General features: G+C 40.9%; 2 protein-coding genes across 4 annotated transcripts; both read left to right on the top strand.

Annotated features, from left to right (window-relative positions):
• The first annotated feature begins 1382 nt into the window (after positions 1-1382).
• Positions 1383-26348, top strand: SLC25A24 (solute carrier family 25 member 24). 3 transcript variants are annotated; one of them, XM_064455632.1, is made up of 10 exons: positions 1383-1712; positions 12241-12367; positions 12879-12966; positions 13443-13554; positions 16215-16373; positions 16735-16887; positions 18025-18132; positions 21748-21915; positions 23042-23192; positions 23871-26348. In XM_064455632.1, the coding sequence occupies exons 1-10, from the start codon at positions 1527-1529 to the stop codon at positions 24047-24049; spliced, it is 1431 nt and encodes a 476-aa protein (XP_064311702.1). In that variant the 5' UTR covers positions 1383-1526; the 3' UTR covers positions 24050-26348. The 3 variants fall into 3 exon arrangements, with proteins under 3 accessions (XP_064311702.1, XP_064311703.1, XP_064311704.1); XM_064455633.1 differs by lacking the exon at positions 1383-1712 and adding an exon at positions 2074-2225; XM_064455634.1 differs by lacking the exon at positions 1383-1712 and adding an exon at positions 11942-11960.
• A 45461-nt stretch (positions 26349-71809) lies between these two features.
• VAV3 (vav guanine nucleotide exchange factor 3) lies at positions 71810-244026 on the top strand. Its single transcript, XM_064455631.1, has 27 exons — positions 71810-72077; positions 103936-104052; positions 135167-135225; positions 136107-136172; positions 139088-139196; positions 143300-143392; positions 143493-143561; positions 147504-147604; positions 149636-149735; positions 151093-151188; positions 152876-152944; positions 155437-155523; positions 155972-156057; positions 156440-156572; positions 156895-157004; positions 173460-173561; positions 176082-176182; positions 185239-185261; positions 188411-188456; positions 210988-211124; positions 217262-217327; positions 221990-222024; positions 223671-223787; positions 224478-224565; positions 228763-228892; positions 239639-239790; positions 241521-244026. Exons 1-27 carry the CDS (start codon positions 71874-71876, stop codon positions 241560-241562), a joined length of 2538 nt encoding a protein of 845 aa, XP_064311701.1. The 5' UTR covers positions 71810-71873; the 3' UTR covers positions 241563-244026.
• The last annotated feature ends 24042 nt before the right edge of the window (positions 244027-268068 follow it).

Below are 268068 nucleotides of genomic sequence, written 5' to 3'. Positions count from 1 at the left end.
GCCAGCAGCATCCTGGGCTGTATTGACAGGAGAATGGCCAGCAGGTGGAGAGAAGTGATTATCCCCTTCTGCTCTGCACGAGCTAGACTGTATTTGGACACTGTAGTCCAGTTCTGGGCTCCCAACACCTGAAAGTCATGAATAAAGTGGAGAGTTCAGCAGAGGGCCACCAAGATGTCTGGGGGCTGGAGCACTTGCTCTGAGGAGAGGCTGAGGAAACCGAGCTTGCTCAGCTGGGAGAAAAGAAGGCTTTGTGGGGTCCTAAAAGGAGGCTTCCACCTTCCTTGTAGCTACTGAGAGTTTATAAAGAAAATAGGGTCAGGCTTCTTATAGTGAGACATGGTGGGAGGATAAGAGACAGCAGGCACAAACTGAAATGAGAATGGCTCAGAGTGGATCAAAAGTGAAAAGCTTCTTCCCTGTGAGGACTGTCAGGGTATAGAGCAGGCTGCCCAGGGAGGTTGTCCAGCCTCTGTCCTTGGAGGTCTTCAAGACTGAATAAATACTTGAGCAACCTGGTCTGAGTTCATGGCTGAGCTTGCTTTGAGGAGGACGTTGGACTACAGACTCCCTGAGGTCCCTTCCCACCCCACATATTCTGTGATTATATGAACCTATAATGCAATCAGATAGTATTTACATAAGCAAGTCATAGTAGTGTCTATCCCGTTTTCAAACACCAATGGTTTGGTTGTTTTTTTACCAATTTTAGACCAATTAGTCTATGGTCAGACAATGTAGCACATTAGCTTTATTAATTACTCTTTGAGCAAGGCTACTAAGTTTCTGCTACAAGGCTGAAATGCACTTTCTGTGGTTGTGCATTGACTATGCACCAGGAAAGCAAGACTGAATTCAGTGGCTCTTGTTCTCACTGCACCTCTCTCACAGAAAACCTAGTTACTGACATTGTCTATCAATTTGTCCATATACCAGTTGTGTCATTTACATAGTTCCTTTTGAATTTACTCCACTGATTTATTTATGAAGCAATTATGAAGCACAAAACCTAGAAATTTCCTCTTGTAGCCTTTGGTAGGCTAAACGGGCCAAGCTCTTTCAGACTGCCCTTCTGGTGTCCAGACTAAGGGTTCTTCACACAGCTTCAACCCAGACCTCAACCGTTAGTGACTAAAATAAGCCAAGTACCCAAATTAGGTCTTTTACAGCGCTCCTGGGATTTCTCTACTTGCCCTGGAAGCGTTTAGCCGGATATAACCGTGTAAATGCGGCAGGGAGATGGAAGGGGAGAGGAAGAGAGGCGAGGCGAGGCGAGGCGAGCCTGAGGGGCCGCGGCGCCGCCCGCGCTCTCCCTCAGCGGATCATTTCCCGCTTCAGGGCGAGGGGGAGGAGAGAGGGCGGGGAGCGCTCTCCCCCCTCCCGCTCGCCGCTGAGGCGGGCCCGGGCCGGCTCCTCCTCTGGCAGCCGCGGGCGTTGGCGGCAGCACGGGCGGTGCCTGAAGCCCGCGCCCAGCCCGCCGGAGCGGAGGGGCGAGCGTCCCGCTGCCTGTCCCGTACGGCCCTGCCATGTTCCAGCTCCTGCGACGCCTCGTGTTGCCGGCGGCCGCCTGCGACGGGAGCAGGGATGCCGACTCCCGCTATGCCAACCTCTTCAGGAAGCTGGACCTCAACGAAGATGGGAGGGTGGATATCGCTGAGCTCCAGACGGGCCTCCGGGCCATGGGCATCCCGCTGGGAAAGGAGGCGGAGGAGGTAAGAGCCCGGCCCTCAGACGCTTCACCCCGGCGCTGTCCCGCGGAGGAGCAGCCGCTGGCGAGGGGCCTCTCTCCGGCACGGCGCGGCGGGGCGAGGCGCGGCCTGGCCGCCCCACCCCGCAGTGGGGCCTCGCCGCGATGTCCCCGGCGGCGCCTCGGGGGCCGCTCCGGAGCCGCGAGCCGCCCCGGGGGCTTCGGGCCGCTCCCGGGGGCCGTCGGCCTCGGGCCTGCGGTTGTGCTGCCGGCGCGCGCCGTGCCTGCCGCAGGCACGCCTCGGGCTGTGCGGGCAGAGCCCCGGGTGCAAGCGCTCTTCGCGGCTCGGCCGTGGCCGTTCTGTGGCCAGGTGGACACGGCGGCGCCTGTTCGTCCTGTATCGGTTCTCGCTGTCTGTTCCGTGATATCTGATAGCATATTCCTCCTCCATCACGGTAAAGGGTGATAACTTACAGCTTCTGCCTGTCAGCGTGCGTGTTGTGTGATCTGGGTCAGAATGAATTAAGCCTTGTTTTGGGTAAGTAAACCTGTATAACACTGGTTGCAATATCCGATATAGTTACTGAAGCTAGGTCTCCGTGAGTACACGGACATGGAAACGATTCTTCTTGGTATGGGCTGTGTCTGGTACCAAAGCTCTTCTAATTAAAAATGCATGCTTGTGACAGCGGCCAATAAACCGTGAAACAGGCAGCAGGCTCCTTTTGGGCTGTGGATTCTGCAGCGATCGGGTTGGACTATTGAGTTCCTTTGTCCCTGTTATCAATGTTGTGAGAATCAGTAAAACTTGAGTCATCAAGCATTCCAGTGCAACGCGGAGTAATGCTAGCAAATCTGACCTTTACCTGGAAAAGAAACTTCTCTTTCCTAGTTGTTTTCAGTGACTCCCAGGGATCAGAATATAAAATAATTTAGTACAGAATTCTGTAAGTGTATTTGTGTGGGAAGGCAAGTTTGCACTGAAAAGGCACATGTAGGTTCAGTTGGGCTGAACAGATACAGCTGAGATCTGCTCTGGAGGTATTACCGTAACCATCCTGTTCTTTATTTCAATATAAAGAATGGTTAGATGGCATTCCACTGCCGTGCCTGTACTAACCATTGCATACTTTCTGAAAGAGGTTCAGTAAAGTGAACTTAAATTTTGACTGCAGTGTTAAGAGACACGTTGGGTTGATAATCCAATTTCAGTGACCTTATACTAATAGTGGGGGCAACGCTGCCAATTCTTTCCCATGGTCTCATTATTTGGTCTCTATTTTACCTCTTTTTGGTATATTTAATTCTGTGTCTCATATACTTAAGGTAAAAGTGTCCAGCAGGCCTCTTGAGTTGAACGATGCTTCTGTGAAAGTATAAGTGAAAGCATGCTTTCACTTCAGTATTACTTCTGGTCAAAATCACCTTTACAATAAGTATATTTTGTGTTCTCAGTTTTTGGTGTATGAAGGAGGAACAGCTTGGCCTGATTGCTTATCCATGAGAGCTGTCAGTACTAAGAGCACTCCAGTTGCGAACTTTGGTCACACATTATATACGCATTGTTGAAAACCTGTTGTACCAGTTTGACTGTAACAATTTGGGGTTTTTACTTACATTGAACAACAGGGGAACAGGTGACCTGTTAATTTTCTGGTGTTTGACGTGGGTGGTCTTCCCACATAATTCACTGGAAGACCTGAGACACAAGTGGCATGCTTCTTAAGTTTTGAGTGGCTTAGAATTGAAGTTCCAAGCTCTTTCTCAAGATCGGTGTGATGCTTTTCATTAATAGCGCACATGTCAGTATCCGTCAAATTCTTCTCAGTTGCTGCAGGATAAATGGGAAGTGAAACTCATGAAATCAGCAGAGATAAGCTAGACTTACCTGGATATCATGGAGAGCAGGAACTGGCTGCCTTCAGTTGCTTAAGAAACACAGAGTAAACAAGGCATGAGTCATGTTGCACGTTTGAGAGGGGTGGAAGAATTGTTGGAGTGCACTGGAACTTCTATATGCTCGCTATTTTAAACTTAATGGTGGGCACTGTTTGAACTAGAAACTAGGCTGGTTATATGTAACTGTTAGTAACTAGACTTTTTATAAAAAAATAGCCTCAGTAAGACTTGCCTCCAGTGTCCTTCCTGTCTTTATGTAGCCAATCTCCTTCCTGTACTTTCTTGCAGCTTGAAGCTGCATTCTCCCACTTCAAGCTCTAAAGTGACAAATTCAGCAAAATGTCTCTTTATTACTTAGTAAAAAGGTATTTTATTGATGAAGTCAGATAGTGAATCATAGTTATGTTTGGAGAGGCAGAAGTAGTCTTATAATTACTGGTAACTAATGAGTAAGGAAATGGAATATGGAAATATTACAGAACATTGCAAAACGTTGGCTACTGAACTGCTGAGCCCTGCCAACGCAGTAGCACTATGGGGTGGGCAAACCTTGGGATATCTTAAAGCAGAGTAGGTGTCGGTGCCTCGTGGCTGGGCTGGGATTTCAGGCCTTGCACTACTGTTATGTTCTAGATACGGGTCTGAGTTAGGTTTCCAAAAACACTCTTGCAGGGCTGGCTTCTGTTGCGTGGGATGGAATCCATATTCACGGGGGTGTTGGTGCCTGTACTTGTGGGGGCACAGCTGCTTCCTGGTGAACTCCTAGTAAGGGACCATGTGAGTGTTACTGTGTTCCACTGCAAAGTCAGTTGGTTCATCCGAAGTCATCACCTTCACGGTATAAATTAGTGTTGGTGCTACTTTACTTTTTTCTCTTGAAATGTAATTCCCCTCTAGAAGGAATAGGCATGTTTTTAAAAGATACAAAGCTGCTATCCATTTGAGTAATAGACCACTGGTATGCTCTTTTTATTTCTCCTTTCATCAGTTGTCTTGGCAGTTTTATTGAAGTTTAATGTATGATGCGAGTCTTTTAGCTGAAGTAACATTGTATATACGAGAATTGATGTGAAACCACATGGTAAGCTTTGGAGGTAGGTTGCATGTCCCTCTAAGGAAGAATAATTTTTTCCCCATAGCAAGACATCATAGCACAATGTGACAGAAGCTCCTGACTTTGTGTTCTCCTTGACCTGCCTCCTGTCAGTGTCCGACAGACAAAAGTAAACCACTGGAAAATCCGAAATGTGTGCTGCTTAGAGGCTGCTAGGATGACTCCTGTTTTATATTGTAATCTATTACCCACGAGGAATGGTTAACTTTGTGAAGCTTTATAGAAGATTCCTGACGTAATACGTCAACACCTATGAAGAAGGAATTCAGTGTGGTGACAGTATCAAGTGACGCTCTACAAGCAACATTAACAGCTATTGTACGGTCACTTCAATTAGCAGAGTTGTCCAGTAGAGACACAAAATAGATGCTGGGATCAGATCTCAAATGATCTCATCCTGTGTCTTCAGAATGCCGTGAGTCTGTTAGGCAGGAGTACCTTAAATGGTGCGAGTGGTTATATGTAGTACTATTTCTGTTCACCCTTTCCTTCTGTTGCCATCAGTCCTTACAGTAAACCTGTAGGAGGTGAACCCTGTATTTCAAGCTTCTCTTTGGGGTAGGAACAGCTAAGCATTCAAATTTAGGTACTATTTATATATCGAGTCCTGGAGGTAGGAGTGGAAAGATGTTATTGAAATGAATAACTACATTCTGGAAACATTATAATGATCTTATTTGGACTGACTGTCTTTCAGGTTTTGACAGAAGTCTTTGGCTATGTTAAGGCTCCTTTAGGTGAAGAAACAGTGAGATGAGACACTTCTGTGTGGTGGAAATGGGGCCCAGCAAGACTGAATTCTCAGCAATCAGAATATAGTCTGTTTGAAGTAATCGACTGTGTGTGTGAGAATTTTAGTCCGATGAACTCTAAAAATACTCAGAATGCTTTAAGCGTGTTGCTGCATTTAAACCAAAGAAAATTCAGTATTCCGACAAGCAAGGCAGGCCCCTGTGCTGTGTTACAGTGCTGTGTCTCCGTGCGAGAGGACGGGTGAGAACAGGGCCAGGTGCGTATGCCTTCCTTCTGCGCTTTCCTCTGGCCTCTAAAAGCCACAGCTAGATAGTGCTTCAGAGCTCGAGCTTATACAGGTGTTCTTAGCCCAGAAAGTACATACTTGTTTAGTCACTGAGCTAAATATGCACTTGAACATTTATCCACTGTTCTATTACGATTTTGCGCTTTTCCTTGTTTTGGTAACTTCCCTTACACGGCAAAATTAGAAGGCTAGTAGACCAAGTTTACTGAAGCCTCATCATTATATCGTAGCTTGGGTAGAAACATAGAAAAAGTCCTAGTTACTTTGGCAACTTCTTAGAAGAAACGTGCGCTTTTGATCACACAATATCTACTTTTAGAAATTATTATCATATGTGATACACAGATTCACAGTCTTATAAGCTTCAGCACATCCATGTCTGTGTGTCATTCTTTATGTGAAATGAAGCTTTCTTTCACCTTAACAGCATGGCAAAACTGGTACTATAGATTTAGAGTAGACGGGAATCTTGAACTTTTTACCAAAACAGGTGTCACATCATGTGATTGTAGAAAACTGGAACTACTGAGTTGCTTTTCAGGTTGTAATAGGTGTTACGATTATGTCTGATTATGGGGACTTAATTGTGAAATACCACACCCATCTTCAGTGATATATCTGACTTCAGTTGTAAGCAAACGTCTAAGTAAATTATTCCATTTCAATGCGTACAAGTTCAGAAGCTTTTAACTGATATGTGTGGTAGTTTCCAAGACTCCCTATGAAAGAGCAAGATGAATATTAAGTTTGTTTTCATAACACTTTAAACATCCAAGGAGACAAAACGAATTTTTTTAATACTAACTTGATAGGTTTTTTCCTGACCAGTGACAGGGTACAGTGAATGATTAATTATTCCTCTTGTTGCTGCAAAGTGCAAGAATGCCAGGCACCAAATATGGGAACCCACCCACCTCTGGAAGATCTCTTAACTGCATGTTGAAATGCTTTGCTAGATCCCTGTCTTGAGACAGCAGTGTGTCTCAGGTAAACTGGTAAATCTTAACATGACTATAAGGTGGGGATGCCTCTGTAGCAGGGTGGTCTTATTTAATGGAAAAAGTCAGTCTACCAAGTATGTTCAAAGTCAAAAATACCAGCGTAACTTGCAAGGAATGATGAATGAAGGTACAAGGGATAGTTTGCATCTCCCATTTATACTGCTTCAGATTCTTGGAATCTAATTCATAGCTATGATTTGAGGGAGTTCGTCCAGGTCCTGAGAAAACAGCTTCTGCAAGGCACGTTGGAGAGCATACACACGACTTGCATCTCTTCCTTTTTAGGCTCATTTTATAGAATCTGTTGCCTGAAATGGACCAGTGAGAGACTGCTTCTAGCGCTTTCCTGTTGCAGGGAAGAGTAGTGCTCAGGGCAAAGAACAGGAAGGGGAAGTTCTGCAGCTGATAGCAACATCTCTGCCAGTGCCAGGGGTGCAAGTCTACTCTACTGGAGTGGTGGACTCTGTTAACACCTGTCTGTGGCATGTTTGAAGAGCCTGCTTGGCTACTCTTTATATGTTGGTAGTATCCTTTGGGAGGGAAGTGAATTAATATCAGTGCAGCATTTGAACAAGTTGGGAGGTCCTTGGAGGCAGTGCAAATTACTGTTTGCTCAAAACGCAGTGTTGTGTTGGATTTCTGGAGATTAAGTGGCAGCCTAGTTTGTTTGTGTGTTACCTGGACTCACTGGTTGGATATAATGCTGTGTGGACATGCCTTCAGACCCTTTCCCTTTGTGCTGGGTTTATTTACCAGCTGATGCAGTTTGACAAGACTTACTTCAGTAATCTTTACTTTTTTGGGTTATTTTGTGTCATAAATTTGTGTAGACTTGGCAGATACAGATAGGAAAAGGACAACATTCATTTTAGTGTTGTAGGGTACATATCCAGTGAAGAGAGAAGAGTTATGTAACTACTTTAGCTGTGATTGAATTTGGCTTCTGATAAGATTTCAGTCTAATGACTTAAAACTGTAGAATGCAGAGCTATGCAAATAACTGGCGCTAATTATTTTGGAGGTGAAGGGGGAAAGAACAGAAAAAGGGGAGAAGAGGAGAAGGGAATATCATGATTGGTTTTATATGTAGTACCTCTGGTTTTAAAAGAAAATGTTAGATTTGTGAATGTCCAAAGACATGATGCTGTTCCTACTGTGGTGTGGGTGTTTTTTGTATGCAATATTTGTAACTATGCCCTTTGGAACTTTAGCCATAGGTTGCACAACAATGAATTGCTAATTGCACCAATTATGTATCTTTAAGTGTTGTTTTTTTACTTGTGTCTTGTAGATAGTGTGATAGGAAGCCAGAAACACCCAGTAACACCCTGATGGATCACTTCCTTTTAAATATTCTTTGTATTAATTAGCTGAAATAACAAGGTAATGAATAGATAGATGATTGGTAATATTCGTACTGAGCAGCCCCACCCTTCATATACAATTCAGTTTTTTTAAACAGAATGTGAAGGCTCAATACACAAATAATGATACTAAGTAGTATAAAAATTAAACTGTGAATTTAAAAGAAAAGCCTACATAAAAGCAGTCTCTGCCTTTACATTGTAGCTATGAATGTGTTAAAGTTCATAACTTTAGCAGAGAGTAACCTAATAATTCATCAGGCTACTTACAGAGCTTCAGGATTTTTAGGTGTATATAAAGCCTGTCTGTAGCTTTCCCGATTTTTTTTTTTTGTTTTCAACAGACCTGCTGGCTTATGTTTCCACACCAAATACAGAGGTCTCCTGGAGGAGTAGGAATTCAGCACTGCAACATGCTTTATATGATTCAGAAATGTAAAAATAAAAAAAATCTTCAGTGTTTCAGTCTACTTGTGGCCTTTCACGTTGGTGTTGCCTTGCTGTGCAGGAATTTGAAAGCAGCTGTATTAACAATATATACAGCTGAAAAAGAACCAAAGTAGCAGAATTAAAAAAAAAAAAAAAGAAAGAAAGAAAAAGGCAGCAGTGTCATGACCAAGTAAGTCAACACAGGAGAGCTGTAGTCAGTATGTGTGAAGGCCTGTAGCATTAAAAGGAAAGATCATCTAAACTGTCTTCCTATATCTATCAGTAGTTACCAGTTCTTTATGTGACCACTGTTTCATTTTATCTAGTGAATTATCTTTATTGCTTGGGGTTAAAGTTTTTAGGCAATGAGAAGAGAAATGGCATGCCTTGAAAAATAAACGTTTTCCTCTTGAAGCAGGGCCTGCCTAAAGGTGAGGTGATCCCACAGTAAGTGTGTAACAAGAAATGGCAGGTTTTATGTAGCAGGCACACTGAGCATTGTTTCCCAGGACTTCCAAGTGAGGACTGGCATGTGGTTTGGTTCCTGCTCTATTGTTGTAAGCATGCCTATTTTAAAATGCATCCGGTTCTCCATCAGAGAAGTTGGTGAACCAGGAAGTGGCACAGGGACAAGTGGTCATAACTGTGCAAAATCTGGTAGTATATTAAATGCAGAACATCAGAGTTGGATTCCTTGATGAACTGAAGTGAGGGTGATTGAATGTTGGAACAGTTTGCCTGGGGAGGCTGGGGAATCTCCATCCTTGGAGATGTTCAAGACTCAGTTGGATGTGGTCCTGTGCAACCTGGTCTGATTAGATCTAATTAGACGTGCTTTGAGCCAGGGTTGTGCTCGATGGCCTCCAGAGGTCCCTTCCAACCTGAGTTGTTATTTGATGTCCTGAATGGGCAATTTGTACCTGGGACTTAGTGTGCCACAGAATCAAGTGTCTTCCTGCTGGCTATACCCATGGAGTATGTAACCTCCGCAAGAGAGGTTCTGCCCTCCAGGTGGAAGGCAAGCTCCTTTAGCATTCCAGTGTGTTCCACAAACTTGGAATTACTGGTTTTAATCTGCAACTTTAACACCCACATAATTAGTACATTTCATAGACAGCAAGAGGCTTTTGTTTGTATGAACTCTTAGATATGTTATGTGAGAAAAATGTGCATGTCTGTTGAGGAAGTATATGCTTTTATTCCCTGTTTTCTCTGTTCTGCTGCACTGAGGGTGGCTGAGACTGGCTTGAAGTCTGGAAAATAATTGTAAAAATTTAAGTAGGGAATAGGGAATTATGTTTGTGCTTATCTTTTCTAGTTGTTGCAATATAAAATCCTCTCATTTGGCAGATGAAATGAAAGGTGCCCCCCTTCACACACACTAATTGCCAGCTCTCTAAACCTCCTAGGAATTTCCGTTTTCTTTGGCTCACGTCATCCACAGCAGTGGGGGTTTTGTAACTGGAATTTGAGCCAGAACAGTGCTTTCCTTGTTCTACGTTTCTGTTTGTGTAGTTCAGATAGCAGTAGAGAATAGTAACAATTTGTGTTGTTTAGAATTTACTCAAAGTGTGCATATGACTGCCACATAAATTACCTCTTCTCAGTAGCTTGTGGGAGTCTAGCAGGGCACTGGGATCCCGTGGTATGAGGTGCCGTGTGTGGAGTACAAGACGGGTTGGGATTGCGGTGTCTTTGATGGGGAGAATCTGTTAGGTATAGAGTAATTTTTAATGGTGGTTTTTGGTTTGGGGTTTTTAATATGTTTGAGTTTATTTGAATGGTCTAACAAGACAAGAAGGTCGTGGTCAGGAATGCATCCATAAACTTCGATAAACGTAAACTATTTTTTTTGTAATGGGAAATTCCGAACAGCCCTAACCACACTGGCAAGGGCATGAAACCAAATTGATGAGTATATTTTTGTTGACAGGTTATTAATAGAAATTACAATCAAGCTGGATTTAGGAATATACTAAGGATGCTATTTTTCTAAGCTGATACCAAACACCTTTATCTGAGTATGCAGTAACTTCAGTTGATTTTATTCTGCATAACTTGCTGTATTATGGGAGGTAAATAATTTGCTTCTTATTTCACTGTGGAGTACTGTGTCATCTTCCTCCCTTCCATTGAGAAATCTATTATAATCTTACAAATTTAGTGTTTTTGAGATGAAACATTAAAGTGCATTTCTCTTAGTAGAGGGATAGGAAAGATGAAGGAGGCAATGTAAAGGTATTCACTTCTTCAGTTATTTCCAGACACCTGCAACAAATACACCAGAGGTTTTTTTTTTCAACTTCCTTTATGTTTAGTTTCTGTAGGCTAGAACTTGTTGGACTTTGGTCTTTTGAGGACTTCTACTAATTATAGTGGAGTAAACTAAATGATGAAAAACAGATTTTGCAGATTAGAACAGCCGTGCAAATCTTGTTGAGAGTTACTTTATTCAGAAACTACAGTTGCGCAAGGCAGTCTGCAAAAATAGAAGATATTTGGAATAATTTTTGGTAAATGCTTTATGCATACCCTGAAGTGCTCTGAAACTTGCTGCAAATTAATGAAGAGATTGTGCTGCCAGGTTGGTCTCCTGTCCGTCTTCTGTGGAGTGCTGCCCCTGCAGGATTTCACACATTGAGGGAAACCACAGGGACTGATGCCAAAACGAAGGCGTGAGGTGTAATTTCCCCTTAAATCTTGTGCTCTAGAGGTTTGGGGTGGATTTCCCTGCCTGGTCCCTGCACAGCCTGCCAGAGGAGACGGCAGCACTGTGGAAGCGTGGGAGCGGATGGAAAGCACCTGTGGCGGTCTGCTGTGGGCCTTTCCTCCCCTCGGACCCAGTGCTCTCTGCAGCCCTCCGTGTGTGGAGCAGCCTTGCTGTGGTGTACAGTCCAAGCTAATAAATCCTGCAGAGCTTGTTAGCCTGGGCTTCGCTTACCGTGGGGCTTTGCATTTGAAGACATGCCTCAGCAGTTACAGGCTGATGCTTGGGGGCCAGCTGTAATTTCCCTTTTTGAAAAATTATGTTTTCACACACAAAAATGGTAAAGCGTTGTTGATGGAGAAATCTATGCCTAGGCTGTATTTCAGACTTCTTTCCTGCAGAGCTGGCAATTGTATACCATGCATTGAACTCGTTGATTTGTACATGTATGTGTTTCTTATCTGCAGGACAGTTACTAGGAGACATATGCAAAAATGGAAGATAACTGGGCTTCTGTTAGTTTGTTGTTTGTTGTTTTAAATTTTTGTCAGGGCTTCAGTCTGAAGCAGAAAGACCTGCCTCCTCACACCGTGGAGGGTGGAAGTGCTAGTGAGGCCAGAACTTTGTAAATTTTTTTTTTTTTTTTTTTTGCCAACAGTTAAATAGTTATCCACTATCCACTAATTATTTGATACCTGTAGGTGTAACTTGCCACTGCTGGTAAGAAACCTTAAAATCTTTCAGTGTAAATAATAAACATTGCTTTCTTAAATCTATCTTTGCTGCTGAGTGTTTTCTCTCTTTATGAAAATACTGAGTGTGTGTTAAATTCTGAAAACAAAATATAGCTCTGAAGTATATGCTTAGGTGTTTTCCTGATTTGAGTCCCAAAGTGTCAAGACTAATATGATGCTTTTCTTAAAGTCAGGGCTGCCATGCTGCTGCAGTTTGTGACCTGCTGTAATTTGGAAAAGTCAAATGTTGAATTTTTTCTCCACAGAAAATTTTTAAAGCTGGAGATACTAACCAGGATGGACAGCTGGATTTTGAAGAATTTATGCAGTATCTTAAAGATCATGAGAAAAAGATGAAACTGGCATTTAAGAGCCTGGACAAAAACAATGATGGTATGCCTTTATTTGTTCTATTTGTTCAAACATTGTTTGAAGAAACCGCGCATCAAAAATTATTTTCATGTATATTCTTTGTCTAAACTGGAGACAAAAAGTTGTGAATATGGAACCCCTACTTCTTTTCCTTAACAGGACCATAATTATAATTCTCTATAGATTGAAATAATAAGTTACTATAGTCTTTTGTTCTTTTTATTATCTCCCAGGTCCATTGATCTGGGGCTCGTTGTTATCCAGATGGAGAAACTATAAGGAAGTTTCTAAGTCTTAAAGATAAAATAGTCTTTAACTCACTGAATGTTTGCATCTCATTTGGTTGCACTATTTTAATGTACTTACCTTTGCTCAGTCCTTGTAGTAAAATATATCATCTGTGCTTTAAATTGATTTTAAATTATCTTTGCTATTATGTATGTGTTACAATGGCACTTAGTGAGCTCCAAGGTGCTAAGCATATTAAGTTCCATGTTTTAAATATGTATCATCTTTCTTTTAATGTTTCAAGGAAAAATTGAAGCATCAGAAGTTGTCCAGTCCCTCAAGATATTGGGTATAAGCATTTCTGAAAAACAGGCAGAAAAGATCCTGCAAAGGTCAGGAATTATTATTTCTTAAAGCATTTTAAGCTTCTTTGTCTTGTTAATTATTATATTTTTATGATTCAGAGAACAGGATAAATGGGATTATAACTTTGAAAGGTGTTGGTACCTTCAGTGGTGCCATTATAGGAATTCTCACATATTCCATCTGTTCTTGGGTGATAGTAAGTCTAGTCACTATTTGAGCATCTGATTCTGGAAGGAGAATGTTATCTCGTTTCCCTGTAAATGTTGATAGAATTAAGCATTATATTATGTTTTTAAATGGAATATGCCAGGTGCACTTGGATAAGAAAACCATAGTATTGAAAGGCCATGGCAGATTCAGCCTTGAAGTCTCCATGTGGAATTTACAGTCAGTTGTTACTGTTGTGATGGCCAATATTTAAAAAAAAAAAGGCAACAAAACAGAGAAGGAAACAGTAGCAGGGATGGTTTTCCTGATCTAGTTTTGCTCAATTTCTTTTCAGTATTGATGCTGATGGGACAATGACAGTAGACTGGAATGAGTGGAGAGATCATTTTATGTTTAACCCAGCTACAGACATAGAGGAAATAATTCGATATTGGAAACATTCCACTGTAAGTTCAAATTTTCTTTTACCTTAGTGCAGCTCTTGCGTTCATCTCTGCTGGGTTAATTTGCAATGCTGAGTATAACAGTTCCACAGCTGTTATATTTCAAGCATACCTGCATTTAAGATTGTTTGGTTTTCCTTTTCACTTTGTGCTCTCCCATTTAGTAGCAGGGTAGTGCGATGTGAGTTTTTTCTGAACAAAGAACTTCATCTAAACTTTGCCAATAATTATCAGTAATTCTTAGGAAGGAATCCTTTTTTTCCTTTGGAGATATTCCACAGAAATATAATAACCACAATATTAAATCTTTTTCTTTTCGCATTGCAGTACGTTCCTGTGTTCGGAGCTTTTGATGTGTTGAAAAAAATTATAGAGACATTGTAACTGTTTCATATGTTGAAATTAGTTCAGTATTTGCATTTATATAGTAATATTATCCTTATCGTAAAATCACCGGTGTCATTAGTGATGATTTTCTGTGCACGTGTTTTCACACTCTTTCATGCTACAGAATTTCATTTAAGAATGACAGGATATACAGCAATAGGCTATCCACTGTACAGACAAATTTAAGTTACTATTGAATGGAGCTCTTGTCACCTCAGTGACTGACTTTTAAGAACATATAATAAGGTAAGTAAACCCACAGTAATCCTGTTTGCTATCCTTCCTGTAGATTATTGGAGCAATCCATAAAGTTGGTAAAGACAGATTTCTGTGAATATAGTGAGACCATTTATATCTTCAGGTATTAGTCAGCATTTCTATGATAAAAAACAGTTTATGGGATCTGAAAGCTTTGAGTGTTTCACACTGTACAACCTCAATTCAGAAATGTTTGCTAAAAGGGAGTTACCCCCCTGTTTGCTGAAGAAAACACTTGAAGCACTGCTGTGAGATCAGATAGTCCTGGTCCTGGAATACTTAGTGGAAGAAAACCCCTTTGCTTTAATAAAATGCTTTGTATTCCTATTATTAAACGTAAGATCTATTATTTTTTTATTATGAAATGTCATTAATTACCCCAAAGAAACCATTTTAGAAGTCTTGTGTGATCTTCCAGTGTTGCAGTCAGCTGATGACTTGGTTATCACAGCAAGCAAATTCCAGCTATACGGCACGACAGCTGGTGTTTCAGATAAGAGCAGATGTGAGACCTCACACACTGGGCTTGCACTGACAGCTCTTCCAATTCTGTTTTTACTGTAAAATTTTAATTGCTGTCAGACTCTTCCAAGCAGATGGCTGCATTGGCATAGAATTATTATGAATTGGTAGCTGTGGCCTTTCTGTTATAAACTCCCCCAAATTTAGCTTTTTTTTTCTTAGTCATGTTTATGGCTTGGTAGACACAACATTTGAACCCTGGTAGATATGCATAATACCTCTAAGAACACTGAATTTATATTTTGAGAGTTCTGGTTGCGCTATTGATGGCTCTATGTAGTTAAGCAACTGATGACACCTTACCTGGAAACCACGAATGTCAGAAAGATTAAAGGATTTTTCAATTAATCTGTTCTCTGTTCAGTATCTAGAATAGTTGGTGGCTATCCTGTTTGTCCAGTGGCTCTTTCTGTGTAATCTGCATCCAGCAATTCTTGTGTTCCAAATGACCAAGAAAGTATTCCATCTACTTAACAGACAGGGAATGCAGCATAAATTAGGGACGTAGTGTCTACAGTTACAACAGTAAAAAGAGGTTATCAGTTAACACACTTGCTGGTCAGTACTTATCAGTTATTAAAACACTCTTGCTTCTTCATAGGTTTAATTTATGCATAATATTAGCTTTGCATTATCTACAGTGTAATTTTTTCTCATATATAATGGTTATAAATTACAATAAGAGCAGAGACTATGTTTAAGTGACATATGAGATTCCATAGTCTTATGTCTTGGACAGCTTTATCACAAAACCCTATAGTAATGTTTGTTGATCAGATTGAATGGTAATACAAGCATGCACCTCTTAATGAAATTTAAAATGTTTATAGCTGAAAAAAAGTCATCATCAGTTACACTGAAAGACATGTTAATAAGAAAATTTATAAAGCATTAGTCAAACTTGTCATTTTGTAAGATAACACACCGCACTTACTGGAAATAGAATATTCTGATACATCAGCTATAAAAATGCTGCTTTAAAATGTTAGGTGTGGTGTGGGAAGAGGGAATCTCATATATGTGTGAATAAATGACCACGAGAGAGAAATCTCCTGTTAGCATCCTTAGGAGATTACCAAACTAATCCCAGAAGGCTGTCCAGTGAAAGGTTAGCCGCAACATCTAAGCATTTGCGCTTTAGTGCTGGCTGTAAAGGTCTGCTGATCATGACAGAATGTCTTTGTTTGGGCCATACTCAAGGCAGAAATTTGTCATAATTTTTAATGATGATGGTGCAGTCTTTGAAATGGTGGGTCTGTGATGTTATTACTTGATACCTGTGTAGAAGTCATTAGCAGTTGCTATTTATTGAATAGCAAAAGCAATCCATAGGAAGTTAATTTACAGAATGTAAACCAGAGATACTTTTTATTTGTAACTAGCATTTTACTTACATATTCTCAGGTGGTAGGCTGATTTGGAATTAGAACTGTTGATAAAATTGAGATGATGGAATGAGATAGTTATTTGTACATCTTTGCTTTGGATTCTAATAGGTGTTGGATATAGGAGATAGTTTGACTGTTCCAGATGAGTTCACGGAAGAAGAGAAAAAGACTGGACAGTGGTGGAAACAGCTTTTGGCAGGCGGAGTGGCCGGTGCTGTCTCTCGAACAGGAACAGCACCATTAGATCGCCTTAAAGTCATGATGCAGGTAGGTGTAATGTTCAAGAACTTTTTAGTTTCCGGTGTATCACTTCAGTTTTCAGGGGAGCTGTTATGGAAAACTGGTGGCCAAATACAGTATCTAAATTCTGGGATCTACCTATGTTTTGACAATTGCCATATTTTGTGTTCATAAAAATAATTGTTTCCATAGTTATATTGGCAAAAATGTAAACAACATTTTGTAGTACTTGTGCCACTAAAATGAGATAATTTTTTTTCAGTAGTGATTGTGATTCTGCTAGTTGATAATTTAAGCAATTTAACACTGGGGTGATGAGTTCTACAATCTAATCAGAGCAATGTTCTTTACTGTGACTTTGGGGTTTGTTGGTTGTTTTTTTTTTTAGGTTCACGGTTCAAAATCAAACAAAATGAATATAGCCAGTGGTTTTAAGCAGATGTTGAAAGAAGGTGGTGTCCGATCCCTCTGGAGGGGAAATGGTGTAAATGTTGTGAAAATAGCTCCTGAAACAGCTATTAAGTTCTGGGCTTATGAACAGGTAGGATGATAAAGCAGGAATGAAAGTAACGGTAAATAAAATACTCTGTCACTCTCACTGTTCATTATTTGCATTGTTGTATTATATAGGAGTTCTTATCATGGTTGGGGATTATGTCACGGTAATTAGAGTGACTTTCAGATTTAAAATAGTCTGTTTATTCTGTTCAATAGAATACTTAATATTAGGCAGATTTTTGCGATTATATTATAATAAACTAAATCTGTCCTACATTTTAAACTGTCCTCCAGTCTGCATAGCTTTATATGGAGTACTGCATTAATATCTGTTTTGTTGCTTTGGAGGGACAACAACCAAAAATTTATCACTTCATGGTAGGTGAACTTATACAGTATTCTTTTTAAGTCAGGTATCACAGTGCTATGTAGGATGCCCTCAGCCTGGATTTCAGAGTTATATTTACCTCTGAATCAGCTTTAAGCATCATGTTAAGGCCTAATCCTCCTTTGGAAAATGAACTCCAGTTCTGGTGTAGTTAAATGATCTTGCTAGCGCCTCGAGAAAGACTAAATGGATATATTGCACATGTCTGTACAACTATGAAATAAAAGCAACAAAAAGTCAAGTAAACTTTGGGATATCACAAGACTGAATGGCAGATTTTGATGCCATAGAGTAACTTTGAGCACGTTATTCCTTAGTCTTGCCCTGCCTTTCGGGAGCTGATGGCATGTTCTTAAATGATGGTGTGTCTGTCTTGAACGAAACAGTATGTACAGCTCTCTAAGTGTCTCTGTGAATGTGCTAGTTGATCTGATTGGAGGACTGGATCTGCAAGGGAGTTGGGCTCCTCTTTGTTATCTGGGGGCCTTCGTGTGCGTACCCTTGTGTTGTCTGTTTGTAGAATACTTGACAGTACCATGGGTGGCTGAAGTGTTTAATGTAAAGGATTCTTGCAGGCTGGAATATTTATGGTATTCTTGAGAATCTTTGTCCACAGAGTTACAGTGAGTATAGTGCTAACTTTTTTTTTGGTTGGTAAATATAACTGTAAATACATGAAAAACTTAAGGACAGCCTGAAAAGACATTTTGTACCATACTCCTGCCTCTCATAGTAACTCTTTCCACTGCTAAAAAGCATGTGATGTTTATTTTATGTGTTTTACCTACATAGTATAAGAAGATACTCACTAAGGATGATGGCAAGTTAGGCACTGTGGAAAGATTTGTATCTGGTTCTTTGGCTGGAGCAACAGCACAAACTTCTATTTATCCCATGGAGGTAAGTGTAACAGAGAATCTGCTTCCACTAGAGAATGAACCAATGTCTGGTTAATTTCCAAGGTAAAACCTGCTTTGCTCTTGACAGTATTGTAGGATCCTCTGTATTATTAGTAGTACAATACTACTAGTATTGTAGTTCCTCTATTCCTATATCCTAATTTATTTTTACTGTGCACTTCCTTTCAGAATTTCAGTACTAGGCATTTTAGAATATACTGTGTTCTAATTGATACTTGTCACTTTTCTATGTATTTAGCTGTATAATATTGTCTAAAGCAATGTTTAGATAAAACCTAATTCAGGGAAAAAATAATCCAAGAACGCACTTAAAATTAAGTACATATGCCCAGTTTAGAAATTAGGTTGAATAAATCTACTGTGTGTAAGCAAGGAATGGTTTTGTCTGTAGCAGAACTACTGGTGTTCTGTTGCGTCATGATTGGGTGCTGAGACTGATTAGGAGATCAGTGTGGAGGGAGAATATAACAGCTACAGGTGAGGCTGGGTGGATTATCTGCTCTTTCCTCTGTATGATCTATTTGTATGTGGTACTGCCTATGTTGCAGTTTAACTAGTGTTACTATATTAAGTGCTCTAAGGTAGCTATTTCACATCCTGGATTTTTGTTTTTTTAATAGAAGTGGGATGTGCTTCCTTTACTGCTGGTTTCCCAGAAAGTTTATCCCGTTGTACAAGTAACTGGAATATATGTTGGGTCTGGGATTAAACCAATACCAACATCAAGATTTGGAAGTAATGGAAAATGTAATGTAAATACAGAATGGTGGGGTTGGAAGGGACCTCTGGAGATCACCCCGTCCAACCCCCTGCTTGAGCAGGCACCCCCAGAGCAGGGGCACAGGACCGCATCCAGGCGGGGTGTGAATGTCTCCAGGGAAGGGACCCCACAGCCTCTCTGGGCAGCCTGTGCCCCTGCTCTGGCACCCGCACAGGGAAGGGGTTTGTCCTCATGTTCAGGTGGAGCTTCCCGTGTTCCAGCTTGTGCCCGTGGCCCCTTGGCCTGGCGTTGGGCACCGCTGAAAAGAGCCCGGCCCCATCCCCCTGACACCCACCCTTCAGGTATTTATAGGCATTGATGGATCCCCCCTCAGCCTTCTCTTCTCCAGGCTGAACAAACCCAGGTCTTGCAGCCTTTTCTCAAAAGGGAGATGCTCCAGTCCCCTGATCACCTTGGCAGCTCTCCACTGGATTCTCTCCAGCAGTTCTCTGTCTGTCTCAGAACTGGATGCAGCACTCCAGATGTGGCCTCACTAGGGTGGAATAGAGGGAGGATAAACCTCCCTCGCCCTGCTGGCCACACTCCTTTTAATGCACCCCAGGACACTGCTGGCCTTCTTGGCCCTAGGGGCACAGTGCTGGCTCAGGGTCTCCTCGCTGTCCCCCAGCACCCCCAGGGCCTTCTTAGCAGAGACACTCTCCAGCAGGTCCCCCCCAGCCTGTGCTGGTGCGGGGGGTTGTTCCTCCCCAGGGGCAGGACCTTGCACTGGCTCTGGCTGAATCCCACGAGGCTCCCCTGGGCCCAGCTCTCCCGCCTGCCCAGCTCTCGCTGGATGGCAGCACAGCCTTCTGGCACCTCAGCAGCTCCTCCCAGCTTGGTATCATCAGCGAACGTGCTGAGGTTACACTCTGTCCCATCATCCAGGTCACTGATGAATATGTTGACCAGGACTGGCCCCAGCACAGACCCCTGGGGAACACTGCGAGTTACAGGCCTCCAGCCAGACTCTGCGTCGTTGATCACGACCCTCTGAGCTCTGCCCTTCAGCCAGTTCTGTGTCCACCTCTCTGTCCGCTCATCTAACCCACACTTCCTAAGCTTGTCTGTGAGGATGTGATGGGAGACAGTGTCAAAAGCCTTGCTGAAGTCAAGGGAAAGAACATCCACTGCTGTCCCTTCATCTCCTCAGCCAGTCATGCCCTTGTAGAAGGCTATCAGGTTGGTCAGGCATGATCTCCCCTTGGTGAATCCATGTTAACTATTTCCCATAACCTTTTCCTCTACATGCCTGGAGGTGACCTCCAGGATGAACTGCTCCATCACCTTTCCGGGGATAGAGGTGAGGCTGACTGGCCTATAGTTCCCCAGGTCCTCCTTGCCCTTTTTGAAGACTGGAGTGACACTGGCCTCACTCCAGCCCCCAGGCACCTCTCCTGTCCTCCATGATCTTCAAAGATGATGGAGAGTGGCTTAGTGACAGCATCCGCCAGCTCCCTCAGCACTTGTGGGTCATCCCATCGGGGCCCGTGGATTTGTGAGGATCCTGTTTGCCTCGGTGATCTCTGACCCAATCCTCCGCAGCCAAGGGGGAGTCTTCCCTTCTCCAGACTTTCTCTCTCCCCTCTGGGGGCTGGGATGCCTGAGGGGCAGCCTTAGCAGCAAAGACTGAAGCAAAGAAGGCATTCAGTCCCTCTGCCTTCTCTGCATCCTGCATCACCAGGGCCCCCACCTCATTCAGCCGCCAGCCCACAGTTTCCCCAGTCTTTCTGTTACTGCTGATGTATTTGTGGAAGCCCTTCTTGTTATCCTTGACATCCCTTGCCAGATTTAGCTCCAGGTGGGCCTTGGCCTTCCTCGTGGCATCTCTGCACACCCTGACAACATTCCTATATTCCTGCCCAGTGGCCAGTGCCTTTTTCCACATACTGTAAACCTTTGTCATAGGGAGCCGGGGGTCAGTAGGGATAGAACTTAGCTGTTTTTATTGCTCACGGTGATCATGGTCTCTTTTTAAATAGCATCCTTGGTGTTAGAGCTGCTGAATCACAGTTAGCCTGAGTACAGAGATGGGATAAGTTATAGAATAACTGAAATGTTATGTAGATCATCTGGATTATACTGACAGTGGAGACAGGTGAACTGTTCTACAACAAGATGCTCTGATCTTCCTAACAAAGATATAATACTGTCCTGGAAGTGGTTTTTAGAGTGTTTGTAAGAGAGAAAAGCAAAGTGTCAGGGAAGTCCTGAGGAAGCTGCAGTCTTACGAGGCTTTAAAATAGGTCAAATTCTTGCTCAGGAAGTACCCTCTGTGGTTTCTTTTGGATACTGTTATTAATTTCTTTGTCCGAAGGTGCTGTATGGACTTATTTTCCTTTTAATCAGATGCTGGGTTTCAGTAGTGAGATGCCATCTTTATATCCCTTAACTCTCAAAAGGGTTCTGCTTTTTGAAAGATTATTTTCTTAATATGCTTTGCTGTTCCCAGAAGTGTGTTCTGCTAGTGTGTTAATGCTTTCACTTGCTCTTCAGCTAATGCTTCTATTAAATATTGCCCACGCTTTTGCCTTCAAGTTGATCAAAAATCTGCCTGTTTTAATCAAGAAAATAAAGCTAAAATGCAATTTTTAAAGGCTAATAATTTCTAAGCTAGTATATGGTAGTGTGTGTGCTATTCTGCACTGATGATAAAACCTGAAGAAGCCTACTGCTAACAAAGACTTAACAGTAGTCATCACAAAGGAGATCTGAAGTACCAAAATGCAGAGCAGTTCCAGACACCTGAATAAGCAGAGAGATACTGTGTTTTCCTGTGTTTATAAATTACATTAATAAATAGGTATGTAATTAAGGCTACCATTTTTTCCACTTTAGGTTTTAAAGACCAGATTGGCTGTGGGTAAAACAGGGCAATATTCTGGGATGTTTGACTGTGCTAAGAAGATCTTAAAAAGAGAAGGTGTAAGGGCTTTCTACAAAGGCTATATTCCTAATATTCTGGGTATAATTCCTTATGCTGGCATTGACCTTGCTGTTTATGAGGTAAGTTTAGATCTCTGAGTGCATGTAGCTTTTATTAGTTAATTTACAAAAAGGGTAAATTTTCTTTAGAATACCTGTATGATTAGTTAATTTGTAATATGCTTGTAGTATTACAGTTACCTTAAATTTAAAATAGATAAATGAGAACTTCCACTAATCTTACTAGAATTCAACGCTTTTCTTTTTTCGCCCCTCCTGGAGGAGTGCCTGTGCTGACAGGCCCTCACGTGCAACAGTACCAAACAAGAAATCTACTCACAGGCCGGGATTATGTAGGCCTTGGCAATACAACATAGTTGCATATTTAAATAACCTTGTTGGACTGTAACATACCTGTTCTATAGAAAATACAGGCCTTAAAAACCTGATACAATATTCATATTATCTTACCTATCCTGCATTTATGATACCTAATACTTTTTTTGCCGTTTTCTCTGATTTATAATTGGATTATAGTAACCTGAATTCCTTGTGTATCTGTGCACGTCACCACAATTCTTTGTGGCTGACATACAGTTGCTGTGAGGAGTTTGAAATACTGGTCTCTTTCCTTTCAAGAGGAACTGGCACCTCTTACACCTGTCAGCAGCAATGAAAATTTTTTACCTACCTTAGATGCTTGGTGTCGCTTCAAAGTGTGTTCAGTAACTCAGATGCACAGACTAGGTTTTTTTCTAGTCTAGACAAATCTTTTTGTAACACTGCAGTAGTAATCAGCAGGATTGCTTGAGCAAATGTTTTCAAAGCAGTATGGAAGTTCTTTTCTACAGTTTGCATCCTTGCTTCTGCATGGGGTGATGTGCACAGCTGTGCAAGCTTTTGTTGTGCCCTCTGGGGGTGCTGAGTTGTGTTTCCCGCCCCCTAAAGTTTTAACAGGTCTAGAACATGGGTGCTGCTGCTGCTGGATCTTTTAAGGATTTTTCTTCTAGGCACTAACTACTGTAGTCTGGTTGAAGTCCTTACCTATGTGCTAAGGTGTTTACCTGTGCACTTTAAGCATGTAGGACTGGTGTAGTGAGATTGGTGCTTTTCAGGCTTGAGCCCATAAGATTTCTTATGACTAAAGATGTATTTGTTTGCTTTCTTAAATGCAGATCTCTTATTATTTAGTTTTATATCTTGGCAGCTCTTAAAGAGTACGTGGCTAGAACACTATGCATCAAGCTCTGCTAACCCAGGTGTTTTTGTATTGCTGGGATGTGGTACTGTTTCCAGCACATGTGGGCAGTTAGCCAGCTACCCTCTTGCTCTTATCAGAACACGCATGCAGGCTCAAGGTGAGTCCTATTGTACTGAAAACGTTTCTGTGTTGTCACATCAAAATTGTATCATTTGGGATAGCTGTAGCAGAGACATGGGAAATAAAAAACCCCAATTTGGAAAACCAAGGACTTACCTGGAAAATTCTTGTTACCGTTGGTCCCTTCTCCCCATTACCCCCAACATCGTTCTTCATCATACTTAATTCCAGTGTAACATTTCGGACACTGGTGCTCTGTGTGCTCTGAGCCGTGTTCCATACAAGACTATCAGACATAGAGCTCCTGTCATAGTCTGGGAGCACTTTTAGAAAAGTTAGAATGTTTCTTAAATTTTAGAGGTAAAATGAAAAGGACTTGCATCATCCTGTGAAGGTAGACAGCAATGTTTGCCCTGGAGGACATTTCATAAAGACAGCTTCCTAGCTGAGATTTTTGCGTGATAGGTTTGTGCACAGGCTAAGGATGGGAGCCTAGATTTCCAAAGGAATGTAGGTGGATAATGCTTTTCAGTGGGATTTAGACACATGGATATCTCTCAGATGTCTGGGTTAGAGACCTCCCCCCTGTGAGGACTCAAGTTTTAATCAGTGGCCCAAGAGGTGATAGTGGCCTCACCACCCAGGTGTTTAATACTTGCTTAAGAATGTTACTGTTATTAGAACTGTTGTATAACACATTATCTTTTTGTTCTAGCCTCAGTGGAAGGAGCTCCACAGTTAAACATGGTCGGTCTCTTTCAAAGAATAATTGCTGTAGAGGGAATCCGAGGACTTTACAGGGGCATAGCCCCTAATTTTATGAAAGTGCTTCCAGCTGTCAGCATCAGCTATGTTGTATATGAAAAAATGAAGCAGAATTTGGGAATAGCATGAAATGAAGGAAAAAGTTGAGATGCTTCTAATGTGGTTGGAAACACCAGAACAAAAATGACTTCTCAAGTAATCTGCTCTCAGAATTAGAGACAGATCTTTGTGGAGAGATGCTGCAACTTCTACTTTTTGCCCTGAAGTGGGAAGAAACTTTCTTAAATTCTAGTTCACCATTTTTAAACAGATACCTATATTGCACTTTAAAATGTCACTGACTTAAAAAAAAAAATCAAGAAACTATCTTTAAATCAACAATATGTTTATATTTTCAGGAAATAATGCGTATTTTACTCATTGGCTTTTTATTTGTCTTCTCTAAATGTGTGTTTGGCTTGGATCAAACCAAAGGTAGGAGAAGTTTATACTGCCTTGATACTGACTATATGAAGGTGACCTTTTGTTTCATCATGCTGCCTATACTGAAGCAATTCACAGGCAACATTTTGCATGTCTAGAAGTAAGCGCTTACTATTGTTATTTCTGAAGACTGAGAGTTAAGTTCCTTAAAAATAGGATCTTGGATACAGACAAGGATGGAGCAACACATTAAAATGTAACCCACCCACCACCTTTATCTTCAGGCTAATTTTTTTTCTTCCCTTTTTGTTTTAATTTGAAGAATAAGAGCCTGAGAAACTGCTGTTCCATGGTGTCAGAATACCTCAAATGGATTTACACAATATCTTTGTAATACAATCAGTGATTTTGATAACTTGCTTCACTTGACCTGCTTTTCATCACACTTGTAAATGCCAGTGCCATTAACCATAACAGGCTTTGGGTTACAGCTGCACGTTTTGCAGGATCATAATATACAGGAACAGAAGAAGCTTGGTTACTGATACATTCCATGCAGTGCAAGCTACTGTTTAAAAATGGGGTGGAGGATCCCGTATTAAGCTGATAGCGATTGCAGAGCTCATCATAGCTGCCTTGGGGAGAGAAATGCTTCTCGTTTTGGACTGTCCATTCTTTCCCTTACTCAGAGGGCTACAGTCCACTATGTGCTTTCAGCCAATAGAGGATTGCATTATCATGTAAAGGTTTTACAGGTTTGTCATGTGAGATAAATCCTCTTTCCCTCACAGTCTTCTGTGCATGGTGGCTGCGTGTGTGAAATTCAGATAGCAGAATACTGAAGCATTTTGTCCAAGTGACCAAATGGGACTGCGGATGTCAGGTGCCCATCAGGTTGATGTTAATGAAGCAAGCAAAGCGTGTACGTAGAACTGGTTAGTGCTTGAGAAACAGCTCCTCCTCAAAAAACAAAGCGGCACTTCCTCACTGTAGAAAGTAGGTATTTCCATGTACAAGTACTTCCAAAGTGACTTCCTTTTTCGGAGCGGCAGTGCCGCATTTCAGTTGCCTTCAGGCCTGAACGCTGAACTAAAGTAACAGTTATTGCTGAATTGATTTGTTACTCTTTCTCGGCTTTCTTTAATGTGTGGTGTCTTAATCTTTGTAAATTCGAGGCTATCTTTGTACTTACCTTAACTTTCTAAAAGCAGCTGCTCTTAGACCACTTCCTGAAATTGGATTACTGAAGCAAGAGCTTTGTTCCTGTAAGGTTGTTAAGGGTTTCTCTCTCTCTCTCTCTAACAAACAAACAAACAAGCAACCAAACATGAATAACTGCCTGAACCTCCCTTGTTCCACATACAGAAGCCTATTTGGGCCATATTTTTCAAACAGCAGTCGGATGTAAATCTGCATTCAGTGCTTCCATGCACAGTGTTTATTCTCCGTAAACTGATATGTAACAACTCTGTAAAAATTGTATTATAAAATGTTGTTTTATCAGATTTCAGAAAATGGCAGCGTTAGCTGTGTCTTTTGGCCTTCCCTTTAGGGAAACCTTGGACTTTGCACTTTTCTTAACAAAAACGAAAAGTCACTCTATTCACATCACCCATCTATACAATGCCTTTCTCATCTGAGTGTTTCTTGGTTTTGCCAACATTCTTGTATCTTTGTGGGATTTGTGAGATGAGTTCCCAATCATTTTGTTTGACTGCGACCAATGAGCAAATGTATTTTGTGTGTGTGATACAGGCATGACTTTAGCAGTGTCTGTCTTCCGGACTCTGCATTTTGTTTATAGTGTGCAAGTGCTATTATGAGTATTAAAAATTACAGTAATGATGTTTTCAAGTGTTGAAAAGATGAGGTCTTTCAAATTTAATTTTTCATTATGTGCCTTTATGATGACTGTGTTCAATTGTATATTCTTTGTCTCTTAAAAATACGTTTACCTTTTTAGCTCTATAAAACTACCCGTTTCTAATAAATGTTTGTTTCCTTATCTGGCTGGAATGTGCTGATTTTTTTTAAAATTTTTTTTTTAATGGCCTGATAGAGAAATGACACTTATTTATTGCACTACATGCATAATACTTAATGTAAAAAGTGAAAGGTAATTTATCTAAAAATAAGTTTGAGACCAGCCTACGCTTTGCTATTACATTGATATTTGAAAACCTAGTTTGAGATTAGTCCACTGTCATCCTGTTCAAAACTCTACCTGTCTCATCACTTAATGGAAGATCACACAATGTTTAATATTTTCCATCAATATAAAATCTTTTCAAGGTAATTGACTTAATTTACTCTGCTTGCATAGCGTGGCTAGTAGCCACCTTTGACAACTCCTGATGAGTTTTTCATGCCAATCCTTCAAAAGATAAGGATAACTGTGAACAAATCAGGGAGGCTTTTCTTGCCTCTGACTTCCTGCAAATACGGTTCTTATAAGGTTTAGAAGTTTCCTTTTAAAAGCCAGAAGAGGTAGATGCTCGGTATGTGATTCCTGAATAAATGGACAATCTGACATTCAATTCTACTCGAGGCAAGGACACTTTTAACTAGGAATTCTCTGCAGTGGGAAGGGCTGGGCTGTGAATGCTCTCTCACAGTGATCAGGTGGTAAAGCATGCTCTTGAAGATGTCCGGGTTAGCTGGTCCCCCATCCCCTCCAAAAAGAAAAATGAAACTGCTACAAAATGTAGCACAGGTATTTAAAATTTTGTATACATTTGCGCTGAGCACCTTGACTCCCGTGTTCAATCCTGGGATTACTCCTTTGTTCTTTTCCGGATGTTACCCCAGTTATTTTGGGAAAGGAGAGGTACGCTCGAGCAGGGTTTAAAGAACACTTTGTTATGGGAACTACTGAATTGCTGTTACTGCTAGCAAAGGGGCTGTGTGATGGCATGTTCCTGCAGCCTTCCCCATGCTTCAGTACTGCGTGTGATGCAGGCTGGTAATGGGGTGATTTTGCTTTCCCTGCTTAAACAAATTTCTTACCTTTAACTAGGTTGCTGTGTAGATACAACAGCCTCTGCTTCTTCCAGCTGTTCCAATCATTGCATTGATACTTCTTTTACTGTGGATTTGTGTATGTTTGTGTGGCTCTAGATGGGCACCTGCTAGGTTACCGTAGTGTATAGCTTCATGGATTTTAAAGTCAGCACTCCTAGCTTGTCTTTTATGACCTCCTCTGATAATTACAGGCCAAATGGCTTCATCAGGTTACTGCGGTGTGTGCCTGTCTCTGTCATGCTTTTTCCAGGGTAAAAATGCTGAGCAAACCTTTCATATAGTTTAGGCCTGGCGGTGATTGACAAAGGAAGAGAAGTTCAGAGGCCAGGTTACTGCAGGGGTGGTTTAATAGGACTCGGTTTGCAAACAGGATTTCTTAGTAATCTTGGTGGTACAAATTACTGCCTCAATCCTGGCTGTATCTCTGAAGCAATGCTTCCAAAAATAGAGGTACATAAAAAGTGTCACCTTTGTCTCATAAATACTAAAGCCAGCAATTCACATTTTGGATGGATCTCAGCTGTAATGGTTTCTACTGTCAGCTTAAGGGCTGCCTGCAGTATAGAGGGAAGAGCTGCATTTTAGGATTCCTTTCCCAACTTTGTGCGTCTTATTTCTTGCTAGCTGGACAGATTTTGCAAAAGTTTCACTAGGGAAGAAAGAATGAGATATAATTGCAAAGTTTGATGGTGATGAGGAGGGATATAGAGTTCTGACTCATTGATCACCGCTGTTAGCTACTTCTGTTATGAACAAGATGATGTTACTCTTTATGGGTTAGGAGAAGGTTGTGCTATATGGGTGGAAAAATCCTGGGTTCCCCAGAACTCCTTGACTTGCTCCCGCAAAGCCTTCTGCCCCTGGTATGGCAGCCGTAGTAGGCCCTCTGTAACCCCTCCTCACTAAAGTGTCTGTACTAATGAATGAGTGACAGCGCACGCATCTGATCCATCTGACGCATAAATGTTTAATTCTGCTTTTAGCAGTCTGCCAGAGTTTGGCAGAAGATTGGTTTCTGTGCAGCAGAGCAGAAAAGATGCTGCCGCGATGTTGCCTTTCTCTGCAGGGAACTGGAGCTGGAGTAGGAGCACTCTGAATCAGCCACGACACCGCTATGCCCTTGAAGTTGTTTTGGCTTGGACATCAAATATTGCTCTCTAGTCTCTGAAGGAGTATCTGGTTTTAGTTTGCCTTTCCCATCTTCTACCTTTTCTCTAGCCTAGAGAAAAAAAGGGATAAAGGAGATTTATCCAGTATTCTCGCTCGTTCTGTGGACTTGTATTTAATGCCCGTCCCTTGCTGTGAGGCGTTTACTGGGCCGCAATCTACCGGTGCTCACACAGCATCACGGTTTGATAGGAAACAGCGTCGTCCTGTAGATAGGGGAGTCTGGCAGGTGGAGATTTTCATCTCGGTGCTGCTACTGATCTTATGTGCATCCTTTCTTGGCATCTCTGGTCCTCGTACGCTGTGGTTGGTAGGTGCTGAGCGTTCTGGGACTGCCCTCGTGCTGTGATGTTCAGCGTCTAGCCTGGGGTTGTGCCATGATACGAACAGGATTCTGATTAAAAATTAAGACCTTGGCCTATGACAGCATGTGTTAAAGTAGCGCAAACTTCATCTGCAGAGGTTTTCTCTGAGGTCAGTGCTTCAGGTAAGGCTACAGTGTGCAAAGGGACCTGACGGGAGCGGGGAAGCAACCATATTCTAAAAAAAATTAATTCCCAAAGTTGCCTGCTGCAATAAATCCGTGTTAATCTTAAAGACAGTCTTCCATCTCTGAAAAGAAATTTATCTTCCTGCTGGATAATTGTCTGCAGTCATTTTTCCGGGGGGGCGGCGCCCGGGCGCGGGGCGGGGGGAGGGGGAAGGGCGGTGCCCGAGCGCGGGTCGCGGCTCCTGCTCCCCCCGGGGCGGGGCGGAGGCGCCGCGCGCGCCAGCAGAGGGCGCTCTCGCCGCCCCGGTCTCCAGCGGGCGCGCGGGCAGCAGCCGGCGGCGCCGCTCGTGACGCGACGCGACGCGGCGGCGGCGGGCGTGAGCGGGGCGGGGGGCGCAGAGCCCCTTCCCCGGCCGGCGGCGGGGGGCTCCGCAGGGTGTGCCTGTGGCTTGAGGCGCTGCTTGGAACGGAGCACGTGCCGTCGTGGGCCGCGCGCCGCGCCGGGCTGCCGCGGGTGCTAGCGGTCCGCGGCGGTCAGAGGAGAGCGCGTGTCGTCGCCGGAGCCCGCTCTGTCGGGGCGTTGCTGGAGTTCGGGCAGCGGGGATGCCTGAGCCGCGCAGGCCGGAGCCCGAGGGCAGTACGCGGGCAGACGCAGAGGCGTTCCAGGCTGAAATCCTGTGTTCGTGGCCGCTCACAGTAACGCCTCGTGAGAAACCGACAGTGAATGATTTGATATTTCATTGCTGCTAGTGAAGTGTTAACACTGTGTAAAATATTTTTAAATAATTTTCGATGTTCATCTCCCTTAATTTCCCATTATGCTTTATGGAATAAGTCAAATAGCATCTAAAATCCCCAAAGTTCTGGAAGTTTCCCAGCTAAGAGCCAACTGTCGCGTGGTTTGCTCCGTGTGGAGACACTGGGGCTGGAGTTCGCCACGAAAGCTGCGTGGTGAGAAGCCAGCGCTCCAGGCGTCTCTATGCCTAGAAGCTGTTGCGCTGTGGAACTACTGGAAACTTGTAATTACAAGTTTTTGTTTAACTTTAAAGTATATCTACTGTTGAAGTATATCTTAGTAATACTTGGAATACAAACACTCAAAGGGTTTATAAAGCAATGGTTGAGCATGAGCCTTACACAAAACATAACCAAAATGCAACATAAGCCCTTCACTGGTGCTCGTGGGCTCGTGCCGGTGAGGGCTTCACCCCAGGGGTTCTGTCTGGAAGTTGCTTTCCCGAAGGGAGAAGGTTGTCTCTCAGCATATCGTCCTCTCTAAGTAACTGAGCTTGTTTCAAAATTCTTAGTGTCTTGATGGCTTTCAGCTGCTTGTATGAAATCCCTTCACGCGCTTCCTGAGGGAGAGAATGTCCCGTAAAAAGCACTCGTCTCCACACTCCAGACCATCCACAGGAGTGCCGTCCCAGAGCCTCAGCAGCCTGGAGCGAGCATCAGCTGCTTCTCAGCCGTTACCGCTGTTCTCTCTACACTGAAGTTCAAGAACCTGCTTAGAGGGTTCAGGAAGACTGAGAGCATGAGTAGCCGGCATGGGAATGAGGGTTATTAACCTGTATTCTAGAAGCAGTTCATCCCCCGTTGCAGGCTGCGACATCAGGCAGCTGCCTGCTCTCCCAAGCTGCTCCTACAGGATTGCAGTGTTCTGCTTGTATTTGGTACTCAGCAGCAGGGGCCGGTGCATACGGTACGTTACAGTCATCAATCCAGTGCAAAACAAGAGGGACAGTTTGTAAGGGGATTGTACCTTTTGTCAGTTACGCTTTTAAAGCTATTGATCTGCCAGAGTGTGTTGGGGGTTTTTTTACATTTTTAGGGATTGCATATTTCGGTGCCCCACCATCCGGTTACAGAATTAAGACATAAGCGTAGCTCAGCTTCAAAGAAGTTTCAAGAGTTTAAATCAGTAGTAAATATTTAATTAAATTGTCTTAAACTGACAAAGCGGGGAAATTTACAGTGTTCAAGATTAGACTCTTTGAACCTCAGTTTGCAGTTGTGCATCAGTACCTAAATATAAATGATTAAGGTTAAGGTCTTAAACTCCTAGCGGAAAAACTTAAAACCTGCAATGGAGATGTAAAAAAGAGATGTAAAAACCCAGAGGATTTTCAGTAAGATTTTATGCTTATTTTCTATATGGTTCTATAGGTAACCTCCTTTAAAAAGTACTCATTTTAAGAGAGAGAAAACTAACAACTGCCAGCAGATATCAAAGCTGAGAGGCTGAGGCAGCCTTCCTCTTGTCTCTGTGTACATGCACATGTTTCAATATTTCTCTTCAGACTGCTCATCTCCTGTTGATTTCTAATAGCTTATTTCCTAAGAACATGTCAGATGCTTTTTTTTTTTTAACTTTTGTTTGATGTTTGATTTACTTTGTAAAGTGTGTTTTAAAACTTACTAGGGACCTTTGGAAAAGATTCAAGCAGTAAAGCGGAACGCATCCAGCACCTTATTTGTCCTCCAGTAGGCCCTGGCCTTATGAAGCAACTTAACCTAAGCCAACTAAAACTGCTTTTCCCCAGCACCTGTGGTGTGCTCTCTGGGGACAAGTGCATGGGCTGAAAAGTCCTTTCTTTACACACCAGCTGTGCTGTACTCATGTTGAGTCGCTTCAGGAGAGTCTGGATGGCTTCTGCATGCAGATCGTTTTTGTGTATGAAACATGCATGAATAGTCCCTCAGGTGTTAATTAACGCAATTCTTAGTTATTGAGAACTTCAAGCAAAAAAATCAGAAGGTTCTCAGTATTCAAATGTACTCCTTATATGTAATTATTTAGTCATGCTCCTTATAAGTGTCTGGCCAAACCCCCTTTCTCCTTCCTTGCTATATGCCCACGACTGCACTCTGCCTTTGTAAAAGGGTGAACTTTTTGCTTTTAGTTTTGGTTAGCTGGATGTAAAGTAAGGGAATTTTTTTTTCCATTTCTGTTCACAGTAATTGAGTTTCTGGTTTCTAATTTGTAGGGTTTTACTAGCTGTAGTAGTGAGGTGGAAAATAGCTTGAACAAGCCCTGTTTGATCACACTTTAAACACTTTCTTTGATAATTCATTTCATCAGTAAACAGCAGGAGTCTATGACATTTACTGGGAAGCTTCTCAAATTATAAACGTGGAGAACGAAGAGTTGGAACAAAGTGTTTGCCTCAGGACAGTAGTCATGAGCCTACAGACTGGGTGGGATAGAGATACTTGCAGTAGCTTTGTGTGTTCATGCTCTACATAGAATATGTGATGTTCTGGGATGAGGAGCTGAGGAAAACAAGTGTCAATGAATAGGAATTTAATGCATGTGGGGAAAAAGTAGATTGATTGCTTCTGGTTCTGGTTTTTCAGGTTGAGCTCAGTAAAAAGGAAGGCCACTGTAACATCTCAAATTGTGTCATGAAAACAACTTCTCCTTTGCTAGTAACAATAGCTCATATTATTGCACTGAAATAATTTCTGAAAGCTAATTTTCTCATCTAGTCTCCATGTTTGCTCTTGGAGCTTCTGGGAGCTCAGACAGTGGAAATCAACAGACTGATGCCGTTAAGAGCTTCCATAGTTTTTCTGCACAGAGCTGACTCTTCTGACATAGAAGCTGCAGAAAAATGGTCAAATGGTGAACAAACCCGTTTTCACTGGAGGGAGTGACTGCCTTGAAAGCAATGCTGTTAGTATCAATTTGGGTGAGAAAGAACTTAATTTTTAGAGAGTCCGTATTTTCAGTTGAACAACATGACAGTTCCACTTGCCTTTCCTATCTTAGTATGAAAAGAGAATACAGAACTCTGCACACACCTGCTGTTACTTAGGAAATAGTGAATACCAAAATAATGTTGCAGCTGTGTTACCGTTTTAGAGAATCAGACCCGAGTAGCTTGTTCGTATTTGGAGATTTACCCTAATTGCATCAATATTTAGTGACGGTGGTATGGATCACAAAACCTATTAACCTTCTGCACACCCAGCATACTTGTGCTAGCAGTACACATGGGGCTTCCAGAAAATTCTGTGCATAGAGGGCTTGTAGGAGCAAAAGCTTTGCACAGTAGGCCCACGAACAAAACCAGAATTACTATTTCTGCAACAGATCCGGAATAATTTCAGTAGAAAGTTCTGAATAATGCAAAGCAGCAGAATGTTTTAGATGGCAATTCCACTTTGCTTCTCTCTGAGAAATTAAAATGTGAAAAGAAACCTGTAGTGCAGTGCTCAATAGCTTAATTGAATATGAACTACATTTGAAACTGTATGGCAGGTCATAGATAATGGCGATCAGTACAGTTCTTCTGATGAGGAAAAAGGAAATCTCTGCAATTCACTGGGATGACATAACTTCTTGCATTGTTATAGCAGCCCTTATGCTAGGCAGCACCGGAGTTGAAGGGAAGAAGGCATGATGTAAGGAAATGAAATTATGGAATTATATCTCTAACATGTTTGGTTTTGTTTGTTTTTAAAGCCTCTGTGTTTCAGGCTGAGTTTATTTCCATCTCTAGGTTCAGGTGAGCCACCAAAAGTTTGCTCCATTGGGTTAGGATGTGAACAGGAGCTCTGAATTTAATTGCAAGTTTAAGTTCAAGGTTGCCTGGTTATTTACTCAAAAGTAACATTTTCTTCTTTAATGTCAGGACTGAATAAATTAATTTACTCAGGTTTACATCAAATACATGGGGTTTGAAGACTGTCAGTGGAAGCATCCCTGATGCCTCTGTCAATCTGTGGAGTTCAAACTTTTCTAAAAACAATTGTTTCTTACCTGCAGAAAATATTTTAAAATGTCGCCACTGTGCCACCCCCTTGTGTGTTGTCTGTCCAGCCAGCGTTCCAGGTGAGCACCATCTCAAAGGTCCTCCACTTCGGTTGGCTCTCTGTCAAAGTCGGTGCTATCGCTGGGAATTAGGAGTAAAGGTATGTGTGCCGACATCGCTGCTGCTTCGTGTGGGCCTGGTAACTCATGTCACGTAGCCAGACACCTATTACACGGCGCAGTGCTGGTGGCGTCCTCAGGTGCCTCTGTTAGAACTGAGTGATCTAGACGCTGAAAACTTTCAGTAACTGTTTGATGTGGACTATTTAGCTGATAGTAGTTACCTGGAGAGGGATTTACAAGAAACATGTAGGAGTGGCATTGCTATCTTTTTCTTGAAAATTACCTTAGCTATGAAGGTGAAGCGCGAGTGAGTTTGAGAGGTGCTTCCTTTCATTGTATTTGCCATATCCCTCCCTCAGGCGATGGAAAATAAGTATATTTAAATAGTTACCTCTCTGTGTCTTGACACTGTAGATGATACTCAGAGATAAAGGCACTACACATCTGATTATATGTTTGCTTGGTGAGGAGAACTAAAATGCCACTAAATAATGCCATGAAAATAATGAATTTTTGAACTCTTACACTGCTTCCTATCTATCCCAAGCCATTAAGTTTTTCAGCGGTATTTACATGAAAGGGCAAAATTGAATTATGTTTTTATGTTGTGTAGCAGACGGACATTTTGGTGGATGGAGAAGTTAGGTAACTCTCCCAAAGTCACAAGAGAAGTTGGTGACTACCAGGAATAGAAGCCACACATGCTGACAGCCAAGTCTGTGTGAGCCACAAGACCATCCTTCCTCCTGCATGCAGAGAAGCATCGGCACGAAAGGGAAGTACTTTCTGTGGTTTTAGAGAGGCTGTTCTGGTGATTCTGACAATATCAGCAGAAGGACACAAGATACTCTACTTTTAGCTGGAGGGCTGGCTGCAAGGCTCTTGCTGTAATTATTTTGTAATTTTGGCTGCTCGCAGACTGGACTGCTTTTCCAAGGGTTGGCCAAATGTTCCCCCTGCAGGAGGAAGAAAGAAGGCCAAAGATGAATCTACACTTTTTGGAGAGAGGGTAATTGTTGAAAGGGCTGGTGGGTGAAAAATAATTTAAAAACCCAAACCAAAACCCGCCAGCTATCCATCCTGAGGTATGAACCCCTTTGGTCTGTGTCGTAGCAGGCACTCTTGAGCAGAGTACATGGGCAGAGAAAGAGCTTGTAAGGCTGGTGAGGAGAAATGTTCTTTAGTGCCAGCTTTTAAATCTAGCTCTGGCATAAGTCATGGAAAGTATCACTGTGTTCAGCTGTTTTATTAGCAATTCTCAAATACAGTCGTTTTTCCCATGGTTAACACCACTTCCCAATTTTCAGTAGACATCTGTCAAGCCGTCTTGTCTCCCCCCCCTCTCCTGTCGGTCTGCACTGATAGTAATTAGAGCAGCAACCGACAGTGTAAGTAATAACACCACGTAAGCAAGACTGGAGAAATAGCAATTAACACTTAGCAGCAGTAGTTCAAGAGAGTCAGCTGTCCACTAGCCTGGATAATACTGGGTGGATGCAGCTGAACTCCGTGGGATGGGCAGGGAAAAGGCAGGGAACACAGCCCCTCCTGCCCCACACATGGAACGGGTGCTGCCTTCGTTGGTGGTGGTTGTGGAGAAACAGCTTTTCCTTTGACAGTTTCTCCAGGACTGGGGGCTAGATAGTAGAAGCATCAGGGTGGCTTCTGCAGAGCCAGGTCACAGCCATATGCTAGGTTTTGTCAATATTAAAAATTGCCTAGTCCATATTTCTGTAAGTAATGGAAAGACAACAGTAAAAGAGCTTTCTCTAGAAGTCATTGTTTATCCACAGAAATGTTTGGGGACATGAAGGAGGTTATTGGCCCTTCTATAGCATATCAAATAAATAAACGGTGTGATTCTGCAATTTTTCTATATTGTCTTGGAATAAGATGGCAACGATAAAAGGAAGCGGCATTTAGTCATCTGTCAATTAACATGAACATGCTTTTCTTGCATACGCAACAGAAGTAAAAAAAAATTAAAATCACTATGTAACATTAATATTACAATACTGACCAACGGCCTTAGCTACGTTGGAGGTCCCATAGCTTTAAGTGTGGTGCAAACAGTAAATAACTATTTCTGCCTTAAAAAGCTTACAGATGCTGACAGTCTTTTTCTGTAGACAATACTTTCTGTGAGTGGAGAGAGGGTTTTTGCTCAGCTGTGACTTAAGAGTCATCTTGAAATTGTGAAAGAAGCAAAAGATAGAGTAAGTGCAAATGAAAATGAAAGTTGGAGGAACTGAAAGAGAAATGCATTTGTGGAATAAAAAGTTGATGAGTATGAAAAAGTACTGAGCACAACTTGTTTTGGTGGAAATTTAGCTTATGTAGCAGCCAGTAAGAGCGAGAGACATTTGGGTTCCCGAATGTATGTCATGCTCTGGTTGGCACTGCAACTTCTGATGTGTGAGTACAAGTCGTCTTCTCTGAAACAACCCGAGCACTTAGGCACGTAACTCCCCCTGAGCTCCACTGTGGCCTTATTGCAGTGAGAGAAAAGAGACTTTTGTAAGTACTAAGGCCCAGGTTTTTTGACTGTTAGATCCATGAGTCTTGTTGAAATCCATTCTTGGTCTGAATTAATTTCTCAATTCTCTCAATTCTTCAGCCCTTTAATACAGAGTTTTCTACATTTCTAATACTGAGTCTTACTACATTAAAAAAAAAATCTGTGCCTTACTGCAGCACCAAACTGGATTTATATTCACGTACATTCCCTTCTGGTGGCTTTTCTTCTGTTAACATTGCTCTGATTAGCTGTAAAAGATTGAGCAGATATTGTTCAAATAAGTTGTTCCAAAGGGCCACTCTGATGTCTGTCCCTTCAAAGTATGGCACAGCTGGGCATGGCAATTTACTCCTGTAACAGAGTGACCAAGGATCGGCTGCAGTATTAAAAGGTTAGTACCCAGTTAATTTCCAGTGAGCTGTTCTGTAATGAACTCAGCATGTTGATATGGATTTTCAATATTTGAATGTCTTTCTCATTTACTTAACATCTTATTTGAAGTCTAGCTAAAAAAAAACCTCAACCCCTATATTCTATTAATTTATACTGTGCTGTTAAGAAACACTTTGATTTTAAACTTATAATTTACATAATGATATATATATTTGTTTGGACATCTGGACAATAGCTCTAACAAAGCAAACAAGCCACTCTTAATGAATAGACTGCGCTGCTGCCAACCAGAACAAATGAGAAATATGTGGACTCAGTAATAAAAAAATCAACAGTTAATTTGTTTTCAAGGATTCTTAACATGATTCAATCTTACTTATTAATGACTTCTGTACCTACAAAATTGAATACAGCTGTCATAACAATGTTTGTATTTATCTAGTGACCCTGCTGTAAACAGCCATCGCTGTAGCATTGCAGATCCACTTCTATCTCATTTTCCAAGTGCTTAGCTGCCACATGATTAAACTGATTTTTAATGAACCCAAGACTCTAATCTGTGCCAGTAGAGACTTAGCAAAACTCAGATGACGTTAAGAAAGCTTCACATTAAGCACAATGTCTTAAGGAATGTGAGAGAAAATGAACCTGGGTGAGGATTTCCTGAGTAAACTTCCAATACTGTCTCTGTCGCAGTTTTTAATCCTGCATTCTTCACAATATCACATATAATTAATGCAGTGCAGTAATTAGGTTCAAGGTAGGCCACTGTTTATGGGACAACAACAGTAGTGTTACAATCCTTAGCCTTTAATTCATTAGGTGTATTGGCATCCTTGTTCCTCACTGCCCTCTCCATTCTTCAGAGTTACAGAGACGAGGGCTTGCGTGGGGCTTATGCACCAGACAACAAACTTTCTGTATAGGAATTGGTAGGCAGGAGATTCAGCAGTCCGCGGTGGAAGTTCTTTGTCCTGTGTCTTGAATTCTGCAGGATCTTTTTCTGCTGCCCTGGATACAACAGCACTTTGACATTACTTTGGATTGTGGCCATGGTGGATGCTATAACTCTTGTTTTCCTCCTGAGAAAAGATGGTGTTTTCTGATCGGTTCTAGTCAGTTGTTTAATGTTAACTTTTACATGTTAAGTCAATTATGCAAGAAAATTGAAGAACACCTTTGCCCTCAGAGTGAGACTGTCTTTCTTTAGACTATGAGTAACTTGAATAGGAATCATGGTGTTTGTCTTTTGGCCTTGGGAGCTGTTACAGTGTCAGCAAGAGTTCAGTGACTCCCTCACTGAGTTGAGCTGAGAGATCAGGCAAGATGCTTGAGTTGACTTTGTTCTGCGTCCACGGCCTTGCTGTGCCCAGCACGCTGCAGAGTGAACAATTATATACCTTCTACGGATGCTGCAGCAGCTTCTTTTGAACTGCAAAATGTTGTGCCAGATCTGCTCAAAGTAATTCAAAGTGTGTTGGATTTGCTCACTTGTGCCATGTGTGAACAACAGATGAAGCTGAGCATGTGCCTTTGCTGCAAAATCTAGAAGATGTGTTGGTAATTTAGCAGGTTTTGAAGCACTGGATACCATGCTTACAAGAGCCTATGTGTTTTTCATCCTTTAAACAACAGCATCTCTGGTTCATGTATGATGAGAAATGATACTGTTTGTAACCATGTGTATTTGCTTCCTTTTCTATGGGTTGTAAAAAAAAAAAAAAATCTGTTCCTGACGGGTTATTTTCCTTGTTTGCATGGCAGGCTTGTGAGGGCTGTAGTTGCTTGGTTCAGGTTTGTTGCTGCCCCGCTTTGCATCTAAAACGTCTTGGCAAAGAGCATGAAGTGTTTTTCCTCTTCTTCCCCGGAGGCTCTGTGGAACCCTCCGCACTGGCTAAGCCTGCCCTTCACCGTATGTTTAAAAAATAAAAAGCAATTACCCCTGTTGTCAGGCAGCAGGCGAGTAACGTGCATCCTTGCTGCAGAAAAGGTGCCCAACCCCTGCAGTGCTCCTTGTGTGTGGAAGCTGGGCTCATAATACCGCAAAATAAAATCCAAGATGGTGCCATCAGCCTGTGATCAGCTTTGGAGGTTGAAAAAGCACAAAACTTAATGGGCTAGGCTCTAAAGTCAGTAAAAGACTGTGTTTTGCCCTTGCTAGTCTTGGCTTGAGATAAAAGTAACTGTGGATGATGTATTCGATTGGTAGGAAGCACATTTGACGGTTGGACTTGATGATCCTAGAGGTCTTTTCCAACCTTAATAATTCTATGATTCTACATTAGTATTTCAGATTTATAGTATTTCTAGTCCAACACTGTGTGTCAAATGACAGCCAGTAATTTCAGCAGCAAAAGTGAAACCCATGTGAAAAATGATTAAGCAACAATATGTCTAGGGGGAAGACATTTTGAGTAAGTAGTTGGCCTTTGTCCTTGCTTAAATGTTTTTAATCTTTCCAGTGATATAAGTGGGTTGTAGATATATTTATAATGTGCATTGGTATTTGCAGTTGAACAGAAATCTTGGACTAATGTTAGAACTTACTAAATAAGATGCAGGAAGAGGTACATCCCAATGGATATATTTTTAACATGAAAAATAGATTTTGCTCATTGTATTTTAGAAGGAAAAAACCCCACATGTTGTCAAGATAAATAGATCAGTCTAAAGTCAGTGCTGAGTTACATAAAACTTCAAATCATTAATGTTTTGTCATGTTATAACTATCTGAAAACAGACCTTGATAATCGGAAGACCGTGAGTGTCAAGCATCCTTAACAGTAGCCACTTCTCTGAGCCTTACGCTGACGTGTCAAATTCAACCTCTCGCTTCCTGTGTTGAGATGCAGTTGTTGAAGATATTTACTGTATTTAAATTTTACAACAATAACTTAATGTACCTAACTGTGAATTACATTTTGCCACCCTTCTGCAGCGCTGTACGAGGCCTTGTGACCAAACATCAGACTTAAGGAGCTTTCAGTGGGCTCAGCAGTAACCCTTCTCCCAACCTATTTCAATTGCAGCAGCTGCCTCTCTTCTGACAAAAGCATTGTTGAGATGGCTTACAAAGGACTTTCTCCTGCCCTTCTCAGGAGGAGAGTACCTGGGAGCCTTTGAGCACAGGATAGGGATCCCCAAAGGGCTTCGCACATTCTAATGCAAAGGAAAATGAGGCTTCTTGTGCTAGTGACAAACCTGTACCTCTGAGAAGCGTGTTGTGCCTCTGAGCTTTGTAATCTGGAAGTGAGAGTAGAGAAATTGCCTCCTTCCTCGCATCTGGGTCAAACGAGCGCAGCAGAGGCTGGCTGCACTGCTTCCTTAATCATCCATCTGCCTGAAAGCCTGCATTTTCAGTCTAAAGGAGCCTGTGGGGTATCTTAGGTCATCTTTGCCTCACACAGTAAGTCCTGTGTCTGTGTTGCCAACAGACGTTCACAGCATCAGGGGTTAAGGTATTTATCTGTCACTCAAAAAAAGAGTTTTGCAAATTTTTGGAGGTAATTGGAATCCTTCTATCTTCTCAGCTTTTTCCACTTCTGTGTTTCTCTGTCCCGTAAGGCTTATTTTAATCTTTATTTTGCACAACGCTGTGGTGAGGTGATAGAAGTTAAAAATTTTGGCCAGGACCAGAAGAGTTGTATGAAGAGTTACTAAAATAGAGGCCTATGGAGTGTTTCCTTATTTTCCTTCTATAATCATTGTGTGTTTACACACCTCTGCCACCACTAAAGTAATTCAAAAAAAGTAAGAGCTAAAACTAAGTTTGCCAGCTCAGGCAGAGAAGTGAAAAAAGAGAGTTGATAAAATGTTGCCTTGTGCACCTGGAGCTACAGTACCAAGAATCATACAAATAATAAGATAGAAATACATACTGCTATATACATGAGTTGCAAATTACTTGCAAGTATCAACAAAAGACTCAATTGCAATTGAAATTGGGGAATTCCTGGTCTTTTAGTATAAGCAGCAACTGATTTAGGTCCACAGGTGTAGGCTGCTGATGGCTCTTAGGGGCTGCACCTGGCTTCCTCAGCAGAGCTATGTGGACAGCTGCTCCGAGGAAGCATCTTCCAAAGTTATTTTAGTTGCTGTCTCAACTTTCCAGGCTGTGTCTTTACCATCTATCTTTGCTAGAATTATAATAGTAATGTAAAGCAAAGGTGCATGCTGTTCCTGTGCAGCTGGCCCTTGCAAACCTCAGGCTGCCACCTGTATCGTGCCTCCCTTTTTATCGGGAGATCTACCTGAATGCAAAACCAGCCTTTCAATAAAGATACACTGTAAATGTCTGATTTCTTACAGAAGTTTCATAGACACTAACACCAAGCAAGAGTATTGCAGAATTGTAGTATGTAACGTATGCATGCTGCGCTTGATTCTTGCCTGCCTTAAACAGCCATTCTCACAGGTGCAGAGCAAGATGTCTGAGTGGTAATTGCCACCAACTCAAACCTGTTATCACTTTGCACATTGGTGTAAATGACTAATCAAGGTGCAAAGCAACAGCTTTCAGAATGTGGTCTTGAGTTATTAACAGAGCTCTGGTTTTGCTAGGTCAGGGATGGCACAGCTGTTTATTTTTTCCTGTGTTCCAGTAGAAATAAATTTGCTTTATTACTTTAATTTTTCTCATAACTTTGTTATTTTTTCACTAGCTAGTATGCATCTCAGGGCTGAATCCTGGGCTCTGCTTTGATACAGCTATTGAAAATTGCCACTCCTATCTGCATCATTAGCCTAATGCTAGCTAATAATACTTAGTATTTTGCACAGTCACTTGGATCTTCAAAGCACTTAACAGTTATTAACTAATTAATCCTCACAACATGCCTGTGAGTTGGAAGGTAAATAAATATTAACATTCCCCATTTAGCAAAGGGGGAACCAAACAGGAAGATTAAGTGATTTGCAGGGACTTAGTGGCAGAGCTGGCAAGAAAATCGTGCTTTAGTGCCTGGGCTTATCCTTCCAGCCACAGTGGCTCAGTGTGAATGAAAGCCTTTGCTATTATGCTGTGTAGCCTTTCAGACTGCATTGGTACCTTTTCAGGTAAAGTTTGTCACATCTGTGGTCATAAATATCATACTGCAGGATGGTTGCTGCCCAGACCTTCCCATGTGCCATGGCACAGAACGTGTGGGCAATACCAGGAGGGAGGCTACGGCTCCCTTGTACTTCCCCCAGTAAATCCATGCCAAACTATATTTGGAATCAGAAGAAAAAATCCTGAGCCTTCTCACCAGGCTTGATTAAAATATATGTAATACCTGGCCATTGCTTTTACAGAACAATTGTACTGCTATTTCACTCGATGCTGAATCAAAGCTGGAGCAACTGAAAATGGTGAGTCTTGTGGAGACAATTCTGTCACTCATACAGCCTTTGTGAGCATTTATGAAACTATGGGAATTCTGTCTGATATGCTTAAATATGTTTAATATTTTTAAATGCTCTGAATTGTTTTAAGCTTATTTAAGCTTTCCTCAAAGCTTCTACATTCTGCAAGGAGATCACATCTTAATTGACTCCAGAAGGCTCTGGGTAAGTTTTTACATTGGCAAAGCCTATAAACAAAAATGTGGTCTAAATAATAAAAAATATTTATGTTAGTGAATGTGAAGAATGCCATTTTTAATGGATATGTAGTTCAAATTTCAGCTTCCATCTGGTCAGCCTCATCTGCTGGGAGAATCGCTTCCATCCTTTTACGAGAAAGGGGGGTCACAGTAAGGATGAAATGCCCTGGCAATAGCTTTGGCTATGCAGTGTCGGGTGGAGTGTGAGGATGTGCTCCGGCGTCTGCTCCAGCAGCTGCAGAGAGCTCACATGGCTCAGTCGTAGTCCTTGCTACCCTGAGGCGTCCTTCTCCGTGTTCCCTGTACTGTACGCTTTGGAGGCAGCAAAAGCTCGCGATGGCAGCTCTCTGCCACGCAGGGACACCCTGTTGCGGGTAAAGCTGGAGCGCGACCCCCTTTGCTGGCAGGTGGTCTGACAGGGGTGCCACAAACAGTTGACCTTCATACCTTCCATTGTGACGGCATTGGATCTCTTCTACTCTGAGACACATCTTTGGGTCTCTTTCACAGCTGAGAGAATTAATACCTTAATTCTGCTGAGCTTTTAAACCTGAAGGCAGAGATATTTGTCTCTTTTATTCCCCATGGCCTCGCTGTTTGAGCTAGTCCATAGCGTACATGCTGAAGTGTTAATAGCTGCCACGATGTAGGAAGGCCCCAAGCTGTGGGATGAGGAGGTGCCAGCTAGAGGATTCTCATGTCCTCCAGTGTCAGCTTATCCTGGTCACCACAGCCTGCCTTTACCTGCATTTCTCCTGCTTTTCGTTTTGATGTCTGTGAGAGGAATGGGCCAGAACTGAGCTCAATATTTTGTTGAGATATTATCCCTGTTTCGTACCTGTGAATTGCCCATTAGAGCTGGGTGATCTGCCAGAAAACAGGTTACAGAGACTGGAAGCATACGTGATTTTTGTTTTGAATTTAGCAAAAGCTTTCAGCCAGAGACACAAGGTGGAGTTAGGGTACTTGGAAAATGTTTCAGTGTTTTCTAAACACTTTCCCCTGTGCTCGGCCCTGGGGAGGCCCCACCTCGAGTGCTGGGCTCAGGTTTGGGCCCCTCGGGACAAGAAGGCCCTGGAGGGGCTGGAGCGTGTCCAGAGAAGGGCAGCGGGGCTGGGGCAGGGTCTGGAGCACGAGGGGGCTGGGGGGCGGCTGGGGGGGGCTGGGGGGGTTTAGCCTGGAGAAGGGGGGGCTGAGGGGAGCCCTTCTCGCTCTCTGCAGCTGCCTGAGAGGGGCTGGAGTGAGGGGGGGGCTGGTCTCTGCTCCCAAGGAATGAGCAATAGGATGAGAGGAAACAGCCTCAAGCTGCATCAGGGGAGGTTTAGATTGGATATTAGGGAAAATTTCTTCACCCAAAGGGTTGTCAAGCACTGGCACAGGCTGCCCAGTGAAGTGGCTGAGTCACCATCCCTGGCAGAATTTAAGAGACGTGTAGGTATGGTGCTTAGGGGGGTGGTTTAGCGGTGGGCTTGACAGTGCTGGGTTAACGGCTGCCCTCGATGATCTTAAAGGCCTTTTCCAACCTCAAAGATTCTGTGGTTCTATGATTCTAAGCAGAACATTCAATTTCGAAACCACTGAAAATTCAGCCCCAAAAATCATGTTTTTGTTTTGAAAGTGATTACTTTGTTGTAGAAAATCAACGTATAAGGTGGTTTTTATGAAATCCAAAACTTAAAACTTGTTGAACAATATATTTGTTTTAACTCAAAATGGCGTTTTGGATATTTTTTTCCGGTTCTTCTGATAGTAAGAATACTCAGAAATTGTGGGCCTAACAGATCACTCTATTTTCAGCCTAATAAAACTCCTGCTGTAACTAATAAATTGGGTTTTGTGGATTTTCAGAGGAGCAAAGTGATCCCAGTTACCTTTCTTGGCAAGCTGGTCCTTTGCTTCGGCAAAGTAGGACAAGTGTTTGGCAGGGGCAGCTACAGAGCTGCCTGGGGTCTCCAGGTCGGAGCTGGAGCTGACAAGCAGTGGACTGTTGCAGCAGTGCCTGAGGCAAGACGAAAAATTTGAATAAAAGGCATTTTCAAACACAGGCTTTTGTCCTGCAAGTTTCTAGGTAAGAGAAGGGGTGTGGGAGGGAAGTGAGCCTCATGATAGATGGCATGGCTGTGGTGTTCACGTACCCCCTCGCTTTCTGGGACAAAGATTGTCTTTCTCTCGTGTGTTTTTCAATCTCATCTGAAGGTAAAGTCCTCCTTTGACTGCCTCAGCACCAGTCATGGGTAATAGCAAATTTAGCAAGCGTGCAACCTGTAGTCAGCATGGCACAGTGATCCTTGCATCCTATTTGCTGTTGCAAAACTCTATTTAAAAGGGCAATTGGAAAGTGCGGAGTTTCCAAATTGTTCAGGTTTTTTTACTTTTTCTGCTTTGATCCCTGACTCCCTCTGGAAAGGGGAACGTGTAAAGATTCCCTCAACATGTTTTGTCTTTGTTTCCCAGCTGTAGCACCTGAAAGTGTGAGCGTGGCAAGTGCTGCCATCACATGAGCGATGGCTGGGGCTGTGGTAATCTTTCTTTCACTGTGTCCAAAACTGATCGCTCTCCTTTCGCAGGCGCACGCCATTCGGCCGATTATCCGCAGCCAGTCATCCAGCTTTCCCCGGTTACTGGTATGTTTTGAACAAACACAGATGAGGGGAAGTATAAGACACCACGTTAAAACACTTCCTGCCCAGTCACTCAATGAAAGGTCCTTGTGCAAGTGCTTGACATACAGATCATATTCGACCTTTGATCATCTGTCATTTTGTTGTAAGAAAGCATGCCATCATTTGCCACTGTTTAAAATAGACCCAAAGGAAGTCAGGGCTTAATCTTAACCTCAAACACATTGAGCCCTGTATTTCCTATCCAGCCATACACCGTGCTATCTAGTTTCCTACACCTCAGGCTTGCTAAGTTTAGTTCCTCCCAGCCAGCTGCTAAGAAGGAAGGGAAACCATGTTCACTGTGGATAAAGCATTCGCTGTCCACAACTCTCGCAGCCTTTACATACTAAGTGGTAGACAACAATACAGTTTTGAGGTTTCTCAGTTTAAAAAAAATATATATTTTTGAATTCTTTTCCCTCTTACTCTGCATTTGTCCTGTGGGTTCATATATTTAAATCTTTGATGTCATGCTTTCTTGGGCATCTCTAGAAAGAATGTTCTTACTTGCATGCTTAGGCATAATAATTTAGCACTTACGAATATCACATAGTTAGACCACTACTAAATTCAACATTGGAGTGTTATGCATTAATTAATATTATGTCAAATCCAGTGCAGTCACTCAGGTCTTTCATCTTAGAAAGTAAGTGAATGAGTAGGAATATATAATGTACCATACAGAAATTGAGATTGCCTCACCAGAAATCTTTATTTATCATAGAAAGTAGCTGCATAAAATAGCTGCAATAAAACTGACATATTTTCCCTTTATATCAGTATGATTCATTGTCCATTTACTTCAGGCAAACAGATTTTTGTCACAGAGGAACTGGCTGATTTCTGTTTTGGAGGTAGTCTTGGGCCCTGCTATGAAAACCACAGACCTTTCAGGAGCATGTCTTCTGGGGACCTTAAATATTTATTAACTCAATTGCTTCCCCCCCCAGTTTTTAGGAGAATTATGATAATTTTGACATAATTGTACCTGCTGGGTTATTGGGCTATGTCTGGCAGCCACATGCCATGATGCACAGGTGGTTCAGCATTCACGAGCTGAAGCTGGCCGGTCACGGCGGATTTGGTGAATCTCTACCCCTGCTGTACAGTGATCTATTTTTCCAGTGATAGCAGGGCACTTCTGGCAGAATTTTGGTTTTGAATGATCTACAAACCAAAAATCTTAGTAACATTAATATCTCTGTGAAACCTACAAGGCTGGGAAAATGCACTTTGTCCCACCTGATTCTATGAAACATTGGTTAAATTCCTCCTTTCTGTTGTGTTCACACATCTCCAGCATTTCAAATAATGGAGGAGACAATCCTTCAGATGGAAAGGATTTACAACACCATTACAAGAGGCAGAAGGGGCTGAAGACCTGCTTTTGGTGTTGATATAGAGGTGCTGTTTTCCTTTCCTAGAGTTGTATACAGTTTTATCTGAGTTGTTCTGAGGTTTCCATAACATTATATCCTTCTACCCCTGCTTAGTCCTTGCTTTTGAATGGCAGCACTCATAAATTCATTTCAAATTTGGTATCAGGATCCACCTCTCTTCTCTTAGCAGCGGAGTAAATAAAAGCATCCAGATGAACCTAAAAATACAGTAGACTTCAGTAGAATATTGATGTGCAACAAGAAAAGAAAGGTTAATTTCATCAAACTTTAAAAAGTGTAGGAAATACTATCCTGCATTTTCACTTTAATACCTGGATATATCTCATTCTTCCCCATCCCCCCCATGTAATTACCGAATTCTCTTATTTTACCCATTTTAAAATGGGATAGTTTATAAGCTTCAACATTCCCATTTTCAATTGGAGACAAACTGGGCCTGATATACATTTTTAAAACGAAGCAATTAAATGTGTGAAGGAAAAAGCAAAACGTGAAGTTAGTACATAGCATTGTCCTACAGATAAGGACAGCAAATGCACAGGATGGGGATGTAAAGAAAATGCTTAAGAAAAAATTGTCTGGAGCATGTAACTGAATTAATGTCATCCAGTCATGGAGACAGAAGAGCCTGACAGTATTGCTGTATTAGTCTGCGCAGAGATGGCTGAAAATACAAGATGAAAACACGTGGATGCTAATGGCTCCAGAAATCTGCTATAACACATCTTTGGCCAGTCAGGACTGTTTAATACAAAATTCAAAGCTGAAGGTCTTTCTGAGCCTAAGGAGAATTCTGTGATGAGGAAGCTCCTAATAACCTGAATAGCCCTGGCAAGTAGTCACCAAATTTACTGTGATACCAAGTGGGAGTGGGGATGTATTTGTCTGATTATTCTTGCAAGTGTTTGGGTTCGTAATCTGCCGCCTTTCCTTCAGCTGGTGTGTACATAGCTCATCTCACTGGTTTTAATGCAAAGTACAGTAATACTCAGCCTAGCTAAAGATGGCTAAATAGCCCAGATTAAGGAGCTTTAATAAATGTTTGCTCCAGGCCCAGCTGTGTTGATAGCAGCATCTCAGTGACACTTCCCAATTACTGTAGACTCGGAGAACTATTTGTTATCCTTGTGTAATTCCAAAGGTAACATACTGTAGGTCTGCATTAACACCTTTGGTTTTTATCGGTAATCTTAACACTTTATCCATACTTCACTTAAACTCAGGAACAGACAATTTTATTCTCTGGAAAAAAAAATCAGCAGGAAAGCCCAGATCCATCCATTTGTCTGTCATGTGTTAAGCAAATGGTGCTGACACCAGGAAATGTGCAGCACTTGATGTGTGTGTTTTGTAAGTGCGTGGATGCAGCTAGCAGGCATCATGTGCAGTCAGCGTTTCGGAGTGCTGACAGCATCCTGACAGATAGTCGTAGTGGACTGAAAACAGGATAAATGACTATAAAAAGCCTATAATTATATTTTTATGTGCATAAATATGTACATTAGTGAGGACTTCAAAAAATTACCATCTATCACAGACTAATGCATTATTTAAGCAACTTTTTGAGGTGTAAATAAATTTTAAACTATTTTGAGAATACAGTATTTTTTAGGTTGATTGTTCAGACTTTGAAGGTACCTGCGGTGCGGCAGAGGAGCTGTGCAGGCTGACTGGCAAGTTATTGCTCTTGCAACTGCTATCCCCTTTGTAACGAGACCAGTGTGGTGTCCTCTGCCCACAAACAGAGTTTGGCAAACAAGCAGAAAGAGACCCCTGGACATGGCCAGGAGCTACGTGGCTCCCTGGAGAGGTGGGGTGAGGTGAGAGAGTAAAGGAGGGAAGGGGCTGGTGATTCACGGAGGGAGATGCTAGGAATAGTCACGTAACATGGCAAGCTTAGCCTTATCCGGCTCAAGCGTGGACGCAAAGACAGGATGTGCAGATCCTTTGCTGTCAGAACCAGGCTGTGTTTGCACAAATGCCGTGCTGCTCGAGTAATCCTGTAGTGAAAATACAGGTGGAGGCTGTAGGGTCCCGGCACAGTGTGTCCTGCAGCCCCGTGTGAGGCAGAGCAGCCTGTCCAGCCAGCGACCTGGCTGGTGGCAAAGCGCCTGGTCTGGCTCCGAGGGGAGGGAAGCATGCCGCAAGCTGGTTAGTTATGGCTCTGACTGACAGGCTCTGGCTGAGAGGACAGATTTCCAAAGCAGAGTTTGAGAAAAATCTCTTTGTTCTTTCAGGAGCTTTAGGAAAACACTGAACATTGGGTTTACAGAGATGTAAGATCCTGCCTCTGCTCTTCTGCTTATAGGTTAACTCTCATTCTTCTTCCCAGGTCTTTCAGCCATTCTCCACATTGCTCCACTATATGAGGAGAAGAAAATTCCATGTTAAGGTGCCTTAACCATCATCCCACTGTCTACACCCTCCCTGGAAACTTGCCCTGGTTGTCCACCACAGCCACAGGCAGGCTGGAGCGAACTGGGGCCTCTGCCCTGCTGAGCTCTCTTCCATTTTTGCCTCTTCCTGCGGCACTTGTGTTTTGGTTGGTCTTTGCACCCTACCCACGTCTGGGAGTGAGCCAGGGCAGCAGCCAGATCACCACCATGGGTGGCATGAGTATTCGCCTCTGGGACTCTGGCACTCGAGGGGGTCCTCACAGAGATCGCAGAGTGACACTCAGAGCTGAAAAGAGCACGGGAAAAGGTTTTTGGGACCTCCTTAGGGAGTGGTGTGGAATGTTTCTGTGTGTACAGCATCTAGCTATCCATTAGGGAAAAAACATGAATGAACTTTGATGGCAGGACAATATTCCTGACATTACACTGATGAGTTACTGTGCATGTTGCATGACATCCGTGCAGAGCCTTAAGCAATGGATGACTAAGTATCATCTGATTCTCTATTATTAAAAAGTAGGTGAATGTGTGTGTTTCACTGAGGAAGGAAATGATTAAATTGGGGCAACATACTTGGAAAGAACTCCATTTCAAAACTCCTTTTTCCTTTTCAAGGCAAAGGAGTTGCTGCCAAGAACTTCAGATGGGGTTGGAAAAAGCCAAAATTATAAGAAAGCAGTCTTTTGCTTTTTAAGTCTTTTGGAGTTATAATAGTGAGATAACGATAGAAATTTTATTGTGCATGTTTCCAGTGTAAAGCTATGGAGCGGGTAGAGGATTTCCTGCTGCCTGTAAGAGTTGGGTAACTCCTTGAACTCAGACGTGTGCCCAGTTGTGCTCTGAATTTAGAAATCAAGCATTGCTCCCAGCAATGACTTCTCTAAAAATTGTGGTTTTTTTTAATGTAAATCATCTTCTAAGGTGACCTCGGGTGAGGCAAATCAATACAGCACTGCTGAAAGCAGCACTCACTCTCAGCAGAAATACCAATGCCACAGTTGGGCAGCCCCAGCCAACCCCAGCCCTGCGGCATCCCTGCCTGAACCTGACCTGGCCGCTCACCCTTGTCCAGGGAGCTGCAGGCCCCTGGCACCCTCACGTGCAAGTATGTAATGTGAAGGGTGATTTGAACCCATGCAGGTCCTTTGGTTGTAGTAAAGCAGCAGGCTCTGGGGGAGACACTGCAGATCTTCAGCTCACTGGGCTGTTTTGTGAGACAGGTTCACTGGGACCCCCTGAGCAGGAATAATGGTTTTCAATTAGTCTGTAGCATCACCGGCATCCAGGGTATTTCAGGCCGAGCAGCCTGGCTCAGGTGGTGCATCAAGCGTGATGTACAGCCATTGCTCACTAAAGGTTATTGCTCTCTGTTATTTTAAATGTGCACAGGGAGAAGAGAAGCTATTATTACTTAAATGCTATCGTGATCATATATGTAGGCTTAACTTCTTTATGACTGTAAATATTGTAGCACAGGAAATAACAGAAATGCAAAATAAACTCAAGAAACTCAATAGCCTGTGCATCACTGTAATTTTCATTATTTCCTGGGTTTGACTAGCTCAGAAATACTGCAGGAAGTGCTTTTTCTTGTGGTATTTTTGCTTCCTCCCCCGGCAGAGTGGAAGCATTACACAACGGCATGTGAAAATGAGGGAGGGACCCGCACTGCCAGTGGGTCCGGTCATGGGAGCGCTGGATTTCTGCTTTCTGTGGTCATTCCCAGCTCTGCAGCAGAGGGGTGAGGGACAGGGCCTGGTACGGTGGCACACACCAGCTCTCAGCATCTGGGAATGCCTGGTTCCCTTTGGGGAGCATGGCAGGGGAGCGGGAAGGTGGGCTGTGGGCAGGAGGGCACTGGCATCGCTTCTCTCTCCTCGTTACTCGAGGCCTGCTGAGAAACTGATCAACCTGAGGTGCCACTTCACAGCTTTAGGCCAATTTTTATTGTAACGGAACGAATCTGCCGAACACCTACATACAGCTTAATAAACACCCAGGAGGTTTAGCCAATTCCTTGTGCATACCTTATTGTTTTGAGACAATCTGAGATCTAATTTAGAGATGTGAAATGGCTGCGACTTTCCTCCATCTAGGCTGCACGCTGCCCAGTTAACATTCACTCTGGTGAGCCTGAGCATCTGCACTAAATTCTGCATTAAGGTTCTGCTGATAACATTGTGCTTATTAAATAATATAAACATTTTTCTTGTTTGCCAAACAGTGGGGATCCCTAGTGCACACTGGGGAAGCATGAACTATAAAAGCCTCTATTCTTTTTTAATTAGGCCATATCTAATTAAAATGATTGCCTGCCATTACTAGCATTTATATTTTCCAACTCAGCATGACTCATGGGGCTGTATGGAGACAGACTGCACTGCAGTCTATTTCAGATGTGTTTGCTTATGCTGTGCAATTGTCCTTTATCATCATAGACAGCAGTGTTTGTCTGAATTATTATTTAGCATGTGCTGCCAGCTGTCCAGGCCTCTACAGTTCCTCTTATAAATTAACTGATTAGCCTATTTTGCATACATATGAAATCTAAGTATTTGAAGGTAGAAGCAGGACTGTCCCTAGAAGTTGCTGAGGGGGAATTTAACTGCTCGAGATGCCAGGCTAGTTCAGTAATCAGCTATTGCAATCATTTTGGAAATGCAGACTTTCTGTTAATCTGGGTGGGAGTGGGAACCATTGCATGTGCTTCAAGCAGACCACTCAAACTCAGCCTGTAAGGAGTGACTGTTTTGAAAGGAAGCAAAGACCCTGTCCATTAAACGGCATAGGATGCCCTAGGTAACCCCATTAAAGCCAAGGTTAGCCAGCAAAACCCACTGTAGAGGAGCCAGGCGTTCCCTCTGAGGAGAGGGCGACCAAAAGCCAGGTTGGAGTGGTGGGGAGAAGTAATGGGCTGTGGCAGCACTGGTTTTGCCTACATTTGCCTTAAGAATAAGGCCTGAAGAGAGCATGGGGTGTGGCAGAGTATGCCCTGGGGTGGGGAACCGGGCCCAGGAAGGGAACTGGGCCTGGGAGAAGAGAACCCACCCTAGGACAGGTACTAGGCCCGGGAAGGGAACCGGGCCCAGGGAGGGAAGTGGGCCTGGGAGGGGGAAGCAGGCCCAGGGCAGGTACCAGGCCCGGGAGGGGAAGCAGGCCTGGGAGGGGAACCGGCCAGGCTGGTTCACGCAGGGTGGGGTGGTTTGCAGGCAGCGGCTCCCTTTCGGCTCAGCAGGCGAGGGATGGGGGCTGTGCCAGAGCAGGGGGGATGCATTTGAGTGAGTGTATGGAGCTGCCGGGGGAGCTGAGGGTGGTTGCTGCGAGTCGAGCAGTAAGGCCTAGAGAGATCGTGCTGGTTTGGCAGGATCTTGGCTTGAAGCATGCAAAAGTAATGTGCTACTGTGTGGAAACCCCAGATTTTCAAGCCGACAGCTGAGTTCCCAGGCAAGGAGGACTGAGGTTTTGTAGGCTACAGAGCAGTAGTTCAAAGGGGTCAGACATCCTCCTCTTGGGAGGTATGTCCGCACTGGAAAGACGGTGTGGAGTAGAGCAGGGTAAGTCCCTGTGAGAGCCCACACTCCTGAGGGGAGGCAGGCAGCAAAGCAGTGCTTCTGCTGGCGGATGTACAGGGCTGTTCCCCTTCCCTCACAGACCCCTGCTTCATTCCCTGGCACGTAACCCTCCAGCTTGTGGCTGCCTCAGTGGTGTTACAGCACACTGGGTATGAAAGGTAGTGAAGATGTGAGGGATGAGAAGTGGGCAAAGACACGACAGCAGGATGCTGAGTGAGGAGATTCAATGGCAGTGGCAGCTGCTGATGGAGCAACTTAAAGTAAAAGGCTCAGCTCTGCAAATTACAGCTCCTATGGGTAAGATGAAGCTGTTGCTGGTGTCAGTGCAAGGTTTACAATCATATTTCAGCTCTTGTTTTCCTTCCCTTTCACAGCTAGTATTTTTGGTAAGTTTTTCTTCCAAGGGTTATTACGGTGCATGAAACATAGTTACGATGCTATTATTGTCTTTGCTCTAAGTCAGTACATCCCAAGTAAGACATGACAAGACATGGAATTAGGTTATAATTAAAATCTTACCATGTAAATTTGTTTTTAGTATAGGCTTGCCCATCTGAGATTGTAGCATCTTTATTCTGAATGCTGTACCTAATACAAAATAAGATGTAATACCTGCTCTGTGAGCTAATAATCTAAAAGGCAGTGCCTTTAGATTAAAAGAGGTAATATTTTCAGCTTTATTTTATAGGTGAGGGACTGGGACACAGAGTCAAATTACTCCCGTGTCATGCAGACTGGAAATTAACACGTGTCTTGAATTTCCAGTTTCGTCTTAACCACAAAAACAAATTTTCTCTCTGAGTAGGGATGGTTTGATCTGGATTTTAAAACATTTCTTAAGTGAAGTGCTAAAATAATTTCAAACTCTTGCTGTGTTATGGTTGCTTCCTAGATGCTCAGACAACTAGCTTTATGGCTGCAGCCTTCTCTTCTCCAGCTGTGGATCAAAATAGAAATTTTCTTACCTCTTGCAAGACAGTCTTTGCTACAGGTACTTCTTTTCTTCATTGTACCTTGAAGAACAGTTGCATGCATCATCCAAATATGTGTTTTGCACTGTTTCTGGTGGTAAAACAATAATAAAACTGCCTGGCTCTTTCTCATGCAGACACACACTGTGATAATTAATGTGAAAGCAATTATTCGTCAACTGCCACTCCATTGGCTTTTATGGGTCATTCTATTGCTCTTTTTATTTCTCTTTAATTGCATGGTAAGGAAAGAAGAAGCCAAGGTTGCGCACTGGACAGGGCTGGAGGTTGCCAGCTAACAGGGATAAGCTTTAGAGTCATCTTTTCTTGTAGTAGAACACAAGATGAGTTGATGATCTCACACCCAGGTTAGGTCCTGCTGCCATGACTGGCAGGTTGGTTTTCTCCTCTGAGTTGCTGCTGGGGCTGAGGTTTTTCTGAGATGCTGCTGTGCTGAAGCTCTACTGAGCTATCTGGATTGCCATGCTGATGTCCTGCTGGAAGCCTGATTTGCCTTCAGATTTGGGCATGCACTAATTGCACCACGAGAGCTGAAGGCAGCATCTCAGGCAGATTTTGGTAGGGGCAGCTATTTGTAGCAGCAGAAGGCATTGGGTTAGGTTGCCTGGATCATGGTGCCTTTTCAGCAATTTATTGCTCATTTCTTAATACAGCAGTATTATTCTGGATACCTGAAATTCTCACAGGAAAAACATTGGGAGGAGGGTGTTAAAATGAAATTAGGATATAAAAACTTTGTACTCTGTTCTTCTGCTCTTTCTCCTGTGTGGCTGTAAGAGACAGAAAATTGAGTGAGACAGACCTTTGGGCTGGGCTAAAAAGGTCACTTGCCTCTTTGCATCTCACAAAACCAAGTTCCCTCACACCCAAAGCGGGTGCGGTAGCACTGCTTACCCTCCATCACTTGCCTGCGTGGTGTCTGGGTTTGCTTTCCTTCCTGAGCTGAACACGTGAGTTCAATGAGAGCTCACTCACCAAAGCACAACAGAGAATAGTAAACCTGCCTGTTTGGTTTCAGCTGGTTTCACTGGTTTGCAGTCAGGCTGAAAAGAATTTTCAGCATGAAGCAGCACCTTATAGCAGAGGAGTTACTTCTCAGTGCCCTTCTACACAAAATGGTTGCAGCTCTTCCAAAGAAATAAATCCAGCTCACCTCTCTTCCACCCCTGGGCCTCCCTGGCAGCACTGGAAAGATGGACCTGCCTTAGATTGCCTGGCCTTTGGCCAAAACGATCTGCATCTTAAAGGGAAATACTGCCAGAGCAGTTAAATTTAGTCTTATTAATTATTCTTGGCGGCTCACGCAGTGTCAATTAAACAAGGATTTACATTCCCCAATGATTGTAGCATAATTTTCACTTTCAATCTGGTTATAGTCCTAAATATGGAATCTGTCTGTTAGAACATGGTCGCTTCCCCAAATAATTTAAATTAATGTTATTTCATGCATGAAAAGAAAGGGTTTCTTTACTGTAAGAAATCATTAGTATATATGCTTTTACCTTGTCTTTTTTATTAGCTTTACACGTTCTACCTTTTGTTTGGTTGCTTTTGTTTACCTACTGTCAAACTCTAGAGACCCTTTAGCTCTCTGTTTGTCAGAGTTAATGTAGCAAAAAATGTGGGACTTTGTGTTTATCTTTGTTTCCCGAAGTAAGGAGTACAGCTAGACCACAGGCAGGTATTGCTGCGTGACCACTTGTTAGAATTGCATCAGAAGCAGGGCCAAAATTTGCATGCCTGTAAGGTAACAGGAGCTTATGCAGCAGTGCAGTGCTGCCCTTGCTTGCTGTTAACTCTGCTGGGGGATCGGAGCTGTGTGCATGAGGCACAGTGTAGCCGTGCAAAACTGTTCGGCAGCAGGGCTGTGTTGTCACCTTGTCCGATGGTGTGCTGCATGGGCCAGGGCTGTGTGCCAGCCTCACGGCCTGGAACTGCAGCAGCCTTACCCTCAAGCAGTGGCTTTTTCTGTGTGTGAAAGGTGCGTGAGTGGCATTTCTATGGTGGGACTTTTCTATATATAACTAATACCAGGACTGAAGGAGTTTCTGTACTGGCATCCATAGTGGAACTGAGCATTGGGAATCAAAGCAGGTATTGAAAGCAGAATTGTTGCTATGTTATAGCATCATGACAATATATCATCGCTGTGGAAAGTAATGTGATGATTAATGAAAATAATTCGGGTAGCTAATCCTCCTTCCTTCGAAGCACTGTCTTGTATTGAACTGATATTAATAATATTAAGCTTCCATTCTTGACAGTGATAAAAGCAGATCTCTGTAAGCCAGTTCAGCCATAAAAAGGGTAAACATCTATGTGCAGTAACAGAGCAGATGAGTAAAAGGACCCCTCAGAGCTCAAAGTCTAATAATAATGTTTAAAGGAGTTTTGCTAAAGTCACTCTACAGAGCAGGATTGCTGCTGCCCTTGAAGTTAAGCACTCATATTGCTCTATGTGTTTGCCAGCACATTAGTGCAGGGACAGTACCAATTTGTGAAAAGCACCACATCCTTCATAGCATTTTATAAATAATCAGAATTTTCAGACATAGAAGGACTAGAGATTTTTTAATAACAGTAGATTTTCTTTGAGGTAGAAAGAAAATTGCTGTCCAGGGATCTGCTGGCTGAGACGGCAAGGCATGTAAACATGCTCTGGAGACATCGAACATGCAGGGTTTTACAGACACTGAATACCTTGGTGGTTAAGGAAACTGCTCAATCCCTGCGCTATATTTAATTGCATTAATAGTTGTAATAGCTTGGTGGGTGTAACTGTGAAGTAAATATAGATTTGTGTCTCCTGTGAATAGGTGAAGCACTTATTGAAAGACAGAAGCAGATGTTTCACATTGCTTAATAAACATGTTCCCAAGTTGTCACTTCATTCTCTACATCCACCCCAAGAGATTTAAAGTGTAATCTCTGTGTGTAAACATGATCAGGTGTGAGTCAGTGAAAGGAAAACAGTACAGTATGAAATAGTAAATTGCACAGGAAGGATTTTAGCTAGAAAAATCACCACAGAATCTTTCAAAGGAGCATCATGCATCTTTCCTGTGTTCACTGCAGGCTCCTAGGTTATTTTTCTGTGGAAAATATACAAATGTAACAGTCATTTCCTTTGTAGTCATACCTGCCACCCCTTATTCTTAGTTTCTGATGCTAACTAACATAACTAACTAACATAAAGTATCTTGCAAGAAGCACTTCCTTTAACTTCAACAATAGATTAATTTAGGTATTAAAAAATGCTCACAATGATAGTAAAAATAATTATCTTCCTAAATTAAAAATGAGAACCCTTAATTCCTCATGTTTTGAGCAATTCTTTATCAAAAGAGCTGGTTCTTGGCCGATGTGCATTTCGTGTAGCTGTCTGTGCTTGTGTAGAGGCTGTACACCTGTTCTACTCTTGCAGCCTGAGGTGTGTGGTGGTACCCAGAGGGATGAGCTTTTAGGGTCAGAAGGGGCAGGAATTAAATTATCTTGAGAATTTGTAGCTCTTGCTTTGAAACATTCACTAAATTTTGGCAAAGAAGAGTGGACAAAAAAAACCCACTTGTTTTTTTGAACAGCACTTTAAAACTATGCATGGTCAACATGGAGAAAGGGCAGCTTTTAGCTGTAGTCTCCTTGGGCAATCCCTAGCACTGTAGTTGAATATTTCATGTGAAGTTTGTTGTTGTCTGCAATGTTGGCTGCAGGTCATTACCTGAGTTTGTTATTGTTGTTCCTACTGAATCAATGGGCTTTTAGAGCTGAAGGTAGCACCAAGAAAAGGGAAAGTGATCCCTGTTTCATACCCAACATCATACTTGGCAGGGCTGAATAATGCCAGGAAAGTACCGAATACGCACAATGAGCGAGGGCTGGAAATAGGTTGTCACTCATGCTTCGGGCAGGTCATGTACCAAAAATGCAGCCGGCTCACGTGCAAAAGGACAAAAGCGTCCCTGGCTCCCCTGCAAATTCAGCTGAGGAAGGATGCTGTCACGCACCAGTAAAAACTGCCTGTGCCCCAACAGATAACGGACAAACCCTTATCTCTGAGCTCATTGTCTGGCCTTGCATTTAAATATTTTCAATTTTCATTTGTTTAGTTTTTGTTAGAATAATTATTTTAGTTTTTGACTATTCAAATGAAATTTTACTTGAATGGAGTATACTCGTGTGGCACTTTAAAGGCTTCTTCCTCCACAGCCGTTTCCTGAGGTTTCTGTGCATTTTGATTTTTGAGAAGTCCTGGGTCAGTCTTTGCTCTTTCGTTTTAAATAAGTATCTGGTGGTTGTCATCCATTGTGTTTAGGACTCAGGGTCAATACTGCCAAAGCGAGATCATCCATCATTGAGCATTGATTGACTTCAAGCCATCACACACTTCACTAACATGAGTTAGGTAGCACCTCATACTAATAGTGTTCTTAGACATAAAATGTGATTGCTGCAAGGGTTCAAATAATCTTTTCTTTATTTTCAACATGAACTTTGTCTCACAAGCGAAACTCTTTCCTGTAACAATCCCATAAAGCCAAAGAAGCCTTGCTGAGAACTTGTGATGAAAGCCGGGATTATTGCATTTACACCCACGGTGCAGTACACAGGGACCAAGTTAGTTCCTGGTGTAATTTCTGCCTCTGCAGCTCAGTCCTGAGCAACGATCGTCCTGACCTTGTATCCAGAAGTTTGTTTATCCCGGGGCTGTAGGGCCTGGCTGGCTGTGCCCATCCCAGGAACGGTGCAGGAGCCTCCAGGTGAGGTGCAGCAGACACCCTGCCAAGAAAAACCTTTCACTTGGAAACACTGTCTTTAAATAACGCGTCTTACTTCTGTAAACTTGTGGTGACGTTACATCAGATCCTTTTCCTTCTTAGAAAGTTGAAGGCAGTTAACCTGTAAGAAATACCCTGGTATTTCCCTGAGACCGACACCGCTGTGTGTTTTGCACTGGGATTGTTCAGTCGCCTGTATCAGATGTCTTTTGCTACCCTAACTGTGCCTTGCAAGGCAGTGCAGATTGTCACCTTTGGGATTTCTCTGGAAAGAATTCACTGGGATTGTAGGGCATCAGGAAACCTCTTCTATTTGGCAAACACTGAAGAGCATGATCAAACCATTTACAAGTGTGACTTTGAGTTTGTTTCCTTTCCCTGAGCTATTTATGCAGCACACGTTTGAAGGCAAGCTGTGAGTATTATGCAAAGAAATCTGCTAGCATGCAATCTCCAAGACAAGCTTTAAGATTTACTTTCAGGCAGGATCTGGCTCACAGCAGCTAATAGGAAGAACTGTTACACTACTCTGACAGCCAGACTAAAATTTAGTGGGTTTAATACTTACATTTCTATGTTACATTTCTGCTGTGGTGAAAGGCGTTTGTATGCGTAGACTGAATGAAATGCCCACTGATGTGAAATCATTTTTTGTCATTAGTTGCAGAAGCTAAGGTGAATGTAAGAGGGAACATGGATGCTTCATCTCACCCACTGGTGTTTGTTGCCTAAACCAGTGATCTGTGTGGTTCTGCTGGTGAGCTCCAGCTGTGGTGGCCCAGGACTTCAGGGTCTCGCCCTGGAGCTGAGAGGCAGCAGAGAGAGGAGAGAGGGGACTGGTTTCCATCTGCCCACCCTGCATGAACACGCGTGAATTTGACTTCTGTTTCTCTGGTTACAAACGTTTAACATAGCAAGGGCGTGGGTTTAATGTAGTATCCTGGGCTATGCTGCTCAGTTCACATAGTCCAGCAAAGTCACAAGAAGTGAATGATAATGGCTGTTGCCTTCTTTTCCATTTTTGTGTTGATCTGACACTGTAAATGAGGCATTCTCTCCAGCTACCGCAGCCATCCCACTGGTGGTGAAAAGCAATGGTACCGTGTTCTAAAAAGCAATAACTTTGCATTAAAACCCCCTTAGTTGTGACCTCAGCTGTGGTAAAGAAATGCAAGCAGTCGTCACCACTCAGTCCTCACCCATCATCAATATTATCTTTTCCCAGAACACAGCTAGATTCCTCGAGGGCTGTAGCTGGCAGGGGTGCAAGCCCTGGCATCGATGGAGACTGAGAGTTACAGACTAAAGGTATTAGAGAGGCTCTGCTGAGCTGGCAGCTCCCTGCTCTGCCTCCAGAGTGCAGCTCTGCGGGTTTGCCTTCCCTGCCTGTGGAGAGAGAGGCAACTTTTGGGTCTTAAATCTCTGAGCATGGGGAGAATTTGACAACTGCTCTGAGTTTCTGTTACCACTGGGGTTGGACAAAACTCAATAGTTTGTGACAACTACCTTCACTCAGTGCATTTGCTAAGAGAAAGTATGAAGTAGCAGCTTCCCCCTCAGGGGTAATGCAGCAATCCTTTCTGACTGCCCCCTCGTCCTCTGCTCGTGCTCAGCTGGCCGCCCACACTGCAGCCCAGCATTGACCGGCTGGTTTTGAATGTCCTTTCACGGCCTGCCCATCACTTTGGCAACATCAGTGTCTTTCAGCTTGTGATAAGTTAGGGCATAACCTCTTGTGCCCATCTCTGACCGCCTCCTTTTCCTTCTCATTTTTCAGATAGCTCTTTTTAATCTCACTTTTCTTTTCCTGGCTTCTTAGGCTCCCAAATCCTCCTGTTACGAAATGCATGCAAGAACATAGTGGCAGTAGTTCGCAGCAGTAGTTCATGGCAGTTGGTATGATAAGGAAATCTAAATGTTAGAATAATACCCCTGAAGTTAGAGCTGGTTGCATGATTTATTTTTTTAGTTCAGGTGTATTTAAAGATTTCCAATTATTGTAATCCAATACCTAAAAATATAATTATTTTTGGAGAAAACTCTCATTTGTCTTGGTGTAAACCAGCAGAAGGATATGATCCAATTAAAGGGGAGAGCTCAGGCTATGGCATGTCTGCATGGCTGAAGTCAATATCAAGGCTCCAACAGACTTCAGTGGGGTCAGGATTTCTCAAATAAAGGCTGTGTTGCTAAATCAAACTGCCTTGATTACTTTCACTGGAAGCTCTGCTTGATTAGGCACAACAGAATTTGTCCTGCGGAGAGGGATCAGGAGAGGGAGAGAGCACAACAGAAATCAGCCCTGGGAGAAAAAAATCTGATTTTAAGAGGTGACTTGAGCTCACATACATGAGGCTTTATTAAATGGAGACTATTCACACAGTTACACAGTTATAGTGGCTATAATAGGGAAGGAGTTTTTCATTAATTATTCAACAGCAGGGAGATCTATATTTTGCCTCAGACTGACACTTTTTACCATCTGCTTAAAACCTTACTGTCTCATAACAACTATTATCAACACAATGGGTTTTTTCCCTTTTAGAGTAATCATTATGCTGATATTCCAGATTGTTCAAGGTATCTGAGGTCCAAATATGAGCATGCTGTTGGAAATAGCTAATACTTATAATTGCTATTCATTTTCATATGTTTGATTGGCAGCTGGTTAGTACATTTGTTTTTCTCAGTTGTAATTGTGATGCAGCAGTGGCCTTGGTCTTACTAACTGTTTTATCTGAGCTTAACTGCACTCCTGTAACTAATCTCAATAGGCTCATTTTAAAAGGACATAGTGACTCAAATTCATGCCTAGTATAACTCTATTGAAATGAGCACTTTTCACCAGGGATGAATTTATCTCAGTATCTAGAAGCGCCCTTAACGCATACAGAGGGATCGTTAGCAGTGGGCCTGGAGCATAGTGCAATTACATGGCTGAGCAGCCAGACACCTAACTGCCTGGTTTTGAAGGTGTTGCTTAAATGAGTTTTTCTGGGTGTTCCCCCCAGGCTTCTCACCCCTCTCCTAAGAGAAATAACCCAGACTGAACCCCTACATGAACCCCTACCAAAACCACATGTGCTGGGTGATGTTGTTCAGGGGGGACTGAGATTTGTGTTAAACTCTGTGAGCAGCTCATCCTAAAAATGGGAAGAAAATTCAGATTCTTGATTTCATGGGCACTGAAATTCCAACACAAATTTAAAGACACCTTTTATATGCTAAGAAATGTTTTAAAAGTCTAGTTAATTTAAAAGTCTAGTAAATTAAACAGAAATTTGGGCCTCTTGTATGGTGACTGTTGCTGCAGACAACTACCAGCCTCTCCAGTCCTGCATTTTTTGAGTGTTCACCGTTGAGAAATGTGACATGCAAAAGGCCATTATGGCTCTGCAGTCGGCTAATCCTTCATCACTCTGAATACCATCCTGCAGTGTGCCGCCAAGGCACACTTCGGAACATCTTCGGAACATAATCCTGCACATCTGGAGGCTGACATCTGCTAAACTCCCTCCCTAAAGGCTTGTGCTGGCTGGCTGGTGCCCTGGAGCTGGTGGAGAGCAGGTGGTGAGGAGCCATGCCCCTGCATGGCTGCAGCTCCAGCCAGCGGCGGGCATGCGGGCAGGTGGCTGTGCCGTACAGCTTCGACCCAGGAGTGGCACAGGAGACATTTTTAAGAAGGGGTGAAAGGCCATGCCAAGCATTGCCAACGTTGTTCCTATCCAGAAAGGGAGCTTGTTCACTGAGATCTATACAACTAAACGTTTTCCACACTAATTTTGGAGAAAATGGTTGTAGACTGGTCATACTACTGGTCATATTTATTTAATTTTTAATTGCAATGGAAAATGACACTGTAAGCATATAATTGTACACGTTAATTTCTTTTGTACCCTTTCCTCTCACATTAGTGAATTTGTAAGTTCTCTGTCTCCCCCTTGCATTCCCAGCTGGGTTTCTCAGCTACAGGATGGGATCTCAGAATCAGAAATTGCCACGCAAGGCAGTGTTTAGCCAGCCTAGCAGCAGCTGAATAGCACCTTGTCAGCTGTGCTAAAACACAGCACGTTTCACTACCCGGGGTGGCTGAAAAGAGCTTCTGTCTTTTCAGATTCATGGCGGACACTTTGCATATGCACCACCTGCAGACAACAGCCCCTGAGCGATTGCTGTCCTTATTTCTGCCGTCTCCTGCTGCAGGGAATGTCACAGCTGGTGGAGGTAAAGGCATCGATTAGCAGTGTAGTACCCGTCATTCTGAATAGTACTGAATCAGTACAAATCCTAGTATAATTGCATTTATAACACAAAAAGTATTTGAAGAAAAAAAAAAACAAACCCCTTTATTTCCATACAAAGATGATATTGACAAACTAGCAGGGCAGGTAAATTTGACGACTTGCCATCACCTTGATTAATGCAATTAATAACTTTGTGTGAGATCAGTGAAGTCTCCCTCTATATACATATATGCCTTGCTTTTGTTTACAGTATTTTAATGTCTTATGCAGCCCAAATTACTCCAAGATCAGCCTTCAGACAAGTTTAAGCTAATTTACGTTCACTCAGACACCCAGCGGGGACCTCTGTAAGCCCACATGAATCCTGTTCGAGGAGGTTTGGTTTAGCATAACTGGCTGTTAGGGCTTCCTGAGCAGTTAAGCTCTGGCTGGGCCACCTGACCACCATTAGTCTCCCAGGAGACGAAAGACTGGCTTTTGGGGCTGGCTGATGGTTTGTCTCTCATCACCTCGGAATGTGTGCTGCATGCCCCTGGGGGCTTTTTGGTGGTCAGCCTAGTGCTTGGTACCCCTGCCCTTCAGACTTGGTTCCTGCTCCGGGTCCTGGATCCTAGCACAGCTTCTCTGCTGCCAGCCCTTTGCCTGGTCCCTGCCCACGCTTTGTCTGCTCTTTGGTACCTCCCTGGGAAAAAGGGAAGTACACGCCAACAAATCGAACTCTGTAATTCAGCCTGTGTTCACTTGTACACCCTACCTGGAAATCCAACGAAGGAGGCAATGTAACTGCAGCTATTTGAGAAAGGAATTAGTAGGAACAACTCCCCCTTGGATGGAGGGAGAATACGTTGTTTGGGATTGCAGCGTCAGATTCCGCTGCCGTTCATGCTGGCAGACTGGCTCTGCTGGGGACCAACTGACGCTGGTTATACTTGTGTCTTTCTGTTACTTACTGGCATGTTTTTACTCCTTTAACAAAAAAAAAAAAAAAAAAAAAAAAAGGCAAACAAACTGCATCAGTTTATCTAATTTCAAAATCTTTTGATACCATATAAGCATTTATTGCCATTAAAATCATGCCTAGGGTATTTGTATTTTCAGGCTGTTTTGTAAAGTGGCCTTCTACACAGGATAAGGGAAGGGCTGTAGAATGGTACACAGGTGTTTTAAGTTCAGCTTTGTTTTCTTTGGTTGAAACTTGTGTACAGGTTGCAGTGATATAAGAAGGTCTGATTGCAGGAAGAACAAAAAAAGGGAGGAAGGTTAGGTGATACTTGGACTGTGCATTTTTTTCTCAGTTTTATCTACTAAATCAGCTCTTTAGCAGACAGATCTGTCACGCTTCTGTCGTTGGGTGGTCATATATTTGGCTTACAGTAATCTTACTGAAGTTCGTATTATCTTGGCAAGCTCTTTAAGGCAAGTTGTGTTTATGTTATCCCTGTGCATTCAGCATAACCTGCATCCTATTGGAGAGTGTTGCTTCTTTGCTGTTGTATGCCAGGAGCCACTTTCGATTTCTTCATTGAGCTCTTTTCTGGCAATCCCTTACTCTCCTGTGGGTGAGATGATGGCCCACAGAGCACAGTGCGAATTTACAGATAAGCTAGAGGTAGCTGTTGGACTTTATGCAGCCAGTAATGGACCTTCACTCCCACTTCAGTCCTAGAATAGTGTTGTAAGAAAAAAGGTGGGAGGGTGAAATAGTTTTACAACTTAGGTTTGCCACATGGCCCACTCTGACCTCAGCTGAACGTAAACCTGAGCTGTAAATGCACCTTGCTACTAAAGCAACTTCTGTCTTCTCCATAAATGTTATCTCAGCAGCTTTATTGTCTGTTAAGGTGTGACATCCTTTAAATGAACCACCAAGAAACTTCTTTCTATGGCTCTTTGTCTTTATTCAGGTATTATGAAGTCAGCTTTCCACTGCTGCAAGCAGAGGGACAGCTAATGAAGGTCATACCACTTGTGTGTGGCACTTCCTACTTTCACAGGAGGGTAAATCTCAAAAGCCTTAGATTGGCAGATGCCAGCCAGTATTTCTAATACAGTGGGAGCAGCATATTATGTTTCTGACATTAATCTATATGGTAGATATGAATGGAAATCTTTTGGTTTCTAAATCATTTCACTCAGGTAGTTTTATCTCAAAAGTAATATTTCTCAACCAGGATTGGGGAAGTTTTAATATCAGCATAGTGGGTGGGACTTGATGTTTCGAGATAGAAGATAATTTCTGCCTGCCACTGTCTTGCCTATCAATCATCTGTGGTATGACTTAAGACACTACTAGTCATTTTGATGGGGTCTCTAATTTGGATATACACCTTTATAACCCAGGTTACTGGTAGCCACAGATACCACTGACTTCAGCTGATGTAGTGATCCTAGGCATTAAAATTAAAGGTTTGGGGTGAGATCTGGTTTCTTTCAGAACAAAATAAATGTTCTTGGCATCTGAGGAGTGCTATCTCATGCTAAGTCTAAAACTGAGCCTGTAGAAATGGAAGTGCACAACATTCAGGGAACAGTTCCGAAAATTTGTGTCCTGTACTTGTGATGGTGTATTTCTCTGAACTGAAGACTAGGGTTCATGGCCCCTATTACTTTCAGGCCCTAATCTAGCGAGGTTGTCCCTGCTGCTGCAAATTCAGTCCCAATGGGCTGAACAGAGAGCCCCCTAACTCTTCAGCCTCTGCTGATCCGCAGTCTCGTGTTGGCCCAGCCTCATTAGACAAGCAATACCCAAGTATGCTCACTTATGAAAGGCTGAAAAAAAGTAGGTAGCAGAATGTTCTGAAATATTTATATTCTTTATTCTTGAGGAGAGACAACTATGGGTAACATTAGAGATGAAGCTGCACTGCCTGCTGAAGTGTTTAGAAATAGTTTGCCTGCTGAGTTCTCTAAAAATAAACGTGAATGTTTTGTTGTTAAAAATCATTACTATTTTTTACTTGTAAGCATAAAAGGAAACTTTTATTTACCAAACTTAGATTAGTATGTAAATACAGATCTAACGTTGTAAGTGGAAAACTGGAAGAGCGTCTCAGCGATTATATGCGATTGCCCGATTTATTATAACAGTTAACACAGCAGGAGACTAGAGACTGATAGTAAATTTTGCCTTTAGTGTATGAAAAACTCCATTGCCTAATACTATTAATTTTGAAATAAAAATTCTGTTAGTAATAGTTATAAACGTTACTCCGGATATTCTTTCACTGTTCAAGTAGATATTTCACACTTGGCATTTTTCAGTTTTTCCAAATTTTAGGTAAAGTGGAGATTTTTTAATTCTAATGTGAAGGCTTTTTCCCTGGATTTCTACATACTCAGACCTCACCGAGCACACAGTGTTTCCTGTGAGTGTCACACTTTTGGTGATTGATCCCTTCTTCCAACAATGCAGGAGAACCTTTCTGGATTCTCAGTTCTGGGTCCTGAATAGACTCTGAAAACATAAGCCCAGCTTTTCCTTGCTTTAGGGCTTACTTGTGTTAATTTCTAGCTTGTCACATCTCAGTTATATGCTCTTGAACACCTTGACTTTTCATAAAAATATCACTTTCTTTTCAGCTGGGACCACAAAACCAATTTTTGTCAGCATCCCCTTTCCTTCCGTCTTGAGTGAAGAAGGGAGCTTTTCCTATCCTGTAACCCTGTCATCTGATCTGGTTTTGTATTAAAAATCCCCATCAGACTGTTGAGAACAACCTATGGAAGATAAGAAACAGAGATGAATCTGGAGGAAAGGGGTAAGAAACAGGTATATTGCTTTGAGGTGTCCAAAAAATAAAAGAAAATTGAACAGGACCTACTAAGGCACAAGGAAGGTTATGATTTTATTTACTGTTTCAGGTTGCTTGGATTCTTAAGAGACCAGCCTTTTTGATATTTTGGTTAAAATATGTAAAGTAGTACATGACGATTATCTATCTATCTTCTGACCTTAAATGTTTTCCTTATCATAAATGCCATGGCTGCCCGCTGGCAGGAGGTGAGGGGCTGTTCGTCTGTCTTGCTTCCCTTTTTGCTCAGCACAAACACATGGCACATCATCACCTTATTCCTTTTGTATGAACGGTTTTTAGAAAGCTGAAACTTCGGCTTCTGTAAAGCAAATATCATATTTTAGGAATTCAGAATGGGGTTCTGGACTCAGTCAAATGGGACAAGTTCCAGTGGACTTCAGTGAAAAAGAGATTTCTGGCAGGGGAGGTAAGCCAATGCCTTCAACTCTGAAGGCGATTATTTGGTAGGTAGCTGTTAGAGCTAGGCAGTTGGTTTGACTGCTTTAATGTCTTCTTTTGACATTGGCTGGTCTAGATGGATCTTCCCTTGCAGCATCACTGAATAGGCTTCTCAAACATTCAAATGCTTTTTATATAATCAGGCACTTTTATACTGAAACCAGTATTTTGGTGGAGTTTTTGTGTTAGCATTTAGAATTCCTCTCAGTTTATAATTATCACTACATTTATGTATCATGTTGCTGTTTGCATCTTCCAGCTCTCTGTTGAAAAGTAAATTCAACACCAAGCCCCGTTCCACTCAGTTCCATACATCCTCCCAGCTTATTATTTTTCCTTGTAGTTTTTGTTTTGTTGTTAGTGCTTCATTTAGATTTCAGGTCACTTGTCTATGACTTCTTCCATTCAAACTTGAAAGAGTTGTTTAAAGTAAAATATAACGCTTTGCTGAAATTCAGATAGGACTGCTACTTTAGAATGTTTATTTTTTAAAAGTCTATCTGATTTGTAGTATAATACTTTTCACAATAACACTAACAAATAATTGGTAAGCAGTTGATTAAAAGTAGCAATGTTTTCTCACTTCTGCCAAAGTTCCCGAAGTAATTCTGAAACTGGAGCCTATAGCTATAGGGTAGAGCCAGATGCACCTGGGAGATCTTGATCCACGTTAATGCTCTTTTCTAGCAGCAGACAGAAATTACAGAAGAATTCTGGTCAGCGATCTTATCCTCATTTACTTCTACTGCAAGATAAACAGGCTACTTAAGAAATGCTGGACTCCGGCCACCTCCCTTTTATTCCCATCCAGCCGAAAAGAGAGTGGCTCGAGGGAGGCTTCTGGCCAGGAGCCATGGTAGCCCGACACATTTCCAAATGGGAGGAAGATACAAATGGCTGAGACACAAGACTGCATGTTCCTGCTCGCTTGCAGACCATGCGTAACTGAATTTTCTTCCTGGTATAATTAAGTGGGTCTAATTGAGACACGCTGAGCATGAGCTCAGGGCTGGCTCAGCCAAGACACGGGCCGTTAGTACCCACAAACGAGGGCAGTTCTTCACTTGAGCTCACACCACTTTCTCCCTGCGGCATGCAAAAATGTACTCAAGTGCAATTGTTGGAAGGCAGGAAAACTTTAAGTGCCAGAACTGATGAACCTGTTGGTGAATAAGGGAATCGGTAGGAAAAGGAGGTGAGGAACGATGCTCTTTGGGAAGAGATCTACCATTTTGTTATCCTTGTTTGGCACCTCGCACAAAGGGGGTCTGTGCCTAGGGCTCCAGGGCACTATTATATCTGCAAGAATAATTGAAAAAGAGGGAATGTGTGTACATTTGTGGGTTTATTATTTTTTCAATTATATTTATTTATTTTCCCCAGCCTCAGCAATGTAAATACTTTAAACACAGCAAGTGTGGTGACAGTGGGAAAGAGTTATTTCAGAAAGCTTGCAAACATGCCCTCATAAAACAAATTGTGTTTCTTTTGTGAAATAAAGCAAAAGAATTGGAAAGTTGCCACCTTCACAGGATGCAGCACAGGGTAAGAGTAAAAAAAACCGAACTTTATGATGATGTCTCCAATAAGGAGACAGTTGTCTCCTGGAAGGAGAGAATAACCATGCAAAAGCTATTTTGGGGTGCCTTTTGGTGAACAGTTCTCCTTCAGACTTGCTGCTCTTTTAATAGAGATTTCTTTATTGTATTTATGTTGCTGCTTTGCAGTATTTTGAAAGTGGGAATGTACATCTGAAGCTTTACTGGTTTCTTTATAAAGAAACCTGAAGTTAAAACTGCTTCAGCAAATGGCTTAATGATGCGTTAGGAAAAAGGTATGTGACGTATTGAATCTTTTGAGCAATCTAACTGCAGTCTAGCTGCCAGGTTCATGAATGTCAGTCTGTGCTAGTGAAACTGGAGGAGATGGACTGAGGTGACTTTCAAACCGGCCCCTCTTTCGGTCCAGAGGATCCTCCAACCAGACAGATCTATAAGCAATTTTTGGAGTATGAGGAGAACAGGATGGAAATAGGTCAACCTTCCAGGATGTCTTCAGCAGCTGGTTCATTTAAAGTACTTGATATTTGATTTATAGGGTTTTCTGGGTTTTATATCTACTAACAGCAAAAAATAAGTCAATGTAAAAGTAGGTCTTGAACACAAACAAATTTAGGACCAAGAGAAAACCAGAACCACTCCCAGTAAATGACTGTGGACAATGTAGGAAGCTGAAGAAGTTTGTGAAGAGTACTGCAGGAGAGGAGGAAAGTGAATGTGCAGACAATACTGAACCTCGGAGGCAGTCAGCCTTCTGCTCCAGCAAGGCAGTGCTGCCCATGAATTTTGGCCATGAATCCATCTGCCCCTTGCCTTCTGTCAGCCATGTAACTCACAGAGAGCTGATTTTCTGGAATTTATGTGGATATATGGATTCTTCTCCGTTTGGAGCAATGTCACTCAGTTGATTTCGTGAGATGCAGTAGAGGAACAAACCCATGTATTTGAGTGGAATTCAGTTCTTACATTGCAGTATAACAGCCTATGGCTTATAAATGATTTGAAACCACAGTGTAGGATTTTCAGATGTTTTGAATTCCAACCACCACCTTTAAAGCATACATATTCTTTGGATGTAAAGTTTGGATTAAGGAGTGTTGGTCTGCTCCTATTAAACCATGTAAAAAGATTAGACCCACTTGAGCAACTAGCCTGAAGTGCTTTTTTTGCTGTTTATGAATCAGAACAGTGCTCGTTTTTCTCTCTCTCTGCAAAGGCATCCCACCAGTTTATGTTGCTGTCAGGGTGCTGTACCACTGATCCTGGCTGGGGGCAACTGAAGTGGGGATGTGGATAACATAGAGCAGATGTTTTTCTGTTTCTTTTATTTATTTATTTTTTCTGCCTTCTGCATTTGCTTCAGTGTTAGGGTTGTTGCCAGCCTGAGGGTGGATAGCTTGTGGGTGTGACTGAATTCTTATTCACTTACCATTTCACGTTTAACTTGTCACAGATAAATATGTTACTATGAGACAGTATTTTATTGTATTCTTGATCGAACTTCTCTGATGATCATTCTGATGGATGATGATATCCAAATGATCACAGTGCAGGCTGTTAATTTCAGTGCCTTTTGATTTAAATCAGGAATTATCTCTAATTCTGCCTGGTTATAGGCCGTCAGGTACTTTGATAGCATGTTTACATTGCAAACTTCCCTTTCCTCCAGCTGCTCAGCATAAAACAGTCAAAGTGTTGCCCAGAGGGGGCAGAGGCGCCTGTTCTTGGTGACCAAGTGTTTGGGCTGAGGTGATTACAGAGAGTATTCACATCTCTCCTGATAACCAGGAGCTCCGTGGGCTGTGGCTGCAGGCGTGGAGCAGGAGGGACCTGTGAGCACAGGGAAGGAAGTATTGCTGAGGCAACTCGACCTGAAGTCATGCTCTCCCATGTAAGAGTTACTCTGAAGAGTTTAAGCTCAGCTGCACCACCACCACCAGTCCTTTGAATCTTTTTATTAACACAGAATCACTTGCTGCTAATTGGAGTTTATATTCTGTTAAAATGTGTTCCTGCTCTGGCAGGCTGGACCTGTACAGAGCACCTTCGTGAGCTCCCTCCGTACTCGGTCAAAGCCGAAGCCTCTTTAATTTGCGAGCCCGGCTAATGCAAGCAGAGGTCTGAAAAGCAAGCTGGCTGCTTGCAGCTTTGCACATCTTCAGGAGCAGAACCAAACACTGCTTGCAGATGTCCTCAAGCAACACTTGTGTCTCTAATTATGTAGTAAGTCACACCTATCTCATCCCATCATCAGCTGGGTGATGGCACAGGTGCTACGGATGGTGGAGCTGGATCCTTTGTATTTTCTGAGGGCCACAGTTTCTTTTTCTTTTTAGCTGAAGGCAGTGCAAAGTGGTGAGTGGTCCTGCGGCATGTTCTGCAGCCCTGCACTCATGATCCAAAGTTAGTGCCACTGTCTGCTCAGGCAGATGCCTGGAATAGCAGACATATCACCTGTTTAAAGAAAAAAAAAAAAAGCCAGGCAGCATTTTAAGCTTACAGAAACATGCAAATCACTGGCTAGGCTTCAGTTTCTGAAATAAATTCCAAGAATTTCTGTATTAATTCTTTCAGAAATTACTGAAAGCATTTTCAGGATTACTCTGAGCTCAGAAAGCAGCAAGTGTTATCATGCTTTTAACAGAGGAGATGTGAAAACTGGGGATAGTTGTGGGCCATCTTGAATAGTCACGTTAGTTTTTTGCTGCTAGGAGGCTTTTTCATCCTGGAGTGTGTGTTTTTTCCCCCCATAAATTACTCATTAATTGTACTTCAAAAGTGTATTTTTTTTTTTTAAATGAACACTTTAATAGAGGAGAAAACAGGATTTTGTATTGTTTTTTGAGAAAGTAAGTTTCCAGCACTGCTTCAGAAATCCAAAGGAAATAAAAGCTTTTGAGATGCAGACGTGGAGGATATGGTGTTTGTATTGTTCTTTTTTGGAGCCTGTCACCTTCAGTAACCTAAAATCAATTTAATAGTTTTTTATTTGAAGCTGTTAGGTTTTTCTTCCCCCAAACCTAAAGTGCAAATAAAATTCAAGTCCGTTAGTGCAGCACGTTTTAGGGGAGAACAAAGGGAAAATGATGCTATGCCGTGGCACGCTCCCCATCCCCTCTCGGAAGAGTTGGGAGGGCATCTCTCCTAACGCCTGATGGCTTGCCTCCTGCCCGAGGCCGCGGGGGTCAGGCCGTGGCGGGGGCCGGGAGGCCGTGGCGGGGGCCGGGAGGCCGTGGCGGGGGTCAGGCCGTGGCGGGGGTCAGGCCGTGGCGGGGGCCGGGAGGCCGTGGCGGGGGTCAGGCCGTGGCGGGGGCCGGGAGGCCGTGGCGGGGGCCGGGAGGCCGTGGCGGGGGTCAGGCCGTGGCGGGGGCCGGGAGGCCGTGGCGGGGGTCAGGCCGTGGCGGGGCCCCGCCGCTGCGCCCCGTGCGCCGCAGGTGCTCCGTCCGGCCCTGCCGAGCCGCGGCCGCCGGGGGCGGGGGCGCGGGCAGGTGCCGGCGGGGGCGGGTCCCGCCCCCCGGCGCGGGGCGGGGCGGGGCGGGGCGGGGCGGGGCGGCGGCGGCGGCGGCGGCGGCGGCGGCGGGAGAGCGCAGCAGGGTCCGCCGCGGCCGCAGCGCGTTGTGGCGGCGATGGAGCCCTGGAAGCAGTGCGGGCAGTGGCTGATCAGCTGCAAGGTGCTGCCGCCCAACCACCGGGTGACCTGGGACACGGCCCAGGTCTTCGACCTGGCGCAGACGCTGCGCGACGGCGTCCTGCTCTGCCAGCTCCTCAACAACCTGCGCGGCCACTCCATCAACCTCAAGGAGATCAACCTGCGCCCGCAGATGTCCCAGGTGCGGCCGCGGGGGCTCCGCGCGGGGGGGGCTCTGCGCGCTTTGCCTGAGTCTCTGGGGGCACGCGGCGGTTCCGCGGGCGCGCAGGAGGAGCCGCGAAGGGCCGGGTGCGCCCGCGCCCGCTGCCTGCCCGCAGCCCTCGCGCCCGCGCAGCTTCCCGCCGGTGCCGCGGGGCCGGGCCCGCTCCGTGCGGGGCGGCGGGTGCGGCCCCGGGGCAGCCCCCGCCGGGCTCCGCTCCTTCCCTTCCCCGCCGCCGGCTTGGCGCGTCCGAGGCCCCCGGAGCCTCGTTGAGGGCTGCCGCCCGCAGCCGGGCCCGCCGAGCCCCTGCCGGCAGCCGCGGGGCCCGTCCCCTCGGGGCGGCCGCGCTGAGGAGAAGTTCCCCGCAGCGGTCCCGCAGGCAGCGGAGCGGCGGCCCTGAGCACGCCGAGCGCTCGTACAGGCGGGCTGCAGCCCCCGCCGGCCTCTCGGCACCTGCGGGCGCGGGCGGGGGGCGGCGGAGCGGGGTCGGCTGGCCTTCGCGCCTGCCTTTGCGACCGGCGAGGCTGAGTGGTAAAAACTCATCGGTAATGGGAAACCGTGCTCTTGATAGCCGGTTGCCGGTGTTGTAGTATCTTATTTTTCATTTCAGACCCTTTTATATTTCGCTTTTTAAACCGATACTTTGGTTAAATAATGACAAAATGTAATTCCAAATTCATTCCCTTCTAAAAACATCTTTTTTTAGTTGGGAGCGCTGTTTTGTTATTGTGCCTCCTAAAGCCGGTTTCGGATGTCGAGGTAAGACTACATTAATAATTGAGTGAGAAGAGGCTCTATATGTGCACGACTTCCTGTCACAGCTTTGCGCACACCTATGCCGCTGCAGAGACGGGGACAGCCACGCAGATGTCGTCTGAAAGGAAACTGAACTTCTGAGCCTTTCATGTGTTTTAAAACATTGAGAAACCGGCACATTGTAACATGCCAGTGTTACAATTCTGGGTTAGATTTATAGGAATAAAAACGGCCACTGGTGCTTAGGAGACTGGCAAGGAGCAGCGGTAGTGGATTATGCTGTGGGAGGAATGTTCCTTGCCTGTGTTTGCTCACAAAAACATTTATTTTCTTTCTTTTTGTTTCTTATTTTTAGCATCTATGTTTTACTGCCAAGGGGACGTTTGCTGTAAGCCTGCCGTGCAAAAAGATGAAAAAAAAGCGTCAGGTGTATTTCAGCTAGTCAGAATGAAAACTGCCAGACCCTTGTACTAGATGTGAACAGGGTAAAGGCTGCCCTGCGTACTTGAGAGCTCAAGTGCCTGCTTGAATTGCCTTTGCAGAGGCAATACTTCATCTGAGTGAGGGAGAGATGCAGAGGGCAGGCTCCCCCGAATGGAAGAAATCCAGACAAGTTCTCCATGCACTGCTCAAACTCTCACAGAGTTTCAGGACTTGCTGAACTCTACCGGAGCCCTGGTTTATACTTCCATTTTAGTTAGATTCATTGCTTCCAAACAGACCCTCTTCACTTTAGCTTGCAGAACTGTAAACACTTTGCATAGGAACTCTTGGAAATGGTTTCTTGCCCTGCTTATAATGGATAAAAAGTATGGAAACAGATTCTCTTTTTTTTTTTTTAAAATGAACTGGAAAAGTGTCCTCATGATATTACACAGTATTTTCTGGATAGCTAACTCACTGAGTCAACTTAAATTAGATAGTAATGTTGCTATTTGGACCAGTATTACTTAATTTTAGTAATGGTGGTCTCCTCCTGTCTACTAAAAATAAGTGTCAGAATGCTCTCCTCTCTTCTTTCTTAGAGCAGGCTTGGGAATTAAGATTCGTATTTATTTCTCTAAGTGCGTTTGAACTATGGATTATAATTACAGATCTTGGATTGTTTATAATGCATGTTTTGAACTTGAGCTTCATACGTATATAATGCAACTACTGGTGCTCTTTCACAGGGATGACAGTTGCCTCCTTGTCTCTGTGCGTGCTGTGTGCCTGAGGAACCCGTCCCCCGCGGTGCTGCCGGCCCCTCTCTCCAATAGTGCATTTCTGGCCTCAGCTGATTTCACCCTTGAAACGGGGAACCGTTGCTGGACCAGAACCTACAATGTTAACTCTTACGCAGCATTAAACTTACGGGAATGCTACCTTTGCTTTGTGTGAGACCAAGATTTAGTCATGTTAGTGAGGTTCTGTGGGGCTTGATGAAAAGCCTCTCGGAGGAGATGCTTTCTGCTGGAAAGGATCACTCAGGGAAGATCTGAGAAATTGTTATTAAAAATGTAGTATGTTGGAGTTCTGCGAGTTGCTTGTAGTTTGTTGCTAAGACTGTAAAGAGCACTTAGCAATAACTTACGCTGAAGTCTCGGAGGCTTGAAGATTACCAATTTGGTGAGATTTACTTGGAGTCTGCAGAGTTGAGCCCTAAATTGTGAGTTTTGTCAGAAGAATACTTGTCAGTAATACATTTCCTGCATCATAGGATCTCAGGGTCTTGTAGAAACACTAGCTAACTGTCCCGTGCCTTGTGGGGTAGTGATTTATAGGCTTTGGAGGCATGGGGTGCTGGAGCAGAGTTGGTGTTAGGATGGAAATCACCTTGGCCACTGACTGCGCTGTCCACTGGAACACGCCACTGCGTCTGTACCGCTTAGCTGAACTGTTTGAACCTCATGTGACCCTAACCTGTCATCTTCTGGAACTGAGCTGCAGCTCTTGCACTCCCTTATCTGATGTTGTTTTCTGCCGCAGAACCTTAGAATGGCTCAGGGGATTCTTACCGCACGGTCTCTGAGCAATAGAAGTGGAGAATGAGAAGGGTGGACAGAGGCTTCATGAATGGGCCCTGTGGAAGGCAGGCTGTATGATTCTACCCTTGTCTCTTACTGCTGCTGACATTTGTCAGGCCGTTCTCTACGAACCAAGCTTTCATGTCTTGGGGGCTAGTTATAAATGCCACAGCACCAAAGAACAAGAAAGTGAGAGATGGTGCCTCAGGCAGACCTGGGAGTAGATGTCAAGTGTCTGACATGAGAGAGTCAAGTCTCATATTTATTTTTACAGAATAGAAGTGGCAGATCAGGCGTTGGTGACGCTCATCAGCTCTGCTCAATAGACCTTGGTAACCCCTTAAAAACTACATCAGAAGCGCTGAGGGATTATGACTGATGCTGCCGCTTCAGGATGCCGCTTTTTGTTGGAGCCTTGCTCAGTCAAACAGGAGCAGTGTTGCTTTGCTTTGTAAGCACCCTACCGCTGCCGGCTCTTGGGGCATGAATAGAAACCGAGAGCGGTGATGCTCAGCATTGCAACACAGACACGTGCTTGACCAAATGGCAGGGGGTGTGTTCTCTTTTATGGTCTGGCTAGCACAGGGAGCTGCATACCTTTGTCATGCTGCCAGCCACACACCTTGTGTCACAGCTGTTCTCATGGGTGGGCTGTCTTATGCATTTGAAATAGCGGGGCTGAGTCCAGCAACCTATTTGGAGGATTTACACAATGCCTGTGTAAGAGAAGTGTCTCGGTGATTTTAAATTGCAAAACATTGGGCTTAGGAGCTATTTGAATGCTGGCTGTTTTCATCTGCATTTCTGTATGTTTATGAAAAAATATATATTTATATTTGGTTAGTGGAAAGAGTCCTTTGAAGAACAGGAGCTGATTCAGTCAGTTACCCTCTCCAGAACATAAAGCCTCAGATGTGAAAGTACAAACCTTGCTTGTATAAAGGATGAGCAGCATTGTTGCTTTGCCAATGAATCTTCCACCTCTGGGTTGCCAGCTGAATGCTGCCTGGCTCCTGTCTGAGAAGCTGGCGTGTCTCCGTGCAAGGTCCCCTGTGAAAAACTGCACGTGGGCTTCGTATGAGGTTGGAAACTGTCAGGTTCAGGGACATTCATGACCAGGTTTTTTTTTTTTTTTACCGTGACTGAACAGAACAGGAGAGCATTGGATCTCTTAAGAGCTCTTTTGTCAAGGCCCAAACCCACTCTGCTCTTCGAACTCCCACAGGCTAGCGACATCAGTTGTTACTTTCAACCACTGCTTGTGCCATCAGGAAAGGAAATTTGGAAGATGGATCAAATAATGTCTTTTGGCCTTCAGCTGAAGGGGAGTCTGCTGGATGCAGACTTGAGAGTTGGTGTGAAAGTGGTCTTACTGTGGGCACCGTGTGAAGAAGCGCTAAACCTTGCAGCTGCTGGGAGTGGAGCTGGAAGAGGGAATGTGCTAAATGGGTGGCAGAGACGTGACTGGCATGCTGGTGCGTTGCAGGGTTTCCCCAAAGGGTAGCATTGGTGCCTGGTGACGGTGAGGTGGAGCACTGCAGCTCAGCGTTGGTGTCTTCCGTGGGAGCTGTTCCCTGTAGTAATTCACTTTCCTCAGATGCTGTTTCTTGGCTAACGTAGTCTGGTGAAAATAATAAAAATAGAAGTGATCCATAACAGAGAGTACTAATCCTAATGTTTAATCATAATTGTACAAGAATTTAAATAATTTATCTCCAGAAATATAAAACCTAAACCAACGGATTACTTTGGATTTGTGGAGGATGGCATCTGTTTAATGCTTATCTTTTATCTTTAATACTTTGCAAACTAGTTTTGAAATGGTTTTTGCAAGGCATTTAGTTGTGAGAGATTGCTAAACAGGAAAACTGCCCTTAATGCAATATGGCACGGGAGTTTACTAAAGGGGATGTTGACATAGATTAAATATCAAAAATAACTATTTCCTATTTTTCTAATAAAAATAAACAAAATATCCCTCACTTGTATTAAAAGTTCAAATGTTTTCTAATTTTAGGGAGTTACTTTTTTTGCTGTGACTATGTAGTCCAAAGGAAATACATCTCTTTGTCATCCACATTATATTTTGGTGTGGCAACTGAGCTTTTGAGCAGTTTATTTTTATTGGTTACAGCGGTATTAGGTAGCCTCAGGATGTGGGTGTGCTGAGAGGCATACCTCTCAGCTTCCTCTGGTCCTGCCCTTGGCTTGGAGCTTCCCCACCCCCCACAAACGGTAACCATCATCTCCATCCCCTAGCTCGGTGAGTGCGTGTCCTACCTCTGCAAGCTTCCTGCAGGAGGGCATGCCCTCCAGTACTTCCCCACATGTGTCTTCCCGCAGCTATGCCACTTGATTTTTTTTTTTTTTCCTTCCGAATTTTAGCCTGGGAGAACATGCCAAATGGCAGGGTATCAAACTTCGTGTGCCACGTGGCTCTGCAAAGGAGGAGATGGGAATTGTCTCTTGACTCTGCACATTGTCTGAAAGAGTGGCATGTGAGTGGGTGTGCTGACCTCTGTGCCTGAGGGTGTGATTTAGGTCTGGGATCTTAGGAGGGACAAGATGAGCTAAATGAGAAAATGAAAGGGATTCAGAGTGGTGCTTGTGGCCCTTCCAGGAGTCATGGGATATCAGTAATCTATTTTCCCTGGGCAGAAAGGTCTTTGAGAGGACTGGTGTGCAAAACAACTCTTAATCTGTGTTTGCTTGTTACATTAGGTGCTAAGTTATTGAGTTAAGGAAGTACCACAAAGATACATTTAAACTAACATAGTTTTTCTGAAATAGCAAAATTTCTTGGGCTTGAACAACAGTTTGGGAACTCGTTCAATTTTTGTGTGTAGAAAGGTGTGTTCAGAAAAAAACCTATCCTTTTGAATGATTTAAAACTGACTGTGTATATGTATATGGCAATGTAATTGAAAAAACCTGAAAAGTTCAACAACTATTTTTCAAAACAATCTCTTTGCTTACTTGCTGCTACTCTGATCCACTGAACGTCTTTACCACAATTAACTATTTTCACGATTCATCTAAATGAAAGCTGCACTGACCATTAGATATATCCGTAAGCTATATTATCCATAAAAGATAGATTTATTCATATGTATGGTATCATATGCATATCTTATACATGTTGGATTGGGTAAAATATGTTGAACGAATATTTGTTCGAAGCGTGACCTTTATGCTTTGTGCTAGGAAAAGCAGCTGACAAAAAAGTAGTGACCCAGATTTTCTAGGTAATTCTTACCTTAAGAAGATGGAGAACATAATACTTAAACTGATGTAATTTTTTTAAAAATTTTTGTTCACATTGATTCTTTTTTGTTGGGGGGAAGGGAAAACGGACTTGTACTGTATTGTAAAGCTTATTTTACATACTGTTTGTGTCATACAGCGGTTAAACGCAGCAAATGCATCTTGCCAAGAATTGTCTCAAATGTTCCCTCCTGCACAAAGTTTTAGTGTGCTGGGAGCTAATGCATTAACAGGAAAAATAATCGTACGAGTTTGTCACAGAGGCTACAGTGTGTGCCAGCGGCGGTTAATCTAAATTAATGCCTGTGTCCGGCATGCTGCTGTGTCGTGTGGGAGAAGCCATGTTATTTTTTGAGCCTTCTCTGACAAAGGTGGGGGAGACCTGTGATAGTGGCAAGCTGAAGGACTGCTTATGAAAAGAAACTAATAAATCAGAAAGGCTCAGGGGGAGAGAGAAGGATGTATAAGAAGTAGAAGAAAACCATCAAAAGAAACAAATATGAACTAGAGAGAAAGATCAGAAAAAGTTGTGAAGCTGGATTAAAGGGGGTGTTGGCCAGCAGGACACCTCGGGATTTTGAGAGGGGACAGGAAAAAATAATTTAAGATTTATCCCAAAATAAACAGAGAAAACCAGTCTTGGATATGCTGTGTTATTCTTTAATGATAACGGCATTATTGTTTAATGATGCTGGGCCGGTCTCAGTAATAAGGTGCTGCCTTAGGACGGTGAGGTCCAGGAGGTTATTTACCAGGCTGCGGCACTGCACCTCAGGATGGGCTAGTGCGATGCATTGGTGCAATTTGTGCACTGGTGAGACAGAGGATCTTGGATTTCTCACCCACATCCTCTCCTCCCCTTCCTTTAAGGTCAAGAGTTTACTGAATTGTAGGTATAAAGATTAAATCGTAGGTGTAAAGAAGGAAATACAGAGAGGGTAAGGAGGGAAGGGGCTGCAAGGTAAGGCAGCTGCTGGTGGGCAAGGAGTGAGGGGGAGGACCCTGAAAGGTGCATCCATTGTGGCTGTGCCGGTGGGGACCCAGCAGCTCCCGGGCCTGGTGTAGCTGAGCTTGGCCTTGAGTGGTGTGGGCGTTAGGAAGGAGGGTTAACTGGGAGCAGCAGATGAGAGGCATGGGCAGGAAGGACTTTCAGTTTGGTATTGGTAAAATAGAGGCAGGCAGGGAGAAAGACAGTTTTCTGCTGAAGTGATGTTGGCTCCCTGGCCAGCAGCTGGCCCAGATGGGAGCGGGCCAAATGCTGTGGCTGCAGAGCAGCTGCTGGCGCGCTCCCTTCCGTACGCCCGTCGTGTGCCGGGGCAGGAGCGAGCTCCTGTCTGGCCCTGAGCATGCACCGCCGGTGCCAGGCAGGGATGTCCTGGCTCGTGCCCTGCCTTGCGTGGGTATCTCTGAGTAGAGAGGAAGGTTTATTAGGTCACTGGCAGTTTTATCTTCGAGTTTTACTGGATGTAGAGGCGTCAGTTTTTGAACTTGTTTCCCCAATACTAGAATTGTATCTGTAGTTCTTTCAAAACCAAACCAAACAAAAAAAAGCATCAAAACCCGTTGATTTTTATTCTCCTCCTAACTGCTCCAAAACAGCGTTGCAGTACTTCCATATTACTCCATTATACTCCATAGCAATGTTTTGTGCTGCCTTACACTGTGCTATTTCAGTATTTTGAAAATTCAGTTTCACAGAGAAGTATGAATTGATGTGTACCATGTCAAATCAGCCATTCATTTTTTTTTACTGCACTTTCCAGTTTATTCAGCGTCATCTGGAGCTACCTTTTCTTTCTTCTGATTTTGCTTTGACAAGCCAAGCTTAAGACTTCAGGCATTGTGAAATACCAGCTGTTTGCTAAAACTTGATATGTGAAATGCAATCTGAACTGATATCTTTACAGTAAGGTTTTGAATTTTTATGTTTAGGAGAAAGATGTTCCCTCAAAGCTCAGTGAATGCTGTTGGCTCCAGTCCGACACATGGTCAAGTGAGAACGTATCTTTTAGAAAAATATCAGTGATCCTTTCTTTCATCCTGTATTAAATGACAATAGTGAATGTCTTGGTAAGATGAGACGTTGAAGGACTATTAATAGGTTATTTGATTCTTTGCATATTAGAACATGAGACCTCAGTCACAATTGTGTAATATAGTGGTATTGTAGCAATTTCAATAAAAGCTGCTCATGAACTATTTAAAACATTCTTGCAGACCTACAGGTATGAACTAATGTAATTGGAAAAATTAAGTTCAGCTGTCTTGTATTACAATCCAAAATATTTTGGGCCTGTAAAGTGCCTCTACTTTCAGGCAGAATTTTATTTTATAGTTGGTTAGAAGGGATTAAGTTAATCTGTCCTTACCTATTTTTCACTAGTTTTATGCCTTTGAAAATCACTTGAAAGTTATTTTAAATGATGTAGAGAATATGGTATGATTGCCTTGCAGAAGCAAACAAAATGTACATTTGATGTTGTTGCTGTAATGAAATGTTTTCTGAAAAAAAACCCAAAACAAAGCAGTTTTTAAAGCATGTTTTTAACTGGTAGAGCTTAGAAGGACAAGATGATTTTGTATTTCCAAAATCATTAGATATGTACTTTAATCCTTGATACAGTCAAATTTACCTATTTGTTTCTGAGTTATATAAGGGTATGTACTGTATAATCTATACTTGGGATACTTTGTACCATTGCTTGTTCTTGCATTCACATCGCTTCAGCATGGGAAGAAGCCTTACAGTCAACTAAAGCAGAATGATTAGTCTTGACCCTTAAAAATTTAGACTGTCAAAGCAGCCTCCCTTTACTGTTGCATAGGAAACCCGATGCTAAAAACATGTAATGCATTCTTTTGTCTGCCCACACTCTAAATTAATACTGTAATAATGACAGCATCCTCACAGCCTAATTCCTTGTGTTTTGCTTGTATGTTGGTGGTCAAGATTTAAATTATACTTATGTGCTCCAGTGACTGACTTTAAATTAAGGCAGTGATGCCTTAGATCAGCTGATATAAGCCCATGATGACCATGTTGTTTTTTCCTTCTGAGTTCCTCAGGGTCTGTGAGCCCAATAAGTCTGATTCGAGTGCAGAGATGGTTCAAGGTAGACAGAGGACTACATCTTCACTGCACTAATGTACCCATCAGATTTTAAGTGCCTCTGGATGGGGGTATGGTGATGATATAGTCCTACCATGTGAACTGTAACTCACGGTAAACACTCATCAATCCTACTTATCTCCACAGGATTTAGATCAAGCTTTGAATTTCTTTTTCCTGGAGAACAAGCAGAAAGTAGGAAACACCAGGGAGAATGTTCAAACTATTGCTACTGCCTGTGGCTCTCTTAACTCTTGAAATAGAAAGGCTGAGATTCTCTGAAGTGCCCTTGCAGGCTGCTGCCTTTGTCTCAGCTGATGTCTGGTTGGTTGAAAAGGGATTTCTGCCGAGCTTTAAAAACCTAGCTTGCAGTTAGGCAGATATTTTGAAAACCTCTTCCGGCTACTTTGCGGCTTAAGTTTTGCATTTCAGAGCAGTACCGGTTTCGCTTTCTCTTGGTGTTTTACCCTCCACGCATGTGCGCAAACTGATGCGGGATTTCAGGTTGCATTGCATACTTCTCTGAATTGGTGATTGCTTATTTTTAAATATCATAGAAAATTCCTGCTAAGCTTTGATTTCCCACTTTCATTTTATCTTATTTTTTGTGGCCCTTCCTTAGGTTTTGAGATGCTTAGTATGAAGTAATAGTTTTTGGGCCTCACCCTGAGGGCTCGTTTGGGGTGTCTGTGTGTCCTCTTAGGGCTGTTTGGTTGTAGGGAATTTCTAGGGCATTTTAAAAAGTGGAGAAGATGTTAAAACCTTAAGTCATCTTTAACAGGTGTGTAAATATATGGAGGTTTTATGAGAGTCCTAAATGGGGCTCACCCAAGCAATTTTGTTTGGAGTTCTGCCTGTCCCTGTTATGTCCCGATCTTTTTGTCCATCACAAAGAGGGCAGTGTGAATTTACCCACCGCTGTGCCTTGATGTGAATCACTACAGGTAGTCATGAGAAAGTTATTCAGGGTCTGTGTTCATTCAGGTTGCGGTTGCAGCTGGCAGCACTGAATATGGTGATGCATCTTCTCTGTGGGTCGTGCTGAGGCCACTGATTTCACTGGAATGTATGCTGAACAGATGGCAATCTTTGTAAAAAGCTGAGGTTTAAGTCCACATTTGTTGTTCTCGGTGATGCCTTTGAGTGATACTGTTGGTTAGAAGGACTGGGCCTTAGAAAATGCTTGTAGCTACCGTTTCTGTGCTGTTACAGGTTTTATGAAGCACTATGGAAATGACGCCAGTAATCCTATTGGAATGCCTCTATGGTTGTTTCGGAGCCCTATGGATTTCCCTTCCTGCGGAAGACCCTGGTAAATTGATTAGCTGAGATGAAAGCCTTTGCTGACCGAGACCCGTGTGATTTGCCTGTGAATACAGACGTGGTGATGGGAGAGCAGGCAGATGTAGGAGTGGCTGAGCTATGCTGGGAACGGGAGCTGCTCTTCATGAGAAGCTCCTCAGCAGCAGACTGGAGCATATTTCAGATTTGTGTGTCTTCCCAGCTATAATTGCTCAGATTCATGGACCCCTGGGGAGTCTGCTTAATTTAAACTATCTGCATTCTCTTTTCTGAGAATTTAGGTTTTTGTAGCCTGTAAGCCCCATAGCGCATCACGTTATTTCAAGAGCACAAAGCTCTAGCAATAATAAATGTAATGTGAATTATTCTTTAGTGTTAAGAATACCTATTATGAAAAAATGGAATTTTTTTTTTTTTAAATTGTAAATTGTTTGCCATGGCCAATGGGAGAAACATAAGAAAACAACTGCTAGGTAAAAAACTTCTGAAACAAGAGGGAGTGTATTTTGTAACGTTGTCTCTCAGCACACCTTGCTAGGAACAGGCCTGAGGAGTCGATCCTTCTTCCATCAGCAGTGTAACAGGGCCATGAATTCATGTGGGCTCTGATTAGCAGTGAACAAAGGCTGAGATGTTCTCCTTTGGGGCAGAACTGGTGTCTTGGTGGGGTTTCTCCATGTAGGTGTACTGATGGTGGTTGTCATAATAATTAAGGGCTTGGTCTTTGTGGCTCAGAACTCATTGCCGTTTCCGTGCTGTGTGAGAGCAGGTGTGGGGAATTGCTCTCTAAGTCTTAAAAACGGTTTTCATAATTTGTGGCTTAGCATGCAGGACCACGAATATATTTTGCAAAACCATTTATATTTGGAAACATGACTCCCCAGTGATGTATCTTTTTCATTCCAGTGAGGAACAGTGACTTCATCTAATGTTGTTTGTAAAATTTGTGGTGGAGCAGTTCTACAGGAAAATTAGTCCTCAAAAAGTTTTGTGGGAATACCATTCCTGGGAGATGTTCTTTAAACTATTTGGAAGAGAAATGCAGTAGTATTTAGCTTTTCCTGTTTTGTGCTGAATATCATTAGAGTTTGACCTCAAAATCTAGTGTTTCAGAAAGGCATGTTAAAGTTTAATGAACTTAAAATGCCTTTTATCTCTATTTGAAAGAGCAGCAGATTTTGAAATGTTAGGATTTCTGTAGGTTATTTCATTTTCCTGTCAGCTCTGCTAGTGACAACTTCTTTCCAGTTTTCCCTGTTCCTCACATTTTTCTACCTTGATTCAGGTGGCTTGATGTTCTCTCGTGCCCAGAAACCCAGACTGCTCTGTGATTAGTATGAGGTATTGCTCTGACAGGTCTGCACTCTTTTTTTAAGATTAATTTTCTTTCTTTCCGTCTTGTCTCTACTTCTCCCTCATTTTGACTCATCTCAGTTCTGCAGCTTGTTCTGTGCTTGCGCTGTCTTCTCTCGAATCTGAACTTTCACCTTCTCCATTTGCTTTCCCCCTCCCCCTGGTATTTTCTTCTCCCTCCAGTGCATCTGTTTCCTCTCTTACTTCTTTCCTGATGCTCTTTCTTCCTTTCAGCTGTTTTCCCTGCCCTCTTGTCGTCACTGTTCCTGTTGGCCTCATCTCTCTGCAGATCCTCTGAAATCCGTTTCCTACGTGGATGAGAGCGTGCCTCCGCCAGCAGCTGCTTCCCGCGTAGGTGAGAGTGCTGGCCAGGAGGGCTCAAATGGAAGTTAGGCTTTTAGGACCAGTGAACACAGGGTTTTCAAGGGGCCAGACAGCACTTGAACAGCAATCGCTTGTTGGGCTGTTTTAAGCTGCTTTTTAGTGACTACCTTTTGTAAATGGTGATTTCTTTGCTTTTACCCATTATTTTAAAATTTTTGCCTCCTTCCTGTTGTAGTTGGAAGCTTCTAACTCATGTGAGTCTGTCCCCAAAATTGTTTTGCTGCTTGCTGCAGGTGATGGGGCAGACCACTCCAGTGTGGAGCAATTAGAAAGAAAGCCAGTGCTGGGAGTCTTCAGGGTGAATCAGCCACCGATGCCAGAAACTTGTTCTGTTCAAACGCAGCATCACTTGGTTCCTGCCCTTCCCGCCAGCCTCTGGAGGTTTGTGCCACCGTGGCAGCGCTTGAGCAATTGTTTTCTGGGGTTGTGTCCTGAGGGAGCAAGTGGGGATGTGAATGACAGTTATTTTTAACCACTTTTCAGATTGGTTATTTATGTTGCTTGCAAGGCAGAAATAGCCAGCCCTGCTAGCCAGCATGCTCATCCTGCGGCTCCCTCATGTTGGGCATCAGTCTTCATGGTTTCTTTCTCTCTTTTCCCAGTGAGCTCCACTCACTTTTCAGGGGCTGATAGATGTGATAATTTTATTTCTGCTTCCCAGGCTGGAGGTGAGAGGACTATACTCAAGGTTGTGAGTATTGTGAGATAAAAGCATTTGCAACGCGATGGTGTCCCTGAGGGATTACCTTGATAGCTAATGGCAACTATAAATCAGTTTAGGTGGAAATTTAAGAATAATTTTACCAGAGGTTACTTAGAAACTCTGTTTTATTTTATTCAGAGTGCAATTTATTTATTCAGGTTTCCGGAGTTTTGCTTGCTTGCTTTCTGTGGACGGACAGAGCCTTTATAGTCCTGGTATAATTCATAGGTGTTGCAGGCAGAGAAGGAGGCGATGCCCAGCTGGTTACTCCACTGAAGCCTGTGGACGTGCTGTAATTGAAAGCTCAGTAGGGTTGAGGCACAAATGGTCAGTAACTGCCCTGTAAATAAGCACCTTTTGTCTTGATTTGTTCACATCATTTCTCCCCTTGTGAGGGTGAAGGAGTTCAGTATTACCATTTGAGAGTTATTTTTTTATAAAGTTCTCAAGGGACTAAATTCAAATTTTGTCATCCAGTTCCTGGTTTAATGAATAACACACATTTGAAGGACAATTATTGTGACATTCATCCTACTATGCTGTCTGATTTTATGGTTTCATATCATTTGAAGTACTAGAGCAGCTTTAAACTATTCATTTCATGATGAGATACTGATGAGAATTTAGTCCAGGTCAGTGATTTTTTTTTTTTTTTTTAATGTCAGCAATGGATCCTTCATAACTTCAGAATAATTTTCCTCACATGCCCCTTCTGAACTGAAATATGCTGCTGGGAAGGACATGGCTTTTGCTTAGTTTTCTAGCTGCATTGATGCTTTCGATCATTAAAGTTTTCCATTGTAAAGTCTGGCCCACTCTTATGCTTCCTTCAACTTACCAACTTTTTGTAGTTGTGAGAGGGATTTTGAACTAGGTAAATTCCTTTAAAATTTTGATGTACTCTCTAATTTAGTCATATTCTTTTCCAGCCATCATTATGCCTCTGTACTCACTTATTGATGTGCTTAGTCTTGTAAGTATCCATTTGTGCAGGACAGGAGTGACTGTGCTGTTTTCCTTCTCTTATGGTGATGCTCCCCTCCTGTATCACGTACACCTTTGGCCTGTTTAACTGGATTCCTGGCTCTTGCTGCTGTGGAGTCTTCTCATTTTCAGTATGATTCCTTCCCTTTTCCTGTAAACAAACATGTTAGGTGAGGGCTATGACATTGTGAAGGGTTTTCTGCATTTTGGGAAGTAATGCTCTACCCTAGTCTGTACCTGAGGTTTGGGGTTTTGTTGTTGTTGTTAATATTATTGATTAAAAGTTTGTTAATGTCCCAAGCAGAAAGTATGCCAGAGATCTTGAGTGGCTACAGATTCACTGGCAGGATGTGTGATGACCAAATACTTTGTGGGTTTTTCTGTCAACATTAGAAAAATCATTTCGGTTATGTCTACTCCCTTGATACTAATGATAACACATTGCTTGTTGCCTTGGGATGATTAAAACCTTGTTTGGATGTAGAAGTCTTCCAAGAATTAGAAGGAACAAGTAAATGAATAGCAGATGTTGCCTTTTTTTTTTTCCTTCCAGCTGCCTTTGAAGTGGGTATGATTTTTTTTTTTCCTAATCATCAAACTTAAAATTTTCAAAACAGTAGTGGCTGACAAAAAGGGGAAGTGACTTCCATGTTGTGTGTTAGGAGGTCCTTGGATTTCCTATGTATGTTCTTTAGTGTCCTCTCTGGCATTCAAGAAATTACCATGTTTAGCAGACTTGCTTTGACAGAACTGGAGGTAGGACAACTTGCTTTTTCATTAGCTCTCTAGAGCTGTCCAAAAAAAAAAAAAAAGTCAGAAATATCCTTCAGTGGCAAGGCGTACTGGTGTTAAAAAAGGGAATTTCTTTTGAACCAGAGGATCTAAGACTTATTTTCTACTCTAGCTCTGATGACATTACAGGATTGACCTCAAATCTGTTATTTTCAGTCTGTTTTTCAGTAGCAATCATGCTAATTGATCGCCTTAAAAATGTGCTTTGAACATATCTCAAAGGCTTTAAAAGTTTAAAATCTGTTGAGGTTGAAACTACTTCCTTCTGGGTAGATCTAGTAATTTAAAAAAAAAAAGATGTAAAATCATCTATTGTATATTTATCATTGGTTGCTTACATAGACTGATAACTATCACCCCTAATATCCAATTGATGTTTTTGCTTGTTTTTTACTTAAAAAATAAATTCCATGCAGAGAAGTTCCATTTTGGGTGGACATACTAAAAAAAACAATATAGAAGGTGAACAGTTTATCTGCAATCCTTAGAGTAACTTTTTCTGTGAATCAGAGAGAACAGACTTCTGCGAGCTTTGGTTTGCAGCGCTTACTGCTGGCAGCAGATGCATTTAGCTGGTGTTTGGGTAACCTGTGCACCCACAAGCTAGAGGGCCGCTTCTTTCTGCGCTGCGGAGACTTCTGAAGCGGGTGGGAAGGGTTGAGCAGAGCCGCTGCGGGAGGGTTTGCCAAGAAAACGTAGAGATGCGTGCCTCCCAGCGGGGTGGCCTCTGGCTGGTAGCGGATCTCAGCACAGGTTGTGGCAGACCTGTGAGTCACGTTCAGAGGATCAGTCAGATCGGTCAGTTGTGTGTGGCACAGCCCTTCTCAGCCGCGGAACGATGAGTCACCAACTTGTGACTTTCCAGGCCTTGGTACAGAAAATACCCACATAGCTGCTCTCATGGTTTCATTTAGAAGTGAGTGAGCACTGCAAAAGTTAAATAATTAGGCTGTATACTTCAGGTCTCTACTGTATACTGACTTCTGGTCATCTTTTTTAAAAAACACACGTTGAGAAGTAGCATATTATTGTCACAAATAGAGAAATGCTAGTTTCTGGAAAAAGCAAACAGGATCTTAATACAAATATTTCCTGAATAATACAGCCACAAAACTAGTTGCAAGGGTCTATTGTGATTGCTTTGCCTGTTTACTTTTTTGCCCTTGTTTCACATAACTTAACTTATTCTGATCCATTCAAAACTATGTTGCTGAATAACTTCTGCCTAGCTGTTCACACTATATTATCTTATTTCAACAAATTGAACAATTGTCTTTTGCTACAGGGACCCCATGCTGCTATTCTGCTTCTCTGACTCAAAGGCAAGAATCAGCTCTGTGGTATTATCGTGTCCACTTGTCTGAAAATCACTCATTACTTCTCTTGTGCTGAGCACCACCTCCACAGAGAGGCAGAGGGAGATCTGTCATTGTTATAAATTCCCAGTTACAAATTGCATATATACTGATTTTGTTACTCAGTCTAATCTCCACCTGCTTTGTTGTCTCACGTGCCTCTTAGAAGATAGTAACTGGTCTGGGATCATACTGTATTTTATTTAGCTAAATAGTATGTAGAACAAAATAATAATAAACAAAATTAGGTGTAAAACTTGGTGTCCTAGACAAAATCTAGGCTTTCTAGACATACTTACAGCTTAGTTCGAATGTTTGCATTCAATATGTTACTTAAAAAAAACCACCTAAGGAATCATTTGTGTTGAAGTGATGTTCTGTTAGGCAATTTAGTAAGCTGATGCCTGTTCAGAGGTCTGAAAGTATGTTATAGCAGCTGTTTGTATTGCTTTTGTATGTGTTCTTCTGTATAATAGGTTTAAAAAAATATTTGCCTACAGCCGGCAGGCAGGCAAATGCTTTCACTGTACCTGCATTATGTTGCTGTGTTTCCCTTTTTGTATGCATCGGTGCCAAACCCAGTAACGGGTTACTGCTCATGCAGAAATCTTTTTAGCCGTGACAAGAGTGACTGTTGATTTCTATGTGGACTCTGCAAATAGCCAGTATCTTGCTATGATTTTGGCATGCCTTCTTTAACTTTTTGTTGATGATATTAAATTTAAGATGATAGGGATGTGTTTATAAAACCAAGTTAGAATCTGTGTCCTGCTAGCATACGCTGTTGCTAAAATAGTAAATATTATCTTTCTTCTGCATGTATGAGCACCTTATGATTTTAATGGGATTAATTTATGAATAGAATAGGCGGGATCAGCCCTTTTCACTAAGTTCAGAAGACCAGCAGAGCACTGCGTGAGGACTTCCTGCGTTAGTGGTTCTAAGGTCTGCTCTGGTAGAACGTTTCTGGCACTGATGTGTATATTATTTGTAAATTTAAGAAAGGTGACAATATGAGCATAAAACCAATGGTAACCATCTATGCAGCCCTTCTTCCAGGGATGGTGAATACCTGGAATATAGGTATTTTTAGCAATGTTCAGGCAATTTTCTTTTCATGAGGTCACAATATACGTGCAGTGCTGTTCTGAAGTCATTCAGCTGGAAGTCAGCAGCTTAAAGAGAGGGATGAGTTCTTTAAACTACTTTAAAATGATCCTTAACAAAATTTGTCATCTATGGACACTTGGAATAATGTTATAATCAGAATTATTATTTTGGTAAATATTCTGTAGTTTTTTCCTAAGGTGATTGTGAAGTGAGAGAGTGAAAATACCTGGTGGCAAGACAGTTGTGCATGACGAGGCATTAGTGGTCGAGTCCCCCAGGTGGTTATTTAAGTGGAGCTCTCTCGTGCGTGGTGTCTCATTCTGCCCCCCTGCTGCTCTCCTGGGCTTTATCAGCACCCTTTGATTTTGTAATCTATATTGCAGGAACTGCCAATATACAATAACAATAAAGCTTTTTGCCGGTATGGCAGTTGCCTTTTGCACTGCTGAAAGATTTAATTATTATGGGATCTGAGACAGTGCACTGGAGGCTGTGTGGAGGCGTTAAGCTTGCTCCGCATCGTGGGCTCCATGCTGCTCTCTGTTGAAAAGGCAGCTTTCATTTGTGGTCTTCTGTGGTTTCCTATGGACTTTGCCTGCTGAAGGCTGAGGACCAGATCTTTTAATGATTATGTTGTGTTCTTTGCTGAACCTGCCTTCACGTTGGTTATAATGAGCTGTTTGAAACAGCCATCTATACTGCAGTAACTTAAGAACAATTTTCTTAGTTGAATTGGAGAAAAATGTGATATTAGCATTTTAAGACTCAGCATGTAGTACGGTTCAGTAATGCAGACTTCTCACTGGTGCCCACATACTCCATTTAAAACCCTGATCATAGCAGATTGGTCAGCAGACTGAGAGTCCAGATAATTCTAAGTTATACTCTGCTGTAGAACTTTCACAGTATTTGGTTTATTTGCCATTTTATTGTTTTAAGCTATCTGATAAAGGCTGACTTGTGCTCTAGGATTTTAATTTGAATTTTTTTCTTCTTTTCATAAATATCCTTCCTTCTCATGAGATCATGCTCATGTTTTACACTGAGATGCCAAATTGACACCCTTTGAAATAAAGTTTTGGACTGTTTATTGGTGTATTTCAAAGGTTACTGTGAGGCAAGGCATCAGTATGATTCAGCCATGATGTCAAGTGGGTGACATACAGAGGTGACAGTTGAATTTCTGTGAGTGTTCACTCATTTGCCTCTGCTGAGATGATCACAGCTGTTAATTCATACTAGTGGAAGTAGGTGTTTGTGTGATTTTGACACATCTCCCACACAAATTTGGGCTGCCTTCAGTGATGGGTTTAATTTTGGCAGTCAGCTGGGGTGCATGGATGCAGCCTTTTAGACAGCAAGGATCTATGATGATGTACAGCTGAAACATTTTATGTCAGGTTTACATTTCGTTGTTTGTCAGCCTTAAGGCAGGAAACCTACTGCAGCTTCTTAAGGACTCACCTGATTTTAAGTTGATGTTGTAAATTAATGTTGCTAATGGTAGAGATTGTTCTAAAACTTATTGATATAATGCAAGAATCAATATTTTACTTTGAATTCCTTAATTAGGAAGGTAACATGTCACTGAAGAAACGGAGTGCGGTTTGCCTAACTGGCTGGATTTCAGAGTGGCTCTGTAGAAAACAGTTGTGGGTACAAAGACATTAGACTCCACATTTTGAGAGTTGTATTTTAACTGACTTTTCCCTCAGAGAATTTTTGGAAGTTGAGACTATTAATGTTTTTGTGTCATGTTTATCACAGGAATTGCAGTTGTGAATCAAAGCACTGTTTCATCTACTTCAATATCTCATCATCATCCGGACCACATTCTTCAGAGCAGTAATCAATCCATTCTTGTAGACATCTGTGGAGGATGTAGCACCCAAGGGTTTTTGCAGAGTGCATTTGTAGAAGCTTGTTTTGTGCCCAAAACATTCATTATGCTATTATGCATCATGGCTCATTATGCAATTGCATAAGCCACAGTGCTCCTGTAGTTGTGCTCTCCTGTTTTAAAAAGGATGTAATAAAATGAGAAAGGTGCAGAGAAGGGCAGTGGAGGTTTTCAAAGGTATGAAACAGTAGGGAACAGCTCAATAGAAAAAGGACTTTTCAACGTTGAAAAGAGGCAACACAGGGAAAATGAGAGGCATGAGGAAAGAGAATATTACTTGCTGTCCTTTCCAGTGCAGAAACAGAGAGCTATCTAATGGAAGTGGTATGTAGCATATTCAAAGCAAGCAAGAGGGGATACTTCATCGCCAAACTGATTTAGTGTGTTCTGCTAGATTTAACAAAAAACCAAAAAAAAGCCCCAATACAAACAAACAAAATGACAAACAACCAGCAAAAAAAACCTCAACCCAAAAAACCCCAAATGAAAACTTATAATCATGTGTGGTCTATGTAGTAGCTTTAAGTATTTCTGAAAAGCTGTGTCATTAACACTGAAAGTGTTTTTAATTCTCATTTGAGATAATGCAGTACTACAAATGATTGGACCAAACAAAAATCAGTCTTAGGAAAGATGTGCTTGGAGGATTTCTCTGAAAGACTTGCTGTAATGCATAAAGATAATACATCAGAGTCTTAGAACATCATAATTGTTTATGGAATAAGTGGTATTAAACATTTTTCCTCACTGTAAGTTGAAACAAATATATGTATTTTACTTGAAATATCTATGTTTCTATACATAGCGCAGATCCTGCAGGTCCTAGGGTGACACCATCTGTTTGAGAACATGTTCTCAGAGGTGAGGCATGTGCTGGTTAAAAACATGGTCTGTGCGGGGTTGTGTATTGAAATCCCGTTGGCAAAACGAACTGTAGCATGGTACCTGTCTGCTTTTAATTCTGCTTTACCTGGTCTGTGTTATCTGGAAGCATTAAGCGTTTGCGGAGTTGTATCACCTTAGGCTTCCCATTCTCCCGATGTGACCACCAACATCTCCGAAGGTGTAGGTGACCTCAGCAGGGAGGTCTCCTGAACTTGCATGAGTGTCTGGGCTGAGGCGTCTTGTGGTGAGGGGATGAATGGCCCTGTGGTCCCCCTCACTGAGCCTAGTATTTTGGAAGATCGTGGTTTGTGGATGTTTGGGATTGCCCGTCTCATCCTGGCCAACTTCATCACTGCCTAGAAGTTGTTTTATAGAGCTCGGGAGCGTGAGGCCTGCTGGGGCGCTGGCGGATCTTGCCTGCTGTGCCATCTTTACGCCGGCTAGCACTCAGCCCGTCTGCCCGAGGCAGTCAGGGGGGTCTGCAGGGTGGGTAGCCGTGGGTGCCTGGCTGAAGGCTCCAGTGCCGGTGGAGGTGAGCAGCCGCAGTTGCGGCTGGCCTGCCTTGCTCCTCTGGTGGGTGCCGGCTGTCCCGGGGACGGGGCTGTCGCTGGCGGTGCCGCTGGGAAGCAGCTGGCAGAGCCACCAGCGCAGCGCAGGCCACGGTGGTCAGCGCGCTGCCTCTCCCCGTGCTGGCCTCCTGGCTGAAAACGATGGAGGCCCTGATACTGGTGCCCACAGGTTTTTGATGTGTCGTGGAGAGGAGTGTTTCTTCTGCAGGTTTATAGTTGGATTATGAATAAATCTTTAATACTAGGTAAGTAATGTAATTAGGTTACTTATCCAGCATTAACAATTTATTTGTCATGTAGTGCAATAATTTTTCCCTATTTTTAATCAAACTTAGAATTTATCATGCTTAATCTTTACACACGGGCTGAAAGCTTATAGTTTAAGATGTTTCAGAAGTGAAATCACCCTCAATACATATATTAAAAACTCCTTCAGATAACAAATGGTTATTCCATTAACAATCGTAGGGCAGTTAACATATTTTTACTTTAAACTTGTACAACTTCCTTTCCTCACTGTCATGATGGAGAGCAACACAGATTTTTAGGGCCATCCTCTTAATTTTCTTTAATACAAGGCAGTGGGGCAGAAAGCCGCTCCTACAGAGTGGGACAAAAAACCCCTTGTTGAATAGTTAAGAGTTGAGCTGTTTTGCTTTCCACCATGGTTTGATTATTTGGCTGTTAGAAGAGCTCAGCACTTGGTCTGAGCCTTGGTTCAGGTCTGGGTCTGGAGACACCCTTGCTGAGGACTGAAACGCAGGTGGAACACCTGGTGCTCGCTCAGTGAATGAAGGTGAGCTTTGTGCAGCACCCTAGCCTGGGTCATTTTATTTCACTACTGAACAGAAAAAGATCATGTGTCTGGTACCCATTGCACTGCTTATAATTGTGTAAGAATCTGGGACCAGTAAAGCAAACTCTGAATTTTGTTTTAATAGATTAATCATTGGTACCGGGAAATGCTCAAATGTGATATATGTGGTAATAAAGATTGCAGAAGCATCTAACTTTCTCAGCCTGGTAGGTAAGATGGAGCTCTGTGCAAGTGTATGATAAATTTGAGCAGTTAAGAGTTTGACTTCCTTCCTCAGCCTTTGAGATCAGGACTGTATGGCGCTCAGGTGCGTGGGAGATGACATTTGGTGCTGGCCCAATACGTTGACGCTCCAGAGAATATTACAAAGTGTAAAAATGTAGCAATACACTTTGTGACCTCGGAGTTTTCACTTCCAATCTTGCAAATTTACTGTTGGAGTTTGTTTTTCATTTGCAGCTATCCCCACTGGTTTGTAGTTTGGGGTTGGGCTTCTGGGCTTAGCTGTTCTACTTACTTGCCTTGCAACCCTTGAGAATTGTTCTCTGAATGTATCAGAAACCCCTGTTCTTCCCACAGAGTGTGGTCTAATAAACTGCAAACCTGAAGTGACGCGCCAGCAAAAATAGAACAGTGGATTTTTAAAATAGGTAACTAGACGACAGCTGTATTTGCATTTAGCAATTTGTAGAGAGCTGTACTACATCCTTAAGGTCTTGCTAGGAATTTATTCCGTGTTCATGAGAGCTTGGAAAAGACTACTCATATGCAATTCAAGAAAACATTAAAAATATTTAATGAATCAGGTATGTTAACACTAATGAATGATAAAGACATCCTTCCTTCCTGTTGGAAATTATAGAACTAGTTCATGATCTATGTGATCTGCAAATAAGAAACAGAAGAGCATAGGAGTTATTTGGGTTAGGTTCACCTTTAATAGACAGTGACTAACCCTGTGAAGTTTTTTTCTTTTTTTTCCCCCCGTGTTGTGTTGAGTTTCTGTGCAGGATTCAGTGTTGACAGCTTTGAGACCTTTTAAAGTGCTTAGGAGAGAGCAAGCCAGTACATGCTAATTTAAAAAAAGATCTTAAAAAATCCGCTCTGTAAGTCTTTTTGAAGGAATTACATTGTTGAGATCCAGGTCTGGCCTTGTAGGGCCTGTGTCTGAGGCACTAGGGCCGCAGTTTATTCACACAGGAGATCCGGTTTGGATGATGAATTCAGTAGTGCTTATTTTTGGGGGTGGGGTAGAAACAGCAAAAGGGACTGCATTTCTGTAATGGAACTGAAGTCAAGTGTGGATCCTTCAGGTGAATTCTGGGCCAGGACCTTTAGCCTATGTAGAAGTCTTTTGCCGCATCTTCGTGGGGCTCCTTACACCCTAAAATTAATTTCCTTTGAACAGGTATAGGCAAAGAAAGATGTATTTTCATGTTATTACACTAACATTAGAGACTTGTAAAAACCAGATGCAGTCATGAGTAAATATACTAAGATACAATGGAAACAGCGTCTTAGTATGCCAAGCTGACAGTACGAAACCAATGTGTTGGGTGCTCTCTTTACCACCAGTGTGAAGATCTGTATTTCATACTGTAGCAGTAAGCTTTCTGGTGGTTTGAGTATGCATTTGATGTTTTTTCCCTCTCAGATCATGAAAATGTCGAATGCTAATTTGTTCAAGATTTTCCCAGTCGTTTTGCTGTTTAAAGGTATCGGACTGTAGGTTTTAGTTTTTTTTCTCCCCCCTCTCCTGCCCCTTTGGAAGTCATTTGGAAAGGTAACTAAGCACAGGAACACCCTAGCTAGTCTCTGTGCACTTTGTGTACTTAATACCGTGTTCCAGTTGCTGTTCTTTTTGACAAGATACTGCAGAACACACTTGTTAAGTCTTGCTATCGGGGAACACCGGGCTCCTCAAAAAATTGCCCTTTGCAACAGGATGCTGTCCCGAGCTCATGCCCGTGCCTCTTGCCAGTTACACTTGGGGAATTCCTGTAGTTGGAGCTCTATGGTCTAAAAAGTGACTGTGTGCTTTCCTGAAGTGTGCTCTTACACTTCATCTTACAATAGGTAAAGGAGAAAAGGCTTCTTGCTTCTTCAGACAGCCTAGTGCCTCCCCTTCTGGTGGTGGGACGTGGAAGCTGTTTACTGAATGTGCTTTGGTAACTGTTGACTAGAAGTTGCCGGTTTCATGGCTTGTACGAGTACTTGACTTGAGAGACACAGAGAATCTAAATGCTCTCTGCCCTCACTTGCTTCACCAATGCTGTCGTGCCAGCATAGCCAAGGAGAGAGCCAGGAATGTATCACAAGGCCCGAGTTCCGCCCCCTGCCCTCTGTTCACCCCGTATCAGTACTAACAAAAGCTGAGCATCCTTTGTGCTTCCTCAGCTCTTTTTCAAGTTTCAATTTCCATTTTCTTTCTTTGAAGCACAGAGAAGAGTAAATGTACATAAACAAAACTTCATACTGAAGCCAGTAGACACAACTGAATAGCAGGCAGGAATTCTAAGAGAGGCTTTTAAATGAATATTTAATTACTACATTAACTGAGCAAATAAAGAACATGCTGTTAATATTAATACTGTGTTTGCAGTGGTTCAATGGAACTGAATAAGTTTTATAGTTTGTACAGCATCCTATTCGTTGTGTAGGCCTTCAAAGAATGCCCACATCTAGTAAGCTAATAACACTACGGATCTCCCTAGCTATTCCTTAATTCTCTGAATTAAGGGATGTCTGTTGTTGTTCTTTGCATAGCACATTTTTAAACCAAATTCTTCACAGTTATGTAATGGTGCCAGTCTTCCATGTTTTGTTACTCCGAAATAGTTCTTAAGTGACTCCACAAAGAGCTGAAGTATAGGCTGTAAGCTGCGGAGATACCGATAATGAGCCTGCCTCTTCCAGATCTCGGTGTGCATCTCCTCCATCTTCATTAGTGTATCTGCTTTGTAGCCTTTTGGAGAGCAAAGGTTAGGAGGTATTTAATATTTGGCTTGTTTGCTCCTGCTTAGAGCTATAAAAATATTGATCACCCAAATGATGGTTTGCAGAACAAGAAGCCAGAGGCAGAACCTAAATTTCCTGAAAAACCCAAATTCCTGTGCTGTGAGTGACGTATTCTTCCTGCGTGTGTTGCTTTCTTTTTAAAATGTAATTTTCAAGTTAATATGTTTTATCTAAGAGTGAGAAAAAGAATAATGCCTACTTGTGGTGTTGTGACACTTGAAACCAAAAAAATCTCTGGAGACAGCCTTGTAGCTTTCATTTGCTTACTGAAAATAGGAACACTCATTTTCTCACATTGACTGGGTCTTTAAATTCCTTATGGCCCTTTTGCATTGCCTACCCTCAGTAAATCTCTGGGTTTAAAGATCTTTACAAGAAAAGCAGCATGCATAGGAACAATATAAATGTTAAAGCTTCCATTCTTGGCTCTGATGTTGCTGTTTCCCTTCTCGCTGGCCTAGGAAAAGACATTAATAGATGTTGAATTAAGACTTCATCAGTGGGTCTGTACTTCATTCACTTAGAATCCTTACAGCTATTTTTTACTGTATATAGTGATAATTACTCCTGTTGGCAGAGCAGAACTAATCTAATCTGCTTTGGCTGCTGAAATCTGTGAAGGAGCCAGGAATGATTTCTGTGTTGAATCGCTAACCCTGAATGTACAGTTCTGTCAGTACCACAGTGGGCCCCTGCTTTGTCCGAGTACCTAGTAATCTATCTGGTGTTAATGAATGTACAGAGATATATATATAAAAAATTTGTCATCTAGGAGGGGTATAATGTTCTCCTGTTTTGGTAATCCTGCTTTTGGAATTGGTCTGTCAAAGATGGCATGCGTTGGGGAACCGTCCAGCTTGGTTTACAGAAAGGAGGCCTTGATGTATGAGCAGCTGTAGCTGTAAGTACCTAATTTTCCTTTATTGGATGTGGCTGAAAGAATTTGGAGGAAGCTAGGCGTTTCCTGGGCGCACACATTATGTGGGAGCTGATGAAACCCTTGGGTCTGTGTGTCTAGTTACTGTTGCTTTTTTATGTATATAGGGTCAAGGTACAATGTTGGTCTTGCTGCTTTATAGCTTTGCTACGGTCATGGTACCCTCACTTCGTGGCTAGAAAAGGTGATGGTGCGGTTTGGTCACAGTAGGGAGTTCTTGGATATCTCTCTTGTATTTGCGTTTAGCAGGATTCAAACAAAGTTAGTATGGAATTTGTTATTCCTGTCAACACAGTTGTTGCAACAAACACTGAAACAAGTGAGAAGAGAAAAATCTGCAACCCTCAGGGCATTAACCAACGTATTTGAAGGAAACTTTGAGGAGACAAGTTCTTCAGTTTCGGTGCTTTGTTTCACTGAAACAACTTGCACATATCGATCTTGGTGACAGAATGTAGGAAAGCAATTCTTACAGTTAAATCCATTATGGCAATTTTTGTATTCCTCCTCTCGCTCAAGAGGTATAACTGCATTATTTTCCTTTTTGCGTATATTCTCAGGAACAGAGTGGAAATCAAAATGAGATATTCCCAGCTAATCTGTTCTCATCAGCATCCCAGAAATGGACAGGAAAGGTCAGGAGTCCATGTTTTGCAGTAAGTGCTGAGGTGTAGGAAGAGCATTGTGAGTGTTATGGCAATGATCTAATCTTCTTCTGCCTTCTATTCTTGTGTAATTCTGCTTTTCTAAGACCATAAATGACTGATGGAAATAATCTCCCATCCTCACAAGCCTGTGTGCCTCCTTGCATGTAACATCAGTATTTCATAAACTAAAAAAAAAAAAGTGATTGTGCCTTCCGAGATGTGTGAATTGAAGCCGAATTTGCTCATCTAATTACTTCCCTTTTATATACTTGTTTTGAATGTCTGGTCTTTCCTCAGCTATTTTTGTTATAAAATGCTTGCTGTGACATAAAGCCCCACCATTTTTTGTTTATGCCTATAAGGCCATTTAAAGACTAGGCAAAGGCGAGTAGCTGCAGCTGTGTAGTTTATAAAGTGGTGTCATTTAGAGGAGGAATAGGAGGGGAAGATTTCTGGACTTCCCCTGATGGACATACCATATTTCTCCCACAGGAGGCAAGGTGGCTTTAGTGGACAAATGACTAAGCAGAGTCCTTTTTCTATATTTTTACTCTTTTGTCATAGCTTCTGTGCGATCAGTGGCTAGGAGTGACTGGCCTCAGTTATTGGGAACCTCCTGAAGTCTGTGTGGGGCCATGAACACAACACGTAAAAAAAGCCTGGGAAGTGTGGTGACGATGGGATGGATATACAGCGTCAGCAAAAGGGAATCATGCTGGGGAAAGAACCCACCTTCCCTGACATAGTGCCAGTGATCCATTTTGTTTTATAGCCGAGCATCTATTTACACTGTCTCAGGCTTCAGTCTGTTCTCTAGTTTGTCCTAAACGCAGTACGAGTGTTGGTCCAGATACAAATATAAGGAAACTGCCAGCTACCCAAGCTTTCTTCCTTGCCTGTGACTAAATCACCATGATAAAAAGGAGATGGAAGCTGAAATAAGTACAAATAGCTGTTTTTTTCCACTATTGGTAATTAAAAAAAAAAGGAAAGTTGAAAGTGGTTAGAACTCTGTCCTTCCTAAATACTTGTCATTTCTTGGCCGTTCAGTTTTCACTTGCCTGACTGGTGTTGCTATTTTGGGATTTCATATAAATGTCTCTCGGCAGAATTTGGTTTTCAGAGCTCTTTATGTTGGTCTCTGAACACCCTTAGGAGTGCTTTTAGTACAAAAGACCCATCTAGATATTGAATATTATGGTCTGTACCAAACAGACCTTTATTCCATTGAAGGACTTAAGTGCTAAAATATATTTTCTGAGAAATACCTCTAAGATTAGATGAATAGAGGTTATATGAAATGGATTTTTTTTCTTTTTTCTTTTGCATTTCATCTTTCACTCCATTAGAGGCCTGGTTAGAGAAACCCTTCTTCCCTGTGGGCAGCTGTAGTCCTGCCTGTGCCTGTGTGTGCCTAATTAATAATTTCTATTCGTGCCCTTTGTAAAATACTTCTGTACGTTTCTGTCAGCACACATAACCATGTGCTGTGTTGAAGAAGCCTCAGATAAATGTTCCTTTTTGTGTGAAGTGGCAAATGTTAGGGTAGAAAACAGCACGCTTTTTCTGTGGAATTCAGTATAAATTGGTTTGCCCACTTTCTTCCATTTGTTCAGAAAAATACAGTCCCAATTATATAACCCACACCTGCTCTTTTAGGTAGTAGACTTTTTTAAACTTGCTTTTGATTTCAATAAATGTTGTGTTAATACCTCTTAAACTAAATTCTGTGCAGAATGGACCAGAGGCCACTACAGTTCTGATCTGTTCCATTAAATCTCAGTGGTTTATCACAAGAGTTTGTACCATTTCAGCAGCCCTGACAATGACATTATCTATCTGTAGTAGTGCAACTACTTGTGCTGCGAAGCATTAGGGTTCTCTAGAAATGTCTTGATAATCTTCAGATGTTAATATTGAAAATTGTTCTCGGGGTCCTGAACCCCAACGGGCTGTGATTTTGTTGGCCAGTCTCTGGGTGCTGGGTGTGCTCCCCTCTCATGGTATTCCTGGAAATGAGCTAGAAACAAGCTCTATTTTTCACTATTATGAACTTTTTTGGACTCATGGCTTATATTACCCTACTGCAATATTTTTACTGATCCATGTAATAAGAATTCTGGACTGACATCTCCTAATATAGCCATGTATTAGAAAAAACCAAACCTCTTTCAAGAGAATGTTTTAAAGTTATATTATCTTCTCAGGAAGAGAAACCAATTCTTGTACTAAAAGACATTTCCTGTGGAGCAGACTTTCAGAGGTTAGACCGAGTGCGAGATGTCTAGCTGTTTTTGCATCTCTAAGGGTACCCAACTGCTCTTAATGCCTTAAATGATCTCCCTTGTGGTGTGCCGAAGTATAATGTTTTCCTTTGAAAAAGAAACACAATAATGTAGTAGGCTTCCAGATATCCCGAGGACTGTACTTACTAATGAGAGACTGCAGGCTGATGGTGCCTTTTCCTTATTGCCGGTGAGGACAGTTGTCTTTTATAGAACTTCCTAGATTTTAGCTGTATGCCCTTTTTAATTTGGAGGTTTCTTGTACTAATTTACACTTCTTCATACAATAACTACAGTGATAAAGATCTTTGTTTTCATTGAGGAAAACTGTTTCTTTAAATGATTGCAATATAAAGTTTTGGAAATATTTCTGAAAGTTTTCTGGATACTATAATAAAATAACTTTTCCAAAACATGAGTAGCATATAATGACTTCTTTGTAAGGATTCCCCCCACCCCAATATTTTATTGCAAAATGAGTGCATGTAAATATGAACACATTTTTGGTTCTAGTAGTCTCACTGTTTTATCCTGGTAGCTATTGTGGTTAGCGTAATAGTTTAGCAATAAGCCTTTCATTTTCATTTTACAAGAGAAAACTGATGCATCCTGAATCATCGAATGCCCAACTAAGCTCACTAAGCAGTCTTCGAAGTAGCAGGGAGGTTAGGCTTCTGTGCCAGGAGGCCCGTTCTGCTAAAGGCACCCTTTGGCGCACACATTGATGATGCGCTCCCATCTCAAGTGCAGGCAGATTTGACAAATGCTTAGCCTGTGGTTTCTAGAGCCTACAAGAAATGTAATAACTGCTGTGTTGTCGTATGGTTACTGAATATTAGAGTATAATTATGTCAAGCCTATTAAACGTATGATACATGTTAAGTCCACTTTACCACTTAATGTAGTAGTGAGTATTTAAAAAAAAAAAAAGCGGGGGTGGGGGTGAATGAAGAATTAGTCGTCTTTGTTTTCTCTGTTAGAATATTCCTAAGATTATTGATCTATTACTTACAGTGTAGGTACTTTAACATTTCCTTTAAAACATGTGGGCTAAGGGAAACTTAATTTCTTGTAATATGTTCTCCCATCTATTTTCATATAATTCATTGTAATGATAATTTAACCACAAAAGGCTGATGTCACAAAAATCCCTCCAAATTTGAAGCAATTGATAAATCTTGTTGAAAAAAATGCTGCCATCTTGATCTTCTATTGTAGGGGACCTCTGTTAAGAATAATTGGAGAAATTTCTCAGAATGGGAAGGGCATTTTGTTTGTGCATAACTGCTGATATATTAAACAGTTCTTTTAGGTATCTTAAGATGCTAAATGCAACTCAATAAAACTCTCTCTAGCAAATCTAGGCCAGATTTTAGACCTGTGGCAGCTCCTGCCTATCCCTTAACCTCTTGCTTTCTTTAGAGGTAAACAACTTAATGCAGCCGTAAGCTTTCTTTGCACTGGCAGACTTCAGCACTGACTAATCTAAACTAAAAACGTAGGTTTTAAAAAGGCAGCTGAGTTTTCCAGTGAGGAAAAAATTTGTCAGTGGTTGTGAAAATTTCAGTGTAAGAAAGTAAATCAGTGTTCAAGTTGAATTGGTATTCTGCATTAGACAAACCTAGTGGCCCTCGATGGGCTTTTAAGAAAAAAAATTTAAAACCTGGGGAAAAATATATCAGAAAACAATCACTTTGTATGTGCCATCTTGTTTCCAAAGCTGCGGCCTCCCAAACCAGCTCATCTTCTGGTTCTTTCTGCCAGTGTCACAGTGAAAGGATCACATATGTTTTACTTCTCTCAGCCTTCTAACCTTGTAATTTGACTTGAAAATTATAATCTTTGCAAAATGGGAGACGTTTGTGATATTGACTAAGCAAGCTAGATGAACTTTTCAAATTTCACAAGGCATACAAGCAGTGCAGTATAAATGCAGTGTTGCCCTCGAGCAGCCCGGTGTGTAGCCCAGCACTGGCTGTCCCATGAGCTGGGAGCACGTGCACACGGGGCTGTTTGTAGTGGAGGGAAGGGTGGAGGCTACAGCTCCACCTGGTACATCTGTGGCCCCTTACACTTGATGTGGCAATTGTCCATCACAGATGCCTTCCTGGGAGCTTTGGCTTGTGCAGGGATTGCTTTTGTGATGCTTTGCGATGAGTTTGTTGGCTGTTCTCTTGATGTCCACAACCATCTACTGGAATTGTCTACCCTTGAAGCTTCTCTTGTTGAATTGGTGCTTTCACATCTGTAACCTTGCTCTAAATCTGACCTCTCAGGTGCTCTGCTTTAATGTGGCTGGTTAGTTCTATGTAAGATGTGAAGTAGGGCTCCCTCTTGAATTGTAGTCTTATGCTGAAGGTAAAACAGTGACATACTTTGAGTGAGCAGTTTTGGTGTTTATTACTTTGCACTTAGGAAAGGTATGGGTGTGACACTCTGTTAATATAAAAAATACTGCTTTTATAAACAACTTTAAGTTTGAACATACTGCAATTCTATAATTGGTCCACATGTACATAGAACATAGCATGTCCTGAGTTGGAAGGGACCTGCAAGGATCACCAAGTCCAACTCCTGTCTGTGTATATGAAATGCAAATGATCCTTATTCTTACGAATCCACTATAACGTGGAAATGTCTAGGAACTCAGTGTTAATATTGAGTTGCTGTATCAGTACTTTTAAAATGTGTATTCAAAGCACAGTGCTGGGTCATTTTAAATACTGTTGATTATAGATATTGTGTTTGCTTCTGAACTGTACTGTGTAGTGGATCGTAAGACTCTACAACAGCATCTTTGGAGCTGATGTCCACATAAGGTACTACTACCTTACAGTGCTAATCGCTATCAAGAATGGTATTGCACTTTTTAGCTATCCCTCTTTAGATACTGCAATGCTGTTGGTAATTATGGTCTTTTGTACTGGTAAGGTCCTTCAGAAAAATAGCCTGCAGGAAAATGCATTAAAAGCCTTACAAGGAGAGCATTGTGGCAGAAGCGTTATTCTTGTCCAGACTCAGATGATCCTTGATGCATGTGGATAATGTCATGGGAAATAGTCTTTGATTCAGTACAGAAATCAAGGTGTTTTGAGGATCTTAAATCTCCACTATATAAATTGTAAACAACTTCTGAATTGCAAATTTCATCCCCTCTTGTGTTCCAGATGGAGAATATGTATTCATAATGTCTTTAGTGTGTTAAAACAGTGCACTTGTGTTCATTAAACATTTAAACTAGACTTTAAGATTAACAGCTGAAGACACTTGATGTGTTTACATGAAGAATAACTTTCTCATATTAATAAAATTTTGCTAAGGTAACTTTGTTTTGTTCTATGCTGTCTGTAAAGAACTGAAAAGTAAGTCTGTATTTAGACTAATTTGTATCCAGTAGCATATTGTCATTTCTCTTTGATTATGTAAAAGGAGAGAAAATAGTTTCTGTTCTCAAAGTGTCTACTCAGAATTTGGTTAACACTTTTGAGTCTAAAGGGAACTTTCATGGCTGAATTAGAACCAGTGGAAGATCACAGCTTAGTGGAAGCACTGACTGACAAATAATTGTACCAGTTAATTTTGTAATGTATTTGTGACCAAAGTGAGCGTACAAGTTACCAATAGACACACTTGATGCTTAGTATTTTTGTTTCTTTTCCCCTAGTTTCTTTGCTTGAAGAATATAAGGACTTTTCTTTCGGCATGTTGTGAAGTATTTGGGATGAAGAAAAGTGAACTTTTTGAAGCATTCGATTTGTTTGACGTGAGAGATTTTGGAAAGGTAAGGATCCTTTTAATTACATCTTGAATAACACCTGCGTTCTGCGGCTTGATTATAGAAGACTCATGGTAGATGTGTGGTACAAGTTGTGACTAATGGATGAGCATTTATCAGTAAAAAAACAGTGGGGAAGAATTAAGAAAGCAGAATAATTAGATTTACATTGGAGGGGCTAATAAAGGGCAGAGAAGAATCCCTGGTAGTAAAGTTCTGAAGGTGCGAAAAGCATAGCAAAATTTAAAAAATGGGTTGAAAGACGCTGAGTTAAAGGTGAATGGAACGTGTGAAGATGGCAAACTGTGGGCGAGTGCTGCCTGGTGAAATCACTTTTGACATAAATAGCGTGGAATCAGAAACCCTGGGCCTGTATGTTGTAAGACCATGTGGTACAGAGCATGTTTCTTCAGTCCTGAGTGCTTGAGATTCAGCCTGTATCTGTCCTTATAAATGTGTGTGTGTTTTTAAATCTGTTGGTTTTTCTACCCTGCTGTAAAGCTCAGATAAAGCTATGGTGGGTTCATGTGACTATTCTAATTTACACAGCCTGAAGGATATTCTGTAAGCCTACGATTAGTTATTCTATATGTAAAAGCTTTTTCCAGTCTATTGTTCGCAACCTCCTACATATCTGTTTGATCTGTTATTGCCAGTGTATGTTCAGTTCAACTTCAGTTTCTGCTTTTGAGTCATAGGGTATCATTACCCTAATTTCACAGGAAAGGGTCTAAAAATTACCTGAAGTAGCACCAAAAATAGTTATTTATTCAAATTTAGTATATTTGAAGCACTACTCCTTTTTTTAGAGATCATACTGTTACTAATTTTTATATACTCCTCTTTTTATAAATGGACACAGAGGTTAAGGTGAGGTAAGTGTAAGTATGAATCAGGGCTGCAATATGACCGAGTGCTTGAAATGGTTCAGTGATTACTGTTAACCAAAATAATTATTTTTCTGAATCTTTTGTCTGCTTTTAAGTCCTTTGAGTATAAAATTAGATCAACCTGGTAATTCTACTTGTTCTTTTGTTATGCTGAACATCTTTTATCCTCATAAATCATATTTAGCACAAAGATTTTGTTAAAATGTGGTCTTTTTTACAAATCTAGTGCATTGCTTATTAAAAATGAGATTTGTTTTGATTGTGCAAGTATCAGAGGAATTGAAGTTGTTGGTTTTCATTTTTGTTCTTGTTTGGTGTTCTAGCAATGTCGTCTTTAAGGTATTTAATAAGTCTCTTAATACTTGCTTCAAATCTTTGATACCTATGCATAATGCACAGAAATTTTTTACTATTGTATGTTCTAATTAATTCCTGAGAGTTTCATGTTTGAGGCCATGTAAACAGAACCATCCTCTGTTTATAATACAGTCTAGTTTTGAAGAAGTATTTTGCAGTGCAAGTTGTTATTGCTGCGTCATTGAATACCTAGTAAACAAGTTCTGAATTAAGGCTGAATTTAACCCAACAAATATGTTTCTGTCACTCTTTGTTATTTTAACAGAATTTGTTTTCAAATACAATGTTATGTAAGTAGAATAATTGGATAAAAAATATGCTGTCTTCCATCCACAATATGTAGTATTTTATTTCTCTTCCCATTGGATGCAGAGACATGGATTTTTTACTGTCAGTTGCCCCAGTGTAGCACAAGTAGCGTGATTATTCCTGGTGTTCCAGTTTTAGCCATGTTTATAGTGCGTACAAGCAGTGGTTTCTCTAGTCTCTTTAGGGGCCTTTGTCACCTTTCTTGGAAAGCTACCAGGTAAAAATGCAGTGACAAATTTGAAAGACACTGGTCTGTGGGATTCTTTAATCAGGCTAACTACGTGCACGGCACCAGCTGTTTGTGCAGAGGTGGAGATGCTAAACTGAACAAGCCCGTGCAATCCTTGCAGTAGCTGTGATGGGCACACTTCAGGTGCACAATGGCTCTGCTGTTCAGCCGTTTCCATTGCGTGCTTGTGTGGAAGCTTGCCACACACAAGTGGAGGTTGCAATTAGCTGTATTTAGATAGGCCGATCTGTGTGTTTTACCAGCCTCTGCAAATGAGCATGTAGTCAGCTTCCTAAAGCAGTTGGTGAACTTGAGGCCGTTAAGAAAGTAGAGGGGAAAATAACTGTATTAAAAGGTATAGCTAGCCTTATGCTGAGTTATTTCTGTAGTTTTAAGTGTCACGTTTGTACAGTCAGCTGAGAATACCTGTAAAGTGGCATGGGATTTCAATTGCACGTCTGATAATGTACCTATTACTCTGCTAGTGGCAGCAGTGAGAAGAAGAAAGCATACATTTTTCCATGCTTCTCAACTTTCCTCCTCTTTATTTTTTTCCCCATGAATAACAACCCCCATATAGTCCTAAATCTCTGTCCTTGAATTGAAGTTGTATATATACAAATGCCCAAAAGACAGGGCTGCAGATTTTTCCTGCTCCGGCAACCATGTCATTCTGCCATTTCTAAAAATTCTTTGAACTGCTCTCCCTAAAACATGAATGATCTTAAAATGATTACAAGCACAAACAAAAAGGATAACATGGTTTAGAAACAGTCTGTTTTCCAGACTGCTGACCAAAGAGGTGATGGAATGAGTGTGTGCAATATCTACAGCCTCTAACACATTTGAATGTACTAGAATCTGTCTTTAAAAGTCAGAAGTTGGTAAGTGCTTACTAGAGATGTAAAGAAACAGAAGTTGAGGTGACTCCACAAGCCTATATCTGGTACTTCTAAATGCTTCAATTGAATCTATAAAGAAATGATTATTGAATTTGTTGTGTTATGATGGAATATGCTGCTTAATATGACAGATTTCAATGACTAAGCACACTAGCGGAGGGAACAGGAGAAATGTGTCAGCTGTAAATGATCGATGGGCCTTCAAGGAAATAAGATTGAAGGGAAAAAAATCAGATAAGACCTGGTGATGGTAACTGTCACTTTTTAAAAATATTCTGGTGTTTTTCAACTTTTTAAAGACCATGGCAGCGAACCCCAGTGCATAGTAGAAGTAGCAGCTGTACGCTGCCTATATAGTCACAAGACTTTTAACAGCCTTGTGAAATACCGGTTACAAAATGTTTGATGTAATGGTGAAACCTGTGTTTAATAGCTAGGGGTAAATGAGCAGCTTTCAGATGCTTTGACATAATATATGAAAATTTAACTTGAACTTTGTGCTCCACTTTGCAGAGTCTGTTTGATATCTCAGAGATTAGAGAAAAAGAAGGGTGTATGCAGTGTGGATGGAAATCAGAGGTGAGGCTGAAGTAGCAACAGGTAGACAATAGTTAGACAATAGGTAAACAGGAAGGCAGGTAACCCCATGAGTATGTTTTTAATACGTACATTCTGTATGAATATTGATATCAGCTGTTACAAGATGAGGGTTTTCTTCTGTTTCAAATGTAATAGCAAAGATTTTCTTATTTTTAGACTGCTTGAAAAAAGAGGGGCTACATTATACAGAAATAGGAAGGTTCTCAAATCATGCTTTCTAAAACTACATAAAACTTGTTTTTCCTTGAGTTCTACTACAGTATTCACCCATTCCCACTCACTCACCTTTCTATCAGTACATTTCATTGTTGCTGCATTAAGTTCCTGACGGAGCATGAAACGCCCTCCCACGCACATGGGGTGCCAGACAGTGTTTTCATTACAAATTCCATGCTGGAGAGTCATTTTTCAGCAGTGCAGGGTTGTCAGGTTCTTCCTTTCTACCTGTGTGCCAGAATCAACAAATAACATTGATAGTTCTTTCAGCTCTGTGAGCCCTGCACACTGCTTGAACGGCAGTCTTTGCTGCTCGGTGCACCGCAACAAATTGCTGCGACCCCTATTCTAGGACAGGAGTTTGCAACTGATGCGTTGCAGAAATGGGAATCTGGGGATTAGTTCCAGCGCTTGTTGATGTCAGTAGACGCTCCCTGGCCTCAGAGAGCTGTGTTTGCGGTCCTGTGGGGGAAAATGGTGTCCAGATATTGTCAGAAACAGAACTTTGTGTACTCTGCTTTTAAATACTCTAAGAAATGTTTAACTGAGTGCAGAGCGTTTTTAATGATATAACAGATCTAATAAGAACATAGCCGAAGACCACCCCCCCGTAGGGGTTCTGCAATAGATGTCTAGAAATAACATACAGTATTCAATCATGATTTAAAAAATCCAAACAAACAAGGGGACCAAATACCAACTGCTACCAATAAAACAAGTACCGAATTGTTTAAAAGTGTATAACATAATGTCTAGTGTAGCTAACTCTCCAGTGATACTTAAAAGGCTAGTTTATGTGAAAGCAAGCCACTGCTGTGAAAATACTGAGTGCATATACTAAGGTCATGTAGTTTGTGATCATTTTAGTCACTCTTTTGGCACGAAGGAAATCCGGGCTATGATGCAGCAGAAAGTCATGCTGAAGTTGAGGATCCTGGTGTATTAGTATTCCCTCAGGTTTAACAGGTTCCAGGAAGATCAGGCAGATGTGCATGAGAAACACATACCAAAACCCACACAGTAAAGAGCAACAGTTACTATAAGAAGTTATATACCTTTCCAGGAAGAGAGAGGAGGAAAAATGTTTAGGAAATCTTTGATAAAACTGAAGCATTTGAGATTAACCGTAGTTGTTTCATGTTCTATTTGGTGAATTTTATGAGTGAGGTAATAGAGCAAAATATGAGCACTTTCACTAACAGTCATACTAAAACTGCAGAACATTGGGGAACGTGCCAAGAGATTATGGCATATTTTTAAAAAGATATTAAAATGGAGAAAGAGAAATGAACTGGTAAAAACAACGCAGTCATTAAAAACAGAGCTCTGTATCTTCGTTCTCGGAGCTCTTCTAGTGGTAGAATGCAAAAACTTAGTGGTTTGCTCAAGAACCGGCTGTATAAATGCTTTTAGGAGTAGCATTTCAATGTTTTCAAATGTTTTAGTGAGATGGACTGATTTTGGATGAATGACACTTGAACTCCTCCAGGGTGTACTTGTGAATGTGGAAGAATGAAGAAACAGAAGATATGGGCAGATTGCAGATTTCAGCTTCCTTCTCCATGGAAATGCTTTGGGCAAAATGAGCAAGAAAACACGAGCCTGTTGCAAAATGGCTGAAATGCTTGACATGTATGGAAGACCGTATTAGATATCATTTCTGTTTGTACAGAGTTACATAAAGGTCAAACAGTTGGAAGCCTCCCTTAAATCTTAATAAAAAATTACTTCCAGCCCCAAAGAATATAAATCATAGTTTTGGGCAGTGATGAGGTGGGTGAACGAGTGGGATAAATAATGGTATAGATCATTAACCACCTTCTTAAAAAGCTCTTAAGAATTTATAGACACAGATTGCCATGGTGTGACAGTGGAGACCATTACAAACACCAGATAATTTAGTGTATTTATCCGTAGTAATTTGTTGCAGCAATCATCACCGAAGAGTCTGTACAAATTGCTAGGCATATAACTTCAATACATCTAAAATCATTAGCATGAGTTTCTAGCTTCTACATGAGTTTATATATTTAGGCCTGAATATTTCAGAATTATGGTCTTCAATGTTCTTGTGACAGAATATTAGTGGAGTATCACCTCACTGGTCTTTCCAAATGAGCCTTCATGAATTTCTTAAAGATTTGTCATAACTCTTTCAAGTTACAATGTTTGCTTCCAATTGATGAAAGCAGTAATGATAGTCTTAATTTTTGACCACATCACAGAGCGTTGAACGTACCACAAGTATTTGATCATTAATGAAAAATTCTCATCCAGGGAGTGCTTGGGATGTTTTGGAAGTATCAGGAGACTTTGAGTTCTTACATAGTGTAGGCTTCTGTTCAGTTTTTCAGCAAATGTGACCAGGTTTGGAAAGTCAGGGTTAATGAGAAACTGCTTATATGAGAGAATAAAGCTGATTCTCTGAGCACATTTCTCTGTGGTTAAGATGATCTTGTCCAAATGTATCCTGGAGTTACAGAACTTGTAGTAGTGAATTCTGGCAGCATGCATTTCGATTTGAGGTGGATGAAGTTTTGGAGGGAAGAGTTCAATTGGAGCTTATGTTATGGAGAAGACTTATGTCTTCTCACATGGTTGTTTATAGAAAAAAAATTTTAAACCTTATTTTTAGAGAGGGAATTAATTCCCTGCAATACAAGCATTTCAGTAACCAAAAGTTGATGGTGAAACAACTAAACCCCAAACTTCCTGAATTTCTAAGTATTGGCCAAAGTAACACAAATATAAACTATAAATAAAAACAGAAAGCAATAAGTGACTTGCTGATAAAGTTATTGGGAACTCTGAAGAATTTTGTGTGTATCTTTTTCTCTGTGATAGTAAAATTGTTCACCATCTAAGACAGATGGGAAATGTGTTTTTTTGTTTCTGTTTTATTCCTCTTTAGCAAAGCCTGGAGGCTTCCAAAGAGGAAAAGCATGACAGTTTTCTGTTAGTACAGCACACAGGTGGAAGAAGTGTGGGCAAGGGAAGAAGTTGAAGTACAATTTGTATAAGCAGTTCCATGATCTCACATGCTTGCAGTGTAGTTAATTTCTAAGAGAATCCCTCTCTCAGTTTCATCTAGATTCACAGAATCCCAGACTGGTGGGGGTTGGCAGGGCCCTCTGGAGCTCACCCCGTCCCACCCCTGCTGGAGCAGGCACCCCCAGAGCAGGGGCACAGGGCCGCGTCCAGGCGGGGGGTGAATGTCCCCAGGGAAGGGACCCCACAGCCTCTCTGGGCAGCCTGTGCCCCTGCTCTGGCACCCGCACAGGGAAGGGGTTTGTCCTCATGTTCAGGGGGAGCTTCCCGTGTTCCAGCTTGTGCCTGTTGCCCCTTGGCCTGGCGTTGGGCACCACTGAAAAGAGCCCGGCCCCATGCCCCTGACACCCACCCTTCAGGTATTTATAAGCATTGATGAGATCCCCCCTCAGTCTTCTCTTCTCCAGGCTGAACAAACCCAGGTCTTGCAGCCTTTTCTCAAAAGGGAGATGCTCCAGTCTCCTGAACACCTTGGCAGCTCTCCACTGGACTCTCTCCAGCAGTTCCTTGTCTGTCTTGAACTGGGGAGCCCAGAACTGGATGCAGCACTCCAGATGTGGCCTCACTAGGGTGGAATAGAGGGAGGGTAAACCTCCCTTGACCTGCTGGCCACACTCCTTTTAATGCACCCCTGGACACTGCTGGCCTTCTTGGCCCCAAGGGCACAGTGCTGGCTCAGGGTCTCCTCGCTGTCCCCCAGCACTCCTAGGGCCTTTTCAGCAGAGCTGCTTTCCAGCAGGTCAACCCCCAACTCGTGGGTCATCTCATTGGGGCCCGTGGATTTGTGAGGATCCAGTTTGCCTCAGTGATCTCTGACCTTCTCCAGACTTTCTCTCTCCCCTCTGGGGGCTGGATGCCTGAGGGCCAGCTGTAGCAGCAAAGACTGAAGCAAAGAAGGCATTCAGTCCCTCTGCCTTCTCCGCATCCTGCGTCACCAGGGCCCCCACCTCGTTCAGCCATGGGCCCACAGTTTCCCCGTTCTTTCTTTTACTGCTGATGTATTTGAGGAAGCCCTTCTTGTTATCCTTGACATCGCTTGCCAGATTTAGCTCCAGGTGGGCCTTGGCCTTCCTCGTGGCATCTCTGCATACCCTGACAACGTTCCTATACTCCTGCCCATTGGCCAGTGCCTTTTTCCACATACTGTAAACCTCCTTCTTCGTTTTGAGTTTTTCTAGAAGTGCTTTTCTCATTCATACAGGTCTCCTGGTTCCTCTACTTGATTTCCTCCTCACAGGGATGCACCAATCTTGACTGTGGAGGAAGTGGCACTTGAATATTGATGAGCTATCTTGGACCCTCCTGCCTCCTAGAGTCCTAACCCATTGGATTCCTCCATACAGGTCTTTGAGGAGGCCAAAGTTAGGCCTCCTGAAGTCCAGGGTTGTAATCCTTCTTGTTTGCCCGGCTTCTACCACCTGAACTCCACCATCTCATGGTCGCTGCAGCCAAGGCTACCTGCAACCCTCATGTCCTCAGCCAGACCTTCTTCGTTTGTTAGTATAAGGTCCAGCAGCACATCTCGCTTAGTTGGCTGCTCCGCTACCTGTTTAAAAAAGTTGTTCTGGATGCTTTGCAGGAACCTCCTGGATTGTGCACGGCTTGCTGTGTTGCTTTTCCAGCGAATATCAGGGTGGTTGAAGTCCCCCAATTGGAACCAGGGCCTGCGATTGTGAGGCTACTTCCAGCTGTCTGTAGAAGGCCTCATTGACTTCCTCTTCTTGATCAGGTAGACTGCAGCAAACGCCCACAACAGTGTCACCCATATTTCCCTGCCCCTTAATTTTTACCCATAAGCTCTCAACTCATCATTCTTCCACCCCTTGGCAGAGCTCAATGCATTCCAGTTGCTCCTTCACATAAAGAGCAACTCCCCCACCTCGCCTTGCTGGCCTGTCTTTCCTAAAAAGCCTGTAGCCATCCATGACAGCATTTCAGTCATGCCAGCTATCCCACTGTGTCCCTGTAATTGCAATCAGATCATGGCCTGGCGACTGCACACAGATCTCTAGTTCCTCCTGTTTATTCCCCACACTGCGTGTGTTGATGTACAGGCGTTTCAAATAGGTAATTGAGTATGCAGGTTTCCCTGGAGGTGTGCATGAGGACCCCCTATAGCCATGCACACCCTTGAGGTGGTTGGTCTGATTGTCATCTTGTTAAGCAGCTAAGGCACCTTTGTTGCTGCTCTGGTTGGCCTGTCTTATTTCCCCGTTGGATGTGATGGCATTAGCACTGCACCCTGCTGCTTGAGTCCTTCAGTTTAAAGATTTCTCTGCTTTCTGCTTGGTTTCTCTGCTTGTTCTTCTCTCTCCTCTGGGATATTGACATTCAAATGACATAGGCAGAAAATTATAATGTCTCTAGAAACAAATAGTGTAGGGCTATCACAGTTATCTGTGCCTGTTGGCGATTCTGATATCTCCAGTTACCACGTGAAATGGGCTTGACATCAGCCTAAAAAACCTGTTGCAAATTGTGTTTGAACTTCACATCTTGTTAAGATGCATGATCGTTTTTTCCACTGAATTTATAAAGGCTTAGTTTGATATTTTTGGACCAATGCACCTCTATTTTTGTCATCAATGGTGAAAATTAAATAATCAAGTTAGAGATTGAAGCAGGATGCAGTTGTAGAGATAAAGGATTTACAGTTTTTAATCACTTAATGATCTGCCTATTTTGAGCTGGGGGGACATTTGCTTTCTGTTGATATTTCTCATGTCTGCTTACAGGTATTAGATTCTGAGTAAAAAATACCACCACTGTGTAATGAAGTATATTTCCTTGTTTGTTTCCTTCCCTATTTTGTTCTGTTCATTCCATTTATATTTTGGAAGTGATGAATGGAAGAAAGAGAACTTGGTGTCACAGCACAGTTGCAGCTCTAGAGAAGACCATCCATTGCACATCAGCTTTTTATTTCCCTAGCCAGGAATTGGGTGAAGCCAGTGTAGTTGTTTGTCCTGGTTTCCGAACTAATTTCCCAGAGCCTAGGTAGGAAAGACTTGATCTGATCCACAGAGCTATGAGCTTTAAAGCTTATAGCAAAGTTACATTAGCACCTGTGGCAACAATTAATGTTTCACCATTAACAAACTACGTTGATGTTTTCCTATTTTAATTTTGCCTCATGGCAGTCTCAGACTGGACTTTGCAATGAGTTCAGGGCTTGTTTTATGAGAATGGATGTTTTCAAGGTTCTGTATTTCAGATCTAAAACTGGGTTCTTCATTTATATACTAATTTTCCATAATAGTATATTCTGACATGGTTGACTGCACACCCCTTTTTAGATCATGAGAAAAGACTTGTGCCAGAGCAAGTTATGTTCAGGCTTTGCTTTCTCTTCTCTTCGTGTAGAATTTATATTAATATTTCTAGGGAGAGAATGTCATGAGTGGTTTGGACAACACTTTTTGTCTGCTTGTAACAGTCATATTAAAATCTAATGTTCATTAAGCCATGTAAACTCAAGTGTAGTCTTTTTATAGGGCTGGGTGGGTTGTTTTGAACACTTGGCTACTCTCGTATCTGAAGTCAGTCACTGTTACTATTAAATGATGATAAGAGATGATATGACAGAGCAGCTTTGGTTAAATATCTCCAGATTTTTAGGTAATAGGGGACAGCAGGCTGTATAAGGTGCTTCAGTATTGATGCACTTTAGCATGCTTAATTAGCATGGAAAATGTAGTCTACTATTGTTGAAAAATGTGTGTGCAACCACATTCCTTTTGATTTAAGGAATATATCTGTGATTTGTGTATGTAGTGTTTACTGTAAAAGTATTCATTCAGCTCTTTAATATGTGCCTTATCACTTCTCATTTTTTGGGGCCTTTATGCTCCTTCCTGGTTTTACTCGTGTCTACCTCTTTTTCTTCTGCTATGTATTTTCTAGCTTTAGATCTATCCGAATCAATCCATTTGACATATTCCAGTTCTACTTGTCTAAAATGTCAAGTAAAGGTTACAGAAGAGAATCTGAGAAGATCTTTGACTAAAAAAAAAAAAAAAAAAAATTATCAATAAAAAAAAATTTAAAAACTGGCTGGATAGCCAAGCCCAGAGAGTTGTGGTGAACGCAGCTAAATCCAGTTGGCAGCTGGTCACGAGCAGGGTTCCCCAGCGCTCAGTGTTGGGGCCAGTTCTATTTAATAACTTTATCAGTGATCTGGATGAGGGGATCAAGTGCACCCTCAGCCAGTTTGCAGATGACACCAAGTTGGGCAGGAGTGTCGATCTGCTCGAGGGCCGTATGACAGTATGAGGTTTAACAAGGCCAAGTGCCGGGCCCTGCCCTTGGGTCACACCAACCCCAGGCAGCGCCCCAGGCCTGGGGCAGAGGGGCTGGGAAGTGCCCGGCGGAGAAGGCCCTGGGGGTGCTGGCTGACAGCCGGCTGGGCATGAGCCAGCAGTGCCCGGGTGGCCAAGGAGGCCACCAGCCCCCGGGCTTGTGTCAGCCCTGGTGTGGCCAGCAGGAGCCGGGCAGGGATGGGGCCCCTGTGCTGGGCCCTGGGGAGGCCCCACCTCGAGTGCTGGGCTCAGGTTTGGGCCCCTCGGGACAAGAAGGGCCTTGAGGGGCTGGAGCGTGTCCAGAGAAGGGCAGCGGGGCTGGGGCAGGGTCTGGAGCACAAGTGTGCTGGGGGGCGGCTGAGGGGGCTGGGGGGGTTTAGCCTGGAGAAGGGGGGGCTGAGGGGAGCCCTTCTCGCTCTCTGCAGCTGCCTGAGAGGGGCTGGAGTGAGGGGGGGGCTGGTCTCTGCTGCCAAGTCACCAGTGACAGGACGAGAGGGAACGGCCTCAAGCTGCGTCAGGGGAGGTTTAGGTTGGATATTAGGAAAAACTTCTTCACCGAAAGGGTTGTCAGGCACTGGCACAGGCTGCCCAGAGCGGTGGGGGAGTCACCAGCCCTGGAGGTGTTCAAAAAAACACGTAGATGTGGCACTTCAGGGCATGGTTTAGGAGGCCTGGGGGTGTCAGGTTGGGGGTTGGACTTGATGATCTTTGAGGTCTCTCCAACCTTAATGATTCTATGATTCTTTGAAGAAGCTGTATAAGGTTATGTTCAAGATGCAGTAGGATGCTTGTTCAAAAGTAATACTAAACTGGGCACCATGTTTAAAATAGGAAATTTTTTTTCTGTAGGATCTACATAAAAAAGCATTCAGTTTCTTAATGGTGCATTGTTGAAAAGTTTTGAGTACAACAAACTTAGCTTAATTACAATGATACTGGTAAATGCATAGTTTTAAAATAATATAGTTGGTGACTCTCTGCTTCATTCCAATATAAAAGATTAGAGAAAATGTAATTACTAAGCCTGGGTTATTTCCTCCTATCTTTTCCTTAGAATAATTTCAAACAGCTAAACTTCTCTATAACTGAAAAGTGTCTTCTAGCCTCTAGGTGTGTGTGTATATATATATCATGAGTTTAAAACATTATTGAAGAATGCCTGTGCTAAACCTCCACCAGAGGCATTTGGGCCACTCCTGAACTCTACCCGAGAGGCACAAATTGCAAGCTAAGAAAAGGTTGGCTTAAACCGTCTCTTAAACAACGTTATGTTTTCCTGTGAAGAGTTAGTCAAGCAAGCGTAAACATTCTCCAAGACTAACCACTAATGGCATTGTGGGGCCAAACCTGGGAGATGTTAATATGCTGGTGGAAAGCCATACTGTGATTTTTCTGCTCAGTCTGTGGAGTCCCCTGCCTCGTGCAGGCAAGGGGGAGACCACCCACCAGCTGTTTATGGTTGGTAGGTCTGCAGTGTAAAGCAAAGTGTGCAGGAGTGAAAAGTCCCAAATGATAACTTATTTTCAAAGACGGTAGTTGCTGCTTGTTTATTTGTGTGTATTAAAAATTTAGGGTTTGTTTAGCCTGAAGAATGCTCTGGTAATGATATTGGTTGTAATTTCATTCACTGCTTTTTCTGTCTAATTTCAATAGAAAGTGAAACCTGCAGTGAATGGTTTGCAGCAGGAAACAACATTTGAGTATTTCATAAAAAGGAAATAGGTGCTAGTTAATGAGAAATGTTTACAAAATGTGTTAGAGGGCTTTTCTTTAACATGTTGGGGACAGGGCTAGAGAGGTGTTTGCTAATGAATTGTGTTCTGCTGTTGTTCGTTCTGACCCAGTAATTGCTACGAATAAATGTCAGAAAATTAATGTATCTTTCTGTGCCAACACAAAGTGTATTTGGGGACATGGTTTTTTCTTTTGGACAAAACATGTTACAGCAGAAGCGCTGGATCTTAGGTTTTGGATCTTAAATGTTTTTATTTGTGAAGCGTGACATGAGATTTATTTGGAGGAGTTGTATTAAACAGATTGTTTGCATTTTCATGGCTTTCTTAATGAGATTTTGAAGGTGAAAAGTTGGTAGTTGAAAACTGAGGATTTAATTTCCTAAATAACCATTTGATAATTAAATCGTTCAGCATAAAATTTTATGACGAATGTATTAGCTGATAAATATGGGAACTGGTTTAAAAACAGTTATAAGTAATGACAGTTGCTAAGCAGAAAGTAGTATTACAGAAGAAATTAAAAGTATTGTCAAATAAAATGATTAACAAAAGTGAAATTAAATTACATGCTTCAGCTACTGCTAACCTGTACAAGTAAATCAGTTCTTAGATTTCATCCAGTTAGAGTTTGAAACCGTAACATGCCAGCATTAGGTCCCAAGACCTGCCTGTGAAGAGCCTTTGATACGAAACAGCAACACAGAGACACTGCACAATGCAGTGTGATGCTCAGGAAGCTGACAAAGTGTGTTACTTGAATTTTTGGAAGGTGCTATTCTGAGTATATTTTACATGCAAATTTTAACCTTAATAAAATTCCCAAATTAGGGTTGTGTATAGGTCTGAATATATCTTTAACTGAGAACTGTTTTGTTCTTTGAACATGTAAGGGACACTTGGCAGAATTACTTAAGAAAATGATTTGAGGGCTAGTTCTCATAAATATATTTAATTCCCCTAAAATCAACTTTAAGATGCTGAAAGGTTTAAAGTTTTTCTAAAGTAGAATTGATTTGAGCAAAAATACATCAGTGACATTGCGCAAGCACAGGATGTGCCTTTCCTACAGCGGCTAATTGATGCTAGCTGAGTAATTCAGTGCACTACATCAAAATATGTAGATGGCTCAAGGAAAGATTTTACTGTCTGTGCCCTTGGCAGGGGAGTAGAGCAAACAATGGAATGTAAGTCACTGGTGGGGTGGGAGTTTTCCACCATTCCCCATTCAGCCTTCACTGGGGTAAGCTGTTGTCCAAAACTCACAGTGCGGTTTGAAGTGTCAGGCAGAGACGCTGTTGATTTCACAGTGACTCAGTAGCACATTATGTAGCTTTTTCCTCCCCCAGTGCTAGGTAACAGGAGAACAATCTTCCTGAATGGTATGAAGCATAGCAGGAGCTATATGCCCTCTGACCGACGTGCCTGAATACACCCTAGGGGTTGTTTCTGGGCTTGGGATGATGACTAGGAGGTGACATCACCCAGCACCTCACAGAACATGATCCACGAAGATTTGCAAAGTAAAACATGGTCTTAGGAAAGGAAAGGAGTGCCAAGCTTGTGGCAGCCACTGTCCAAACAGTTGGCTCTACTTGTTGTCTAAATATTATTGCTGTCAAAGTCCTGGCAAGTGTTTGTAGTTTGCATGTGGTGTAGTGATCCTGTACAATATATTATTGTCTTCAAAAGCAGTGGAATAATGAGTGAGACCAAACTTCTTCTTCTTTTTTTTTTTTTACACATGAAAAATTTTTAAAAATGCTTTTATTGCTTGGATAGGTAACGAATAGGAAATTTCATAGCTGTTTGAAACAAATGGCCAGCCAGAAATGTGCCTGTTTCTTTTGAGACGGCTTTCTTTTGCATTTAAGATAATTATATGACTGTAGCAGTTTCTTACGATTTTATTGTATCTCATGGTCACCACCAGTTTATTTGAAAACTACTATATATATACACACACACCCACCCCCTTTTGATATTTAAGCACTTGTGTATATGGCAGCTTCTCTTACTTATTCTGGTATAATAAATACTGTTGAGCGACATAGTTCTGGGCTCAGTTGGAGACTGAGTTTTAATGTGTTTTGATTTGGGGAGGGGGAGGACCTCCCTTAGAGTTTTTCCAGCTATCTAAAAAGAAAGGTCAGGCAACCTGAGTACCCTGCATGGTGCATGGACATAGTCGGTCTGTGTGATCTGTGGGAAATGATCTGGGTGTTGGAAACAAGCTGGGTTATGAGTCTTGAAGTATTAGCTTAGTGAAGTTAATGAAAGTTCTTAAACCACCTGATTAGAAATGTCATCATACCATTTGCAAAATGGCGAGGTTTGTGCTTTTGTACATGCTAACTTGGAGGCTGGATGTAGCCTGGATATAAGATGGTTTTTCTCAGTTGCATATTTTGTGGCAGAAAATGTTTGTTTAAAGCACGATTGTACCTTAATTAGAAGACAAACACGTTTTTCCTGGCCAAATTAGTAGAAGGTTGCCTTAAATTAAGATAAATATTTTCATTTACATTAATATTATTAACACACTTTAGTGTGTGGTTTGTGATTGAAAAAGTGGATTCTATACCAGGCATCTGATTTTAAATAAATAAAATTCCAATATTGTCTCACTTTTTAAAGACTTTTTCCTTATAGAATTAAACAGAATGGAATATGAATTCATTTTTTTCCCAGAACATAGGAAAGACAAAGTAAGTTATCTATACGTAGCAAACATTAGATAATATCGTCCAAAACTTGGTGAAAGAGCTCAAATACAAGGGACTTAAGTGTAACGTGCACTTTGATTTTGAACTTCTACAGAGTAATTCACATTTACATTTTGGTGTTTTGATGGAGATTTGCCACCCACAGGTGGGTGGCGTAAATGTGGAATCTGTAGGAGCGACAACCAGGCTGAGTTTAGACCTTGCCTTTGTATGTATGATTAATTAGATTAACCATCAGTTCAGCCAGCACTAAGCATGCTGATGCTGAATGCGGAGTTAAGTGGGAGTGCATGAGAACATTTCTATTCAAATTGTAGAGCTTTTAGATATTTCCTGATGTTGGTTTCCGTTGTGGAAATGAGTTAGCCCACCAGTGCCTTGGATAGTCTCCTAAACTCTAGGGAAAGGTGCTACTTACGAACTTCCCATTAACAAAGGAGTAATCATACCGGGTAGCAGCGCCTGTCTACCCCACAGTGCAAGTTCAGAAGTATGGGAAATGTACGGGATAAAATGTTTTCATGCTTTCCTGTTTATAGCTTTGCTGGGATTTCTTAAAATTAGTTGGTTTTGAAGTTACGTAGATGATATTTTATCGGTCCATATTATAGTGAAAAGGAAGAGACGCGAGGGATGAGATACAAGAAGGTGGTGAAGGGGGTGAGCAGACAGCCGGCTGCTCTGACCGCTCACTGCAGGCTCTGGCCCGCAGAGCTGCCCGTTTCCTTCCCCCACGCTTCGCTTTTGGTGCTGGTCCGTGTTCTCCCTTGCTCTAGCCTTACACCTAAAGAATGTAGCCTGTATGACCACTTCTACTTAATTATGCTCTCATCACATAATGTTTAAACTCCTTTTCCCTGGTTACTGTTTTGCTCTTCATCACTGCTTTGTCTCCTTCACTGCCTTTATCCTTTGCCTCTCTCATCGCTTCGCTTTGCAGCCCGGTGTACGTCCCCCTCCCTACAGTGCTTCTTTGTCCTTTTCCATTTCTGCATGTCAGGTTTGCTTCTGCAGTTTTGTTTTGTCTCTTGGTTTTTGCCAGGAGACTGGTCCTGTTATTCCTGTGCTTATTTAAATACATCTTCAGATTTTTCTGCCTACCAGATAAGAACTCGCTACTTGAGAGAGAAGTATAGCTCTATTGGAAATCCTGCGATTCAGCTGCTTTTCCTCTTACACATTTGTTAGAACTTGAATATCAGGGTGTCTTCTCTCATTTTGGTCATGTAAAGAAGAAATTGTCAAGTGTGGTTTTGTTTGCTTCCTCTTGCTTCTGATTCAGAGCTTATTTTTATATGTTGAATAGCAGAGTTGAGACCAGTCTTTGGTGTTGTCTGGCACCAGCAAACCTCTGGAAAGGAAAAAGAATTCTTAGCACTGATGTTCTGATAAAGTTTTATTTCCTCTGTCTAAACTGAAAAAACCCCAAACTCCTGAAATGAAGGTGCAAAGAATGAACTTACAGTTTTGACACAAACAAATTGTTCAATAAAATCATTTAAAAATTTTAAAATTTCCAAGAAAGAAAGGTACTTTATCGCATTACACTGTTGAGGAAGACAATCCAAAATGTTATTTTCCAAGTGGTTTCCCAGAAATGGGAAGTGAAGATGAATCCAGGTGCTGATTTAGAGGTAGCTGTTTCCACAAGCATTTGAGAGAAGGTATTGCTTTTGCCAAGTAAAAATAACATAAACTGACGTAGAAGTAGAGTTGCTTTCTATGTGGAGTCATGAGATTATTTTTAAAACTTTTTGAGTCCCTAATATAATGAGAAATATACTCATTAATAGATAGTAGCTGGTGGATGAAGCTACTCAAACTTGGTAATATCTCATTCTGCTATTTGTGTGCATGTCAGACAAGTGAAATTGGTCATTCACATAGGTATGGTATCAAAGTACCTTGCATTTCCTCGCACGTTTGCAAGTGCAGAGCTCTGGGTATGCAGGGGAATTCAGCTATGAATTTGTTTCATAACGTTAGGCAAAACGTTAAAAGCAAGGTTAACATTCTCAAAAAAATGTTGTGACTTGGTACCATTGTATGAAAGCTGCTTGGCTGGTAAAAAAGGATCCGTCTGACAGAGTGCCTCAGGCCTTAAGATGGCTTTAAATTGGTTCATGTTAGTTCACTTGGCAGAGTAAATTCTTAAGGAAATAATCCCCTTGCTGTGAAGCTCCTCATATCCAGAGGAGCCTTGAACTAGCAAGGCAGTGAGTCCCATCAGAAGCCCTTTTTCCTTGCCTGCTCTGTTGGATGTTAATAAGTTGTAGTCTTCTGAAGATGGAGGCCACGTGGTACCTGTTCGGAATGTCACAGACAGTGGGAAACATAAGTACTGAAGTAATCAAAAAACCACTTAAAAAACCAAACTTCTGCTGCAGTAGCCTGGCCTGTTCGTTACATATGTAACATTAAATTTTGACCGAGAACTAGACCCTCATCTTAATATAAAATAGTTATCATTTGTTGTAATACAGGTCTTAAAAGCTTTTCTCCACAGTTTACAGTACAAGTGATACAAAAAGTATTGTATAAGGGTGGTTTTAATGGTTGTGTTGTTCTTGAACATCAGTAGCTGAAACTTTTCAAAAGTTAGATTTAACTTCAGAACAGATGCTGATGTCTGTACCTTGTACTGAGCTGACCCACATACCTCACAAAATCTACGCTGTGTGTGCTGTGCGTGCTGTAGGTACCTCAGCTGCAGCAACAAACTAACAGTGTTAATGTAGCTAACAAAGAAGATCCATATGTTGATATTTTTCTTCCTTTTTTTTTTTGTGGAAAATATGCAGCATCTTTTTTAGAAACAAATTACCATTGAAGGAACTGTGACTTTCTTTGTTCTCATTTTATATTTAATTTGCTTTTCAGGTTTGGTTTCAGTTTTCTTATTTTGTTTCCCAGTTTTTGAGATGACATTTTTGTAATCTCAAACCCCGTCAGAAGCTTACAACATTACTTTCCTAGAATGAGATTTCTCCCCCTCCTCCATTGCCTCACCCTCCCTCCTTCAGCTTCCTTTGTCACATCTTTCTCCTGTTGACATCTCTCATCTTGCCCCAAACTTTTGTCTCCAAACCCTCCGACTTCACTGCTGTCTGAAGATTACATTTCATGCATCTGCCTCAGTTAAGCATTGATTTGTTTCACTGTTTTTGATGCAGTCTTATCCCTGAAGCTACTATTTTTGGTATGAGTGCAGCAAGGGAATTTCTGTGCAGTTGGAAATATCTGTGAGCAGTGAAATTAGTGCTTGCCAAGTAAAAAGGGAAATATATTGGAGGGCACAGGTTTAAGAAACATTACAGTTAGTGTGGGATAGAAGTACAAGCACTAATGCTTAACAGCTTCTTTGAAATTTTGGCATTGAGGCTGTTTCTGTCACTTTGTTTAACATTCAGCTACTTGTGTACATTTTAACTGATGGCTGTTTCAGATTTGAAGCTTGATATAAAAAAATAGAGAGGGTAGAGGCATAACTCAAGCTAGGTCCCTGCTGGACACGGCCTGTAACTTCAAAACATTTAATCCCAAACTGTGCTTATGGTGAAGTTTGTGAATTTTGTTGCTGACCTGAAGAAAGGTTTAGATATTTGAAATTCCTTCTGGGCAGTTAACCCATAAAATTCAACTCGGCTTCCAAAAACGTTGCCTCTCAATGAGACCATAATACCTATGACAAACTACTAGGAGAATATCGGTATCGCATAAACTTTATCATTCACATCATATTCCAGCTAAAACCAGAGTGCTTATAAAAGGGGCAGTTGATTGCAATATATTTTTCCCAGTTTTATGTCTCCAAAATGACTTTGTGCCTTGACTGCAAAAGCTGTGGGAACCTGATGTTTGTAAAGCGTGGCCACTGCCGGTAGCTCATTCTTGTTTAGGACAGAGAATAGTTTTCAGCATTACTCATGGTGTGCTGTCTAGGTACGTCTGCTCACCTGCAGTTGATCTTGCGTTTGTTCACTGTTAGGCTTCTGCTGAGATTGGCTGTAGTGAGACTAAATAACACTCTGGATATTCTGTTTGTTTTGGACACATCGCGTTGGACTGAAACGCCCAACTCAGTTCATGTGAAAGAGGTTCATTGAACTCTTACATACAGCTGGTGTTTTTGTCATGAATAGATGGGACTGAAGCTGGCCTTAGAGTTTTATAACCTGTTACCAGTCTGGGATGTGTTCAGTGCTGCGTGCCCTTTCACAAATGCTTTTAAGCACAATTCCACATGAAATATTTGGAAATACCTATAAACCCTGTAGAGTAAAAGTGAGGCATAGTTCTATGTAGCCTAAGAGGCAATATTGATGTCAGAAGTTACTGCCTCTCCTTTGCTCCGTTCCCTTTGTCATGCCAGCGTACCTGTTGGTGTGGCTGATCTGGGAAATATGCAGAGGAGCCCATCTGCCATTTGGAATAACATTCCCTCCCTCTCTCTCTGCGTATCAATTCTCTGATGTAATTTATTCCACGACCATGCTAACAGTTGGGTTAGCACAGCTAAGACAGTAGCAAACTGAAGCATAGGGCAGAAACAAGTGGCTGAAGAGCGCAAGGCAGAGGACAGGAATTTCTGAAGTCAATAGTGCTGGTGAAATCCCAAGATAAACATTAATATTAATTATAAACAAATGGCTAGCAATAGGTATCTGTGGTTTGCTCTTATTTATCACAGTATCTACATCTAAAATACATAGTGTGATCCCTTGATCATCTGTGTTAGATAGTAATATAGATATATAACTATAGATATATATCTCTCTATATAGATGGAGATAGAGTGATCTCTGCTTGAAGAACTCAAAATCTTCTTTTAAATCTCCAGACAAGAGAAAACTCAAGATAAGTCCCTGTCTGAAGGACGTCTCAGATGAGCCACTTAACATTGTTAGATATATTATGAAGAAATCTGACTCCTCTCTGCAGTTTAGAGCTGGTGCTGCAGTTGTTGGATTAGTATCAGACATATTGGCTGCTGTGCATCTTAGGATATTGATACAACAGAAGAATAAAGTGTTCTTCAAAATAGTACTTAAAGCTTTTTCTTCCTGTAAGAGAAATGGAGTACCTGGAACCCCACAGCTGTATTGGAGCATCCATGAGTAACGTGCCTTCCCACTCTCCCTTCCCCATCCCAAAAATGACAGGAAGAGTTAAAGCAAATATTGCTTTCCTTAACTAGAGATGGCATCATGTCATAAAGAGTAGAGTGCCCAAGTACCATCTCTGTTTTCTGTCTGGGGAAGGACTTGGGATGGGACAGACCAGGGACGTAGAGTTGTTACAAGATGTGGTTCTGACTCTCTTTTTTAATAATATGGGCATAGCACCTAATACAGTGTTGTGCTTAGTACAGAGGTGAAGAGTTCTTTTATGTTCAGCAATTATTCTTGTGTTCAAATACTTTTGTATTTGTTTTGCTTGTATTCAAATACTGTTGTGTTTTACAATGTTAATAGGTGGCTGGCATGGGAAAAAACATTGACCTAAATAGATGTATGTTTTAGATAAAACTGAAAATGCAAAAAAAAATAATTTTAAAATAACTACCCGTAAGTGTCTTGTTTGTCTGTCTTTTCTGTCTTCTAACTGATCTTTTAGATGGCAAGCTTTCTGAGGTCTGGCTCTCTTAATTTTGTCATAGGCAGCATAAGGACAGTGTCAGTGCAAAGGAGGGCATGATGTCAGACACTGACTAGCGCAGAAGTTGTATTTTGTAGGTTATTACCTAATTAATATTAAGTACAAATGTATTACAAACATTTAGGAAAAAAAAAGAAAATAGAGATGAATCCCACTTTCCCTTGGTTGTGCAGTTCTGCAGTGGCATTTTGGAAGTGCAGTACTCTTTCTAGGGGAAAGAGATATACACAGATAATACAACCTGCAAGCTGCTGCATGTTCAAGGCAACAAAGCAAGAGAATAATGAAGCAGTAGCAAATAAAATTAGCAGGTTAGTTTCTCTCATTAATTTTGTAATTTTCAGTATAAGGATCCAGTGCAGGGAGAATTAGGTACAATATAATGAGAACATAAATCTCACTTTGTATTTTCTTTTGCTAGACTAAGTGTAGTTATATTTTCAATCTAAATGAACAGACTACTAGGGAGAAAACCAAACCACTGCTCTTACCAGGTTTTATAATCGAAGTTGATAGTATTGCCATTCCCATTGCAGGATGTCTTACAAGTATAATTTTTTTTTAATCCTGTATCAAAGATGATAAGAGTGGAAGAGAGCAAAAGTGAGTTATGCCATCCTACATACTCTGTATCTTTTTGTAGTGTTGAAGGGAAGTACGATGCTTTTCCTATGGACTGATCCAATCCCTTGTCTCTTCTGGTACAGAAGAGAGATCTCTAGAGCTTGGGACTCGAAGATAGCCTTGGGCTTGCGTAAGCCACCGTGGGTGAGTCGGAGGGTAATTGCATCAAACAGAACAGCTCACTTCCCTCTGCACTGCCCATGACAGCAGGGGAATTACTTTTCTCCCAGAGAGTGGGGGGATACAGAGTGTGTGTCTACCCCTAATAAATATCCTTACCTTCTGTGTTTGTGTGCTGGAGTAAACTCAGTTCGTGGTTCAAGTATGAGTTGGTACCATTCAGCAAAGCCACTCTCTAGTTGAATTTAGAGGCAATGGTTGAAGTAAATTCAGAAAAGGGAGAACTGTGGCAGTGGCTGGTTCACTCGAGACAGGAAGAGAAAGGTCTTCCTCTGCTTTTAGGAGAAGAGGGCGAGAAAATGGCACAGTCTCCTCCAAATCTCTTTCTTGCTAGTATCAAACTTGACAAGGCATCTGTTTAAATGTTGAAGTGAAATAATACAGTGGGAGTGAAGAAACCACATGTCACTTAAACTCTAGGAGGCCTACCTAAAACAATATTTGAGGTGCAATCGATAATGAGTACAAAAGCACTGCTTTCCTTCTAAAACATTTGTATGCTAATTTTAAACATCCAAGGTCAAGAACACCTGAAATCTATACAGTGTACAAACTGGTGGTTGCAGTTTAGAGAATTTGCTGGTTCTTTTCAAATGCGTGAAAATAGTCTTTTGAAGTCTGTTAAAGGGCAGTGGCAAAAGAAATGCAACTTTGAAATACACAGAGCATTGATTTTTGTCCATTCCCATTTAAAAAACCCATTCTGTTCAAAGCCTGAACACCTTTGATAAACTCACTGTTAGATCATTAAGGATTTTAAAATGCATGCAACATTTAGATAAAAATTAAGATTATATTAAAATGTGCTGTTTAAAAAAAGCTGGTTTGTCCTTGATTTAGTGTCATGGCCCGTACGAAATCTGGTAAAAAACCTGTGGTATCTTCAATAAGAGTATAAAGTGAGCACTTGATCAAGGCCGAATACAGTTTGAAGATGCTGTTTGTAATTATAGGTTATCCTTATACAGTTTTATTATGAAGGGAACTGGAATGATTTAATAGCAGCTAGGCTCTGCACTACTGTCCTAGGCATATCCTTTTATATTCCTTTGCCCTCCCTGCAAAACCTGAAATGTAAGACATGCACCAGAAAGGACAAACCCCTATTTCATTCTGTCTTTTAGAAGGATAGTATGCTTGAAGGAGGTCTGCTCTCATGCTGCTAGCTGCAGTGCCCAAGTGCTCTGTTTGTGTTGCGGCAGGGCTGAAGGAAGGTGGTCAGTCCTGAAGCAACGCCTTAAAAACAAAAACCAACCCACGACCCCAAAACAAACAGAAGACCCAACCCAACCCTAAACACTCTGGGGGCATGGTGAGTGTTGGGAGGTGTTCACAGAACCCAAACCACGAGCGGCCGAGGGGAAGCTGCTGCTGAAACTCCCCCTGCCTGCGCTCTGTGCTTGCTTTGGTGAGTGCCTCGGCCTCTTGGGACAGAATGAACCGAGAGATGAACAGGGCTGTGCTGCTTGTGCAGTTTGGACTTTCTCGGTTCCTTATAAGAGCAAAACTGCCTAGGGAAGCTTTCATGCTTTTGGACTAGCAACTGTAGCCTTGTCACTGACCTAAGGTTTGGAAAAACGGGGTTTCAAGCACAACTTCTGTTTAATGTGTACACGTTTGTGTCCATAACTGGATATTGATTATTAAAGACTTATTATAGTGCTAATAATATGGCATTGAGTCTTACAAATTGAGAGCGCTCAGCGCGCGCTCTCTCTCTCTCTCTCATCACGTATACTTACACCTGCCCGTCCCACTGTTCCAGTTCAGAGGTTTGTGTGGTCAGAGGTATCGCTCCCTTTAAAAAGGATAAAATATTAAAAATGTTCAGTGCGCTAAAGGGCTGGCAGGAGGAGTTTGGTTAGTGAGAAATCCCATCTGCCCTTTGCTATTGCTGGAAACTACATTTATGCTTTTATTGTAACTACTGTCCTAGAGAGAAATGCTATAAATCCTTCACGTCTGTGATGTAAATGTATGACAGCAAGTGTTGCTTGGTATAATTTAGAGACGTGGAAAGAAAACAGCAACAGAATTCTTTGGTTTTGGATGTTTCTAACTTAATGTCAGATGTTTTACTGTTACTAAAAGAAGAAAATATGCCCAGCCTTAACCTGTCCTTTTGGGCATCAGGTCATCTGTCCTCTTGTATCTCCCAGAATGGTTTTCAAAAATTATGTTCTTGTATCTCTCTGGCTCTGCCTGCCTCCCTGGTACCAATCTGCCCTCCTCCCCACCTCACCTCTCCTTCTTACAGGCTTTGGAGGAAATGTCACATCTTTTATAGTTGTTGCTTCCCCAGGGCTTTTGAAGTCCCAGCAGTTTGCATCTCCGTAGTTAGCTGATACACAAACAGAAAGAGGCAACACCCAGGAGGTTTTTTGTCTTGGCAACTTTTTTTAGTCTAGAGAAAGACTTTCCTGCCACTTTATCTGTGGAGACACTGGAGAGAATGAAGAAAAGATGAGACTTCCCTCGGGCAAGGTATGTACGGTACCCCCTGCCCTGGAGGGGAGAGAGCGGAGGCTTGCAAGCCCGGGGCGGCCAGCTTCCCCCCACCAGCATATCAGCGCCTCCGAGGTCTCTCGGTGCTGGGAGGAAACGCGCATGACTGCCAAAACCAGCCTTTACAGCAGCCGAGTTACCCTGGTTCCTTGTTCCCTCTGCGTAAAAACATTTGGCCTCTGGTTTCAGAATGTTTTTCAGAGTCGCTGGCAGGCTCCTGTCAGTCACAAAAAACTTGGCCTGGGGTTGTGGATCTCCCTGCCATGGTTCTCTGCGTCATGCGGGCTATTTTCCTTAGTGCTTTTACTTACTTACTTTTCCTTACATAGTGCTGCTAGGCCAGCACTGAGCCGTGATGGGACAGAAGGGTGGCGTGCTCCTCGGGTGTATTTCCTGAGGATGTAGCTCAGTGGAAGTAGAAGAGTGGACGTGGACAGTGAGAGATGCCAGAATCGGGGTAGCTGAAGGTGATGTCAGTGAGGAAACGGGCAGCATCCCACAGCTGGTGATTACCCCCGTGGAAAGTAAATTTATGACAAAGGATTTGGATGCAGCTGTCGGTGTTCTACACACAAAGCTTGGATTGAATTATTTGAATGAGATGAAAATCAGTATTCGGCTATACATGAAGCTTTGTGCAGTCATAACTATTACATCTCTATTACATCTCTAACTGCTGGAGGTCTGCAGACTGTTGTGTTCCTAAGGAGGTGTTGGTGTGGGTGCCAAGGCTGTAAATTGTCTTTCACGTGTTTGTCTCTATGCCTTGGACACTTCAGTGTATGCAATAGCAGTATTTAGTAGAGACATATTTGCATAGCTGATATTTGAAATTTGCTTTTTTTTTAAGGGCCTGTTAGAGGTGCCGTTATGTGAAATGAAGGGTTTGCTTTTAGGCCCCCTCTTTTTTTTTTTTTTCTTTCCTTTTTTAATGAGTTTTTATTCATTCTCTGTTTTTTGAAAAGCCCTCATCCTTTCTCCTTCCCTAGAGGCTCGTGGTTTGATTAAAACTCACCAACACAGAGTGCTAACACTTATGATACCAGAACAAGGCAGATGGAGCGAAAATGTTCAATTTAACTCATGAGCACCCTTTTCTTGGAATAATATGCTCGTTAGATCAGCAGCTGTGTAACCACCCTGGAGCTGTCTGGCTACATGTCCTTTTTCGCATCTGTCAACCAAGTTAAACGCAAATGTAAATGTTCCTAGAGGTCTTTTGGTTCAAAAATTAGTGCTGGATTATGGTAAAATATTAAGATACGTTCCCCTCCCTTCCCCACCTTCTGAGCCAAATGTGAAGTATTGATCCAGGGTTGTTCAGGGCCTGGTAAACCTGCCTGCCACGAGCAGGGACGTCTTCAACCAGAGCAGGTTGCTCAGAGCCCCATCCAGCCTGGCCTTGAGTGTTTCCAGGGATGGGGCATCGACCACCTCTCTGGACAACCTGGGACAGGGTTTTACCACCCTCACTGTAAAAAATTTCTTCCTTCTATCTAGTCTAAATCTGTGCCGGGGCTTTGGGCAGAGTATGTATATATCCAGATAATTAATATGCACACGTATGTACCTCAAGACTCCCTACCTTTCAATACTCATGTGCAGGTATCACAGAGTAGGCTGGTAATGGAAGTACTTTTCATGGGCAAATAACTGCTTTATGTTATGCTAATGTTTCTATATATCTGCTAAATAAATTATCTGCAAGGGAGGGAGTAAAGCTTAAATTTTCAACAAAATGCAATACTCCAATACTAAGCTAGATGCCCAGATTTTGAAAAAAGGCTTGGTTACATAATACGGTTGTGAATTCTTGGTGACTTTTACAGTGTCTTAGAAAAACATATCCTGATTTAAGTGTATGCAACAAGTGATTTGAAGATCTAAGCCACAAGTGAGTGTTTCTAGGTTTTATTGGCATAAACTATGAAACTGTTTTCAGTTTAGGTAAACATCAGAAATATAAATATGGGCCTAGTCCTGACAGCAGCTGTTCAATAGCAAGGAAATGTTGCCTGTCTGGGGAGACAGTGAGCTGTAAAATGATTTACTTATGTTTCTTCTAGAAGTGAAAAAGTACTTTTAAAATGTACTTTGCCTGTTCTTGAACTGCATGATTTGTTAAGTTCTTTTTTAAGAAACAAGGTTAAAAAGCGACCCCCACCAAAATGCTTAATAAGACACACTTTAAACTCAGACGCACCTCTGCTGTGGAAAGCAGTAAAACAGTTCCTGTAGTGTACTGCTGCTGTAAGTATGCAAAGGAATATCTGACGTGATTCACTGAAGAGTATAGCTGCAGGAAATTACAAAATAACGTTTCGGCAAGGGATATGAAAGTGCTTACATAAACTGGAGAGTCTGACCTACAACAGTAAATCAAGTGAAACAATAATAAATACCAAGCCAAAAAAAAAATCTGCTGTTTGAGTAATTAATGAAGTAAAAAGTTAATGTGTAGTGCGAGACCGTTGCTCTTGCCAGGTGTGCCCAAACATGAATGAGGAGCAGAGCCACTCCCGGGGGCGCAGGCAGAGGAGCGCTTCCTCTTGCACGGCCATAGATTTGAATTTCAAGTCATATTTTGCATGAACTGGCTATATACTGAAAAACAAACTTGGATGTTCACATCTTCTTGAAGCAAGCGTGGCTTTGATGTGACTTCTGAAGAGTTGCTTATCCTCTGACGGCATTAGTCAGTGCAGAGGAGCTATACTGAGGCAGGTGGGGTTTCCTTTTATGCCTGCAAGCCTCTTGCTGACATCTCCCAATTTCAAGTTGGCTGCAGGAGAGTCGTAGAGCTGTTGACCTTTCTAGCATGAAGAGGGGCAGTCGTTCCAGAATGTTTTAGAGTAGAAACATTTCCTTTTTTAATGTGTCACAGCTAGACGGGACACAAATAAAATTCTTTACTCAGGAGTTACTTTTCACTGCCTGTTCCTGGTAATAGCGTGTGTGCAGAGGCCCTCCAGGCCTTTGCACAGTTGCTGCAGAACAGTGCCAGCTCTGTTGTTCTGGACTTTGTTATGAGCAAGGGGTGCTACTTTTGCACTTAAGCTAAGATCCAGTTTAGCCTCGTGCAAAGCTAAAGGAGCATCTGTCTGAGTCATCGCTGTGGAAGAGAAGTGGGCAATCATTTAGGGTTAAATGGGTAAAAAGGATTAAAGCTCCACTGAAAGGAGGAGAGCAGGGCAAAAAAAGCACATGACAAGCATTAAATTGAATGTTATGGACTTTCATGTGTATGGTACACTGTAATTTTGGAGTTCAGAATTGCACTGTGTTATAGCTTCCCTCACATCAACTGTACAGGGCTTTAAACAACTGTTCTGAAAAACTCAGGAGTCTGGCAGTTTGTTGAAAATCAGGTATTTTTCTGGGTTTAGTTTGATTGTTTTGATGAATGTCTATTGAAACTCTGATTCCCCCCTCCCCCCCCTAACAACTCAGCCCATACTTAACAACGACCTTCGCCATGGACCTAGAAATTCGGGAACTCTTAAAGAGTTCCTGCAGTGGCTCAGAACCAAAGAACTGAAACTTCATGGGACAAATCAAGGTTCTCCGTCCACACTTCATGTTGGACCAAATAAATGTAGACGTGTGTGATGTTGGAATAGTGTGTTGACCAGAAGTGGTAGTTTCACGTGTGATTACAGGTGGAAGTATTCCTGGTATTTTCTCAGAACTCTTTAAAGAAACCACAGCAGCAAGAACAAGAAATTGTAGAAATTGTTCTGTTTCTTGAGAGAGTGCTGTTTTAAGCTGTGCTTTAATAGGAGTGGTCAATGGGCAATAACATATTATTTTGTGGAAGTTGTGTCTGTTTTCAGTTATGTATTTTAATCTTAAACATACACTGGGGTGGTTAACCATCTTCAGTTCTTAATTGTTTTGTTCTGAAATAGGAGAATAGAGATCTCTGCCCATTACCTTTCCCCTTCTGTGATGCTTTATCACGAACTTCTGGAGAAGGCAGGGTGTCTCTGATGAGGTACTGAGAGCTGGGGTGATGATTACCATTTTTTTCTTAGCTGATTATCCAGTGTTCAGTTTCTGACAGAAATCTGCCCGTTGGCTTCCTAGCATGTTAGTTTGCTCTTCCTGCAGTGCCAGACCTTCTCTTTCTAAGAGCAGTGAAAATGATCCGTAGTCTTCTATTTTCTCTGGTCATATAGTGCCTTTCTCCCTCCTTTTTTGTGTGCGCCCATTTTCATAAACACTTTTCTGGCTTCCTCAGTGTGGGCTTTTTTCCTTGTACTCCCCAACTCCCTTAAATGAGGGTTTCGCGTCAGTTCCTGAAAACATTTTTCTATTCTTCTTAATTTTTAAGTCTTGCTTTTGTTTGTGTGTGTGTTTGATAGCTGTAAAATGTAATTTGCTGGTACATTTTGGGAATAACAGTTGCTAGTTATCTTCCTAAAATACAACCACAGTTAGCTGTGAAGGGTAAGCCATACTTCTACTGGGTTTGGTTATGCTAGATAAGTGAGAATCCCTCTAAGGAAAAGGGTTTGCGTGGGTGGAGTAGCTTGGAAAAGACTCTCTGTGCTGGGAAATAACGCGCCGAAACAGGCAAGGGATATTTAATTCACTAGACATGCCCTGCTCTGTTTCGGTAATCATTAAAGCTCTTTTCCTGTGATTTTGCCAATCAATGTTCACCCATCTGTCAGGACAGATTATTTGGCCAGCTACTGAGTTTTTGGTTAACTTCCCACAATGTCTTGTCTCATGAGGCTTATCAGTCCTTGCAGTCCCACGCTGGGATTCTCACAGGTGTGCAGGTTCTTGTCTGGTACAGAAACCAGAACTCCCCTGCAACAGCAAGACTGTTTAAAGGAGTCTTTCTTCCTTTTTGACCTTTCGAATAATGTGAAATAGTTTTTAGTTAACTTTATGGTTTATTCAATCAAAATTTATTCACAGCTTCCAGAACTGCAGTGCAGCCTAGAATGAGTTTTTCTGTTCATAGGGGGATTAATGTGCCTGCACCTTTGATTATATTCATAGCATATTTATTTGTTTCTATTATTTGTTGACTTTTCTGTAAGGCAAAACGAGATTTTCTGTGACATTAATTTTCACAGCAGCTTAAATGAACCCAAAACAGTCCTTTCACAGGACCAGTATAACTTAGTTTATTCTGAATTTTGCTCATCTGTATATGGGACATGATTCCCTTTGGAGGCTTTGTGGTTTTTACTTTGTCATTCTCCTGTGTAAACATGTCATTGTCCTTCCTTTGAGATGCACTTTTAACTCTGTGTTTTATGGTCAGGATAGTCTTGTAATTAGAACTTCAAAAATAAACAATTTTAATTATAGAGTTTATTCCGAAATGCCCATGGAATGTCACGTTGCTGTACTGAATTTTGATACTGCCCCAAAACCCCCCCTTCTTTGGAAATTTCACTTCAGCTTAATATAGATTTTACGTTGTAAAGACCCAACCTGAAACTTCTGGGATGTTCAAGGGAGCCTTGTCACTGGAGGTATGGAAGTTGAGACAGGGTGTCCTTTTGGCTGTGTTTCTTTCTAGCACACAAGACTTGCCAATCTGATAGGGCTCAGAAACAAAGAGAAAACATTTGTGACAGAGGGGACATGCCAGGCAGGGTACAAGCTGGTCTTGTGTTGTTACAGCTGACAGCAAAATAACTCCATGTATGTGACCACATGTACACGTATTCTACCCTCTGTAATGTTCTCCCCCTCTTACTATATAACCTTGAAAGCTTATAGGAAGTATTTTCTTAGAATGAGATCTTCCAGACTGCTGCCTTCTTCTAAAAATAAGCAGAGTTTATGGGCTCAAATGTGCAGCTTATTTAACTGTTCGGCTAATAAGAGATTACCTTTCCTTTGCAAGCCAGTCCTGAAAAGGTGGCTTCGTGCTGATTTGGATTTGGCTCCCTCTTCTGGCCAGTGCTTGGAAAAGCTCAAATTAATACTTCGGATTTTCTTTCTGGACTTACAATAAAAAAAGCATTCAGTGCAGTCTGTAAGATTTCTCTGGAGCGTGTCCAGAGAAGGGCAGCGGGGCTGGGGCAGGGTCTGGAGCACAAGTGTGCTGGGGGGCGGCTGGGGGGGGCTGGGGGGGTTTAGCCTGGAGAAGGGGGGGCTGAGGGGAGCCCTTCTCGCTCTCTGCAGCTGCCTGAGAGGGGCTGGAGTGAGGGGGGGTTGGTCTCTGCTCCCAAGTCACCAGTGACAGGACGAGAGGGAACGGCCTCAGGCTGCGTCAGGGGAGGTTTGGGTTGGATATTAGGAAAAACTTCTTCACCGAAAGGGTTGTCAGGCCCTGGCACAGGCTGCCCAGGGAGGTGGTTGAGTCTCCATCCCTGGAGGTATTTAAAAGAAGGGCAGACGTGGTGCTTGAGGATATGGTTTAGTGGTGGACTTGGCAGAGATAGGTTAGTGGTTGGACTCAATGATCTTAAGGGTCTCTTTGAACCTTAACGATTGTGTGATTGTGTGATTGTGTGATTCAATTTGATTACAGTTACATCCAGGTACAACTGCAAATTGAATGTCAAATTTGTAGTGTCTATGACCTAGTTTGAAATCCATTTAAATTGGCTTTTACTTGTGCTAAAACTTGTAAATAAGAGATTTCCCTTTTCCTCTCTGTGCTCCCATCACATCCCCCAGTACAAAATCGCTGAAGACCAGCTCGTGGGAAATGCGTGAAGTTCAGCGCACTCAGTGTTTGGCACAGCCAGATTCTGCGCCTGTTTGTGTCATTCGATGTGAAATGGTGTTGCTGATATTAAACAATAGAGAACTAAACGTTTTACTGCATCTGTTCTATGACTAATCATACTTTCTGTTTCTTTCTTCTCCAGGTGATAGAAACACTTTCAAAGCTTTCTCACACTCCTATCGCAATAGGCACAGGAATAAGGTATGTTATTGCCCTAGTGAATGGTGGGAATGAGGCCTCTTGCACGATGCTCCTTGGAAAAGTTGTTAAAGGCCGTACAGGCAGTGTCCCCCAGTAAGAACTCTGGTTGTGAACCAGATTGTGCAGTGGAGAGCTAGCCAAGGCTCTGGACCTCTGAGGAGCTCTGCAGGGTGTCTTCTACCTCTGGTACACTTAGTGAAGTATCTGGACTATGTTTACTTGTTGTGCTGAAACACGAGGTGAACGAGCGGGCAGTTAGTATTACAGAATTTGTGTGATAGTTGTGACACACGGATTGTAAGTCAGGCTGATGCAGCGCTGATCTGTGTAAAGATAAATGGCTTTTCTCTTCTTTCTCCCTTCTGAAAATCAGCAAAACGGCCAAGTTTGGGAGATATTAATTTTCAAGAAGAAACCAAAAAACCCCAACCAAACCTAACCTCATGAACTGTAATTGTGGGCTGTGAGTGAAGGTGAAAGACTTCATGCTTCCATGTTCTCTATCTTTTTGAATGGTTTGATTCAGCAGTCTTGTCTTATATATGAATGGATGATGTTTTTAAAACACAGACAAAATTGCCTAGCCATGAATTCCTGTAATATGTGTCATGTGCTAAAAAGAGTGGTTAATATTCTCAGTTGAAAAGCTGACAATGATGTGAATTAGCGGTGCTTTATAACAACCCCATCCAGTAGAGTTTTTTATTAAGTATCAATTAATATATAGAAGCCTAAATACATGTATACTGTTCATCGGAGAAAGAGGGGAACATAAAAACGCATTAACATACAGTAAACTGAAAATTCTGGAAACCAAATAAAAACCCACTATGTGACTAGACTAGTGCTATCTATAATTCATGCTATTTCTTTTTCTACAGGCCCTTCCCTACAGAAGAAAGTGTTGATGATGAAGATGTCTACAAAGGTCTTCCTGATTTAATAGAGTATGTTGTAAATCTTTAGTTAAATTAAAGATTTTTGGCTTTCAGTTGCATGCTACTGTTTATATGATGTTATAGAACACATAGTTTTAATGAGAATGGGATATTTATTTGATTTAAAAAGATTTTGTCAGCCATTGTGCTGATCAGGAAGAATTAATTATGAAAGCTTATCTGAATGTTCATAATACATTTACATATGTAAGGAAGCATGTTCTGTAGAGGGTGCTGGTAGCAAAGTAAATAATGAATACATTTCTACAATTATCTGTCTGTACTGTGAGAATGCTTTCATAGAATTACAGTATCAGTTGTAAGGGACCCAAGGAAATTGTCTTGAACTTTCAAAGAAAATGCATGTTTGGATCATAATTCAAGTGGTTTGTTTCCCTAAAGTTGACGAAATTCTTCCTATGAGTGCATTTGCCTCTCTCATAAGTGTCTGCAGGATTATGAGTTATTGCCAATTCCTACATTGGCTTTGAGGTACAAGTAAGATAGTCGTGGTCATCCTGTATAGTATTGAATGGTAGATTGCAGCTTTATTTTGCAGACTGGTGAAATAAATACATCTGGCCACAAAAAAAACTGCCAGGAAGAACTTCTCTTGTATCCTGTGGCTAGGACCTCTCACGATCCAGTAGGAATTGTGCTGGACAAGAGCTAGGATGAGAGCTTGCTGTCCCAAAGCTCAGAGTTCCCATCACTCGCCTCACTAGCACCCACCTGGCTCTGCCTCGGCTCCAGCCACATCGTATGGCGCTTGCTGCGATGGGGTGAAGTAGCTGCTGTTCACACTGTGGATTTCTTTCTTCACTGCCCACAAAGAAGGGAAACCCCACCACGGCTGGCATCACTTCACTTATCCCCTTCCCCGCAAAGTTCCTCCTGTCTCCAGCAGCCGACTGGCTCTCTCCCAGGCGCGTAGCAGCCGCCTCTGCTTTTCACTCTGTGAGCTGAACGTGCAGAAGGCAAGAGTTGCGGTCTCCTCGGAGACCCATGTGGGCTACAGGAGATGTCCTCATCTCTTAGGTGTGGTGGCATTAGCGCAGTTTGAAAATAATATTTCTGCCAGTTCTGAAGTGGGTATACAAATTCAGTGCTGGGAGATCTCTCTCATTTTAAAGAAATCTAACAAATCATGCCAAAGAAATTGAGATTCGTACCTCTTGCATAAGATACAAGTATTATTCACCGAAATGTCATAGTTACCTGCTGTTTCAATTGTGGGGGAAGCAATTCAAGAAGTACTCTCGTCATAAGGAACAAAAGTGCCAGTGAATGATGCAGACAGCCCACATTTTGTTAGCTTATCTTAATTAGTAAGTGTATCTGACAAAAATTAATCTAATTGTCCCTGAGTTTAAATGGTATCTAAGGAATTTAGAATGAATTTAAGGCTTTCTGTCAGAAAGAGCTGTAGTAGTTCCATGTTTCTATCTGTACTCTGCCTTCTTGCCAGCTTTTGTTCCCTGGAGCGTAGGTGGTAAAATGGAGTGTGTCTGTGCTGCACCTGACACAGCTGCTGGTGTTTAATGTGAAATGTCAGCACACCATCATCACTGATGCAAGCTGAAATGTTAGACTAACTGGAGTACCTGAGCTTTCTAGCTCTCCTGGGGCATGGTATCTGTTGGAAAAGGACGGGATGTAAGCAATTCCTGGCTTCTGTTGAATCCCCCAAATATTTTTTGTTTTAATCATTCCGTCTATTGAAACTTCTAATGCTTGCTTACTTTATCCTTCTGATGTCCTCAATTAAAACAACAACAAAAAAGATGGTACATATTTAATGAGAGATAAAAAATTCACTTGGTTTCTCTATATAGTCCTGACTATAGACATAGTGGTTTTGCCTGGCATTTCCAAGAAGTCTGTGTTGGCAGCAATTCTCATTCATTTTGATTTCTTTGAAGTCATTAGTCTCTTCCAGGAGACCTTCTGATCTCCTGTTCTTGAGTACTGACGATCCCTGTACAGAAGTGGTGGTCCTTCCTATTTCTAGTGCACCGACCCTCAAGATAGATATCGGTGATGTCTTCCAACAATAAAAATCTCAAAGTTAGCAGCACATCTGAGCAAGCCTCTGTGTTATTATGACCGGACTACTTTCAATGTCTTTTAGAGTGCTTTTGTAGACATACCTTAGGAAATCTGAGTGAAAGAGAGATTATGGGTTTGATGTGGTCCTAGTGCAAGGTAGGCGAAACTCCAGGAGGACTGACTCTGATGAAGCTGAATTAGCTGACGGTAGAGTTCAGCACTGACTTTATGCTGAGGTATTCCTGTAGTCTGCGTAGTAGGAGGACACTTCTTGTGCATGATCTGTTTTGTTGAACTGTCTGGTTTCCAGTTTGAAAGATTGCTGTTTTCATTTTTGGGTAGCTGAGGGTTGCCATGAGGTGATCAAGGTACTGGCTTATGGTGTGGAGGTGCAGACTCTCAGTTGCTGGCTCTGCAATTTTTAGTGTATTTTACCCCGGATAATCCTTTCCTTCGGCAGGAAGGACACCTGTACCAGTGTCTCACGTCCCAGTGTAGTGGGATGGGAGGCAGCTCCTCTTCACTGGATGTGGTGGGAGAAGGGTTGAAGGGAGGAGAGCAGCTGGACAGTCCCTCATGACAAAACTGTCCTGACAAGCAGGGTTTGGTGCCTGGTTTAAGTTCCTGCATGGTTCTAAGTTCACACTGTCTTCAGTGTTGTGTTGATTTCGTACAATCATATTTTAAATGCAGTAAGCAAAGAAAATTAATGGACTTAATTTCCCTTATTGAGTTATTTTCAGTAGATAGTTCTATTAATGAATCTGTTTGTTTACTGTAGCAATCTTTTCGTATGAGGAGTGGTCCCTTGCAGAGCTGATGGTAATTTGCCTGTGCTGCACAGCTTTTTAAACTCTTTTCCTTTTTCCTGTCAGTGAAACCGGTGTTGATGAAGATGAGGAGCTGTATGATTGCGTCTACGGAGAAGATGAAGGTGGGGAGGTTTACGAAGACCTAATGAAAGATGAAGCAGCACAGCAACCTGTATGTTTTCCAGTTCCTAGCTATTTTTGAACAATAGCAGTTATATACTTGAAAGTTAATCTTTGTGAAATTATTTCTTTATAGCTAGTTCCACTGAAACTTAACTCATGCTCAGTTGCATCCAGAGCTGTCATGTGCAGTGCGTTATCTCCTGTGTAAGACTTTGAGGTGGTTTTTGTAAAGGGTTGAATGTTAACTATGGTAATGTTTTGGAAGAAGAAATGATTTTTAAATTTAATACAATAATTACTTAAATTGTTAAGATTGTCACTTATGAACAGTAAGATTTACCAGCTATTTTAAGAGCAAATAAATTAACTGCTTCGAAGTGTCCTACTTCAAAAATTCAGTTACAATATTATGAAATGGTGTTGTTTCAGCCATAATTTGGACAATTAATCTAACAAGGGCACTGACAACTGTTTCATACCAATGAAATTCCTGCTTATTCAACCACGTATTTTTCTGTTGATCATTAGGTCCATCTTACAGAGAATGGTGTAAGTAGCTTATTCCCTTTGTCGTATAAAGGTACCTTGGTCAGTTTTCAAAATGGTCTTGGAAAAAATCTGAAATTAGGCAATAAAATTAACTTGTTAATTGGGAGAAACCCTGGTGAACCTGTCTGTCCTTCCTGAGAGATGTGTTTTCTGATCTGTAAAATCTAACTCTGCAGCCATGACAGGATATGTTTTTTAGGACAGTTGTTTTCTTCCTCTGTATTGACACGAAGCTGTATTATGCTGCTTGTTGTCTTAAGCTGGAAACTTGCTTCTACTTCTCCAAATTACTTTTCAGTAAATAGTTACATGAAGAAGTGTAAAGATAAGTGTAAAATTTTTTTTTTCCACCTGGTGTGTCTTTTCAAGCACAGGAGATACCTAATGAGATTTGTGTTCTCTGCCTTTATGGTGATTCCGCGAGGTTACCACTGTCTTGTCTTTGGGAAGATTACTGCCTTGTTTTAATCTCTGCTGTTCTAACAATGCTGTTTTCAAGCCTGTTTTTCCGCTAATACAAAATTCGTCAGGTAGTGCCTGTAAATTAAGGGTGAGATAAGCAGAAAGTTGTGTTAGTTCTTCACATTTTGCTTAATTTTGTTTTGCTCCTAAAGTTTAGGCTATTCAATGAAAACCAAATAAAAAACTGAGTTGAAAAACCACTGCTTTATATCTAATGAAGTTGCGTTCACATGCAGGCAGGATGTTATAGAAAAGTGTTTGAATCATAGGAAATCTTTACTGTGATCTTGTTTTGAGTTTTTATTTTATACTGAAACTCAAATTGCGTTAAGTTTTGGGTTTCACATAATGAGTGTGGGTGGCTGGCTTTTCTTTTTCCCCTTCAACCATAACAGTTGGCAATCTCTGGCAGCTGATAGTGTGTAAACTTTTTCTGATTCTTTCTTGCCTGTCGGAAAAGTCACTCTCGTATATCTGTGTTTCTAGCAAATGATTAATATAGCAATCAGAACTCTCACGTTCTAATTTTAGTTGCATCTTAGCCTAGATACTTCAGATTGAACAGACTTGTATTTGTTTCTCATAGAAAGTAAATGAAAACTGGAAACATGGTACAGCAAAATATTTCTTCCACATCTACTGAATGGAGATATTACAATTGTTTTGCTGTGACAGCTCTCTTGAATGTGGTAATTATTTCTGGTTTGTGATAATTTCCTCTCAGGTTTATAAATACACTGCATGCTAACAGGACGATTTTGCACAGTTCTTTCATTTGAATCCTGCTTGAGAATTCCTTGTGTATAAAATCCACTAGCAGAGGACAATCTTCAAGTAGATTTTTAGAAGACCCCAATACTTTTCAGAGTCTCTAATAGCAGCCAAAATTGCTTTGCATCTCCCTCAGCCTTGATTTATCGTCACTATCTTGTGAAGTAAACTGGCTAAGTTTTCTCTAGCAGTAGCTGACCTTCGAAGGCAGTTTTTCTCAATTATATGGGTATTTGCTCATTATTTCTTATTTCTGCTCTCCTTTGGTTTATTGCACCCAAATTCTAAAAGTTTGTAGTACAGATAGAAAATTAATATGTTCATTTCTGTCAGTGAATGATCTGTTTGGGTTAGGTGAGCACAAAACTGAAGTGAATTGTTTTAAGCAGAATCGCAGGATTTTGTTTGCATTGCTCATATGGGAGTTGGTGAACAACAAACCCCCACATTTTGCAAATGGATATCAACTCTTACTGGGTATGACGACTTCTGTGTCAGTGCAAATACTGCAAGTATCGCGCTCATAAGGGTAAAGGTGAAAAATAACTAAAAGCCTGAATAATGTCAAAATCTAATACTTTACTGAGATTAATTAACTATGGTTAACTGTGACAGTGCCTGCTTCCCCCCCCAAAGAATTTGGGAATAAATGATAGATTTTGAGGTGAGGCCGATCGTTGGATGATGCTCACAAAGCACGTTTCTATTGATAATGACAGACTGTATTTTTGCAAAACGGTTGCTTGTCTGCAGCTGACAAACAAACTTTAATGTTTGTTGTGGGAGAATTAATGACCAATTGGGTTTTAAAGAGCAATTTCTGAGATAACACAGCACCTGGTAGATGAGAATGAGAAGCCATGTTCCAGTTGCAGGAGCTGCTTGTAGAGTCACAAGGACACATGGAGAGAGAAGGGTGAAGGAGATACGTCAAAACAGCACGCAGAACTGTGAATGGTGATGGATGAAGCTTTATGCGCCTGTATGATTTGCAACTTGGCATGTAGTTCAGGTGGCAGGAATACATTTCCCACTCTCCATAGATGCCAAGCAATATCATAGGAGCCATATGTGGCTCGCGGACAGTTTTAAGTGCAGCTTGCTGTGGAATGCGTAGCAGGTGTGTCAGGTAGACTTCGTAGCAGAGGGAGGGAGTGGAAGGAGTCTAGCTGTTGGACGTACTAAGTGCTAATAGTTAAAACTTCAGTCTAGAAGTTTTGCTATTCCTGGAGGAGAAAGTCTTTTGTGCAAAAGCTAAAACTCTTTTTCTGAATGGAAAGGACTGCAGTACTAAATTTCTAGTCCTGACCCCTGCTGTATTTGAGTACCACCTAGTCATCAGGTCTGTTACATTCGGTATGTGGATTCCCTGCACTGGGAAAAAGGTAAGATGCAGTCAGGGATATGCTGAAGGATGCTACAAACTGAGGAATTGGCTTCAGAAAGGATGAAATAATACTATTGCTTACTAAGCCACTGCTTATTGATGGTTTTGGAGAAAACATTTTGGATCAATTACTGCTTTTAATTGCAAAGGCCTATGCAGTTAGTGTGTCAGGTCTCCGTGCTGACCTCTATGTCTCCAGGTGTTTTAAGTCTTGCTTGATATGAATGCTTCCATATGTTCTGCCGGGTATTTACTCCTTTTTTTTTTTTTTAAATCGCTCAAATTTGCAAGTTACTGAAGCTGTAACACTGTAAATCTGATCTTCAGGAAGAGTGCTTGTAAACTATTTTTAGAGAGTCCTGTGCTGACAATTACTTCCATTTCGTATGAGTCTGGTAGTTTACATGGACAAATCCCGGGGCCTCATTGAAGACACATGCATACGTACGCAAGAGCTGAACTTGGAGGTCACTGCACTTCCCGATTTGAGGACATGCTCATATTGTGTCTGAAGAGGGAGCTCCCCTTGAGAGCTCAAAGGGAAGAACTGTAAATAAGTGCAGGGATTAGACTGAATCCAATGTTTATGGTGATGCAAAGTTACTCACATGATTTAGTCGCAATAAGTTTAATGAAATTATTAACTGCTCACTATTTTAAATAAGATTTCTCAGTCTGGATGTAAATTAAACATGACCCTGTATTTCAGCCTCTGAAGTATGTGCAGAGAGTTCAGTGTTTTATGTCGAAGCATTAACTTTTCGTAATATTCCTTTGATGCTGAATTTTAGTACGACTCTTAAAGTCGCCAGCTAATTGAACATTAAAATATTCCTGGTAATTACTGTCATCTTTGGAGGCTGCAGTACTCAGAAAATTTCAGGAAGCAGTTATCATAATTGCTTAATTCTAAACAAATAAATACATTTGTTGTCCATTAGGTGCCTGTTAATGACTTAAACTTGACTCCATTGTAATTGCAGAAACATACTGAAAATGACATCAGAAGCTGTTGTCTTGCCGAAATAAAGCAAACTGAAGAGAAATACACTGAAACTCTGGAATCAATAGAGAAGGTAAGACACTATTTATAGAATTTTTACTTATGTATTTTTATAACAGTCTAGAAAACATAATGACATAGTGGATGTATATATACATTTTTTTTCCTTGCAGTTTTTCATGGTGCCGCTGAAAAGGTTTCTGTCAGTATCAGAGTTTGACACTGTTTTCATCAACATTCCTGTAAGTAATCGCATATTTAATGAACAAATATAAGGTTCATAGCTGGTTACAATATCTTTGTGTTGTACGTTACTGCACAAAACGGTTATTTGAAGTGTGTTGCACAATGCACTAACGTAGATATTAGGGTAGCTGATAAAAAAGGATGTGCACACTATTTCATTTTTTTTCTGCTTGAGGGAATAGGATAAGAGAAATAGTATTATCATGTCAGATACTCCAGTGTATAACCACTCACTATCTTTGACCCATAGAAGCTAATAACTTATAGAAGATGGGTTATCTTCTAATATATGCTGGCATTTTAGTGATGGTACACAGTTGTGCCTGTTAGGTTGCCTACCGCTGTATGTTGAGTGGTGCTTTCATTAGGATTTCTATAGCTACTCTGCAAATCCTTGTATCCACCCTGGTTCTGTCATCACTGAAGGCATTTTAAAGTTAAGATAACTCACAGTTTTGGATTCAGAACCTGGAGCTGGAAAGGGTAAGGAAATCCTCTGTGAAGTATGTAGGAGACCTCTTTATTTGATGGAAATCTTAAAGGTTTCTGTGATTATTACTTTGTTCCATATATTTCTGGCCTAATCATAATAGTATGACAATTTACATATATTTTTTAGTTGATGTAAGTATTCAGCAGATGTCTTCACTTTATCTGACTTTAAAGGAAGCCGTCAGATATGGTCTGAAGCCTCTCTCAACACAGACAAATGAAAGGAATGTTCTTTTATGAGGCACTCTTTACAGAGGGTCCCCAGAGTGTAGCCCATGGGCCACATCAAACCTTTATTGCCTGTAAAAGATCACCTCTGTTTTAGCCATCTCTGGCATGTTCTGCAGGCCCTCAGGCCTGTAGGAGGAGGTGTTGGGGATTTTCTTATTATATGGGAACCTGGTGGTGTGGTATAACCCCAGCCGGCAACTCAGCCCCACACAGCGACTTGCTCATTCCCACCACCCAGAGGGACGGGGGAGAGAATGGGAAGGGTAAAAGTGAGAAACCTCATGGGCTGAGACAAAGACAGGGTAACAGGGAACGCAAACGCCGCGCACACAAGCAGAGCAAGCCAAGGAACCCATCCCCTCCTCCCCACGGGCAGCGGGGCTCAGCCACCCCCAGGGCAGCAGGGCTCCATCACGCCCAACGGTGCCTGGGGAAGGCAAACGCCATCCCTGCCAGCGTCCCCCCCTTCCTCCTCCTCCTCCCCCGGCTCCGTGTGCTGGGCATGAGGCCGTGTGGTGTGGGACAGCCCTGGGGGCAGTGGGGGTCACTGTCCTGGCCGTGTCCCGCCAGCCCCTTGTGCGCCCGGCAGAGCGTGGGAGGCTGAAACATCCTTGACTGGTGTAAGCCCTGCTCAGCAACAACTAAACATCTCCGCATTATCAACACTGTTTTTAGCACAAATCCAAAACACAGACCCCTACAAGTTACTATGAAAAAAATTAACTCTGTCCCAGACAAAACCAGTTCACCTAGTCTGTAAGAATGTTATAGTTGCTGTTGCAGCACCGTCCTGACAGAAGCAGAATGACAACAGTTGGTACACTGATTATGATACCTGACACCTTGCCGTATTTGTTCCACTATTAATATTTTCACCCTGAACCTCAACTGCTGTAATTTCCTTCTCTCTGAATATTAGTCCAAAATACTGCCACAGATATCAGTAACCTACTTGTCGTCTTCAGGTATGTCAGCTGCCTGTAGAGATCCCTTTGCTTTTGAAAACAAATGTATATTCTGTCCTACATTAATATTTCTTATTGCAAATAAGGCCCTGATGTGCCCTACTGACGGTACTGTAAACCTCTTTCCTAAGGCTCTGTGTGCCCAGGCGCAGTGACTCGTGCATTGAAAGACCTAAAGCCAGACAATACAAAACACTGCGCAGGGGTATAAAAAGGGCTTACACGCTGTAAGCACGAACGTGGGAGGTCGGCCTACTCACCGCTCGTTAAAGTAATGTAAGGGGATCAGATGAAAGGAGTAAAAAGGACAAAACCCATGTATTTGAAACTAGGAAGACACATAGTACACTGTTATGTTTAGGTTGTTTTACTTTGCTTTTCTTTATCTGCATTCAGTATTCTGCTGTTACAAGATGGTGCTTATTTCTGACTCCAGTAACATTTCATAGGCATCCAAAAACATCGAAAGAAATATAGGGCTTGTCTAAGCCAAAAATACGTGCAAAAGCTTTGTCTGCTCAGACCTCGTCTCTGCGGCAGTTCCTCAGCAGGAAGGCTGGAGGGCAGTGGAAGCTTGTTTAAAACTAAAAATAGCTGTTACACAGAGCTCTACAGCAAACTGTGATGGGGAGAGCAAATGCGGTGTTCTCGGAACAGGATGCATTTGCCTTTGTTTAAAGGGTTGTGGTAAAGGATCGAAGCTTTAGGACGATGCTATATTCCTTATATAGACTCTGAAAGATGCTTGCTGGACAAAATCATCTGCTGATGTCAAAATGCATTTTATTTTTAAGGAAAAAAAAAAAGACAAAAAGCCCAAAACCAAACCAAAAAACCCAACTCCAAAATGACCACCCCACACTATTTACCAGTCTAAAGAGAGAGCCTTTCATTAGGGCTCAGATTTAAAAGTTCTGTCCTATAACATGTATGTATGGCTCTGTATTTGTGTGTGTATCTGTGTACATGTATGTCTGTGTATATATTATGTACATACATATGCATTTGTATGTACATCTATGTATGTATGCACACATAGATGCATTTGTGTGTACACCTATGCATGCTTTTGAACTAAGGCTTATACATGGACATAGAGAGGGAAAGAGAGATGGAGATACTCGAGTGCTGGAACTTGCATTGCCTTCTAAAGATGTAAACATCAGTTTAATTTAAAATTTGGCTTGGAATTGGAGATAGAAGCCCCAAAAGACATTTTGTCCCCTTAGCATTAGGCTGTTTTTCAGGGGTGTTGCTTAGTTGAGTCCATGTGCTCTCCTGAGAATGTGCTCCTGTCACATGGTAATCAGGAAGCATTTCTATAGTACTGTCCTCGTCTGCTGCAATGTAAGATTCCGAGGATGGCCATATAATTGCTAGCAAGTGAATTTAATCTGCTCTAAGCTTTCGCTCCCTCATCTGTGATGTAATGATTGACCTTGTGTGTACCCTTAGTTTTCATCAGTGTGAAGTGAAATGTTTTCATTTAGTTCACAACTGAGCATTGTGTATTATTTTCGTATATCATATGCTGCATTAAACCATCTTCGGTGGCTTTTTTTCTTGAACAGTCCTCTATTTTTCACTGCAGTGGTCTGTACACCGCTTACGGTCAGTTATCCTGATTTCAAAGCTTTTTAACCTGGTTAGACTTAATTTCTTGTGAATTCTCTGACAGCATCCATACAGTATTAAGGCCGATGTAATCTCCTATAGTCACTTAGAGATTTTTGTATCATAGTGAACAAGTAAGGTGAGTTGCAGCTATGCTCAGGGAGCAAATCTTTCTGCAATACTCTTGCCTTTCAGCCGTTAGTTGCCTGCTGTATTGGGAAACTCATTATGGCTGCAGTTAACTTAGCACCAGAACATCACTAATTGACCAATGTAATGTACAAAACTAATTTTTCACAGCTCAGGGACATGAATCATTAATTTATCTTGTCACTAAAGCATTTCCTTGACTTGCTTAATTTTAAAATTATCATTATAAAATGAAGATGAATTAACAGTGTACGTTCCAAGCTAGAATAAATTAGTCTCTAATAGGTAGTTCTTGGAGTTTAGTTTTTCTTGTCGTGCTATATGGAAGATGTGGCAAACCTTGAAATTAGGTTCTACTCTCAAATGATCTGTTTTCCAGTTTATTGAAATTAATGGATCTAACATGAAATAATTTCTTTTTATATTCAGAGCTTTAAGTCATTCTGTTTTTAAAAACCTTTCCCCCTCCTCATTACTGTTTTTAAGGATTTGGTGAAAATTCACAGGAATCTAACACAGGACATCAATGATTCCATTGTTAAAAATGATCAGAACCTATATCAAATTTTTATTAACTACAAGGAAAGGTAAGATTTATGCACTCGTACTAATTGTGATAATCTGTGCTCAATTTGGTGAAGTATTCTACCATATTTTTGTTTGATGAATATTTCTGAAACAGGGTTAATAGTTACTAAGCTAGTATTTGGTGTTTTGAGCCTGGAAATCAAAATGTAATCTGTTGCTGTATGAGCCCTCCCTCTCCTGCCCCCAGTTTTGGAAATATTGTTACGTAGACAGGTAACATCTATATTTTGAACAAAGCTTAAGTAACTTATTTTGCACAGCATTTTTTTCATGTAAATAATCCTGAGTATTTTATAGCGTGTACCTGTATTGTTTAATAGATAAAATATTATAAAAGCAGAAGAAGGGGCAATATAAGGCAAGGATATATATTCAGGCTATTCCAGGTTAAAGAAAACAGGAGAAGCCATAATTTGAAGGAAGAGAAAGCAGGCGCAAAAGAAAGAAACAAGGGTCGTCCTGTAAGGCGTAGGGTAAGGGTAAGACCCTACCTTGCAGTCAAAGGTGTGACAGTAAAGCAAACACGCTCTATCTTCGAACCCTGAAAACCAGCCAGGCTGATAATAGGGTAGCTGTGGCAGCATGCCATGCCCTGCTGGCTAATTGCCAAATTTGTGACCCACCTTCTCAAACTGTTTTTCTGCCAGCACTGAACAGCTGTTGGACTGTATAGATGAACTTAGATGCTTGTGGTACTTCGCTGAAAACCACATACACTGTGTGCTGCAGTGCTGACCTACCTTGAAGTAACCCCTGCACTGTGGTTAAAAATGAGTTCCTTCTGGGACTGGAGTGGGAAAGACCTGGGAGCTAATTGGATTTGCTTGAGGGTGATGGGGAGGCAGGATTGTTGCAGTAATAACAGGTTTGTGAGAAATTGGGCAGCAGCCTCCCCAAAGCGTTAGCGGGAGAGCTGTTTTCTGAGGGAGGAGGATGTCCCAGGCTGCCCATAAACAGTCTTGCCTTCAGAGACCCTCTGTCTTAGCTTTTATGTTGGAGCAGGACATAGTTATTTCCCAGGCTGTTAGACGTTCTGCTGCTGTAGGAGGGAATTAAGGGACAAGAAGTTGTTCTGGAAAATGCTTATCTTTCAAAAGCAGTTCTGAAATGTGTGCTAAAAGGGGAACAAAGGACACTGAGAAGAAACCTCAAGTTTATATTATACAAAAAGGAAACAGATGGAGGTAGACTCAGTGTCGTAACCATGTAGTGATTAAAAGTAATCAGAAGCGGTGAGTGTTAAAACAGTATTGTCACTTTAATTGTGAAAAAACGAATGGTAATGATTAGGTGAAAAAGAAATTTAGAAGATCCCAATGGAAAGCTCATGGGAGCCCCCAAAAGGGGTTTTGAAGCATACAGAAGGAATGACCTCAAGAAATGTATGAAAAGGTGAAAGGAAACAGCAGTCTTTTGCAATGGGACTCGCAGAAAGAAGCACTCCAAAGGGGCAAGAAACCTCCTGCAGTAAAACAAGGTTCCTTCAAGAAGCATTGCTGCCCGTGACAACTATTGAAAATTTCTTGAGTTTTCATACACTCTTATTTTGATCTGAGAGTTCACAGGATATAACCTGGTAGAAACTGTTGGAGATGGATCGGTTTGGGTAACCTAGAAGTTCTTTAAAGGATAGCTGTAATTAATTTGTTTTAAGCCTGTGTGACAGAATTATTCATTACAACCTTGGAAATCTAGTGTTGTAAATATTACAGACTGTTGTTCTGTTAAACAGCAGTTATGCTGCTTTTTAATGAATCCTCTATTTATTAGAACATATACATGTGAATATTGAAGGAAATCGCAATGGTTTTACAGCATTATCAAGGCAGATCAAAACTGTATTCTCCTAAATAGTCTTCCTTGCATTCATGCTGCCCATTGAAGTCCGTGGCTAAATCCTATCCTTGCTTCTTTAGGCACTGCTCCTTTTGAAAGGAGGATTGTTAACAATGCATTTGTGAAAAGTGATCAAGGATTTTTCTTAAATAAGTAAATGTTCCTTTTATTCTTTATCTCTTGCTTTGATTTAGATTGGTTATTTATGGACAGTACTGCAGTCAAGTGGAGATAGCGATATCATGCTTAGACAACATCTCTAAGACAAAAGAAGACGTTAAATTGAAGTTGGAGGTATCAGTATTTTTTAACATGCGTATGTACATATATATACACACACAAAAACTCCATGTGTTTCTAAGAAAATGCCCTGCTTTCATCCAAGTCAAAAACTTTATGACGAAAAACTAGCTGGACTGATAGTGAATGTGTTTCTCCTCTTTTTAAATTTTTTTTTGGAGCCTCTGATCACATGAATGTGTGAGCTGTTGCGGTATGCATCCTGGCACTGAAGTGACGGGGTTCTGCCACTGGCATCAGTAGGGTTAGGGGTGTTTTGGGGAAATGATCATCAGCGATACCCTACTGTTTATTGTGACATCTCAACTGAGAACACTGAATTGCAGAATCCCTCAGGTAGGGAGGGTCCTCTGGGCTGAGCAAGCCCTGGTCCCACAGCCTCACAGGGCTTGCTGTCTGCCACAGCCCTGGGTCCTTTCCAGCACAGCTGCTCCCTAGCTGGTCAGCCCTCAGGGTCAGCGTGTCCCTGGTTGGTGTGTACCCGGTGAAGGACTTTGCCTTTGTCCTTGTTGCTTTCATGTGAGGTTGCTGTTGGACGTGCTCTGAAGAGTGTCACCTGTACCTCCAATCCGGTGTTGTCTGCAGACTTGCTGTAGGTGTGCCCTGTCTTTTCGTGTGGATCATTGCTAAAGATATTAAATGGGAGGTGTTCCTGGACAGACCCCTGAGGCACTCTACTTGCAACTTCCCTCAGGTAGTGTAGGAAACACTAGTCACTGCTCTTTTTGAGCCTCATGATCTAGCTAGTTCTTCATACACCTAGTAGTTCATTCGTTCAGAGCATACCATCCCAACCTGGATATGAGGATGCTGTGGGAGATGACGTTGAAAGCCTTGGAAATATCCAGGTAGACTCTCCCCACCCACTCACAGATCTAGCCATTTCATTGCGGAAAGCAGTCAAGCTGGATGTTCCCAGTCACCTTCTTCATGTGCCTGGAAATTGCTTCCAAGAAGACTTGCTCCGTCATTTTTGCAGGGGCTGAAGTGAGTCTGACTGGCCTCTAGTTTCCAAGGTTATCTTTTGCTTATTTTGAAGATAGGTGTAATATTCGCCACCTTCGCTGTGCTTATAGACACGTCCAATAGAATGCCTAATTTCTGTTGTCTTTGTGGTATTTATTCTACTCTTTCTCATGCTGTTGAAATATCTAAGAACAAGTGTGTAGACCCAGTCTTTTTTTGCTTAGCTATTATTGCCATATCAACTGTTTTCCTTTGTATTGTTGATAGTCTTTATCTGAAGCTTAATAGAGTTGCTTGGCTCATATATTGCTGAATTTTCATATATATCACCTGAATATTTTTGTTTTCTAACTCTCGTCTTATTCTTTCTTCTGGTTTGAACTAGGAATGTTCCAAGAGGGCCAATAATGGGAAATTTACATTGCGGGATCTTTTAGTGGTTCCAATGCAGAGAGTGCTAAAATATCACCTACTGCTCCAGGTATTTTATTTTTGAAATTTAAGGGGGCTGAGAGCAAAACTGTGATTGTTCATCGTCAGTGGATTGTAAGAACGAGAGCTAAAGGCCTGTATTGAAGGGAGCTGATTGACGTTTCTATAGATTTGAGGCTGATTTGCTACCAAATAAAATCCGGTCAAGTGCAGGTTTTCTTACAGAGATCATTCCTCAGAGCTGGAGCATATCTGGGGAAAAAAGAATAAACCACAATCGTCTCCTCAGTACCTGCACCATTCATTCTTGGTATGTTTAAAATGGTTAGTAGTACCAAACTGTAATCATGGTACTTGGAAGTGTGAACCATCACCCTCCCAGAGGAGGAAGCTGGACCATACTTACAGCATGCTTTCAAGATGTTTCTTTGCTGTCATAAATTACAATAAAGCCATATTTATTTTGAAATGCTTCTTGTTATAACCCGCAAAGCGTTAGCTTTTGCAGTTAGAACTGTAATAAGGGTGGAGAATCTTATAAATTTAATTTGATTGCTGTGCCAGGAGACTCATTAGTTCAGCTGCAAAGAAATATATTACTATATTAGATTGTCAACCCTGCCGATGCTTGTGAAATGTCATTTTAAAAAGATCTACTACTTGTATGTGAAGCATAATTTTGACTCTGCAGAGCAACATACGTTCTTTAATATTAAATTCTTTGAAATATTTCTGTAAATGAAGTCATCAATATTTTGATCAGTGGAAATTGGAAAAAATAAAATGAATGGTACAACTGCTTTTTAACAGGACTTACAAGATCTGCATCATGATTTTGTAATCAACCTGTATATTATGAAAAGCTGATATACAACATGTCACTATGCTCTCATGTGTCACACTAGTATATATCATAGAAGAAATATTTTTATAGACTTTGAAAGAAAAATATCCAGTAAATTGTTAGAATTGTACTGTGAAATATAAATACTTATTTTGTAGGACTTTAGCAAGTTATTACGTTAGCCGAAATATATAATTCTCTTCTCAAATTATAAAGAGGAAATAACCTGTTTTCCCAAGAGGTTTCTTTTTCACTTCATAAACCCCAAAAAAGCCCTTTATTTTCCATATGGGAAGTGGCTAAAAAAAATTCTTTAAACGTTTACATTTGGTTTAAATATGTCTCTGAGCCAGCTTTATCTTAGGCGTAACGAGGCAGCGACTTCTTTTGAGCAGTTGCACAGTTTAGCTGGGATTTTATTGCTAACAGACATACCCCTCTGCAGACAAGCGCACGCTTTGGAGTGGGATGATATACGGTATGGTAACGTGCAAATGGAATCAAGTGTTACCTGTGCTTTCAGCGCGCACGTACAGCAATGATCCGATTGGCGAGTTCTAACTGCTAGACAGACCAAATTAGCTTCTAAGGATGGTTCATTATCAGCTAAAGCCAGTGTTTAGGCTGTAGAGCAATCCTTCTTCAACACTTGCCAGTTACCTGTTTGCAGTAGTCCCCACTCAGTTATCGGCTGCTCACTACGGGGATGGAAATGTGAATTCCTGGGTTGTGTTTCCTGGTTCTGCTTTTTTTTTTTTTTTTTTGGGGTGGGGGACACACGGACGGGATGGGACACGATGACGACGACGGTGGGTGCAGGGGTGAGCAATGACAACTTCAATCTATAAACTGACAGACAGTGGGTGAAAAATTTTGACTGCTCTGTCCACAGGAGCTGGTGAAGCACACTACTGACCCCATGGAGAAGGCAAATCTAAAACTGGCACTCGATGCAATGAAGGTAAGTATTCATGGCAATGAAGGATTTCAGTCTTTGTTGGCAGTTAAAATGGTAGCCTGGGACTATATTTCCTGCAGGAGATCATGTTCTTCACAGCAGGTCAAACCTGCTTTCACACAGGTCACTGCGAGCTTCATGAGTATGTCAGGGCAAGTATATAGTTGAAGGCTTTGGTCAAGTCTGGGAAAGAAGTTCGGTAGTTTTCTGGAGCGGAGGGTTTATGAAATGGAACTTCCTTATTTCAGTGTACTTCTACATCAGTTTACTGAGATAAAAAACAGGTGTTTCAGTAATGTTGGTCTCACTTCCAAACGTCGGGAATATTTCTGCCACTGTAAGGCAATTCTAATCAAGGTCAGTAGTTTCCCAGTGAGATAAGGACAGTTACCTTTCTTTGCAAGACTTTTTTTCTGTCATCTTAATATGATATCTCTGTGGCTCTACCTTTGAAAGCAGTAGTGTCTTTCTGGAGGTAGAGTATCTGTCACTGTACATTCACCTGCAAGTGGTGCAAACAGATGCTTTACAGAATAGCTGTACTCCCTTACGTATAAGGTAGTATGTGTTTCTCTGCACAGCTTCAGAAATGAAGCACAGTTCTGCGTCAGTTGGCTTCATGGCATGAGTTGTGATGTTCATGTGGTGGAATAGTGAACTTTTTTCTATCCTTTGCGGGGAAAGGGGGAAAGAACCCAATAAGGCATAGGTCATCTCTCTTTCTGTTGTATCCTCTGTGGCCCACAGAAGATGCTGAAGCCAGACTCAGTTTCGGATCACACGACTGTCTCATATTATGTGGCTGTCTGCCATGAATGCCTGGATTACAGACCAGCTCGCAAATGAGATTTTCGGCTCCCCTTTTTTTGTCATCGGGTTTTGTGCAGTGAATGCAGAGAGAGCCACCATGATGATCTCCCACGGAGAGACGTCTGAAATGGGACGGCACAGTGTTGCTTCCATCTAGCGGCAAGCCACGCATCCTGGCGGCTGCTGACTGCCTTGGCAGATAACCCTGGGGTTTATTTCCCCTGCACCCCTCCTTCTTTCCTATTTGCCGGCACGCTTCATTGTTTCTGGTGGCTGTTGGACTGAAAATAAAAGACCAGTTAAGAAATCTCTTGCCAGAGTGGCTGTGACAGTTATGTGCTGGCTGGCAGGATGTAATGACCTAATTAAAAAAAACAACCCTGAAATCATGCACTCGTCGTCTGCCCCCCCCCCCCCCCCCCCCCCCCCCCAATACCCAGGTGTGAGCCTCTCTCCTTAAGGTTGCAGCATTGTTTCCCTCCTGATTTACTGTATCCTCTCAAAATAGTCCCTGCCAGTGTAGTACAAGTAGCTGGGCAGCATCAGTATGTTGCTTCCAAAAACTCTGGTGTGCCTGCTTCAAAATAAGATGCAGTTGGAAAAACAGCCAGTAAAGTGGTACTGCGCCCCAAGAAGGAAAATTCTAGGAAGGATTATGCTGTCAGGTTTCTTTTAGCAGCAAGAAAAGAGGTTATTTAATTTCTACGCTAACTCTTTTAAGACTGATGTGAACGTATCCTGCACACATTCATTCGGGGAGCTAGCTTAATGATTGCAGCTATTCCTAGATTCTGATTAAAAATGTCTTAGGAAGAAGATGTATCTTTCTCCTACCCTCCAAATTTGTGACTGTACTGGAGGGGTACTGTGAAAGCAAGTTGTGAAGATCAGAATGCCGTTTCCAACTGCTGCTCTCAGCATCCCTGACCTTACCAATTACCACTCCTGCTCACTCCTCATCTCCAGCCATAAACAGAGAAGCCCCAGCAAATTGTCACTATTACTCAAGCATGTTCAGAACATTTTAAAGGCCTCAGTGAAATGTGTATGGTACATGTTCTGGTAAAGGGGACGATAATGATCTCAACCTGCGACTTCAGGTAGTATATCCCATAAAAAGCCCCTTTTAAAATCTGCTGTGTAATGGCTTCTCTCTGCAGTGCAGCAGTAGGAGCAAGATCCTACTGCTGGGGCAGTAGCTGCTGCTCTCCTCATAAGCACCCAAGCTCATGGTACATTTACACATTACATGCTGCTTTTGAGCTGTCCTTCTGTCTTATTCTCAGATATTGGATGTTGTTGACTGCTATTTCAGACAGTAAGTGTGCTGCACAAATTACATTTCCATCTTTAATCTTGCAAGTAAGATATTAATGAAACTCAGAAAAGACTAGCCCTTTTTCAGTTTGTTCCGTTTCCCTCTTTTGTGCTGCTAAATTCTTGTTTCAATAGATACGATGAAGAAAGTTGTAAATATGATAGAAATAGGCAGAGGCTTTCTTCCTTCTTTATTTAGGCATTTGTATTGGTAGTTCTTGAACATTAAAGATATATATGTTTTTAAAATGACTAAATATGCCGATAGGTCAAAGACAAAATTAGAAACAAACTTGCAAAAATAATGTATTAGAAGTGGTCTGTTATGGAAAGGTGTTTTTTCCTCTCTTTTTCTGTTGATCCTCTAGGACTTGGCTCAATATGTAAATGAAGTGAAGAGAGATAATGAAACGCTCCGTGAAATTAGACAGTTTCAACTATCAATAGAGAATTTGGTACGTGATGTTTTTCATTTATAGAGTTTTTAAATCACTTCTGATTATTGATAGATGTGCTTTTCCCCATTTCATATGACATTGTAGTACTCTTGGTGATATTTAAGTGTAAGAATGCTTTGCTTGGTCTAGGATGACACAAATATTTAAGTACAGGAATCTGTCATTTCGGGGGTCTGTCTGTAGTTAAATATATTTGCATAGTTAAAGGTTTGTATTTGTACAGTGACTCAGGTGTTTTTGTAAAGGGGAAAAATTTTCCCATTTGAATACAAAAATGGAATGGACTGATTCTTTACTGTGTTTAGTTCAGATGGTAGTGAGGAAAAGATGTTTTCAGGCCTGAAAAGTCCTTTTTGTGGGGGTAAAAGGAGTGGTCTAACACTTGAACGTGCCATCATCTTGACGCGTTTGCTGTATTAAATCATACGTATTACTTCTGTTTCAGAATCATTCCCTCTTGCAGTATGGAAGACCTCAAGGCGATGGGGAAATAAGGATAACTACGTTAGACAAACGTGCAAGGCAAGACAGGTGATGGCATGACTTTTGCTGTTTGCTACTAAAAAGCCTGTAAAGTAACTGTCTTTTTAGGCTGGCAGTCAGCTCAGTGGTTCCTGAGAGTACTTTCCATTTCACTGTGCCTTCACAGAGCCTATCCACCATTTACCAGGTGAATTTGCAGAGTCATTAATGGGAAGTTAGCTGTTAGGTTATCATCTAAGATCACCTGAGTCCCTTGCAAGTAGTAAGTCTCCAGCAAAAGTACTTCCAGTGTTTTTTGTTTAGTTATTCAGTAGCTTAGTCATTCACCTTCAAAATTTTAAGTGCCGTGGGCAAAGGCGTGTAAAATAGGACTTTGGGTGTTGGCTTTCTCTGGAGTGTTTTTAACCATCTTTATATTGTATTTTCGTAGGCATATCTTCTTGTTTGATCTAGCTGTAATTGTTTGTAAACGGAGGGGTGATAATTATGAAATGAAGGAAATAATAGATCTTCAGAAATACAAAATTACAAATAACCCCACTACTGATAAAGAAAATAAGAAGGTAAATATTTGTTGCTAATTCCTATAAAATGTATATTTTTAGCAGCAATTTGGAACGTTTTGCAGGAGTTCAGAATGTATATGCAATTTATTTACAAAGTTTTATCTTTTAATTGTAAGCTGAAGTGAATATTTAAGGATTTCAATTTTTTTATTTTGATGTAATTAAAACATTTGAGCAAGTCATTCCGAAGTGAATGTGGTCTTGCTGTTCCCGAAATGAGGGAATTAACATACAAATACTTCTTTTCATTAATTTTTTTTAACTTTTCTTTACTTATTTCATAACTGATGACCTACATATTGCCAATCTTTTTATGCAGTGGTCTTATGGCTTCTACCTCATTCATATCCAAGGTCAAAATGGTTTAGAAGTTTATTGCAAAACTAAAGACTTGAAGAAAAAATGGCTTGAACAATTTCAGATGGCTCTGTAAGTATATTCTTATTAAGGTAGAATCACATTCATCACAAGTGTAAGGATATCACTTAAATTATGCTGAACTGCTTTCATGTTAGATTTAATGCAGCCTGATTTATTTGACTTTGTGAGAAACAGCTGACGGGCATCTTCACGGATAGAATATTTTCCTGAAATTCCTCTTGGAAAAGAAAGAGGGCACTCTAGGCTATGTATTACTTTCCAACTTTGCTGCTAAGACTGTTACAGTAAGACTGTCTTAAGCAACCAGGGAGAAATATTAATTATTTTAGCAATAAATATTTAACATAATAGTGACATTTTCCCCCTCCCGTTTTTATTTTGATTAATTGAAATATATTTTTTGAAAGGTGATGCTGACGATTCGAGAGGGGATCCTGGCAGCTTTCCTAGTGGCTTTTAACTAATTTATTGTTTAGTATTTGGATCAAGTTGCTTGGCTTATTTAATTTAGTTTTAAAAGGCTGATTTCCTTTGTATGTTTTCAACTAAAAGAGGAGGGTGCTTTAGACTTCTTGAAACGCAAGTTGTTCAGATGCAGCACTACAGGTTACATTGTTACGTAGAATGAGCTTTATTTCCTTTTTCGATTCTTGTCAGAAAGACAAACATGATTATTGACACCGCAGGTATTCTGATTAAATTTAAAACGTGAACGAGGGAATCAGATGACAGAGTGATGTTTGCTTTATGGTGGTTTTTCTTTTTTTAAAGTGTGAGGGGGAGTGAGATACTCCCACTGAAAATAGAGAGATGGCGTTAATAAATATTGTTTTGAATGTGATTGTAAATGTATTTGGATTCAGAAAAAATGCTATTATGGGCTGATATGAGTGAAACTTGCTCATAAACTATATATATTTAAAACCTTAGCGTGAGGAATACTAATGAGTTAAATGAAAACAGGCAAGGAGAGCCTGGGTTTGACAGATACTATGAAGCCTGTTTACTAGGGTTCCCATCTTGCTGATTTTTATTGGCGACAAAAATGGCATGTGCTTTGGCAAAATTTTCTGGGTAGTGTCGTGGGGGTATGGGAAGAGGTGTTTATGTGTATGTGTGCAGAAAGCTGAGTGCTTTGCCTCTTTCTGTCCCTGTGCTCTCCCTGCTTCACTTCCTGTGATGTCGTTATTGATATTTACTTAAACATAGATAAAACATATATGAAAAGCACAAGGAACTCAGATTCATCAGCTTTAGCATTGCAACTCTTGATCACACTTCAGGCATCCTGTCCAGTGCACAGAATCCCGACCCAAACAGAACAAAAGTCTCCCAAGGAGCCTGGGGGAGCAGTGGGAGCGCTGTGTTTTTTCCCAGGAGCGAACCCTCAGTTCTTCCCAAACATTTTTATGGTTCCGTGCAGGACCGACCCCACTGCTGTGTGTGTGCTGAGTGAGTGCAGCTGTGTATCCCTACACAGCGTTAGGCACCAGCCAGTGCTCACGCGCTGTTCATGAGCGTGCCTTTGCCAACAAGGGTTTACTGCTGCTGGTTGCCCTGTGTGAGCAGAACAAATGGGACCCAAAGGGCTGACAAGTTAATGTGCTACTCTTTCATAGAATCATTAAGGTTGGAAAAGACCTCAAAGATCATCAAGTCCAACCCCCAGCCTGACACCCCCAGGCCTCCTAAACCATGTCCCCAGGTGCCACGTCTACATGTCTCTTAAATACCTCCACAGATGGTGACTCACCCACCTCTCTGGGCAGCCTGTGCCAATGCCTGACCACTCTTTGAGTAAAGAAATTTTTCCCAATGTCCAGTCTAAACCTCCCCTGACGCAGCTTGAGACCGTTTCCAGGTCACTGGTGACTTGGGAGCAGAGACCAGCCCCTCTCAGGCAGCTGCAGAGAGCGAGAAGGGCTCCCCTCAGCCTCCCCTTCTCCAGGCTAAACCCCCCCAGCCCCCTCAGCCGCCCCCCAGCACACTTGTGCTCCAGACCCTGCCCCAGCCCCCTGCCCTTCTCTGGACACGCTCCAGCCCCTCAAGGCCCTCCTTGTCCCGAGGGGCCCAAACCTGAGCCCAGCACTCGAGGTGGGGCCTCCCCAGGGCCGAGCACAGGGGCCCCATCCCTGCCCGGCTCCTGCTGGCCACCCCAGGGCTGACACAAGCCCGGGGGCTGGTGGCCTCCTTGGCCACCCGGGCACTGCTGGCTCATGCCCAGCCGGCTGTCAGCCAGCACCCCCAGGGCCTTCTCCGCCGGGCCCTTCCCAGCCCCCCTGCCCCAGGCCTGGGGCACTGCCTGGGGTTGGTGTGACCCAAGGGCAGGGCCCGGCACTCGGCCTTGTTAAACCTCACATAACTGGCCTCGGCCCATCAATGCAGCCTGTCCAGGTCCCTCTGCAGAGCCCTCCTGCCCTCGAGCAGATCCAGCACTCCCACCCAACTTGGTGTCATCTGCAAACTGACTGAGGGTGCTCTCGATCCCCATGTCCAGATCATTGATAAAGATATTAAACAGAACTGGCCCCAACACTGAGCCCTGGGGAACCCCGCTGTGACCGGCTGCCAACTGGATTTAACTCCATTCACCAAAACTCCCTGGGCTCACCCATGCAGCCAGTTTTTACCCGTTGAGGAGCACACTTATCCAGGCCATGAGCCGCCAGCTTCTCTAGGAGGATGCTGTGGGAGATAGTATCAAAGGCTTTACTAAAGTCCAGGTAGACAACATCTGCAGCCTTTTCCTTGTCCGCTAGGTGGGTCACCCTGTCATAGAAGGAGATTAGGTTGGTCAGGTAGGACCTGGACTTGGTTTAGGTTTGGAGAGCAGGAATATGTTAGGCACACTTGGTGTGGAACATCTTTAAAGGAAGGAAGGATAAAATGCAGAGCAGGCTGTTACACTTCAGGCTAGTAAGTTTCTGGCAGAAAACTAGTTTCACAAACCTGTGAAAATATTCTGCCTCCTGGCCAGCTCTGTTGTTACTGTGCTGTATGGTGAGTTGTTTTGTCATGAGGGATGTTGGGAATGATGGGCTACTGGTCATAAGAAACTGAGTAAATTTTTTTTTATTCATATGGCAGTTCTGTTGTCATATGGTATGTGTTTGCTATTTTCCTGAGACTACTGCTTTATTTAGAAAAAATATAATTCTGAAACACCTCAATTTTTATTTTTCTTAAGAATTTAATGAGGGTTATTGATGAAGCCTGTTCATACCCTACATCCTCAGTAGCAATGATACTGTGGCATGGCTGCACTGAATTTAGTGCTGTTGCCTTATTCACAGTAAGCTCCGCAGCTGAGGCTGGGTCACCTCCTCTCCTCCCCTCCTTTTTTGAAGTTTATTGTGTATAACCTTCACAATTGCTGGTTATTTGGGAGCTCTGAATTTTCTAGATGACAATATAAGGAAGCAGGATGCTGGGGCAGGACGTTTAACATTACAATCAAGCTCTTGAAGCTGAAACCTTGGTTGGACTCATAAATCTGATGAATTTGAGAGGTTTTTGTAAAGCTGGCAGGCAGAGACCAGTGGAGGATATTTTAACATGAGCCATCGTATCACAAATGGCTGAGTTCCCTCTTGGTGTGCCTGTTCCCTCACTGATGTGAATGGAAGTTTTGTGTGTGCAGGCAGAGCGTAACCACTTGTTGTCTCGGAAGAGAACTGCTGCTTAACAGCAATACTGGTTAATTTGAGCAGTTGCAATTTGGCTCTTGGAACTCCGTTCACAGTAATGGATGAACCTATAGCTGGATGGGTAAATAAGCGGCCTTTAAAAGCTAATACTACAAAGACTTTGCTGTACTAGACGCAGAATGTTTAATCTAGCATGTCAAATAGCATTGGTTCAAATGCAAAGTCATTCCATATCCAAGATAATATTAATAGAAGTGTCCAGCCAAATTACTGTACCAAATTACTCAGCCGAATTAGAGACATCATGTATTAAGTGAAAGTTTTTTTGCAGTGTGATAAAGTGCATGGTTTATTTGTTGTAACTAAGGCACTAAATCCCTCAAAAACTGATTGTGAGCGTGTGACGCAGTTTTGTTAGATTTTCTAGGAGCATATCCTGTCTAATCCGTCTTCTGTATTAAAAACAACCAGAAGAATCAGAACAAATAATGGCTCATAACATACCTACAAATTACATAAACTATTTGATACTTTCACGTTCTTCAGCTTATGCTAAAAGGTAGGAGCACCGATTGGTATTTTTTTCTGCTACAAAGCTCTCCTACACATGCTTTTCTTATTTAAAAAATGCTTATTTTTAAAAACAGCTGACTAATATATGTGTCGGTGAATTTATGCTAACCGTTCTTTATTTAAAAAAAAAGACTCCTTGGAAGTTGAAGTCGTCGTCCTCTATTGTATGCACGTATATACCTCAGTTATATTACTTTGGAACTACTTAGCTGACTAATTATCAGGCATAATTTCTTATTATGTGGCAACTGCTTTTCTCATAATTACTGTGGTGAGTTTAATTCCCTTTTATTTCATCATGAGATGACAGAATAAATACTGAAAAAAATTGTTGATTTTTACTACATCAGTCTCATGTTGACACTAAACATTTGCTCCCATCCACTAAATATTTCTTTGTGTGTAGTTTGTTTCTTGATCACAGTAGAGCATGGAAGAGGTGTGTGTTGTCTTCCTCACAGTGGCAGAGACCTTCTCCATGAAATATTTTCCCACTGACTTAATATCTGAATCCATTAGTGTAACATGGCATGCAATAGATTTTGCTGATTTGTGCTGAATTTATTGTGTTGTCAATGTCGTTTGCTAATTTAATTAAGTCTTTCTCAGTTGCGCTATGTAATCCACTCCAAAAATGGCCATCAGCAAACTTTGCTTCAGTATATATTCCTAGGCAGGAACATATTACACAGAGATGCAATTTAAAATGTAATCACAGAAGAATTTGGTTAGAAGGGGGGTGTGGAGATTGTCTGCCTCAGTCTCCTGCAGGGCATAGGTTGCTCTGGGCCTTGCCAGCCTGAGTTTAGTACGGCTGTATTTCAAGATGCACAGAACCAACGTTGCAGTGTATCATGCAACAGTGTTATTACATGCCTTTTACTTAGGCTTTACTCAATATCTGTCTTTCACAAACTGAGAAGTGCATGAAAACATCCTGCAGGCAGAGGGACAGGCCATTTTTAATATACTTAGTTGAAATTTCATCTTCAGAAGTACTACGATTGTAGTTTGTGCTTTGACATTGTTACTGAAAGTGCAATATTAACATGACGTCTAATTAGTAATGCCTGAAAAATCAGTCAGAAACACATGATCGTTACAGTGATTAGGGTACACATTAATTGCACGGAGTTAATGAATGTGCTTTTTTTTTTTAGTATCCAAATAAAAGAAATTTCAGACATGAAAGCTGTACAGCCCTCAAAAATTCAGTAGTTTTAGTTTTAATTACACTGTATTTAAGTTTTAGGTCACTACAGAGTTTGTGCAGCAGCTCAGGTACAGTCTAATATGTTTTTGAAAAATTACCATTCCAGTCAGACGTAAATTCATGCCTTGTAACTCAAGGGTCTCAGAACACACCATCTGAATGTAAGGAAATCATTCATTGATTCTCAAACATGATAGGCGTGTGCGCAACATTTTAGATTAGGCAAGCTACACGAATTGTAGATAGAGCTCATTGATTTTCTAGATTTTAAAGAAAATTAGTACAAGAAACAAGGCAGGTAAGAGGATGCTTTTCACCAATTACCATATCTATTTCCAAATTTGGGTGCACTCTGTGACTCATGACGTTGGTCAGATTCAGCTCAAAGAGATCTCAGTGCATTAATAATGCATATGCATTAAGACTTCTTCTGAGAGAATATTTGAGCTCTGACTTATTGAACACTGACATTAAATTAAAGCGTTCTTATCAGAGCCTTTAAAAGCCTTAGATATCTGCTATATTTTTCAAACGGCCTGCAAAGGTGTTTCACTTTTACCAGCCTCACGCAGGTTACCAAAGCAATAAACAAACATGCCTGCCCATGATGGCTTCTCCATAAGTATAAATACTTCAGTATTGCAAAAATGAACGCCAAGTTCATGTCTGTCAAAGGGGAATGGTTGCCTGTTCTTTGCTAGGACTCCAGTTGTTTTTGATCAAAGGTTTTTCAGAGTTATAAGCAACCATTCACAACATATGTACAGTTATGCAATTTCTCTAGATTATTCCGGACACGGCAAGAACTGTGTGAAGATCCTGTATATGATTAAGAGCACAGTGTAAGGGCAGTGTAGAATGTGAAAGCAAACCAGAATTTATGAAAACAGTGAGTAAAACTTGGAGGTGATAAATATACTTAGATATTATGTTTTCTGGTTCACAAAAATAAAAGATTTCCCAGTCCTTACGTTTCTACAACCCATCTTATAACATGTGGGGTATATTACTAAGAAAACTAATAAGTATTTCTTAAAATGTAGTGAAATAAATTTGTAGTGACACTACATCATAAAAATGAAGAACCCCCATCTAATTATTGGTTTTTGCACAAGGTGTTTGGGTTTTTTTCAGTCTTTAAACATGGAATGCTGCATTACATATTTGTTGCGATATTTTGCCTATATGGAGAGATGTCCTAATTTCTCCCTACAAACCGATGCTACCTTTTTTCTTAGCAGATCTAGGAGTTTGTCTGGTAATTTAGAAGTTTATGGCTGTATACATCCTCTATTTTTACTCCAAAACATAGACATTTCTCTTCAGTTAAGCGTAAATACGTGATAAAATACTTAAAGCTTATCAAGACAAGCAACTTTGCAAATTTGGGTTTGTAACACGTAGAACTTGCACAAATAACACTCAGCCAGTGAATATTGAAGTATATAAGGTATTGATGCTTTGGATTTACAAATACTGATGGGTGACAGAGCTTTGTTCCTATCAGGTGGTGTTTAAAAATGTTATACATAGCTCAAAGCAGTCTGTCTCCCTTGCTTTTCGGGGAAGTAGGCTGGTAAGGGAAAAGGAAAGCCATTATCTAGTTTGAAACAATGCAGTACACTTCCAAAAATTATCTTGTTAAAGATAATTTCCTTGATCTCAAAAAAGCCACTCATCATATGATCAAATAAGCAAATTTCCTAGCAAAGTCTTAGAAGTTGTGTGTTCTTGATCAAAAGCACAATTAACTTGTGATATAGTTAATTTAATTTTATAACATGTCGTCTTGATGGAGACTCTTTGATGTGGCAAACCAGAATGTTTGAGTGTTAGCATATGGAGAATTGATTGATTGATTAATTCAGTAAATAGCATCTTCAAAGATGATTCTGAAATGTAACAGCTTAGCTGGAACAGAGAAAACGAATTAGCTGTAAGTAATCTGCATTGCTCCTGAGAAGAGAAGGTAGAAAAGAAGCTGAAAATCATCCTTTGTGAAATGGCATTGCTGACCTCTAGTGAGAATGCCAATTTTCTCTCTTCACCTTTTTACAGTAAATAATAAAATCCTTCTGAGGATGGAAAAAGCATTATTTATTTGTATTTTTGTGTCTCTGCTCTTACGTCATTGTTTTATTACACAAATGCCTTTCGATTAGATGACAGCATGTTGTAGGAAGTGATCAGCTGAAATGGTGGTAGTTGCATGGAGCTGAAGTATTTCACCTGAAGGGAAGGATAGTGCAAATGTAAAGCTGGTTCTGCTCCTCGTGGGGAACAGGATTGTAAGGGAAGTCTGCTGTGTATCGGAGCAGGGAGTGAGGTTAAACATCTCTTGGGACCAGCTTTGCATGAGATTCTTCGTACAAGGTTTGGCTGAAAGCTTTTTGTCTTGTTTGACAGTAACATATATGGTCTTCTGTTTCTTAACTTCTGCTGTCCATGTTGTTACTTAAAGCATTGTAATATGTGACAAGTGGTAGCTGTATTTTATTGCCTAGTTAAATTTTCCAAAATTTTCAGAGATGTTTACTACCACGGCTAACTTCCAAGGTGCTTAACGTTTTGAAAGAAGGTCACTTTGGCACAAAACAGGAATTTTAACTTAGGCTGTCTTCATAAACAATTTCTGTTAAAAATGAATAACTTAGAAATCCTTACAGCAGATCTAGGTTTACTGATGCATTTTCTGCAGTCATGTCAGATATTAGTACGACAAGTAAAAGTGGACTGAAAATGTTCAGTGTCCTAGGGTGTTAACCTGTGTCATTTTCTTTATAGGCTATACTGCATGAATACAGCATCAGATTTCATGTCACATACGCTTTAAAATGTTCCTCAGCAGTTCATGCTCAGGGTGTCCATAATTCTGAATGGTTCTGTGTGGAGCATTTTAAATTATTATAAGCATAACATGGAGTGCAGAATAATAACAGCTCTAAAATGCAAAGGTCTGACTTAGGGTTGAGAGTTGAGGAGAGTTCAAGGTATTGAGTTATATCTGAGCTCTCTGTAATGTTTCTTCTTTTAATACTTAAAATAGTTGCAATTCATTGCAGACTCCTTATCTGATACTTGATGCATCTGCTTATTTGTTATGCCTCTGGGCTGGCAGGTGGGCATACGTACATTAACTATTCTCTAAAGCCAAGTTCCAGTCAAGTGAAATGGCCACTTGTTTTCAAATATAACTTTTAAAATTAGGAGATATTTTGCAAACTTCTACACACAGTTGAACCCTGCGTAATTTCTTGTGACATGATTGTATTTCTTGGAGACTGATACGGGAAAAGGATCTTCATAACCTGACCTAAACAACATTTCTGCAAAAATGTGTCAGAACCAAAAATAAGTATCATTAGAACTTCCTAGCATGTTTTTCCCTTTTGGGGGAAACCTGCCAACCCCCAAGAAAGGGCAGCTGTCTCACTGTGCTGTTATGTGGAACCTGCGACTGCTGGACAGGCTGTTCCCAACGCAAGAGCAGCCATACCTGGGCACCTGCTGCCCTTCCAGGTCACTCAGAAAAACACGCCTGTGGGATTGCTGCTGGGGGAAGAGAAGCTTCCTCTTCTATCCAAGCTGACATTCGCACTGAGTTATGACAATCTGGAGGAACATCTCTGGGCTTAAATGAAACCCGTGAGGTTTATCATCAGTCTGCTGGGAAGAATGACTCGATTCAGTCAGTGTTCACAATGCCTTTGCTTTCTCTGTATTTAACAGAAGTGATCTACTCAACAATGTTTTTGTCGGCACCTGCTGGTCAATGCCCTGTCTTGTTTTGCAGCTAATTTGCTTCTGAAAGGAGCTTTCTTGATCCATTTGCGTTTCCGTTTGTGTGATGTATTTGTTCTTTATTTTCCTATATGTGCTGTGGTTCCTGCAATTAAGCATGTATGTGCTTTTCGTGGTGGAAAAATCATGTGCATGTATCTGAGGAATATAAAATGTTTTTCAGTTCCCCTCCCCCCCATAATACGTTTTTCCTTCCAGTTTAAGAAAACAATAAATTTAGTTTAAAGATACTTGAAGTCTGGGAAGGAGAAGTTGAGTCATTAGTTAAGTACTCCAGAGAAGCAATTTTTCAACATAAATTGAAATATTTGTAATGGGTATAAGCAACACCACCTCAGTGGCCTTGACTCAGGGAGGGGGAATCTGTACACATCGTAATTGCTGAAGTCAGGCTAGTATTGAAAAGCTGCCAAGGAAGCAATTAAAAGGCATGGCCTTTAAAATATAGCAAGAAAGACAGAAGACTGGTCACTAGTGGAGGACAGCAGTGGATCTTGCAGGCAGGCTGTTTAAACTAGGGTTTTGGACTGGTAGCATTTATTTAGTCCAACCTGTTGTGAAAGGTCTTCTGTTGTCCTGGTTTCGGTGGGGATAGAGTCCATTTTCTCCCTAGCAGCTGGTGCGGTGCTGTGTGTTGGATTTCGCATGAGAATAACGCTGATAACACACGGATGTTCCAGTTGTTGCTGAGCAGGGCTTACACTAGTCAAGGACTTTCCAGCTCCCCATGCTCTGCCAGCGAGAAGCTGGGAGGGGTCACAGCCAGGACAGCTGACCCCAACTGGCCAAAGGGATATTCCACACTGTATGATGTCGTGCTCAGTGGAATAACTGGGGGGAGCTGGCCTGGGGGTGGTGGTGACCACGGCTTGGGAACAGGCTGGGCACTGGTTGGTGCGTGGTGTGCAACTGCACAGTGCATCACATCTAAGGTAGCCAAATGCCTGTTGTACGCTGTTGCTATTCAGACGTGTTCTGATCTTAATGTTTTCCCAACAGAACATGGTTTTGATTAGGTAAGGAAATGACAGTAACAGTTCCCATCTAAGCTGCTTGATACTGATGATGTATTATTTTCATTGCAGTATGCATCTTGGAAACAATTTAGACCCGAGATGGTCAAAGTTCAGTTTTGTAAAATGAGGTATAGAACTTACTGTTGGATATGTCAAGATTGCCAACGTTCCTTGCTTTATTTTGGCTTAAGTATTAGTGTTTTGATTGCGACATGTTTGTGTCTTGAGGGTTAAGAATTACTTTTTTTGAACTGTTTTCCCAACCACTATAGGAATATGTTAGAAAACTGTAGCTTAAACTGTTTCATTTTATTCACATGCACAATTATTTTGGTATTTTGAGAGTAGAGAGAATTTATTCTTTATTCTATAGGAAAAGGCACCTAGATGTCTTGTCTGACAGGATAATTTTGGGCTATCTATAGCACTACTCTGTGATCAGCTGTGCCATTAATCTAGGAGAAGATTATTACTAGAATGAATTCTGGCTGCAAAAGCTTGTGTGGGACTGTTGATAATGTGACACTTTCTGACACCATTTATAAAGGTGTTGCATTATGTGGGTGGCTGAAGGTGCAGAGTTGGCCTATGATCAATTTACTCTTCTGAGAAGTAAGAGTCAATAGAAAGAAGTGGCGCTACAAATGTGGAGAAGTAATTTTAAAAGGGGAATATTTCATACGCACAAGATCGGCAAAAATGGAGTGCTCTGAAGTCTGATGATACCGAGAGCAATCGAATAAGGTATCTGGATAACTCTTTTCTGCATGGAGCTCTGCAAACTTTACAGACCAAAGATCTGTTGAGATGCAGGATTGACTGAGGAAGATGGTTGTTCTGCTCTTCGAATGGTGGCTTCGATGGCTGATGCAGAGACAAGAATTGCGTGCCCAAATGACGAAGGAGACTAGCAAGACAAGCATCTGCAGGTCTCTGGGTTGGCGGTGTAGCAGTGAATTGGTCCCAGTGGGACTAATATTCTGCAAGTAACTTGGAAAGAGAAAGCTTTACTCAAAAGGCTCAGGGGCAGCCCAAGGATGTTGCTGTAGTGACTGGAGTAAATCTGGTTATGGGGATCCAGCACTGTGCAGGAGAGGGCACTCGTGGTTGTCCCTTACAAAAACTCTGCTGCTGAATTGAGGAGAGAATTGGAAAATTTTTCCTAATTAAAGATTCACTCTGTTTCTGTATCCTGACATTTTGTCTCTGCTAGAGTGTAGGAGTTAAAACAGCCTGGGGAAAAAGTAGAAGAGAGGAAGGGAAACTACTTTTGACTCCCCATGTTGCTTGTAAAAAATAAGAGATGGAGTTTTACCATAAAATGAGGAGCATGTTCTCTGTCATTATTTGCCTCACATTAAGTATTCCTGGTGTATGAGGGAGCTCCTGCTCTGGCCACTCATCGAGGTTGTTTGACAGCAGAGATGGTAAAAACCTTTCATTTGTGGTGAGCCTGGGGCACCCCATGGTAGAGGCTGGTGTGGAAGGAGGACTGAGGAGCCTGTGAGAGGGCTTGACTGGTGACTCTTCCACTGTGATGGGAAAGCAACCCAGTTTAAGTCCTAAACTAGATTTTCCTACTGCTAGCCACAGAAATTGCTTCAGTACGCTTGAGTTTTTATAACAATCGTGTGTGTGTTCCTTTTTTTTTTCCTTAGCAAGAAGTCCTCCTTCCAAGGAAGAAAATATACTTAGTATTAAGCTTAAAGTTAATATTGGCCTAATATTCAGTTTTTCCATGTCTTAGAACATGCCCACAGGTTGGGAAGGAGAACAGAAAAGAAGATTTTAGAAGGATGAAGTGTTCTCTTCACTGTGCTATGGCAGCTCTGGTCTGTGTTCTCAGGGCATTGCTGTGAGGCTTGAATGCCGTAACTAAGAGAGCTTCCTTATGGCTGGACACCACTGTGGAACATTGTATGCTGTGCTGCGACTGCTGTTTTTCCGTTGACGTTATCACCTTTATTTACTGTATTTAAAAACTCAAAAAATAGTATATGCTATTCAGTGTGAAAGGGTTTGTGGCAGGAAATTTCCTGTGGCCCTTGTGGTATTTGGGCTTGGACAGTCACAGAGGAGTTGTGCTTAATCTCCAGTTGGAAATGTCCATGTGGTATTGAGTCGGGTTATTTTTGCATGATTTTTGATTTGTTGAAAAGCAATATACTGAAAACTAAAAAGATAAACCCCCTCGATTCATCAAGTTTCAGACCTGACATTAAAAGATTTACTACTTGATATATACTGCCACAGCACATCATCTCAGATTCTCTCAGACTTGCCTGATGTGGTATGCAACGTGGCTGCCGAACTGGATTTGCCACGATGCAGCAATACTGGCCAGGTACTAGAATGTGCAAGAGTTTTCCTGTCCACAGTTAGCACTGAGATATATGTTTTTCTACAAAGCTTTCCTTATTCCATCTCTACGTTTACAGTAGCTAATGCACGTCATCTTTTTATTTTTGCTGTAGTTTTCTTCTGGTTGTTGGTATCATTAGTTACCTCTCTATATTGTGCTTCCCTTTACAGTGCTCTGCCTTCAGAGTAAGCGTATTATTTCTTATTCTGCACTGTTCTTTTCTAATGCCTTTACCAGAATATCGATGATTGGAAACTCTGGTTTGATGTAAACGTGAATGCTTTTTTGAGCAGTGATGAAACGACTTCTTGTCTGACATGAATCAGCGGATAACAATGTTGCTAATACTTTAGTAGACTATTTCTTCATGAAGAGAATCATGAGAGAACGGCTAAAATCCTAATCTTTTGAAATATGACGGACTCTTTAAGTTTAGAATGTACTTTGCTGATGTGTAAACTGAAATAAAACACATGACATTTTCCCATTCCTGTTTGACCTCAAATCTGAGACAATTAGGATGAATGACTAGAAATAGGAAGAGGCAAAAGAACGCTTGAATGAATTCTTCTGAATGAATGCAATGGCATTGTCCATTTTGAGGCAACAGCTTGGAAGCATCTTCGAAGCCTGCACAAAAAGGAAGGCTGAGCAGCAGGTTAGGTTTCTTTTCTTGTCGATTCCTGCTCTTTCTGCACAGGATCCTCTGTAATACGCTGAGGCTCTGGTCCCTTCCAGATTCATTTAATCTGCGGGTGATGTACTTCAGTGGTGTCTCCTTTGATTCACTAACTTTTGTTGTAAGGAATTTTTAGACTTTTACTTCTGGGTGGTGTGGCTTTGGGGAAAAAAGGGAGAAAATGCTGTCTTTTGAGTGATAGAAGGCAGGGCTAGCAAAACTGAAAAGGCCTTTTTGGTTTATGAATAGTTGCTGTGTGTCCCTACTCAGGCTCATGTCTTTTCAAAAAATGCTATTTTAGAAGATCTTTGTGCTAGCTTGGCCTTAGCCGACAAGGAAATGCGTAAAGTTAGATGGCAGTGAATTGATAGGGAGTATGAAAGATGTGTAGGTGGTGAAGAACAGGTTTTTAGACAGAGAATTTATCGATGTAATCGTTAGAATCCTACAATCACTAAACTAAAACCTGGTGGGGTTTAAAGAAACGGAGGGATTCACTCTTTGTGATACGTTTTTATGATCCTTAAGAACTGAGTAGTACTTGGAACAAAACTAGGGCCTCCTGTAGGTAATAGTGGACAAGATAAAGCGAAGTTTGCTTTATATTCCAAAGTTGATACTGCATTATATGTTTTCAGTTTGGTATTCCTCCACTTATACAAGTAGGACAAATGCATCCAAATTTTAGCACACAGTAGGGAGCTGATGTCTGTTTACCTGGGTAGATCTTTTGTCTTGTTTGGGACGTTATAATCCAATAGTTTAGCCCGTAGGTGCAATAAAACCACTTATGTTGAAAGAAGGTGGAGGGCCTTGTGACAGCTTCATTCTTTGCCGTTTTAGCACTATGCTTTTTTCCTCTCAAGAATAACTTTTTCTATTAAGGACTGTAGAATGAAACTGAATGCCTTTATAAAATATAAAGAAACTCAAATATTACTTTTAATGTAAAGAAGAGCGAGCACAGTGTATCATCTTTGTTCTGTTAATAGGAGGTATATTTTCAGTAGTTCGTGTATTTAAATCTTTGTGCAAGATAGCCTGAGAGAAGGATGGAAAAGAATTTCTACATACAGAAGGAAGTTATATAGTCAGCTGCTGACGTTAAACAAGTGTCTGTATTGAGGTTGTCATTTTTTTTCTTCTGCTATGCTGCTTATTTTTGAAGATTGATCCTGTTCTAATTAAATGAATGGAATTTCTTTTCTTTGGTTTGTTCTTGAAAAATGGTCAGGTTGTTAGGATTAATTGGATATGCTTTCAAATCTGATGTATCTCTGCGCGTTAGGCTGATACTTTTGACATGGTTTCGTAGGCTATCCTGGTCTGAGCCAAATGGTCCACAAAAAGCGGCTTTTGTTGGGAGTGTAAGTACTGTGACTTGTTCGAGGGAGTTTCCAGGATTGCCCGCAGTTACCTGCGGAGCCTGGGAGTTTTAGCAGCCCCGTGGCACGGATGTGAAACACAGGCCTCGCTCTGCAGAGGTAACAGCCCCAAAATAACACGTCATTCTCCTGGTTTAAAAAGTTCTTTACTTTTCTGAGATTAATTTTATCGTGACACCTGTACCTTTCTGCTGTGCATGGGTAGTATCCGTACCTGTTTCAGTTAGCAGTTGTTGTATTGGCATCTTGCATCTCACAGCAGAGAGGGGGACGCTAGTGACCGAGTGAAAACAGTACTGAGTGTAAGGTGGTTCTCAAGAACAAAAGCAAAATCCCATTTGCTTTTTGAATATAGTTTCATTTTCAGCACGTTCATTTTCAGCAGGTGGATTAGAAGACTGACCTTTCTGGCACCAGGTTCTTAAACAGATTCTTTGAATGTTTTTTTCATGAGCCTTTTCATTCAGTCCTGGAGAGATTGATGCTTGCATGGTTACCTATATTTATGTTTCATTGCAGTTTGTGGTTGGTCTATGCTTTAGTCTAGAAGTTATTTATAATACATAAAAATGAAACTTATCTAATAAGAATATCCAATATTAGTGCATGAATTTGTAATTTTGTGTGTCAGAAAAGCTTCTAGTCTTTCCTTTGGGTGTTGTAGATGCTTGCATTCTTACCCTCAGGATTTTTTCCCTATTTTAATTTCTTTCCATCATGCATTCCTATGTTTTTGCTAGAAAAATACCAGAAATTTATGGAATCCAAAGCATGCTAATATAAATAATATTTAAAAATACATTTATCCTTACTATGTATATTTTGTTCTTGTCTGATACAGTCTAGTTTAATATTAATTATGCACCTAGCATCTCAGTGTTACTGGTTTTGACAGTGTTAAGCTACTTTGGAGATGTTATTGAACAACAACAACAAAAAGATAACAAATAAATTTAGCATTCCTCCTGCCTCCCCCACCTGCCCACCCCACCCTGCCCAGTCTTGGAAATGGGGAATATGACAGAAAAATATGAATTGCTTAATAAGATTAAAATAAACCTGCCAACAGTCAGCAGTGCAACGAAATGATGAGTGGGAAATTTTGAAATTATATTCCTGCTTTTAAAGTGATCAGCAGGGAGGATAAGCAAAAGACATCTACAGTAATGGACTCCCGTACTCGCATTTGATCTTTGGAAATAAGTCTGCCGATAGTGTATTGGTGTCTTAGCAGCATAAATAGTGGTCGTCTGTTTTATTTGTTAAATTAAGTGTGTGTAGCAACAGCTGTAGGCATTGGGCAACTCATTTAAGAAAGACTAGCCAAACCCCAGTAAATAGTTTCTAATTGCTTTTGAATTCACTCATGTTATCCAGTTTATTGCTGCATAACTGGGCCCCTAACTGTCCCAGATTTGCTGCTCATGTTTTCCAGTGTGGTGGTTCTCAGTGCAAGCTGTTATTCCTTGCACATCCATGTAACAAAATACTTGAATGGAAAAGTGAGCATTCTTTAGGTCCATAAAATGATCCTAGTTACTTGAACAGGAAGAAAAACCGGATGATGTTTCTTTTGATGTATAATTCTCTAGTTATTGTGATAGCTAAGGTAGTTACAGGGTGTATTTTAAGGACCAGGTCTGCATAATATCATAACTCAGGTTTTGTGTCAAGGTATGTGGTAAAGGCCATATTTCTGGTTCACCTCAGTGAAAAGCATTAAAGAGTGAATGGAAGTAGTTGTTCATGAATTCAGATTTCCTGCTGTGACTGCTGTATTACGTTCTAGATTTCAAAGTTTAAAGCAGATTTTCTTCTTTTTTTTAGGTCAAACATACGGCCAGACTATGCGGATACAAGCTTCCATGAGTTCAAAATGCACACCTTCAGTCGCGTGACCTCTTGCAAAGTCTGTCAGATGCTTCTGAGGTAAGATTTTTAAGTTGCTTCCCCCCCGCCCCCAGGTGAAATACCCAAGTGAAAGGAGTATGTGGAAAGACATGGCTAGCTGGTTACCTGTCCAAGACAGACAAGCCATAGAGTCATACATAGTATTTCTTGTTGTATTAGAAAGTTTTTGTAACCAAATTTCCAAATATTAGCAGGAGCGCTGTTAAAAGCTCAAAACGGCAAGATGCTCCTCATTTATCAGAAGGCTGCTTTACCATGATTCTTTTATGGCTGTTCCATGGCTCCCATTGCCGTAGACCACCAGTTACAAGAACAGATGGAATATTTTTTTCAGAAAATCAGATGATGATGGTGCTCATAAGTGTTTGATATGAGGAGTTTGCTTTGTGAGACAGAAAATAACTGTGAGGCATTAACAGGCATTTCTGAACCAGAGAATTGCAGACAAACTGAGGATAGATGTTGCAAAGCTAGATAAGAAATGCTAGTGGGCAACTGATGCTTTCATGAGCAAGGGTTTGTAAGGCTAACTTGAGCTAAGAAATTCCAGGTTTTCTGCCTCTTTCCTCTGAAACACACACATGCTTGTACATCTGTAGCTTTTCATTCATTATTTGAGCTATCTTTTAGGAACTACCTTGGTTTTTTGTAAACGTGGAATGTCCAGTGGTAGAGACGTAGGTATTCAACCTAAATTCCATAGTGTAAGTTGGAGATGCAAAAGCTTTGTAAACTTTGGCCAGTTCAGATGCTCCTGTTGCATATTGTCAATTTTCTGCAAAACATAGCCACAGCATTTTAGAAAGGGCATGTGAAGTCTGGGTAGTGCTTTTGTTAAGCATGGGCACAGAATAAAGTAACCTCAGGTATGTTCCTCCCTGTCATGTATTTTTTTTCCTTCAGCAACCCTTTCCTGAACAGTTAGACTGACCTGGATTTTCAGAGATGGTTTTGTTTTGTTTCGTTTGTGCGGTGAGGTTTACATGACTATGAAGACTGGTGCAGACATCCTGAACTTAGAGATGGCTGGACTAATTTCTGAATTGGAAGCAGTACAGTTGAGTCGGTGTGTCTCTGCTGCACTAACTGTTGTTGCCGAGAAAGGGCTGTCGTGCTTTCAGGACACAGCCCGCGTGACGCTGCGTTGCCATGTGTAGGCATGCCAATTTGCTCGAAGATGGCTTGGGTGTCCCAAGTGCTACCTTGTGGTATATAGATGTGTCCTGGGATGTATAAGCTGTACTGAAAGCCTACTGGACTTGGCTTCATAAAGTGCCTAAATCACTTTTTAAAATAGATTGTCATTTTAAGCTTCAAACAAAATCTAACATGTAAATACTTGAGGAAAAAAAAAATCTGAACCTTATTGCCTAATCTTTAAGTGGGGATAAAATCCTAGTCTTAGAAGCATCTGTAGTGAAGGATAATGTAATGTCCTATACCTTTATCTAGAGAATCTTGCACTCCTGTGTAGCAATAAGGAAAAAACCAAAAATGGAAGGCTGCATTAAAATATTTTTTTACTTTCTAGTTATTTGTCTTTAATTTTATGTATCCCAATACTTAAAAATACTGAGCTCCTGAATTTAATTAAAACTATATTTCAACAGTAACAGTCTAGAAATTGCTGTAGTAAAAACAGTTGCTGTACATTTCGTTCAGGTTTAATGTGTTCAATCCAATGTTCCATGAGACACACCTGATTTTCCTTTGAAGCTGAAGGTGTTGCGTTAGACTAGGATGCAGAATCACTCCAAACTGGTCAGAATAATCTTGGAAACAGACAAGTCTAGTGTGAAGAGTAAGCAGATACATCAGTACATGGAAAGCGTATAATTGCTCAGAGGTACATGTAAAAAACCGTTTCCCTGTAGCCATTCAGAGAATTGTACCTAAGGAAAAGCCAAGCACAAATCTGAAAATAAATCAGTTTCCTCAGATTCAGATTCCAATTCATTAAGGGGAACTGGAGAGCATTTAAAGTAAGGAAAGTGACTCCTTATTTAGCAGCTCTGAATATTAACTAAAGTGTACCTGGATATCTGTTTGTCTGTCTAGCTCTCTTTTTAATTTTTTTTAAATGAACAAATTTAAAGTCAAGAATATTTGCAATATAGCATATAACCTCCTTAATGCTTAAATATATATTCACACTTACTGTCTTGAAATGGATCTTATTATACATGGTGTCTAGGCAAGTTCCCATTGAGACGAAACGAAGTGTAGATCTAGAGTAGGACAGACGCATAATGATACCGTTTCAAGTGTACTGTGCCAGGGTTGCTTTGGGCTAAATTGAAATGGAGATTGTTATTCTACTAGTAGTCCAGAAGTACTATCTGGTTGTGATTTTTAAACGGCTAGTAGTGATGAAAAGCAGATGAGCCACTTGTCAGTTGTCACTTTTTCTCAAGCCTTTAAGGACTACCATTATGCAGAACAGCAAATGACTTCTAATACCTTCTGCCGTGTCTCTTATTTCCTTTATGCGTGGAATTTATCACCTCTAATGTATCACTACCTAATTTTATTTTACAGGGGAACATTTTATCAAGGCTATTTATGTTCTAAGTGTGGAGCTGGAGCACACAAAGAATGTTTAGGAAGATTAGACAATTGTGGCAGAGCTAATTTAGGTGGTAAGTAATTTTTATTGTTAGAATACCATTTTTAATTAGGACATAAAACTTGCAAGATATAATTAAGGTTTAATTTACCTCTAATTTGTGTTTATTGTAACATACATACATGTGAAACTGCCATTTATAAGCACAATTAGAATTGCATTTAGAATTCATAGGGATTTTTATTGCTACTAAACTGAAATGTCTGAAAGCAGGAGAGAACTGTTATAGGTAAAACCCAATTTCTTCATCCATGTTGTATACAACAAGGAATTGCTCTTGTTTTAATCGTAGACTGCTCATATGTAACGCCTACTGTATGGCATATCATCTATCATCCTTGTGGTTCTCCCTGCCTATGTCAATGTTCATATTTTCCTCTCAGCTCCTAAAGCTGTTAGTTTGTGTTGCCTCAGCTTCCTCTTCCATCTCTTTGGTTTCCATGGTTTCTGTCCACTCACAATATTCACAAAAAGGTGATTGATGGCTCTCTACTTCCCACACCTAAGGACCATTTTTTTCCCCTCTCTTTTAATCAGCTGCTGTACTCTGAGTTTCTTCCGTGGCCATTATCACTTTGCACTTTCCCTGTTCTTCTGCTGCTCTTTGGGACCTTAAGAACTCTTTGACTTCAGCTACCGTTCGGTCTCCCTCAGGTGACTCCGAATTTGACCTCTTCCCTCTCTGCTCAGGATTGTATCTCTAATTCTCTCTCCAACATCTTCTGGATCTCCCACTGCTAATGCCAAATGTTAGGTCTCATCATTTTGCCCTCCTTCCCTTGCCTATACCTATTCAGTTGGCAGCAGCGAGTAGGTTACAAGCCAGCCAGCTCATTACATAACCATAGTGCCATTTTTGACCCTTCCCTCTGTCCAGGTTCTTAACTATTCTTCCTGATGATTTGGTGCTGATGGGGGGGACAACTGACAGACGCACCCCCACCCCCGAATTTCCCTCCCCACTAATGCGTTTGAATTCCTCTTGTTTGAATGTGTTTGAAAGAGAAAAGCCATTGAAAGACACAATGATTTCTGGAAGGCGTAGTTGTACGTGTTGGGGAAGTTTCTAATTAATTGTCCTTCTCGCTTCTCTAAAACCTGTATGTTCCTTTTCAGAACTATCTCATAGTAGTTTGTGAAGTTTCTCATGTCTCACATAAGCTACTACAACCTCCTCTCTTGGGTTATTTTGTTTTTGACGTTGCTATCTACAGCCTTTGCAAAATGCTGTTGGAGAGACAATCTCTCTCCCACTGCTTGAATTACATCATCACTTCATCCACTGCTCTTCACCAAGCTGCTGCTTCAAGAATTTGGTTCTAGCTTTTTGTTCCTTTCAAAATTCTGTAAGCTTGTTTCCATCTTTGTCCCTGTTCACATTACGTCCTGACTCCTACTTGGCTTTTGGCTCATTGTGCTACTTGCTGCTTCCATCTTTCATGAGATCGCTGACTTTTGTTGCAGTCAGTGACCTTCATTTTCTCAGTTGCTTTGCTGTATTGGAGATCCTCCATGCTATCCTCCAAGTCTGGACTACTTAAAAATAATCTTGCGTCGATCTGCAAGCCGTACAAACAACCACAGTATTTTTCATTGAAATCCTTTTTGGAACAAAGTTTTTTCATAGAACATCTTACGTATATTCTAAAGAAAATAAATAGTTCGAATTACACTAAAAATCGACTATTTTAAAGCACTTACATTTAAATTAATAGAGTGGAAAAACAAACACATATCACAAGAGAGCTATCTTTTGTGGTATGACCCCCCCCCCCCCACTTCTGCTCTATTCTTTTTTTTCACCTTCTATTTTAATCGCTTTTGTAGTTTTTAATTTTAATTGGATAGCTGGCACCCTGGGAGGCAGGAGCTTGTCTTTCTGTTCCTCTTCAAAGATCTGTGGACTCATACGGTGCAATGTGTATCAGTAAGAATGACCATAAATGCCTAGATAACACAAGGTCTGATTTCTTGCAGTTTCCCTGCATATATACTTAAGTAACGCTGTGCACTTGCTAGAGGGAACAAAATAAAGTAAAAAAAAAATTTTTTTTAAAAATCACATTTCTGCTTCTTTGCAAGTGGAATAAATTATCATTTTACAACTTCAAAGAAACAGAATGTTATTTTGGCTTTTACTTTAAATCATTGCCCTGATTTTTTTTGTAAAATGATACTGCACTGGGTCTTTCTTCAGTGAAGTTGGGAGCAACTGGATTGTTAAGATACTGGTTTGTGTTACGTGTTTGGCTTACAGCCGGGTGTTCTGCTCTCTGTCCTCTCTTCAAACTTCTCTTTCTCTTTTCAGTCTATTATTGTGCTATGCAAGGGCCCCCAGATTTCCGTAGCTCTAGTACAAGCTAGAAGAGTTCTGCGCATGGGGCAGGATGGCAGGAGGCGCTAGGCTGTGGCTTCCTTCCAGCCTGCTGCGGGAGTGGGTCACAGCGGCAAGAACAAACTCGTAATTGCAGTTCCTGCTGTGCTCCCCCTTGCTCTATGAATGAGTATGGAAAGGACAAATGGTTTTACCCACTTTGCTGAAACTGTGTCTTGTCTCCCCCTGATGGGGGGCTTTGGCCAATGAGTAGGAAGGGAAATCTTGAGATTTTTCTCAACTGTTTTCCATTTTTATTCTTTATTTGCCTTTTTAAAGAAAGAAGTGTTGACTGAGCAGTGCTGCCCATTTATAATGTGCACAGACTAAGGAAAGGTTTAAGGAGGAGCTTTACCAGTTCCTGCTTCCCTGTATATGGTCCAGAAAGGGATGGGACAATTCAGACTCTTCTAAATACTGGGTTGTGCAACTTGAGTATGAATGACTTTTTTGGAGCGACGTTTTCACTTCTCCAGAGCTATGCTGAGAAATGAGGTCTCCCAGAAGTTACCTGCCATGCCTGCTTAAGTTACGAAATGCTATTAAAGGAGCACAGACACAAAGATATCATAAAATTGAACATTTTCACTGCATTTTGTGGAAGTAGTATGCTCTACATGCACAGAATTCTAACATAGTTTTAATTTTGAAGCTTTTCCTTTTGGAATCTTTATAGAAATTAATTTATGATAAATTTAATTTTTCTAGTGGTGTCTTTTGCTGCTCCTGTGGGAAATTAGCAAAGGTCGCCTGAGAGTGCTATTAGATAAGAAATTGCAGAGCACAGCCGGAGTGCTTCAATAGCAGCAAAATGCCTGGAACATTTATTGTATCGCTATGTATTTCTTTTGTTTCTAGGGGACTATTACAGCCTTTTTCACAAGGTATAATGGGCGTGAAACACAATCATCCTTTTAGGAAACTGGACATTATTATTCCCCAGTCATGTGGTATTAGTTACAGCCACAGGCATGGAAAAAAACCCCATATATTCCATGATATATGTGTGGTCTGTTTAACCTGGTGTTCTGTCATTCTGCCAGTGGTTGATTCCAGATGCTTCACAGGAAAGTGCAAATCCTCTGTGTGGTAGACAGTGCCCAGGAATGATGCTACTGTCTTAATCCTGCTAAGGCTTCTTTTTTCCTTTCTGGTGTTCCAAGAGTTTTTACATCTTGTTAATGCTTTTGCACAGCTTCCCTGGTTTTGTTGATAGAAATATCTAAATATCTAACTGCGTTTCAGAAGTTTTGGAACGGTCTGTTCTGTAAAGTTTTTGTTTGCTTTTGTGGTGGTTTGTTGTTGGTTTTTTTTTTTTGGTAGGTTGCATATCTTATCCTGGTTATGTTTGACCTTTTTAGCTTTTTAATTTAACATGTGACTGTGGGTTTTGTGAGGAGAGTCAATGGAAGTCTTGACTGACTGCTTCTATACGACAAATTCTTATAACTTCTCATGACCTCTTATTAGTATACTTTCCGAACTGAATAGCCTTAAATTTTTTATGTTATCTCTTAAGTGGTACCTTTTCTATGCCTTAAATAATTTTCATTCCCGTTTTGTAGACATCTACTATTTCTAGAGGTCTATTTGGAAAGAAGTGATCAGAATTCAAAACCCTGCAATCAGAATATGCCCTGAGGTTTCTTAAAGGCATTTGAAATTTCCTCAGCGTTTTCTGTTTTTGTACAGTTTAAGATTTTGTTTTCTTTTTAGACCACTGAGCAGAGGTTTTTGCTAGCCTTTCTGAAATGATGCTTAGAAACCTCCATGAGTGGACTAAATCTTCTTTTATTTAATTCCAAGTCACAGATTGTGAAGATTTGGAAGACAGACATCCAAAGACAGATGAAACCTTTAGAATGACGAATTTAATAAGTGTCAGATTTAGATGATACGCTTATGAGAGAAATGTTGACAAAATCTGAAGATAGATTGCTGGGTGGTCATGCTATGCCCTATAGACAAATATACCCCAGGGCTTCAGATGTTTTGCTGCAAAGAAGGGCCAGGTCAACAAACTGTAGAAGTCACAGCGCTAAAAGATGCGAAGTTAATCAGTTGAATTAATAAATAGAACAAGATGTCTGCATTCAGCCCTTTTTTGTTATTGTTCTTGCCCTTGTTGCTGTAAATTAGCAGTGCGGGTTGAATTCTGTGGTCATTTCTGTCATCATTGATTTAAGTTCCGCCCCCCATCCTGCCCTGTACATGCTCAAGGAGTCCTCTGCATTTTCATATATTTTACTTTTATGCCCTATCACTTAAATTTTACTGTGACTTGAAATCCTCCATGCCCCCTCTTGTTTGCTAACATTCTGATGAACTCCTCCAAGTCTGATGGTGCAGTCGTGAACACAAGGCCTTACGAAATCCTTGAACACAAGGATTACAAAATGGGTGCATGTATTTCTCAGGCAGGGCCATTTATAAGGACGTATGGTTTTGTTCTGCAGTGGCTCATGTGAAGTCTCTTCTTCCTGTTTTACCTCTTCTGCCTTCTCAGCTGCACTCCTACGCCTTATTTAATGGCACAGGACTATTTTACTTGTCTGGTGATGCTCTCCCACTAGTTGGAAGGGTTTATATTTGGAATTGGTTAAGAGTGGGACCTTGGGTAAGCGAGCAGGAATAAGACATACCTTTAGCAGACGAAGGGAGAAGCTGCCTCCCTCATTATTCCCACTTTCACTGTCCAGGTTGCTCTGTGGCCCTTGCAATTTCTGCAGGATTGCTCTGCCCAGAACACACTGCAGAACTCCAGTTTGTTTCCTAGCCTAAAGCAGCAGGGTTAACAATCCATTTCTAGTGCTGGGCTGGAATTTTTCCAAGTCCATCCAATTATATTGAATTAAGTGTTCTCAGGGAAATGTTTGCTGGTTCCACAGGCTATTGAATATTTCAATTAGATGAACCTCCAATAATGGTTCTAGAATCTGAAAAAGTTTTGAATATTTTAAATATGGTGCCAAACCCACAAAATTTTCTTCTTTATATTGCTGTTCCCAGGGAATGTTAGACGCATCTCTCATCAGGGCATAAATTGATGAGAAAAACATTAACTGGGCATTTTTACAGTAATTTTTAGTTAACTTAGGCATGATTCCTTTCTCCTTCACATAATTCCATTTGAAAAAGTACTGCGTTTCCTTAGGTGGAAAAGAAGTTTCTTCAACTGTGTGATGATCTTGAAAGGAAATGTTAGTGTATGAATGGGTTAAGTTTAGAGTTGCCTTCATATGGTAATGTATATGCACGATAATATAGTCCATGCTGTTTAAGTAGTAGTTGCTTGCTACAGCACAAAATAGGTTATTCATAAAAAGCATATGTTTTGACATCGAAAAAGAAACCAGCAGCTTTCACAGTTTACCTCTTTGCTGGCTTGATCAATAGTTGCAAAATTGCTGGCTCTCCTCCAAACCTACCATGTCAACAGCATTGACAAGTAAACGCTCAAATCCCAGAACGTTCATTGGAGTTACTCCACTTCTTATTTAACTGCAACAAAGGTTGAGCTGCACTGTTTAATTAACCATCCTTGCTCAACCTGAACAAAAGTCACTCAGGGGGCTTGATATCTTGTGCAGAGTCCTACGCTATGGTGCTTCTAGGTCACAATTTGCTTTTCTTTTGATTAGCAGTGACTGGCTAAATGACCAGAAAGGAGCAGGTAGGCCCACAGCTCCTTCGAAGTGGCCTACTTTATAGTTCCTGCATTTTAAATATTTTGAATTTTCTTTTAAAATAGGAAGGTGAGTAGTTACTACACATCCTTTTTGTTTACTCTCCATTTAGTTAGCACGTAAATGCAGCTGCTCTCTTGCATCCCTGAGGAGCAGCTTATTCCCATTTTCTGATCTGTGCTCCCTCACTTATCGAGGCCAGCTGCTGCCTGTTGCTTTTGGAGTAAAATAATAATTATCAAAATGTTCAGAAAATGTTCAGAATAATCTGAACAGAATATTCAGTACAGAATAATCTGAACAGAATATTCAGTACAGAATAATCTGAACAGAATATTCAGTACAGAATAATCTGAACAGAATATTCAGTACAGAATAATCTGAACAGAATATTCAGTACAGAATAATCTGAACAGAATATTCAGTACAGAATAATCTGAACAGAATATTCAGTACAGAATAATCTGAACAGAATATTCAGTACAGAATAATCTGAACAGAATATTCAGTACAGAATAATCTGAACAGAATATTCAGTACAGAATAATCTGAACAGAATATTCAGTACAGAATAATCTGAACAGAATATTCAGTACAGAATAATCTGAACAGAATATTCAGTACAGAATAATCTGAACAGAATATTCAGTACAGAATAATCTGAACAGAATATTCAGTACAGAATAATCTGAACAGAATATTCAGTACAGAATAATCTGAACGGAATATTCAGTACAGAATAATCTGAACGGAATATTCAGTACAGAATAATCTGAACGGAATATTCAGTACAGAATAATCTGAACGGAATATTCAGTACAGAATAATCTGAACGGAATATTCAGTACAGAATAATCTGAACGGAATATTCAGTACAGAATAATCTGAACGGAATATTCAGTACAGAATAATCTGAACGGAATATTCAGTACAGAATAATCTGAACGTAGGAATATTTAAACTGTAATAACAAGACAAGCACAAGTCTTATTTTTTGCATTGGCTTTTATGTCAAAATACAGATACTGGATATTTTTCTTTTCCTGAAGTGTTAATAGTCAAGTCACAAATGGCGTTTCAGTTTGTCAGTGTTGGGAAAGTTCTGAGCTTTTTTTTTTTAATCCAATCCCCCCACCTCCTTTTCCATGAAATTTATTTCAGGTGAATTATCAGGAGTATTTATTACCTTCTTGTGTAGCGATTTCTTGAACCCAATTATTGAAAGTTGATCAATGAGTTTCTTAGTTGGTTATTATGAAAAGTGTTGGGATGCTGCAATCACCAAATGGAACTCATTCATCTAGCTGGGTTTGGGATATTTCTTAGAGGTGAAAATAATATTTAACAGCAACCATTAAAAATCAGATTCATTCATTCCCATTGAGGAGAGAATGACATTTCATTTAACTTTTTAAAAGAAATTTGCAGAACTAAATATAGGCCATTTAAAAAAAAAACAACCCAAACCAACCAACCAACCAAAACCCTCTAAGTGTGGATTTGACGTTTTGGCCGCCCCTGCAAGTACTTACCTAAATGACTTCCCTTTGTTTGAAGTCATTTATAATGCTGAGATGAAACTTTCAAAAAAGGTGATTTTATTCAGATTTTGGCAACAATTCTGAGAGCTGTATCAAATTGTGAAAGTAAATACCAAAATTATACTGAATTTCAGCAGCACTTAGCAACTACTTCCCTCAGGCTCCTTAGAAAACCTCAGTACTCTACCTGCATCTCCTCCTGTGGGGAGGGCTTGTTTTTCTTCTCTTTGCTCACTATACTAATGCAAATTAATACTTTTGGAAAGGTCATAATCATAAAAGTGTGTTCTGTGGATGACAAGATGATGCATCTTTGGCGCACTGTATGAGAGAGGAAACGGTGACTGAAAGCGTACGTGAGAAGAGAGCTCTGCCAGTGGTAAACTGGGCTGGGCTGGGCAGGCACAGCCTGAGTCCTCAGCTGGCGTGCTTGGTCTCGGCATGCCTTATCATCTTCTCACAAAATGCTAGAAAGGCAAAGGTTTTTTCCCACAGTTGTCTATTTAATGTAATTTTTTCTTTTTAGCAGAACAAAATGTACTTGCAGTTGAAGTGTTTTAGTTGATTTGCAGTGAATATGGCTTACTGTTTACAAGACATTACAGTAAAAGTTTTCAAATGTGATGAAGCACAGACCAGGCACATGCAGTTTGTGCTTTGCCTCAACAACGAGTGCACACAGGTAAATACAGCTGTCTGTGCTTTGATGAAGCACGGAACCGAAATCTGGAGTATACCAAATACCTGTTATCAGATCAGCCATTCAAAGAAAAATGTAAGAAAAATACCCCTTTTTGTGTCGTTTGTGATGGGGCGTGGTGTGTGTGTGCAGAAGTTATTGTCTTCATGCAGTCCTCCTGACAACCCGCAGGAGTTTTCCCTCATTTTTAAATAGTACAAGACAATTCATAGCAAAAGAGGCAAATAAAACACCAATGGCTTCAGAGTCTGTGGTATACTAACGCAATGCTGAACTGAACTTAGTCATGAAATATATAAAATGTTGAAGATAAAGGTATACATCTTATCTTGATATATGCTGGCATGCTATGAAAACACAGAGACAAAAAAAGGTGTGAACTTGACTCGCAATGAAGAGCTGTGGCTTTCAAATTCTCAACGAGTCAATACTTAAAAAAATACTTTGGAAATGTTCTAAAAGCGTACAGAGCTCAGCGGACCAGATTGCCGCGCGGCTGTTGGGAAGGGCAGTACAACTTGCAGCGAGGAGCCCTCCCAAGCCGGCTCGGCGCTGCCCGGCGGCACCAATGAGCAGGGAGGAGAGCGCAGCAGGGTTTGCACAACAGGACCTGGCGCAGCCGCGGGCTGCCGGGGCGGCTGCAGGTTTCAGGTAGCGAAAGAAGGCAGCAGTGTTTTCTGTAATGCAGCGCAGCGCAGGCTGAGATTGCTGTATAAAAAGTGTACAATTTACAGTTGCCAATAATGCCAATTTTTACTTATGTTTCAGAACACGGGAACCTGAAACATGAGGTAAGGATTCCTTTTCCTTTGCATGTGATGTTTGTTTTGTCGGTGATATAACAGCTCTGTATTTACTTTGTGCCTGTGCTGTTGGAGCAGGTATGTTTTTCTTCTGCGTTTAACAACAGATTTCTTTAAAGTCGTGGAAAGTAGAAGTTGTCTAAGAAACAAGATATTCATAATTAAATATAAATGTATTCTGTTCAAGGTGGGAGTCAATTTTCAGTTGATATGTTTTAATGCTGAGAGCGCTGGAAGGGGTGGAGGTGTGTTGTTGTTGTGTTGTTTTTTTTTTTTTAAGTTACAGGTAAAAAAGATCGCTTTGCAACTGATGTCTAGATCCTTGCTGTTCCTAGATGAAATCTGGCAGTAGAGTTAAAAGTAATCTTTTGGGTGTTTTTAATGCTAGCGAGTCCTGCTGGACGTTAGCATGCCAGTCCTTGCCACACCAGACTGCTGAGCGATGAAGGATCGTCAGGGCAGTGTTTGCCTCTTCACATAATAACACTTTAGTTGCAGAGCTGTCCAGTTCTTATGGAGTTTATATAATCCGGGGAGAATGGTAAAATGGGCCCTGTACAGAGGAGATGCTGTTGTGCATCTAGTGTACCTTGCTGTCAGCCCAAGAAGGCTGCAAGCTGCCCTGGGCTATTGTCTCACCAGCTGCTGGTGCCTTTCCACTGATGTACAGAAGGGCACAGCGGTTGGGTTTTGCCTGCCAGCTCTGACGAGAGAGGCAGCACTTGAAACGTAGAGTGTGATAGTTTCCAGCATCTATTTTAGATCAGAACTTTATGGTAATTTAACTGCTTTAGTGGCACGCTAGTTACAAACAGCGTACAAGCGTCTATGTTACTTCTCTCCATCAGCACGTATGTGTTTGGAGCCATCACTAAAACGGGCAGTGGCATCGGGGGGATGTTATTGCTGACATGACTGGTGCAGGGAGCAGCCGTACGCAGGGCTGACTGTGCCCGTGCTCGCTGCCGTTCCGGCGTCGCCGTGATCCCAGGCGAGGGGAGCCCTGGCAGCCTCTGGTGAGCTCGGTGGCTGCGGGCCTCAGGCGGGCGCAGGCCGCATCGGCGGCGGGGGGCCCCCTTCCTGGGGGCCCAGCAGGGGAAGGGCAAGGTAGCTTGGGGGGAGCTGCAGGTGAGGAGGGGGCTGCGTGGGCTGTGCTACCACACACTGCCTGTGCCCAAGATGCTGCTGCCTGCCCGCTCCCCTCGCTGCTCCCACAGCCATGCGCTGCCCAGCTTCTTGTGTCTCTGCCTAGAAATACCTGCTAATTAAGGGCACCGTAAAATAGGGAAACTGCAGCGTGGTCCGTTTGCCCGACAGCCTCCCAGTGCTGTGGCTGACAGGCAGCACTGGGGAGCCATAAACAGGCTGCTTACTGGGCCTTGTGGATGAGGTTGCCAGACTCAGTAAAGGTAACTGTGGCAAACGTACGGTGGCTGGATGAAAAAAGTACGTATACTGGTTGTATCTAATCCCCCCTGCTCCTTGGCTTCTCACCCCCTAGCTGGATTTGTAAATCTTTTTTTGTGAGGAAAAAGTGGCTTCCTTTCTGGAGCTATTGATTTGCTATTGACTATTGAGTTGATCAAAAACGTCACGATTGCATTCATTTTCACCAAAACTTCTGTTTAAGTGCCCACGTTAATTCTTTCTGTGCAGGAGGAAACTTGAGCATAGATGAGGATTTGTCATTTTGGAAAACATGGATTTAGATTTTGTACCAGTACTGTGATAAAATCTATTGGTACTGCAATATATTTGAGTATTGAGCATGTTTTCATACAGCTCAAGAATTATTTCCTTAAAATTGTTTTCCATCTGGTCCTTTGGTTGCATGACTTATGTAGTCACAGAATTACTGAGTTTTTTTTCATATCAGTTAAACATCTTCCTTCGTGCTTGCTTTTCCTGCTCCTGCCCTGTTCCCTCTCTTGTGTAAATCTGCAGTTACTCACCACTCTACTTAGGTCCCTATCAGCAAAACAGCCTCCATTTAAAAAGAGTAACTAAGTTATAATTGAGCTTTTTGTTCTTATTGAGTAATATTACCTTCATTGTAGCAGTGGTTTAAAATGTTTCTTCTTTCCGCTGCAGATGAAACAAAACTTGCATCCTTTCTTTAACTAGAGTCGTGGGGTACAGAGAGAGTATGTCCAAAGAGTCAAGAGTTTGAAAGCCGTTTTTTAAACCAAGCTTTTAATTTTGTGAGCTTGGCTACAGGGCTTAGTAATTTGGTTGTGCCCCAGGATACTGCTTTTTGGCTTGCCTTGGTGTGTGTCCTGCATCAGCTTATATCAACTGCAAGTAAATTGGAGCAACCTAATTGTTCCCTTTGTTATGCAATGTGCTTTTCTCAGCTTGGTTTGATTAAAAAATAAATGCATGCATGAACCTTTGTGCAAGCTACCAGTTAAAACAAGTTTGCAACAGCTGATCAGTAGTTCAGAGATATGTCTTATTTCACATGGAAGTTTTCAGGGATCCATATTAAGTATCTTGGAATAGAAAATAAATTAAAAAAAAAAAAAACAAACCACAACAAAAACTAGTCTCAGTCTTATCAGAGGGTGTTTGATTCCACACAGCTCCAGTTCATCCAAATTTAAAAGAAAAAGGGAGGCAAGTTACTTAAATATATTTAAGTGCTTGCCCAGAAACAAAGGAAATTAAGAATTGCGCGGGAAATTCTAGCTACCTTAAGTGCAAAGTAGGAGTAATGAGTAGTGAAAGTTTCCACCTTAGTAAAGCAATGCGAACAGCTTTGATACTTTTGTGTTTGTGGAAGTTATCTCAGACAGAAAATGCCAAACTGCATATTTTTTCACTATCCTATTCACAAATGATTAAAAAAATAAATTTGTTCTTGGTATAAAAAGATGTTGATGTGTGAATAAGCCTACAAAGAATCTTTTAAGCCTAGTATCAGAAAAAAGGGGATATATAAAAAAAACTTTGTATATTACTAAGGATAATTTTTAAAGTATGATCTTTCTACAAGATAAAGATAATTGTCATGGTGGCTGGGGAAGTAACTTAGGAAAAACAGCTTTGCCTAGTAGATTGTGGGAATGACAGGAGTGCAATGTGCCTACATGAAAACATGTTTATTCATATCCTTGATTTGTATTTTTGCTCTGCAGAAACGAACGAATGGGATTAGAAGAAATTCTAGACACGTGGACCCAGGTTTGTGTTGTGGCTTTTAATAGCTAAACATTAAATGAAGAGAGCGAGAAAGCTGTAACTCACTTTATCAAGTTGCATTATGAATGCTATTGTAATGCATGTGATGCTGAGAACTTTATTGCTAAAGTCATGAAGGTCTAAATTGATAGCTGTGTTTGTGATTTCAAAGATAAGGCCAGCTGATTGAACTCTTCATTCTTTTTCCTTGTTTTTTTTATGCAGTGCTTCAGTTCTGCCTGAACAGCAAAATGCCTCTGGGCGTTCAGTTAGCATGACCCACCCTACTGTACTTGCCAGTTTTAGAAGAAATAACTCAGTGACGAAAAGCAGGCAGTTGCTTATAAAGCTTAGGTTCTGATCTGCAAAGTTGGGGGTATTTTCAACTCTCTTAACTGTAGTGGTGCTCAGTGCTTAGCTGTATTGAATATGAGTTGCTCTTTTAAAAGGCATAAACCACTTGCAGTTTTATGTAGAATTTCAAAGTGATTTTATTCTTCCTGTTAGTTTATAGTAGATACTTTTGTGGAATCATGGCAGCAGCAGCCCGTAAGAAAATTAAATGCTTGCTTATAGACTGTACTTGAGTGGGCGAACATTTCCTCTGGAGACCCATTATATGTCCGTATAAAATACTCAATGGTTTTCAGTGCAGCTGTGTGATATCTTTAGTGTCATATTTTTACAGTAATTACATTTCTGTCCTTTGTGTCTTGTACAGTTTAATTATTGGAGATTTGTTATGCAGATACTATTTGGAATAAAACAAAGGTGGATTATTACATTTTTCTAGATTTGGACACCTGAGAATAGATGGAGTCAAACATTAAACAGAATGGCAACTCTGTACACCACATGATAGGCTGGCAGAGCTAAGCACTTTGTAAAAAGTAGGAATGCTGGTTGTGCCACTGGCATTGCAGCTGCCTTGGCGCTGAAAGTCTCAGTGTTGTAACTAGCTGAAGCAGACCACACCTTTCTTACTCACGTAACTTTGACATGTTTTGGAACACGTATTGTCGCTTTGTTCCCTCCAGCAAAAAAAATTGCCTCATGGTACCCCTAAATTGTTCTGTGTGTTGCTGACTGAAGTCATTAAAGAAAAAAATGACACCCTGTAACTCTGAAAATTAATACAGTCAGAGAGGGAAACATCAATACTATCAATTAAATAATGCAGAAGAAGGTAAGAATACTTCTTCCAGGTGAGACTGTTTGAGTTCTTCCCATTCAGTGGGATACGTTGCAGGGAAGTGTAAAGTGTGCTCGCAGAGTAGTCCTTATAGATCCGGATCTTTAAACATAGCTGTCTCATGTAGACTCCGAAAAGGTTAAGTAATCTAGCTTTGAGAACCTTTTGAGTATACTGGTGGTTTTACTTGCTGTTGAAGTCTGATACAAGTATTTACATTATGTTTATATACAAGTGCACTTCAAAATTAGTTTTTATTGAAGACCAAGTACCATTCAAATCCCCACAGCCATTGAATTAGAGATGTTTAAAAGCTGTATGAAACCAATGCCTAAAATAAGGTTCTGCTCTCCCCATCCCATCGATTACCTACACAGAACAGTTCTTTGAGTTGTTGGGGTAGTCTTATTGAATAAAGTTCTGGTCCCTGTTACATTTTGGAAAGCCAGTAGAAATGCAGAACATCCACGTTATGTTTAGGTCCCTTTATTAGAGATATTGTTGCAGAAGACTGTCTTACAGAATTGCTTCTGATGATATAATTTTAAAAAAATAAATAATGACAAAAATATTACTAACATGCTCTGTACGTATACTTTGTCAGTTTTCAAGTGAGGTGAGCTTTTTTGTATTTGCATTTTGTCAGCATATGCATTCTGCATCCTGCTGTAACTTGGTGGAGATAACTTTTGAAGACATTGTCTTTGGTGAAGCCTTGGCATCTCTTTTGCATAGTTTAAGTAATATTGCTTGTCAGATCGCACATTGCCTTGAGAGACAGACGATGATATCCAGAGAGCAGCGCTGGTAAGAGATCAGTTATCTCAGGCAGGCATTACTGCATTGATCCTATGAGCTTTTCAACAACACTGGCATATAAATCTCTGGAAATCCTAGCACCACGGTGCTCTTTTTTGCAGAGAGGTACTCAAAGTCAGAGGTAACATTTAAATCTTGATGTGACATCTTTTTTTTTTTTTTTAAAAAAGAAAACCCAAACCAAACAACCAAAAAACCCAAACAAACCAACCAACAACAACAACAAAAAGTTTGCTGCCCAGACTGGCTTGTCTTTAGCAGGTTTAATATGCTGCCACTACCAGTGTTGCATGTGGTGGTGCTGAAGCATGTGTACTGGCTTAGGAAAGCAGGCATTTGCTGTGAATCAGTTACAGGCACCTGCAACATCTAAATATTGATGGAGTTTTATATCAGCAATAAATACAACTATTTTGGGCTGCAAGTAATGTAGCACAAACTTTTCAACATCATGTTCTGTCTTGTCTCTTCTGTCATTGGCTATTTTAGTAAAGAATAATGAATGCAGGAGGCATAACATAGTCAAGCTGACGCACTACGCTTCTCTCTTTGTTTGTTAGAGCCAAATTCAACTTCTACTGACACAGCTTAGCCCTGCATGTGGGATATACTGCAACAAAACACTGTGAGGATACTGGATTAAAATATCTCTTGTCTTTGACTGGTGAAGCTCGCTGATAGAGGAACCAATTGAGCTGAAGTAGCCTAAAAGCATTAAGTTGTTCATGGCTGTTTCATTTGTTTTTCTTTGAAGTTTGGCTAAAAGTTTTGACAGTGACAGTTTCCTCTTCGAGATTTGCTTTGTGCTGAATAAGGAGGGGAGGGGTGGAAGGAAAAGTGATTAACGGTGATGAGGCAGAGAAATTCCTGGGAAATGAAACGGTCATGAGAAAAGAAATACGTGCAGAAGCAGTACAAGTGAAGAACAAATTGGAAAGCAAAAGAAAACATTATTTTATCTTCAGCCTGTGGTCCAGTTGCAGATAGCCTCCTGAATTGGCCCATCTGCTAAGTTTTAGGGGAGACAGGTTTTAGATAACCTTTCTTTGGATTAATCAGCAGATAGTAAAAGTCATTGAGAGAATGAACCTGTAAATGCATCTGCACTTACAAAGCCAGGAAAAATCTGATCTAGAGTTTGCATTTTGCTGTAGAACAACATGATTCTGCTTAAACGTATTTGAGAAGTGGTTAGACTGGTGTCAGTTTTTGCCTAGGATGGGCATATGGAGTGATAATTATATGACATTTTTTAACTTGTGTAAGAAATGTCACAAAAACTTTTATGCGTGTTCTTAATTTTAAGCATGTGATTTGCACAATTAAATGACAAGTGGACCATTCACATGTATATTTGTAAGCATAAATTAAGGCATTGTATGTTTTCTTGAGAGGGATGATGGAATCTGACCAGTATTTTTAATAGAAGCACTTTTGCATGTATTTTGGTAAGGGTAGAAATTACTTTCTTTCTCTTTCTCAGCTATTCCAAACTAATACAGTGTATGTTTGCTATCTTTTTATTTTTTTTAACAGTATGAAGAGTCTAAATGTGATAGATTCACAGCTTGGTGTTTTTAAAACTAGTTTTACCCTAAACACTTATGCTAATATAAACATTGGAACTTTAATCTCTAAAAGTGTGAAAGTATATTTCATATCAGAAGGATAAACTTGGTAAAAATAGAGCACTAGAAGCCCTATATTCAAGATTCATTGCAGATTAGACGCAATCTGATCTGTGAAGGAATGTCACTGAGCATGTTCTGACTTCTTAAATAGCTGATTTCTGTATAAGCATGGATTAAAGCTTAGAAAACCTTAGTTCTGAGCTGAGGGACAGAACCAACAGGTCTTCTGCCTTCAAAGAAAGTAAAATTTTGACTGTTTGGTTTTTTTTGTTTGGGACACACACACACACACACACACACACACTATATTAACAAGTAATGTATGCAGTGCAATAGCTTGGGCAAAGCTATTTTTCAGCGTAGTAGTTCAAAGTTCAAATAGTAATTTTTAAAAGAGCTATTTGCATTTCTGTTTGGTGTCTGATCCATACTTGCTTTGTGAAGTAATCCTGTAATATTGATTTTACACAGATTATAAAGAAAAGGATCTGAAGAGAATAACTGGGTTTATGGCCTGAAGTATATACGTTTAAAAAAAAAAAAGCCTGTGCAGGGAGAAGTACAGCATTGGAGATAGGTTTATTTAATTAGACATAATGGGAAATGAGCTACTGTGTGCTTCATCTTTTGTTGAAATTAGACTGAGGAATCTTTTAACTAGGTCGTGTCATCGTTGTATGTGTTTGATTGCTAAGCAGTGGAACGATATTCAAATGTTTGTGTATTGTGGTAATGATTGCATCTCATCTTCATAGTAAAAATTAGGGGGTAGTGTAATATTGGCAGGTTAGATTTCCTTTTCAGTTAAGAATGAGTTATATTAGACTGTGAGATATTTCAACAAATTCTGATACAATGTGCTCTGTGATATGCAGGTCTAACTCTGATTTCCATTTCAGTGCCACTCCAACCATATGCCCAGCCAAGAGCAAAACCTGGCCCAAATTCAAATGCTGGGATATCCCAACCTGCAGATAATTCTTTGTCAAGCAAGTAGTCGTTATAGATAAAACTACTGTCTTCAGCTGAGACTTTCAAGCACGTCTCTCAATTTCTTGCCTTATGAACTATGCAGGCAAGACCTTGGTAGTCCTGACTGGCTGTTGTCTTTCTCATTCAGCCCAGTGTAGAGAACACCCAACTTCATGGATAAGAAAAGATAACCACCTGCAATATGAAGCCCAGTGCTGAAAAACCGGCATTCAGGAATTTATTTCTCCATTTCAGCAATGGTGGCAGCTACCTGTGATTCTGGCTGGATTTCTGGTGGCACATTACTAATAGGCTGTCAGTGCCATTGTTGAGAACAAGAAACAGAAAAAGGTTAACCAAAAATAAAAAGCTAGTATTAAAGAAGCCCCCATTATTTAGTTTACTCATGAGAAGCTGACTGGTGTCACTAAGAGTATCTCCTTATTATGACTATCTTCATCAAGATGGATTAGACCAAGGTAGCATTTTTTCCTTTAGTAAAGGAATTTCTGTGTATAGAATGAGGAAATACATTGATAGGTGCTTTTCTGAGATGTTCAGTAGTGTTAATTATATAATTAAAATGTAGGGGTGAACAGCAATCCCCTTTTGATAGTTCTTGTCTTTCCTCTCAGTCTGAGTAGAGCAAACCATTACAGGTCATTTGTTTCTGCATCTTCCCTCAGGACCTTGCTCAGAGTCCCGCAGGCTTATTTCGTTCTCTGTTAAATATCTGTGGAAAAGCTTCTGGGGGAGTTGATGTGACAGCTTGGACTGAAGTTCTAGAGTGTGCATAAGACGTTCTTTTCAGCTTTAGATACTGTTTTCACTGACTATAACCATGGGCTTTAATGGCTGGTCAAAATGCATGTGCACATAAAGGGGCAGCTGACTGTCAGTTAAATTGGGGAAAGCCTAAAGGAATACTGGAGGGAAGAGAAACGTTTCACAAAACCTCCTCTAGTGAAGAGTTTGTTGTTTGGCAAGTTTGAGGTCTTTCCCACCGCTTACTGGTATGGGATAACCTAATAAGGTTCACGGTAGTAAAACATCCATCGCATCCTATATCTGACCAGGAGACCTGCTGCATGCAGGCTAACCGGAATGACCTGCTTGTTTGTTCTTCTGATTTAGTTTTTGCAGCTTCTTATTCTAGATAAAAATGCAGCCCATGGCTTAAAAAATGCAGGCTATACAGCTTAAAAAATGTTACTATTTTAGAGGCTTGAAGGAACTCAAACGTCTACTTCTCTTGGAAGTAAATTCTGTCTAATAATTAACAATCATAATAAAGCATATATAGTTCTGCATGTTTTCCCTAGAGATAATTTTGTAATGTTTGTGGAGCATTACATTTGCTGAGTAGCTAAAGACTTCTCTACACAGTAATGTATAAAGCTCCAGAACCAAACCCGAGCTTTGATTATACATATATAAAAAACACACACAGGTGTAACTTTTTGAGGGAGTTTATTGGGGTTTGAGTGCTTTTTCCTTCCCTACACAGCACCTAAACACTGTTCAAGGTGTGTATAAAGTATGCAGTGCGTGTCTCCAGGAGTCTGTGTGAACCAGGCGAATCGCAGGTGAGAACTGGTTTTACAGGGCAGCTAGGAGCGTGCCTGCTGCAGAAGGGAGTACTCCTTAGCAGGGCAGAGGCAATGCAGCTTGCTGATGTGCCGTATCATTCTGAATGTTCTGGAGTCCTTCAAGGACCTGGATTGCAGCTGTTACCTGACTAGCTCTTAGTATTGATCGATGAGTTTCGATGGGATTTATTACATCATGTGGCTGGGACAGTGTTGGGGTTTGAGACCAGAGTCAGTGAATTTCTTTGTGTCACTACGTTCGTAGGGGCAGTTAATGGGCCAGCTCCCCCCAGGTGGACCTCAGCAACAGTGGATTCAGAGATACACTGAACTGTGTGACCTAATTTGTGAGAGCAAACTAATTCATCTCACGTATTTATTAAAAATACATATTACGTTCAGGATCTTTGCTTTTTTTACTGCAGCGCTAATGCTGTGTGCTGAGCTGTTGTGGCTTCCCAAAATAATGAATTCATCTTTGTTACGATACAAGAAAGAACATGTCTAATGTTTTGCACCAAGAAATTTTCCACTAATGCATTTCTGGAAGGCAAAGCAGAGTTTTGTCTTCCAATGAAGCATTTCAAATGCAGTTTAATGATTTTTATTTGGGTTGTTATATTTTAAATTAAAATTATTTTTATATTCCTGTTGGGGAGAGGTATTTTGAAAGGTGCCTGTCCCTTTGGCATCTCAGCAGTGAGCTAACATTTAGAGAAGACATAGCCTTTAGCCTTTTCTTTTAATTAAACATCAGAAGACCCAGATGCCAACGGGTGAAATATATTTATTTTGTCAAACTCTTTCATCCTTGTCTGGTTGGATTGCAAGATTAGTTTGTAGGTGAGTAATTTAGGCTCTTTTGTCTTATTTTTGGGGCTGTCTCTATATCTTTAGCAATTAACATTTTATTTTTCTCTTAGAGAAATAATGGTGTTTAATACATGCCCAGCATAGCATGTATTAGTGTAATTTTTAAGGTGAGGCACATTAAAAATCCTACCGTATCTTTCTCTTTTTCTGCATAAAAACACTCTCAACATGGACTCTTCTAAGCAAAATGTCACTATTTACAGATAAATACAAGGCAGTTGGCAGGCAGAAAAAAGGAAAAAATTAAGGTAGAAGTGGACAAAATGGGCACGCAAGTGTGATCAATAAAACAAAATATATGCACAAAAAACCAGTACAGCACTGTAAAAAAAACAAAAGGGTGGAAAAAAAGGAGGAAAAAAAAAAAAGAAAAAGGCATGTTCAGAAATCATATGGCCCAACGTTGCCTTTAGTTACCATGGCGAGTAGAAGGGAATTGCAGAGTATTTTGCTAAAGTTTATTGGGACGTATAAAACTCTTACTCATCTTCAAGAGGAGTATTGCATTTATCCATCTGTTTCCATATCTGATTTTAATCTTCAGGGTACTGTCTCAGAAGGCAAAACAAAGATAATAAGGCAATGAATGATTAAAAATAGTCAAAAGTTACTGAATTTTAACAGTACTCTAAAGCATATGGTTTCTTTTTTTGTGGCTCACTCATTTAACTAAATCAGTATTTGATCACTACTTCAAAGTGTTTCTCACACAAAGAATTTGGGAAACATTGTAAAACCGAAAGCAGCCATCCCATGGGAGAAAAAAGGCTGCTGAAAATTCACAGAAGAGAAGCTCCCAGAACTGCCTCTGCCTTCTGCCTGAGGAAGGTTTTACAGCTTGGCAGAAGGGGCCAGAGGCAAGAGCCTGAGAAACTGATGCTGCTTTTCAGGCGAGTTTTTAATCTGTTCACCCCTTTGAGCTTCCCAGGGAAGAGAACAATGAGGCTGAGTTAGGCTGCAGGCCGAGCTAGCCCAGGATCCCTTCTTAAGCAGTAGCCAATTAAATGGATGCTTAAGGATAGAATATGGGGTAAGGTGGTTGGTACTTCCCCCACTACTTGGTATTTCTGTTCCTTATCTCTTGATTTTTCTTCCACATATTTTCATTACCACTTTCTGAACCAATCTAAAATTTTGGCACTCACAACATCCTTTAACTCCTACTTTGATAATTAGTTGTGTGAATGAAGTACTACTTTTTGTTTGTTTTAAGCCTGCTGCCTATTCCTTTGACGCTTCCTAGTTTGTGGATCAAAGTGAATAACAAATGAAGAAATAACGAATACTTTTTCTCTGGTCACTGCCTCTGTGCCACTCCCGAGATCTCTGTCGTATTCCCTCCAGTTATCGCTCTTCTAGCCTGGGGAGCCATTATCTGCCTAATTCTTCTGATACAGCAGCTTTTCTATACGTCTGACCAGCCTGTTTGCTTGTCTGCACACTTCTGGGTCCAAGAGTGGTCAGTCTTTCTAGCTCTGTGGTCTTCTCTGAGAAATTTCTTAGCATTGGTACACAGCAGAATTAGATTATGGTCTTAAAGAACTGATTTTAAAGAACACTTAGCAATTACTCCAAGATCTGTGGTCTGTGTGATGGTTTTAGTGTCCATCATCATGTACGAATATCCAACCCATATGTTACTTTGTCAAGTTACATCTTACGTGGAGTTATGACCAAATGACCTCCAGAGGTTCCTCCAGCCAAAGTTACTCTGTGATTTGTAATCCTATTGTACAGGTAGTTCAGTTCATGAAATCTTCCTTCAATTCTTTCAAATAGTGTTCTTTTTTAAAGAAATAATTTTGCACCTTCTACAAGACTTAATCCACTTTTCCAATTTCAATACTGCTTATTGATTTTTTGAACAACATAATTCCAAGCATGGATTCCTTTGGGTGACCCTTTTGGAAACCACCTTCTATTTGGGGGGGGGATAAAAAAAAATCACTGTTTTCAACCTTTTACTTCCTGTCCTTTTGCTGCTTATTTGTCTGGGGGGAGCTTTGCCTCTCATATCATGAAAACTGGAACAGAGTGTCATAGTGAGTCCTGTTAAAATTATTTTGCTAATCCATATCGTTATATAATCTTGATCCTCATTGTCTACTATCCAAGTCTACATCCAAGACAATAAACAAGTAGATGTTCATTGTCCACTTTAAAGAACTCTAAAAAATGCCCCAATTTTCCTTTAAAGAGCATTTTTTAGTCTTTACATTGTATTTATCCATATATTTGCAAATTCTGTTTTTATAGTAAGCGTTACCAGTCTGCCCTGTACAAACATCGGATAACCATCTTGGGACGTCTACTGCGTTGCTTTAAAACACTGCTTTCACACTTAACCTCCCATTTCTGTGGTACCGAGACGGCTTTAAGAAGTAGGTTGTGGATCACAATTAAACATCTCAGCAGTTTTCGTATTTGAATTTATTTAGTACTTAGTCTTTCCCAGTAGTGACAGTATAAAAATTGATCTGATTGACTTTTCAGTAGAATCAATTCGTTCAACCCAGTTGTTTTAACCCTTTGATGTGTGGCTCACGCAGGAAGAAAGGTGAGGTACTTTTATAAGGGATTCAGAGAAAGCACTTGAGTTCAGCCCTCACTGCTGCTCTTGCTGACCTGCAAATCAATAAATGACATGTTCAGTCCTGCACTTTTCATAACTTGCATTTCTTAAACTTTAGTGTATAACAGGGAATTAAATAGTAACTTCATTATCTGATACTTCGAAAGTGCCTCGGTTCCACTAACCTTAAAAGTTATTCTTTAACCAGCCCATTTGGAGTAGGAGAGGTGGGGAGAGGCGGCAGCATGAGGCACTGTGTCTTTTCGTTCAGATGATAAAGCAGCGTGTTTACTGCTCTTGGATTTTTTTTTTTTCCCCTTAATTGGGTTTGACAGCAACAAATTGTGTGAAATATGATACAACAAGAGGTGCATGCATGGAGCACAGCTTTCCTTCCAGAGTAGTGTCTTACCCATGGCAGTAGCCGTCTTCTTGCAACTACCAGTGATCACTTTAGTACGGTGGAATTCACTTAATATCACTACAGCTTCTACAATTTGATTTCCTGCAAGATCCTACAGGTTTCCTTGTGGTTTTTCCTCTCCTTTTTTTTTCCTTATCCGTGTGGAGGAGAGAGGATAAATAAGGAGAAAGGCTGAAAAGGAAAAGAATGAGTCTTAATGATGGAGACTGAAATCTTTGACCGCCCTTGTGCATTGTGTGCTGGTTTTGTTATATGTCTGTTTCTGATGGCACTGATTTAAACTCTGTAATTGTGCATAACTCTACACGTGGCTCAGGCGTCTGAGAAAAAGCGAATGATCAACTAAGCTCAAAGATCTGATGCTGGGATTTAAGTGCATAAGGGGTATTCTTTGTCAGGGCAGTATTTCTGGGAGGGAAAAAACCCAACTCCTGGTGTTCTGCTGGTGTCAGTTTGATGTCTGGTGATTCTTTGATGTAACTACAGGCTGCTGCCACAAGGTGTGGTGCTTCTTCCCACCCAGATGTTCCCTCACTGCCCTTTCTTTTGAGTCTAATGATCATCTGGTCACTGAGTTAAGTTGCTTCAGTGAGATAATGGAAAAGTGGGCCTGGGAGGAGGTGGTGGTGGTGGAGGATGGGGAAATCAGTGATATTTCCCCCCCCCATTGGGTTGCTGAACCTGCACAGTTAGTGGGGTGTGACAGAATGCACTCATCCTGGGTTAGACGAACGTCAGCCCACATCCCCCATTGCTTTCAGGTACGGCTTATGTCCTAACAAATTCCGCACTGTTTGCTGGAGTATATAATCCACATTTGGACTAGAAACAGAAAATAAAAGGTGAACCTTCCGTATTGGGAAGGTAAATATATTAGGATTTTCTTGGGGGGGAGGGAAAGAAACAAAAAGGCTTTAAGATGGGGCCTGATTATTGTGGCAGGACTGACATCTTGGCAGGAAGCTGGACTTGATTCCCATCTTTGCCTATGGTAATTTACCAATAACCTTGATTTTGCAACAAAGATCAAGTGATTTGGATGATTTTATTGTATGTTTTCATATTTATCTTTAAAACAACACCCTTTTCTTGTGTATTATTCATTCATCATTGATCCATCTTCAAGTTAAGGACTTATTTATGTGTAAATGTAGAAAATTAAACTATTTAATTTTTTATACAATTTTTTAAAATTTGTACTAAAAATTTGAAAATATTTTTCTTTGATAAAAAGGGAGGGAGTTTGCAGAAACTTTAGCTCATCAGAGTAGTACATAACTTTTGGTATGCTAATCCTGCTAGAAAAGAAGGGGTAACTTCTAAACAAAGGCAGTGAGACCAGTTAATATGTAAGATATACATGTTTTTATACTCAGTGGATACTTAAAACGTGGTCTGAATGTCTGTGTGTAGGTGTGTCAACTGAATGAGGCTAGGGATACTAAAAATTCATGGAAAAGCTGGAGGTACCACAAAATACCATGCCTTTTGGATTTCCTGTAAGTTATTGTCATGAATTATCAATGCTTCAAATGTGCAAAGTATGCAGCATAAAGATAAAATCACAAGTATATATTATTTAATTTTAACTACAATTGTGGTAACAGTGAAACATGTACTCATCTTTTTCACTTTTATAACACAAATATTTTGCAATGGAAGCAAGCTTTGTTGTCTTGTCCCAAAGAAAGTTATTCGCTGTAACCTAAACAAACCAGGAATCAGTAGGCATACTTTTTGAAAGCAGGTTTGTTTCAGCCAAAGCAACAGTGTCTTTTCGTTGCTTAATATAATGCCATAATTCTTGGCAACATTCATCTACAGATGCTTCCATGCAAAGAAGGTCTATATCGGCCTGAAATGATTTTGCGTGTAGGTTAAGGACCGTCAGATAAGAAGTAAGAGAGGTGTCTGCCATAATTGGCGTAGAGGCCACAGAAAAGAAGAAATGCTTGAAGAGTAAGGTCACAAGAGAGTTTAACTTAAAAAGCTGAAGGATTATGTAGCATTGCGAAGAAGGTGCGTGCCGGTAAGATTATTCTGTCATTTGCTGGAACCTGCCTGCTTTGCCAGGCATCAGCCACTTCCCCTTCACATTATGTAATAATTTAAAACTCCTCTCTTGCCAGAGAATTTATTTCTTCTAAGTAGCAGAAGTGGAGAGTAAAGTCTTTTATCTCGGAGGCAGATGCTTTTAGTCAGCACTGAGCACAAAAGAAATTGCGTGAAAAATAATTTAGCTTTCATTTTTGCAATGCTTGATGAATAAAATCTCAGCATGTTTTCAGCAATGCACGTTTTTAAATTTCGTTTGAGGCCTGTGAAGGATTCTGGGTGGCATAGGTGTGCGTTTTCCTGGGTTATATTGTGCACGGTTACTACCTTGCTGTCCATGATTATTATTGTAGCGTACAGTGTCCATACGCTGAAGTGTACAGTGCGGTCCGCCGGGTGACTAATTCCATTTGTGCTGAATAGGCGTGTCGAGAGGTAGGGCTGCCTCCTGTCATGTCAGGGGTTCAGGCGCACTGCAGGTGAGAACTGACTGTCATACGCTTAGTGCAGTATATTTTTTAGAAAGGACAGCATTTATGTTTGTTTATACTTAATTGACCAAGTTATTCAAAACTATTGAATCTCTGAATGCTCAGCAATAGAAGAATGCCTGTGTCCTGTACAAGATTCATGACATTTCACGGTATTAAATCCAGTGTCCAAAGTGGGGCTCTTGATCTCGAGCCTTTTTCCTCTTACTGCTTGCTGCAGAATCATTCCTGGGAAGGCAGAAGGTAGGAATAAAAATACAGCTCAAAGTAATTACTTCTGTGGCATAATGGATTTTTATCTTCCAAGATTTGTCCCTGTTTTTCAGAGCCTTTTGCTGCACAGAGTCGTCTACTGTCTGGACACGCCTTCCTAGCTCATCTATAGTATCTGCCCAGTGTAAGTTGTTAGCTCCTCAGGGCAGGTGCTTGTTTGAACAAATACGTGTTTTAGAATGCCATGCCTGTGTATAGCACCACATTAAAAGATGTGATAATTGACACTGGTTAATTTTCATACCTTGTGCTTTTATAAAAAGCAGCTCCTCGTGTACCACACTTTTTAATTCATATGCCAAAACTCTAGTTTGCTCAATTTTAAAGAAGTAGTGAAGCTTCTTAGTTTTGAGGTGACATATCTTTAAAATGTATATCCCCAGTTCACCTACGAGACTATATTGAAACTATGAGATTTCATAACTTTGTCAAAACAAATGAAAATACATTTTGAAACCTGATTATTCGTTATTGTTATTCACATAATACGACATTGAGCACATTCAGACATTTCTAACATTTGTTCAAAGTGCTGAGATTCTTCTCAGTCTAGACAATTTAAAAATCCCTTACTCGCACAAAGATAGCTGCCTGTGTCACTGCAAGTAAGGACTAGTTGCCTGAATAAGCTATTGAAGTTAAAATTGTGCAAAAGATGAGAGCTTGTCTTGAGCACTTGTTTGGAGACAGACATGTTATGAAAGGGAAATCAAGATCTGTCAGCGAAAGAAAAATAGTTTTCACTCTAATTTGTCACAAAACATATGTGGCTCTGGCCATTATAAAGTCAGTGATCCTCCCAGCTCTCTTCCACTTTCTTTCAGCGCAGTCCTGGAGAGAGCCCTCTTCTCTGAGAGGGGGAAAACTGCAGACATCCAAGTTTTAAATACCAAATACCTGGTTTGGAGCATAAATAGTAAGATGCGATGTTGGAATTGCATGTGAAACGTCTATTATTTTAAACATCCTTTCTTGCATTTGCAATCCACAGTTGTCCATCTACAGCATATCCAGGTTTTGTAAATTAATGTGCTAAAATTTGTGTCAAGCTTACATAAAAGATTTTTTAAAAATCTTGACAAGTACTTGATCTTTCTAGTACTTGGAACTTTCTGAAAATGGGATCCTTTATTGCTGCAGTTACATATGGATGTACAAAACCAAATGTACATATTTTAAGAGAAGACTGAGTGTTTGAATGATGCCTAGAACAGCTTCTGAAAATGTTTGCTGTGCAGGCAGGAATGGGTTGGTATTTGTACGGCAGTAGATTATTTTCCTGCAGTATCCTTAGCTAGTTTTCAGATTGCTTTTGCTCTGTTGTAACATTTTGTCCCCTGACTTTCCTAAATCTTCACAGTTTCTTTTCCTTCTGTTCTGAGAAACAAAAAAGAAATTTAAACCTCAAGAGTGAATCTGTGAGAGTTGTGAGCAGAACCACCCTTAAGGGCATGAAAGACAAATGGTCATCAGTCATCTAAATAAGGATAGATTCATTCCTTTCCCAAAAGACAGCCCTTTTGGCTTTCTCCTCTTAATTTTAAAACCATGGCTGTTCAGAAGCATTTCTGCAGTGCTGTTTTTTTCTTGCAGAGAGGAAAGCTTCCAGATTCCTTAAAATGAATGTCACGATGTGCCAAATGTCCCTGCTTAGGAGTTAAGTAAGAAAATGCCTTCTGTTGGAGTTATTTTCCTGAATAAAAAAATTAAAATCTGAAACTTCAGTTTGGATTCTGAATTTTCTTAGCTATATTGCTTATTTCTGATCAAAATAAATGCTTGCTGTATTTATGGGAGCACTAAGCTGAGCATTAAGTTTGATCTTGACTTGGAAGAGCTGAAACCTTAAAGCCGCTTCTGAGAGGGGGCTGCCCACCTCAGCGAGTGTCCATGCTCCCATGCTGCTGATTTTACTAATGCTGCTTGTACTGTCACTAAGCATAAAGAGAGTGTTATCCTCAAATATCTTAGCTCAAATGGTTTTTCAACAAACACTGATGTTCAGAGCAGGGGAAGATGTCCGTTTGTCTATGCATCGTTACTTAAGCAAAACAAACTACTGTCATGCAAAAAAAATAAAAATCTGTGTAGAAATGTTTCAAAAGACACACAAATTCAAAAATGCAACCATGTACGTTGAATAACATAGCTAGACATGTTTATTTTCCTTGTAATGAACTCCTGCTATGATCTGCAATGTAGTTCCAAGTTTTGTGTGGATCTTATCTGGAAAATGGAGATACAGCTACTTATCGGGAGGCTTTTTGCTAATGATCAGGTCTACAAAACCTGAAGAAGCAAAAAGCACTTCCTGAGTTGTGCTGTTTTTCTGTTTCTGATAACAAGTTGTTGATCGGAGTGCTAGCAGACAGATTTTTCCTCCCACATATCTTCATTTTAGCTGATGGTTGACCATTTTGCAGAGGTCTCTGCCAAGAATACAGCTTATATATGCAGCATTAAAGAGAAATGGTGGAAAAATTGAGTCTGAATAAATATAGATGATGTAATAGGTAGTAAAGGACTGGAGGGATCCCCAAATGCTGCTTCAAGAAGGTTTTTAAGGCGGTACAATTACAGGAACAGTTGAGGGAGGACAGTCACAGAGAGCAGGGCTAGGACTGTAAAAAAAATCTTTAGTACTTTTATTTGTCCTGTAGGATGGTAATCGTTAAACCTTCTGCTTCTGTGGAAGCGGAAGAGAAATGTGAACGTTTATCAGATGTGGTTTGGAGTGCATTACAAATTTGTTATCTGAATTATGAGATAATGAAGATTTTTGCCTGCCCCAGCGCTTGTAAGCTCTCTGTTCATGGAGGAAAGCCTGCTCTGCTTACACCTTTATAAGCAGAAGCGTAAACAGTTAGTTGAGTAAGGGTTATGGTAACTGTTAAATGTTTTAATAATCAGCCTTATGAAGTTTTTTTGTCTTAGAATTAAGCACAAAGCAGCAAACCCAGGGGTTGTAGTTGATCATATGAAAAATATCGAGGCTTTATTGAACAGTACTCAAAGACAAAACAGCTAAAGAGAAGACAAGAGAAATATTCAAAGCTGCTTCTTAGGCACTGTCAGCATTTCAGTCACCTGAATGTAAGGCTTTTAAGCAATATCTAAAATTAAAACTTTTAATTGTGATGACATACAAAAATAATGACTTAAGACTGGGAGAATTAAAAGTTCAATTAAAATATCTTCTTTGAGGTATGTACTTATTCTTTGTATTAATTTTGTCCAAAAGTAATTATTTAAATCATTGCCACTCTGAAGAGGGTGCACTTAAATGACTGTACTGGAGTGTTCCATGTACCTGAGTTTTGTAATTTGTGTCATAAGTACTCGGCCTAAAAGTAAAAAAGCCCCACCTGTTTTCTTTCGTGTCACACACGGCCCTAGAAACTGAATGTAAGTGGGTTTTTTCTAAGTGACCATGTAGTGTTGCTTTTCTTGTGTCTCCTCACCAGCTGAGAAGTCCTTCTAGACAAAATTTGTCTTTGGCAGAAACTGTCCAAAGCTATTGGCTTCCACTGGTTGTGGAGATAGATGACACTGATTAGGAAATGAGAAGCAGCTCTCTTGATAAATGCAAGAGAGGAGCATCCAGTTTATTGTTGATTCTGCAACAAAATGATTAGGAACAGGAATTTTAAACATGGAAGCTGGCAGAGCTGATTTGAAGAACATACAGGGAATGGCAAAGGACTTTGTTTTCATATAGTCCATGCTCAGAATAGAGCTTCCCTTTAACTAGCTTCTAATAATACTAGTATTGGACCAAGATGTTGCTAGAAAAGGTGGCAAAACTGCTGCTTTTTGTCACGGATGCTCAGACTGTGGGTATAACTGTCCACCTGCTTTTCATAATGCTGTCCTTATCAAACCCATCTGTTTTTCTCTTTCTTTTTTTATCACAACTCCTTGTTACTTCATTATCTGCAGTTACATGCCTTGATCTGAAACCTTCACAGTCTAACTTTACTTACCAGGGTGTAAATACTAATTCTGGATTTCTTCACTTTTATTTAAATACAAGGCCTCATTGCCTTTGTGTCTTTAGTTTGTGCTGTTAAAATCATTCATGACGCAGGCATTTAATCCAATGAGACAATGAGATACTGGTGTGCTTTACTTCGCCCTCGTTTCCTGGTTGGAGGGTGCGGATGGCTGGAGATGCACCTACTCTGAGGTTTGAGATGCAATATTTCTTCTGGTCTTTGCCATGGAAGGCTTCTCAGTTGGTAAATATCAGTCTGTTCCACAGCAGAGCTGCATTCCCTATTTTTGTAACCACAGAAATATTAACCAGAAAGGTTTAAAGCAAGTTCAGAGTGTCCAAACAGACACCTAGAATGCTCTCTTGGTGAAAGAAAGAGTTAGTGAGACTTCATGTAATTTCCTACAGGAAAGGCAAATGTCGTTGTGTTGAGATTCTGGAAGCATTAAGATGTGGCCTTGTCAGATAGTCTAAAATTCAAAGCCTCATGAAGTCGGGAGGCTTTCTTCCATTACATTAGCGGGTTTTTCATCAGGTTACAAATATTTGGTGATGAGGCTGTGTTTCCCCTAGAGAAAAAGAAGTCTTCCTTCGAGACTCATATTAGATAGGAATGGGTGTTTAATGCAGATAAAGCCGGTTTACATCTTTGTACAGTATATAGAATAGTATATAGTACAATATATCATATATAGTATATCCACAAATTCACCTTTGAACCCTGGCCTCCTATATTCTATGCAATTATTCTGTATCTTAAAATGATCCCTGCCCAAAGTGTAAACCACATGCTATGTTGTTTGGAAAGAACAGATGCTGGAATCAGTTTTGACAGATAGAGGTGATCATAGGTCATGCATTGTACATGTTATTAGCAAAAAATAGCATTTTTGTATCTCTGCATGAAACTCTGAGGGTTATTCAGTGCCGTTCATAGGTGCAGAGCTGCTGTAAGGAATACAAGTAGTTTATATGTTCTCATCATTTCATATAATGGGTATTCTATTTTGTTATGTACTGTGTTAATTCTAAAACATCACCTCCTGCCTTGACTCGTAACCGTGAGATTAAATACTCAAATGCGTGGTATGGTTTATGAAAGGATTTATTTTTCTGTAATGTTGCCAAATGGGTACTTGGTAAACCCTGACTCTAGCATGTTTTCTGCTTTTCTCATGAGCTATGATTTAGATCATCAGTTTGTGTCAGGTCCATGACCCAGGGGTTCAGCTGTGAAGACTTCTGTAGGAATCTGGGGTTTTTCCTGGTTATCAAGTGAAGTAAATTTCAGCTATTTATCGGTGGAATAACTGGGTCAGTTTGCTTTTTGATTTCAAGGTTGGAAAGTGCCAGGCTGCTTTTGCATCTTTGAATTAGGAAGTTTCCTACTTCATAATGCTTTCAGTCATGTGGCAATCTGGCCTAATGGAAGCCAATGGGATTTTTTCCATTAATCATAATAATGCATGGCTGAAATACTGACCTTGTCCTTTGTGTTGGAATTTTATCTGCTTTTAAACATATTAGTGAATAACTTTTTTGTGCCCGATGCTTTCCAGAAGTTTTCTGCAGTTGTCAGATACTCTCAGTACTGAAGCTGTGTACATCGCAATGGCAGCGTTTCTAACGCTTATCATATTTCACATTTAGGCATTAATGCATAATGTTTCTATACTTTTTCTATGACAAATAATCCATAATTAGACTTAAAACCTTTCAGGTTTCTGTAACTGCTTTTTCTTGTCTGCATTATTATATTACAGCAAGTACTCAGGATTCTTAATAAGTATATTTGTGATGAATCCACGTGCCAATTAAGAATGAAATTTCAAGATAGGCAAGGAAAATCTAGATCTTGTCTGTCTGAACTGCAGTAAAGCAGTTGGTACGCTGCCTCAGAGTGTACAGAGAAACACAGAGGAATTGATCTGTTACGATAGGAGGCTAAAAGAACTTGGCTCATTTAGCCTAGCAGAATGAAGGTTAAAAAGGGTATGATTGGTCTTTATAACTCCATTATGAAAATAAATGCAGACAAGGAAAAGAACTATTGAGGCTGCTGCCTCTCGGTGGACACTAGTTGGCCATGAACTAATTTACACTGGAAAGTAGAAGATTCTAAATGCTCAGAGAATAAAGTTCTAAAACGAACAGTAGGAACAAACAAATTAGTTTTAGGATAAGCTTGCTAAACAGCTGACATATTGTGTGAACTGTTTCTTGTGATAATGATGGACAGGACTTGATCCATCACACCCCAGTGTACTTCGTGTAGGTTAGGAGGTGAAGGGCTGACCAGATTCTGTCCAATTAAATGTGCACCATCACAGTGTCAAGCTGCTAAACTGTTTCTGAGCTGCTATTATCAAATCTGTAATCATACGGTGAAAAGGAAGTTGAGTATTCTGTTTGGAGCTCTTTGACTCTTTCCCTCAATTTATTAACTTTTCTGTACCCCATTTATTTCTTCTGTGCTTAGTGGTGATATAAAGGAATTTCTGTGAGAAGGATATTTATCCTTGGGAAAAAAGCTATTCCAGAATAGTATGTGCTTGTTTCTCATTGATTCAAAGATTTCATTTGGTCTTTTGTTCCTGGAAAAACTGATTTAAGAAAAAAAAAGTATAAAATAATGTAACAGGGACAGGTCCATTTGATCATATTTTCATACAATGAGTAAAATGTATAAGTTGCACATTCACTGCTTTTGTAGCTGTGATCAGTACAGGCTGTCTACGCACGTCTGGCATTGCTGATATTGAAATGAATAGATTCTCTGACTTGGACACTTTTGTTGGAGAGTGAATTTACCTTCAGTTGTACTTCGAGGTACAAAGTACTCTTCAGAATCTGAGGCAAATCAAATGTGTGCTTAAATAATTAACACCAGAAAATAATTTCCCTTGTTTTTATGTGCATCTTTGACCAGTGGCCTTGAAGCTAGCGCACAGTTTTGTTAGTAAAGTGGGTGAATGAAAGCAATACAGTAATTAATGAAAGCGGTGTGTTCTGTATTATTGCAATGTACAGGAATCCTAGCCATGTAGCCCTTTTATTCCAGGTGCTGGTTTATGTAGGCGTGGTGGTAGCGCGTATACATTGTGCTAGGCAGCGTATATTCATTGCAACAGCAATGCTGAGCACAAAGAACTCCTAAGTAGGCCAAAGACTACAATTGGATAAAAATAGGTAGTCAAATTACAGTGGAAGAATAAGATTTGTTGGTCACCACAGTAGAGAGCAGCTGTAGGTCATTGACGCTGTAGTTGTCACAATTTCTGCAGGTATTATGGCAAAGAAGTTTTCAGAAGGCATCTGAAGCAAGATAACAGAATTTGTTAAGACCAAGCCCCTAACCCGAAAGACTACTTGAATGAATAGGATTATTTCTAGTGATGTCAGGATGCATATTGAATTACGCGCAAGTATTCTAGGCATGATATGTTTTAACATGTTTAATTTTGTGTTGCCTTTTTGAATAATTCTGCTCGTTGACACAGTGCGATTTTTTTCGCATGTTCTCTTGGCCTGTTTTTCAGAGATGCCAATAATCATAATTACCAGTGAACAGAAATAAGTCATTTTACACGTGTTTACGATGAACAATTTCAGAAGCATTGTATCTTTAAAAAAACCGTGGATTTGCACTGAAAAGTGCATGAATATTTCTTGATTATCTTCTGACGAAATCAATACAAAGGTGGTGTTTTAGGTATATTGTATCTGCACACTGAAAAGGTGATAAACTAAAGCACCTGATAGAAGGTTTCATAATGTGGATAAATTTTTGTGCATTTCTTTCGATTTCCAAGTACGTCTCTAAGTTGAGTGCCTGTTTAGAGTTTGCTTATCACATATGCAGAGCTATCATTTATATCGTGATGAGGGAGTTTCCTTGCATTAGGACAAAGTTGTCCGCTTTGAGTAGATGCTTGTACGCACCATTGCTTCTGTTTGCCATGTGATGGACGCAACATTTGTTGGTGCTGAATCAGTATATGAAAGCATGGCAGCCTTCAGTTGAGAAATAAAGCAAAGTCTAGTATTTACCTAAGTGGAATAATGGCTTACTAATAATTAGGTGCTCCTTTTAAGTATGCCAGATAACTTGAAGAAATAGTAAAAGGTATGGTGTCATTTGGGTTCAGAAACGTAAGAGCTGTTATTATTTTGCTTAACATTTCATCAGCACTTTGGATTAGTATTTATTCTGGAATACAGAGTAGTAATTATTGAAGGTGAGCTCTTTCATGTTTCATACAATTTAGGAGATCATGAATATTTGTATTTCTTGCCACCTAAATTACAGTGGCAATCTTGCAACAGAAGTAAGTCTTCTGTAGGGCTGCTGATCCTTTGTTGTTAGAATTAAGTCAGTCATGACTCTCCAGCCAGAAACTGGTTAAATATGGCAGCCCAGGTACCGTGACTTTGCATGCTTTGCATGCTTATTTGTATTTATTAATATACATTATTGCAAAATATTACTTAACCAAAAACATTCTGGTTAAGATCATAGCTGGATATGCCCATTTAATTATAGCAATTTTTTAACATCCCATGTGCGGTTAAAAAATGGGGAAATTCTTATATAAAGTTTTACTTAAAGATAGAGTAATTAAAAATAGATCTGATCTGTTAAAATGATGCTTTCCTTGGCAGTTTAAAGAGTAGAAGAAATTGATTTTCTAAAAGCTTTTAAGTCTTTACTTATGTTTGTTATGGAGTGGGTGGTACTTCACTTGATTTCAAGTATTCTTATAATATCACAGCAGAGTCTTTTAGTGCAATACACTAGATGTCCATAATGCTTTAAGTGTTTTTTGTTTGCTTGTTTGTTTTTGGGTTTGTTTGTTTTTTAATGCCATTACACTTATAAGAACATGGAGTTACAGTACCCACATTTTTTTCTTCCAGCTCAAATCCCACCCCTCACTCCCCCATTTGATACATGCTTGTGGAAGGTTCTTGAACTGTAGTTGTAAACAGTGATTTACTTCTTTGTACAGGCAGAAAGACTAATCTTTGGGGAAAATATTTTGTGCCTCAAGAAGTGGATTGCTGCCTTTAAAAAAAAAAATTAAAAACAATCACAGATCATCTGTCTAGCTGCAGCCAGCATTGATGTGGAAGGACTAGTGTACAGCTAGGGTTCTTGTCTTGAAAATGAAACAGTAAATTAATCCAGGCTTTGCTATGTGTATCCAAAAACGTTGTCAAAACCTGAAAATAGGGAAGAAAAAAAAAAGGAAAGAAACAGTGCTATGAGAAAGCTGGAAGGATTATCATCCTTACTCTCTTGGACATGTTCACATCAGCAGTAAGCTTTTTTGTATACTGATCTAAAGCTGATAGCTTTAATACATGAATGCAGAGCCAGGGGTGGACACGTAGAGGAAAGAGCACGCATAGACGTGAAATCAACTTTACCCCAATAAGAATGGCGGACAAAGATGTGTTTTCAAGGCAGTTCCTCTCTATAAGGTTGTACATGGTGTAGTACTGAGGCACTGCCCGAGTGCCTTAGTCAGGTACCTATTAAAGACATAGTGTCTCTTTATTGATTGCTTTTGTGGTCTTCAGATTTTATAAATTGTTGTTAACAAAAAATACACACTGACTTATGTTTTGTTTTGTTTGCTTGTTCAGGTTTACCAAAAATGCAAGTAATTCGCAACTACAGCGGAATACCGCAGCCAGCGACACAAGATGGCCCACCATTGCATATCCAGATTGGGGACACTATTGAGCTCATTAGAGGAGATGCACATAGCTTATTTTGGCAGGTATTGTATCATTTAGCAAATGGCTGTATTCCATTAGTCCCAGATATTAAATTCTTATTGATATATTGCTCTTCTAATTTTTTCCCTTTTTGAACAACAAAATAATGTCATCTTGTTTTATCCAAAATAAATGTCTAATACAATTATTTTTACTTTTAAAGTGCCTGTAGTTCCTATATTATGTAAAACTTCATTTTTGCAGCCTTAGAATAAAAGTCCCGGTGAATAAATCTGCAAGAACATGGCACTGGTAACAATCCTTCTAGTGAAATTACAAGAGTTAAGGAGAGTGTTTGGCACATAAACAGCAAAGTCCTCTGAATTTTCAGTCACTGCTTCTCTTAGCATTGCAGAACTAAAAGCTGTATTGGCAAAACCCGGTTATGAATATTAGATTTATAGGAGAGAGAAATGGCTCTGCAAAACAGAACCACACCTAAACTTCTTGATGACCTGTCAGGTCCGTTAAGAGCAGTTTTTTATGTACATGGGAAAAATACATTCTCTTGACAGTAAAATTCAGTATCACGATTGATATCACTACTACTGTTACTGAAATTTCTTTTTAATTGTAAACTGTAAACAGATTCAAAATGCTGTCCTGCATTCACTCTAAAGATAAGTGCTTTCAAGCATGTCTCATTTTTCTTGATTGTTTTATTAATTGTTTGTACTAGAATCCTATGTACTACTGATGTTACTGGATGAATGGAACTAGAGCTAAATAGAAGAACTCCAGGTTATTAATAGAAAAACAACTGGGAAGGATTTGTTGTGTTGAATCGTTATTCCTGTGTTTGTGATTTTCTTTTTTCTTTGAAGTTATAATAAGTTAATGATTAATTACAAAAACTGCTTGGTCTGTTACATGAGTTAGGTCATACTTTTCCCCCGCCCCCCACCAGCTTCAGTTAGGGTTGAATCTTCTCCAAATTCTCCAGGACTGAAATCAGTGAACTCTGTTCCTATGCCACTGCATCATCCTGAACAACATTTAACTGGGGGAAATAATAAACAATAGAATCGCTATTTCAGAAAAAAATTAAATAACTGTAACCACCCTGCACCCCAACCCCCCCAAACCTGACCATAGATATTTCATACCACTAAAAATAATTTTTTTTCAAATGTTGGTTGCCAGGTTTTGGCCTATATAGTTTTATATGTAGGGCTTGGTTCTGCAAGGTCTGGTCCAGAGAAGCATATGAGCATGCTCTTGTTTTGGGACTGGCTGGAAGGTAATCCTCTGACTAATACACTTAGTACAAACCAGAATTATTGGCACCGTGTGGGACTGATTCTATTGCCATGTTCATATATGTCCATCAACCCAATCTACTGGAATTTGCATGGATGCTATTTGTACCTATCGTGCTAAAGAATTTAGCCAGAATCTCGCTGTGTTTAACTAGCAGAAACTGGAAAGTGCATGAGGCTTTTCCCCCAGAAGCCTTAGTAATAGATTTAAATCTTAATGGAAATTGTCATCTCCATTAGCATCATTCAGGAAGGTTTTTTTTCACACAAGCTGTCTTGTCACAGACTGCTTCACACAGATTTTCATAAGTCTTGTAATGACATCTGCATTTAAAAATGCATATTAAGAAAAAAAACTGTGAAATGCAATTTTTATTAAAATCTAAGTTTTATTCAAGAGGTGTTTTAGAGTAATTTACAGCTCACCTGCAAGACTAATATTAGAATGGGTTGTTGACTGTCGCTCAGTTTAGAAATTCAAGCACTTGTAATAGGTAAGTAAGTGCGGTTTAAGTATAATTTTTTTGTTCTTTACATCAAATGAACACCACGAGGTACCAAGTAGTGCTTAAGCTATAGCCTAAATGCAATCAAATGTGTTCTGATAGACGTAACAATTCTGCTGCGTTACTGTTTGAATGATCATGTAGCTGCTGTTGTAGTACGTTCTGTAGTAATTCAAGACCACGTACACGTATGAATATTCCTGTTATGCAATCTGGAAAACAGGAGGAGTATTTGGGTTTTCCTTTATGAAACAGCAAATACTTTTCTGAGAGGGAAACTGAGCAATCACAGAGACTATAAGATGGCTATGATAAGCATTCATGAATTCCATGAATTTTCTTTCTGCCTCTTCACTGTTATCATCCAAAACCTAACCTTTCTTCAAAGAGAATGTGTAATGTAGGGGCATTGATGCTATTATGAGTTATTTTACTCTCCTGGGTGAACACCTGGCTATGTATGAAGAGAAGGACGGTCGTCTGCTGATACTCACCAGTCCCCTTGTGCATGACTACTCTTCTTGCTCCGTCACGGTGCAAGACTGGAAGAGCTGTGCTGCTTGCCTAGCTGGTGCTCGGTAATGTCACTTGCGGAATGAAATAGGAAAAGGAAGAGGGGCTGGGGGGAGAGAGGAGAAAACTTAGTGTTTAAAATGGAAACTTCAGACCCCTTAACCAGAGCAGTACTAGTTGTTGCAGCTGTAGTAATGCAGCTTTGAAGTAGTCAGATTTTTATTATAGATGTGAATATTTCTCTCCTCTTCTGAGTTTAGTTCGAGTAAATTGGTACCTGCGTAACCCGAGGGCAGGCTTTCAGCGGTGCTGCAGTGCCAACCGTAAGATAGAATGTAATTCCAGTTCTACAGGTTTACATTGCAGTTACCCACCATCCTCAGGCAGTCATGTTTCTCAAGTACACCAAAAGAATACAGATATTTCCTGGACTGATTCTTTCCTTTTTCAAAACCAGCTTTTCTTTGATGCAGATTAAACCCCTATCAAGTAACAGCTATTACAGATGTACTTTCTAATGCTTCAGTAGTTAGCGGTCCTGCTGTAATCAGCCAAAAGACATTAAGTATATTGTAAATACACTTACGATACTAAATGGAAACATTAGGGAGGCAGCACTGTAAAAAGTGCCTTTTGAAAGCGCCCTTTTTTTCCTTTTGGTTTGTAATTTGGTTTGTAGTTTTTTTGTCTGGCTCCTTCCTCTCTTCACCACACTTTGTGCTGAACAAAATGAAAATGGGTGAAGGACATGATAATTTATAAATTTTAGCTGTCCTGGAGTCCTAGTTCTGTCCATGTCCGATGAAGTTAATGGGCATTGCGTAGCTACGTAGCAGGCAGCGGTCTGGAACTTGAGAGCAAATGTGTCAAATGGCTTCAGAAAGTGTCTCTCATTAAGACAGGTACGAGAGTCGTGAATCAGCCTCTAGTCTTGCTGAGACTGTCATTGAAAGAAATGGAATGAAGGGCTTTGTTGGCCCTTATATATATGAATATGTATGCACGTATACACACATACATGTAATATATATTTTAATATATAATATAATGATTTAGACATACAATGTAATTGTATATACATTTTAAATCCAGTTCTGTCCAGTCCTTTCCTTCTGGTTTTTTAATGACCATAAGCCATTGTAGGACAATGTTCAAGGGAAATGCTTACTCACCAAACAATAAGCAATTGGCGAGCAGGAAACATAAAGTAGAAAGAACTGATTAGAAGTAGTGAAGTATGGTAACATAATCATTTCTCTGTTGTTAATGAGATGATGGATAGGTCTTAAATTCTGAAATTGTCATCTGACAACAGGTCATGGTTTTGTGTATGAATGACACCAAGCCTTGATGAATTTAGCTAGGATTTCTAAACAAAATAACCTAGTGTCCTAAGGACATTATCAAATTATTTGTATGAGCTCATTATTGACAGAGCATTTTTAAGTGAGCAGTTTCCTTTGGCAACGTGTAATAGATCAAACCCTGTTCTGTTTAAGGACTTGCTTTTCTTCAACTAGCATAGCCACCTGCAGTTTTCTCATGTGAAGCTTGCCTTCAGAAGAAAAAGCCTTTCTTGGGTTGTCTCAGTGCTTGTTACAGTCATGCCATTGCTCAAAATGCAAGGGCAAAGTCTCGTACTGGCCATGGTACTTGGCGATATTTTGTGTGATGAGAGAGTCTGTCCGTGCAATGTCTCTACTGCTGCTTTTGCTTTGGTCTCGCTCCGTAGAATGCGTGCTTCGCTTGTAGCCTCTCCTAGCCCGCATCCCAGAGCTTCACAGAGCAGCATCTTCCAACACGGGGTGACTTCTAAGGAAGCTGTAGGATTGTTGCTTGGGTGGAGGGTATTTCTTAGTGCTGTACCTCTCGTGTAAGTCTGTCCACTGACGATGTAGTTGCTCACCACTTCATTTCAACGCATGTTCAGTGTCCTCCAGATGATGAATTTTTTGCTGCAAGTGCCATTGATTTGTTACCCACAGAATACTCAAAGTGAAAGCGCACAGATGTTACAACGCAGCCTATGGATTGCAGTTCAGTTTCCTGATTCTGAATGTGTATACATTAGAATGTCTGCTTTGTGACAGTGATTTAACCAAAACAGGTCTCAGCTAATCTCATGATCTTTGCTGTTCTGCTGGGTTTTTAAGCTGCAGTTTGTACCACTGTGTACTGCTTAGCAGTATCTAAGCCAGGTAATGTAGGGCTGGCTCTACATCGTATTGTCTCATGGACTGGTCTTTATCTACATGCTATGGTTTCTTCAATGACTTTATTTATTTTCACTTGAGGTCATAGAACAGCTCAGTTTGGTATAATTCAGTGCAGGTTGAAGCATTTAAATGTCTGCAGATGAAAGCTAGCTTTCATTCTAGATAACAGGGTGTGCAAATACATTTCTGGAAAAACAGTAAGAGGTAATTCTGGAAGCGCCCAGGCTGCATTTCGGACTTGCAGGACGAAGCGCTATAAACATGATGAAACACTATCGAACATTTGAAACGATGTCTCTTTCTTTGCACTTTCAGAAGGTAACACAGGGGTCCGTTTCTGACCTCATAAAATTTTGATCCTTGGCTGCTTGTTGGGGACATCACTTGTGTGTTGTCCGTACGTTTCCATGACACATGTTGCATATGTGTCATTTTTTCAGCTTCTTTCACTTTATATAAATGTTTCTCATGAACAGCGGTGGTGTGTGGGCACATACAAAACTAACGTTCAGTTGTTCTCCTTCAAATGCTTTTTCTCATTAATATATTTTATTCACTGACTGTGATATCACTTGCTATTCAGGTAAGATTAGTATTGTAAATAAGTATCATGTAGTTGGGAGACTGTCAGAGCTCTGCTTATAAGTTAAGTCTGTACTTCAGAGGAATCCATGTTTCGGGAGTAAATGGAATATATGGCTGCAAAGGGTAACCTGTATTCAAGCAGATAGTGAGGGAGAGGGCCGGAAAGCTTTGCTGAACACAGTTTCAGATCTATGAGATTGTCACTTTCTTGCCCATAATTCTTCTAATATCATCGCTATTCTGCATATTACAGCTTAAGTACTGCTTACCTGCTTTTTTCCCTCCTCTGCACTTCACTGTAGAGTTGGTAAAGATGGCAGTCACTGGGGTCGCTGTGCATGTGTGACAAATTGCATAATGATCTCCCTAGGAAAATGATGCACTTATTTATTGAGCTTAGCATATCACAGTCAAAGAATGTTTTCATTTTTTCATAAACCCTCATAATTCTTGCTTTTACATTCAGCTTTACCCTGTTTGAAGTCAGAGTTCTGATTTGTGTGGTGGTATTAGGGTACAGTTGCACATTTAGTGTTACAGAAACGAAATTAACTAAAACCCCAAAGAAATTCCATGTCTGTTTCTGAAGCATTTTTCCCCCTTTTAATTGTTTATGTTGCAGGTATGCTATCAAAAATAAATGTAATTTTCAAGATCACAGTGCTTGTAAAGTAGTACTCCTTATTCTCATTGTCGAATGCTGATAGTGTATTATGTTTACAGTCACTACATCAAATTTCATGGAGGTTAGGCATTTATATGCGTTTAAAAATCTGTTAAATGAAAACATTTGTTTGCCAAAATACACATTTTGATGCCTTCATTTTATGTATCTGTGTTCAGAAATTTTAGCCATGTGCACTGCAACACGTGGTCAGCATGGTCACAGCCAAATGCTTCTAGGACCCACAAAACTGTTGAGTAACACTTTATTAGAACATTTTATTTTCAAGACTCTTTGATATACTCATATTGTCCTAAATCCCTGTGCGTGTATTATCATGTACTGTTAATCCCCGTTATGTCTCAAAAATGGAAAATTTTGGGTTTTATTCCCTAGGGCAGAAATCTAACAACGGGAGAGCTTGGATTCTTCCCAAGTGATGCAGTAAAGCCTAGCCCATGTGTAAGTACAATTGTTTAATTCTGTTTGTCATCTTACAGAAAAACTGCCTAGTTCACACCATCGCCTTATTAATCTTACCTTACAAAAATCGTATCGTTTCTGGTTCCTTTGTGTTTTCATGGTATGTTCAATATTGCTTAAAATACAGCATTCTAATACTTTTGGTAATCGGATGTAGATAGGACATGTCAAGAAAACATGTTTGAGAAGCAGATTTAACTTTTGAGAATATTAATAAATTGAATTGTCTAAAGAGTTTTCAGAGTACAGAACAAACATTGTTGTGTGAAAGTGCACTTTCTTCCTTGCCCAGCAGTGAGGTGGGAATGCTGGGGTCCTAATCTTTTCCCCAGTCGCTTTGGGTTAGAGAGAGGGATTACACCTGAAGTAGTGAGTTTAAAAATGTGTAAAACTAATATTAAACTTTGAATTTGAGAAATTTTATCCTCTCTCTAGGTTCTTGCCTGCCCTTACTTCATCCAAGGATGTTCTCAATCTAGAGAAGTTCATGATAACAATAAGAAAAATTATTTTATAATAGGTACTCAAGAGTTTTATATACAGGTGTGATGATACATTAACATACCGTATACTTGCTCCTTCGTTCTCTGGTCTCTGTAACTCTGCGCATCAGATTACTATATGTCCCTTTGTTGAGATTAATTTGTGTAAACCCATAAACCCAGTGATGAATCATATTCCTTACTTTGCTGTAAGACACTTTAACTTCCTTTAACCTGATTCACAACAGTTTGGCTTAGCAATAGAATTGTTTTTCATTACAGCAATCAAGATATGCCCCTGAAATGGTTTGCAAGTAGGTGGAATCAGCTGTTAGTGGCTGCATTTTGATATGCCTTCAGGGCTCATATGGTGCCTTAGTTTCTAAAAGAAATATACATGTGATCCTAAGGAATAGAAATGCATTTGTATCTCTTGAGGCATCTTTAATTAGTGCCCCGTATTTTCAGATTTGGTTCCATGCACAGAATATTTGTAGGTACAAGGTATATTAGATGGGGTGAGAGGACAGATCTGGAAGAAGGAGGAAAATGTTATGTGACCTTAGCTTTCTTCCCTCCACCCCTTGCTTCTTGTACGAGTTGTGGGTTCCCATGCCGCGGCGTCACCCTCCCGGTGGCTGGCAGTACCCGCTGGGTAGTGGCGCGGTGTTCTTGGAGCCACCCAGTCAGCTGTTGTATACATCCTCGGCAGCAGCTGCAGCAGCATTTCGGGAACCACCACTACACTTCAAAGCAGAGGAAACGGGATGCCCAAAGTTAGGGAAAGCACTGCTGGGGTGTCGTAAAGGTTGCTTTCTAGCGGTAAAGCTTTCCGCTTGATTTAGAATATACTATCTAGAGGAGTACTGAAAAGAATAGTTTTACAGAATTAATAAATATTATTCACAAAATGTTACCAACCAGTGTCATGATCAGAACAAAAAGATAAATTGATGCTTTACCACTGTTAACTTGGAAGGATGAAATATAAACATCGTATTATGATAAATGGTGCAGTAAAAATACTGAAACATCAATCAGGTTTTAAACATGCTATAACTTTTACTGTTATTATTAAGTCTAACAGTCTTTACAACCAGCTGATATAAAAATGCCCAGAAACAGTATAAAATACATACATAAAGGCCTTCAGGAATGAGTTTTGAATGAAAAACTGCTGAGCTCCAGAATCTATATTCCAGACTTTTCACAGATGTACCTATAAACAATTTTTTCCACTTTGCAATAAGTAGTATATGTCAGCAGACATTTTCTGCTCCGTATGAGTAATAACTGGTTCTTCCTACCTAGCTTTCTTCCAGTTTTCTCATTTCTTTAGAGGTGTTGAATACATAGCACAGTATGAGCCAAGAGCTTCTGGAATAACATTTGATTTTACTGTATTTCATAACAATGGACAACACTTGTTATATATCTGTCCTTTCAAAATTAATGAAAAGGACTACTCATCTCTTGTTTTAACTGCTCTGAAGGATGGACTTAAACCATCTTTGAATTTTTATAACTGTTCCAACATAGCAGGACGACTCGATGCATTAAGAATTTTTTTTTAACTATTCTTTCTTCTCCTGCTGCTGATACGATGCATGTTATTTAATTAGTCCTATGGGAGATAATACAAATCACTAAAGGTGCAATTCTTCTGTAGATGAAACGTATTATTGAAATATCTCGCAGCATGTAAAGACTCCGTAAGTGCCTAGCTGGCCTTGAAACGACTCATTCGGTTGCTTCAGTGAAACATTTCTCGTAGAAATTCTTTGTCATTGTATTCATAATCTGTTAACTTTCCAAGCCTCGCCGTCGGAAGCAGAGGTGCCTGAGAAACACCGTCACTAGCTGCAGGGCTGTGAAGTGCCACCGCTGCTGCCAGCGGCAGTGCCCAGCTGCGTTAGGCCCCCTGCGCTTGAAGAGGCTTTGCGTGCCACCAGCACTGCAAAGGGTGCTAGCTGAGGGCCCCTGGCTGTGCTCCTGGGGAGTGACGCGCCTTCCTTTTCCTCCCTCAAGAGCTAGACTAACTTGGCGACTGTTTTAACACCTGGGTAGATGTACAGTTGTGCAAGCTGAACGTGTGACCCTGGTTCTATCACAGAGACCTTCAATGTGTTCCAGACTAGTGTCTGCTTTGTTATTTAGAAAAAAATGCAAGTTTTGGGCTGTACTGTAAAATTCAGAATTTTATAATAAAAGTCTTGGGTTGAGAGGCATTCGAGTAAGGGGTTGTGTATATAGCTCGAGTGACCATTATGTCAAAGGCAGAAAGCAGAACTTTGTGAACTTTGCCAGTTTTGGTTCATGGAAATGAATCTTAACAGTGCAGGGACAGAAGTCACGCCGTAAGTAAATTTAAAGTTACTCAAACCCCTATGCTGTCACAAAAACGTGAGCAGTTATGTTTGCTTCTGTGGAGAAGTTAGGAGGGATAATAATTTAATTTCTAATCTAAGTTTTTTGAAAACTTTCTCAATAAAATTGTTCTGAAGTTATCTAAGAAAACACCTAGCCAGTGTTTTAAGTGAAGTGTTTGGAGTAAATGCATTATATAACTCTAGCGTTGAGGCTTGTTAGCATGAAGATGAGAGCCTTAAAATGGTGAAATCATAACAACTTGTTTCGGTAATTCAGTAATTTCACACTCTAGTAACTGTGGTTTTTGAGGAGGTTGCAAGATAATATGTTGCCACACAAGTGGTTTTAAATATCATATGTGTCTGTATGTTCCCTCAACGCACACTGTCTGCTGTCGTCTAGCTTACAACATCCTGGTTCAGTAATCTCTTCATAGCTTCCAGTTCTGCTGTTTTCCGTTCAAAAGCTGCCAGTCACTACCTCAGCAATACCGCTAGACTATACCGTAGCATTTTGGACAGGTTAACACAAAAATTTTGCCTTACTTGACTCTTGCTACTTTAACTGCAGAATGCCGTGATTAAAGATGCAGGGTGTTTGGTGGGGTGGTTGTGTTGGATTGTCTTCCTTTTTTTCTTTATTCTGTTTTGGTTTTGGGTAGCTTTTTTTGTCCCATCACTGGAGTTCATTTCAAGGTCAGGTCTAGAGACTTGATGGAGATCTTGGTTGATACCTGAGATCAAGTTAGCGGGAGTTGTAACTGATTTCAATTTCAATTGTTTTAAGTTTGTAGGCCTGTGTAATAACATCTTCCTGAGTTGGGAGTCTCTGTTGAAGACACTCCATGTATTACAGATAAAAAAAAATATGAGAAGAATGTTATTGCATTTTTTCCCTATTAAATTCCAGAAAATGATAAAACATGCTTTGGTTTTACTTACTGGAAGACAAAAAAGAAATAATTTGCTTTTTCTAAGAATATATGACGTTAGCTTATAAGTCTGCACGATATACACTAAGCTGCCACTAAAATCAATTTTTCGGCACTTCGCACGTTTCACATGTTGTTTTAGAAGAGTAGGGTAATACCGAGGTATCAGACACCAGTGGGAGAAGGTCAAGATGAAGTGCTGATTTTCATGGGGGTTGCTTATTCTCTGCATCTTGTGAATGTATAAACATTACATGTTCACGTATACATATCCCATTTTCAAACTGATTCTAGTTTGCTAATTTTTTGAAATTGAATTTGAGAATCAAATTCCATGCTCATTAAAATCCAGTACAAGAGTTAATCAAGTCAAGTACAAAGGTATGAATGATGTCATACTTATATGATCTATGGATTAAACTCAACTCTCTCAGATTATATACTATGTTTCCTAATAGACAGTCTTTCTAAGCCCATACCTGAAGTGAATTTTGTACATGTTACTGCAAATTTGTTGCACATTTTACTTCTCAACAATATGTAGCGTTGGGCTATTTTCTGTATGATTTTTTTCTGGCAATGCGTACATTCAACTTGTAACGGCTCTATTAAGTAAGAAAATTTGTCACAGCAGCAAAAAGTGAAAATATCCTGTACTACCTTCAGAATGGTATGGAACATTTGTCCTTTATTATACCTTCCTTCCTTCAGAAGAAAATAGACTTGCAGGCTAACTAGATGGTCTGTTTCTTTCAGCTTGTTTCATCTGGATATTGACAACTAGATCAATGCTATCTAATGTGTGTTGATTAGGAAAAAGTCTTGATCCTCATTCTCTTGTATTGTTTCATGTCCTAGGTTCCTAAACCAGTCGACTACTCTTCACAACTGTGGTGAGTCCCTGGCTAGTCTTACAAGAATCTCTTTGAAAGAAGCAGTCATAGAAAGACAACTGTGTTTGTTACAATTGAATTTATATTAGCTTAACCTTTCTAGGCTTCTGAAGAAGGCATTGTGTAATGGTTTGGGAAAGCTACACTATGCATTGCCTAAAAGCATTTCTGATGTAATAAAGTGCTTAATGATTTTGTCATTTTGTTTACAAGTCTGTAGCTGTGCAGCCTCAGTCCCAGAGGTCTGAAATAGAATAATAAGAGATGCATATAACATGAAGTGTGCAAGTAGATCTTACATATTAAGTGAATAAAGAGAAGGAATAATGTTAGATTTCTCGTGAATAATTCTGCATTTTCTTTTTTTTTTTTTAAAAAAAAAAAAGAAAGGCTGTAGAGATATATAAGGACAATGTATCAAAACTGCAACCAAGGCTGGTCTGGGGCTTTTGTAGTGTGTGAACTCTTTACTGGAATTCAGCTCGCTTCTGGAAAAGACACGGTGATTCTGAGAGAACAGAATAAGCATCCCTTGTGTTCTTTCACTGCCTTTATGCTTTGTCATTTAGCCGCGAGTTCTGATTTCCTCTAGTTTGCCAAAAGTGAAATCAGAAGCAGATCTAAACCAATACTGATTTTTTTCATAACAAGCCAAATACAATGTTTAATATTAAAAACTGGTATTTTAAATTAAATTCTAACATTTGCTGTATTTATAATTTTGTTAAAAGAAAGCATATCTTTGGGGTCAGTCCTTATCATCTGAGGACTTGCAATACTTAACTGAAAAAGTACACTGAAACTTGCTTTAAAAAGTAATGTATTTTGTGAATAAACTTCAAAATGCATATTCCCTAGTCTGTTTCGTAAAATAACTATTTTTTTATTTAAAGCTCCCTTCTAATTGGTAGTGATGTATTAGCATGAAATTTTACATAGTAGTCGTCCGTGATGTTGGCTGTCTCTGGACTGCTTTCTAAAATGGTAAAATAAGCATCATTTCCCTGGGAGCCAGGTCACTTTCCTCTCCTCCATTAGCAGTTTAATCTCTAGTTTTGCAAGTAAATGCCTGCTGACAGCCTCTCATGAAGTCCTACCCAAACCAGCAAGGCAGAGCAAGGGCACAAATCTGCTTATGCAGTCAGGCTGCAGGATTGGTGCCTTATTTGTCTTAGCTTTCCACTCTTAGCATCGGCTCTTTCAAATTTGGACATACTAGGCTGGTTTCTCTTTTATTTTTTAAGCCTTTAAAGGTTATGATAAATTATGAAACAAAATAAAATGGTGTGCTTGTATAAATACCAAATTTTTATTTAGGTCTCTTTTTTGATATAATATGCTACCAGTGGTGATTCTCCACTCTGTAAAGATAAATCCCACGAGAACTCAGGCAGGTTCAAAGGTTCTGGGTTACTGTTTTATTGTTCCACTTGCAACACATGATTCAGAAAAACATTTGGTTTTATGGGCTATTCAAGCCAGTAGTCATTCAGCTAATGCTCAGGCTTGAGTACTTTCCTTAACAGGCATTGTACTTTTAGGTCTCCATCCTATGCAGACTACTGGGACTCTGCATTGCATATTTGATAGACCTTTTTTGTAGCTTTGAAGAAATCATAGGCAATTTCTGTTGTTCTCTGTTACAGGTTTGCAGGAGCAATGGAAAGATTGCAAGCAGAAAGTGAACTTATTAACAGAGTAAATAGCACTTACCTGGTGCGGCACAGGACCAAAGAGTCGGGGGAATATGCAATCAGTATTAAGTAAGTGGTATAAAATCTCCTCCAGAAAGTTCTCCTGTTCTCACATTTAGATATTGCTTGAAATAATTAAGGAAAATAAAAACCTGTTTCAAATTATATAATCATACACAGCCTTTAAGAGGGTCAATATAAGGAAATGGAAGTAGCTGACAAAATGCCCAGGGCTTACAGTAGGAAGGTAGCAATGGTTTTATATGCTGGTGTAGCAAACAGGTCCACAAAAATGATGATCTAGGGTATTGGGTAAGAGTAAGCAAGTGTTTGGAGTGTGATCTGCCTCTCTGAAGTGAGTAAGAATGTTTCACTGACTTCAGGGAGAACTTGTCAAAGCCCTTTGCATCTCAGACATTTCAGTAAAATGCGGGTTCATAAATTCTGTGGATGCAAATTATTGTGAGGGTCTTGTTTGCGTTCATGTTGTTAATAAATGTGGATATAACTGTAACAAATATATGGGATTTCCCAGTTAGAATGAGGAGTTAGTTGTGACTCTTTTTCTGACTACAGATTACCTCTTCAGCTGTACTTTAATAAATATATTTGGTTAATTAGACGTCAACTTTGTTTTGCCACAGATATACATTTTGTCTTAAGAATTTGTGTGGTGTTATTGGGGCATGCCCTCAGGTAATTATTGATTGTGTCTGATTAAAAACACATTTATATTCATAAGTTACTCATTGCCTACAGGTACAATAACGAAGTGAAACACATCAAGATTTTAACAAGAGATGGCTTTTTCCACATTGCAGAAAATAGAAAATTTAAAAATTTAATGGTAAGCATTGATTAGCTTAACAATGTGTGATTTTCTGTGTAGCTGTTGCTGTTAGTGAGAGCTACTTTGGTTTGTGACATTACAGAAGGCTGTGAGAGCGAGAGATTTGAATTGTGTCCTTCCCTGCTAACAGGATAATTTTTTATATTAATGGTTTATTCTCTCAGTGATGGTTGTATGTGCTTAAAACTACATATTTATATCTAGGACTGGACTGCATCCCTTGCAGTGATGTGGAAGACAGGAGGAATTTGAATCCCATGCATCAGCCCACTATGGAGTTAGGCTGACTCTTGAAAGGAGAATTTCAATGTCTCTGGAAATTCTTCCCTGTGCAGTAATGATTCCTAAAAGTAGCTAGGTGAAGGTTCCTTCCCAGTCCAGCATGTGCGCACGTGCATGGCTGAGCAGAACGGTGCCTACTGACGTGTAAGTTCAGAGGGAGAAGGATATAAGGTGCAGTTTTGCCAGAGAGCCCAGAAAAACCTGGGAGAGAGGGACTGGTCTTCCTGGTCCTGGTGCACTATGCAGGGATGTGCAGCTAGAGAACGGGGCTGTCTAAACAGCTCAAAGCTCAGCAGTCCTTGTTGGAATAGTAATCATCTGGAGTCAGGATCGACTAGTCTCAATTACAGCAACTGTGTGGCTACGTCGAACTTATACTCTGTGGCAGCAAACCATTCACTGGCAAACTATAGTAATAACACATAAAACATAGGTGCCCTCATTAACTTTCACTATGTTTCACCTATAAGCATAATTCACCCCCAGAAATAAGAGTTTGGTGTTATAACTGCCCAGGTCAGCAAGTTCTCAGTGTTATGTCAGAGTCATCTTGTACTGGGAAGAAATTCCTTTTTTTGAACTTCAATTTTAAAGAGTTTCTTGACAGCTCATTTTGCTCAGACAAGACTCATAAATACAGGGTGTCTGAATAAATTACCTTAGTGCATTTGTAAAATTTTACTGCTTAAGCATTTTCTGATGCATTGTTAAAGGAAGCTCGTTCAATATATTACATTTAGTGCAATCAATTGGATTAAAACCTATGCTGCAGCCTTCCTGCGTGCATATCCAAGTACTCTAAAATGATAAATAAAAATGAAGAACAATGCAAAGCTAGAGGAGGGAGAGATGCTTTAAAACCAGGAAGTCTTAGAAATTATATTAATTTAACCACTGATACTCTGTAAAACAAAACCATCCTACAGGTGGTGAAAAAAATCAAACAGAAATCTATGATTTGCCTGGCCCTAATTGAAATAAGTGCTCATTAGAACGGGAAGAATGTAAGTTTCCTGACGAAGCATACACCAATCTACCTGTGCACCCTAATGTCTTCATTTGACACTTAAAAACCAGTGAAGTGTTCAGTGTTAGGACTGGGGACCCTGAGATCTTACCACTGGTAGCAACATAAATCATGGCGTTCCTCAGGTGCGTGAAGGAGGTGGCTGCTTAGCCTGCGAACACTACCAGTGATTCACTGGAGACCGCTGGGAACATGAGCGCTCTCAGGGTCTTGACAAAGAGCGTGAGCTGGAGTCGCGTGCTGCCGGCTGCTTCTTGTGGTAACGATGCGGTTTAATGCACTGGTGCAGGTTTCACATGAGAGCTGAATGATCGGAGGTGTAAGTACAGGGGACAAACTTGGATGAAGAAGAAACAGAAAGAATATGCACTGCATCAAAGAATCGAGAGGACAAAAGAAATTTATAGTGTAAAGGCCTCATCGCTACCAATTTAGCTTTGCTGACATTCAGTTAGGAAGAAGTCATTCCCTCAGTCAGTTTTAGGATATTATGAAGTCTGCCCTTGGGAGTTAAATGGACATGTGACGGTGTAAGCACCGGTTCAGTATGCTGGGGAACAGCTGCTTTGTTCCGGGTAGATGGAAGAGAAAAAGTAACGGTGTCTGGAAGAAGAGGGGAACAAATGTAGTCCGAGTGAAACTGGGAGCAGAAGAGAGACAAAGCCAGCAGCCATGGAAACCTAAAGTAGTGATCTGCAGTGACACCGTGTTCTTTGAGTGACACAGCGTACTTTGGAGGTAACCAAAGTAGAATGGCTCTCGTACATAGGTTTCATAGTAGATTTGAAAAACTTTCGCAAGAGTAATTAAAATGTGCTGAGCATGCAGCAGGCCAAGGTGCAGTGAAGGGTCAGCTCTGCCGCTGGCGTGAATCATGGTGATGTGCCAGACTCCTGAGGAGCCCCATCCGTGCTGGCAGCAGCTACTTACCTTGCTCACCTGCTCGTAAGCTTGCTACTGTGATTTGTGCAACAAATGTTTTGGAGGCCAGTTGTCTGTGGACAGTTTTCACGGAAGAATGGTATTAAAAACCAAGCTTCTAAAAGCAACTGAATATTTGTGATCCAAAGCAATTTTTTTCTCAGTTTGGAACCATTTTACTTATTTTGCCAACAAATAAAATCTGCCCAGCTGAAATTCTTACTATCTTTGCCAAAGAGCATGAGTCTTACAGGCTTATGTGGTTCCAAAAGCTAACAAAAGTTTTGTCCTAATTACTTTTGCATTTATCCAGAAATCTACTGAATGCTCCTTGCTTACAAACTACCCTCTCTGTTGCCGTGGTAATTTGAATGTCTGGGTGCTCGCTGATGGTACGTGAGAGAAAATTCGGTTGCTGACATTGTAGCGTGCATGCTGTGCTGCTGTCGGACAGCAAAGCCCAGACAGTTCTTATTCGCCTGGCCTTCTGCTTGCTTGGAGCGCCTGGCAGGTCTGTGACTGTGAACTGTTAAAAGCAGGTGTAGATTATGCTTAGCTTTGGACTCTGCCATAGGAGCCTAGAAGCCGTTTCAGAGACATGCAACAGCTTGCAGCGTGGGGAGTGAAGTGCTCCAGAGTTCAGTTCACAAGATAATCTTCAGACTGTTTGTGAGAACTTAAGGTTTATGCACTAGATCTTGGACTAAATAATATAACAGTCATTTTGTTTGGCTGGAATTGATATATCACTCATATAGGATACTGTAGGCGAATAATTTTGTTAAATTTATTTTCAACTAGAAGGAAATGATTGAACAGAGTACTGTTTCCTTATTTTGACCTAAGCTTGGCTTGGTCAGCTTTGGTTTTGGAAATCTAAATGTAAGTAAGTAGAATGGAACGACTGAGTTTTATTTACAGCAAATACATTGCTTGCTTTGTGCTTGCACTTCTGAAGAGTGAAATCCCACAGTTGAAGTATCGTTAAATGAAGTACATTTGCTTTGAATTGTCTGGTCGCTTTTAATCTTATTCTTGGCTCTGTGTACAAACTGTGTGCCGTTGACATTTTTAGGGCTAATTCAGACATAAGACAATGGCAGGTGTTGAAGATGGCAAAGGAATAACATCAGCTGTCAGTATTTTGATGGGTGTTGCCTTATTTAGAATAGAAACTAAAGCAACTTATCTCCTTGGTAAATTAAACTATTTGAGCCAGTTTTTTATATTTTCATATGTATATATGTGTATATGTGCATATAGATATGTTGTGTGTATATATAAAATGTGTCTGTGTGCATATGTATGTTTGTATATATGCACACATATAAACACACACACAGAGAGACAAATTTTTGGATTGGGCCCAAGGAGAATGTGAAATGCTGGATTTTTCAGTGTGCGCTTGGGGGGTGGGGGCGGACAGGCAGAACCAACAAAAGAAAGCCCACAGATTCTAATGGCAGAGCCTTGAAAGTATTACATGGTCCGGGTATCTGCTCATTAAGCAAATGTTGATTTATAGGCAAGCCTTGTGCTTTATTTTGGATCTGTGTACTTACAAATGCATTTGTGGATAAACATCACTTATCATTCATTGCAAAAGAAAATTGAGAAGACAGACAGTTACCTTTATATATACTTAACAAGCAGCTGACCTTGCCTTATGCCTGACTTCAGAAAAGCAAATCCATGTTCAGCCTGGCTCAAAGGAGCAATAAGTGTTGACTCTGACAATAAGGTTTTATTGAAGTAAAACCCCCAACAAAAACCAGTTAAATGGCAGTGTAAAAGCAGTCAATATTTAGGATACTCTATTTATTAAAAAATGAACGGGTACTCTGGGATGTTGTTTTATAAAATAAGGTTGCTTCTATGATAAAACTGTCATTGACTGTACACCAGAGTGTTCAAAAGGATGTGATTTCAATTTCCAGTGACACGGTATTTTTTCTTTCTGAAAGGAACTCATAGAATACTATAAGCACCACTCTCTCAAAGAAGGCTTTCGAAGTTTGGATACTACTCTTCAATTTCCATACAAAGAATCTGAAAACTCAGTGGGACAAAGAAGCAACAGAACAGGTGGCAGCTGTGAGTATTACAAAAATTTGTATGTTATTTTCTGTCATATAAATAGTAAAAGGGCAAGGTACTTTGAACATCATCATTTTCCATTTTTGACATATAACCAATTAATATGATAAAGCTTTTAGCTAAGATTTTTTTGAAGCTAAGCAGATTCAGATCTGCCAGGAGGTTTATAAACATGTCTAGCAAGTTTGTCTTGCTGCCAAACTTAAAATCTCCCTGATATTCAAAAATCTATTAGGCATGCTGGTGAGAGATTAAACTGCATCCTGCCTAGTTTTTTCAGACATTTGCATACACATGGATACAAGTGTTAATAATGTCTGTGACAATTCCTAATCCTTAAAAAGGGATTTAAAATCAGTCTTGTAGTGTAGCCGTATGAAGTAGCATCTCAGTAATGCCAAATAAGTTTCTCAAAAAATCTATTGCATTTGCTGTATCATAATTATTTTCATGCTTGCCTTTTAACCTTAAATGTTCATTAGAGGCCTGTAAGCTTCTGAAAGGTAATGAAATACGGTGCAATCTAAATAGCAGTTAAAAAGTTTTGACTGAGAAGATGTACAATGTGCATGGTATCCTTCATTTAACCTATTATAGCTTCAGTGGAAGTTAGCGTGATTTTTAGGACATATACAAGTTCAGTGTTGATGATAAACTACCGCTTGGCTGGCCTCTGGAAAGTATATAAAGATTCTGTCAAAAAGCAAATATTAGATTTGCAGTTCTGCAGACAGTGGCTGTATCTTTGTACGGCAACAGATAATAAGAGGAAAATAAAAATTGATAGGGATTTTAATGACATGCACTGTGAAAGACCATAGAGTCCAGCCTAGTCTTTGTGATGATGAAGCTGGCGGTGTTACTTTAATTTGCTGTGTTTGTGAGCTTTTGCTTACTTGCTTGCCACCGTTCCATGACGTTCCTGTAACTTTGGAGACTTTCCTCCTCTCCTAATAAAAGTGAAGTTAATTTAGGGCAGATGATTGTAAGAAACTGCTGTGTGTCTCTGCATTTCATTGACTTTGGCTCTATCTCCCAACTCCTCTTTACTCCGTCCACTTCTGTTTCCTTTCACTGCTTTCCAGGACTTCTGTCAGTTGTCTCCCTGCTATGCTGTGTCTCAATACACCTCCATTCTCAGTGAATTTACCTGTCCCGTCCTTTCTTCTCCCGTCAGCTTGCGATCTCCCTTTGCTTCTCTCTTCCTCTTGTCATCTCTCATGCTTTCCTCATCCCTTGCCTCCTCACAGCATCGAGGCTTTAATTGTTCAGAGGATATGTCCTCCTTCATGTACTTCGTGTTTGTTTTGGTTATTATTGATGGTGAGAAGAACCGATTTGTTTTCTTTCCTTTCTTAGGCCAGTTGGAATGTATCTATACTGTCCACCAGCTTATTAGTCTGTAGGAGCATTAGTCCAATCGTTTCATGCTCTTCAGGATACAAGACTTATGGTACCTCATCATTATCTTCAGTCCACATACAAAAGAAAACATGGCCTTTAACAAGATCTTTTAGGCAGTATATGGGAGAGCAAGAGAGATGAGCGAGGGATGCTCTCGTTTTAGTCAAGGGGATGAGAAAGTGCATCTCTGCTACAGTAAACATCAGCCATTCAATGTTACAGACTATGCTGGTGGGAACTGGCAGGTTTTGTCTTAGGCCAAGCTGATCAAAAAACCCTCTCAATTCTCAGACTCCTCATATAAGATCTGTTAGATTTCCACAATTCTGCTAGCCTACCCAGATTGACTCTGGATGACTGTCATTTAATGGATTTGACACTTCTCTCAAAACGTCTTAGCATGTCTCCATGATATGGATTTTTTTTTTAAAGTAAAATTTCCATGACTAACAGCCCATCTGTGGGTCACACTGCTCAGTTTTAAAGCTATCCTCTTAGTTTATACCAAGTCGATGTTAGAATAACTGTGTAACTAGGCTGTGTCAACCCTGCTGCTCAATTTGGAAAGAAGTTGGTACACTTTAGGCTGCAGTTTTGTTCAGTACCAGAAGCAAATAAGTCGTGGGGCAGCAGCCAGACATTGAGTTCACTTCACAGTCCTCAGTGAGAACCGCCACACAACTGTGTTTTTTGACCTCTTCCCACTTAATCTGAGTGTAAGAAAAACAGTGTTGAAAGGAAGGCAGATAAGTCAGCTGAAGAGAGGGAGGGGCACTTTCCTGTTGTTTTTCAGTTGTGCAACTACTCGGTGTCACATTCACCATATTTTAACAGGCACAGGGCTGAAGCTAGTGATTGCAATGGACTTCAGCAGCTTGAAGCTGATTTTAAGGAGGTTTTGGGTTTTAACTCAGTATTTTGCACTATACTATTCACAGGACTGTATCTGGATTTTTTAATGAGTATGTTTTGAAAAATCAGCTTCTTATTCAAAACAGCTGCTCTGGTAATTGACAGAGTAAGTGAGAAAAGCATTTCTAAAAACCGTGAGTTGAGCCACTGTAGATTTGACAGAGTTGTATCATTTTCTGCTGCCAAAGTCTTGAGCTACTATGAAATTGAACGGCAATACCAAATTAACTTCACTTTCTGGAACAACGTGAGAAAGGCTTGTATTAATTTTCTGTAACTGCCATGTTTTCGTTTACCCATTGAAGGAAAGAGAATCAAGTGGCATTTCAGTTTACTTGTAATTTCAGATATGAATCAGAATAAATCACCTTGTAACTTCTTAAATTTTCAGGGAATTTGATTCTTTCTTCAGCATCTACTCGATTTTTAGAACAAAAATCTTCATTTTATGGAGATAGTTAATTAGGCCCTTGCTTTAATTAGAACTTTGCTTTTTAATCTCCTGGTCTTGAGAAGTCACCTGCTCTGTTCTGATATTTATTGTACCCTTCTAATGTTGTTGAAAAAGCTATCAGATGTTTACTTTTCTCAGTATAGAAATTCAAGTCAATTAGCAAAATTTGGGAGGAAATGGTACATTCCTGCTTCTTAATTTTTCAGTCCTAGGCTTTTCTAGACATCGTATGATCAAATTTTGGTTTGCTACACAGACAAATACTAATTCTTGTATTACATTAGAGGGGTGATTGACCATTTAATGAAATAAAGGCAAAAGGGGAAGAAAAGTTGACATTCTTCTACAGAACAGTTTTTAGTACTCTATTCCAGTCTGCTGATACAAAGCACAATCATACTGAGAAATCTGAGTCGTTATGAAATTTAGATTTTAATGTAACCTAAATCACAAAGCCAAATACTATCTGACTGTTTTTCATCACCTATAGACTAGGAGTAGGTACATTAACTAGTCATTTCACATCATTCTACTACTTAATGCATTAACTCTGTAAAAGTACCTGTTGATAAAGTAAAATAAAACAAGCGCCACCCCAACCCTTAAGGAAACAAAAGAACCCAGCCTTTCTCCTTAAAATTCAACACCAGAACCGTTATCAGTGATGTTTAAAAACAGACTAGTTATCTATAGAAATCTAGTAGGATTTCCTTGCCCACATAGGTTTAGTCGTCCAGAATGTCACATGTAAAACCAAACCTCCAGCTCTATCGGACAGAAAAATTATCAAAAAATTAAGGTAAGGTACGGACAGGAAAGGACCAGCCACCCCTATATAGCACCTAGCCTGCCTTTATACCGGCACGCTGCTTTTGCACACTATCATAATACTTCTGTAGGAATAAAGGCAGTCATCTGTCTCTAAGGTGGGCACGCCACTTCAGTCAAGTTGCCCTTTCAGCTTGTGTAATGTATTTCCACGCAGAGCTGTCACCTGGCATTGCTAGCTCCGGTGTAAAGGAGTTCCTTAGGTAACCTCGTGCATTCTCAGGTAATCCATTTAGTGTCAGAGGTGGAGAAACAATCGTCACTCTGAAGGATCAGAAGGGAGCTTCTAGGGCGCAAGAGGCCCTGGAGTATGTTTCTTTTCTATTACGTCGAGATACTAACCTAAACTGCTGTTGGTTTATGTTGCAGGGTTGGTTTTTTTTTAACAAATAACCCATAGCTTATAAAACTTAAAATATACTATCAGTCCTGTTTGTTTGATTTATGCTGGTAGTTTCATTGTCACAAATGTATCTATACTCATCCAAGTAAGATGCACAAAACTGTACCATTACTTCCACCATGGATTCTTTTTTAATTAATTGCATAAAATAGTTCTGGATGTCATTCCTGCAAATAACCATTTTGAAGCAAAATTATTTTTTTCAGGTGTAGTCACAAGAATAATATGGGGAAGCTGCTTTATCTGATGAATATAACCCTGCTCTATTTCTAAGGAACACTCTTGGTCAGTAACTATAGGTATAAATAGGCATAATTTAGAGGCTACATGATCATTTATCCAGTCGAGGATGGACTTGCCGTCCCAAATCACAGCTGGGAGCAAAGGCCCCAACTTTATTAGATTTTTGTACACTATATATCTTTGTCGCCTCTTCAAAAGAGGGACAAAATGTGAGAACATGTCAACAAACTGTTGTTCCATTTAGAGTGATTTTGGTTCATTTCCTCTAATTTTGTATCTAAAATACTTTGACCCTAGGTTTGTTGGCAGTAGAGCAAGTGCACCTCTAACCTTTCACCTGAGGAAGCTGTTACAGGCTCTGAGATGATATGTTGGTTCTGCCTAGGCCAAACTTGGCTTTTTTCTGCTTTCTCAAGGGTTTTCCCTCAAGTCAGGGAAACTGCAAAGGCAAGCAATACTGGTTGGGCCTGAGAGGATGTGGTATAGCTGTGGAATTCCTGTTGCCATTAATGATTATCAGGGCAAAATGCATACTTTTTTCCATGCATATTATGAGACCCCGGTTTAATTGGTACTTAGACTATATTCCTAATTAAAGGCGTGTGACTAGTCTTCCTGGGCTCAAGAGGAATTCTTACGTATGCATGAACTCCCGCTTTTGTACTGTTAAGAAGTGGGGAACACAAAATTAAAGAAGGAAAAAAAATTCTGTTCAATCTGAAAAATTTGCAAGAGTCTACAGTTGTAGTTTGCTTCTCTAAGCCCTGAATGGGTGTCTTCTTTCTACTTTACTCTTTGAAAAATGCAATTGCTAAAAATTAAATCATAGATCCAAATTTTCTAGTTATTATAGTCAATTTCCTTCCAGACATCCTTAGTAGGGAACCTTAGTTTCCTTATTATCAATGAATTATATAGTTAAAAAGCTATTATTTAAGTCTTGTGCCAATATTTCAATGTTCTTTTGCTTTTCTCTTTTTTCTCTTTCTTTCTCTAAGCCCCTTCTTTGTTCTGTGGGTTTTCTTTTGTAACTCCTCCAGACTACAGCTTTGTTCCCCCTTCCTCCACTCCTTTCTGGTCAGGTACTGCTTTACTGCTTTTATATTTCCTCTAGATTTGCTTCTGTTGTTTCTGTATGTAGCAAGTGAGGGAAGGGACGAATCTAATACTTGAGTTCTCTGACTCCAAGAACTGAGTTATTACATGTTATTCTTGGAGTGTAACAAAAATTAAACTCTTAAACTTTTGAAAAAGTGCTTACAATGAGCACTTTGAATAGGTGTTGCAAAGCTCAATAGTCGCAGCAGGTTCAATGAATGATCAATTGACCGTTAATTTGCTATGCAGTTGACATCGATGAGCTATATATATTTTAATGTATTTGCTCAAACGGACATACCTGAAAATTTCACTGCTTCTAGATAATATGTTCGTCCCATCCCTGCAGCAAACCATATTGCAGCAGCATCTTAGAATACAGTAGGGGTTTTTTTTGTAGAAAATGCTTTCTTTAAATTCTGTGTTAACATTGTTAATTAATTTTATCCATCTATTTTCTAAATATTGTTTTCTTTATTCCCATTTAACTGTCTCTGGCTTTAATAAATGCAAACATTTTGAACTAAGAGACTGCATAAAAATGCTTAAAGTAGTAGCAGTGGTAGTCTCCATTAGTGCAGACCTAGTCTTCAGAGCTGAACTGCACCGCTGGACAACTCAAGAAGAATTTTGCTAGAAGGAAGGTAAATGCCTTCGAGGAGCGTATGGAAGGAGCCGCTACTGTTGAGAACGCAGCATTCACTCACGTTGCAGTGTCACACCTCTGTGTAGAGGGGGTGGAGGACTTGGCCTAGGTTGTGCAAGTCAGGGTTGAGGCTGGCCCTTGTGCTGGGGAAAGGGAGGTGTCTAGCATGTGTGAACGCAGATGTAGTCATAAGATCTGACTAGGTCCGAGTCGGCGGTATGTTCTACACCTGCCCCACAGAGGTCATCCAAATGGTTTAGTACTCTGAGATGGATTCTTAAGGCTTTCTGTAGTTTCTAGAGGGTAAAAGAATGTAAGGTGGCAGCTCGGCAGTAGAAGGGCTAGTGTCATTACTCGTGCTGAGAGTGTCTCCTAGGAGCCCTCCCTTGATTCATGCCAGGGATTTCAATCTCAGTGTGCTATACTGCTCTTGAATGTTCTGCCCCTCAGTTGCTCACTGTTCTGGAGTATGTTTCTTCCATTTCTATGTCCTTACATACAGGGATTTTTTTTGGGGGGGCAGATACTTACACTTCCTTTCGGTAGTCACAAAATTGAGTGAGAATCCAAGCTTTAAGGCACTCTTCCAGTGGATGTTTACTTACATAAAGGGACACATCTGTAGAAAAGATGAATAGAAAGCCATTCTGGTATAGCTGTCTGCCCTGTGGTCACGGCATTCAGCTGGAATGTCTGAGGCACTCGCCTAGTTTGAATTGGAGAACACAAAGGAGAGCTGTGGGTAAATGCTGTGAGCTTCTCTCCCTCTGGGCGAGGATAGAAGATGACCTCTTTCATTCAGCTGCACAGTACTCGATCATTGTCAAGTGTGTTCTTACTGAAACTGGTATCTGTTCCATGAAAATAAAATTGTGAAGTGGCCTACAGCGAAAGAACGGCAATCAAGACTCGGGGTTACTTTAAGCCTAGCACACATTCCCATATATTCCTATCTATGGTTTCAGCAAATTGCAATTACGTTCCTTTTTTCCTATGAAAAACTGCTGTGTCAGAAAAATTCTTAAGTAACTGTAACAATAAGTAAGGATTCAATGTCTCACATATCACAAAATACTGATTAGTAATTCTTAATTTAAGCTTGTCTGCCTGTTTGAATGGCTAGTTCATACTCTGATAGGCTTCATTACTTCACGTGTCCTCAGTAAAACCACCTTTTTAAAAATAGCCAAATAATTTGCTTACATAAATTAACCAAATACTTATTTCATTATATTACAAGTATTTCTTTCAAAAGGGTCTTCAGAGCTGGCTTAGTCCTGCTGGTATGGCAGTTGGTAACATAGGAGAAGGGTTAAGTCGACTGTTGAGCCCTACTGGGGGTGCTGCCCACGCTTGTATAATAGAACTGAGGTTTGGTTAAACAGCGCAAGTAAATGTGCGTTGCGTCAAGGAGCGTGGCAGCTAATACACAGGAGCAACCCTTAGGGGATACGGCTGCAGAATTTTGGGGAGGCCATACCACAGGAGAGAGGAACAACTACTCTCAGCTTTTATAATAGTACATTGCCTAAATTCCACAAGGGTCACGGGCAGAAACGTGAGCTGCTGTGATCACATGGAGCCTCTTTTGTTTGCACCCCAGTTCCTTCACCAGTGGCCCAAACTAATATTAAAATTCATTTGCAGCACATCTATCTCATGGTCAATGAGAAACTCTTCCAACATACTCTAGTGTGAATCAAGGCTGGCTATAGTCCCCTGTCTTTTCTTCTCCTCCTGTTTGCAGAAGGAAAGGCTAGGTTAAGCAAAAGTATATTTTACTCATTCGCACATGCACCTTTTATTCGCTTCCCTCAGATTTCCCACTCTATTTCCTGTTAATCCTCTGAGTATCTCCCTCCTAATCCACAAGGTTTATTTATTACTGCTTTCCCAATAGCTTGTTTTCTTTTTCCTTGCTTTTTCTTTCCCTCTTGATTTCTTATTCACATTATCCTCTTGACACTTTCTTTCCATCAATCTCTGCTGTTAATCCCATTCTCTCTCACCTTTCTCATTCTCCCTGTAGCTATCCTCTTTCCCTCCTGCACTCAGTGTTTCTTCTCTCTCCCATCTGTACAGATGTCCTTTCCACATGCTGACTGTCTTCCCTCAAGTTTCATTTATCCTGGGACAGCTCTGATTGGAAATTCAGGGCCGATAGTCTTAACTTGTTTTTGTGACTATGTCACCAGAGAGATACAGTTAATATTTTTTCCAAAATTAGCACTGTCATTTTCCTGTATTCCATCAGTCATTTGGCTTCCTTTTATATATTTCACCTCATGAGCATCACTTTTATTTGAAAATATGGGTGTTGGAATCTAAATTAATCTAAATTCAGCTACTTTCTGCCTTAAGACTTTTGGAGATATATGGTTTTGATTTCTCTTGCTTCTTTCTCCTTTTCCTCTCTGGCTTCACAACTTGAAAGAGAGTTATCAGTCCTTCTTTCCCCCAGATCTGGCCCTCTTTCTCTTTCTATCCTAATTTTCCTGAGTATTTTCCCTCATTTTCTTCCATGTATTCCTTCCCTCCTTAGTTCTTTTCTTCCATGTTTTCCCAGATTTATCTTTGCCTTGTGTAATCTTCTCCCTTGCCCCTTTATCTCCTTTCCAGAGTCTGCAATGGTACCCTGCTCCCCAGAATCACTCCTTCCATCCTGTGATGCTTCCCCAAATCTGCCAGTGATCTTCCTGCACACCTATAAACAGTTACTGACCTTACAATCAGTAGCTGCTCTTTTTGGTTTTCTCTCTTTCTCTAAAACAATTGCTGCCCACGATGTGCTGTTTCCCTGTAAAATGGATTACTGAAATCCTGATGAGGTACAGGACGAAACATTCATGTCAGGATCTAAACAAGTAGCATCTACGTCAGACTTGCTTAGAGGGGAGAAAGAACGTTTGAACTCCAGTATACTGAATATATCATCTCGATTTTTACAACATCTTATTGTAAATATAAGCAATAAATTGATTCTCTTTTATATGGTGTTCTGTACATCCTGTATCAAGTATCTGATAAGCATACTCTGCGTAAGCAGTCTGAAATGCTGGACTAAACTTTAATGGTATGATATAGAAGAGGGCATAATATGTTGCCAAAACAGTTTTTTAGGCATTCTGTTTTTGTGATATATCTAATAATAATTTAAACATAGTATTTGTTGTTATTTTAAAATAAATTCTCTCTGTAAACTAAAATACTTGAATATATAATGATTTTCATATATTTAACACTATTATGCAGAAGCCTCTGTTTCTGTGAAATGTCCCTAGGTCAGAAGAAATCCTAAATACAAGTGGGGCTGAAACTGTCAAGGTTTTCTAGCCCATTTGCCATGTTTTGTGCTCCTAATTTAAATTAAAGGTGGCTAGCTATGAACTTCTGGTATTACTTTTTAGAAGGCATTGCTAAAACTAGAATCTAATGGTATTTCCTAAAGTTGATTGGGAATTTCTAAGAAATCGGAAAGGGTTCTGAGAAAAAAGTTTATTATATGTACGTTGTATCATGTCATCCGTCATGATCATTTGATGAATTCTTCTGAAATATTTTCAATAGGAAGCTGGCTTGTGCTTGTAAATCTGATGTGCAGTGACTGATGTAGGAAAACTACTGCAAAAGAAAATGGCGTTAATGGAAAAAAAACCCAAAAAAGAATGCTTTAGCCAAATGATCGCACTACAAAATGCAGCACAATAGTAGAAGTTTCTTCTAAACTGATCAAGTCTTTTTCTTTTTTCTTTCAAGTCTTTGTCAGGCTTTTTTCCCAAGCCTTTATCTCTTAGGTGCCATGCTCCTTTACCTCTCATTGGAAGAGTCAAGGGTTTCTTTTGCAAGTTTGGACATTCTACATCAGGGTTAAAACTGTAATTTCCTATTAATTTCTGGGGGGAGAAGGGGGTTGGTTTTTGAAATGAGGCTTTTTTCACGTTTGCTTTTTAAAAAAATTTCACAACTTTTTATTGCTTAAAATGTCTGGCCTTTACACTGGCAGAATACTTGCATGCTGACATAGCTTAGAATTTTTAAGTATTAACTTCACTGAAACTTAGTAAGAAATTTGTAAGGATTTTTTTTTTTAATGTAAAATTTTGTAGAACAAATTCATTGGTGATTTACAGAATAAGCTCCTGAAAAGACTAGATTTACACCAGCCAGTGTTCATGCAGATTGTGACAAATGATCCATGCAAATTTCCTGTGGAAACTCTTTACTTTTTTTGCTCATACTGATGTTAGCCTCCAGTTTTAAGTGCATTAATATTTAACTTGGGAGTTGTTTTTGAAAGAACATCACCTCATTCTGTTTGCTTTGCTTCATTAGAGGTCTAAAGTTAAATCAACTGTAAATGCTAGTACTTCTTTTGGAAGGAAACTAGTGACCTGTAAAATATGTTGATGCATGTAACTGGCAGCAAGTTTTATTATGAAGCACAAAAATACAATAATTGCAGATGTATTTAGCAATTTTGGGGTGGAGGATATTGTATTTATGGTTCGCCTAGTTTGAGTTTTTTCCAACAATAAAAGAACTATTCAGAAATAACATAAAATCTTTTCAACTTTTACACCAATGTTTAAACCTCTTGATCTGTGTAGTGCAGATGCTTTCACAGTTACGTAAAATGAATGCCAGTGTATGTTGTTGTGCAATAGTTGGTTTGTGTTTTACAGCACTGCTATTTACATCACTTTAGTAGCCTTCAGTTAACAAATGCTGATAGTATCAACGTCTGTTTCATTTCAGTGCTAAGCCCGAAGGTGATAGGCATTGCCATAGCCAGGTATGACTTCTGTGCAAGAGACATGAGAGAGCTGTCCTTATTGAAAGGGGATGTTGTAAAAATTTATACAAAGATGAGCGCGAACGGCTGGTGGAGAGGTGAAGTAAATGGAAGGGTAAGGCTTTCTTTTCTTTGTCTCATTTCCACGTTCGCTGACAGTGATTTTGTTAAAAAATAAGGTGTGTTTGTACATCATAAACCTTCTTTGTATATTGAAATTCACAAGATACAACACGTTCTCATCTCTGTTTTGTAGGAGCCAGGCGGAACTCTTGCCAGGCAGCTTTCCCAGCATCTAAATTAATTGGTTATTTAATGTGACCTACCAGGCTGAATATTTGGGCAAGATTATATGGTTGGAAAATAACCAGGATTAATAGTTCAGCTGCGGCTGAACTTTCTTGAACTGTGTTGAACACATGTATTTGGGGTCAGTAGCTCAGGTCCCCAGTGCTGTGGAAGTCTGTTTAGCAATTTAGCACAGAATGGTTTCCACACCTTTCTGCCAGGCTACAACGCAATGGAATCAGCCCCCTTTTTTATAGGAGGCTGCTTTTTTGATCTTTAAAAATGTGGCTCGTATAAAGTGGCACGTTTATCAGGGATTTTTACAAAGTCACTTCACACTGTGCCCTGAGACTTGCATGGGAGTAAAGTTTCAGTTTTGACCTATAAAGGCTATATTGTTTCAATCTTAGTATACCGCTCTTTAACGTGGATTAGTCAGAAGTATTTGAGGCTGTGATTTCCACGTCTAAAGGGCTGAGATGCAGGGTCAAGGAATACGAGGTGGAGGAAAGTAGGTTGGCTGGAAGCTGGAAATGAAAGTTGCAAGTCCAGTGGAAGTAGATGTCCAGATTTACTGCTTTATGCAATTTGAAAAACATTTTTTAATGCACCTGAGTCTCGTTATGATATTAAAATGAAATGGTCAATTAGACAAGAAGTAATAGGGAACCAGAAGAAATAGTGGTCGTCCTATATATATTTTACATGAGAAGAAAACTGGGCATCTCCTTCTAATGCAGCTACCCCCATTGTACAGGGTGCCCTGTTATATACTAGCATTCTTTCTGGTAGTTTTCACAGCCTGGCTCAAGATCATAAGCCCACCTCTGGAGATATTTTGGCAAGGTAGTCTAAAACAAAGTTTACACATTGACTCCTTTTAATCATGTTCTAACGCTTTCATGAGTGTTAAATTGACTTAGGTATAAAGACGTCTGAGTGAAAAACCTAAAGCGGATAGATAAGACAATAAACAATATGTGACATTGCCTCCCTGTATGTCTTTTATAACCCTTATTTGGCACATCATTTATTGCAGAATGGAGGTAGCATTATACCTTATCCAGTCTAAAACACTGGACTCTGCTTTCCAGGTCCATCATATTTAAAACTCCTGTTGGTGGCAGTGGAATTTAACTCCATCTAATGCAATCAAGTCGGTGACTATTTTCTTTGTAAGAGGATCCCTGGAGCTGACTGAAGCCTGTTAAATACTCAGCTGCTCGTTCAAAATGTAGCAGCGTCCTGCCTGTAGTAAAACTACTTCAGCTCTTGGCATTTCTAGACTTTTGTCTGAATGCTTAGACTTCCAATTTGGGCAAAAGGGTTTTTTTCTGGGGAGGTGGTGGGAAGGGATTTAGTCTCCAAATCATCTTATCTGCAAGCTATTCTTTTATTTAGGGTACTTACCCTAACTGTGCCAGGTCAGCGAAGTTTATCTTTGTAATCTGATTCTTATATTTACTGAGCAGACTCGTCCTTGTTCTGCCTAGTCCAACCATTTTTAAAAAACTGTGCATCTCATGTATTATTTTGTTCTGCTTTTCCCCTTTTTAGGTGGGCTGGTTTCCATCAACTTATGTTGAAGAGGACGAATGAATTTAAAACTTTCCTCTGCTGACCAGCAGTTTCAGGGATTGTAAAAACTTAACATCTTTGAAGTGTTATTGGTCTTGTTAAGTATTTAAACAGCAGCATTTCTGTCTGTCTGAACCTTCCAGTCTTAATGTTGGGATTTATACAGAAGTTCGTGCTGACACATTATTACCTTGCCCAGAGCTGTGCAAGAAACAACCTGCCAGTTTACCATCACTGGGGATCAGTACAAAGTCCAACCCTCACCTTCCCAGAAGATCTCTGGAAAACAAAATTTCTTCATGCTCCTTTTCATTTCACCCTGTACTACACCATGAACACTAGCTATGGCTGAATATTTAATAAGTCTCTTTTCTTCTAGCTGACATCTGTGATGGTACAAGGAGATGAAGGCTTATTCCTTATCACTGTGTGCAGAAAACAGAGTTCAGTCATTCCAGTGGGCATAAAGCATAGTCAGTGGGCTTGTCCTGAAACATCAAACTACTTATCACCTTACAAACAGTTTTACGCTCACAAAAACATTCTGAAGGAAATGTGAATGTAGTGAACAGGAGCAGCGTTCATGCATGTGTAATTAGTTAACTGACTACTTTGAGGTCCTGCCTAAATCTTCTAAAAATTTGTTTAAAGACAACATTCTAAAATGGTGTAGTGATGTGCTATTGCTTGAAAAAGAGTCCACAAAGTGGAATTGTGGGATCCTCTCTTTGTCATCCCAAGTTTTTTTGTGTGACGTATCTTCATTTAAGCAGCTGACCACAAATGTGCAACTGAGGATAGTCATGACAAGCAGAGTTTTAAAATTTCCAGCATTAACATTACATAAATATTGTAGACCTGTTCTGTAGGAGTATACACTAATGCAAGGTGATGTCACTTCTCAAGAACCAAAACCTCTTGATTGATTCAGATGAACTTTGATGCTTCCAACTCTAAGCTCTCTTTTCCTAGTTAGACAGGAGCTTCTATCACCTTTTGTGCTCTTGCAAGGTAATGCAAAGGAAACTTGCAGACTTTGTGCCCTTTCCTCACTCGTTCCCTGGAATGTTAATGGCAGTTCAAAGAGTGAGCGGTCTTGTTGCAAGGAAAAATGTGTCTAGGTTAGCTAGTTTGAAACATCAGGCCTTGCAGAGTGGTGCCCACCCCTTGGTCAGTGTTTTAATGTATTTATGGAGGTTCAGAAGTGCTGTAGTTATGAGCTACAATAAACGTGGGTGATGACTTCAGATGTGCGTTTTGAATACTTAGATACTGTCTCACTTGGCTTGAAAACTTCTAAGAAAATAAAGCTCTTAAATGCATTTTCTTTCTAGGGTAACGTTGACCAATGAAGAAAGTTAATCCATGCTGTCCCATGTCCCCTCTTTTGCTTTTTCTGTCCTCTTTTCACATCTTGCAGTTAGTGTGCATAGATACTGCATGATTGAACGCTGCAGTTTTTCCTACTCTACAAGCAACGTAATATCCACTGTTCGTCCACAGAGCAGAATCTGCTAGTAGGTATTTCAGATTCTTTCTGGCAGTCCCCAGCATTCCTTGCTCTTTCTGGCCATCAGGAAGAACCAAGCATAGTGCAGAGGATTCACAATAATCCCCTTCATCTCTGCAACCATCTTACCCATGTGCCACACCTAGTGTACGCTGCTATGTGACCAGGTGAGAGAGGGGATCTTCTAAGTAGACATCCTCCACTTTTGAGATTCAGCCTTGCAGATGAAACTCTGCTATAACTTTTCAAGGATTTACCTCAAAATTATGCAAACTGTGATCGTGTTGAGTACGTTACTTGATGGAACAATTGAGAGCATTTGTAAATATGTAGATTATGCAAAAAATATAATTTGTAAATTATGTGTACAGCAGTGTAGACTAGGGTATACTGTCTTTGATCATGTTTTGACATGCAGTTTTATTGTCCATTGTGAGCCTGATCCTATATTCCTTAAGTAGACAAAGTCGATTCTTTTACAGTTTTGCCTGCTCAAGGGGTAGAGGAGTAGGCTCTAGGCCTGTGAAGTGTTTAGTGCTTTGCTGTCATATAGTTCTGAGAAGAGGCAGTTTAACTCAATACGAGTTGAGAAATACATCAGTCGTTTTCAACAGCTTGGTTTCAGAATCATTTTGAGTAGTCTCTCCATCCTAAAGTTGCTGTAAAGCTTTTAAGCAATCCCTGAGCCGAGGAATCAGCCCTTGAGACGATGAAAGCCATAGCTGAACTTACCTTTGTGGCATAAATCTACATGTCATTGTCTGTGTTCAATGCCCTGTATAGACTGAGTTAATGCTGCATCTTAAACTGTATTTTGAGTACCAAAGACTTCCTAAATATTCCGAGTGTCTCTTACATGTGCTGCTTTGTTTGTATGGAGGTTTTGTTGTCATGCAATAACAGAGTTACAGTACTTTAATTTGTACTATTTTGTAAATATGTTAAATACAATAAAGTGGTTAACTTTCTGTTTAATGGTATGTGTCAAGATGTGCAGCTGGCTAGTGTGAAGGTTGTGCTTCCTTTGTCCAACCACCTTCTCGTTGTGGGCAGAAGTTGATGATGTTCTGTTTTGACTTCCTAGATTTGCACAATCCTCGTTTAGCTGTAAACTGAGCAGTCAATGTGGATGGGATCGTATCGCTTTCCTTGAGGGCTTTTCGTTGTTGGGATACTTTGCCTTCTGACGGAATCGGGGGGGTGGGGTTGTTTTGTTTTTAGCTATAGAGAACATTGTGGAATCAAATACTATCGATTTTTCTCTGTCGAAGATAATTTTTGTAGTTTTTTGATTGAAGAAAAAAGTTGTTCTTAAAAAGTTTGCTTTTATGTGTCATAGCAGTGTCCTTTCTCTTCCACCTTCTGCTTTGTCCCTCTGTCATATGTGAATTAACACACAAATTCAGGAGCTCAGGTCTGAAAATACAGTATGTGCCTCCTTTCATGGGCCACTTGATAACCTTTTCATGGTGTAACCCATTTGTGCATTTTTTACAATATAACATTCATTACTGATATGTTTATAAAATATTTTTGGACAGGTGAATTAATTCAGAGAGGTTGTGATGATACAATTGCAGTGTTGTTTCATTGTGTCCCTTCTAGTTTTCAGAGGCAGAGATTTCCTTGTGGAACTGCCCTTCTAACAGATAATTAGTAAACTTAATGAAGCATTTGCACATCTCTGCAGATGTAAGGTATAATTTTCCTGTTACCCATGAACATATCACATAACTAAGAGTCACACCTAATGCAAGATGCAAAAATGTTTCTCAGTTAAATCCTCTTGTTAACAGCATCATGCTCAGTCACAGACGTTCTCCTTCCCCTTGTGTGTGAGAAGAGATGTGTGTCCTCTGATGGGTGAGAAATTGAGAAGGCGCTGTAATTAGGGCACAAGAACCAGTCGCGACTGTGTTCTGGAGAATTTTTTCAGTTGTAAGGCTTGGAAGCTCATTTGAAAATCTCAGCTTGAAAAAACATCTAATTTGAACAATAAAAATTATGCCAACCAGGATACCTTTCTCCTTTGTGTTGCAGGCAAACTCTAGATGCTCTGTGAAGGAAAAGGTTGATTCTCAAGGTTTTAGCAGTTCATAAGGGTGAGAGTGAGGTGCTGTCTAGAAAAAAGTGAAGCTGGGCATTTTGTACAAACAAGCCCCAGACCCAGGTTTTGTTCTGTTGATTTCGACGTTCAGTGCAAAAAATGTTTGTTTCTATTTCACGATCAGTGTTACCAACACGTAGGCAGAAGAGCTGCAATGGCAGGTATAATTTATGCACTAGCACTGTCACAGCTTCATCGGCAGTATTGACACTACAGTGAATTAGCTCTTGTCTCTTTGCTACAAGCTGGGCTGCTGAGAGCCCTACAGTACTATTTTATCTGCAGTTCAAGTTCTTCCTTTCAGAGAGCACTGCTCATTCAATTTGAGTGACAGAGGAAGCACTCCCTCCTCCCCATTTTGCTGCTGAGCATGACATTACATGACATGGAGTATCCCTCTGGTTAGTTTGGGTCATCTACCAGCTCCTATTCCCTGGGAGGGAGGGCGCAGCGTAAGAAACCGGGACGGCCTTGGTGCTGTGCAGCACTGCTCCGCAATGCTACGCCATCAGGGTGTTGTCAGCCCTGGGTTTGTCACAGATCCAAGGCACAGCACTGTAAGAGCTGCCGTGAAGAAAGTTAACGCCGTTTGGGCCAGACCCAGTACAGCGGGCATAAAGGTAAAATGGCTGTGTGGATTAGCACGTAACGCGCAGTGCTTTAGCAAGCCACGGTACTATCTGTCCTCATCAAATTCAGGTGGCGTCGTGTCATCACTGGCATACAACTTTGAATCTTGGAAGGTATTCGTGTAAGAGAAAGAAGTTAAAACACTCCCTAGCCGTTCTTGAAATGTGCCGTGGCATCTTCGCCCTTACCTAGATGTCCGCTGTATGGAGGAAGGGTACTTCTGAGTAATTCTAACTTCATAAAGCTGTGAGATGAGACGTTAAAGCTATCTGCTTCGTCACAAAATGCTGAAATGTGTAGTGCATGTATAATTAACTAATAGAAATACAGAAAGGTTTAAGCATCAGAGAATGCAGCAGGGTGATTCATTGTGTTATCTTAGCAACTTCCTTTTCAAGAACAAAGAGCCATTTGTTTTTATAGCAAATGAGATTTGGGTTTCTGATTTAGTTTTATAATTCCTGATCTGCTGTAGTGTCTTCTGTCCACTCACTGTAAGGATCTCTGCTGCTTACACAACTGGAAAGTTAGATTTTTATGTAATAAGCCATCTGAAATGTGTGACTTACTGGTGGATCTTTCTGGGTTACAGTTTTTTACCTGGTAATGTGCTTTTCAGAAAATAAGTGAGTTCATTTTAAAATGTTGCAATCTGACCTTAAGTAAACTCACAGTTACAATGAATGGCAGATTTGGAGGTGGCTGTTTGCCAAGGGGCACGCGGCTGGTTTGCTTCTTTCGGAACCAGTTTTTCATATTAATTGTGTAACGTGTGGCTTTAGGGAGAACAGAAATAGAGAACAAGAAGTAAAATGTTGATACTGTACCGTATGTATTAGAAATAACCTGGTGTATGATAACTTTTCTAAATGATTGCCCAAGATATCGAATGTCTGTTGATAACATTGGATTGGAAACAGAAATTCTCTAATGCTGTTATATGGGAAGACTTAGCTAATGGACTTGGTCCCAGTCCTACCAAATAACTCTATAAATCTGTCTTCAATTAGTTGTATTTTTTCCCAAAGCAATTAAAAGGTTTCCTCAAGGAGATGAAATATTATTCCTAGGATTAAAATTCTTACTCCTGCATAAGGCTAATGGAAACACGTACAATTGAAGGAACGCTTTTCTCTGGTCGTTCTCTGGTTGGTGTCCCTGTACCTTGTAAGCTATTAATGATGTGCAACGTGCCAGGAGGTCCCTGCCCTACTAAGTTACCGGGTAATGCACAAACACCTTTCCTATCTCTTTTCCCAGATATTTTGGTTTTGAATCCTGAGGGTTTTTTCTCTTCCCCTTCCTGTCAAGTTGCTATTTAAACTCGCTACCTCAGAAAGGCCAGTTAGCTAAAAACTGTGAACGCAGTGGCTTGGGAGCTTTTTCTCCTTTGCTCCCCTGCTGCTTAAGATAGAATGGCTGTAAGGATGGTATAGAAAACTTGATTTTAGGTGCGAGAGGGGAATGCTTACCTCAGAAGAGTTTGTAGGCCAGTTTTATTCTCTCGATTTGATTTATCTATGAATATAGCTTCATTAAACTTGGACTGCCTTGTGTTTGTGGTGGATGAAAGAAATTCCCTGGAACTGTGTGTTCTGTAATGTTCTGGGTGTCATCTGGGTGTCTGGGTTCTTCACCACTTGAATACTCTACATGCTGAAAGGGAGGCTTGTTTTCATAGGCTTGTTTTCATTCAGTCTCTTTTTTTTTTCCTTTTTTCTTTTTCCCCTCCCCCCCCCCCCCCCAGTTCACAGAGACTGTTATAAAATCCAGCTGAGGTGTGGTACAAGTCCACATGCCCAATCCCATAGGCATATAAGGCGTCAGGAATATTAACGTGGAGAGAAGGAAAACACAGGCAGATCATAAAAGCAATCATGCCTGATTTTTGTTTGTTAATTTTTGTTGAGAAGGGTGGGGTGGGACTTTCATTACCTATTATATCAGCGGCTCTATTCCCAAGAAAAATCCCAAGTAAAGGATGCAGTAGCAGGTTGTCTTTTCAAATTTTGTTTAAAGAAAAAAAAAAAAAGAGATTTATTGTTTTTACAGTTGCATAGCAATGCAAGCATATCCAGTTGGGTCAGGTGAGGAGAGGTATTAGAAGATTAAAAGGCAGACTGCTCTCCAAATCAGTATGTCACTGTGACTTTTTCCAGATAGTAAGTTGTGGAAAATCAGGCCCCAGCAATCTAAACAAAATCTAGATACAGCTTTTCAGTCTTTGCATCTTTGATTCATGCTTTGGGGGAACATACCTTTTTTCCTACATTCTCCTGAACATGGGAGCGCAGGCGTAGTCTTCCTGTCGCCGGAGTGTGAGTACTACTCAGATTTATACAGTAAGACCAGATGCACAAACTCCTTTTTATTTTGTATCTTCTAGGACATGCTAGTGAACACTCATATCAGTATAGAAAAGATTTCTCCAGAAAATATTTCTGATTACATTATTTCTTTTGCCTGCTACCCAAAGAGCCGCACGGCTTTAGAAGAAACAAGCTTCCAAAAGCAATGATTCCCCACTTGTACATTCTTCACTTGCGAATCTCCGAGGGCCTCAGTCTGCCTACGGGGACTTAAGTTTCATACCGTGCTCAGGGATGTCCATTTCAAGTGTGACCTTCCTCCAGCAAACAAATTCTTGACTAACAGTACTTTTTGTTCTCTAGAAAATACATTTAAAATATTTTCAGGTGATGTCATGCAAGCATTGGCTGCAAGTGGGCTGGAGGATAGGATCCTAATCACCCAGATACCAATGAACTGGTAATTTAGAAAAGAGGATGCAATTAAATAAGAATATCTGTGAAGTTATATGTACAGGTGGAAAGAGTTGTCTACACCAGTTAAGACTGGGCAACTTCTGGCTAAGCAGCAGTACTGCATTGAAGGACTGAGGGAGAAAAATAAAAGCAAACCATGGACAGAACATGAGTTAACAGTATTTTACTGTGAAGAAGGTAAATACGGTCTTGGTGTATAGTGATGGGAACATCACCCATAAAATGTGAAGTAATCAATTTCTGGTAATGCTTTGGCTGAAGTACTTTGTCCAGCTTTGGGCACTAAATTGTTTATAAGGTGTAGTCTCATTGAAAATACTCCTGGAGAGACTAACAAGGAGGCGTAAAGAAACTGGAGTTGTTTGCACGAAATTCTAGAACAGGCTAACGGGGCGGTGCTAATGGCATCCAAACATGTGAGGGGGCTTTGTGTAAGAGAGACCGAACTGCTCCCCACAGTCAGTGTAAACAGTACCAGAAAAAACCAACCTTGAACTGGAGCAAGGAGGTTTAGTCTTCAGGGAAGTTTTCTGAATATCATAGAATCATGGAATCGTTAAGGTTGGAAGAGACCTCTAGGATCATCAAGTCCAACCGCCAACCCAACACCCCCAGGCCTCCTAAACCATGTCCTGCAGTGCCGCGTCTGCATGTCTTTTAAACACCCCCAGGGACAGTGACTCCCCACCTCTCTGGGCAGCCTGTGCCAGGGCCCGACCACTCATGCAGCGAAGTCATTCTCAAGCCACCTAGATGCAAAATTGTCTGGGAATCTCCAGCACTGGAGGTTTTTAAGATATGGTTAGCTAAACATATGTCAGGGATAGTTTATATAGTTAAAGATGCTCGAGGTAAATACCACACGTTCTTTTGGAGCTCCTGCTATACTACCTTTCTTCAATCACCTTTCAGCTGTGCAGTGCTTCAGTCAACTGCTGGTGTTTGCCAAAATCCCATACCAATATTCTAGCAACATAGAGAGGAAAGGATACGTGAAAGGTAATGGGATGAACGTCCAACATGGAGCTAGCAGGCTGCTAAATATGCAGTTTGAATGTTTATGAATTAAAACAGTGTCTCCAGGAGATGCAATTGGCTCATATTTAGCTCACAGTAGCGTAAGAATGGTGTAAAAGCACAGTCTTAAGAGTTGGTTCACAGTGGGAAGCATGAGCTAAACAGCATTATTACAGTTGGTCAGTTTATTTTTGATGGAACATACTGTTGCTGCAACATATGCAGTGTTGTCAAAATCAAACTTTTTCTAAGTATGCATTGCTTTCAGGGAAGGCCAACAAGGCAGGCAGGTCACGTACCATGACTTTTGCTCTGTTCCAAACAGATGGAAAATGGAAGATCTGAGAAAGAGATGACTTTGCTTCAAGCATTCTTCCCTGAAATCTTCCAAAACGACATTTTTATAAAACAAAACCCGGTCATTTAGTTCTCATGCAGAATTTGCAAAAGTACTATAATATTAAAATTTGTCCATAAAAGAGAGTGTGACAAACAAGCTATCAGCATGACTGCAATCTTTTTTAACGTCAAATGATTGAACACAAGTGCTAAGATTAATTCTGCCTGGTGTCTGAACACATCTTTTTCTTGTTTGCCTTTTTCTAGATGAACAACAGATAAGCTTTTTTGTTAGCTTTTGGCACAGCATCCTTCTCTCTGTTCTGAATGTGTATATGGGGATGCAATGGTTTGTCTTAGACGCAGTTGAATTTAGTCTCGATTTTTTGATTGTCATGAGTATTTTGTAGTTATTCGTGAAATAAATCAACAAGCAGATAAAACAGCTGTTGTCCAAATGAAAGGCATTCAGTCAGTAAGACTAACACACCTAGGTATTTTCTCTTCCTGGCCCTTCATCAGGCATGCACTGTGAAGAGAAGAGTTTTATTTGAATGCCACTGCACGAACAGTTCTAATTACTAATAGTATTAATCAAACTATTTAGTAGTGTAGTGACATTAAGTAATAATTAATAGACCATGTGATGTGTGGCTGCATGAAGTGACAATCATTAACCTGTGACATAACAGAACACGCCTGGAGAGCAACCGGCATGCGATGTGCCACTGTTCTTCCCTGTGTCGCTGAGTTTGGCCTGGCTTCGGTCGTAAAATGAAGCTGGGTTCAAAACGCAGAACCTGTTAGCGTGACTGGTGCTTGGAGCGTATGCATGGTTCACTGCGCGTCAGCCTGAGCTTTGACATGGTGGTTGAACCTCTTGTCATCGCGGCTGCTTATCTGGGAGCTGGTATTGATGGGTCCTTGTGTGGTTCCACCTTGCCTTCAGAGTGTTCGCAAAGGTCAGGATTTGCTCTAGTGCTATATTAATTTTTAATAAATTCTAAAAACTATTATCTAGACACTGAAGTTACAACTGTATCTGTATAAGATTGCGTTACACAGTATGCATTCAAATGTGCATACAGAGTATTCTTTGTGGTCTGTGTCGTTAGCCAGTATTTATAATCTTGCTGCTTTAGGAGGAGAAAAAAATTATGTATTTCATTGGTGCAGCCTAGAAAGAGTATACAGAGTATATTTTTCCATTTTCCAGACCAAGAATCAGTTTTCTTTCCAGAGATCAAGGTTTCTGGTGAATACTTTGTTCACAGAAACACCCTTTTAGTCTCATTTGTGGCTTTTTTCTATGCCTGTATATTGCTTCCCTGGTTTCTTACGCGTTTTTGTTTCCTTTCTTCCTCTCCCTCTCCTCTAATGACATGAACAGAAGAACACTCCAGTCAACCCCTCATCCCTGTTTTGGAAAGCAATATCCAGAGAGGCCTGTTGCCAGCCTGTGTTAAGTTTTCACAAGGAGTATCTTGCCTTGGGCAGTGCCAGTGCAAGAAGCACTTAACTTTTTTTGCTTCACATAGTCAGTGTGAAAAATGCTTAGTAGAGCATTAACTTCAACTTGTGAAGGACAGCTATTAAAGCAGCTCGGAACACTTTCCAGCACGGTAACACAGCGTGGTGTGTATATGTGAAATACAGGCAACCCTGTGGAATACAGGTAGTAGCAAACGCAGAAGCAAAACACACAATCAAGTAAGATCAACATTTCATCTGTTTTTTCCGAAAGGGAGCATTTCTTGTAGCTATTGTATTTTGCATTTATTTCTTTAGAAAAATATTCATGTTCTATATTGAACATTTCGGTAAGAACAGGACCCGAAATAGAATCACCGTATCACCTGCTCAGTGGTGGCATTTTCTTATGCAGGAGTTTATAGGATGCTCTGTGTTCGGCTTCTTGTGAGGCTGGGAGGTAGTTTTTTGTAAGAGGTAACTGAACACTCATTTTAACAACATTCTGTCAAGTAATGAACTTTCCAGAGATTTTATATTATTTAAAAATCTTTCGTACGGTTCTTCTACTTAAGTGATCTGTTGTGATCATGCAACAAAATAGCTTGTTAGGAGGGGGAAAACTCTAAAATCCTTTAAAATATGCTTAGACATATGGGGTTACTTTCCAGATCAGAATTCACCGTTACACTTTCTAGCATAACACTAGAATCGTGTTATATTTTCTTTAAGCTTCTAAGATGAAAAAAATGTCTGGAGCACAGACCCTGGGGGACGTCCAGTATAGCCAACAACTTCAGAAGCAGCTCAAGCTTGACCAGAACTGGTAAGTTCAGTTGTAACCGTGGACCTTTCATTGTCAAAAGGGCACAGACTGGTGCAGACTGAAGCCACACGGGTCAGTCACGATGTGTGCTCTTGAGATTGAGTCAGCGCATGAGTTTTAGCAGTGATGGGGCCTGAGGACATGTCTTAGAGTAAGCCGTAGTTCTCTGGCAATCACATAACGTAACTGTCCAGAAGATTATATTCCAGCTGCATCTCAAGCAAACTGATCCTCAGTGCGTAGGGAGGAACGTGTCGGCACCCTTGCACCACCTGCGTGAAAGCTGAGGTTAAAGGCACAACCCCAAAGTTGCACAGATGCCTCATCTTCAGTTACTGCAGTGGGACCTAAGCATTCCTAAGCCTGAGCCTAAAAGCTACGCTAATCCTAGAGTGTCAGAAATGAAGTAGACCAAGAATCAAGACCTATTGCTTTTACTCAGCTCTGTTGTCCATTAAAGGAAATGCTTTGAGAACAGCTTTTTAGAATTTGGAAGCCTGATATTTTTGACAAGGGTCCCTAGGATGAAGAATCTGCTGAGAAGAGTTTGAGGAGCATTAATTGTGTCTGCCTCCTCTGTGTTTAGTATTACTTGCTTGGGGTTTATGATTCCAACGCTAAATGCAGAAGGAACCCAAGTATTTCCACATTTGTTGGATTCAGTTACAATTTACCCAAAGGGCAACAAAGCCCTGTTAGCTGAAAAGAAACTGCTCTGTCTCTCTGTTCGTGAATTTCTGAGACTCTGAGAAACTAATGCCACCCTTAACAAACACGTTAATGTTATGAATTTTTTTAAAAAAAGCAACCCCTCATTACTTTCATAACAATAAAAGACGATCAACAGCTGTCCCACGTGTAATGAAGTCAGGAGGGTCAAATTAGGCTCAATCTGGCCATACTAAAGTGAAGAACATGCAACTACCAGTACTGAAGGGCTGCAGGCCTGTTCGTAGAGATGTTATGCAGTAACCAGGTGGACAGAAGTATGAAACTTGGCAACTGAAATCTACAGGTGTGAGGCAATTTGCTGACCTGATGGAACCAGGATTTCTTTATGATACTGCAGTTACTGTAGTCTCAGAGAAGATGCCGTTCACTTTTAAAGACATAATAAATACTGCTGGGAGTTTGTAATTTATAGGTATTGCAAAGATGGTCAACAAGGATTCTAAGATGCTCTGTTTAAATCCCATAAAGAAAAAGCTGTAAACTCTCCAGGGTAATGGCTGAGACAAAGATTCCACTTGTGTTGACTGTGTTTCCTTCCTCTAGTATGGGCAGAAGTGGTCAAGGGCAGATTATTCTTTCAGTGGCAAAACACTTTTGACCAGCGAGTGCTGCTCCCTGGAGTGCCTCAGACCAGTGAATGCTCGCTGGTTAGTAGTCAGTCGCTGTTAGCTAGGTAAGTGTTCTCATATTGTTACAATTCTGCACAAACCTGAGGATTCCTGGTACGTATGCAGAAAGAACAATATAGCAGAAAGCTGCCAGCGTGGCAAGTGATCGTGTTTATCAAATGGCTTTTATTTTTCTCTTTGCTTCTTTCCCCATCCCTAATTTTCCTCTTAGGCGTTGTCGAAAAGCATGTGTTCCTTTGTCTCATTTATAGTGTCACACTTGGAAAGTTTCTTACCTGACAGAGACAGCGGCTTAGCAGTTCCGGTGTGCTGTGGGGGCTGCTGATTTGCTTAGCTTGCTTCCGTTGAGGCACACCGATACGTTACACCGGAGTCGGGTGGCTGTGAACAGACACTATTCACAGTAACTATGAATCCCTTGTAAACACCCAGCACTTCTGCCTGGTTTTACATATGAATCGATAGTCTCTTTGCAGCTGAGCAGATCATGAAATTTCTAATATCACTAAACAAGCAGCAGCATGAAGATATGATTGCCTAAAAGCAGGTGCTAGAGCTAAACAAATGGCTTTATTGATTCTCTTAGGTTTAATTAAAATTTCAGAAAATCCCCACCCTGCCTCTTTCTTTGGCCTTGTGAATTATCAATACAGCGTAGGCATGGTTTCCTTATTAGCTTCTGGTACTTTAAGAACAAGTAGCATCATACTAAGACTTAAGGATATATTCTGCGGTGTTTATACATGGGAAAAATAGATACTTGTAGTGAAGAGATTACTGTCCCAAAGGCTTTTTGGTTCTTTAAGGTCTCCCTCTTCATAATAAAGTTGGCAACAGATTGATTTAGAGAACTTGAGAATTCTATTGCTGAAGGAAAGCATAATATTTGTACAGGGTGGGGCGACGGCTGTGCATGCACAAGAAAAATTATCTGCGTGAGTAACGACGACAAAGCAATGGGCCTGAGTGACCCGAGTGTTTTGAAGGCTGGGTGGAATTCAAAGGGGTATTTTAAATGAGCTTTTAGGAAAACACCAAAGTTTCCAGCTACTGCAAACCAAACAACAGTTGATCAGTAAGGTGGTGCATAGGCCAGTGTGGTGTGAGAAGCTGCTCTAAAGGTTTTTCCATCACGCATTTGCCCCACAGCTGGCACAAGCATCTTCTGACCTGTTCGGCAACGGTCAGTGGCCAGCAAAACGAGAACAATCCCGAACTCTGGCCGCCCCAGTACTGCAGATTCCTGGGCAAAGTCCACTCACAATTTGTACCCATTATTCCTCAGAGGGAGACGAGGGCTCCAAGCAGCGCATTTGAATGGAGGAAATCAGACGCTACTGTCTTATAAATGCACGCTGGAAGATGTCTAAGTCTGTTAACTTGTTATGCTTAGTGTGGTCATATAGGGACAGGATTCAGGGGAAGCTTTTGATCAATATTCTAATCATTGCTGTGGTGGGAAAAACGGCTAGCTGGTGAGGCAGAGATCTCTGCTAGGACTGGGGAGAGACGAGATTAGTTCAGGGGCACCCTACAGGGGACAGCCTAAACTTGTACGGGAAGGAAAGAGATATTTTAAAAGAATGACATGTAATTCTAGCACGGAATGTCCCTGTAGGAAATACAAGTCAAGTGCACCAATAAATGAAAGAGGAAAATGCCATGGAAGGCAGTAAATCAAAAAGTAATTGATTGGAATATTTAGAGAGCTTGATTTCAATTGCTGAAAGTGAGACAATGGCATACTGCAGAAGTCTGAGGTTTGGAAGGAGAGACTTGCAGTACTTACTGTTCAGCCTTCTTCATCACTTCCCAGAAGGGGTGTGCTGGAGGGGCACAGCAGCTGACCCTGGAGGACATGGCCTTAGTCCTCATTTTGGCACACTGCATAGCTTCAGTGTTTTCAATAGCTTGACAGTTTAAAATCAGTTTTAAATGGAAGAATTAGGCCATTAAGCCCTAGATTTGGTGGGAATGGAAACTCCCTAGGAGCACTGCTGTTTGCTGGGTAGCACTGCAGCTCCTTGGGGTCTGAGGGCACCCTAGTCTCAAAGCACTGTAACTACCGTTTCCACTTGCTTTTGTGGCTTGTACTGCATTGAATGCTTATTAGAACTAAATTAAGGTCAGTCAAGCTACTGATAATTCCAGAAAAGTTATACACTTCTGCCATCTCTCCTACATTTTCACTGATAACTTCATGTTTGATTTTGCTTACATTTTAACATTTTCAACAGAAATGGCAATTATTCTTTGTCAAAATCCAGCCATTACTCTTGCCAAAAAGACGTATGATGCATTAGCTTAAGGGCAATTGCTAATAACTATGTAGGTGACATTCAGTTACATAGGATGGGCAAGTCTACGTATGTCTTTGTCAAGTGGTCCGGGTTGGCATACACTGTAGTTTACACTGTTTGGGAGCGCTGCTGAGCTAACCATGTAAAACCAAGCCAAAACAAATTTCACTTTGGCTTTGATACTATTTTGCTATGATTAACATCAGTGCTCTTCTGGGTTCATTGAAGTCTTTATGTTCGTATTTTATAACTGCAACTGAAGTGAGCTTGCTGGAGGAGCATTTAGTTGCCATATAGTCTCTCTAAGCATTTGTGATCATAAAATCATGGAATGGTTTAGGTTGGAGGGGACCTTTAGACGCCATCCAGTGCAGTGAGCAGGGACATCTTCAACTAGATCAGCAGAGCGCGATCCAGCCTGACCTTGAGTTTTTCCAGGGCTGGGGCATCGACTACCTCCCTGGGCGACCCGGGCCAGTGTCTCACCACCCTCATTGTAAAAAACGTCTTCCTTATATCCAGTCTGAATCCACCCTCTTTTAGTTCAAAACCATCACCCCTTGTCCTATCACAGCAGGCACTGCTAAAAAGTTTGTCCCAATCTTTCTTACAAGCTCCCTTTAAGCACTGAAAGGCCACAATAAGGTCTCCCCGCAGCCTTCTCCAGGCTGAAGAGAGGCTAACCTTCTTGGCCTTTCTTCATAGGAGAGGTGCTCTGTCCCTCGGAGCGTTTCTGTGCCCCCTCTGGCCCCGCTCCAGCAGCCCCGTGTCTGTCCTGTGCTGAGGAGCCCAGGGCTGGAGGCGGCGCTGCAGGGGGGTCTCACAGAGCGGGGCAGGGGGGCAGGACCCCCTCCCTCGCCCTGCTGCCCGCGCTGCTGGGGATGCAGCCCAGGGGACGGCTGGCCTTCTGGGCTGTGAGTGCACATTGTTGGCTCATGTCTGACTTTTCCGACACCAGTGCGCTCAAGTCCCTCTCCGCAGGGCTCTCAGTCCCTCCATCCCCCAACCTGTATTGATACCAGGAGTTGCCCGGACCCAGGTGCAGGACCTTGCACTTGGCCTTGTTGAACTTCATGAGGTTCACATGGACCCCCTTCTCGAGCTTGTCCAGCTCCCTCTGGTTGGCATCCTGCCCCTCAGGTGATGACAAATCTTTCTGATTACTGGGAGGAAGGGACTAAATTATATTTTCTTGCACTGTTCCAGCTTGTGTAAGATATACGTTGCTTTGCTAGACCCTACTATTCTGTCCATGTTAGTTCGCTTTCACCTGTTACCTCCCAAGAATGTTTTGGAACCTGATAAAACATCCCGTGTCTTGTTTCATTGCCAACGGACCTGGGGCCACATTTTAGAGTATTCAAATGCATTTGCGAATCCCATGTTATATCTGCATCTTTGGAGCTTTAAAAATCAGGTTCCACTAACACAGCTGAAACAGGCGCAGGTGTTTTCTGTTATAACAAGAAGAGTGGGAGTTGGCATCAGCTGTGCATGAGGTAGGGGAATAAGCTGCTGTGCTGGTATGATGTAAATATATTTTATTTCCTTATGAAGAGAAAAATTCTCATGGCAAAGATTTTATTTACTTATTTTAAGACAGGTATGCCGTGTTTCTTCACATCTTTACGTACTGGCAGGCCTCCATTTTCTCATAGAGTTTGACTTGATACATTTTCTGGATAAAATTGTGGCTGCATTGAAGTCAATGGCAGAACTTGGCAGAGTTCAGGAAGCAGTTTCTACACACTAAATACAGACGCCTGTGTTAATTCTACTTCCAGTGATTAGTTCAGATGTTGTTAGCCATGTAATTTGCTAACTGGAGAAGCAGTCACCGCAGGACAGACTTCAAGCATTGCTACATTTCAAGTCCAAACCAGCAATGACCATGTATATCTAATTATCTGAGCAAGTTGTACCTATAACCTCCCTTTAAGGCTTCAGGAGACCCGTATGATGCCCACCGCCCTCCTTGTTCTGAAGAGATCCTCTGCTTATCGGCTTGTCCCTTTCAGAGGGAGCTGGCTAGGCTGGCTAATCATCTTCTCTGCATCTCCCTATGCTGCCTGAGGGAAGCACATCCCAGATCCCTCTGACTACTTTGTCAGTGTCTCCTGTTTCTAGGTACCTTCCTGTTTCCCCGTAGCACCTGCCCAGGCCATGCTGGCCTTTGACAGTCTGTTGTCAGCACTCACCCAGTCTTACTGCGTTGGTGTAGCGCTGTACCACATCTTGTCTTTTTACAGGGACTTCAGGCATAGGTACAGACCATTCCTTCCTCTCAAATCACACACTTCTTGCTGATCAGCTCCTGCAGTCCGTGGCCTTCTAAAAGCAGTGTTCCTTATTTATGCTTTTAGTTATCTAAGGTAATCTAGCTAACCTGGCACCTAAACATTTTAAATGTTCCTTTTCAGAGAGTAGCAGCTTTCAGCTAATAACCAGAGCCCTTCAGTCATCTTTAACATTATTTTCTAAGTGATCATCCACATAGAACAGACTTGTCCTCAGACGCACACGCAGAGAACCTAGTAGCAAAAAATTCCCATGGACAGCACTGTGGGTATACAGGGTGATTTCTTACCAGCTGTTACGCAGTGCCTCCACCAGCATGTTTCCACCTCGGATCACCTTTAATTTGCATCAAGAAAGAATAAATCCTTCATGAAAGAATCCCATGTGTGTCTTCTGCAACAAGACACAGCATTTGTGAAGACAAACTGGCTGCAAAATTTGCACAGCTACTGAGTTCCTAGAAATGCAAACGTACATAACCTTATAATTTCCTTCTTAATAAGATTTGAATGGGTAGTAAATTTTTCCTTTCTGCATCTTACAGTAAACATCTCACTTCCGACCAGAGTAATTAGAACAAACCCCAAAAATCCAAGGCTATGGCAGCAATTCTGCCAATATTGAGAAAGAAACTTTTTTTTTTTTAAAATACACGGGAGCTGATTTAGGAATTCAGAATTTCTGGTAACATGGCCATTTGAAAGCTGGGGGTTGGCTTCCGAGCCAGTCCTTGCCTGAGGGGACTCTGCCTGAACCCATGACCTGTTTTCATCTGGGAACACTCATGCCCATCTTTGAGGTTTATTCAGTCGCTGGTACGTTAATGAGATGCAACTTTATAGTTGCCGTTTCTTGACAACTGTGGTCATTAAAACTTAGTGAATAAGCAACAGTTCTTATCTGTTGCGATTCTTTTTAAAATTGTTAGCCATTGGAATCTACTTCACAAAGGATGAAACCCCAGAGCTGGTCAGTGAACGGCTGCGGTGTCTTGTGGTACCATCAAGAAAATGACGGCTGGGAGAGGCCAAAGTGCAGTTATGTTACAGAGTAGGAAAAATTTTTCCAGCAACATTTTCTGGCTCTCTCTGAAGACAATGAGCAAGATGATGCCTTCACTCCAAAGGGAAGGGGCAGGCCCCCAGAGGAGGGTGGTGGGATCCATAATTTAAACGCCCTGCTAATAGCTCTGTTAAACAGCTTTGTTGTGGACTACAGAAGTACCAGCTGCGCACACTCTTGGCTGGAGAAAGAGAGTTGGGGAGATGTGAATGTATGTGGGAACATCTGGTGTGGAAACTAATCAAACTGCACAAATTATTTTCCCTGTGTTATCGCTTGATTGTTCTTCTCTGTGCCAAAAAGGAGGTGAGTGTCAAACCTCTTCAGACAGTGCAGCAAATCCTCCTAAAAGGAAGACTCTCTTTCTTCCCCCAAGATTCAAGTTATTTTTCTTGAAAATGAACCAACAGGCCAACTTTTTTAGGAAAAGAAAAGCCAGCTACTCTTCATTGGATGGGTGTTTCCCCTTCCCCCCGCCACACATGTACCCGTGCTATGCCTGTGTCTACAGACAGACATGCTCTTTGTTAGTCATTTATCTTCCTCTCCAAGAAGCCGTTTTCCCCCTGTGCAGTCTGCTGCACTGATGCTCTGCTCTTGCAGCACAAGTGGTTTGGTTCGTGTGACAAAAATCAAAGTTACATTTAACATGGCAATATCAGAAGAACAGCTGCAGGTATCCTGGCAATTCTTATTTCAGATTAGATAGGTTTATAGTTTTGAGCAAAATATTATCTGCTGTAGTGCAGTTCACCAAAGCTCTGCATTATTTGTAACTGTGGTTTTACAAATCTATGCCAGCTTGCCTCATCAGAGCACGATGCTGACACCACATCACATCCAACTGAGTGAAAGCTTTGTCTTGCATTGCTCAAAAGCTGTTTTGTATTTGCCTAAATTATGCAGGCATTAGTATGCTGATGCGCATCCGGACGGTATTCCGATGTCTGGTTAAACGGCGTGTGGTGTTCCTTATAGCCACAAGATGTCAGGCTAATCTGAGTAAGGAGCCGTGCTCGGGGCTAGCGTGTGTGTCTAGGTATGCTTATATATTTATATATATGTGTGAATGTGTGTATATATATGAGTAAAATGATGATGAAGATAATGATTAAATCTCGGATTTTGAAGGCATCTGAAGAAGCAAGCCAAACGTTTTTTTTCTAAAGCCCAAAGACTCTGATACTCACTTTCCTTAGAATGATTCAGAACTCTCAGCCCTTCCTATTTTGTCCTAAGACACAATTAGGGAGAAAGCCTGCATAGTGCCGAGGTCTGCGTGCTGAGCGCAAGGGTTCTGAGTTTGGCCTCTCGTCCGTCGCGTCAATGGCCCCGGTGTCTTCAGTTGGGAGTGGAGGTATGCGAAAACTGCGTCGGAAAGCGCAGCCAGCGCATGGTTTTATAAGCACCACCCCTCTCCTTCGTCCCCCACTTGCTCAGCATTGTTGTGAGAAGCTTGGAAACTTCTAAGGTGTCTCAGAAACCAGATGTGTGCTTGAAGATTGTACGGGGTGGGGGTGGGGGGGGCAGTTCTTTTGGGGTTTTTTTGAGTTTTTGTAAGACCTGCTCCACGGCTCTTCTAATTGAGTTGGGAAACGTTAAGCAGGCAGGACTTGTTAATCGGCAACCTGACCTGCTCTCAGGAGTAGTGGTGTGCAGCAAAAAGTTTTAATGAGGGGCTAAACTAAAAATTTCCTGCATTAGTTGATGACGCTTGTGATATTTTTGAAAAGCATCCCTGCTTCCCCCCTGGACCTGCCCATAACCATTATTTCTGCCGCTGCCGTTACTGACCCTTTCACCTGCCCTCGCTGCCGGCGGCATCCCCACGTCCCTGGCCGGGAGGTGATGCAGCGGCTCCTCCGCGCTATTCAGGCTCAGCCGCTCTTGAGCGCAGCTTTGGTTGCACAGATCTGCACCGCTTTCTTTCTCTGCTCTAATTAACATGGGTAACTGCCGTCATCAGTTCACAAAGCTGTCTCAGACCGTGGGTATGTGCTTAGGCTTTACACTGAATTTTATCTTAGGCTTGCTGCCATCAAGCCTTTATATGCTGTGGCTATCATTTTGGGTGGAAAAGTGTATTTGGTGACTCTTGTATTTAATATTCCCAGGGTGCATTGCTTTTTTGCTGCAAAGGACCATATCAATGTAACAGATTCTGTTGATAAGGGACTCCAGAAGGTCTCTAAATCTTCTATACTAAGAAGCAGATAACAGGCAGAAAAATGTTCTTTAGCTGAGAAAAAGTGCAGAGGATAAGGCTGATTTAAATTAGAAAGTAATTTGCAAATGAGCAGGTGGGTAGATGCTCAAACACAATTATTACCCATGTAATATGCAAATACTTTCCTATGTAATACAACTGAAATATTTGGAAAGCCCTATAAAATCTTTGGTTAGCAAATACTGTAAGTACATGAGCGTGTATATATATCCACCTACATGACCTCAATGCATGTATGTATGCATTACTGAAATAATACACCGACAGTTGAGTCCATCTATAAGGGTTGCCTTTGTCCTGCTGTCAAAAGGCTATGCATTCCATTTCTTCCAGTTTTTCTCTTTTTGCTGCTTTGACTTGAGCCTTTTTGCAGAGACTGTCCTTTATGTATCTGGAAAATTCTGAGCCCAGTGTGAGAAGAGTCAAGAATATGTCAGTCAGTAACTGAGGATGCGTGCACTGTTTTGAGCTGTGTCACATAGTTTGGAGACATGTAGGTGCTGAAGAAGCTTGCACTTTGAGATGAAGATTGAACAGAGGGAATGGTGGAAACCTACAGGCAGAGACACTAAAACCTTTGTATGTTGATAAAAGTACAGACCCTGGACGGAACAGGACCTTCAAAGATGTGGGAGATTGCCAGTCCCAATCTGGTGCAGAGTAGGGACTTTAACTGGAAACCCATTACAACTTTCAGTGTCATTCACAAAACAGATGTAGGTCTTGGAGTCCTTTTGTAAATGGATATGTGTGCCTGTCACCAAGGGTCCAACACGTGGTACTTGCTGGTGAAGTGACGGGGAATTTGAGGGCACTTGCTTCTCAGATACTTTGGTAATTTTGTTTTAGACGATTTTCTTCTTCTTAACTGAGCCTCAGTGATGAATCAGCCTGGGGGCACCGTGGCCTCCAGCACAGATTATTTGGCGGTAGCTCACTGTGTGCATGTTCGGGTACTGGTTTCCTGATAATACGGTAGCTAGTTCCTATGTTGGCAAAGATACAGAGAACATGAATGAAAGCAGCTCTTGATTTGAGTAATTTTGTATTGGGTCCATTTAGTTCATTTAGTCATGGAGTCATGACAAATTGGGCCGGAAAGGAGAAAGTTTCATATATCAGCCTAACAACCTGAAATGTCATTATTTTCCTCCTGTTCCCCTGAACCCTTGCTGATTTTTGCACTGCTGCATGTGTCTGTCCCTGTTCCTTGTTCTCAGTGGATGCCAAAGACGTGCTAGGAAGCCTTTTACCAAGTTTTACATGTTTCTATAAGAAAAATGATGCAGGTTTAACAGCATGTGCAGGTATTTGTAGAAAAGCAAATGTGTTTCCCTCTTGGCTGTTTAGTTGTCTGTAACAATAATGTCATAAATAAATAATGTTTCCGTGAGGGAAAAGAGGAGATGTTTATCAGATAGAATACATGCCAGTTAGGGTAACTCTGAACAAAATGTTAACATGGATTAAATAGGAAAACATGCTGCTGGCAAACAAATTGTTGGTGAAAACAGCTTCAGCTAGGGAGTTCCTTTCTCTGTTGGATAGAAATAGTGCCTGCCATGCAGACCGGCTTTTAAAATTAAGATGTTTGTCACCAGAAGCGCTGGGTCTGTGTAAATATTCAAATGAGAATAATTTAAGTGCTGCAATAGAATAATGTGTGTTAAATAGTACATGGGACTGTACAAATGTTGCAGATTATAGTAGGATCAGAGAGATAATGCCTAAGGGATTACTTTTTCCTTTCATGAAATTATTTTTCAATTGAATTGAAAACCTTATTCTGCTTTGTTGAAATCTAGGTGAGGCTTGCCTTTGTGTTCAGTGGATTCTGGAGCAGGCCGTTAACAAACGCAAACTGGCCAGTCCGTGGAGGATGAATCCCAGTTGTCCGTGGAAGAGATGCGCGATGTGCACCGAAGTTCTGCGTTTTCTAATACTCTCTTGTCAATCTCTTTCCTTCTTCTCTGAGGCCTGGTTTTGCGAGTTGCAAGGCTAGCTCATCTTCATTCCACTTCCACTTGGCTTCCTTTGCCAAGATTGACAGCTGGGGACAAAACACTGATGGCTTTCGTTAATCAGAGCGCACATCTCCATTAGCAGCTCTACTGAGACTGCCAGCTAATTGCCGCACAAGAATTACCACTCAGGAGTTTAAGTCAGCACAAGTAATGACAGAGCCAGACCTGTCTTTTTTGTTTATTTGTCTGGTTTCTTTTTTTATTATTTTTTTATTATTTTTTTATATTTTGTTTTGTTTTTTAAGTTGTAGCGGGCTGGATGACTAATAGCATGCAACTCAGGAGTGCTACTGCCTGAGAACAATCCTATCTCTTCGTAGCCATTGCAAACCATTTGAGGAAAATAAAGTGGGCGTTATAGATTAGGAAGAAAAAAATACAGTAAAGGGGGCTTTGGTGTTATTAAAGTACATGCTCTGAGTTTGGCATGTGCTTATGCTTTTTTTGTTTTTTAATGCGGTTGCCATCCTGAACTGACTCCTAAATTAGTCTCTGGCATCTGTTACAGGAATCTCACATTTGTAGTTTTCCGCTCCCCTCTTTGAGAGACATGTTTTTGCTTGAGAATTGGCACATTTTTAATATCGGTAAATGGCCCTAATAAATAATGTGAAAAGGGAAAGCATGTAAAAATTCCTACTACAGAGTCAAACTGATTAATCTATGATTATCTGGTTATCGTTTATGTATGTACTTCATCAGCCCACTGCAGTAAGCGTAAAACACATGGAAAAATCTGATGTTTCATAGAAAGTATGCTTATTGGTTAAACTGGTATGTATATTTGAAGAATGGGAAGAGAGCAAAAAGTGGCCAGACAGTGTTTGAAAGTGGCAGAAGACAATGCAGAGAGATTAGAGGTAGATGAATTATGAAGAAGGTAAGTACATTCAATCAGTTGCTCTCTATTGGCTTGAGGGTTATCTCTGCCATATTACAATGTACTGATTTATGGACTAATTAGTTGTACAAAACAAAAATATTTATAAAAAATATTTCTCTCAAGCAGCCACTAAACCAACCAAACAATAGGAAAATGGGTTTTGTGTATTAAAAAATTAAATTCAATATATATTTATGAGCCCATTCAAAATGTAGAGTCTTTTTGCTACCAGGTTTTCAGTAAGCAGAAGAATCTATGTATCAAAACCAGTATCTAGACACCTATGGAAGAAATGAAATGCCTAAGCTAAAGGTATTTCAAGATGTAAAAGATATATATTAATTTATGAAGTCATAATATTATTATTATATGAGCTTTAATACATCACATAAAGCAAAAACCAGAGAAGGAGGGGGCAAAACACCCGTAGCCACCTCTTTCTTTTGGAAGAGGATTTTAGTGTTTTACTGTTTCTTCTGCAGGCATGTGTTTTAATTTCTCAGACTGTTATGATGCTTCCAATTACTTTGACTCATATATAACATCCCTTCAAAAAACTGCAGTTGTGGTTTCCTTCTAGCCTTGACTGAAGTGCAAAAGAGAAAAACCCAAAACAGCAAAATCAAATGTGTGAGTTACATATCACAACATTGAAACGCCAAGCATGGTCGGCAAAGACAGTGTTTTGGGAGGTGTAATGTAAAATAGACTTGGATAAGATAATTTGAAGTAAGTGGGTGGCAAATACATGCAGATGGAAGACTGTTTAACTTCAGATTTGTGTAATTTGGATGGAGCAGGGAACTGTAGGTCTCAGTACTTAACGTGGTGGACGAGGTGTCAGAATTAATCTCTCTCTCTGTAATTGACTTTGTAAATCTCTCAACATCTTCAAGCTTCAGTCCCCATGAATAAAATGGAAATAGCATGCCTCCCTGCTTTGCAGTAGCGTCATGAGGCTAACCTCAGTAAAGTCTGGGAGATATTCAGATGCTAGTTACTGTCAGTAAATGAGAAACCTGTCAAAAAACTGTTCACTGCTAAATCTACATAGTTTAGTCATCGTTCCTTACATCCTACTCAATAAGAGAATTGTAAAAGTAGTTATGACTCTCTACCAGATCTAGGGAGGCAAAAGAGCCCTGCCAAGACTAATTCATAAGTACCAATCCACCTACTTCTTGCCCGTGGGAGATCTCTAGAGCAAAGTAATAAATATATTTTATGAGGGCATAGAAGAAACCCTGACATGAGGGAAGAACGAAAGCTGTAGGATGGCAAAAGAAAGCAGTATAATAAATGTAATTACCGGAGAGCTCTACATGCTGCTTCTCCCATCCTACAAAGGAACAGTAATTAGAGGTAAGAGATGTTAACAAGAAATGCATTGAATGAGTCAGTGTAGCCGTTAGTCTGTGTTGAACATGGTGACAGCAGATACCAATAGAAGGCCTGGAGGGAAAATGTTCTCTCCTGAACACATTTCATTTTCTATCTCCTTATAAGAATTACATTTAATGATTTAGGAGGTGTGTGGCGAAGAGCAGACACAACCGCTGGCCTCACACAGATCTTGGCAAGGGGCTTCTTCCCGCACTGAGCTTGCTCTGCTTTGGCCTGAGGGAGGCCTGTGACATGGTTTCTCAAAAGAGGTTGAAAAGCAGCTGCTTCGTGGCCATCTGGAGTAGATGCCCAGACTAGCGCTGCTAAGTTCCCAGCTGGAGCCAAAGACCACGCAGAGGCGGTGCTGACGGGCCTAGGCTCTTCCAGCAGATAAGGAGCAGTGTTTCACCCCGACAGGAGGTGAAATCCTCAAGTGGAGATCGGTGTGTGCGGGGCTCAGGTCCTGCCGTTTCCAAGTCAGAGGTTACAATGCCAAGTGCTTTGTCTGTGAATTCCAGAGCATGGATGTACTATCTAGATTGGCTTTTCCCCAGAGATCCTAGTACATTTTCAGTGTGGGGGCAACTCGTTCTCTTTCTTTTCACTCTCCCAGTGTTGGGTTTCCCCCAAATATTGTAACTCTTGAGAAAAGTGGATTTTTCTGCTTTTTGTTTTGTTTGCCTTTGGATTCGAAGGCCTTTCACAAACACTTCTCTTTGGGACTGGGGTAAAATATGGTAGTGAGAGCAGAATTATTAATTCTACTTTGTGTTGTTCTTGATGGCCTGCATTTTCTTTTCGGTAACCTCTGCTCCCGCAGTGTGGGCTCCAACCTTCACCTCTGTGTTTAACATTTTAAGTTTCTACAATGTGAAGCTAAGACATTGCTTTAGTATTTGAATCCCATTTTCTGCGAATGCTGTTAGCTCTATCAGGTGAGGAAATCTCAACTGACAAATGTGATCGGTATGATGTTTTAGCTTACTGGTTTTTTGGCGTATGTGCCGTCTTTGTGCTGGGCGTGTATCTAGCAGGCCTGTTTTTCAGAAAGAATTTAATAGACTTAATAAGGTCAGTAAAACTAGCAAAAAGCAAATCATAAACTAAGTTATTGTAGTGCTCGAGGTCCAAATTTATTAATGCATTTTTGTAAATACATTAAGTTCTTCTGTCATTAAAATGACTTCTGTTAAGCTTTAGGAAATAATTTATGAGATATGATAGTTAAAAACATGATTGTTATCTTTAAGTTATCATTCACTCTGTTATTAATTCCCATTTAAAAAAAAAAAAAAGCAGTATAGAAAAACTAACTTCCTTCCAACCTCGGTGTTTGTAACACTCAGTGAAGTGTCATGGTTACCTCTTCAGGCAAGGAGTGATTTCACACCATTTGGGATGAAATTGGGATGACATCCGTTTGTCCTGCACATCACTGTGAGAACACATATTGGTTTGATTCCATTCTAAAACGAGGAGGTGTGAAGTAGTTTTGTAAATAGTTGTATAGATGTTATGCATAATTATATGTTATATATGCTAATGCTATATGTAGTGGTAATTATAACCAAAGCTACTGAAAAGTTTTCAATACTCTTGTAGTGTAACACTTTATTCCTATTCAATGTGATGTGGAGCTTTGGTGTGTTGAACTCGTTCTCTGCCTTTGCCAGTCACTTTTTGGGTTGTTTCAGGCACCTCCATCTACCTCTCGGGTCACAGTTTCCTCATCTCTATTAAGATAAAAGGTACAGAATTTCTGTTCAGAGTATCTGAGCATTTATAGGTTGTAGAGAATAACAGTCTAGCCTATTGTCTTTTCCTTGAGGGTCTTGAAGAATCTCAATTGTGATAAATGGAAGTGCTTTGACATTTTGAGTACCTAAGAAGCTTGTAAGAATGATTTTGCCTTGTGTTTTATTTAGTTACAGTAAGCAAATACATCTTTTCATTCAACATGCTTACAGAACCTAGTCCAAGAGAGCCCAAGCCTTCAAACGAGATCTCTCAGTACTGTCAGTTATAACCAGCAATTATAGACAGCAGCCGCTAATTTTGCATCCACAATTATTTGCAGGTATGGAGTGAACCGTGTTCCCAGTAGATGTACAAGGATTGAAATGCTTACATTTATATGTTCAGGTAACACTGAAAACAGTCACTGAGGGGTGTGAAAGCACCAGCTTCTTAAAATCAGGGAACTTGAAGTATGGCTTGCACAAACGGGCAGCGTGAGGGCCTGAATGAGTGTGCATCTCATAACGTGTGTTTGCTAGTTTTGTGGAGGAGTGACGCTGCACTTCT

The sequence above is a fragment of the Phalacrocorax carbo genome, chromosome 6, assembly GCF_963921805.1.
Source record: "Phalacrocorax carbo chromosome 6, bPhaCar2.1, whole genome shotgun sequence".
In the NCBI taxonomy this organism is placed as follows: domain Eukaryota; kingdom Metazoa; phylum Chordata; class Aves; order Suliformes; family Phalacrocoracidae; genus Phalacrocorax; species Phalacrocorax carbo.
This window is presented reverse-complemented; position numbering and strand designations above follow the sequence as displayed.

Coding starts and splice junctions, on each gene's coding strand:
- VAV3 (XM_064455631.1), top strand. CDS start 71,874: ATGGAGCCCTGGAAGCAGTGCGGGCAGTGGCTGATCAGCTGCAAGGTG. Junction 143,393..143,492: donor CTCTGGAATCAATAGAGAAG/GTAAGACACTAT, acceptor TTTTCCTTGCAG/TTTTTCATGGTGCCGCTGAA. Junction 224,566..228,762: donor GAAAATTTAAAAATTTAATG/GTAAGCATTGAT, acceptor TCTTTCTGAAAG/GAACTCATAGAATACTATAA.
- SLC25A24 (XM_064455632.1), top strand. CDS start 1,527: ATGTTCCAGCTCCTGCGACGCCTCGTGTTGCCGGCGGCCGCCTGCGAC. Junction 1,713..12,240: donor TGGGAAAGGAGGCGGAGGAG/GTAAGAGCCCGG, acceptor TTTTCTCCACAG/AAAATTTTTAAAGCTGGAGA. Junction 21,916..23,041: donor TTGACCTTGCTGTTTATGAG/GTAAGTTTAGAT, acceptor ATATCTTGGCAG/CTCTTAAAGAGTACGTGGCT.